At 37.9% G+C, this 283,160-nt stretch overlaps 8 protein-coding genes and 9 long non-coding RNA genes across 19 annotated transcripts; 7 read left to right on the top strand and 10 right to left on the bottom strand.

Annotated features, from left to right (window-relative positions):
* Window positions 1–356: 356 nt before the first annotated feature.
* LOC113505592 lies at window positions 357–2,612 on the top strand. The gene is made up of 3 exons (XR_003401635.1): window positions 357–1,934; window positions 2,083–2,166; window positions 2,293–2,612. It is a non-coding gene; the product is annotated as an uncharacterized LOC113505592 (long non-coding RNA).
* A 1,743-nt stretch (window positions 2,613–4,355) lies between these two features.
* On the top strand, window positions 4,356–5,600 carry LOC113505594. The gene is made up of 3 exons (XR_003401637.1): window positions 4,356–4,637; window positions 4,856–4,951; window positions 5,114–5,600. It is a non-coding gene; the product is annotated as an uncharacterized LOC113505594 (long non-coding RNA).
* A 7,443-nt stretch (window positions 5,601–13,043) lies between these two features.
* On the top strand, window positions 13,044–14,364 carry LOC113505667. Its single transcript, XR_003401651.1, has 3 exons — window positions 13,044–13,203; window positions 13,415–13,509; window positions 13,778–14,364. It is a non-coding gene; the product is annotated as an uncharacterized LOC113505667 (long non-coding RNA).
* Window positions 14,365–16,021: 1,657 nt separating this feature from the next.
* LOC113505588 lies at window positions 16,022–17,139 on the bottom strand. Its single transcript, XR_003401634.1, has 3 exons — window positions 17,026–17,139; window positions 16,658–16,745; window positions 16,022–16,494 (listed from the first exon to the last, which is right to left on the bottom strand). It is a non-coding gene; the product is annotated as an uncharacterized LOC113505588 (long non-coding RNA).
* Window positions 17,140–21,026: 3,887 nt separating this feature from the next.
* Window positions 21,027–23,183, bottom strand: LOC113505684. The gene is made up of 3 exons (XR_003401654.1): window positions 22,696–23,183; window positions 22,105–22,199; window positions 21,027–21,681 (listed from the first exon to the last, which is right to left on the bottom strand). It is a non-coding gene; the product is annotated as an uncharacterized LOC113505684 (long non-coding RNA).
* A 6,574-nt stretch (window positions 23,184–29,757) lies between these two features.
* LOC113505639 lies at window positions 29,758–30,833 on the bottom strand. Its single transcript, XR_003401643.1, has 2 exons — window positions 30,204–30,833; window positions 29,758–30,077 (listed from the first exon to the last, which is right to left on the bottom strand). It is a non-coding gene; the product is annotated as an uncharacterized LOC113505639 (long non-coding RNA).
* Window positions 30,834–37,956: 7,123 nt separating this feature from the next.
* LOC113505658 lies at window positions 37,957–38,805 on the bottom strand. The gene is made up of 3 exons (XR_003401646.1): window positions 38,688–38,805; window positions 38,433–38,522; window positions 37,957–38,130 (listed from the first exon to the last, which is right to left on the bottom strand). It is a non-coding gene; the product is annotated as an uncharacterized LOC113505658 (long non-coding RNA).
* A 6,087-nt stretch (window positions 38,806–44,892) lies between these two features.
* Window positions 44,893–46,254, bottom strand: LOC113505660. Its single transcript, XR_003401647.1, has 3 exons — window positions 46,171–46,254; window positions 45,793–45,869; window positions 44,893–45,656 (listed from the first exon to the last, which is right to left on the bottom strand). It is a non-coding gene; the product is annotated as an uncharacterized LOC113505660 (long non-coding RNA).
* An 11,058-nt stretch (window positions 46,255–57,312) lies between these two features.
* Window positions 57,313–100,909, bottom strand: LOC113505650 (putative U5 small nuclear ribonucleoprotein 200 kDa helicase). The gene is made up of 42 exons (XM_026888452.1): window positions 100,716–100,909; window positions 100,336–100,499; window positions 99,114–99,312; window positions 98,600–98,711; window positions 98,160–98,287; window positions 97,535–97,648; window positions 96,479–96,728; window positions 96,009–96,139; window positions 94,929–95,115; window positions 94,445–94,578; window positions 93,165–93,362; window positions 92,436–92,580; window positions 91,745–91,881; window positions 91,463–91,569; window positions 90,715–90,832; window positions 89,461–89,558; window positions 88,579–88,741; window positions 87,875–88,052; window positions 86,558–86,719; window positions 85,844–85,979; window positions 84,061–84,292; window positions 83,136–83,313; window positions 82,397–82,503; window positions 81,297–81,521; window positions 80,360–80,541; window positions 79,400–79,580; window positions 78,374–78,583; window positions 77,041–77,141; window positions 76,288–76,418; window positions 75,631–75,770; window positions 74,920–75,156; window positions 73,680–73,861; window positions 73,198–73,369; window positions 66,201–66,361; window positions 65,550–65,701; window positions 64,344–64,476; window positions 63,004–63,148; window positions 61,963–62,139; window positions 60,777–60,911; window positions 59,669–59,776; window positions 58,570–58,662; window positions 57,313–57,789 (listed from the first exon to the last, which is right to left on the bottom strand). Exons 1-42 carry the CDS (start codon window positions 100,758–100,760, stop codon window positions 57,643–57,645), a joined length of 6,435 nt encoding a protein of 2,144 aa, XP_026744253.1. The 5' UTR covers window positions 100,761–100,909; the 3' UTR covers window positions 57,313–57,642.
* A 4,746-nt stretch (window positions 100,910–105,655) lies between these two features.
* Window positions 105,656–120,171, top strand: LOC113505720. Its single transcript, XM_026888530.1, has 5 exons — window positions 105,656–108,772; window positions 117,209–117,333; window positions 118,047–118,191; window positions 118,983–119,081; window positions 119,541–120,171. Exons 1-5 carry the CDS (start codon window positions 106,139–106,141, stop codon window positions 119,667–119,669), a joined length of 3,132 nt encoding a protein of 1,043 aa, XP_026744331.1. The 5' UTR covers window positions 105,656–106,138; the 3' UTR covers window positions 119,670–120,171.
* Window positions 120,172–120,913: 742 nt separating this feature from the next.
* Window positions 120,914–123,379, top strand: LOC113505649. Its single transcript, XR_003401645.1, has 3 exons — window positions 120,914–121,071; window positions 121,575–121,652; window positions 122,308–123,379. It is a non-coding gene; the product is annotated as an uncharacterized LOC113505649 (long non-coding RNA).
* Window positions 123,380–126,019: 2,640 nt separating this feature from the next.
* LOC113505591 (serine protease snake-like) lies at window positions 126,020–132,907 on the bottom strand. The gene is made up of 9 exons (XM_026888379.1): window positions 132,808–132,907; window positions 132,393–132,460; window positions 131,897–131,958; window positions 130,698–130,855; window positions 129,945–130,054; window positions 129,347–129,499; window positions 128,188–128,314; window positions 127,388–127,519; window positions 126,020–126,354 (listed from the first exon to the last, which is right to left on the bottom strand). Exons 1-9 carry the CDS (start codon window positions 132,865–132,867, stop codon window positions 126,181–126,183), a joined length of 1,044 nt encoding a protein of 347 aa, XP_026744180.1. The 5' UTR covers window positions 132,868–132,907; the 3' UTR covers window positions 126,020–126,180.
* Window positions 132,908–140,560: 7,653 nt separating this feature from the next.
* On the bottom strand, window positions 140,561–179,785 carry LOC113505435 (metal transporter CNNM4-like). Its single transcript, XM_026888106.1, has 15 exons — window positions 179,258–179,785; window positions 168,156–168,683; window positions 167,613–167,715; window positions 163,924–164,496; window positions 163,391–163,507; window positions 160,523–160,694; window positions 155,381–155,572; window positions 154,394–154,540; window positions 153,433–153,573; window positions 152,702–152,841; window positions 152,104–152,230; window positions 147,209–147,338; window positions 145,796–145,892; window positions 141,892–141,954; window positions 140,561–141,160 (listed from the first exon to the last, which is right to left on the bottom strand). The coding sequence occupies exons 1-15, from the start codon at window positions 179,686–179,688 to the stop codon at window positions 141,032–141,034; spliced, it is 3,090 nt and encodes a 1,029-aa protein (XP_026743907.1). The 5' UTR covers window positions 179,689–179,785; the 3' UTR covers window positions 140,561–141,031.
* A 485-nt stretch (window positions 179,786–180,270) lies between these two features.
* Window positions 180,271–198,938, top strand: LOC113505436 (dipeptidyl peptidase 9). 2 transcript variants are annotated; one of them, XM_026888108.1, is made up of 19 exons: window positions 180,271–180,813; window positions 182,984–183,185; window positions 184,214–184,395; window positions 185,174–185,271; window positions 185,826–185,928; window positions 186,628–186,746; window positions 186,957–187,083; window positions 187,969–188,110; window positions 189,084–189,273; window positions 189,494–189,603; window positions 190,935–191,087; window positions 191,691–191,814; window positions 192,134–192,226; window positions 192,697–192,869; window positions 195,403–195,546; window positions 195,855–195,933; window positions 196,836–197,028; window positions 197,960–198,071; window positions 198,521–198,938. In XM_026888108.1, exons 1-19 carry the CDS (start codon window positions 180,527–180,529, stop codon window positions 198,611–198,613), a joined length of 2,724 nt encoding a protein of 907 aa, XP_026743909.1. In that variant the 5' UTR covers window positions 180,271–180,526; the 3' UTR covers window positions 198,614–198,938. The 2 variants fall into 2 exon arrangements, with proteins under 2 accessions (XP_026743909.1, XP_026743908.1); XM_026888107.1 differs by having other exon boundaries at window positions 180,272–180,813; window positions 186,954–187,083.
* A 9,912-nt stretch (window positions 198,939–208,850) lies between these two features.
* LOC113505603 (phenoloxidase-activating factor 2-like) lies at window positions 208,851–229,325 on the top strand. Its single transcript, XM_026888388.1, has 9 exons — window positions 208,851–209,388; window positions 215,082–215,220; window positions 224,195–224,346; window positions 224,907–225,069; window positions 225,368–225,498; window positions 226,059–226,168; window positions 227,144–227,305; window positions 227,902–228,065; window positions 228,749–229,325. Exons 2-9 carry the CDS (start codon window positions 215,086–215,088, stop codon window positions 228,944–228,946), a joined length of 1,215 nt encoding a protein of 404 aa, XP_026744189.1. The 5' UTR covers window positions 208,851–209,388; window positions 215,082–215,085; the 3' UTR covers window positions 228,947–229,325.
* Window positions 229,326–231,818: 2,493 nt separating this feature from the next.
* Window positions 231,819–235,909, bottom strand: LOC113505635. The gene is made up of 5 exons (XM_026888439.1): window positions 235,773–235,909; window positions 235,251–235,314; window positions 233,665–233,784; window positions 232,546–232,655; window positions 231,819–231,992 (listed from the first exon to the last, which is right to left on the bottom strand). The coding sequence occupies exons 1-5, from the start codon at window positions 235,845–235,847 to the stop codon at window positions 231,873–231,875; spliced, it is 489 nt and encodes a 162-aa protein (XP_026744240.1). The 5' UTR covers window positions 235,848–235,909; the 3' UTR covers window positions 231,819–231,872.
* Window positions 235,910–244,357: 8,448 nt separating this feature from the next.
* Window positions 244,358–272,923, bottom strand: LOC113505616 (Kv channel-interacting protein 1). Of its 2 annotated transcripts, none has more exons than XM_026888407.1 (6): window positions 272,152–272,923; window positions 258,054–258,123; window positions 256,360–256,424; window positions 245,638–245,847; window positions 244,890–245,056; window positions 244,358–244,547 (listed from the first exon to the last, which is right to left on the bottom strand). In XM_026888407.1, the coding sequence occupies exons 1-5, from the start codon at window positions 272,305–272,307 to the stop codon at window positions 244,928–244,930; spliced, it is 630 nt and encodes a 209-aa protein (XP_026744208.1). In that variant the 5' UTR covers window positions 272,308–272,923; the 3' UTR covers window positions 244,358–244,547; window positions 244,890–244,927. The 2 variants fall into 2 exon arrangements, with proteins under 2 accessions (XP_026744208.1, XP_026744207.1); XM_026888406.1 differs by having other exon boundaries at window positions 256,360–256,430; window positions 272,152–272,920.
* Window positions 272,924–283,160: the final 10,237 nt, after the last annotated feature.

Genomic DNA, 283,160 nt, shown 5'->3' with positions numbered 1-283,160 from the left:
AGTAGACCTATCAGAGATTCTTAACATAGTATACCAAGCAACAAAATGCTTCTAAAATTGTTGATATATAAGATAAGGTGTAAAATCAGCATGTCACTAATGAACCTAAATAATAATAAATGCGGACAACATCACATATATTGTTCTGAACCCAAAGTAAGTTGCTAAAGCACTTGTGTTATGGAATTCAGATACAACGAAGGTACCACAAACACCCGGACCCGAGACAATGTAGAAATGTGAATTTTTACATTGACCCGACCGGGGATCGAACCCGGGACCTCAGAGCTAGCGACACCTTGAAACCGGTGCGTACGCCACTCGACCACGGAGGTCGTCAAAACACTACTTAAAAGTTAAAGTATCTATACAATTATTTTATTAAAGCATGAATTAGCTGAGCTCTTAAAACTGCCCAAAAATAAAAACCAAGCTCTTAAAATTCGAGTATTTTTATGAAATGTATTGCAGTTGATTTTGCCCAGACTGTACTTGGCGAGGTAGTCTTCATTTATTTTTTATAAAAAAGACATCAAAGGGTTTTAAAGTCGATACTGATTTGATTGCTAACAGAATGTTTTAAAACAATAGTAAGGTTAACTGAAATCACTACTCTAAATTCAAGTTCCTAAGGTCTGAAATCGAATAACGATTGTAGACAAAGGAAAATGCACCCCCCTCCCCATAGGCAATAGAATGTTCTAGAAAGATTTTTGTCCGCCCAATTTTCAGCTTTAAATCAAGTGGCATATGGTCTAGAATTCTATGAAGTTAATTCAACAGGGGCTTAATAGGGAGATACTAATTTACCTCATCCCTTGGACGAGACAGTTCGTCCTTCAATTTGAGTGCACATTATTCTAGGAGGAATTAATTTCAGAGAATTTTCTACCTTAAATTCAGTTATACAAGGTTTAAAGTTTAGTAACATTATCGGAAGAGGGATAATTCAGCCCTCATCCCACAGAACGCCAGTAATTGCCTGAAAACAAATGATATACGGAATTTTCTCCTTTATATCAAGTTCCATAATGTCTAAAATTCTGTGAATTTGCTCAAATAGGGGATAAACAGGGAGTCAAACTCATCCCCTAGAAACGTGGTAGGCTAACCCACCGATGGCGAATGGAATGTTCTAGAAAGAATTTGTAACAATGAATTTTCAGCCTTAAAGCCATTTGAATAAGGTTTAGTATTCTTTGAGGAAATTAAAATAGGGGACACAGGGTGATACCGTAATTCCTCATCCCATGGTCCAAATGGGGTTTCCTTCGCTTTGTGAGTCTATAGTCTCCCATCCCACTGCAATAGGTAGGCAATCGAATAGAATGTTCTAGAAATAATTTTTGTCATTCAATTTTCTGTTTTAAATGTATCAGCATTGTGTCTAGATTTCTTTGAGGTAGTTTGAAAAGGTAAAATATATGGAGATACCTTAATACCTCATCCCGTGGTCCATGTGGGTGTATGCTCAACCTACCGGATGTAGGAGGCAAATCGAATAGAATATTCTAGAAAGATTTTTGTTCATAGAAATTTCTGCTTTAAATGCAGGCGTTCAAGGTTTAATATTGAGTAATTTTGTGTAAAGTAGGATAAAAACCCCCTTGGAAGACAGACCTGCGCATTAAGCGTCGAATGTTCTAGAAGGTATTTTGTTCATAGAATTTTCTGCTTTAAATCTAGTTGTTTAAGGTCTAAATTTCTATGTAATAATCACTATATCCCCCTATTAGTAAACAGGTTATTGTGGTCCCTCATCCCGCTGGTGTAGTGTCATGCGCGTCGCCCGAATCATGTTCTAGCGTCGAGTCGCGGCTCTGGTCCAGTGCGCCGCCCGCCGTCTGCCGCGCATGACGGACTGCTGCTCACAGCCGCCGCCGGCCCCGAGGGCTCTGCAGCCCTACTGGACCGCAGACCACAGTCTCGTAAAGGTTGGTGCTTTATTAAATTGGACTTTCAAACTAATCTTGCCATAGAATCAGTTGAATTTAGACACAAATTTGTTTAACTTTTCCTCCCCTTGAATGATACAAGTGTATAATATTATGTTTTCATTACAATGGTTTCATTTTGTTTCAGCTTCCACCTATACGAGCGCCGTCGGCAGAGTGCTGCGGGAGCGCCAGGCTCTGCAGCGCATTGCAGCGAGCGTCCGCGTTGACGGTATGTTTATCTGCTGAATTTTCCATCCCTAAGCAATGTGTCTTAATATAAAATACTTTTTGGTTCTCCTTTATTATTATTTCGTCAGATTAACAAGATGTTATTGAAATGTTTCCTCGTTTCCAGATGCCTGAGAGGGGCCGCGCCGCCCGGCACATGCTCCTCACGTCCTCGTGTGTTGTCTAAGCTGATGGCGGCCTGGAGGGTCACCCCCGCGAGGTGACTGGGGCAGGCGCGAGTCCAATGGAGGGGGTCACGGGGACAAGGGCTTTTGAAGTCTGGGGCCCGTCGTTACAGTTCATGTTCCTTTGATCTTCTCCCAAAGTGTCATCTTGGGTCCGTGCCTGACCTCTTAGGTTAAGATGTAATAGGTTAAGAAATAAAAGAATCACAGAGTAGAGATAACATTTCACGTCTGAAAATTATACGATTATGGTACATATAAATTGTTGTTTTATTCCAACATTCCCTGATACCCTGGTATCAGATGTGAGATAACACATCACACTGATTGCGAAATATCTTCAGACTTATTCTTGTTATATAACGAAAAATCTGAGGAGTTGTCAAAACAGGGGAGTTAGATATTTATAAGTAAGTATATAATCTGTCTTAATGGAAGTAAGTATTTAATTGAAGTTTCAAAATCTCTTGCTAACAAGAATTACAAACTATTCACCGAAAACTGGATTAAATCAAAATTGATAAAAGAACTTAATATGAACTTTCACAATTGGGTATTCATAATAAACTTGAGCTAAAACTATATCAGTTCTCTTTCCCCTTTAAGATGGTAAATAAATCAATAGCGAAAGTCCACATAAGTTAAAAATGTCCATTGAGATTTCTGCCTTTGTATTTATTAAAATAGCTCTAGTTGTGGGGTGACGTGGGTATACAAAGACGTATCTGAGCGAATATCAAATTAAATACGCACTCTAGGCAACGATTTAGATAAGATACACCTTTCTTGTTACAAAAAGATAGAAATGTAAAAGAAGTATTATAAATAAAATCATTCTAAAAAATGGATTCCTGCACAAGGAATTAAATTCTTGACCAGCGAGAGTTTCACAAACATTCAATTCACATGCTCTAAGCATGCTATGTGTGGGGGATTTATAATATACTAGCTGACCCAGCAAACGTTGTTTTGCCGATTTTTTTTTTTTGGTTGTATGTATTTTTAAATGCCACATTATAAAAAAATAAAAACAAAACATTTCGTCCAAAAAATTATATTTCTTTTTTAGTGTGAGCATTTCTCAACACTTAGAGGTATGAAAAATAGATGTTGTTCTATTCTCAGACCTACCTAACATGTATACAAAATTTCATAAAAGTCGGTCGAACCGTTTCGGAGGAGTACGGTAACTAACATCGCGACACGGGAATTTTATATATTAGAAGATTAAATTGTTGTAGTTTTCCAATACAGTACGCCCATTCCAATCCTCTTTAAACATATATTCAAGTTTACTAATTATTTTCAGTTGACATTATAAAATTTAATTTATCATTATACATCCCCTCACTGTCAATTCTCATTTTTATCACGTAGAAAAATGAGAATTGTATCTGTTTGCAGATCACTAGAATCGTCTGAAAGTAAACAGTACCGCAAAAAGCAATTAATTAATCTCGCTGTAGCATACTCTACAGGGTGGGGAAGGGAGTACGATGCACCCTCTTACACATGGAACATAAAGAAATAGGTAGAAGTGCCTCCAGACTGCTGTAGTACCGAGACGTAATGTTTACACGTAAATGTTGATCGTCATCTCGCAATTGTGCCACGCGTGTGTAACTCCAGCACCCGTTCCCTCTCCATGCTCTTATGTTGCATGTTCTTTAATATAATATACATATATATTGTATACCTCATATTAAGCGATCGATAGCCCCCCCTGTAAACACAGAATGTTCTGGAACATTTCAATGTACGTGATTTACAGTCTTAACGTTACGAGAATAAGGTTGAAAATCCAGGAACGTTTTGTAACGTCAGGACAATGCACTCCTCATTCCAGAGTCTGTGACCTGCGCATTGCGAGTAGAATGTTCTAGAAAGATTCTGAACATGGAATTTTCAGTTTTAAGTGTAGTTGTGTAAGGTTTAAATTACTATGAGTATTTTATGGTGAAAAAAGGGGGATGATGCAGTCCCTCATCCCACTGGACATGGTATAGAATGTTCTAGAAAGAATTTTCATCACAGAACTTTCTGCCTTAAATGCATTTGTTGAAGGTTTAAAGTTCTTTATCATCAGGTAAGGGATATTGCATCCCCTCACCCCGCTGGTGTAGTGTCATGCGCGGCGCCCGAAGCTAGTTCTAGTGTCGAGTCGCGGCTCTGGTCCAGTGCGCCGCCCGCCGTCTGCCGCGCATGACGGACTGCTGCTCACAGCCGCCGCCGGCCCCGAGGGCTCTGCAGCCCTACTGGACCGCATCCCCTTGGGTTCAAATCTCAGGTCAGTGCTCATCATTCATTCGTCACTTGCTACAGTATTTCATAAAACATTAAACACCGTTCAAGGCGATTGGATGCCAAAATATCGATGGTGAAAATGGGCGTGGTTCTAAGTCAAAATCTTTTAGGGGAGTTAGATATTATTGGGGTTAGATCGACCCCTTTGTAAGGGTGCATATGAGCTTTCAAGTTATTTATCTATTTGTTTCTATTTCGCAGACCTTTGGCGTCCGAGTGACGTCACATGCCCGCTGTCTCCGAGCGCTGCAGCCTGTCAGGGCTGTGGCGCCGGCCGTCCTAACATCTGTGACGGAGGTGAGAGGCATCTGTTTTTACTCACATTCAAGAGATTGTATTTGTTTGAAGTAAATGATACAATAAGAGGACTTTATCAAGACGTGATCTGACATTGTCTACGAATTCCAGTCAGTATTTTCAACATCTTCACTTCACTCGTGCCTGTTCTCTTGCCCTCAGATTCCCGGACGAGACCCACCTCCTCGTCACCGATGGCGGCTGACGCAGCAGTCAGTTCCAGCTGACCATCCAAGCTGACCTCCTTAAGAGTGGATGTCAATGTACAGCCGACTCCCGAGTGTGTCGGTTTGACGATGACATCCAGTTTTACCACGGCAATGAGCTGATGAGGGCAGGCGCGAATCCAACGGAGGGGGTCAGGGGATGAGGACCAATTCTATAACTATTGGTCTGTCCAATCCTTGTCCTTTGACCTCCTCGGTTCAGTTTGGATCCGTGCCTGGTCGATCAGTACTTGTGTCTGTAATAGCATCGTTTTAATGATGTGTTTACAGAGCACCTTGTAAATAGTTAGGTTAATGTTAGGCTAAGTTAGGATAAGAATCTTATGACTAACAAATACACACAGTAACTTAAGTCTAAGCATTATTATATTCAACATTGCGCATCGCAAATGAGTGTAATAATACGTGTAAATAGGAAAACTGTTGTTTTATTTCGAAAACCCGCTCCTGAACACAAGAAACATTTGTCAGATTTGTACAATAAGGCCTTAAATTAATATTACAAATATGTAATCCACATGTTAATGACGAAAAAATAAAAATAAGTAAACGTAAGAGACAAGAATGTTCCCAGAATTCACGCATAGCCTAGTGGCAACGGTCACCACGCCAAACCCACTGAGCGCGACGTGTCGCGGGTTCGATTCTCCGCGTAGTACAAGCAATTTTTGTGATCTATGAAAAAAGAATCTATGAAAAGCACTTATTGGAAAAGAATATCATTCTTACAAGCTTGCATTTTCTATTTATTTTCCATCTATTTTTTTTTATAACATTTTGAGGCCCTCGGATTTTGTCAATTCTCGATGAATGGACAGCCGATTGACAAGCACTAATGTGATGTAAAAACTGCGTTTATTTAAATAAACTGGTCCCAAAACAAAAAAAGACGGAGAAAATTCTTTCCGTTTTTCTAGAGCCTGCAGGTGTCAGATAGACGGTCTAAGAGACGCTTTATTTCAAGTAACACGTCTCCATATATTTTTTAAAGTAAACTAATATTTAAATTAATTTAATTTATAGTAAAAATATTATAGAATTTAACAATTTGTATGTATTGACATGAAATGAAATGAATGCCTATTGATTGTTTTTGTAAAACAATTAATAGATTGAAACAAAAATGTCGCACCTAAAATGTGCGCTCGCCCTTAAACAGCACAGCCGGCAGTGTGCCGAGCCAAGTTCGATGTATGATATGTTTTTATAAATGAAAATACTTTGTCTTTGAAAAATTAATGTTGAAACCATCTCCAAATTGTAAATGTCTAAGGAAAATTGCTCATAGCAAGTACGTTGGTAATTCCAAATGAAATAAGGGTTATTAAATAATTTTTATACATTACTAGCTCTTGCCCGCGGTTTCACCCGCGTAGTACCAGATTTCGCGGTTATTTTACAGTTCCTGTTTTTTTTTTTTGCAGCATTTTTTCCCTATTTTCTCATCGTTTAAACCTTCCCTGGACTACTACGAATATTTCAAGACTTAAATTAGCTAAATCGGTTCAGCCGTTCTCGAGTTTTAGTGAGACTAACGAACAGCAATTCATTTTTATATATAAGAAGAAGAAGAAGAAGAAGAAGATTACTTTCTATGCAAGTAATTTTAGCCCTTTTAAGTACATTATGATATGGTATAAATATGGGTGCAAAACAAAACCAGCTAGCCAAGAAATGCCCGTTGAATCAGGTCATAATACGAATCATAAGAGTATACTTTATGTTAAGTTCATTAATTTCAAAGTGAATTTAAAAACATCCTCTATCCTTGTACCAAACTTGGCTATACTCACTTCCTTCCACAGTCAGGTCAGTGGCTATGCAACAAAATAAATGCATAGGATTAAGTACCTTATATTTACTTCGTTAAGGTCTAAAATCGATTGACTGGTCAGGAATAAACGTTCGCTAGTGCACTCCTCACCCCAACGTGTACATCGACCTGATTTTTTAATAGAATGTTCTAGAAGGATTTTCGTACATTGAATTTTCTGCTTTAAAACTATTTTCATAAGCTCTATTTTTCAATGATGACGTTTTATATGGTGAAATCTGTGGTCTCTCATCCCACTAGACTCAACCCTCTCATCTCAAAGTATTACACCTGCCCATTTCATACAGAATGTTCCAGAGTCTAGACCGAATTTATACAAATAAATAGGTACTTTAACTGAAGCGTTTAAGGTTCAAAATTCTCTGGCAAATTAAAAGGTGAATGACCAACACGGCGTATCGATTTTCTAGTACTTGCAATACCCACCCTCGGTCTGTCTGTCTGTATTTATTGCTATATCGGGAAAATACGTTATCCCAGAATGGTTAGATAGTTTTCGCCTTAGAATAGGAAACTTCAAATGTATGTGAATGACATTCCTCTTCGACAAGTGACGTGACTTTGACTTGTCAGTTCAATACATTTGAGTGATTCGTCAGCGTTAGCGTAGAAAAATGTATTAGAAGTTTTTTTTTGCTTATTAAGTGATCACCTATTTCTATGACTGTACTTAGTAATGTTGCTTGAACACAATTTTAGGTTCATAGGTCGATCGCCGCGTATTACAAGCATTTAATTTTCCGTGATCCACGAATGCTGGTCCTGAATCTGGGTGTCTTGCTTGTGACTTGAATGTTTGTGAACACCGCTTGATACAAAGATTACACTAATTACTGCGGGAGACGTTTCTCTATCTATACTAATACTAGCTGTTGCCCGCGACTTCGTCCCCGTGGGTAGAAGATATAAGTTATAATTTATACCTGCCCTGTTTTTTTTTTTACATTTTCCATTGTATCTTCGCTCCTATTAGTCGCAGCGTGATGTTTTATAGCCTAAAGCCTTCCTCGATGAATGGTCTATTCAACACAAAAAGAATTTTTCAATTTGGACCAGTAGTTCCTGAGATAAGCGCGTTCAAACAAACAAACAAAGTCTTCAGCTTTATAGATTAGTATAGATTATAAAGAGGAAATATTTGATTGTTTGACACGAATAGGCTTCGAAACTACTGGCCCGATTTGAAAAATTCTTTCACTGTTGAGAAGCTACATTATCGCCGCTGAACAAAGGCTATAATTTATTTCAAAAATATTAGGGTTCCGTAAGAATATTGCGTTATTGTAGTCCGTGTCATAACTTATATCTTCCAACCACGCGAACGAAGTAGCGGCAAACTGCTAATCTTGAATAAAAACGGAAAAGTATAGCCCTCTGTTTGTCAACTTTTTAGTTTTTCATAATAAGGAAAAACCCCGTCACATTTTTCAATTATCTAACTGGAGGACTTAATACATTTTTTATTTTCATACCCAGTCGTCATCCCTATTAAAAATACTCAATCATTTATTGCGTTCCATAATGTACATCAAGGTCTTAAAATCTAATAATACAGAACCATTATGGACCCTGTCGGGCACAGCAATATCTTAGGAGAGAGGAAGCTGTATGGATCCCTCCATGTTACAAGCTAAACACACACTTATGATTTGTTGTTCATGAAAAACAGTCTGCCAAATTGCGGAATATTCCGTTAGATTACACAATATGTCCGAAACAATATTAAAATCATTCTGAATTTCTTTGTATGGGGACCGAACCTACAACCTCATCCCTACAAACCCCACGAGAACAGTTTGCACCCCTATTGTGTTAAAGGCGGGGCTAGATAATGGAGCGACCGCAGCTATATGTAGAACAGGGATAGCGATAGGAAATGACAGAGATAGAAATAGGAAATGACAAAATGATGGTGACGGCGTGAGGGGGCGTGGTTTAACGTTAAAACGATAATGGTTTTATCTAAGTTTCAAGGGTTTAGAAGACATCTTGGATTTTTTTTGGAGAATTTTATGACGTATGGGTTGGTTTTTTATTTTAAGATGTCGTTTTTCTTTGTAACCGATTATTTTGTCCACATTTTTATACACTCACTGTTCTTGTTTCTTTGTCGTTCCGGTTGGAGTTCAGTAACTCAATTTGAGGCATACAGCTAGCAGGCTTAAATTTTCAGCGAAGTTTCAAACCCGATGATTATGCAATTTAAAACCATAAAAAACAGCTGTTAGTTAGTAAGAGTAGTAAGTCTGTCAATTATCTATAATTAAATTAACAGTGATAGCTAGACAGACGAAATGGGTTACAATATTTACATCGAGGATAGCCGAGTGGTTGAGGTCACCAAGCCAAACCCTCAGCACGCGACGTGACGCGGGCTCGATCCCCGCGTAGGACAAGCTTTTGTGTTAATCACGAATGATTATTCTGAGTCTGGGTGTCATTGTGCATGTGATTTGTGTCGTGAAACCTCTCTCACAAGGATTAAATTCCTTACTGCGGAGTCGTTTAAAAAAAAATGTTTACCGACTTATACGAAACCCCCGAGCCACAACGCCCACTCAAACTTAACAAGCTCTTATCGTAATCTACTCTCACGAATTATTCCACTTTAATTTGACAATTACTTCAGTTTATCTATTAGTATTTTATCAAAGATATCTCTCTTGTACGTGACAAAACGCACTCTTGCGTTAAGGAGATAATAATTTATCCTTTTATACCTAAAATAAAGTCTTCACTTGACTTTAAGACATATCATAATAATATCTGTTCTCAAGTTGTACCTTTCATGATGTTTCAGTTTCAGTGCAGTCATGGTTATAATTCATATTATCTTAGTTTCAGAATAGACGGAGTGGATTATATAGATTGTATTTTTATCAAGATGGCTAGCTGTTGCTAGGTTCAGCCTGAATGTCGCTCATAGTTACGAAAACATCACTCTCATTTAACGTAGTCGGATAAAAGTGACCTTTGTGTTAATTCAAAGTGTGAGCTAGCTCCATACCACATTTCATTCAAATCGGGCTATCCGTTTGGACGTGAAGATGCAACAAACACACACACATACAAAAACATTATTAATTTATTTGTGTGTGGTCTGACAGTCCACAGTGGTACTAAGTGGTATCGTGTTGCCCAGGTAACTGGGTTGAGGAGGTCAGATAGGCAGTCGCTCCTTGTGAAACACTGGTACTTAGCTGAATCCGGTTAGACTGAAATCCGACCTTTTTCCAGTTGGGAAAAGGCTAGGATGACGATGATGATGTATAAATGGATATTGTCGGGAAAAACCTATCGGAACACGTTGCTATACTTTATTCTGAGAATTCAAGACGTAATCCCAGTGTTTAGTTGTTGGAATATTACGCTTTTTTATGATGCTCATTTATTTTCAGACGTCATGAAATCTTATCTTCCAACCGTTTTAATAAGATTTTCATCAGAAAATTAAAGTTGAAAGAAAAAGTAAAAATAATAAATGGCTCCTACCCCGAACGCGTCATAACTTTAAAAAGATTTTCATTAGAAGATAAATAATGCCTCAAACTCTTTGCGAAAAAAATAAACTAAAACGTACGATGCGATCTCGATCAAATGTTTCACGAAGAAACCACGCGCGGTAAAAGTCCTGTAAAATATAGCCAAGAATGGCTCTGTTACTCTTTTATTCTACACTAGCTGTTGCCCGCGACTTCGTCCCCGTGGGTAGAAGATATAAGTTATGATTTATACCCGCCCTGTATTTTCACATTCTCAATTGTATCTTCTCTCCTATTAGTTGCAGCGTAATGGTTTATAGCCCTCCTCGATATGAATGGTCTATTCGACACAAAAAGAATTTTTCAATTTGGACCAGTAGTTCCTGAGATTAGCGCGTACAAAAAAAAAACAAACAAATAAACTCTTCAGCTTTATATATTAGTATAGATAGATTAATTAATTACAAACAAAATGGTAGGTTTTTGTAAAAAAAAAAAGATAATTTAGTAGATAGAGACAGATTTCCAAAAAATATTGCATAAGAACTATGCTTTTTATTTTATCTCCTAAACAAAAAAATGAGGGGATACAGTGAAATAGAATTTCGTGTGACGTCACTTACTAGTACGCTTTTTACTAGCAAGTGATGTCACTAACCTGCATGCTTACTCTTTCATGATGTGATAAAACAAAAAATACTTATTCAATATTTTTGGGAAACCTGCCTGATGGACTACTGAGATATTTTTGTCCAATTATAATTCTCACATTCCACCCTCCAATTTAACATTGAAAGAAACATACATTTATACGATCATATCACAAACATAGTCAAAAGAAATCAATAGAATTCCACTTATACGTCTTAATAATACTTATCTAAATACAGACGAATTTAATAAAAAAAAACATCGTTAATATCATCGCAGACATTCTTTATAATTTCATCAAAACAAGTCGCAAACGTAGAAGTGTAGCCAAGTTCACACACGGTATAAGCTATTATTGTCATGAAAACTCAAAAATCATTCATATTCAAATTCGGTTACTAAGGGCTTGTTTCACCACCGCCACATAAGATCCCGTTAAATTATTTGACAGATTTTTTTATACAACGAATGTCATTTTTTTTTCAATTTATTTGCCAGATAGAGGCTTTGACACAGACTCTTAGTAACACTTATAGAACGTCATCTTAGCAATGAGAAAATCTAAGATAAGACAAATATAATAAATATTTTTTTCAGTCTCCTTATTATTTTTTTGAAGAGGCAAAAATTAAACTATGTAAAGTATTATAGATATTAAATTATATACATACAGGTACAATTGTTATTCGATTCGGCTAGTATATTTCTATATCTCTATATTTCGATATTTTTAAACAGAGACAGGAAACACTAACACAGGCTCAACATTCAGAGGACTTGTTGAGAACTTTAATCGAAAGTGAGATAGGACTATTATAGGTTTAAGCCCAAAGTAGTTACAAAACTATTGGAAATTGTAGAGAAAAAACTAATTTGGGCTATTGGTATGTATTATTACTAGCCCAGAATGTCTCACTAGTGGGCAGAAAACGTCTAATAATAATACATTTAACCAAAACATTGTAACAAATAAGCATTTTACGCAATTAAAAGAAACTCAGGACAATTAATATTTCTTTTACAAAATGGTTTCGAAACGCAAAACTTTTCTTTAGTGAACTTGGCGCAAGAACTGCCGGGGGTGGTGAAAACTGTCAAGTGCGATGAAATACGCCGACGGGTTCAGTACAAGATGAAAATGTTAAAATAAAATTTTAGATTTCCTCAAAAGCCAAATTGAATTCAAAGAAAAATTTTTCTTTATACATTTAAAGAAAACCCGTAAAAATGAGAATTTTACAAGATTTTTTCTGGGCGGTCATAAAATTTAATTCTCCCATGTATATTGCTCTCAACGAGATATATCTTTTTATAGCACCATAGAAAATACATTTTTGAAAGATGTGTCAACGTTTTTCAATTTGTCAAAAGAATAAATGTCAATTTATCTATTAGTATCCGTTAATATTCCAAGAATAATGTTCTAGTATATTTTGCTTCAAAGATTAGATAGACCAAGTACCAAAACAAAGGTTCTTACACATTTCAGTGCTGAACCCTAACTAAAAATAGAGGTTGCATCATATAGCGTCTGGCTCAGACGAATCGATACCTGCGCAAAACAAATAGAATGTTCTAGAACAATCTTTAACATTGAACTTACAGCTTTAATTGTATGGATATAAGGTTTATTATCGCTTGAGGGGTTAACAGGGTGGTGGTTTCATGCACCCCTAGACTGAAAGTTGTAGAAGAATCTCTTTCAAGGGATTTTCAGCTCTAAATATATAGACGTAAGTTGCATTTTTGTATGGTATGGCCCCGGGGTGGTGTTTCCATGCACCCCCTTTTCGGAAAGTTCTAGAACATTACATACCAAGGGATTTTCAGCTTTAATTTAACGGGAATAAGTTGCATTTTCATGTGGGGGATGACAGGGTGGTTTATGCACCCCTTACTGACATGCGCGTTGCATTGAATTGGGTCTAGACAGAAATTTCGCTGGGTTTTGGAATCAGTGCGCCGCCCGCCGTCAACCGAGCAAGACGGCTTGGTACTGTATCCGCTATCCACAGGGCATTGCTGCCCTTGATACCGCAACACTGGGGAATCTTGGAGGTAAGTCTTCATTTATGATCAAGAGTTTATTTTAAAAGTGTTAAAGGGAACTAAGGGAAGAATTATTTGTAAATGAGTGGGATCTAAATTATTTTGACAATACTTCTTTTTAGTTTTAGATTTTTAAGTAATTTCAATAGTCCCGAAGCCAGTGTCAAGAGATTTTGGAGAATATGATTGTATACTTATTTATAATTTTCTATTTTTACAGACTTTTGACGACCGAGAACGTCACACTCCCGCAGTCTCCGGGCGCTGCGGCCTGTCAGGGCTGTGGCGCCGGCCGTCCTAACATCTGTGACGGAGGTGAGAGGCATCTGTTTTTATTTCTTTATAAACTGTCATTAATAGACGTTCTCTGTCAGGGTATCTAATATGGCTGCGATAGTTCCTTGTTATTCGCCATCTTGTAGAATTTCCTGGGGTTGGTTTCTCAAACATTCAAGTCACATGCACAAAGACACCCAGACTCTGGACAAGCATTCATGGATCACAGGAACGCTTGTCTTCGGGATCGAACCGCTCGATCTCTTCTTGATGTTACAGAATGACTTATCTCGATTCTCCCTTTCAGATTCCCAGTGAGCGAGGAGTAGAACCACCTCGCATATGCAGCGGATGCAACACCAGTCTGCCTTATCATGGTCCCAGTTACAACGCGCACTCAACAACACCTCCAGCACCATGGCTTCATGAACACGCTTGCACGTGGACAGGAAGCTATGGAGCCGACCCCCACTGACATTGGGGCATCTGGGCACCATGATGGATGACAACGGAAGAGGCGGGGACCCAAGGCGGGGGGATCTCAGGACCAAGGTTTCCACTCGAAAGAGTTTGGTCCTTTGATCTCCTCCTTTAACCCCTTGGGTCCGCGCCTCAAAAGTGTCTGTGATTGCATTGATGTTGATCTGAAGTCAAGGCAATTGTGGGCTCTATAATGGGCAGGGGAAAGACCCTAAAAAGTCGATCCGTTGTCCAGAACCCACTCGGGACTCGAACCCCTTCGAGTTTGGAGTGGATTCCTCATAATACCATCTTTGGGATATTCTCTCATCGTTGGTATTCAAACTTATTAATTTACGAAAACGTGGTATTGCTGTAAGGATTAGTTTATAAGTAGGTATAAGTAAAAAAAAAAACTAAATATAAGTAAAAAAAATAACCCTTTCGTGTAATTTCGTATCCCTACTTTATAAATATTCCTATGGCCTTTAGCGAATCCTTTAAAAAACCCATTATTATAAACTTTTTGCTGGCTTTGACACAACACTCCTTAAATAATATGTCTTAACTTTCAAAACTACGCAACAGATAATGTTAATATACAGAGTGAACCAAAAGGAAGATATTTATTTCATAACTAGCTGCTGCCCGCGACTTCGTCCGCGTGGTTAGAAGATATAAGTTATGATTTATATCTACCCTGTTTTTCCACATTTTCCATTGTATCTTCGCTCCTATTAGTCGTAGCGGGATGGTTTATAGCCTAAAACTTTCCTCGATGAATGATCTATTGAACACAAAAAGAATTTTTCAATTTGTTTGTTTTCATAGTTTTAATTTAACTAAACGCAACATATTTATTTGGAAGATCATAAAATTATGTCATTTATACAGAGCAACTGTCTATCTGACAACACAAAACATGCTACTGGGTAACACACTATCATCTAGTAAGACTGTATGTCAAAACTACGCTAATTTAGTCCTTGTGTCGCGAGGGGTTTTATAAACATTCAATTCACATGCACAAAGAAACTCAGAGTCAGAATAAGCATAATATATTATGTATGTTGATCACACAAATTCTTTTCCTACGCGGGGATCGAACCCGCGACACGTCACGCTTAGGATCTGGTGTAATGACCACTAGGCTAACCGTGCTGTTAATATCAGCCTACATTACACAACTTTCACACAGCGCCATCTAGTCTCAAACTAAGCAAAGCTTGAATTATGAGTACTAGACGACTGATAAACGTACTTATATATTTCTAAATACACACATAATATAGAAAAATTACACCTAGAAACAAATGATCATGCTCATCACACAAACATTTGTCCTGGGTGGGAATCGAATCCACGACCTCCGGTATAGCAGTCAGGGTCACTAAGCACTAGACCATGAGGCCAGGCCGATATCAATGTCCCACTGCTGGACACTGGCAATAGGATTGATTATTGATCACCACGCTAGCTCACTGCGGGTGATTTCAGATACCAATATTTGTAATCCAGGTTTCTTCACGATGTTTTCCTTCACCGTTTGTCAGTGGCATCATAGAATAAATAAGAGTGTGATTTTAAGTATTTTTTAAAAAAACGCCTCCTAGGTACATTGCTTGCCTTCAGATCGATCCTTTCATTAAACCACATGCAAGGTAAACAACACTCTAATAAGTTATTTATGAGAAAAGTCCTCTAACAATTTTCATCTTGAGATTCGAACCCATGACTTTTTGAAACAGCAATAACGCTTACAACCAATAGACGATCAAGGTCTTAGGTGTCAGGGAATCACGTGATGATTCCTCCCTTCCGCTCAACTCAAAAGTGGGATTATTTGATAACTAGCTGATGCCCGCGTACCCGCCCGCGATAAATTAAAAACGATCCTATGGGAATATGAAATCGGGATAAAACGATTTTACGTATTAATCCCGGTTATAAACCATCTTTGTACCAAGTTTCTTTTAAATCTGTTAAGTGTTTTTTTGCTTGAAAGAGGAACAAACTAATAAAATATCAGTAGGATTGACCCATCCGGAAATAGGTATCAGGGAATGTTTATCAGGGTGTAATAAAACAATCATTTATTCTGACTCCTTTAGAGAGCTACGTTTCAGTTTATTGTTTAAAATTACGATAGGTCACATCATGCCATTATCCAAAGTAAAACTGCGCGTTATTTACTGGTTGCCAAAACCCGTTAATGTCTTCTTTTATTTAATATTAAGATAAATAAAGGTCTGTAAATACGTAAGAACAATTATTACGAACTTACAGACAGACATTCTTGTGGTTCTGGCACGGATCCAATGAGAATCAGGACGGGGGCGAAAGGACCAGAAAACAAAAAGAGGGATGACGATGGTCCTTTGGTCCCCTCCGGTTGGATTCGCGCCAGCCCTGGTTACCTCTTGATTGAGGTAGGGGTACAGAATGTCATGGTTTAGCCGACCCACATGGGTGGCTGCAGTCGTGGTGGGTGACTGCGTCCGGCGATGTGGCGCGCTGTCGCACCAGCCATCAGAGATGGGAGGGTGATGGCGCGCCCGCCAAGACCTGTAGGCAGAAAAAATGTGGGTTAGAATTTCGAAGTACTAATATCATTTATTTTGTTTGGAAATAAATTCTAAAATCTTTACGATCGGGACTCTTTTCAAACTTTTCTGAAGTCGGGATAGGTAGCGGCCATTTTGATTCTAATTAGGGAGGATATACTTACTGAAGTAGTGATGATGTATGTAGGACGAGCTGACAGTGGCCTGAGAGTCGATGACGCTGCTCGTCTAAGCGCCAAGAACACAGGTGATCTGAAATGATAAAAAAAATTGAATAAGAAATTCTGATAAAAACACCCGATGGATATAGAAACTGAAATCCCTAAAGAAAGAGCATAATGCAAAGGAATTAAATTTCAGTAAAATCATTGATCTTGGATCAAATAACTTCCGTGCCTTCAAATTATAAAATCGAATTAACAAAGACTTTAGAACAAGACTGTTAGAGCGATATGGTAGCCACACTCTTTCTCACAAAAAGGGAACTTGGCTAGAAATCACGAAATAATTGAAAGGAGTTTTATAAACTTACCATTGTATTAAGCTAGGCCGGTCCAGTAGGGCTGGACAGCCCGCTGGCCCAGCGGCGGCTTGAACCAGGCACCCGTCATGCGTTGCTGACGGTCGGAGGCACACTGACTAAAGCTTGAAGCTGTAGACTAGAACAAGCCGTAGGCAATGCAGTGGGATGAGGGACTGCAGTATTCCTGATAAAGTGGATTTTAAACCTTATAGTCCTTGGTTTAAGGTAGAAATTGGAACGAGTCGTGTTAAATTTGTTCTAGAACATTCGCTTTACTTGATATCCGGTGGGTTGGGGGTTGCATTGACCCTGAAGGAGGATTTTCAACCTTATTTGTTCTAGCTTAAGGTAGCATTAAATTGAGTCGTGTAATTCGTTCTAGAACATTCGATTCTAGGAGGAAGGGGGGTTTGTAGTGTTTCCGGTTGCAAATGCTGAACGATTTTAAACCTTATGTGTATTGATTTAAGGTGCTAAATTATATTGGGTATGAACTTTCTAGAATATTCTAATAGCAATGCGCAGGTCATTCTCCCAGTGGGATGAGGGCTACCATCATTCCCTTGGTCCTGGTTGCAGTGTTGAAGGATTTTAGACCTTAAACGTATTTAATTTAGAGTAGAAAATAAATGCTGTCGTGACGAATTATTTCTGGAAAATTCTACTAGCAGTGCGCAGGTCATTCTCCCAGTGGGATGAGGCACTGCAGTGCACCTAGTTTCATGCCATAGAAATTCAAACCTTACGCAGTAGAATTTAAGGTAGATTTTCAACTAATTTGAAATGCCTTCCGCATTATTTCATCGATCGGTTTGTATTAGATGTATGCTGGTAGATACATTTGTCAGTTTTGGTGCAATGTTTCGAGACATTTAGACGATGCGATTCTGGCCTACAACTGGATACGATTCGAATACGACTTCTTATTAAAAAATGCTTGGAGCACTCTTCTTGAAAGTCCCGATCGCGATGGGCAAAACGTTTCAAACCAGTTGAAAGTTATTGTTGAACTCAAACAATTGATAAAGTTTTAAGTTAAAATAAAACCGAGTGGTATTTTGACAACGCTAAAACCCCGCGTTGAGATTGCATTTTTGTGACCCACGAATGCTTGTCCTGAGTCTAGGTGTCTTTGTGCATGTGACTTGAATGTTTGTGAACACCCCTTTTTGATTAAATTCCTTGATACGGATCGTTTTTTTTATAATTATGAACAAGAGCCTCGCAAGACAAGCTCACAAACTTATTTTTTAATTTTGATATAGATTTAGTTACTTATTTGAAATCGTAACGTTTAAACGTCTTTTCGCCTCTACGCCTTTGTCCAACATACGTATATGACACATGCTATTCACAGGATACATTATTTCATAATTTAATTTCAAACTGTAGCTTAGTACGTCAGTTTGTAATAAAAGAATATGAAATGACAAAAGAGAATAGAGTAACGTCTTACAAGGCACATTGCAAATAAACCACTCGAGATATTTGCCAATAGCATCCTGTTTCATTTCAGTTTTGTTGAACTTAGCATTATTATACTTAATTAGCTGTTGCCACGTTCGTCCACGTGGTTAGAATTTTCCCCGTTTTTTCTACATTTTCCATTGTATCTTCGCTCTTATTAGTCGCAGCGTGATGATTTATAGCCTAAAACCTTCCTCGATTAATGGTAATTTTTCAAATCGAACCGGTAGTTCCTGAGATTAGTGCGTTCAAACAAACAAACAAACTCTTCAGCTTTATATATAAGTATATATATATAGAAAATATTTTTTTCGTCTCCTACTTATAGTGAAGGGATGTTAAATATGGATGGAGGAATGTTAAACGGAAAGACAGCGTGTTGCTGGTGAGTTTGCTGCGCGGTTTCTTCTTAACACGAAAGCACTTAGGAAGCGGTGAAGGGTGGGCGAAACTGTGTGCTGTCCAATGCCAATGTAATAAGACCTACAAAAGTTCAACTTAAGACCCAAGTGCCTAATTTGAATAAATGGCTTATAATATTGAAATGAAACTACTTTTACGGATTTTTTCGCCGTTTAATTTTAGATTTTAGTTCCCGGTCACGGTTAGTTCATGGTCACGGGCAGACCAAAGGTTTCGAAACGTCGGGAACTAAAATCTAAAATTAAACCGCGAAAAAATCCGTAAAAGTAGTTTCATTTCAATGTCTAACATTCGCGTAAACCTAAGAAACCACTATGGCTTATAATATGTTTATCTTGTAGACTAAAGGCAAACGAGGACAGGTTTAGATACTGCTTGCATAATGTTCTTTGTTCCTCTGTACTTACTAACTTGCTATAATTATTTAATAACGGTATTATGCTCCGGTTGTGTTAAACTAGACGGTCTATCCCGATTCGAAAGTAGAAAATTAGAAGATTAGTAGAAGCAACTTCTTCGGCACGGATAGCCGAGTGGTTTAGGTCGCCACGCAAAACCCACTGTGAGTTTCGTGTCGCGGGATCGATCCCGCATAGAACAACCATTGTGTGATCCACGAATGTTGAATGCTTGTTCTGAGTCTGGGTGTCTTTGTGCACGCGATTTGTGGGTTTGTGAACGCCGCCGCGACACAAGAATAAATTAATTACTGCGGGAGTCGTCTTAAAAGAAAAATAAAAAAATACATACCAAGGTTGAAATAAAAGGCTATCATTGTTTGTATTTATTTATTTTATCCAAACATTTTTTTTTAAACGTTTTCCACTGGTAAGGTATTTATAATTCTCCTGTCGCTACTTGATAGGATTCTTCAAAAGCTTGAGAGATAGAGGTGGATTTCTCATTTCTGATTAATTTAATTGAGAATTATATTGGTATAAAATTTTTATCTTCCATATTGGATTCAATTAATGACGACCTCCGTGGTCGAGTGGCGCACGCACCGGTTTCAAGGCGTCGCTAGCTCTGAGGTCCCGGGTTCGATCCCCGGTCGGGTCAATGTAAAAATTAACATTTCTACATTGTCTCGGGTCTAGGTGTATGTGGTACCTTCGTTGTATCTGAATTCCATAACACAAGTGCTTTAGCAACTTACTTTGGGTTCAGAACAATGTATGTGATGTTGTCCGCATTTATTTATTATTTATTTATTTATACGGTTGTGATATGGTTTAATAAATAACACTCTAGGCCTTCGAAGCACCATTATTTCTTTCTTTGTAACACGGTATCCAAATTAAAACCTGTTCAGCATAGTTTGTATCGTAAACAAAGCAGTAATTTGCTATAAACAATACTTACACACTCCCAATAGATGGCGCTGTTCATAGTCTTAGTTGCGAGTGGTTGTATTGTAATTATCGATAGATGGCGTTTACTGATGTTGAAGAAGTGTATTTTTTTTTAATAATTCAAGTTCTGATTTAAGTACTTTCAGTGACGACCACTACTAGACACCAACTGATTTCTGTTGTCAAATCAGACTTATAAATCTTAGATATAGATATTTTGCTATGCCCTAACCGAGTCCATAATGTACGTCCAACCCTAAATTTAAGATCTTTATGTAAAAACGTTGTGGAAATGCAATAAAGAATATGAATAAGCGTCGCTTGTTACGAATTAGTTTTGACTATTGCATACTTGACAACTGATAAAAAACTTAAATATTAAAAAAAAACATACATACTATACATAAATTACACCCAGACACAAAACAAATGATCGTGCTCATCACACAAACATTTATCTTTGGTGGGAATCGAACCCACAACCTCCGGTATAGCAGTCAGGGTCACTAACCACTAGACCAACAGGCCAGTCATATCCAAAGGCGATGGATAATTTGATTGATAAGTGTGAAGTTGCCATCATCGCTCGATTTTCGCTTAAAATGTAGCCATAGTAAAATTAAATAATTTCGCTTTTGCAATCGCATGGCAAATCGGACTCTTAAATTTTCCTTTGATTAAAACGTACACCGTGCTTAATAGCTGTCAATAAGGCACGGTGGAGTGATGATCTGCGCAAGACGACAGGATAGCGTGGTATTGGGGAGGCCTATGTCCAGTGGACGAATATGGGCATGATGATGATGATGATGAAGATCATCTGCACGTAGATGGGAATGTGAATCAACGTTTTGAGTTTTGATCAAACTATTTAATCATCTTAGCCAATGGATATCAGTTTTTAAGCATCATCATTGGTATTGAATAAAGGTTTAAATAAGGTTCGAAATAAAACACAATATTACCTTAACCTAATTTTTATAATATAATTAAATGTGATTTATCAAAAGTCTGTCATTATACATGTGATAAAATTTTAGAGTTCTGTCTAATAATCTTTTTTGAATCCACTTAAAACTCAAAAAACTTCGAGAATTAAGTGGATTCTGGACATTCGTCCGAAAGGTTTCCGAGTTTCCGACGCGGGCCCAAGGTGTTTAGGAGAAGGTCTAAGGATTAGCTGTCTCTAGACCCCCTCTCCTTGAATCCGCGTCTGCCTTTGTTATCTAACTCCTAAGGACACGCCAGCCGCCATGGTCCCAGACGCCGGGAAGGTGGAAGACGGCTCCATATCTTCGCGTCTCCGGGTCAGGGTACCCGTGAAGATATGGAGCCGGGCGTGTTTTTGACTATTGAGACCATGGTTTGGCAAACTGGTGCTGCAGCCGCAGAGAGGATTCAGGGATCCTCGCTCACTGGGAATCTGAAACGGGATTTATAAGTTAGTTATTTTATAATTCTTCGTATGGAATAAAACGTAGTGTACAGATTTTTAAATGTATCGGATGTGGTTTAATACGCCCTTGAAAAAATCTCAAATGTGACGTGATTTAGTCACAATATTTCCCTTAACCATTTTCAGTCAGTAATTAATACTTTTTAATACGCTAAAAATCAGAAAATAATAATTTCTAACTGGATCCGAATCTACAACCTTTGCCTTAACAGTGCAACAGTCATACCACTAAGCTATTCAATTCTGTAACTGGAAAAATTTCAAAATAATCCTATGCAAATCAACAAGATGGCCGGCACGAAAAGCTATCAACGCCATATTGGCTACAGATTGACAAAGAACGGCCATTGTTGATAATCTGTAAGAGAAATGAAAACAGATGCCTCTCACCTCCGTCACAGATGTTAAGACTTCCGGAGCCGCGGCCATGACAGGCCGCAGCGCCCGGAGACCCGGCAGTGAGGTGACGAATCTTCACTGAGGGTCTGAAAAGATAGGAAAGAGAATATAAGTAAAATAATTGCTTTTCGTTCCTAAGATCTGAATACAGCGTGGCACTAAAATGATGACATCTTTAAAATCTTATTTAATATTTAAAAGTGAAATAAACAGAGCTCTTCCTCTCCCCTAGCATAATGCTGAGCCCTACGGGGTCCATAATTGTTCAAATTACCACATTGAGTATTAGTTATAGACAGCACAGTTGACTAATTAAGTCGTCCCGCGAAACTCACAGCGTGCGGTGTCGTGAGTTCGATTTCCGCGGAGAACAATCATGTATCATGATCCACGAATGCTTCTCCTGAGTCTTGGTGTCTTGAATTTACTTGAATGGTTGAGAAACCCCGACACAAGAATTAAATTAAAAAATTCAAAGTCGTTTTGACAAAAAAAAATACTTTGCACTATACCCCAAAATGACACCCACCAATGACCTTGTATCAAAAAACTTTAAATTCCACTTATATTGAAGAGACTCACCATAAAGAGATACCCAGGTACTGCATTGCAGGACTTCAGTCCTACAGGGCAGGCAGCAGGATGAAGAACCAGTCTGTCTCCGTCGTCCTCGACGGACGGCTGAAGGCGTACTGACTCCAAAAAGCCTTTCGAAAACCAGACTAGAATCAGCTGATTGCAACGCGCATGTCACAACCTAGAGGGTGCATCTACCACCCTGATATCACATCACACGATAACGTATCTTATGGGCATACATTTAAAGTCCTTAATCCAGTGCATTGAGAATGTTCTAGAAGTTTCTGGTCAAAGGGGTGCATGGATTGCCACCCCGACACCACTCCACTCGATAATTAACCTTATTTCAATAGGATTACAGTTGTAAGTCCTTTGGAAGTGATTGTTCTAAAACTTTCAAGCTAGGGGGTGCATGGAGCAGCCACCCTGTGCACTCCTCAGGCAATAATAAACCTTACATCGGTATATATAAAGCTGAAACTTCAATAACAGAGTTTGTTCTAGAACTTTCTATTAGATATGCGTAGGTATTGTTTTGTCTGAGCCAGACGTTATACAGTGCAATCTCTGTCTATAGGTTGTTAGGGTTCAGTACGAAAATTGTATGAGAACCTTTGTTTAAGGGCTTTTAATTCTGGTCACTACATTCATATTAACAGTAATTGGCGACTGTGTAAATCTTAGACATCATTATTAATATACATAAGCATTACCGTACTCAAAGCTGTTAGTAAACCTATATAAAGAAATAAATATTAGTATTCATCTTGTTAAAGTCGAAGAAAATATGTGGAAATCCGATCACCTAATAATTATTCATTTTAAAACTACTTCTAAGGCTTAAGCTTAAAGTCTAGGCAACAGTTTGCAAAATTAGCTATACCATAAACACAATAAAAAACATAGTTTTATTTCCATAATTTAACTAACTAAATACAATTCAAAATGTACTAAAAATAAAATCCAAATCAATTCAAAATTTAATTTTAAAAATATTCGACTAAAAAACACATTAACTTATCAAATTAATTCCAGTGTTAAAACTCTATCATTTTAATTTAACAAGTATAGTGCTAAAAAAATGCTTTCGTTATACGGGACCACTGCAGTGCATAGAACGCGCTTGACAGTTTTACAACCCCTCGGCAAAAGGGATTGAATCTACGTTGCTATAGATACAGATGTATTTTTCAAAATACAGAGAATGTCTGCGAAATATTGTACCGAGGGTTCATCGTATTTGCATTAAGTCTAGACGGCAATCGATTTCGGTTATACAAAGTCTAAATGTATTTGTTTAAAATGTATGCTTTAATTGTAATTATAAAGCTAGAGAGTTTGTTTGTTTGTCCGCGTTGATTTTAGGAACTAGTACGGAATTTAGTTTGGCGTGGTTGAGATCACCACGCGGAAACCACTTAGCGCGACGTCTCGCGGTTTCGATAGCAGCTTAGGACAAGGATTTGTCTGACCCCACGAATGCTTGTCTCGAGTCTGGGTGTCTTCGTGCATGTGAATTGAATGTTTGTAAATATCCCCGCAACACAAGGACTAAATTTGCTAAAATGGGGGTAAAAAATTAATTAATAAAAACCAATTGTAGCATATGGCACAATTCTTGACTGTGACAGGGATGAAGATGTCTATTTTCACGTTTTGTAAATCCCTACTTCCCTACTAATATTATAAATGCGAAAGTAACTCTGTCTGTCTGTCTGTTACGATTTCACGTCTAAACCACTGAATTGATTTTAATGAAATTTGGTACAGAGATAGAGTTGACCTTGAGAAAGAACATAGAATAGTTTTCATCCTGGACTTTTGAAGAGTTCTCTTGGAAACGCGATATAACCGACCTTAACGCGGGCGAAAAGCTAGTAGCATATATTTTTGAATTCGTATTACTCCAAGTTTAGTGTAATGTAGTTTTAAAATGAAATGTAAATATTAGGCGTATTTCTATTTTTTTTTTCAATTCAAAATTACGTAATTAAAAAGAAAAAAAAATCTTTATTTGTTCTTTATATTTTCTTTTCAATACATTTAAATTGTTTTGAAGATTTTAGAATTAGATATCTCCTTTTCTCTTTTCTAACGTCACCTGCTGGCTGTATCAACCCCCTCAAAAGTTATAAATCATGCTTTAACGTTAAACCACGCCCCCTCACGCCGTCACCATCATTTTGTCATTTCCTATTTCTATCTCTGTCATTTCCTATCGCTGTCCCTGTCTTACACATAGCTGCGGACGCTCCATTATCTAGCCCCGCCTTTAACACAATAGGGGTGCATTAATAAGCTTTTTGAGGACACCAGAAACCATATTTTTTTGGAACAACCAACCATCATTAGGTATGCTAGCCTTTTCCCAACTATGTTGTGGTCGGCTTCCAGTCTAACCGGTTTCAGCTAAGTACCAGTGTTTCACAAGGAGCGACTGCCTATCTGACCTCCTCAACCCAGTTACCTTGGCAACACGATACCCCTTAGTAAGACTGGTTGTCGGACTTTCAAGCTTCTGACTGCCTGTAACGACTGCCTGTCTAAGATGTAGGAATAACAGCCGTGAACCACAATTTAACGTGCCTTCCGGAGGACCTCGTTATTACGATACAATAAGGTGTCTTTTTATACAACACAATTAAATAAGTTTTATTCAATGAAGACTTATTCAATGGCATATTTGATTGTTTTACATTGGTTTCTAATCTCGTTTTATTTTAAAACTGAGTTTTTGGACAAAAACTCACCAAGATTATACCTTTTTTGAAGTACCTTAACAAATGGAAGTATATGTCTTCATGAATAAGAAATATATTCAATTTATTAGCAGTTCATCATACAATCAGACACCAGACAGGAAAAATCGATTTACAAGGCGAGGGTCATCCACACTCAAAATTGCCACAGGATTTAAGACTTTAAACACTTTACTTAAAGTACTAAATTAATTTGCATGAATTCAGTCTAGATTCTAGAACATTCTGTATGAAATGCGCAGGTGTGTTGATTTATTGAGAGGGTGCATTGGTACAGTGGGATGAGTGGACCACAGGCACCCCTTATTTGAACTTTATCACCGAATAATAGACCGTAATGTAAATAGATATAAGGATGAAAATTCTGTGTATAAAAATGTAGCTTAAACATTCTCTTTCAAGCGAATTGGGGTGAGGAGTGCATTGACGCAACCCTTTTAAATCTAGTGCATTGAATTTTGAATCTTAGCTGCTAGAATATAAGATTGTAAGTTCTGTGTTCGTTTGTGCATAGCAACTGCACCCCGCTGTAATATATGGAAGGTAGTGTGTTTAGCCAAGTTCGTTATCAACAATATTTAATTGAGATTATACTTTTTATGGATTCATCTCAAAAGTTTCTAAAATTCATTTAGATTTTGTAATTATTTATTAGGGCCTTAGAAAAAACTTTTTGTCATCATATTGCATATAAATAAATATGTAATTACATTGTAAATCCACCTTACGAAAGATATTAGGCTTAATTATATATTATTATAAAACATGCAAGAATATTTTTGGACTTGGCTTGCCACACTGCACACTACAAGTTACTTTCATTTATGATCGGTTCGTATGCAAAAATAGCGAGAAAAAATTATGAGATAGGCAGGTATAATTTGAAATATTCTCAAGCGGGGATCGAACCCGTAACTCATCGGATAGTGGTCAAGAGTGTGGTTACCTATTTATTGAAGCGACTCGTCAACATTAGCCCTCGGAGTAATATAAATGGTCTACAGGATGTCTCCAATAAAACATAGCTAGCTGTAGCCCGCGGGCCTGCCCTCTACTAAATAAAAAAATTCCACAAAAACATAAAATCGGGACATTACCTATCCTATGTGTTAATCCTGGTTATAACTATCTGTGTACAAAGTTTCGTCTAAATCCGTTCATTGGTTTTTGCGTGAAAGGGGACGAAACGATAGTTAGTATGTATTGGACATACAAACTTTCGTGTTTATAATATTATCAGGGTTGGTAGGTTAGATAAAATAAAAGACAAGAATGGGCCTTATATTTAATTTTTATTATCTACTTAATTGTAAACACAGTGAATTTATTTAGGTCGTGTTAATCTAATCCTTAAAACTAGTGTGTATTTGTCAGATGTAAGATCACTTACATACTACTTAGCCTACTTAAAACTATACTAATTACTATATACAGGGTGCTCTGTAAATACATCGTAAATGACGATGTTATTACAGACACGAAAACTGATCGACCAGGCACGGATCCAAACTAAAAGATCAGAGGACTAAAAACCAATTATAGAATTGATCTAAAGTCCTCTGACCCTCCGTTGGATTCGCGCCTGCCCTCATCAGCTCATTGCCGTGGTAAAACTGGATGTCATCGTCAAACCGACACACTCGGGAGTCGGCTGTACATTGACATCCACTCTTAAGGAGGTCAGCTTGGATGGTCAGCTGGAACTGACTGCTGCGTCAGCCGCCATCGGTGACGAGGAGGTGGGTCTCGTCCGGGAATCTGAGGGCAAGAGAACAGGCACGAGTGAAGTGAAGATGTTGAAAATACTGACTGGAATTCGTAGACAATGTCAGATCACGTCTTGATAAAGTCCTCTTATTGTATCATTTACTTCAAACAAATACAATCTTCTGTATGTGAGTAAAAACAGATGCCTCTCACCTCCGTCACAGATGTTAGGACGGCCGGCGCCACAGCCCTGACAGGCTGCAGCGCGCGGAGACAGCGGTGTTATGACGTCACTCGGACGCCAAAGGTCTGCGAAATAGAAACAAATAGATAAATAACTTGAAAGCACATATGCACCCTTCAAAAAGGGGTCGATCTAACCCCAATAATATCTAACTCCCCCAAAAGATTTTGACTTAGAACCACGCCCATTTTCACCATCGATTTTTTGGCATCCAATCAACTTGAACAGTCTTGAATGTATTATGAAATACTGTAGCAAGTGAGGAATGAATGGTGAGCACTGACCTGAGATTTGAACCCAAGGGGATGCGGTCCAGTAGGGCTGCAGAGCCCTCGGGGCCGGCGGCGGCTGTGAGCAGCAGTCCGTCATGCGCGGCAGACGGCGGGCGGCGCACTGGACGAGAGCCGCGACTCGACACTAGAACTAGCTTCGGGCGACGCGCATGACACTACACCAGCGGGATGAGAGACCACAATACCCCCCTGCTTACTAATAGGGGGATATAGTGATAAGTACATAGAAATTTAGACCTTAAACAACAAGAATTAAAGCAGAAAATTCTATGAACAGAAATCTTTCTAGAACATTCTACTCGTAACGCGCAGGTCACAGACTCTTTGGAATGAGGAGCGCATTAAGTCCTGACTTTAAAAACTTTTCCTGGATTTTAAACCTTAACTTCTTAACGATAAGGCCCTAAATTGTATGTACGGAAATGTTCTAGAACATTCTGTGACCTAAACGGGGGAGTTATCGATCGTTTAATACGAGGTATACAATTTATGTAAACACTAAAAAGTACGGAACATAAGAGAATAGAGTTGGAAGTGGTACTGTACATATACGCGCGTGGCACAATTGGGAGGTGATGATCAACTTTGTCTTGTAAGCGGTCGACACCGGTGCTATGGCATTTCCATCTTTTTCATTATGTTCTATGTCTTAGGGGTTGCATTCTACCACCACTTTCCTCCCCCCCTGTGGTGTGTGCCACAGCGAGATTAATATTGTGTTTGTATTTATTTAGTCAATACGTTTCTTTGTTTACACAATATTGGATATTAAAGTTTCGTAGACAGAAACTGTATAAACCCTTTTACTAATGTTCCGTTGTCTGTTCGTCTGTCATCATATTGTATCTCATAAACCGTTATAAATATTTCTAATGCCACTTTAAAATGAAATAATGAAGATATTAACGGAGTTAAAGCAACAATTGCAGCGGTCATAAATTTGAATATGATTTTTTATTGTTTTTCCTTAGCCTAATTTCTGTATTTAATTAGAATAAACAACTAATTACTACATTTAATTAGAGTAACTGACATATTAAATATACCTATACCAGCTGTTGCCTGCGACTTCGTCCACGTGCTTAGAATTTTCCCCGTCTTCACATTTCCCATTGTATCTTCGCTCCTGTTAGTCGCAGCATGATGGTTTATAGCCTAAAAGCTTCCTTGATAAATGGCCTATTCAACACAAAAATAATTTTTCAAATTGAACCAGTCGTTCCTGAGATTAGCGCGTTCAAACAAACTCTTCAGCTTTATAGATTAGTAGATCATCTGTTTTATATAACGACTCTCACGATAATGAATTTAATCATTGTATCGCGGGGCGCTTCACAAACATACAATTCACATGCACAAAGACACACAGACTCAGGACAAGCATTTGTGGACCAGACAAATGCTTGTTTTACACAGGGATCGAACCCGCTACATGTCATGCCTAGTGGTCTCGGCGTGGTGACCTTAATCACTCGGTTATCAGTGCAGTCATTTAATATCTTAAGCTCTCTCATTTTCTCTCATTACCTCAAATTAATAAAAAAATATTAAATTGTGAAATTGTACTTCAGTTAGTCAAACTTAATGAAATTGTATAAGACCAAATGCCAGCTAATAAAAGTTAAATTAAAAGACTGAGGTAACAATGGCAAAGAATTTTGAGTATGGATGGGTTTAGAGTGCCTAATATACTCACTCCCTTGTTTTGAGAACAAGTCTCTACAATTTTTGTAATCAGTGTGATTGTGTTTTAGCTCAAGTTTATTATGAATACCCAATTATAAAGTTCATTTTAAGCTCTTTTATCAATTTTGATTTGGTCCAGTTTTCGGTGAATAGTTTGTAATTCTTGTTAGCAAGAGATTTTGAAACTTCAATTAAATACTTACTTCCATTAAGACAGATTATATACTTACTTATAAATATCTAACTCCCCTGTTTTGACAACTCCTCAGATTTTTCGTTATAACAAGAATAAGTCTGAAGATATTTCGCAATCAGTGTGATGTGTTATCTCACATCTGATACCAGGGTATCAGGGAATGTTGGAATAAAACAACAATTTATATGTACCATAATCGTATAATTTTCAGACGTGAAATGTTATCTCTACTCTGTGATTCTTTTATTTCTTAACCTATTACATCTTAACCTAAGAGGTCAGGCACGGACCCAAGATGACACTTTGGGAGAAGATCAAAGGAACATGAACTGTAACGACGGGCCCCAGGTCTCAAAAGCCCTTGTCCCCGTGACCCCCTCCATTGGACTCGCGCCTGCCCCAGTCACCTCGCGGGGGTGACCCTCCAGGCCGTCATCAGCTTAGCCAACACACGAGGACGTGAGGAGCATGTGCCGGGCGGCGCGGCCCCTCTCAGGCATCTGGAAACGAGGAAACATTTCAATAACATCTTGTTAATCTGACGAAATATTAATAAAGGAGAACCAAAGAGTATTTTATATTAAGACACATTGTTTAGGGATGGAAAATTCAGGAGATATACATACCGTCAACGCGAACGCTCGCTGCAGCGCGCTGCAGAGCCTGGCGCTCCCGCAGCGCTCTGCCGACGGCGCTCGTATAGGTGGAAGCTGAAACAAAAAAATGAAACCATTGTAATGAAAACATAATATTTAAACGAATTTGAGTCTTAATTCAACTGATTCTTCAGATTCTATGGTCAGATTGGTTTGAAAATCTAAATTTATAAAGCACCAACCTTAATGAGAGTGTGGTCTGCGGTCCAGTAGGGCTGCAGAGCCCTCGGGGCCGGCGGCGGCTGTGAGCAGCAGTCCGTCATGCGCGGCAGACGGCGGGCGGCGCACTGGACCAGAGCCGCGACTCGACACTAGAACCAGCTTCGGGCGACGCGCATGACACTACACCAGCGGGGTGAGGGGATGCAATATCCCTTACCTGATGATAAAGAACTTTAAACCTTCAACAAATGCATTTAAGGCAGAAAGTTCTGTGATGAAATTCTTTCTAGAACATTCTATACCATGTCCAGTGGGATGAGGGACTGCATCATCCCCCTTTTTTCACCATAAAATACTCATAGTAATTTAAACCTTACACGACTACACTTAAAACTGAAAATCCCATGTTCAGAATCTTTCTAGAACATTCTACTCGCAACGCGCAGGTCACAGACTCTGGAATGAGGAGTGCATTGTCCTGACGTTACAAACCGTTCCTGGATTTTCAACCTTATTCTTTTATTGCTAAGACAGTTAATCACTTGCATTGAAATGTTCTAGAACATTCTATGAGGTAGAAGGGAGCTATCGATCGCTTAATATGAGGTATACAATATATATATTGTTTTAAAGAACATGCAACATAAGAGCATGGAGAGGGAACGGGCGCTGGAGTTACACACGCGTGGCACAATTGCGAGATGACGATCATCATTTTCGTGTAAACACTACGTCTTGGTGCTACAGCAGTCTGCAGGAACTTCTACCTATTTCTTTATGTTCCATGTGTAAGAGGGTGCATCATACTCCCTTCCCCACCCTGTAGAATATGCTACAGCGAGATTAATTAATTGCTTTTTGCGATACTGTTTACTTTCAGACGATTCTAGTTATGCACAAAAAGGTTCAATTTTCAGTTTTTACGTGACATAAGGATGTATAATGACAAATTTGTATTTGGGAAATGAGTCACTTAATTTTTTAACCCCTTCCTAAATAATAGTTTTAAAGGGTAAATATTCCGAAAACATGATTGTAATATAATATAATATGTCCTGGGACAACTCACACACGGTTATCTGATCCCAAGCTAAGCAGAGCTTGTGTTATGGTAACCAGACAACTGATAAACTTACTTATATATTTCTAAATACATACTTATTATAGATAAATTACACTCAGACACAGAACAAATGATCGTGCTCATCACACAAACATTTGTTCTGGGTGGGAAGCGAACCCACGACCTCCGGTATAGCAGTCAGGGTCACTCACCACTAGAAAAAACAGGCCAGTCGATTGTAGTAATGCTGTAATTGTATTGAAAAATTACTACTATGTACTTTTAAAAATAATTTTATTTCAATACTTGTTCTGTCTGACTGCATGGATAACTGGAACTCTCTATAATTAAGCCTTCTAGGCGTGATGAACCGGGATTCCCATGTATTTTCTTTTAATTTTTGCGTACAACATCACATACATTGTTCTGAACCTAAAGTAAGTTGCTAAAGCACTTGTGTTATGGAATTCAGATACAACGAAGTTACCACAAACACCCAGATCAGAGACAATGTAGAAATGTGAATTTTTACATTGTCCCAACCGGGGATCGGACCCGGGACCTCAGAGCTAGCGACACCTTGAAACCGGTGCGTACGTCACTCGACTTCGGAGGTCGTCAAAATGTAGAACAATCATTAATAGCGTGATCCAAGAAAGCTTTGAGTCTTCGAGTATGTTCAAGTATCTTCGAGTCTATCATCATCATCGGCCTAGCCTTTTCCCAACTATGTTGTGGTCGGCTACCAGTCCAACCGGTTTCAGCTAAGTACCAGTGTTTTACAAGGAGCGACTGCCTATCTGACCTCCTCAACCCAGTTACCTGGGCAACACGATACTCCTTGGTTAGACTGGCTGTCAGACTTTTTACAAGCTTTGACTAAGTGACGTGAATATATGTGACAACACGCAATACAAGGATTTAATTCCTTAGTGCTAAGTTTTTAAAAATATGTTTTTTTTTATTTGTATAATACTTGTTCTTGAGTACATGTTAACATTAAAAACATCTACATTCCCCTATTTTAACTTCCTCACCGAGTTCTAAACCTTGCGCAGTTGGATTTAAGGTCGAAATTTCATTGACATAAAAATATTTCTATTACATTTCATGTGTATAGCGCAGTTCTGTCTACCTGGGGGATGAAGGTTGCATTATCTCTCACCTGATAACATTACTGTACTTTAAACCTTATGCAGCTAGATTTACAGTAGAAAATTCTGTGTAGGAAATTCTTTCTAGAACATTCTGCACCCTGAGGGTGGGTGGGATGGACTGCGTCATTCAGGGTATGAGGAAGAATCCTATCATAGGATCCCTCCATCTAAAAGTATTCACAGAGTTCTAGACCTTGTGTGACTAGATTTAAAGCTGAAAATTAAACCGTCTTCCTGCAGGTGACAGGTGGGTGGGGTGGACTGCGTCATTTAGAGGAAGTGGAACCACAGCATCCCTCTATTTAAAAGTCTTCACAGAATTCTAGACCTTTTGTGACTAGATTTAAAGCAGAAAATTATTTCTAGAACATTTTGCAAGTAATGCGTGGGTCTGCGTTCCTGGGGGGTGAAGGTTGCATTGCCCCTGTTTTTAAACTATTACGGTACTTTAGACCTTGTACAATTAGATTTAAAGCAGAAAATTCAGTGTTGTGAAATTCTTTCTAGAACATTCTGCTCCCTATGGGTGGGTGGGATGGACTGCCCCATTTAGAGGATGAGGACCTGTAGTATCCTCTATTTAAAGTATTCACGGGGTTCTACACCTTGTGTAGTTAGACTTAAAGTGTAAAATTCTGTGCAGGATATTCGTTTCTGAACTTTCGATGCTTAATGCGCAGGTCTGTCTCCCTACAGGTGAAGGTTGCATTGCCCCTGTTTTGAACATATTACGGAACTTTAAGTCTTACAAAGCTAGGTTTAAAGTAGAAAATTCAGTGGTGTCAAATTGTTTCTAGAATATTCTGCACCCTGAGGGTGGGAGGGATGGACTGCGTCATCCAGGGTATGAGGAAGAATCCTATCGTAGTATCCCCCTATTTAAAAGTCTTCACAGAATTCTAGCTTTGTGACTAGATTTAAAGCTGAAAATTAATTCTTGAACATTTTGCAAGCAATGCGCGGTTCTGCGATCCTGGGGGTGAAGGTTGCATTGTCCCTGATTAAATAATATTACGGCACTTTAGACCTTGTACAAGTAGATTTAAAGCAGAAAATGTATTGGTGTAAAATTCTTTTTAGAACTTTCTACCCCCTTTGGGTGGGATGGCCTGCATCATCGAGGAGATGAGGAACCGCAGCATCCCCCCTCTTTAAACGTCTGCACAGAGTTCTAAGCCTTGTGCTATTAGACTTAAAGTGTATAAATATATCTGTGCAAGATATTCCATTTAAAACTTTCGACGCTTAATGCGCAGGTCTGTCTTAATGCGGGTGAAGGTTGCATTGTCCCTGATTAAATAATATCACGGAACTTTAGCCCTTGCATGGCTAGGTAAAGGGTAGAAAATTCTGTGTAGCTAAAGGTCTTCACACACAGCAGCTATAATGTATATTAATGTACATTACATCCCGGGATGTATATCTTTAAATTATCTTAATGTATCACACACACAACAGGTAATATAATGTATCTTTCCCTTCATTTCATTGGCATACGTCCCGATTGACACACTCTCCAATAAGAGAGATATATGGAAATGTATTAAGATGTATCGAAATATAAATGTATATTTTTGTATCGCTCTGTACTTTAAGATTTGAAGATGTAAAAATATACAATATAGCTATCGTGTGTGGTCTCCTTGCGATTTCTATGGAAAGATGTAATGAGATGTCATCTTTACAGCTGCTGTGTGTGAAGCGCTTAAATGTACACCCTATGCATGGGTGGGATGGAACCTCATTTAGAGGATGAGGAACCATAGTTTCCCCCTATTTAAAATATTCATAGGGTTCTATACCTTGTGCTATTAGATTTAAAGTGTAAAATTCTGTGCAGAATATTCCATTCCAAACTTTCGACGCTTAATGCGCAGGTCTGTCTCCCTACAGGTGAAGGTTGCATTGCCCCTATTTTGATCATATTACGGAATTTTAAGTCTTACACGGCTAGGTTTAAGGCGGAAAATTCTGTGTTGTGAAATTCTTTCTAGAACTTTCTACCCCCTTCGGGTGTGACTGGCTCCGTCCAGGGGATGAGGAACCGCGGTTTCCCCCTATACAATTGTGTTTATAGAGTTCTAAACCTTGCACAGTTAGATTTAAGGTCGAAAATTCGGTGTCGTAAAATTCTTTATATAAATTTCATGCGTTTTGCGCAGCTCTTTCTGCCGGGAGGATGAAGGTTGCATTATCTCTCACCTGATAACATTACTGTACTTTAAACCTTATGCAGTTAGGTTTACAGTTGACAATTCTGTGTAGCTAATTCTTTCTAGAACATTCTGCACCCTGAGGGTGGGTGGGATGGACTGCGTCATCCAGGGTATGAGGAAGAATCCTATCACAATATCCCCGTATATAAAAGTCTTCACAGAGTTCTAGACCTTATGTGACTAGATTTAAAGCAGAAATTATTTCTAGAACATTTTGCAAGCAATGCGCCAGTCTGCGTTCCTGGGGGTGAAGGTTGCATTGCCCCTGTTTTTACAATATTACGGGACTAATAGCCTTGCACAGCTAGGTTTAAGGCAGAAAATTCAGTGGTGGGAAATTCTTTCTAGAATATACTGCACCCTAAGGGTGGGTGGGATGGACTGCCTCATTTAGAGGAACCACAGTTTCTCCCTATTTAATTGTTTTTAGAGAGTTCTAAACCTTGCAAAGTTAGGTTTAAAGTCGAAAATTCAGTAAACGTAAAATCATTTCTATAACATTTCATGCGTTTTGCGCAGCTCTTTCTGTCGCGAGGATGAAGCTTCTACTATTTCTCACCTGATAACGTTACTGTAATTTGAACCTTATGCAGCTAGATTTACAGGAGGTCAGATAGGTAGTCGCTCCTTGTAAAACACAGGTACTCAGCTGAAACCGGTTGGACTGGTAGCCGACCCCAACATAGTTGGGAAAAGGCTAGGCCGATGATGATGCAGCTAGATTTACAGTAGAAAATCCTGTGTAGGAAATTCTTTCTAGAACATTCTAACCCCTACGGGTGGGCGGTGCCGCCTCATACCTCATCTAGAGGAAGAGAAATCACAGTATCCCGCTATTTAAAAGTTTTCACACAGTTATAAACCTTGTGCAGTTAGATTTAAAGCAGAGAATTCAGTGACGTTAATTCTTTCTAGAACATTCCATCTTCCTGAAGGTTGAGGGGAGCAGTGTCCTTGGACCAAAATCGCCATTGAATTCCAGACCATATTCCCTTCACATTACAGCTTACTTTACCGTGAACCGGATTATTGTTTTTGGACATTCTGTTAGCAACACACAAGGCAATATCGATTTTGATACCTATTAGTGTTCTCGGTACATATTTAATTAAAATATGGAGTAACACGCCAAGTTCATGATAACCAACGGGGTATTTTTTGATGGGTGCTGCTTATAGTGACTAATCGTATTGCTGAACTTGGTCTATAGTTTGCTAAGCTCTTTATAATAGTCATGACCTACCATTCTTAAAGACTGTCTTACTTTGCAGCGTTTCCTTGATAATAATTTTGATATGCTTAGTTTAAAAAGACTGCTATGCCGGGGAGTTTTTTGCGCAGTTTCTTCTAAACAGCCAGAATCCTTAGGAAGCGGTGAAGGGTTGGCAATACGGGGTGCTGTCTATATATTCCTTGACCCTCAAATAAAATTCTGTGTTGTGAAATTCTTTCTAGAACTTTCTACCCCCTTCGGGTGTGACTGGCTCCGTCCAGGGGATGAGGAACCGCGGTTTCCCCCTATACAATTGTTTTATAGAGTTCTAAATCTTGCACAGTTAGATTTAAGGTCGAAAATTCGGTGTCGTAAAATTCTTTGTATTAATTTCATGCGTTTTGCGCAGCTCTTTTTGCCGGGAGGTTGAAGGTTGCATTATCTCTCACCTGATAACATCACTGTACTTTAAACCTTATGCAGCTAGATTTACAGTTGACAATTCTGTGCAGCTATATCTTTCTAGAATAAGGGCGTAAGGGCCACTTTGTCGAATTAATGGTTTTCTTTTCGATTTTAAACCTCTACTTTAAAGTATTTGGACGTTGCATAACATTTTATCCATTTAACTATATCATCTCAATTCTATGCCCTAAAGAAAATTATTCAAATTTAAAGAAAATTTGTTAGGTTAAGATCGACAAATACGTCAAAGAGTGAACTACAGAAATTTCAATAAATCCATGACATGAATGAACGTGTATGGATTTGTATGCACGAGGTGCAGGTTCGATTCCAACGGATGCAAAGTGATGTGATTTTTTCAAAGTCATATGTACTTCCTTCATTATTCTAAGACACACACTCCCTATACGAGAAGACTCCTGAGCTCAATGTGTCCCACACATGATGAAGACTGGTATTTTTATATTATATTCAAATACGGACCATTTCGAAAAAGAATACAATTAAACATACATACAACATAGAGCATGTGCTTTCACCGAGATTTTGAACTTGGCTTGAAACACTGCCGTGCACCCAACTGCTCGCTTTAGCCCTCCTTGCAATACTTAACCATATCCGTATACTAGCTGCTGCCCACGGCTCCACCTGCTACAAATTAAAAATGTTCCCCGGGAGCATAACGTCATCCTATCCGTTTATCCAGGTTATAAACTATCTGTGTACCAAAATTGTCCATATTTGCCTTTGTGGAAACAACACGTTTAAAATATTAGTAGGATTATATAAATTCTTGTCTGGATCAGATTTTTTCGGGTAAGGCAGGGAATCGGTAGAGTGATGATCTGCGCAAGACGGCAGGAGCTGGATGCGAGCAGCCGGAGATAGATCTCGATCACGTGCGACTGGGGAGGCCTATGTCCAGTGGATGAATATGGGCTGATGTCGATGATGATAATGAGGCAGGGAATCCTCATGGACACCCACCTCCTCAGGGGAGGTAGTGGGTGTTACTCCCACATTTAGCCTTCAAATTCGTTCGCTAGGAGATCCTTTGAAGTTTATCCATGGCCTATTCCATGGTTCAAGTTAAAACTTTCAAAATGATCATCGAAATTGAAACCTTGATCTTAAGGAAGTTCAATTTAACCTCTAAACACATAATTTTTCAGTTATAGACGAGACAAGGGTTGAAATAAAACAACAAATTTTGCTACAATAATTGTCATTCCTACGGAAGAAATGGCAATTATTGTAATTGTAAAATCGACTAGCTTTTTATGAATCTTAAACCAATAAATGCCTTATTATAGAAGAAGACTTATCACACTATTTTTTTTTCTTATGAATCTATTCTGCTACCTTATATTTCTATTCGTATAAAAGTACAAAAATTTCTCTGACTACATCATATTTGTCATTCAAATATTCATGTCGTCAGAGATTGGTCGGTCCAGGGGCGGCTCCAAGTGAAAGGACAAAAATCCTTGTGTTCGGGTCCGCCCCTGTCCCGGGCTCCGCTCTACACCGCTTCCAGCCTCATCCGCGCCAACAGCTTGACCGGGAGCTGCGCGCTCCACATGAGAGCGCGCGAGCCTGACGCCTGCTGTTCTCGTGACGTCTGTAACAATGGAAACACATTCATAAGTGATGCGAGAGCTGAGCAAACATGTCAAGTGTTTAGCCATAAAAGTATTTGTAATGTTTTGCATTTAAGTTCAATGGGAACAATGAAAAAATTTCAACCGCTGACAGGACTAGACGAATTGGGAAAATCTCAACGCGTTTAAGACTACAGGTCGCAACAGCTGAGGATAATTAAGTCGCGTTTGCAAAATATTTCCATCTTAAAAGAACAAAAGAAAAACACTTAATCTGTGATATATTAAATATGATTACACTGAGTTATAATTGTGGACGTACCTTGTTGAGTACCGCGGTCACCTGCTGCAGCGCGCTGCAGAGCCTGGCGCTCCCGCAGCGCTCTGCGGACGGCGCTCGTATAGGTGGAAGCTGAAACAAAATTAAACCATTATAATGCAAACATAATATTATACACTTGTATCATTAAAAGAAGGAGACTATTACATAATTAATATCGACCGTAATTGGGGGCACACACGAAACTACATTTCAAAATTCGTTAAATTTCTCTCACTTAAAAACTGTTAAACGTACCATCCGGTAGTACGCCATGATGGACTCCAGGGCTGAGAACAGGGCTCAGATTACTTGAAGACCAGCGAGGACGTGATACACGGACGACGGTATGAGGAGCACTGGATGCAGGATCCGAAGTCCCGGTTATATCTACCGATGGAGGCAAATGCCAGAGGTCAGGGGGTGCAACTACATCCTACCCCCTACCCCAAACAGTCACAGAACTCCAAACCTTAACGTACTAGATATAAAGTCAAAAATCCTTTACAGAAAAATGTTCTAGAACATTCTACGTGAAATGTGGAGGTCAGGGTGTCCGTGGGATGAGGTGTGCATCGGCCTTCTCTTAAAATTCGCAGCGTATTTGAAACTTTATGCTCTTCAATTTAAGGTAGGAAATTGGTCGTATCAGTTTATTTATGCCAGTAAGTCAATGTCGAGATGTATATTACGTAAGGGATGTATTATTTTTATTTGAGGGGGTGCAATACCCCATCCCAGATTGCAGCTGCAATGGGATTGCCACCTTATATTCATCGGAAAAGAGTTCATTTTAGTTCCTATTTGATTCGTTCCGGGAGAAACTGTTTTACCCTGACATTATAATGATATATATACGTATATATTTCACGTGGGTGTAGGGAGAGGAATATTGAATTCCTGTTACCGTGAAACTGAATTTTCCATTGCCTCTTAATTAAAACATTGAACAATTTGTCTAAAGCTACCATATTTTTGTTTACGGCCTCTTTTAGCTGCGTTTTTTTGGATTTCCGTGCTCAAAACTAGAATTTAGCCATATTTTCGTCTTATCATTTGTTTGTCCTTCTTTCTATTAATTTTTTTTTCTGCTACAAGAAATAAGTACTTAATATAAGATCGTGGTTAAGCTACAGTTGCAACGGTCAAAAATATGTGGATCATCATCATGATCTCAGCTTATCGCCGTCCACTGCTGAAGGCCTCCCTCAAAGAGCGCCAACCATCCCGGTTCAGACGGTCGATGGAGCAGACACGTGTTGGAGTGGAGACCACGTTTAGGCAAACGTAGTGTAGGACGCCCTGCGGCACGATGGACCGATGATTTGAAGAAGGTGGCTGATATAAGGCGGAGATAGGTGACAAATAAATTTGAGGTCATCAAAGAGCTTTTTTTTTCTTTAGCATATTTACGCGGAACCCTTATTTTCACGTGTTTGATTCCTACTGGACTGCTTATTACACTAGACAGGTTTTTAGGGAACTTTTCAAGACTTGTCAAGATAAGTATAGATAAATAGATAAAGCATTTATTCAGTACATACAATAACAAACACAAAGAAATTGACAAATAAAAAATAAGTGGGTACACAATACAAATTGCCGCAACATTATTAAAAAAAAGGGTTTTATAAAATTACATATTAGATGGTAGTACGGTAGAAGGAACACAAAGAAAAGGAGAAAAAAAAATAGGGCGCGGTTCAGTGTGTCTTAAGTTTGCACCGAATGGGAGTCCAGCTCAGCATGTGTCAGGTAGAACACCTGACGCTGGTATTCTGCTGGATCCCTGCAATGACGTACGGACGACACGAACATAAAACAAATGAGTTCTAACTAGATAGAGTTTTGTTAATATTATGGCTACTGTCGTTTTGTTGGCATGTTGTTTGATTATCCAAGGTATATGGCCACCTTTCAGTTCCAGCATCAGATCGACTGCACGGATCGGCCAAGTGGTTGTCGGAGCATCGAGCAAGACGTGTCGCGAGTTTGATCCCCGCGTAGATCAAAAATTTGTGTGATCCACGAATGCTTGTCCTGAGTCAAGGTGTTTGAGACTTGAATGTTGTAAAATCCCCTGGATAAAACACAAAACGTATTTAAAGAAAAAAGGATCGGCCCCAACCTATTATCCTACTATCTAATATACACCGTGATTTTTTAGTCGTCTTACAAAAGCAGCCCATTTCATGTATCCAATGACTAGAACACGTTCATGATAAAAAAATAGGTATTTATGAGATTTGAATAAATTTAAAATGCAATTTTTATTCAACATTATGATGCAATTCGTAGTTTTAGAAACACAGCTCTGTTGCGAGCGCGGTCCGAGCCTTGTAACAATGGTGAGGGGCGCGGGCGGCGGCGTTTTTATCATTTTAAAGAGTATGTTTCAGATTTCTCTTGTTTCATTTTTCTTCGTACTTATTATCTTAGTTGATGATAAAAAAATTATAATCGCGCCTAGGGGTATTTAACATCGGATACATGGATTGGGCTGCTTTTGTAAGACGACAATTTTTTATAATGTGGCATTAACAAATACATACAACTAGAAATAATTTATTAGGGAAAAAAAACAACGTTTGCTGGGTCAGCTAGTAACATTATAAACGCGAAAGGTTTTATATATTAATGTCAGTTCCCCTTTCACGCAAAAACCTCTAATCGGATTTAGATTCGCACTTGGGTTACGGGAGCGAGGAGATATGGTATTATCACACAATACACATTTTCGACAGGCCGGATACCGAAGGTCGTGGGTTCGAGTCCCACCCAGGACAAATGTTTGTGTGATGAGCACGATCATTTGTTTTGTGTTTGGATGTAATTTTATCTATAATTTGTATGTATTTACAAATATATATAAGTATGTTTGAGTGCAGTCTTCAGTTTCTTACGGTTCTCTAGAACTCGTAATACAAACTCTGGTTAGTTTGAAACTAGATGGCGTTGTGTGAACGTTGGGCAAGTTCTAGTTAAAATTATATAAACTCTAGCCATTGCTCGCGGCTTCACCCGAACGGATGTCAATTATACCTGCTAAAATATTTCTTTTTACAATCTTTTGTTTATTTATTTATTTATCATGGAAGACTTATAGCTAAAATAAACATAATAAGACCAGTTTGTGAGACTGACAGCCAATTAAAAGTCTTCACTTCTAAAGAACAGATTGATAAAGTGTGTGCGAACAACACAATACAATACAGCCACCAAGAAGAAACAGGATAAGAAAAAAGTTTAACTGAATAAACTGAGTTATTCACTGAATGTCTTAACGAACTTACTTTAATAGTAGCTTATCTTAAGTCGAGGTGTCTCCTATTTCTATACGATTTAATTAAATCCATATAAATTTAATTGGGGGAGGGGGTGAGGCACTCGGATTACTGTTTGTTACACAATTATTTTGTTTGTGTATGTAAAACTCAAAAATATTGCAAGTACAACTATGTATTATAATTTATGCGACTACAACTCATTATCTAACTTAAGTTATAAAAGGTTCTGGCCTACATAAAAGATACATTGATTAGAGCAATGGTTGAAAGTCACGTCAATGTTTCTTTTTGTTAATCACACGCCTCCCGCTCTGGGGATGTTATTATCATGGTGTCTGATGTGGTGGTGGCATGGTGTGTGTTTCTCAAACATTCAAGTCACACGCACAAAGACACTCAGGACTCAGGACAAGCATTTGTGGATCGAAAAAGCGCTTGTCCTACGCGGGGATCGAACCCGCGACGCGTTACGCTCTGTTGGTTTGGCATAATGACCTCAGCCACTCGGCAGGCAGTCGGACCTGACAATTCAAAGTCATGTCATCTCAAAGCTTTTAAAAGACTTTTGTTCATTTTAGTATGCAGGTTCTTGAGTTTTTTTTTTTTGATAATTAAAACGAACATAAATTTTCTTATTATTTAATATTTACATTTTTTTTTTCAATTCTTAGTCTAATCTTAAAAAAGATCTCGCATTTACTTAGGGAGAAAACATTTACGATAATTGCTCAACTATCTTGGTTGAAAAATTCCCGCGAAGCTCCATGGGGATGAGGACCTGAATCTATTGTATTGGCTAGACGCTTAACCTGTCTGACAGATGCCGCGTTTGAGACCGCCACAACAAAAACCAGGGCCTCAGCCTCCCACAGAGCGAGTATCACGTGACTATCTCGGGATCCGACCGAAACCAAGTGGGGATATCAAAAGAGACCACCAGAAGTGGTCCCTTCTGATACATGGTTTCGTCCTGAACCGGGGTTAGTCACGAAAATACCATAGGTTTCCAAATCCGTGTAATTTTGCTACCAGATCAGACTGGACTGGTAGTCTTTAGTTCCAAGTCCGGGGTTGTGTGGGGAGTTGATCAGATGTTGGCAAGGTGTTGGTAGCTCTCGGCCCCGATGTTGGGGCCGGCGCGCGCTGGACTGCCCGCAGGTGACGGCTGGGAGCACTCAACAGCGGCGACGTGATGTCTGATCTCCTCCAATACTTAGGCATTTGATCTTCGTGCGTCATCGCTCGCATTGAGACCACTCTCACAGACTACTTATCGCTGGGATAAGTTAGTCTGTGAGAGCTTCGGGCGTCGGCGTTAGGTGTGGCTGCTGGTGGTAAGTGAAGGGCCAAGGGGGGAAGCAGGCGCCTGCCAGTACCTGAAAAAAATATAAATTTCTATTAGTAAAAGAGTTATAAAATGCCTACAATCTTTATGAGGATTTATCGTAAAAAATCCAGTTAACTTTTGTAGAAAAAACCAAAAATTGGTTTAAAACACTCTATTGAAGGATCAAAACACAAGAAAGAAGGACAATATAAATTTTATCTAGTGGGAATCGAACCCACCAACGAAATCGTCCAATCGCGCCACTAAAACTCACTTCTGAACTATCTAAGAAAAAATCATAAATGAAAACCGTAAAAATCTTTCTGTGTCCGCATCGAAACGGCGTGATCACAAATTCAAATAATAAACAGACACAGCCTAGTTTTTTTGACAATCACATCTACTTCACTTTTTTTTTCTCATAATTAACAAAAAAACACTGAATCACGACTATTTGCTTTTGAAATGCAAATTAATTTGAATGAAAACCCCTACAGTATCAGGATACTATCACTAACCTCAGTGGATTCCGGTAGGACTGCGCTGCCGAGACAAGCAGACACGCGTCACGCTCGCGCGGCGGCGGGTGACGCACTGCCGAGCCTCGAATTTGGTCCAGAACAGTTGAGATGGGGTGCAAAGCGTCCCTGTATCACAAAAACTGGATTCCAAACCTTAAGGACTACAATTTACAGTTTATATTGCTTTGGAATGGCACCTGCAGCGTCCAGCTCACCATCGATCCGTCACCGACGTATATATTGCAAAGTTGTGTTTTTGGGGGTGCATTTCCCATCCCCTTGGTTAATAACCTTCATTGAATTCTGGTCTTTATTCTCTTTGCACTAAATGTTAAAGTTCTATGTACTTGTACGTTTAATTTTTGTTATTTGTCGGCCCCGGTAGCAGACATTACCTTATATGGTAGTGAGCGCGTCCCGGCGGCGGTGACTATGTTTACTATAGCTATGCGTGGGGATGAAATGTTTTCTTTGTTATGATAGCAATGATTTTATTTTGGATAATTTGGTTTTTTATATGGACTTCAGTAAGGTCTGTCTAATAATTATTCATACTTCCTAATGTTCCTGTATTGTAGCTTGACCTAATACTTTCCATGTCGTACATTATTTTTAAGCGAATCCCATCCTGTGTTAATTAATCCTTGTTCTACGGAGGATTTCACAAACATTCAAATCATGTTCAAAGACACACAGACTCAGGACAAGCATTCGTGGATCACACAAAGACTTGTCGTACGCGGGGATCGAACCCGCAACAATTCGGGCAGAGAAGGTTTTGCGTCAAGACATATTATACCGTTCGGTTATTTGTGCTATTAAACAACTTCTTATTTCGTCTCAAATTTGATCCTAGTTTGTTGATACAAACGGAGCACATACTAACTTATATCGTTTTGTTTATACGCAAACATACGTTACCTATTTTCTGAATTCTGAAGTCGTCACCGCATTCTGCATGACGCAAATAAATATGAATTTATTTTTGAGGAAAATTGGTATCTTCTTTGGCAACCTATGAGAGGGATAACAGAAAAGCTTGGCATTGCATCGTAGATCATTATCTCAGAATAAAATTAGCTATCACGAAATTTTAGAACTCCTTACTCAATGTATAAAATCGAAAACCTATTACTGAGAATCCGCTGACAAATTTGCTCAAATTATCCCACCAACAAAGTCTTTCTACGCATTTGTACGGACCCGCATTCACGAGAACGATTCACTCTTAAATTGTTGTAAATTACTTACCACAATGTTACTGAGGACATAGTCCAGACTAGAGGGGCAATGATTTGAAAGCTGTCAAAAAATAATATATGACTGTCGGGCCCAAGGTATTACTTCTGACAAGACATGTTAACTTAATGCCGCATTTAAGTACGCTCAGCAAACGCATAGCAAAATATCGCCATAAGCTGTCAAGCTGTCTTTATCATTGACAAGAGGAAAGTAGAGACAGAAAGACATAACTAAACGTCACTCAGCTAAGTGCAGTTCTCGCACAGATCTGTGAACCACATGACGTAGGGATAGAGGGTCGGGGAGGTCGTGAATAAAACTCATTTGTGCGTGTTTTGTTGGTATAATTAGTTTTTTTTAATTTTAGGGATTGAAGTCTTAGAAACTAAGAGGAATAGGAGCAACGTGTGAGGCCACGTCGCTGCTACCCCCGAGGCCCTGTGGCCTTGGCCTGCTGGCCCAGGCCACAGGGCAGCTATCCTAGGCTTAAAAGCAGAATAAAAATTGCTCACATACTTGGTGTCTATTTAAACTCTATAAGAATTACTCGCTAGCTTAACCCTATCTTACATGTTGTCAGTCAGGCGCGCATCCGTCTCCAGGAGGAGGTCGAGAGCAGAACACATAGAGTGAGACTCCATGGGGTCTGTCCCCGCCCCCCCCCTCCGGGATCCGCGCCTGCCCGAGCTACCTAATCACAGAGCACGAGGTCTCCGTCATCTCTCACGCACTACTGGCGCGCATCAGATGAGGCGAGTAGTGAGTGACAGTCTAGTGTTGAGTGCGCTGCTGCTGCTGCTGGGAGTGCAGGTCCGGGGGGGGGGGGTGAGGTGGAACCCATCCCCGAGATCTGGAAGTAGAAGGAACCTTTGTTACCAAGAGTTACAGGCACATAATGGTGTTGCTCAGGCCACAAACATTTGTCTTGAGTAGGATTCAAACCCACCACCCACATCTCTCCTGTACCCTGTACTGTCACCACTTACGTTATGACTCTGCCGCGAGACTCGCTGCTGCGTCAGCTGCCTTCAGAGCAAGGTGATGCTGCTCCTACACCAGATACCTGCGGAGGAAGAGAGGAGATATATTAAAGAAGATACGCAATTATAACACCTAAGTATTATAGCTAAATATTGTTTTGTATTCGATATCCGTCGGCACTTCGGCAGCCATATTGGATTGGTAAACGAATAGTTTTGTAGACCCAAATAAATAAAGAAAGAATTTCAAAATGGATGACTACTTTTCAAATAGATAACACAAAGACAATAAGAGGCACTCAAAAACACTAGTCAATTAAATAAATATCTGAGTTTATTATTTACACACAACGTGAACTGTGAGTGAGTATTGAGAACACTTACCTCTGACGAGGTCCGGGCGGCGGCGCTCAGCAGTGCGTCATGCGCGGCGGACGGCGGGCGGCACACTGACTCCAGCTGCGCGTCTAGACCAGAACAAGACGCGGGGGCGCGGGAGGCGAGACTAGCCCCTGAGGCAGCAAAACGTATTTATTTAGACCGTATGTTGACAGGATTAAGGCTGCAATTTATTGTTCTAGAATGTACCATCTACCAACCGCGGCTCACCCCCCTATTATATCCCATCATTTGACTCAATTTTAGACCCTATTCACCTAGAAATAAAGCACAATATTAAATGCTGAACAATTTCTAGAATGTTCTACGCGGGGGAGCTAGCTTTCTCCCTGGATTACACTAAAGTGATACGCAACTTTAGACCTAATTTATGAAGAACGAAAGCTCGAAATTGAGTACTAACAGATTTGTTCTAGCTAACTTTTTATCTACCATACAGCTCACACAGGGTGCTAGCCTACCCCCTGACATTTCAAAACATGTCATAAAACTTTAGACCTTATTTCTTCACGAATAAAGCTGTAAATTAAATAAACTGATTTGTTCTAGAATGTTCGGTCGACACCGGGGTGTTTGCCTACCCCCTTGTTAACTTAGGTGTTGAACAACTATAGACCTTATTGATGTAGAATTAAAGCAACAAATTAAATACTAATTTGTTTTGGAAAGTTCAATCTACCCCCCACAGCTCTCACAAGTGTGCTAGCCTACCCCTCGATACATCTCAACATGTTAAGCAATTTTAGACCTTATGGGAGTTGATTTAAAACTGTAAATTGAACAGTTATTGATTTGTTCTAGAACATTCCATCCAGCTAGGTGGGTTATTATCGATCTGTCTAGATGAAATATATGATGCTGGTTATGATTTTATCTCAACAAATACTGTACATTGAAAATGGGGCCAAGTTCGGGTGTGGAAAATTGAGTTTTATTTTTGAAGAGTTTTATTATCAAATAGTGTGTGTAGTTTGACGACCTCCGTGGTCGAGTAGCGTACGCACCGTTTTCAAGGTGGTCGCTAGCTCTGAGGTCCCGGGTTCGATCCCCGGTCTGGTCAATGCAAAAATTCTCATTTCTACATTGTCTCGGGTCTGGGTGTTTGTGGTACCTTCGTTGTATCTCAATTCCATAACACAAGTGCTTTAGCAACTTACTTTGGGTTCAGAACAATGTATGTGATGTTGTCCGCATTTCTTTGTTATTTATGAATGAAAATTGAGATGTTACACTGTATTTTTTTAATCACAATAGCAATAGCGCAGGTGCAATAATACCTGCAATAGTAGTGATTGCGTTATCTAGCGTTTGATTCCTTCCTTCCATTCCTTGCGGTTCTATTTATGGATTTTTATGTATTATGTGCAGGTTCGATCCCAACGCAGCAGAGTTCTTTCGTTCGTTTACCATTTTTCAAAAAGTTTTTATTTATCCACTAGCTGACCCGGCAAACGTTGTTTTGCCTAATAAATTATTTCTAGTATGTATATTTTAATGCACATTATAAAAAAATAAAAACAAAAAATTTCGTCCACAATTTTTTTTTGTGTGAGTGACCCTAAACACTTATCGGTATGAAAAATAGATGTTGTTCTATTCTCAGACCTACCCAACATATATACAAAATTTCATAAAAATCGGTTGAGCCGTTTCGGAGGAGTACGGTAACTAACATCGTGACACGGGAATTTTATATATTAGAAGAAGATAAACCAATTAAAAGAGACCTTTGCCTATAAAGTAGACTTAAAAGCCGTATAATTATTTCAAATCTATTTGTTTAACTACATATACCATAAATTAAACTTTAATATGTCCGAACTTGGCTATACAAACTGCCGTGCATCCAAACTTCCGATAGGGGTGGGTAACGCCAAGCATCCCTCACCCTTTGACAAACGACGGGCGTAAAGCTGGCGGGGTAGTGCGGAGGAGTCATGACGCAGGTAAAACGGGGTGGGAGGCGAGCAATACACAGCAAGTATAGAGTAATCTCTTTATCTCCAATAGGGGTGACCCTCATACTCTGCCGGCAAGCGGGCGAAGGGGTCATGAAGGGTGGGAAATTGAGAGCACACAGCGCTCGGTTTTCAATCGATCGATCGTCGGCAGGTGCGATGCAAACCCGGTTATAATGTGGCAATGCTCGCTCGTAACATTTTACATTTGATTTACATTTAATGAAATTTATGAGCTAATAGGCGTTGAAAAAACCTTTTTTTTTGTCTAAAACGATTTCGACAATATTTATCTTGGAGGTAGCTTTATTATTCCTTTTTATTTGGAGAGGTTTAAAATGTTTATTTCAAAATAATAAGTGTATTTTTTCTTTCTTTATATTTGTATGCTGTAATGGCTAAACATGACTGTTACTTTTTTCTTTTTAACTCCCTGCATGCACACTATGCATGTATACTCATGTTTTACAAATAAAAATATCTTTTATCTTTTTTGGTTTCTTTTTAAGTATTTATTTATTTTCACCTGTCCAGTTGTCAGTCTGTAATCAGATCTTGTTAGTTGAAGATCCAATTCAAAGTTTCCGATTGAGCTGAAATTTGCAGTTTGTTGCGCCGTTTCTTATCTCGCAGCAAAAGCTCTTTAAGAAGCGGTGAAGGGTAGGCGAAACTGGGTGCTGTCCAATGTAATTTGATCTACAAAAACTGCTACTTAGTAGCCTAATTTGAATAAATGTTTTTTTTATTTGAATTGAACTATGTAACCAAGGCTTGTTATGACTGTCCTTTTCTAATTCCATACAAAAGATAGAGATGGCAATAGTTCAAAATGATTTTAACTTGTATTGCAGAGTTATGGTCGTGTTGCCAACAGGAAGAGAGATAAAAGTTAATGGATATACGTGGGTGTACCCCATGTAATCTTGTCGCTGCAATTTGAACCTTAACTTTTCGAGCTTAAGGCTGTAAATCCTATTTCACAGATTTACTTATGACGTTTCATTTATTTAGCACACGTCACTGAACTAATTTATAGGGCAGTGGGTTTTCTTCGGGAAAATGTTGCCTCATAGAAATTTGAACTTTATGCACTTTTATTTAAGGTTGGGATTTAATTTATTGTCCAACAGGGAACTAGGGAAACAGTTCGTTTAAATTTTCACCGAAAGAGCAGCGGGTGGTAGCATCTTTATATTACAAATGATTTTGAACCTTATCTATGTGTGCTTTAAGTTTATAGTTATTTGAAGACAGAAGGCTGCTGCGCGTCGCTATTGTTCCTACGGGGATTGTCGCTCAGAGAGTGGTGTTATTAACAGCTTCAGTATTGGCGCCCACCGTGGTACTCGCAAGCGTGGTGATCAATGCTCGTTCTCTGTATGAAAGGCCTTCAGAGGTTCAGTTACAGGCTGGTGGTATTTATAGCTTGACTAATGGCGCCTACCTAAGGACTTAATAGTATAGTGCTGTGTTTCAGTTGCGAGTTGGTTGTACCAACTGGGTAAACCGCTTGGGTAATGGCGCCCACCGTGGGACTCAAAAGTGTGGTGATCAATGCTTGTTCTCTGTATATTTGGCTTGCAATGGGACAGTTATAGGAGTTGAAGGTAGTTCAAATAAAACAACATTTACAGACATTTAATTTAACTAGATTAATATAGACATCAAGATTATTTTTATTCAATATTTTAAAAAGTACAGCAATATCATTAAAATCGTTTTGAGAAGAATATTTCTAATACACATTCAGAAGTTCATAATTAAATTACCTTATAACCTAAATAAACTATTGAATATTTACGTATACTGCGAAATGTGGGAGCAAGATAGCGCGATGGATAGCATCTTGCTTCCACAAATGCCACAAATCAAATTTTATTAAATAATAATGCTGCTGACAATTCTAAACTTATTTTTATATTTATTACATTAACATTACGAAATAGTTTTAGGAAGGAAAAGAAAATAAACACAAACAATAATAGTAGCGTCTGAAAACAATATCTTTGTTACACTCTGTCCGTTTTAAGAAGACCCGTTTGACAGGTCCAGAAATTGACCAAGTGGACAAGTCCTTGCTTATTCGTTTTCTTGTAAAATACGGTTATAGGTGTTAAGTTTGTATTTCGCTTCGAATTTTACTTTAAATCGAATCTGCAGGGAGTTGTTCGACACTTCACGGGAAATCAAACGATCTGTCAAAAAGTCTCTCTTAAAACGGACATAGTGTAAGTTCATGTTAGAAATAGATAAAAAAAGGAGGTAGGTAGTTGAGGTATAATATTAAATTAATACTTTGAAAGTTTTGGAGAGTCCCTTTAGTAATAATTGGGATCGAGTTTACTCGAAGAACGAGGTAACGCGGGGAAGTCTGATTTTAATTTCTTCATATCTTCAGTTGGTTGACAGCTGATAGATCTTTATTTTCAATTGTTCTTCCTTTCGTCTTCTTAACGTTCTTTTTCATATTCTCGCAGCGTCCTTTCATCGTTCTTTTCATTACTATGAGTTTTCAAAGCTGGTTTGCCATTCTTCTAGAAGATGTACTTCACATAGCTGTGTTTCATTCTCTCCCCTGTTATTCTTGCTTTAAGAGATGGTGGTAGGTGGTAATTTTAAAGTGAGATAGCACGATTTTGGAAGCAGGATAGTGGTCTTACATCTCTCGTCCACACCTCCAAAGATCTTGTTGAAATCGCCAAGAAGTCTACCACTAAGTAGGAAGATTCAGTAGCGGTAGTAAAATACGGCGATAGAGGATTCCTGCTTTAAAAACTCATAGTACTTTAAGCTTTCATGTTCACATCTTAAGGTTGATAGTTCTGTGCCCTGGGGCTCTGGCTGGTCTGAGTCCAGGAACAGGTCCAGACCCCGGACACGTCGGACGCCATCGTCGAGGACTTCAGTGGGGGCTGAATCTGGAAAGATGGAGATTAAACTTAGAATTTTGGGATAAGAAGTATGTTTTTTGGATTGTAGTCACATTTTTACAGTATATGTTTTATTACACTTATGCTGTAAATGCGAAAGTATGTGAGTGTGTTAATGTATGGCGCCCAAAAGAAATGATCGATTTTTATGAAATTTGGTTCAGTTGATACCTTAAATCAATACATATATTACTTTTATCCGAGTATTTTAATTAAGGATAATGACTACCAGCTACCTGCTGCTATCACCAACATATAAGCAGGCAAACTCCTGAGCAACAGCTAGTTGAAATATATACGAAAATTAAGTTTAATTTTAATAAGTTAAGTTAGATCGACCTTTGTCATTAAGCAATATATGTCTATGTATGTCAAATTCGTTTATGCATAACATATGTGTATGTCATTTAAAATTATGTCTTATTTTCTACTAGCTGTTGCCCGCGGTTTCACCCGCGTAGTACCAGATTTTGTGGGTATTTTACAGTTCTTGTTTTTTTTTTTTGCAGCAATTTTTCCCTATTTTGTCACCGTTTAAACCTTCCCGGGACTACTAATAATATTTCAAGACTTAAATTAGCTAAATCGTTTCAGCCGTTCTCGACTTTTAGTGAGACTAACGAACAGCAATTCATTTTTATATAAAATAAGAAGATTAACGTTTAATTGACATTCAACCAATTAAGTTTTCCTCGAATATAAAATATTTAAGAAACAAAATATAAGTTCCTACGATAAGTGTGTTCCATGAAAGACAGTAAAAACAGAACCCTATTACCGAGGCTTTGACATCTGTCCACATCATTTGACATCTGTCTGCCGTGACAAAAGCTGTAATCTCATTATAATACCTTAGAGAATTAACACTTTTACTGATTTTATATGTACTGCTGTTTGTATGTTGCTGCTATAAAAAAATAACTTCCACCCTTTTGGGTGCAAAACTATGAATAATATACTCATACGTTTACATCGTCATCCTAGCCGGTTCCCAACTATGTTGGGGTCGGCTTCCAGTCTAACCGGTTACAGCTAAGTACCAGTGTTTTACAAGGAGCGACTGCCTATCTGACCTCCTCAACCCAGTTACGTGTTATATTTACATAACAAATGTAATTAAACATCCCTATGGTTTAATAACACTTAAATCAGGGTTGTCCCTTTTCTAAAGGATTTAATATGTAACTTGGGTAACACAATGTCATGACATTTGGAATGATTCCAAGTTCAACAGGTTGCGTGTGATACACGAATGGCCGAGTGGTTCAAGTCACCACGCCAAACCCACAGCGTGCGACGGTCGCTGGTTTCATGACTGCTTGTCCTGAGTCTGGGTGTCTTTGTGCATGTGACTTGAGTGTTTGTGAAAACACCCCGCAACACAATAATTAAATTCCTTAATGCGGGAGTCTATCTGGAGATTTTAAGATGTGTGTATATAAGGTGTCAGATATCTCTGTAAAACGTTTTGTCGGAACTAATTCTTTTCTTTTAGCCTATAGAGATAATTACACACGCAATCAATCGCATTCGCTTTATATTAGTGTGATTTTAAAGATTAATTAAGCAGAGCGGTCAATTGCATAAAAATGAGCGTTTCAAACAATCGCGGATCGTACAGTCAATACACCTTATTTTAAATTTAGCCCCACGTTGGGCGCCATATGGGAGAATGTTCTAAATAATGTATGGTGTTTAAAAATCTCTTTCTTCCAGCTGTTAACAACCAATATGCTGGGTATAAGAGATTATCACCTCCCCATCTAAGGAGTCTTAAAAAATCCTTTGAAAAAAGAAGTTGATTTCACAAACATTCAAGTCATGTGCACAATGACAACCATTTTTATAAGTCCCTATTTGAACGTTATTGACGCAAGCAAAAATATTCTATTTTAAAATAACCTACTGATCTTGGAGTCAGCATGATATGATACCATATGTCACAGCATATCGCCAATGCTAACCTAAACTAGATATATCATGACAAAAGGTCCACCTACGAAAAAATTGGGTCTTCCTACACCAAATTGTCTACGAATGGTTTAGTCAACCGTATTTATCGGGATAGGCCGACTAGTAAAGCTAAATAACCATTATGGCTTTAAGGTTTATTTACAAATAAATAAATTGGTTTTTCGGACAAATAACTATATTATTTAAAATACACAAGGTTTTTAAATACTTAAATATATATGTATATACTTAAAAACCAAAACCCTTTTCTTTGTACTGATTTTAAATGTAATAAAAACTGGTCAAGTCGGGATCACATTCCTAACACTTAGGATTTGATAAAAATAAGCACAAGAAAAAAACATCCATTAAATTAATAACTTAATCAACCGCTAATTAACCTCCATTTTCATTTTAATTATTTGTTGTGGCATCGGCAAAATAAATACTTCATTTATAAAAAAAATCTATCTAGCTATTACGATTTCTCAAATACGGGATGGTGATAGATTGACGGAAAGACAAAAAGACAGCAGTGATAAGTTTCCGATTTAACCCTTTCTCAAAAGCACACAACACTCTTTTCAAATACTGCTTTAAAAAATATAATAAACTTCAAATGAACTCACTTTGGCAGCTGCAAGCACTCACTAGTTTTCCAATTGGGCTGTTTCACCCAAAATGAAAATTTAAAATATTTCAACTAATCGGTCACTCTCTTTGGACGACGGTCGACGGACTGAATGCAATATTCCCGCCCATATGCAACGCGCAGGTCCCGAACGATCAATATTTGATATACGATGCAATTCTATTAAAGTATACGCTGTTTAAATATAAACTTTATTTTGAAGGGTGAAAGTTTAAATTTGATATTCAAGATGCGGGGTACTTAGTGTTAAAATTGTATTTGGATGTGGGAGATATTTGTTGTGATTTTCAATTCATTGCGTATTTGTGTACTTCAGTTATCAAAAGTGATGTAATAGCAGGCAATGGACTCGCAACTCTTATTGAATTGATGGGGTGTGTTGATATTATCCCACGTTTTTATACACTCACTTTTCTTGTTTGTTTGTCGTTCCGGTTGGATTTTCGCAACTCAATTTTGAGGCACTTCCCGTTAAGCTAGCAGGCTGAAATTTTCAGAGTAGCTTCAAACCCGATGACAATGTGATTTACAACGATAAAAACAGTTGGACCGATTTTGATATAATTTGAATGTAGTGACCTTTTTTAAAGTCTAGACTCTTTTAGACCCTTTTTAGATTTTTTATATATAGGTACGTTATTCATGTATTAAGTCCTTTGCTGAAAAAAGGCATTGATATGACTTGGATTTGTCTTTCATACTTATATTATACTAGCAATTGCCCGCGACTTCGTCCGCGTGGTTAGAAGATATAAGTTATGATACCTTGGGTTACAATATCGCACTTTTCTTACGGAACCCTAATGTTTTTGAAATAAATTATATCCTATGTTCAGCGGAATTGTTAAATTGTTAATCTTTCCTCTTTATAATATTATTAGTATTAGTATAGAAAGGCAAAAATTTGTGTGTTTTGTGAGTGTCTATGTTTGATATCTCTTCCCGATAAAAGACTGGACGGATTTCAATGAAATTTGTTATGGATATATGTAGCTAACACACTTATCTTTAACAGTCATTACGGGTAGTCAGATGCTAGAAAGTCTGACAACCAATCTAATTAAGGGGTATCGTGTTGCCCAGGTAATTGGGTTGAGGAGGTCAGATAGGCAGTCGCTCCTTGTAAAACGCTGGTACTTAGCTGCATCCGGTTAGAGTGGAAGCCGACCCCAACATAGTTGGGAAAAGGGACAAAGACTTCATTCCGAATCTAAGATCACTCTCTTTTATCAACTCTCGAGTCAACAAGACATCGTAACTGTCCTGTCTTCAAGTAATTCAGCCTATACAAGTACACTGCTAAAGTTCGTGGTGCGCGTCCCTATTTGCTACCTGCACCTCGTCTTGGACGATAACTTTTGGCCGCAAGGACTGTCAAAGATGTAGGAATAACAGCCGGGACTAACAATTTAACGTGCCTTCCGAAACACGGAAGAACTCGTCATGACAAAGATGGTAACCCATCTACGGACCAACTTCGCTTTACCTGTGCTCGATTCACTTATGAATAAATACTGTATTATTTGTATGTGTATGTTAGTCTGTAAGGTATATATCTATTGCCTGAAAATAAAATAAAAATTGAATATAGGCCTTCCCCAAATTGCACCACAACTCCCGGTCCCCAGCCTTCCGCATCGAGTGTGAGCTACCTTTTTAGGTCATCTGTCTATCAGTCAGGGAGGAGCATCCTACACTGCGTTTACCTTCAGGGTTCCACTCAAGGACTCATCTGCTCCAACGACCATAGTCTGCACGGATAGCCAAGTGGTTGAGGTCACCACGCCACACCCACATTGCGCGTCGTGTCGCGGGTCTGATCCCCGCGTAGGACAAACATTTGTGTGATCTACGAATGCTTGTTCTGAGTCTGGGTGTCTTTGTGCATGTGATTAGTATATTTGTGAAACTTCCCCAACACAAGGATGAAATTTCTTACTGCGGGAGTCGTTTTTAAAAAATCCATCGGTTCGACTAATATGAAACTTTGTTGCTCAGCGAGCTATGGAGCGAGATATGCTCGAAATTTCTTTGAAGGGTAAAGTTCAGAAATGATATTGCCTTGGATTGGAGAATAACTGAAGTGATAGACAGAGCTTCTAGAGTTAGCAAGCTGAAATGGTAGTGGGCTGGTCATGTCAGTCGTGTTTTCTGGTTGTAAAGTGAAATGAAATGAAATGAAATCGTTTATTCTGCAAATAGGATATTTTATCACTTCTACATGTCTTTTTTGAGAACTCTGGAGCCGACATTTGCTATCTGACTACCCTGAGAAGAAATGTCGTAACAAACTGAGGGGTCGCAGTCGCTTTTAAAGTCCAGACAATTTTAAAATGCGAATAGTGTATAAACTCAGTACTAAACTAAGTGCAGTGATCAGTCCATAATGAGCTGAAAGATTACTTAATAATTAACCCCCAATGAAACATTATTGTATAACTAGCCGTTGCACACGGGCCTGCCCGCTTCAAAATGAAAATGATTTCACTATCCTATGTGTTATTCCTGTCTTAAAATATGTGTACCAAGTTTCGTCTAAATCGGTTTAGTAAACAGATCTCCAAGAAATCTCGGAATGACAGAAATTTGAAACATGGGAATCGTAAATAGTAAGGATTTCATATCTAGGAGAAAAGTGGATGAAGCAACAAGCAATTCCAGAAGGAGCAATGATGGGCATGTGTATCAGGCTAACTTATTGCCTACGTATATCAGAATTATCAGAAAATTACATATTAAAACAGTTGCTGGAATTTAGACCTGCAACTATGTGCATAATAATTCAATCTTTGAAACCCTAGTTCACATAAATACTTAGACCTTTGTTTAGTCCTAGGTACCGCATTAGGTTCAGTAACCTGTAATGGTAGATTAGTGTGATAATTAAATAAATAGTTTATATCCCGATTTTATGTTCCATGGGATCATTTTCGATTTCTAGCAGGCGGACCCGCGGGCAAGCTAATTAAGAAATAAACCACAAACTCGCAATCAAATTATTTTATTCATCTTAAACATAAAAACTAATCCTAATACGACTGCAGTCAACACATTTGGTGACAATCAATAAATCCACGCAATATAGAACTTTAATATCAATGCAATAGTGTCATTGTTGTTTAAACAAAACATTGGCCTAATAAACAACATTTTTCGAGCGATTAACTGCGCTGTAACTTTGATATCATAATAGGGATGATGACAATTTTTGTTTGCAGTGTCCGTCTTGTAATTTTTTGTATAATAATGGATACGTATTTTTTAATTTGTCCCGCAAACATAAATTCACCAAATTACAGTGAATGAAACTTACGCGTTACGTCACGATTGAGTATAAATTTTACTCTATCGTTACGTCACAAGCCCCGTCTCCTAAACTTTAAAGCAGTTAATCTTTATCAATTCAAGTTTTTCTGAAAAAGGAAAAAATACGTGTCTCATACTTTTCAATTATCTAACTGAGGGACTAATGAGATTTTTTCTTTTTATACCCAGTTATCATCCCTATTCTAAAAACAGTTCAGCTGCTTTCAATAGTTACACTAGGCAAATTAAATGATACAACGGTTTACTCACGCGTATTTATCGGGATTGTCCGACTATCTTAGCGCCTCGTCAGCTCATGATTAAGGACTCCGGTTGGGTCCGAAACTAGTCGGGCGATCGTGATAAATACGCGTGAGTAAACCGTTGTATCATTTAATTACAAATCGTCCTCATTAAAGTTACATGCGTAATAAGGTATTTGACTAAACAATCTAATTTATCCGTCAGACAGATTTCTAAATAATGTTGGATACATATTCTTTCTTTTATCTAGAAAGAAAATACATTTATTCACGCCGATATGACACATGAATAACACAAAATTAGAGTATTTATCAAACACCCTATTACTTTGATAGTGGTAACAATGACTGCAGTGGTAACAGTGACCGCAGTGGTCCCGCTGTCTGCAGTGGTCCTACTCCGAGTCGCTGGAGTCGGAGGCAGCCTCTGCGACCTCCGCGGTGAACTTGTACTCCTGGTCGGCGCCCAGGTACGCGTCCGACATGAAGTACAGCGTGTACGTGTGCCGGCCAGAACTGCCGCAAACAAAGTCTAAGCGGACCTGGGAGAGAGAGAGAGAGATATGTTAATAACACATATTATTATTGAGAAAAAAAGGAAATTCATCATAATCTTCACATTCAATAGTCATTTAATATGAAGCTTAAGATGAATTTTCTTAAAAAAAAGTGTTTATCGCACTAAGGTATTTATTTGAACCTTGTGCAGCAGGGAGTTTCACAAATATTCAAATCATATTTACAATACACATAGACTCGACACAAGCCTTTGTGGATAACACAAAATACTTGCTCTGCATCCACTAAACGTATAAATATTCAGAAATTAAAAATAATATTCATTGTCAAATGTGTAATTTCGTAATAAAAACAAGTAAAGCCTAATAAAAAGCCCAAATAAAAATACAAAAACGAATTTCAATTATAATGTTTTCAAGAGTTACCTGGTGCTTTTTAAAAATTAAACTTCAGAATAAACATTAATTTTTGACTGGACCCGAGATTCGAACCCAAAACCACAGACTGTAATCACGCCTGCCACCATTAGGACAGTCATCAGCAGAGTAGAGTTAGTTGAACAAGATAAAATAATTATAATAAAAAAAACCTTCGTTAATACAAACTTTCTCCCACAGCAACTTTTAAACGTCAAATATTTCTAAAACACTCGCATACAAACACCTTTAATACAAATCAAACTAAATTGAAATCGACCGATCTGTTCGAGAGCTATGACTCCACAGATAGACAGACCTTCCAAACATATAACACCCCTCTTTTTGCGCCGTTGTTTAAAACTGTAATTATGTATGTATCCTTACCTTAGCACTGCGAGCTAGAGAGACTCTCTTGATGGATAGCAGGGTGTTGCTCTTAGGGTCACCTATCACCACCCACCAGCCCTCTTCGCGTTTCTGTAATATAAAATATAGTGTTAAAATTATACAGTATTAATAATAAAACTCGAGGAGAGAGGAGGCAAAGGACCTCGGCTAAGCTATAACTGCACAAGTTGATCGATCACAGATTAAGCTATAGTCCGGTTTTTAATTCGAGGCAGTAAAATGACAATTGCAACTGTCATTTATACAAAAAAGGGTGACCCGCTACAATAGTGATGTTTGGAAATCTTACTACGACGATGACATTTAGTCATGCTTTATTTTATTATGTATCAAGAATTTACTATTTCTATTAATTGAGCTTTTATAATTGTAAGTTGATATTAAATTTGTTTTTCATCCAACCACTGCATAATGTCAGAATTCATGCAGTTTGGAGTTGGATGCGCTCGACTTTTCTTGCATGGTAAGGTGCTTCATCTTATACCAGCACCGCAGTTGGCTTTAATTTAATAAATTTAAATTGATTATTTTTTTTACATTTAAAAACAGTCACCGTGCATGTCTTTTGATTAATTGTCGTAAACAATAAAATATTTTTTTATACAGAGCTAATTTGATATCTGAATAAAAAAATGTAAGCTCGACTAACTTTTGATTGTAATAAGTCGATTCTAACACATCACTATTTATTTGGAATTAAAAACCTGCCACACTGGAAATGTCATTTTACTGCCTCGAATTAAAAATCGGACTATAGGCCTGACGCGGTCGGCCCGTAAATGGGAGACCATCTTTGTCATAACGAGTTCCTCCGTGTTTCGGAAGGCGCGTTAAATTGTGGGTCGCGGCTGTTATTCATACATCTTTGACAGTCGTTTTCAGGTAGTCAGAAGCTTGAAAGTCTGACAACCAGTCTAACTAAGGGGTATCGTGTTGCCCAGGTAACTGGGTTGAGGAGGTCAGATAGGCAGTCGCTCCTTGTAAAACACTGGTACTTAGCTGAATCCGGTTAGATTGGAAGCCGACCTCAACATTGTTGGGAAAATGGTATGATATTGTTAATATAGTTAGTTACCTGTGGGAAGAAGGGCGCGATGACGGGTCCAACGATATCGTCCTCTCTTTCTAGTGAGACTTCTACCACGATCGGTTTGCCGGCGCGAAGGTGACGCTCGTTCAACACCTATGTAGATTTAAAACAGAGGAATAATGAAAATTTAAAAAAAAGATACTTATCAGCATTGTGATCATCGACTGAAATGAAATGAAATCATTCATTCTGTAAGTAGGATATATCATCACTTTTACAAGTCTTTTTTGAGAACGCTGGAGTCGACATTTCCTATCTGAATACCCTGAGAAGAAACGTCGAAACAAACTCAGGGGTCACAGTCTCCTTTGAAGTCCAGACAATTTAAATGCATAAACCAGTGCACGGTATTTCTTTGGACTGGCCATTTGAGGATAGTACCAGACCGATCTGAGCTAGGGGATAAAAAAGAAACTCACTCAAATCGCCAGTCAGAGAAACTACAAATAAAATAAAATATACCTGCATAAATAAAACTCGTTTTGTAAAAAACAATATTTTCCGACGCCATTTCCTGACAACCTTCACCAGCTGTCATTTTATTTTTGACATTTAGTTGCGGGGAGGAGTGGTTAAAGATGTTCATACCCATATTCATGTCTAGGGACTATAATGTTATTTAAATTTTTACATCTGCGAAATAAGCGGTAGTTGGACTTAATGTCTTTTACCATTTGATCAATGCTGGTATTCTGAATAAAAGTAATCTTCTATACTAATATATAAAGCTGAAGAGTTTGTTTGTTTGAACGCGCTAATCTCAGGAACTACTGGTCCAAATTGAAAAATTCTTTTTGTGTTGAATAGAACATTCATCGAGGAAGGCTTTAGGCTATAAATCATTACGCTGCGACTAATAGGAGCGAAGATACAATGGAAAATGTGAAAAAGACAGGGCAGGTATAAATCATAAATTATATTTTTACATTCTACCCACGGGGACGAAGTCGCGGGCAACAGCTAGTTTAAAATATAAAAATGACAAAAAATGGACTTAGCTTTCAGCTTTCACCTACAGATATGGAAATGCACAAAAAGTAAGGCGGTTCGTAGTTCGCCGGGTCGGCTAGTAAAGCTAATAACAGCGACTGACCTCGTAGGTGAGCTCGACGTTGGGGTAGCGGTTGCAGAAGCGCGCCACGTCCGCCATCTCGTGCGGCGCCAGCTGCAGCAGCTTGCCGCGCGCCGAGTCCTCCAGCTCCATCACGTCGAACACCGTCTCCACGCCCTGCACGTAACCATACAATAGGGATGGTGACAATTTTTTATTGCAGTGTCCGTCTTGTAGTTTTTTGTATAATATTGGATACGTATTTTTATAATTTGTCCCGCAAACATAAATTGACCAAGTTACAGTGAATGAAACTTACGCGTGACGTGACGATTGAGTATAAATTTTACTCTATCGTTACGTCACAAGCCCCCTCTCCTAAACTTTAAAGCAGTTAATCTTTGTCAATTCAAGTTTTTCTGAAAAAGGAAAAAATACGTGTCTCATACTTTTCAATTATCTAACTGAGGGACTAATGAGATTTTTTCTTTTTATACCCAGTCATCATCCCTATTATAATCTTAATATATATAAATCTCGTGTCACAATGTTTGTCCTCAACGGACTCCTAAACCACTTAACCGATTATAATAAAATTCGCACACCATGTGCAGTTCGATCCAACTTGAGAGATAGGATAGTTTAAATCTCAAGTTATAGACGCAATTTCTTCTAACCACGCGGACGAAGTCGCGGGCAACAGCTAGTTTATATATATTTTCGACTTTTACGACCACCTATGAAAGTGTGTTTTTTAAAACGATGAAAGGTGGGCGATAGGGGGAGCCGTCTGTGTAACTTTCATATTCTATAAGTGATATTTTGTAGCCCATTATGAACAATTGACATTCATTTCAGTGCAACTTTGTAGCCTATTTTGAATACATAGATTTTGATTTTGATTAATTTATTTTATAAATCTGTACCTCAGAGGCATACCACAGTATGTGACATTAAAGGTAAACAATCGTATCATCATTTGAGATCCTATACCCGTTACAAGTGCTTGGATTTAATGTCGAATACAACTGAATATGTCTTGTTCTAGATGTCATGGGACTTGATGTCGTATACCAGTGTATAGAACTGGTTCTTGCGAGTGTAATTTGCAAAACACATACATTTTATAAAGAAAATGGCGTTACTATTTTTTACCTCTGAGGTACAGAAATTAACTACTACGTATATAGCAGTCTATATGCCATCGTTAGTATAAACCAGGACTGACCTTCTCGCTACAGCGCTGCACCAGGTCCGCGGTGAAGTGCGGCAGCTGCTTGAGGTAGGAGTCCTTGGCCCACATGGCCTGCGTGACCATCTGCGCCAGCTCCATGGCGGCCACGGCCGGGGACAGCCAGCCGCTGCTCGACACCACGTCCACGCACGCCTGGATCAGGCGGATGGCCTGACGGGGGAATACAAAATTACTTAAATTGTGTGCAAGGATGACAACGAGACCACTGATAATATAAATGCGACAGTAACTCTGTCTGTTACGCTTTCACGTCTAAATCACTGAACTGATTTCAATGAAAAGGTGCTATTTAGCAGTTTTATTGATTGATTTTGTATAGAAAAGCTACCTTGGTGAGGACTGTGGCGGTGTCGGCCTGCAGTTGGGCGGCCACTTACCTTGGTGAGGACTGTGGCGGTGTCGGCCTGCAGTTGGGCGGCCCCTTACCTTGGTGAGGACTGTGGCGGTGTCGGCCTGCAGTTGGGCGGCCCCTTACCTTGGTGAGGACTGTGGCGGTGTCGGCCTGCAGTTGGGCGGCCCCTTACCTTGGTGAGGACTGTGGCGGTGTCGGCCTGCAGTTGGGCGGCCCCTTACCTTGGTGAGGACTGTGGCGGTGTCGGCCTGCAGTTGGGCGGCCACTTACCTTGGTGAGGACTGTGGCGGTGTCGGCCTGCAGTTGGGCGGCCCCTTACCTTGGTGAGGACTGTGGCGGTGTCGGCCTGCAGTTGGGCGGCCCCTTACCTTGGTGAGGACTGTGGCGGTGTCGGCCTGCAGTTGGGCGGCCCCTTACCTTGGTGAGGACTGTGGCGGTGTCGGCCTGCAGTTGGGCGGCCCCTTACCTTGGTGAGGACTGTGGCGGTGTCGGCCTGCAGTTGGGCGGCCACTTACCTTGGTGAGGACTGTGGCGGTGTCGGCCTGCAGTTGGGCGGCCCCTTACCTTGGTGAGGACTGTGGCGGTGTCGGCCTGCAGTTGGGCGGCCCCTTACCTTGGTGAGGACTGTGGCGGTGTCGGCCTGCAGTTGGGCGGCCCCTTACCTTGGTGAGGACTGTGGCGGTGTCGGCCTGCAGTTCCGCGGGCAGCTGCATGCGGGACAGATGCGCCTGCAGCAGGACGTGCGCCTTCACGTGCGGGTCGTTGTACTTCAGCGCGCCCGCCGCCGCCGCCGGCTTGTGCGGGACTCTGCCAGGCGGGAATGTGTCACGATATATAGTGAAGCTTAATTATTGTCGTTAATGCTGAAGGAGTATATTTTGATGTTTTATGACTCCCGTAGTAAGGAATGTAATCTTTGTATAGCTTCGGGTTTCACAAACATTCAAGTCATATGCACAAAGACACATAGACTCAGGACAGTATTTGTGTAATCTACGAATGATCACACAAATACTTGTCCTACGCGGGGCTCGAACCCCGAGACGATGCGCACAGTCGATTTAGCGTGATTATTCTTACAGTACAGGCTGAAATTTTGAGGGTAGCTTCAAACCCGATGACAATGCAATTTACAACGATAAAGAAGCCTTAACCGATTTTGATAAAATTTTAATGAGGTGACATTTAAAAACGTGGGTATTCTTGTTTAATCTATTAATTATTTTATTGTTCCCTAAAATCTGTATGGCAAGACAACGTTTGCTGGAATATTTACATACAAATTTCAGTACTTGAAACTTTTAGGCCGTGGGGGCCGAGTGCCAAAACGCTTTTTAAAGACCTAGCAAAGCGTCTCGTTGACACTTCTCGTGACCCAAAGGCTGGCTTTTACCTCGCTCAGAGGATTAGCATTGCCATTCAACGTGGCAATGCTGCCAGCCTTATGGGCACACTCCCAGCCGGCAGCGATGCCGATGAATTTTTTTATGCATTGATATAATTATTGTTTATGTTTATTTTTTTTGTATACACGGTGATTTTTTAGTCGTCTTACAAAAGTAGCCCAGTTCATGTATCCGACGTAAAATACCCCTAGGCGCTATTATTATTTTTATCAATAACTAAGATAATAAGTACGAAGAAAAATTAAACAAGAGAAAACTGTAATATACTCTTAAAAATGATAACAACTCACCATTGTTACAAGGCTCGGACCGCGCTCACAACAGAACTGTGTTTCTAAAAAACTACGAATTGCATCATAATATTGAATAAAAATTGCATTTTAAATTTATTCAAATCTCATAAATACCTATTTTTTTTATCATGAATGTGTTCTAGTCATTGGATAGATGAACTGGGCTGCTTTTGTAAGACGAATAAAAAATCACGGTGTATAGCAAATGATTGTACTGTAAATATTAAACTCTGTAAAATTGTAAATAGACGTTTGTATAATAAAAAAAACTTCAATAAAAAGTATGAAGACAAATATACATACTTGGCGGCTAAAGCCTTGATGATGTTCTCCTCCCGATGTCGGATGCTGAGCTCGGAGTACTCCGCGGCTGACGATATGATCTCCAGCAGGCCGCGGATCTTGGTCTTGTTGGTCAGGGAGAGACTGAATAACTCTGTCAAAGGTATTGAGAATGGTTAACTTTAAACGTATAGTGAAGTGAAAAGTGGATGAAGCAACAAGCAATTCCAGGAGGAGCAGTGATGGGCACGTGTATCAGGCTAACTTATTGCCTATGCATATCAGAATTATCAGAAAATTACATATTAAAACAGTTGCTGGAATTTAGACCTGCAAGTATGTGCATAATAATTCAATCTTTGAAACCCTAGTTCACATAAATACTTAGACCTTTGTTTAGTCCTAGCTACCGCATTAGGTTAAGTAACGTGTAATGGTAGATTAGTGTGATAATTAAATAAATATACCAAGTTGAAGATATTGTTATGTTTCATTTAATACAATGGTCAAAAGATTTTCCAATAGATGACGGAAAAAACCTTTATCTTGCAAAGTGTGATAAGACCAGAAAAAAAAATCCTCATCGAAAGTAGCACTTACATAAAAATATGGCGACATAAATTATCCTAGAATTTGCTTGTTTTTTCTCACGTAACTTAATATAACTTATGTAGTAATAAAAAAATGGTTGCCTGTAAAGTCGGTTTTACGGGCGAAGATTTTACGTGACAACGTCTTTTCCTCGGTAGAATATTTATTGATATGAATATAATTAAATTGCACAACAGGAACAAGGAATTGAATGAAAATAAGAATTGCACAAATTTTAACTATAGAAATATATTTTGTTTACTAAAACATTGTACATGTAGGCGCCGATTCAATGCGCCTAATTCTCTAGTGCTGCGCGCGCGAGACCGATCATAGTTGAGTGGGAGAGAGACGCAAGGCATTCGGCGGGCCTCTCTCTCGTTCGGTGACTCATCGTAACGTTACCGGCCTTACACTTTTTCATGAGTGACTCCCAGCCGCAACCTAATTTAAGACGTTGTCACGTCAAATATTAGCAATAACTACGTAATATCCCCAAATTATTAATGACTAAAAAATCACTAAAACCAAACCTTACTCACCTATAGTAATAATACCCATGTAACAATCACACCCACATTGAAATCTCTAAATCCTTAATGACTAAACATGACTAAACATGTCTAAACGACTCACCTATAGTGGTATAGTTGATATAGTAATAAGACGCGATCATCCCGAGGTTGAGGGGCTGTACATCCATATCGTCCTCGATGGCTATACACTTGGACTGCTCCAGGTCTGTGAGGGTCGTCTCGACGAGTTCCGACAGGTGGTCTGATAGATGTCTGTGGATGGAAGGTGTGTTAGCGGCAATCTATACTAATATATAAAGCTGAAGAGTTTGTTTGTTTGAACGCGCTAATCTCAGGAACTACTGGTTCAAATTAAATTTTGTGTGGATCATTGATCGAGGAAGGTTTTAGGCTATATATCATCACGCTGCGACTAATAGGAGCGAAGATACAATGGAAAATGTGGAAAAAAAAACAGAGCAGATATAAATCATAAATTATATCCTCTAACCACGCAGACGAAGTCGGGGGCAACAGCTAATAGAATTGATAGATTAAAAAATCTAAATACCCACGTTTTTAAAGTCATATTTTATCAAGTTTTGACAGTTTGTATTGGTAATTGCATTGTCATTGGGTTTGAAGCTACCCTGAAAATTTCAGCCTGCTAGCTTATCGGGAAGTGCCTCAAAATTGAGTTGCAAAATTCCAACCGGAACGACAAACAAACAAGAAAATGAGTGTGGGAATTATGAAATGAACCACAAAGTACCTGTGTGTAACACCCTGTAGATTATAATAATTGGGGTTCTGCGTGAGCCTCCTGTATAGGAACGTCCACGTCAGGTAGTCAACGGCGTCCTGTTTGTTCTCTATGGTCTTCGTGACGATCTCCGCGTTCATGTGGTCGTGTAGCCTATGGTCTAGGTGGCTCTGGAATAAAGAAAAATCTTATTGAAAAAAATTCTATTTGAAAAGTGAACTGTCTAATAATAATGACGCTTTTTAACTAATTACGTGGTGATTTTACGGTTTTCTTCGTGAGAAACTTCGAACTTCTTTTAAAAACTATGATATATGATATTAAAATATTTCAAAAGTTTGTCAGGGAGGTAGGTAGAGTAGTTTATATTAGAAATTAATTACACCGTTTACCGTAACCGTTTTCTTTTACCCAGTTTACACCTTCCCCGGACTGCTACGAATATTTTAAGACTGAAATAAGCCAAATCGGTTCAGCCGTTCTCGAGTTTTAGGGAGACTAATGAACAGCGATTCATTTTTAATTAATATGAAGAATAATAATGAAATGTTTGGTTGTGCCAGGGAAGCGCGGAGTTTACAACTAGAGAGTAAAACTATTTTTTTTTAAATAAACTATTTCTCCTTTAATACCTATTCCACAACGCCATCTAGTCTCAAACTAAGCAGAGCTTGTATTACGAGTACTAGACAACTGATAAACATACTTATACAGGGTGTAAGGAACACCGTACCACCAAAGTCGCATAATGACTTTAAAATAACGTGTTAATTAATAATAAAGAAGTCGCTACCGTCGGAGATTAATATTTATAGATTTAGTCATTTTTGAGCAAGCAATGAATTGGTTACCGCGCGATCCTTACGCTCAGCGTACGTACTTACACGAACTGTAATGTGGTAGGAGGGCGACACTCGGCGACACGATCGAAACATTCGAAACGCGCGCGCATTTTATAAAAATGGGTCAGTGGGTCATCTTAGGGGCGGGTTGTGATGTAACGAAAAACAATCACAAAAAAATACCAATCAATTTACACTATTCTGACTTCAATCTGTGTCTTGTGTATTATTAAATCAAACCTACTCTTACCTTAATCTCGCTCACTTCTAACCAGATAAGGTTCGAAAATTTCGAAATGTCCGCCATCTACGTGCACACAAATTTTGGCGCGGCGAAAAATCTGCTGCTGAACCCGGGGCAAAAAGTACCGCGTCCAGTAAATGTTCATCGCGAGACTTGCATTGCCACGTGCTTCGCCATAACACATTAGCATGTTGCCATTCTCCCGGGCGGTAAAATAACCTATCGAGCTACTAGGATCGTAATTTAAATAATACACACACAACACACGCACTTATATCACTTAACACAATAAAATTGTCTGCCTACACGATAATTAGTCCGCGAATTACCCGATTGCACATGCACATTCGATTAGCGTAAGGAACAAACCATAGATAATACATATAATACTGGTATAGATGAGACACTGACAGATCAGTTCTTTTTTTCACTACTTGCCCTGTAAACTAGATGGCGCTAGCGTCTGTGAAGCGATCTATAGCTATATGTATGTATGCACTCATCTACATAATACCTATAGGTTGCTATAGGTAGTTACGCATAGTACAGCATTTTTGCCGTGTATAAAATGTACTAAAGAGAAAAAAGAATACAACAAAAATATAAAGATTTTTCTTTATTTATAAATACGGATAATTTATACAATTTATTAATTAACGTCTACAACGTATTGAAATTAAACCACTTTTACTTTGACACATTTTTACTATTATAATTTACTAAGTAATATGATTTTCTGTAGAAAAATTATTCTCTAATAAAATCGTAATATGGTTTAATTTCATTGGCTAACATTCATAATACACTTATGGTATATTACAATCACCAATTAATTCACATTAATAGAAACCATTTTTAAATTATTAAGGGTATAATTGAGAACCTTCTATTTTATTTATCGATGTAAATAAAGTAGATGGTTCGAAATGGCCACCCATCAAAAATCACATGATTTAAATTTTAAATCAATCAAATCATTTAATTAACAATAAGGTTTTAAATATCATTCACATTATTTCCTTTTTTTATGAATTTTATAGAAATTGTATGCTTGTAATTTAAGTATCGTTATTATCAAAATCAGCAATTTTTCCTGTTAAAATTCTATTTACACCCGTACACCAACTATTTACAATTAAGTTGATGAACAAATTAATTATATAATTAGTTAAAATCAATTTATGTTCATCGCATTGAATAATTGAAAAATCACATCTGCAATTTATAAAAAACACAATTATTATTTTTTTAAGTTTATTATTTCGGGCGATCAAGTCTCAATCATAAAATATATTTCATTAAGTAATTTAATAAATGAATCACATGTGATTTTTTTGTATAATCAATCATGTAATTAAATGCATTAGGATCAATTTCTTGTTGAAGTAAATCAACAATACAATTACAATTTTTAAATATATTAGATTTAGTTTTTTTATTATATATCCAGGGTACATATTTCTTCGCTTCCGAATGCAAAATCAAATTACTAAAAATAATTTGACTCATTGTTGAAATTAAGGAATCAACTGCAAAATCAGAATCTAAATCATCAGATTTTATAAATCATCATATTTAACTGTTTGAGACCCATCTTGACTTCTTACAATTTTTTCAAATTCTATTGATTTAAAAACAGGTTTAATTTCTGCCCAGAATGGGAAATGTGGTGATTTGTTTTTAAGACATCCCTTGAGTATTTTTGCTGTATCACGGTGTGAGTGGCCATTAAATGAATCAAATAATTTATCAAAAATCAGCAATAAATCTACAGTTTCTTCACACTCAGCTAGTAATATGTTGCATTCTGAAACAAAAAAATATATATATACATCATTAATGTTTGTGGTTATTTATGTTCCTATGCAAAATATATATATAATCAATTTCAAAATATATATATGTATTTACAAGAAAAAGTATATATGTATGATTTATATGGATAAAAAATACTTATAATCAAAACATTTAACTGATTTTCATTATGAGTTGCAACATACCTTCTACAAATGTTTGCTCCATGTCCTTTTCCTTATCCTCCAACATTGAAACTGAAGCGACTGGTTCAACTGATACTTCTGCAACTGCAGATGAGCTGGTGGTATTTAGAAAGTAGCAATAATCTTGTTAGAAAAGACTTAGCACATACTTTAAAACCTATTAATATAATTGTGCAATTCTACAAAAGACTACTTAGAAGTATTTTAACATAATTATAACATTTCACAACTATCAAACAATGTTGTCTCGTCCCAAGCTAAGCAGAACTTGTGTTATGGATACTAGACAGCTGATAAACATACTTTCTAAATATAGAAATAATTTACACCCAGACACAGAACAAAATGATGATGACACAAATATTTCTCCTGATTGGGAATCAAACCAAAAACCTCTGGCATAGCACTAAAAAACACTAGCCACTAGACCAACAGGACAGTTAATGCACTTCATTTGCGATGATTAGGTGACCGAAAATAAAATTGAAACAGCACTTGTTGGTCTGTGGTTCATCTTAGGGGCAGATTTCACAGTTATTTCATACATTTAATAGACATCTGCCAAAATGTTAATTGCATATTTGTTTACATGTAAATTGGATGTTATAATATGCAAATATATTTATTTACCTGATGGGATAAGGCTGGTGTAAAAGGTTGGCACTGCATTTCTCGTTAATACCGTTCCTTTACCTATGTAGTATTTCTCAAAATGTTTATAGTCTTATTTGGTTGTAGATGTATGTATCTCCATTCATTATAATATCATCGTCTAAAACTTGTTTCCAGATCTCAAACCTTTCTTTATAACAGTCTGGCTTAGGAAAATGATGTAATGTACCTGAAATTAGAAAGAATGAGTTAATTGCAGGTTGTGAAATTTATGTTTTAAAAATATAGTGATATATAATAGTACAAACTTCGATCGGATCGTTCCTACAATAAGATCACTTATTCTATCATCAATAATCATCTTACCTCCTTCTTCACATCCAAAATAGCAATGAGTGCGAGAGTATTTCGGTAATCTCGCCATCGTAATCCGTAAAAAACGCAGCCAAATTTTTAAATCAAGTAATGTAAACACACGTCGTAGTCCATTAAACGATGCCAGGGTCAAGAGAAATAAATATATTCGTCGGTATCCGTTCACGAGAAGCCAAGTAAATACGTAGGAAGCAGTTTCGAGGTCCAGAAAACACGCGATGGTCAATAAGAGGCAAATAAGTCGAAAATAAAACTTGGTAAACTCACGGCACAAGAAACGAACGTTGATTGAAAAGTTTTCAAAACATATCAGTGCTGTCATGTCATTAGCAAAATAAAAATTGCGTATAAGATTAATTGAAGACCGAAAAGGCGATTCAGTTTTTTTTTAATTTTTTTTAGTTTACTTTTTATTAAATAATATTTATTAAATTATTAAAAGAATAACATTTTGAAGAAAGCAGTTACTGTAGCGGCATCTAGTAATATTTAAGGGAATATTATGCCTTAGTTGACTTGCCCTGTGGCATAGATGGCACGACTTTCCATACATTTTGTTTTCTTGTCCTCAAAGTACTGTACTGTCACCCCCATGGAACAAACTGAGTAAAAATAGGTACTATTTTGAAAAAAGCCGAACTTTCGGTTTTACCTTTGAGTAGTGTTGGACCTAGGTACCTATGATTCTTTATCGATAAATTACATGAGGTCGAAGTGAATATCGTAAAATTATTCTTGACAATAAAGTACTTAACTTAAACCTTTAAAATTGATTAATCACAAAATGTACTTTTGTGTAAGAGCATAATTGTTTTATGTGACTGGAATAATTATTCAGCAGTTCGTAGGAAAAAAAATGATAAAAATTTTTAGGCAGGAATTTCATTAGTAGATGATGGATATTAGTAACAAAACAGAGTTTAATTTTAGAAAAAATAAATTATTGTTTATAACAACATGTCTTAGAACTACAGAATTCTAAACAATAACAAACTGTTAATAATAAAAGGTTTTAATAAATTTCGTAGTACGATAAGTTGATAAACGCTGAGAAGGTGATTTTCTATTTTATAACATGGAACCCGTGTAACAAAAATCGATGTTCTATTTTATCCAGTGTCACAGGTACGTCACTCGCCGATACCGCTGTAGGTGTCGACGACGCGCTGGCGGTGTCGACAAAGGCGGCTAGCGGTGCCTACAAAGCGCGCGGCTTTTTTTAAAGGAATAGTAGGCAGGATTACGAATAATGCGTGCGAGTGCGCGCGCAATAGTTGCGCTATCTCTTACGCTTGTCGCTCATGAGTATTGGTTCGGTTTTGACGTCACTTTCGGTTAGATTTGCAAGAGAGCGATGACCGACGAGTACCTTTACGAATCAGCTGATCGGGAGCAGTTTTTAGTGTTTCATTTACATTGCCTTTTTTTGTGAAAACGGCTTAATAATGATTTTGTTTATGAAAATATTATTGAAATACGTAGGAAAAATGATTTTATGACACATAAAATTAAAAAAACGCGAAAAAAAACTGCAATTTTCATGAAAAGACCGATGAAAAATTCCAACGCAGTGGGGTCTGGAATCATGTCTAGAACTCAGGTCCCACGGAAAAGTCACGGTGTTCCTTACACCCTGTATATTTCTAAATACATACATAAGTAAATCACACACAGAACAAATAAAATAAATGCGGACAACATCACATACATTGTTCTGAACTCAAAGTAAGTTGCTAAAGCACTTGTGTTATGGAATTCAGATACAACGAAGGTACCACAAACACCCAGACCCGAGACAATGTAGAAATGTGAATTTTTACATTGACCCGACCGGGGATCGAACCCGGGACCTCAGAGCTAGCGACACCTTGAAACCGGTGCGTACGCCACTCGACCACGGAGGTCGTCAAATGATCGTGCACATCGCACAAAAAATTGTCCCGGGTGGGAATCGAATCCACGACCTCCGGCATATAAGTCAGGGCCACTAACCACTAGACCAACAGGCCAGTCGAAATATGTTTATCAGTTGTCTAGTTTGAGACCCGGTGGCGTGGTGTACAACTTGTGTATTTGTATATACACGGTGATTTTTAGTCGTCTTACAAAAGCAGCCCAGTTCATGTATCCGACATAAAATACCCCTAGGCGCGATTATTATTTTTTTATCATCAACTAAGATAAATAAAATAAATAAATAAATAAATGCGGACAACATCACATACATTGTTCTGAACCCAAAGTAAGTTGCTAAAGCACTTGTGTTATGGAATTCAGATACAACGAAGGTACCACAAACACCCAGACCCGAGACGATGTAGAAATGTGAATTTTTACATTGACCCGACCGGGGATCGAACCCGGGACCTCAGAGTTAGCGACACCTTGAAACTGGTGCGTACGCCACTCGACCAGGGAGTACGAAGAAAAATGAGGCATGAGAAATCTGAAAAATCCTGTTAAAAATGATAAAAACGCCGCCGCCCGCGCCCCTCACCATTGTTACAAGGCTCGGACCGCGCTCGCAACAGAGCTGTGTTTCTACAACACTACGAATTGCATCATAATATTGAATAAAAATTTCATTTTAAATATATTCAAATGTCATAAATACCTATTTTTTTTTATCATGAACGTGTTCTAATCTTTGAAAAGTAGAGTGGTTTCTGATGTGATTTATTATTGCAATTGTTGTTCATTTTATTTTTATTTATTTTAATATTTCAATGCCTATCAAGTAATAGTGTCTATTTACTAATTTTCGTATGCTAATTATGGCAGAATATCTAGAAACTGTGCGACCCTGTATATCTGTACCCATATTTCACGAAATAAAGATTTAAATTTGAAATTTGAATAGTCATTGGATACATGAACTGGGCTGCTTTTGTAAGACGACTAAAAAATCCAGGGTGTATATCATGTATCCTCACCTCCAACGGCAGACAGTCATTCAGGAGCTTCGTGAAGAAGGTCTTGTGATGAGCGACACACATGAGTACCGCGACGGCGTGTTCGTCCTGCAGCGGGCGACACGCGCGGCCCACCATCTGCAGGACCGTCGTTATGGGGTACTGCTCGTACGCGTGCAGCTTGCCGTTGTAGCTGGGGGAGAGGACGATATGGGGTCATTGGGGGTTAAGAATGTCGAAAATCATGAATGTAAAGTCGAAAATTTAAAATCCGTTGTCGGAAATCAATAATCTAGATTCAAACATTAAAATCTGGGAGAAGAGAGAATCGAAGTTATATGGGGTAATTGAGGAAGAATAATATATCGAAATATAAAAAGGAAAATTTAAAATCCACGGTCATAGTTTATTCGAATAAAAATGTCGTGAACCCCTGAAAGTTTGTTGACATTGTTTATCTCGTCTGTTTGTCCTTACTATTATATATATACAAGTATCCTTACGTGTGCGTATCGGCGATGATGACGGTGTGTACGTGCGCGGCGAAGGCCCAGGCCAGCTCGGCGGCCACCACGCACAGCTGCACGGCCCCGGACTCCAGCAGCTGCTGCACCAGGCGCCGGTCGCCCGGCTCCACACCCTCGTGCAGGTAGGCCACGCCCGCTGATAGGGTCTCTTTTAGCATCTGTCGGGGTATGACGACAGATAGAGAGATATGTAAAAAGACACGTTGCGTCAACCACAAAAACTTGGGATGAGTATTTTTATAATAACTATCGTGAGACTGATTCATTATTAAGCGCCTGTTTCACAATCACTGATTAGAAGCTATCTCGCAAATAAAATGGAAAACCTGACATTCTTTGTATGAAAAAATCTGTCAAGTAATTTATCGAGAACTTATGGCGATGGTCAAACAGGCTCTAAATGATGAAACGGTTTACTCGCGCGTATTTATCGGGATCGCCCGACTAGGACCCAACCGGAGTCCTTAATCATGAGCTGACACAGCGGGCGAGCGAGTCGAAAAACTAGTCGCGCACTCCCAATAAATACGCGTGAGTAAACCGTAACATATTTACAATGGGCAATGAATGACTGGAAATTGACACTACGAATTATTGTAATTTTCCAAACAATTTATTTGAATTTAGCATGGTGTGAAACACTCACGGTCAATACCATTCATTTCCAATTATTATGTTTGCAAAATGATTTCCTGAATTGCCATTCATTCATCGGCCATTGTAGACATCAGAATCAGGGCACAGATGTTTAAAAACTTTTTTGTCTACCAGCCACTTTAAGATAATTAGGCATCATTATAACTTCGAATAAATAATAAATTATTGGAAGGTAGTTATTTTAACTATGTTTCTTTTTACTGCTCGTGAATCCTTCATTACAAGGGGACGTCATCGTTCAGTTTGGGAAAGAATCAATTAAACATTTCCAGTTGCATTTTAGGATTCCGTAACCGAAGCTCTAAACGACACAATATTACTAAGATTCAATCACACGTCTATCTGTGACCAGGCTGTTTTTTAACTTTGATAACTAAACAGTTGTTTTTTTGCGTTCGGTCATAAATTTGATGAACGATATTTTTTAAAGTTACCTTTCTTGAATTTTCAAATTTATATTTAGTGCTCTCCCATTAAAAGAACAGCATATCAGGCGCACAAATATAGATCCGAAATGGAAATCGAACCCACACCCTACAAATCTACCGATCAAACTCACCTTATCATGAACCCTCTTCAAGAACGGCTGCAGCATATCGGGCCTGGCCTTCAGGAACCTGGTGGGGCTGGCGTGGGCGGCGGCCAGGGCCAGCAGGTCGGCGGCCAGGAGCCTGGCGTGACGGCGAGACGGGACGAACACGGCCACGGGCTGGCTGCCCGCGTGACGGATCACCGCGTTGTAGATCGGCTTCGTCATGGCCGCGAGGCGGGACGCCGCGTGCGATATGTTGAAACCCTGGGGCAAGAGAGAAAATATAAAAAAATTACAGAGGGAGTTGAGTTTTTCTTGCTTCTTGATGGAGATGAGAACATTATAAAACAAATAAGGGTGAAAAATTTGAAGCGTAGATCGTCAAGTAATAGAGAATAGGGGACAGGACATGGAATAAGGTTGGGGATTGTGAGGAACATGGGGCAATGACAAGTAATCATAGTGCGAAATGCGGGGAAAATAGGGAGAAATCGTCGGGAACATGGGGGAAATGGCAAAGAATAGCGCTGAACACGGGGGAATCGGTAAGGTATCTTGGGACACGGTAACGACCAGGAATTAATATCCCTTAGTTCCGCTTGTGCATCTCGCTTCCGCCAGCGGGAGCGGGGGTAGAGGGGGAGAGGGGAGAGAGGGGAGGGGAGAGAGGGGAGTGGGGAGAGGGGGAGAGGGAGGGAGGGGAGAGAGGGAGGAGAGGGAGGCAGCTACGCGACTCACCTGGATGTGCAGCTGCAGTGGCTGCGGGCGCACGCTGGGGTGGAAGTTGAAGGAGCAGTTGGCGCTGCAGCCGAGCCACTGCGACACGTCGCGAGCGTCTGCCAGCGGGAGGGAGAGGGCCACGATACGGATCTGACGACCTGGAGGAAGGGAGAGAGAGAAAAAGGAGAATTATAACAACTAGAAGAAATCGCATTTCGTTGGTCGGGAACAGAATCAAAATTAAAAAGTCATCAGGCTAGGAAATAAACAGCACTTTTTGAATGTCAAATTACTTTGGACAGCACCCAGTTTCGCCCACAATACGCCGGTTCCTAAGTACTTTCACTGCGATAGAAGAAACGGCGCAACACTCTCAAGAGCAATTTTTTGTATAAATATACATATTTGACAGTCGTTACAGGTACTTAGAAGCTTGAAAGTTCTGACAACCAGTCTGACCAAGGAGTATCGTGTCGCCCAGGTAACTGGGTTGAGGAGGTCAGATAGGCAGTCGCTCCTTGTGAAACACTGGAACTTAACTGAATCCGGTTAGACTGGAAGCCGTCCCCAACATAGTTGGGAAAAGGCTAGGATATTTTAATCTTAACTATTTACAATATACTCATATTTTCAAAATAAAATTTCTTTGATTCCACCATTTTACTTCTTACTCACCGATCTGTGAGGATATATACCGCATCCTGGAGCAGACCACCTCCAGAACTGGTCCTTCTTCTCCTCCCAGGAGTTGGAGAGCGTCCACTATGAAGAGGGAGACACTCTGGACGCTCTTACGGACTTTCCATCTAGAAATAAAGAAATAGTGAGAGTTAAGGAGAATTGATACGATGAAGGGATTGACAGATATCGGTCGTATTTTTTATTCCTCCTGAGATCTTAAATTCAAAATGATTTTATTTGACATACAATTTTTTCAGGTGTCATTTTTACGGGAAAATCGACAAGACACAAAATCGGTTTACGATCTAAGCTACGTAAATATACACAGACTGACACAAAGACATGTCCACAGGGCAGTCCAACTTATAACACCCCGATAAGAAGACTTCATAATTTTGAAATAGCTGAACTCATTTTGTCAGAACATGTCGAAGGACCGGATACTCGTCGGTCATCGCTCTCTCGCAAATCTAACCGGAAGTGACGTCTAAATGTTCAATTCATCATTCAATCATGAGCTGAAGCAGAGGCGGGGTCGCGAGCAAGCCGCATGAATAAACCGATTCATCAAAAGACCAATGAAAAATTCCAACGCAGGGGTGTCTGGAATCATGTCCAGAACCCCTGTAAAGTCCATAAGAGACTATTCTTAAATCGCCAGATAACTTTTATCCGACGACTATGTTTGACGTTTTGACAGCTTTTAAATAGAAAAATAATTTCAATAATATTTAGTTTTTGACCAACCTTCTCGACAGTATATCCCATTTGTCAGCTGTCGTGATGATGATCTGCCCCTTGTTGAGCAGCTTGTGGTCTGTGGCCGTCTCGCCGGTCAACTGGACCACCTGTGGGTACAAGACGGCTATGATTTAGATAACACTATAGTATAGTTAAAATCTCGCTGCAGACTCGGTTATATCACTCGTGTGTTTCTCTCTCTTTCCCACTCACGGGCCTTATGGATAGGCCGCGCCCACCCGTAGTCCTGTGAATTACTGCAGACGATGAGTGATATCGATAATTTTATATATTTTTAAATGGGTGATAGACATAAAAACACATTCATTTTTTACGCAAATGAGTTGCAGATTCAAAATCAAAATCAACATCAAAAAGTTTTTATTTCAAATAGGCCGTATCTCAGGCACTTTTAAAACGTTACATTACTGACTCTAGTTGCACGGTACCAAAGTGTCATTCTTATGGAGAAGAACCGGCTAGAAACTCCATTTTAAAGTAACTAAACAGATTAATTTAAATTCAAAAAAAATGTTGACGTAGATAAAAAAAAACGACAATGACATGCATATTGAGAGGGTTGTGATTTAGTTATTTACTAGCTGTTGCCCGCGACTCCGGCCGAGTAGACTTCAGTTTACAGGGGGCGCGGTTGTCGTGTTCGTGGGGATGCTGGCATTAAATATAGCCTCGACACAGCCCTCCTTAAAATCAAAATACCCAAAACCCTCTTCGCTCATATTTCATTGTCTAAATCTTAAAACGGCAAAAGCCAATTGAGGCGTCACTTAGCCGCTAGACGTAGGAATAGTCTGTTCCTTCCATTGTAAACTTATCGGCTAAAAACATCTATGATTAGTACCCCAACAAACATCAAAACATAAGGGCCTGCATACATAACATAACATATTAACCATCGTCTTACAAATTGAACCTTACAGAACATTTTGCCCATTATTGGGCGAAAAGTGGGCAAACTCTAAAAACCGCTGTCCGTCAATTTGAACCTTACAAAACATTTTTCCCACAGTTGGGCAAAAAAGTGGGCAAACTTCAAAACCACCTCCGCCGTTACTTTCCCACTGCAGGGCAAAGGCCTCCCTTAGATTCTTCCACTCTGTCCGGTCTATTGCTTTTGCCATCCACTGTTTGTGGTACGCATCCAGTTCGTCGCGCCATCTCATTCGAGGCCGTCCTCGTCGCCGTTTCATGTTTGATGGAACCCAGAGAGTACAGACGTTGGCTCAGGAGGTACGTACAAATTGCACCTCACAAAACATTTTGCCCACAATTGGGCAAAAAGTTGGGCAAAAAGTGGGCAAACTCCAAAACCACCTACCTTCAGATTGAACCTGGTCCCGAACTTGTGGTAGCAGTCGGCGAACACGATGTCCGCGAGCGCGTCCTTGGGCAGCAGGTAGACGGCGCGCCCGGAGGGGTTCGTGGAGAGCATCCTCAGCAGCGCCAGCTCCGCTATCACCGACTTGCCGGAGCCCGAGGGCGCGCCCACGAACACGTTGTCGTCGGAGTTGTACACGGCGTTGAACACCTAGGCAGAGAAGGAAGAGTCACTTTCGTTGAGCAGATTCATCTATACTCTATAGTTCTATACTAATAATATACACCGTGATTTTTTAGTCGTCTTACAAAAGCAGCCCAGTTCATGTATCCAATGACTAGAACACGTTCATGATAAAAAAAATGGTATTTATGAGATTTGAATAATTTTCAAATGCAATTTTTATTCAATATTATGATGCAATTCGTAGTTTTTTAGAAACACAGCTCTGTTGCGAGCGCGGTCCGAGCCTTGTAACAATGGTGAGGGGCGCGGGCGGCGGCGTTTTTATCATTTTTAAGAGTATATTTCAGATTTCTCTTGTTTCATTTTTCTTCGTACTTATTATCTTAGTCGATGATAAAAAAAAAATAATCGCGCCTAAGGGTATTTTACGTCGGATACAAGAACTGGGCTCCTTTTGTAAGACGACTAAAAAATTACCGTGTATAAAGCTGAAGAGTTTGTTTGTTTGTACGCGCTAATCTCAGGAACGACTGGTTCAAATTGAAAAAATATTTTTGCACGCGACTTCATCCGCGTGGTTAGAAGATATAAATTATGTTTATATCTGCCCTGTTTTTTCCACATTTTCCATTGTATCTTCGCTCCTATTAGTCGCAGCGTGATGGTATATAGCCTAAAACCTTCCTCGATGAATGATCTATTGAACACAAAAATAATTTTTCAATTTGAACCAGTAGTTTTTCGGATTAGCGCGTTCAAACAAACAAACAAACAAACTCTTCAGCTTTATATATTAGTATAGGTTTTTTGACAGCCCTTAACATAATACCAACAACATACCTGAGTCTGTACAGGATTGAACTGCGGGAAGGTCTCGTTATATAGCTCTTCGTATTTAGGGTTCCGCAGGGCGGATATAGGCAGGGGCTGCAGGTCCAACAGTTCCGTAGGCGGGAGGTTCTTCTCGGGGAGTATGAGGTGACGGAAGGAAACCGGCAGCTGGGTCTCTGCTGCTATCCATCTGTGGGGCGGTTTGAATATATAATTATATATTATAGGTGATATAATTATATAGTTAGGCCAACGAGACGAGAAAAAAATGTAAACAAACTTTCAGGGACTCATGACATTTTTATTTGAATAAACTATTATAAAGTTCGAATTTTGACAAAAATGAAGGAATGAACTTGTTCACAACATGGCGGACCAAATGTTGACCACTGTCGTACTGACTGCTTTCTTGTACCATGAAACACATAACGACAACTGTCATCGACCAACTGACGCCATAACTGCGTGTACGAGTGATAAGGACAGGGATAATAATCCCTCGCTATCGCAATGTAACTCAGTAACGGTCCGCTTTTTATCTCGTTGGCCATAGTATAGATGAGGATGAGGGAGTAGTAAAAATAATAGATTTAAAAAATCTAAATACCAACGATTTTGAATGGCACTCCATAGCTAGCTAGTTCCAGCTAGCTTATCTTAAAGGTTTTTAATTTTCCCACGTTTTTATACACTCACTTTCTTGTTTGTTTGTCGTTCCGGTTGGATTTTTGCAACTCAATTTTGAGGCGCTTCCCGATAAGCTAGCAGGCTGAAATTTTCAGGATAGCTTCTAACCCGATGACAATGTAATTTACTACTACAAAAACGGCTAGACTGTCTTTGATAAAATTTGAATGGAGTGAAATTTAAAAACGTGGTTATCGTGAGCGGTCCTGTGTTACCTTTATTAGCGACCTAAATAAATACCAGCGATCTGTCTGTCTGTCTGTCTATCCACCATCCACTCACCTATCAGACACGACCCTGAGGAAGTACTGCGGCGGCAGCGGCTCGAACACAGGCACGAACAGCTTCACGTGGTGCTCGTCCTTGCAGTACTTCTCCTTGAGGAGGAAGTACTCGTGGTGGAGGACCACCTCCGAGTCCACATCCTCGACCAGGATCCAGAAGGCTTCCGATTGCCCGTGGATCTGTGGAGGTCAATGGAGATATAGAAAAAGAAACTCCACGATGAATTATTTCGTTCTAAGGTTGAATACTCAAAGGCTCATAATTGATCCCTGTCACTTAAGCTCTGCTGTCCGTCTGTTTGTCTGTTCGTCTTACAACAAGACATTGTCATGAACCGTGATACCTAGATATAAAAAACATAAGTTAATATCTATATATTTTACCATCAAATTTATTTATCACCCAATAAAGTTGTTAATCTTTAGCATAGTAGTACGGAACCCTCTATGTCACGAATCCGTCTAGCAATAGCAAAATAATAATAGCCTTGTTTTTCTTTTCTTTCTTTTGTCCAAAAAGACTAACTTTAGTTATCACATTTATCAAATCTAGCTCACTGTATCCCACAGCTGAGCAAAGGCCCAAGTCCTTCCACGACTCCCTGGTTAGGACCTCATATACCCAGCTCATTTATCATAAATCGGTTATCATAAAAACCTTTTTTTAGACATCTATTTTTTTTTTCTGTTTAAAAAACGACTCCCGCACTAAGGGATTTAATCCATGTGTTGCGGGGGGTTTCACAAACAAACAAGTCACATGCACAAAGACACCCAAACTAAGGACCAGCATTCGTGGGGTCACAAAAATGCTTGTCCTACGCGGAGATCGAACCCGCGACACGTCGCGCACAGTGGGTTTGGCGTGATGACCTCAACCACTCGGCTATCCGTGCAGTCAAATCTTCCTTTGACCCTACAGGCCCTGAACCCACCTTCTCATCCCAGTGGAAGTCGGGCGTGATGGTCAGCTCGACCCGGAGCGTGGACCTGGTGATCGGCTGGATGTGCGTCGCCAGCTCGAGCTTGGGGAACTGGTGCACGTACTTGTGTATCATCTTGCCCAGTTTCGGGGCCCGGACCAGCTCGCCAATCTCGTTCGGGCCCAGTTCGTACAGCTTCTCCCAGGGGAAGTTCTTCTTTTCGAGTTTCTTTATAACCTGTTGGGAAATAAAAGTTTTTAGATTGGTCTATTTATTCTTAAAGACAAATTATTTTAAACACGTGAGGGCGAAAAGTAACATAGCAAAAATTAATTAAAAAATAATAACATGTCTTAGTCCAATGATTTAGCTACGTACCACTAAGTTTCATTAAAATTGATCTGATCATTTCAACGTGAAAATCTATCGTAAATATGAATGAGAATAAATCTCAACAGCGAAACTCTTTCGCACGAAAACGGCCTCTGTTAGGCAAAAACATAAATAAATTGAAGCAGGGAAGAGAATCCCGAGACCCACGAATTAACGTGTCTTCCGAAACACTGATGTCTATGGTCACCCGTCTACGGATCGACCTTGTCAAGCGTAACTTAACCTCTGACCTAACCTTGTATAATTTAACTATAAATAAATAAATTATTTTTCTTTATTATCTTACTTTTTTATTCAAATAATTATTTGTTTGTGTTAGAAACAAACTGGCGTCTCTTGAGTGTTTACCCGCAATTGGCATATATATTAAAACTAGCTGACCCAGCAAACGTTGTTTTGCCGATTTTTTTTTTCTAGTTGTATGTATTTTTAATGCAACATTATAAAAAAAAAAAAACAAACAATTTGGTCCAAAAAATAAAATATTTTTTTTAGTGTGAGCAACCCTTAACACTTAGGGGTATGAAAAATAGATGTAGTTCTATTCTCAGACCTACCCAATATGTAAACAAAATTTCATAAAAATCGCTCCAACCGTTTCGGAGGAGTACGGTAACCAACATCGTGACACGGGAATTTTATATATTAGAAGATAGAAGAAGAAGAAGATATTACCTAAGAATGTGTGTATGTGCTGTGCCTAAATAGTTAACACTCACCTCCTCCGGCATCTTCCTGAACTGTCGGAGCGGAGACATCGACTGCCACATCCTGCGGTCAACCATCTTGCACAGAGCCAGAGTTTTGTCCACCAGTTGGGCCCAGCCTGTGGACAAAAAATATATTTAAGTCATCATCGGCCTAGGCTTTTCTCAACTATGTTGGGGTCGGTTTCCAGTCTAACCGGATCCAGCTAAGTACCAGTGTTTTACAAGGAGCGACTGCCTATCTGACCTCCTCAACCCAGTTACCTGGGCAACACGATACCCCTTAGTTAGATTAGTTGTCAGACTTTCTATCTTCTGACTACCTGTACCGACTGTCAATACATATTTCAGTGTGCGCCTTTAATACGTACACTACTATCTGTGTCTGTTTGTCTGTATCTTTGCCTATCTCTCTGTCTTGTTTGTGTTTATCAGTCTGTCTTTGTCTGTTTCCCTCTATCTTTGTCTGTGTCTGTGTCTGCCTGTCAGTCTGTATCTCCATTTCTGTGTCTGCCTTTCCGTGTCTGTCTGTCTGTGTCTGTCTGTGTCTGTCTGTCTGTGTCGCCCTTTCTGTGTCTGTCTGTCTGTATCTCTCTGTCTGTATCTCTCTGTCTGTATCTCCCTTTCTGTTTCTATCTGTCTGAATCCGGCCAGTGTATCTATGTGTATTCTTATGTATCTATCTCTATTTCAATGTCACCTTATCTCTGTCTCTCTCACTCTTATTGCCTCTCAATGTCCCTCCACTCACCTCGATGCAGCACGATCTCGTAGATGGCCCGCAGCAGCCTGCAGGCGGACTGCGTCACGTACACCATGTCCGCCATGAGCGCGAAGCCCTCCAGCTTCAGCTGCGATATGTACGCCTGCAGGAGGACGTTGATCTTCGCCGAGGGTTCTTCTATGCTCTCCTTTATGGGGATCGGTACCTGGGATGGACGGAGGTGGTTAGTTAAACATTTGACTAGTTTTTATTATGGTATTAGTCATCGCGAATACTTGACGAAGATGTTGAAAAGAGAGAATTACGGTTTTGCGACTTATCCGGTTATTCTTAAGTTGGCGAAGTCATCTAGGATTAGGAGCAAGATGCTACGCTCCGACGATCACCCTTCTAAGATCTAATCTGGGTCAAGATCTACATTACGTACCATGGTCACCCATCCATTGGCAAGCCTCTTGTCCTAACTTACCCTCTACATTAACACAGCTCCAGCTTTTCCTAGCGGTCAGCCATGGGTTTGAACTGTTATGAGCACGCATCCAAAACCTATCCTCAACAAGTGCTGCTAAACCTAGTGATCACCTACCCAAAACCTAAAATCGGCTAGGGTTGCTTAACCTAGTGGTCACCCATTCAAAATCTGATCTCGACCAGTGCTGCTTAACTTGGAGGTCACCATCCAAAACCTAACCTCGGCTAGTGTTGTTTAACCTAGTGGTCACCCATCCCAAACCTGACCTCTACAAGTGCTGCTTAACCTAGCGGACACCCATCCAAAACCTAACCTCGACAAGTGTTGCTGAACCTAGTGGTCACACTGGTCACCCATCCAGAACCTAACCTCGACAAGTGACGCTTAACCTTGTGGGCACCCATCCAAAACCTGACCTCGACGAGTGCCGCTGAACCTAGTGGTCACCCATCTAATGCCACGCCTCGCCCACTGACTCACCCTCTCCATCAGCTTGCACAGCTCCAGCTTCTCCTCCTCGCGCACGGCCACGTGTTTGAACTCGCCGCTGAGCGAGAACACCCGGAACAGCTCGATCTCGCCGAGGGTCGGCTTCAGCAGCTGGTTGTAGCACTGCATCGTCTCGTACGTGCAGTAGAAGTGGGAGGCGATGCGACCCACCTCGGTCGGTTGGAAGTGGCCCGATTTGCGTTCGTATCGTATCAGGCCCGCCCTGTTAACGAATTGCATTAATTCATTTTCTGATAGTAACTGTCGTGAGAATGATTCATTATTAAATGATGTAACGGTTTACTCACGCGTATTTATGTATTATCCCGCCGCGTCTGCTCATGATTAAGGACTCCGGTTGGGTCCGAAACTAGTCGGGCTACCCCGATAAATACGCGTGAGTAAACCGTTACATCATTTAATAATAATTCATTTTCACTCTTAAAATAATATATCAGACAGTAGACCGATTAATTAATGAGATATTGATTAAATTTGTCACTTTCCCTATTCTCCTTATCATTTTGCCAACACAATATGATTGGAAATTTTATTTATTTATTTATTTAATTATCACACTAATCTACCATTACAGGTTACTTAACCTAATGCGGTAGCTAGGACTAAACAAAGGTCTAAGTATTTATGTACCTACATGTATATTAAATTCATAGTATTGACCGTGAATGTGCCGCGTCGGGCGAAATTTCAAATTAAAGTGTTGGAAATTTGCTTAGGAGATTACGAATAGTGTCATTTTAATCCTATTTCCATTCATTCATCGGCCATTGTAATTAGCGGAATTGGGGTCCTGTCCTGTCTGATAGGCAGCTAGCGAATATAAGATATTGTTTGTCGATGTACTCTTAAACGACTTTCTCTAGTTTGTGACGTGACTCAATGAAGAATGACGTTCAGATTATTAGTGTTTAGAATTTTAATGTTTTAAAAGTTTTTCAAATCAAATCAAAAGTCATTTATTCAAATTAGGCTACTAAGTAGCACTTTTTGAAGGTCAAATTACATTGGACAGCACCCAGTTTTGCCCACCCGTCACCGCTTCCTAAGTGCTTTTGCTGTGAGAGAAGAAACGGCGCAACAAACTCCCCAGCAGCACGCTGTCATTCCATTTACAATATAATTATTAAAAAATATATCAAAATAAGTGTGTGGTGGTACCTAAGCCACTATGAACTTAAACTGTCAACTACTCGGCCAAGGTCAGCAGACCGACCAGCCACCGCCACAGTAAAAAAAACAATTTTTTCATTCATTATTATTTTTTCATTTTCAAATAAAGTCGGTGATGGGAAAATGGGATATGGAATAACTAAACCTCACTCTTTGCAACTCTGCTAAAGATGATATTATGTTATATCTATACTAATATATAAAGCTGAAGAGTTTGTTTGTTTGTTTGTTTGAACGCGCTAATCTCGGGAACCACTGGTTCGATTTGAAAAATTCTTTTTGTGTTGAATAGACCATTTATCGAGGAAGGCTTTAGGCTATAAACCATCACGCTGCGACTAATAGGAGCGAAGATACAATGGAAAATGTGAAAAAAACAGGGCAGGTATAAATCATAACTAATATCTTCTACCCACGGGGACGAAGTCGCGGGCAACAGCTAGTTTTCAAATAAAGTCGGTGATGGGAAAATGGGATATGGAATTACTAAACCTCACTCTTTGCAACTCTGCTAAAGATGATAGTATGTTATATGGGTTAATAAAAGGGGTATATTATCTTTAACACTATCTTATCAACTCACTTGTCGAGTAGACTGGCAGCTGTGTGCACGAGATCAGCTCTGTGCAGTTCCAGCAGGTTGTCTTCTTGGAACTTCTCCTGTGTGATGCCGTACAAGGCTGGTTGACGCAGCATTCTGATGTACAGGTAGGTGTAGCCTGCGGGTAATGGATTACAACATTGACTGGCCTGTTGATCTAGTGGTTAATGGCACTGACTACTTAACATGTTAATGCTTCCTTGGTCACACTTGTCACTCCATACTAACAGTCCTTATGTAATGTCGATTAAAATATATAATAGAAGGGAGTGTCAGACTTCTACTGACTAAAACCCACCCATGTTCCTTCCTGTGACATTCGCGTACCGGGGCCACGGTAAACCTTTCGGACAATCCCGCTGCCCCGGTAGGTAAACCCTAGTGAGCTCAACAGAACATCATAGGAAATTTTAGAGGTTTCAAATGTATTGACAATTTAGCGAAGGACATCAAAATATTGTTCCACAAAATTTTACATAATAACACAAAAAAAAGTCAAGTTGACTCACAGTAACCATATTTTCAGTAGCAACTTTTTAATAACAACGCTTTTTTCGAAGTTGTTTTTGTCCAACAACTCCTCATCAAATTAAAGAATTTTTAAGTATATAATATTATTAGTATTTAACCCGTGCGAAGCTGGGGCGGGTAACTGGTGTCTACTTAAGTCTACTATAATGTACAGGGTGCACTCACCCAACCAAGTGACAGCATCGCGGACACTCTGAACGGAACCCAGCACGATCTCAGCGTTCAGCATGTCCGGCAGCTTGCTGACCAGCTGCGACTCGATGGGGAGCTGCTGGTTGAGGAGCGACAGGTAGTACTGGAGCTCCGAGTGGTTGGTGATCAGGATACCTGGTGAAGTGGAATTGGCAATGGTAGTTCTTGGAATTTAGGTGGGTGGGTATGTAAGTATACATAGATAGCAAAGGGTATAGATAGAAAGGTATTTGATTCTTGTATCGTGGGGGTTTTACACCCAGACTCAGGACAAGCATTCGTGGATCACACAATTGCTTATCCTACGCAGAGATCGAATCCGCGACACATCGCACTCAGTGGGTCTCGCGTGGTGACCTCAACCACTCCGCTAACCTAAATACGTGAGTTTAATTTACTCTTTCCAACTTAAATACCCATATGTTGGATGTCTGTGTATGTGACTTGAATGTTTGTGAAACCCTCCGCGATACAAGCATTAAGTTCCTCACTGCGGGAGTCGCCTTTGATAGCATTGGGAATTAAGATGGGTGCATAAATAGAATACGTGTCTTCGTATCCTTGTTCATTCTTTGGAACGAGTATTTATTTAACGACTCACGCGTGAGGAATTGGTCCTTGTACCGCGGAGGGTTTCACAAACATTCAGGTCACACGCACAAAGTCACTCAGACTCAAGGCAAGCACTCAGATTTAAAACAAATTCACAGCCGAGTGACACGCCAAACCCATAGCGATGTGTCCCGTTTTCAATCCTCGCATAGAATAAGTTTGTGTGATCCACGAATGCTTGTCCAGAGTCTGGGTGTCTATGTGCATGTGACTTGAATGTTTGTGAAACCCGTGACACAAGAATTATAGTGCGTCTTTTAGAGACTCATCATCGGCCTAGCCTATTCCAACTATTTTGGGGGTCGGCTACCAGTGTAACCGGTTTCAGCTAAGTACCAGTGTTTTACAAGGAGCGATTGCCTATCTGACCTCCTCAACCCAGTTACCTGGGCAACACGACACCCTTTGGTTAGACTGGTTGTCAGAATTTTCAAGGCTGACTACCTGTAACGACTGTCAAAGATGTAGGAACAACAGCCGGGACCCACAATTTAACGTGCCTTCCGAAACACGGATGAACATTAAACAAAGATGGTCACCCATCTACGGACCAACCGCGTCAAGCATAGCTTAACCTGTGTTCGTTTCACTTATGCGGTTATAGCTTAGCCACGAGCTCCTGTCTTTTAGAGACTCAATGGTCAGAGAAGTTCTTAGTCAATCCGGCCAGCCGCTTACCCTCTCCCTTGGTGTCGTACTGCGGCCGCCCAGCCCGGCCCAGCATCTGCAGTACGTCGAGGGCGCCCAGCTCGCTCCAGCGTCCCTTCTCCGGGGAGTACACCTGCGTGCCCTTCACTATGACCGTGTGGGCGGGCAGGTTCACTCCCCACGCCAGGGTCGCCGTCGACACTAGCACCTGGGTGGAGGAAGTAAGACCGTCATTAGGATACTTGTGTATTGAAAAAGAGTAGGAGTGGAAGGAGAAATGGGGATTTATATATTTAAGTATTTATAGAATAGTACATATAAGTTAAAGGAAAACATTCTAATAGTATTTTATATTAACTTTTGTTAGGATGATTAATTATTAAATGATGCAACAGTTTACTATCTGAACTGCGAGACTAGTTTCGGACTTAACCGGAGTCCAGTTAAGGTATGGACGGTACTTTAAAGTTTAAAGTATTTATACATCATTGCCTTGTATGTATGTCGGTTATAGCTGCAAAAGAATTATCCACGATAAAAGTGGATATAAGTGGTGTCGGCTAAGTAGGTACATATCAAATTCCGTGGAATTCGAAATCAGCGTGAACATGTGACAATCTCACGCACACACACACACACAAATATACACACACTTACTTTGACACATTTATAAAATACGAGTCCCGTCGTTAAACACAAATGCCTGGGCATAGACAAACAATATTTCAGTCTACCTGTATATGTCTATCAGCGAACAGGTCCTCGACGAGAGTCCTGTCGACCCTGCTCATGCCGGCGTGGTGGATCGCGAACCCGTACGGCAGCAGCTCGCGGAGTTCCGGGTTCTTGACCTGTTCGGCCTCCGTGCGTAGTACCTCCATACTGGCTGAACCTTCCCTGGTGGGATAAGAAATTATTTTAATATGAACTATCGTGAGACTGATTCATTATTAAACGATGCAACGGTTTACTCACACGTTTTTACCGGGAATGTCCTCTCCCGCTCGTCCACCACCGCGTCAGCTCATGATTAAGGACTCCGGTTGGGTCCGAAACTAGTCGGACTACCTCGATAAATACGCGTGAGTAAACCGTTACATCATTTAACAAGAAATTATTAAAAATAGGTAGTCAGGAATAGAAAAGTATGGAATTATCAAGCGAATTATTCAAGGTTATTGGGAATTTGATGATGAAATAAGTTATGACTTTAGTATAACATAATATTATATTAATATTCCACAGATTTCACACAGCGCTGTCTAGTCTCAAACTAAGCAGAGCTTGTGTTATGAGTACTAGACAACTGATAAACATACTTATATATTTCTAAATACACACATAATATAGATAAATTACACCCAGACTCAGAACAAATGATCTCGCTAATCACACAAACATTTGTCCTGAGTGGGAATCGAACCCACGACCTCCGGTATAGCAGTCAAGGTCACCACTATACAAATGAACTTAACTCAAGAACTGTCCTAGGGTACCCTCCCCAGACACAATAAATAATCTTGCTCATCACACAAACATTGGTCCTGAGTAGACATGGAACCCACGACCACCGGTATAGCGGTCAAGGTCACTAACCACTGCACAAATGAACTTACCTCAAGAACTGTCCGAGGGTATCCTTTTCCAGACACATATCTCTGATCGCTCGCGCTGTTTTGCCGGTCTCCTTCCGGGAGTGTACGAATACCAGGATCTAGGGCAATTGAACATATTTTACGTGATAGTTATAGTATGTATTTTTTTAATGCCACATTATAAAAAAATAACAAAAAAAAAATTGTGTGATCAACCCTTATCACTTAGGGGTATGAAAAATACATGTTAGCCGATTCAGAGCTACTGAATACGCATTTAAAACTTGCTAAAAATCTGTAAAGTCGTTTCGGAGGAGTACGGTAAGTAACATCGTGACACGGGAATTTTATATATTAGAAGATATAACAAAAAAATAATGTTGTAAGTAGGTTAGGTAGGTTTTCTTGAAACATTAATACACAGTTTTTATTTTATTGCTTCAAGTAGCTTTTGCCAGCCAGTATGATCTTACGGGAAAATTTAAACAGGATAAAATTATCATGTGTGTTTATCTTGGTTATAAACTTTCTGTGTACCAAGTTTCGTCTAGGTGTCTTTGTGCATGTGACTTGAATGTTTGTGAAACCCCACGCGACACAAGGATTACCTACGGGAGTTGTTTTTTTATTATCTTTGAGAGTAGCAAACATCCACACACACAAACTTTCGAATTTATAATATTTGTGGGATAGTGAGGCCCAGAATAGAGAATCGTGGAAGGATTTGGGGGAGGCCTTTGCCCACCAGTGGGACACAGTGGGCTAGATAAAAAAAAAGTAGGATATTAGGATTTTTGAGGCAGACCCTACCAACATAAGCACAGTTTATAACCAGTATTAACACAAAGGACAGCCTCTATCCCGATTTTATGATCCTATGGGATAATTTTTGTCTAGTAGCTGGCGGGCCCGCGGGCAACACCTAGTATTCTTAAAATAAAGATTAACACATAGGATAGTTTCTCCCACGTTTTTATACACTCACTTTCCTTGTTTGTCGTTCCGGTTGGATTTTTGCAACTCAATTTTGAGGCACTTCCCGATAAGCTAGCAGGCTGAAATTCTCAGGGTAACTTCAAACCCGATGACAATGCAGATAACAACTATAAAAACGGCTGGACCGATTTTAATAACATTTGAATGGAGTGACATTTAAAAACTTGGGCTTTTAGATATTATAAATCTATTTCATCCCTATTTTAATTAATCCCATGGGATCACTTTAGCGGGCGAGCCCGGGGACAACAGCTAGTATTATTACTATAACTATCTGACCTGGTTCCTGCCGGCGTGTTCCATCGTCTTCTCGTAGACGATGTCGTTCATGACCTGGAAACGCTTCAGAGCCTTCTTCTCCGTCACACCGATGTACTGCTGTTCCAGGGCTACGGGCCTGGAGAAGAATGATTCATGAGCATCATTGCAACAGCAAGAAGTAAGCGTTAAAATCTTTCGTGGACGATTTTAAGAGTTGTTCTTAATAATAACACGGGCCCAAATTCTGCTATTTAATAAAATAAATAAATGCGGACAACATGACATACATTGTTCTGAACCCAAAGTAAGTTGCTAAAGCACTTGTGTTATGGAATTCAGATACAACGAAGGTACCACAAACACCCAGACCCGAGACAATGTAGAAATGTGAATTTTTACAGTGGCCCGACCGGGGATCGAACCCCGGACCTCAGAGATAGCGACACCTTGAAACCGGTGCGTACGCCACTCGACCACGGAAGTCGCCACGGCGGTCGGCTATTTATAATGGCCGACGAATTAATGGCAAAAGGATTAAATTTGAAACTTTTATTATTCTATTAAGAGTTTGTCAACACAATAATTGGAAATCCATTGTATTGACCGTGAGTGTTCCGCCCCTTATTGAATATCCAATTATTGTGGAAAAAAACAGGGAAAATTATCTCGTCTTCGAGGGCTCCCGTTCAAAAATTCCTAACTTATATCTTCTAACCACGCGGACGAAGTCGTGGGCAACAGCTAGTTTTTAAATATATGAACTGACCTGAATGAGTTATCGAAGTAGAACAGGCCGTGTTCGGGGCGGACTCGGAGGAAGGCGGCCACGTCCGTGTAGTTGGGTAGTGTGGCCGACAGACCGACAAGACGAACCTGTTGAACATAGATACATACATATCGTCAATATATATATATATATGTGTATATATATATATATATATATATATATAAACAACATACGTCGGACCACTAGGCTATAACTCCAAATGTCATAAATAAATTTCATTTGTCTTAATAGTAATACATATTCTCGTCTCCATATCCTCACCTCTTCCTGCGTCTGCTCGACTGTCCTCAGCGTCCTGGCGACCAGAGCCTCAAGAACTGGCCCTCGCTCGTCGTGGAGAAGGTGGACCTCGTCGATGATGATCAGACGGACCAGGTTCGTGAAGGATCTCTCGCCACCTGCAGGTGAATAGTAAGGTGATGACTTTGTATATTTAGTGGGTAACCTTGTAAAAAATTGAGAGATCTGGAAGAAAAACTGGGAGAGGTCTTTGCCTTGCAGTGGAATCTGAGAGAACTCTCAGATTTTGATAGAAAAAAACATATTAAGTTATACAGACAGGGTTTTTATTTAAGTAAAATAACACCCGAAATAAGGAATTTAATCATTGTGTCGCGGTAGCTTTCACATACATTCAAGTCACATGCACATTCGTGGATCACACAAATCTTTGTCCTGCGCGGCGATCGAACTCACGACACGTCGCGCGCATTTAGTTTCGCGTGGTGACCTTAACCACTGGCCTATGTGAATAGGCTATGTTGTCACATACATGTTTGTTTCGCGTGAATTTTAATATAAAATTTATGTAAGTTTTAGTATAAAATTATGTCTAAACAGACATTTCTCGAGCACGGATTCAATCCACAAAACTCGTCCAGTGTAAATCAGACTAGCAACGAGGGTTCCGTACAAGAATTTAAAAAAATTAATCGTATGAGAAACAACTCACCCTTCCTAGTAATGATATCCCATTTCTCCGGTGTACAGACAATGAGTTGTGTCGCCTCTATCTGCTCTCTGGTGAGCTGGTGGTCACCCGTCAGTTCGGATACCTTCATGTTGTACGCAGCTAGGCGCTTGCTGAAGTTGCCCACCTGTGGGCAAACGGTGATTGGGGTTAATGTTGATGTAGGTGTAGTTTTATTTGCGTTTAGGGTTGTTCGGAGGTGGTGGGATGGTTATTGAAGTTGCCCAGTTGTGGGAAACTGTGTTAAGGATAGCTCATACAATGGTGGAACGTATGCCTAAAAATAAAATCAGAAAAAGTGTTACCCGAACTAGCAAGAGCTAGCAGGGGTAACTTTGCATCATTCTTAAAAATAAATTTTAGCAAAGACAAAATGACTCTTAATTAGTTCAAATTCTATACCCAAAACTCTCTTACAAGTCACCTACTATCTAACGCAAATCCATCCTCAAAATCACACACCCCCTTAACCACATAAACCACCGCGTCACTACCCCCACATACAAGAAATTTCCTCCCCCCCTCAAACACGACCCCCCTCCCCCCGATCACTCCACCTCCTCAAGAATATACACCCCCCCGTAAATACTCTACAAACGTATATAGTATTTCACCATCTCCCTTTAAAACGATAACTGCCCCCCCCCCCAAATCACCCCACCTACTCAAGAAGTTACTCCCCCCCCCAACCATATCTCCATCACCACTCACCATCTCCTGCACGAGCGACCTCATGGGCGCCACGTATATGATCTTGAAGTCGTGCGCGTTGACGGTCCCGTCGTCGTTGACGTGCTTCCCGACCTCGCGCAGCACGCACAGCAGCGCCACGTTGGTCTTGCCGGCGCCGGTGGGGGCGCACACCAGGAGGTTCTCGTCGGATTCTAAGGCCGCCTTGGATATACGACTCTGTTGGACAGGTTGTACGAGTTAATATCTTCTATACTAATATATAAAGCTGAAGAGTTTGTTTGTTTTTTTGAACGCGCTAATCTCAGGAACTACTGGTCTTTAGGCTTTAGGCTATAAACCACCACGCTGCGACTAATAGGAGCGAAGATACAATGGAAAACACAGGGCAGGTATAAATCATAACTTATATCTTTTACCCACGGGCAACAGCTAGTATATATATAAACTAGCTGCTAAGGCAAACGTTGTTTTGCCTAATAAATTATTTCTAGATGTATGTATTTTTCAATGCCACATTATAAAATATAAAAACCAAAAAAAAATCGTCCATAAAATAAATAAAAAAAATTTGGTGTGAGCGACCCTTATCACTTAGGGGTATGAAAAATAGATGTTAGTCGATTATCAGACCTACTGAATATGCATATAAAATTTGGTAATAATCGGTAAAGCCGTTTCGGAGGAATACGGTAACTAACATCGTAACACGAGAACTTTATATATTAGAAGAAGATAGGGTTATTTTTCATCGACTAGAAATTGTTTTTGTTTTTTCAGTTAATTCTGATTCGATTGTAATATCGACCTACGCGAAAAAACTAAGACATTCTTTAACAATGATTTATTTAAATGATGTAACGGTTTATTCAAGAGTATTTATCTTGATCGCTCGACTAGTTTCGGACGCAACCGGAGTTCTTAATCATGAGCTGACGCGGTCGCGAGCGAGTCGATCTCGATAAATAAGCGTGATTAAACCATTGCACCATTTAATAATGAATAGTCCTCAAGATAGTTACTACAGAAATTATCAAGTTTATCCAGAGTTCAAAAATACTGGACGCATGGGTAGCCAACAGTACATTGAGTGCGAGTGGTTGAGGTCACAACGCCAAACCCACTGTGCGCAACGTATCACCCGTTCGATCCCGGTGTAGGACAAGCATTAGTGTGATCCACGAATGCTTGACCTGAGTCTGGGTGTCTTTGTGCATGTGACTTGAATGTTTGTGAAACACCCGCGACACAAGGATTAAATTCCTTATTGCAGGAGTATTCCTTAATGAGTTATATCATACCTGTATCCTATTCAAAGTCTTGAATCCTTCGAAGGCAGGCTGGACGTACTTCGGGAGTTTCTCGACGGGCATCAGAGTCTCGCCCTCATCGAAGGGCTTCGGTTTCAAAGCCGGCACGTGGACCTCCTCGTAGCCTGGTGGTGGAGAGAATATATAGGTGAAATAATGTATAATATCTTCATTATGCAACATAAACTAGGCGTTCGATTTTCTCCGTGTTTCGGAAGGCACGTTAAATTGTGGGTCCCGGCTGTTATTCATTCAACTTTGACAGTCGTTACAGGTAGTCAGAAGCTTGAAAGTCTGACAACCGTGTGTAAGGTATCGTGTTGCCCAGGTAAGTGGGTTGAGGAGGTCAGATAGGCAGTCGCTCCTTGTAAAAAACTGGTACTTAGCTGAATCCGGTTAGACTGGAAGCCGACCCCAACATAGTTGGGGCGCCCCCCAACTATGTTGGGGTCGAGCTAGGATGATGATGACCTACCTTTCCTCTGCTTCCTGAACGATCCTGGCGGCAGCTGGCACCTCTTGTTGGCCATGAAGTGAGCTCCTGCTGCGAACATCAGGTCCTCGAGTTGGAGGACCTTCCTGCTGCCAGCCAGCTGTCCCCCGCCCGCCGGTTCCGCTTCTGTCTTGTGCCGTTTGCGGGGAGCTTCTGATTGTTGAGAGGTCTACGGAAAGAAGAGAGAAGAAGATATGTAAGTAGGGTATTATGATGATGATAACCAACTTGAGTGGGTTAAGTACGCACTTTTAAGGCACATTACCGTGGTGACTCTAGGTTCATACAAATATGCTTTGTATATGTATCAACAGTGTAAACCTCAGCAAACCTTACTTCATTGTAACGTTATTATTATTATTTTTTTCTTCTCTGGAGGTCAGTTTTTATAGAAAATCATTAACATTTTGCTATTTGATACTTGTTTTGCTAATTTACGCTGTTTTTGCAGACATTCATTTTAATGTAAAATGCAACTGTAAAATTTTATTTTCAAAAGAGTAACTTATGGAGTTTCTTGCCGGTTCTTCTCCATAAGTATGACACTTTGGAACCGTGCAACTAGAGTCAGTAATGTAACGTTTTAAAAGTGCCTGAGAAACGGCCTATTTGAAATAAAAACTTTTTGATTTTGATTTTGATAGATGAAAAATGACACCCTATGGAAAATCTATATTAATATATAAAGCTGAAGAGTTTGTTTGAATCTCAGGAACTACTGGTTCAAATTGAAAAATTCTTATTGTGTTGAATAGACCATTCATCGAGGAAGGTTTTAGGCTATATAACATCACGCTGCGACTAATAGGAGCGAAGATACAATGGAAAATGTGGAAAAAACAGGGCAGGTATAAATCATAACTTATATTTTCTAACCACGCGGACGAAGTCGCGGGCAACAGCTAGTTTTCTATGTTGGCGTCTCCTCCATCCTCCGTCTTGCATCCGCCGCTAAGGGCGGACGGAGGGATTCCGGAGGGAGTCGCAAAGCCTTAGTGCGGGAGTCATTTTTAAAAAAGAGGAATATTGTGGAGTGTGATAGCATCTTAATCTCGATCTTACCTCATCATCTCCCTTCCCCGTCTCGAGCTGAGCGAGGATCTTCTGCAAGTGCGGCTGTTTGGACATCTCGTCTCGGATGCTGGCTCTCTCGCTCTCTGACTGAGATGAGGCTAGCTTCGTGCAGTATAGCACTGTGGAGAGAGGGAGATATTAGATTAGTGAACACTAAAAATATTCTTTAGTCGTTGAATAAAGGATGGTGGCTTCAAAATTGAATCATATTTCAGAACCTGCCAAAAGTAACATAATTTCATAAATCGATGTGGCAAAACTCGAGTTGCTTTGATCTCTTCAGCAGCAAAACATTACTTTTACGTTTTGATTATCCATCGCTTTCGGGTCGTCATCGACAGTTGCTTAAAGCATCCTTATGCATTTACAGGCGGTTCTCGAGGTCGCGGTCGTCGGCGGCCACCCATCCAGTTCGCGACCTCGCCGACACTCGCTCGCCCTGTCACCCACCCACCCACCTGTGTAGCGGTACTTGTTGAGCAGCTTGACGAACTCGAAGCAGTCGTATCCGAGCAGCAGCACGAGCCTGTTCTCGAGGTCGCGGTCGTCGGCGGCGTCGGCCAGCGCCAGCAGCACCTCGCTGGACTTGGCCTGCGACACCATGGCGTCGGGGAAGTGCCGCGACAGGCGCCGCTGCAGCCAGTACGCGTCGATGTCCATCGGGTGCAGGGTCGCGTCGCGGCGCTTCTGCGATTGCTCCTCGGTCAGCTGTCGGAAATGAATATAATGTAACATTCCACAACTTTCACACAACGCCATCTATTCTAAATCTTAGCAAAGTTCGTATTAATAAATCACTAATAGACACAATCACATACTTTTCTAGACACAGAACAAATGATGCACTCATTATACAAACAACTGTGGTGGAAAGGTACCCACAACCTCCGCTATAGCAGTGAGGGCCACTACCACTTGACCAACAGGCCAGTCTAATTGAACTCTCATAATTTTGGCCCTGTCATCTTTTTTATTTTTCACGTACGTGTATCAGGATAGCACAGCATGAATAGTCCTACTAATAATATAATCGCGAAAGTTTGTATGCATGGAAGTATGGATGTGTATTCCTCTTTACAGCATTGTTTTTTTATAAATTTGGACAATATCACATACATTGTTCTGAACCCAAAGTAAGTTGCTGAAGCACTTGTGTTATGGAATTCAGGTACAACGAAGGTACCACAAACACCCAGACCCGAGACAATGCAGAAAATGTGAATTTTTACATTGACCCGACCGGGGATCGAACCCAGGACCTCAGAGCTAGCGACACCTTGAACACACACTCGACCACGGAGGTCGTCACGCAAAAACCACTGAACTGCTTTAGACGAAACTTGGTACACAGATAGTTTATAACCTGGATTAACACGTAGAATACTTTTTATCCCGATTTTATGTTCTCGAAAGCTCATTTTCGATTTGTAACGCAACAGGGCCCTATGGCAATAGCTAGGATAATATAATACGATGAAATTGCGGCAACAGCTACTAGTTTAATACAAACTCACATTAGCATGTATAGCATTCCTCTTGCCCTCGGTATCGCTGTCCTCTTCTGCACTACTATCCTTCTCTTTCTCATTGTCTGAACCTTCTCCATCTTCTTTGTCTTCTTCACGAACCTGTTGGAGGAGAGTATTCGTTAATATTGTATGGATGAGGTAGATTTAGAAACAATACCTTTGTATATTAACATCATCCTAGCCTTTTCCCAACTATGTTGGGGTCGGCTTCCAGTCTAACCGGATGCAGTTGGCTGCAAGATCCAACAGACAAACTATGTCAATAGTTTTGTAGGATATAAAAATAAATAAAAACGTTATCTATCTATACTTCTATACTTCTATACTAATATATAAAGCTGAAGAGTTTGTTTGTTTGATTGTTTGTTTGTTTGAACGCGCTAATCTCAGGAACTACTGGTCTAAATTGAAAAATTCTTTTTGTGTTGAATAGACCATTCATCGAGGAAGGCTTTAGGCTATGAACCATCACGCTGCGACTAATAGGAGCTAAGATATAATGGAAAATGTAAAAAAAATCCGGGCAGGTATACCTAAATCATAACTTATATCTTCTACCCACGGGGACGAAGTCGCGGGCAACAGCTAGTAAAAATAATAAAACCCTCACCTCTCCATAAGCATCCTCATCATCTTCCTCCGACGACTCCTCAAACTGGACGTTAATACCGTATGTCTCGTCAATCTCGGTGTTGCCCTCAGCCGAAGAGCTTATGTTGAAGTCTGTGATTTTCTTGCCTGGATAAACAATGTATTTGGTTCAAAATCAAAATCAAAATCAAAATGAAACGACTTTTACGGATTTTATCGCGGTTTAATTTTTGGTTTTAGTTCCCGACGTTTCGACACCTTTGCAGGTATCATGGTCACGGGCAGTCTGCCCGCTGGCAATGAAATATATATATATTACAAAAACATAGACAACTTATGTACGCTCACAAAGTATTATTGTGACTCAAACAATCCCGTCATAAATCTTCATAACCACGCGGACGAAATCGCACGCAACAGCTATCCAGTATGATTCTATTATGTATATTATTTTCTTACCTAAATTAACGAGCAAAGCAAATCTCTCGTCTGCCACTGGTCCCAGCAGCATCTCAATCTCTTTCTTCTTCTCTGGATCCTTCAATTTGTCATTTTTTAGAACTACTAAGACCTGTAATAAAAGAATAACATTTGAGGTTCCTAATTGATTAAAAACGGGTTAATATAGAGTTTTTAATAAGACTGGTTATCAGACTTTCAGTTAACAGGTTACCGGTAATATCTGAGACCCACAATTTAAGATCCCTTCCGAAATACGGAGGCACATGTTACATGACTAATAGCCCCATCCGCAAACCGACCGTATCAAGCGTAGATTAACCTACTAGCCAAGAGCCCTCCTACAGCGTTAAATTCGAGAGAGTAAAACTATTTTAAATCACTAAATAAGCTAAAGCAATTGAACTGCAATCGGACTGCACATTTGTGTCAACTGTACTTGAAATTCACTTAGATTTCAATTAAAATGCGGTCCATGCGGACCAAAGTTAAAAAAGGACCATTTAAGCCTCACCTCATCGCAAGCACCACACAAGATATCCCTGGGCTGATCTCCGAGAGCGCTTTGCATGAACGTGAGAAGCATCTCGTAAGCGTGGCGTGTGTGTTGCGCCCGAGGACGGTACAACACTCCTGGTGTGTCGTCTGCCCATGCGACCCTCGCTGTTTTAGATTTGGACAGCTCGTACGATGCTTCGTCGCGTTTCTGTCGCCTGCAAATTGAATTCATAGATTAAAAAATCGAAATACCCACGTTTTTAAATGTCACTCCATTCAAATTTTACAAAAATCGGTCTAGCCGTTTTTATAGTTTTGAACTGCATTGTCATCGGGTTCGAAGCAACCCTGAAAATTTTAGTCTGCTAGCTTATCAGGAAGTGCCTCAAAATTTAGTTGCAAAAATCCAACCGGTATGACAAACAAACATACAAGAAAGTGTGGGAAAATTTGTTTAAAGGTAGTTGTATTTTGGTATCTAAGAAGCAACATGATGGACTGATGACCTATAGAAGGTGGCTGGCTTAGACTGGATGCGACGGGCGAAGGACCGGGTATTGTGACCCAACTTGAGGGAGGCTTATGTCCAGCTATGAACCTTGATAGTTAATTGATTGACCTAAGAGTCTGAGGACAGAAAAGTCCTCGAATGTCTACGGCATACCGAGAGACGCACCTTAGGCAGGCCTCCCAACAAGGTGGAGTGAGGATTTGTGAGTTAACTATCACATGACAGGAGGCCTGTTGGTTAAATGGCAGGAGAGTATAAGTTTGGTTGCCATGGAGGTTTTTCAAGGAGACATTAGCTTAACAGCAGACTTTTCTAGGTGATAATGAATCATCATTATCACCTAGAATTGCAAAATCAAAAGCTACCATTTGTAACAGCTGTTAAATCATTAACAGCTGTTACAAATGGGAGCCTTTAATTTTCATGGAAGGATTTAGTAGTTCTTAACAAGCTAACATTCCATAATAACTCTGATAATAACAACAGGGTGTTTAATTAACACATTTTGTTTAACAGACACTTGCTTATAAAATGAATAGTTATCTAGGTGAAACACTTATGTTTGTGTATGTTTGAACAAGACAACCAGACTCAGAACAAGCATTCAAGGATTGCACAATTGCCTGTCCTACGCGAGGATCGAACCCAGGCCACGTTGCCCCGTGCCCATTGCCCACAGTGGTGTTAGCGTGGTGACCCACGCCACTCGTCTATAAGTCCAACTTACTTGACTTTTCTCTCCTCTGTTTTTTCCGGTTTAGTACGCTGTGCTCGGTCACCCATTCGGGTTCCGCCAAGCTTCCCGGACAGGGAGAGGACCTCGCCCGTCGCTTCATCACGACCACGACGCTCAATAAGCCTTACATCAGCTTGTAACACCAAGTTTGAATTCTAGAAATATATGACGCACATAAGTTTATCAACATAACAATTTGCTGTTTTGTCGAGTTGAATTTCCACTATAAAAAGCTGAAAGTGTGCTTAAAAGATATTTAGGAAGATATAGGGTTAAATTAGTAATAATAAAAAATAAGTTTTCGTCAAGAAAATGTGATAAAATTACACAATAACAAGCAATAACTTGACCAAAATATTTGAGATACTTACAGCTTTGTACTCATATTGCAACTGCCTGGCAGCCGCGTCAGCCATGTTAAATTATTTAAAATAAACACTAAAAACTAACATAAAATCACTGTTTATTGTTCTTTTAAACACAAAATACTTGTAGATATCACGCCAAAACAAAAATTGCTAGGTTATACCGCCGTAGCCATTTTCGTTACAACAGATAAAAAATGAATATCTGACGTTTCCGAAAAAAAAAACAATAGTGTGAGTATGCGGCCTTTAGCAAATCTCACAGCAATGAAAAGTATGAAAACTTAACTTATCCAATCCATATAAAACAGGTGAGTATTCATAGTAATTCTTTAAATGATCATCTTAATGTTGGTAGCCTTTTTTAACATAATATGACGTGAGCAGTACACAGCCGACGAGATTGTAAGCTACTGTAGATGAGCTGAGACGAACAGCTGACTTAAAAACAAAATAAAATTATAATAATAATTCAAAATAATGCAAACACGCCTGAATTAGAAATTAAAATTTGTACTATGACAATCTGTTCTATAGAATACAACCTACGCAGTCACTTCAAATTTATCAAATGGTAAATTGTAGCCAAGCGTAAAACAGACAGTGTCAATGGCCTCAGCCATTGATAGTCTGGGCCATACTTGTTTAACATTGAGATAGAGATTAATTCACAGAATCATGTTGAAGTTGTTTTTGCATAGTATATCTAAGTCGTGACGCAATGATGAATCATAATACAGTGTGCCGACGTTACCTGTCCCGATAATTACACATTTCTAAATACGTAAATACTTAGCCTCAATTAACCTTATGTTTATAAAAACAGCTTGGAGATAATGTAACAAAGATATAAAGTAAGAATTTAATACACATAAATAACGTGACAAAAAAATGTCAAATTAACATACTTGCTTACTAGGTCATTTATTAATTACATGAAAGTAGTATTATTTTACCTTCGTTCTAAAGGTCGTTTTGTTTTTAAAGAACGTAGTTTTTAAAACGGAATAGTTTCTTAGCTCGAGGCAGGCCGAGTTAAAGCTATTTTTTTTTTCTGAAAAAATAAACGATCAAAATTTAAAAATGTAAGGAGGCAATAGGGGGAATAAATATGTGTAGATATATAAAAATTTTAGCAACAAAAAACGGTTTAAAGGGGTCAGGAAGGTAGTTCTGAGGATTCGTCACCAACCGCGTAGCAACCAGCGCATCAAGAATAATCATTTACAAAGTCAATTTATTATACTACTAGCTGTTGCCCGCGACTTCGTCCCCGTGGCTAGAAGATATAAGTTATGTTTTATACCTGCCCTGTTTTTTTTCACATTTTCCATTGTATCTTCGCTCCTATTAGTCGCAGCGTGATGTTATATAGCCTATAGCCTTCCTCGATAAATGGTCTATTCAACACAAAAAGAATTTTTCAAATCGAACCAGTGGTTCCCGAGATTAGCGCGTTCAAACAAACAAACAAACAAACTCTTCAGCTTTATATATTAGTAAGTATAGATTAGTATAGATGTTCATATCACAAGGTCACGTCCGCGACTTATACACTATAGCAAACATATACAACTGTGCGCAAATAATAAATGCATGATTAAAATTAGGATAGAATTAGGATTAAAATTAAAACTAGGACAAAAATGTAACACATTGAAAGTTGAAGCCATTTGACGTAATACGGTCACGACCCATAGATTTAGAATTACATAGATGTGACACTCATCTTACCATAGACATAACGAACGAGACAAATAATCCAAGATTCTGCTAAGTGCAAAAGAGACGCATATATTATTTTTTGTCCCTTTCACCGTCCCTGCTTTTTTTTGTTTGACTTGATTAAGATGAGTTAAACATTGTGTGACGTCATAGCGCTGTGCTGCTGAGAATTCTTGAGTTTTCAATTGAAATTAGTTCGTTAATCTTATATAAAACACAAGTTTTTAATCTAGGAATATTCCATCACTAGTATTATCATGGTGCAGTGTTATGTTTTAGGCTGTAAAAGCCGCACTGAAAGAAAAATTGAAAACATAACCTTTCATATGTAAGTTAAAAATTAAACCTTTATACTGCAGTAATTAAGTGTCAAATAGTAAATATGGTTAGTTATAATCACTAGTGTTCTCAATTGCATGGGAAATACGTTCCATCATTACAAAATCGAATCAACAAATTCGTGTTTATCTTTGTATTAACCGACTATTACAGAATGTCATCAGAGTCCACGTCAGTGATGATTTTATGCGACATTTTAATTTAGCCGGGTTTCAACCATTTTAGGGATACCACTTAAATTTCAAATAAATTACCCACTTTCGTGGGAAAATTATTGTTTTCAAATCATCAAATCGGCTTAGCCTTTTGTTTTGAAGTCAACAAAATATATAGCTTATTGGGTTCTGTTATTTAAATAATTAAATGTAAGGTAATAATTTGTTTCTAATAAAATGTGACTTTAGATGATGCTTTATTTCACAATTTAGCATAATTTTTCACTTGTATCCAAATCTTGCCTTTCTCAGGTTTCCTAAAGATGAGATTGTTCGAGCCATGCCATCATACTCTCGCGTTTGTTCGAACCATTTTGAGACTAATTTATTTCGCAAAACTGCACATAGAGTTTATTTAGATAAGTTTGCAGTTCCAAAGTTGTTTATACATGTAAGCTTGATATATTCAAAACTTCTTTTTGTACCTACTTTGGTTTTGTAAATCAAGTTAATTATAATGTATCTTTCTTACAGAATGAAGCTGAAGTTGATAAATTTCAACACGGCACAATGTTAATGGTAAATCTTTTTAAAGCAAAAACTTCTGTAATAAGTTATTTTTTGGTTGATCAGGCTAATAAATACCACCCACAAGAAAAAAATGTGTGGAATGTAGGATTCAATACCGAACAGTCACATAGTATACAGTAATGTGTACTGGGTGAAACTTATTATCTTTATTTGTAATTTATGTCAAGAAAGGGGTTTTTTGGGGTGCCAGGCAGAAAACCTCCTCGCGTGCCTGGTGGCTGCTGGTTCCTTACGGATACGTCCGGGGGGAAGAGCAGTCACTGTGCCGGTGCACCCTGGGCACGCATAATAATTGTCTGGCGACTTGGCGGCGATTGTTGTGCGTGGCGAATTTCTGCCGCGGAATCTGTTAGGGACTTATATTTATCGCGCTATTTTGTTTTTTATTTTTATTTCAGGATCAGCAACAGAGTGTTATTCCCAATAGTTCCCAACATAATAATGAAATTGCCAATCCTGTAATTGCCATTAATTGTACGACCGACCGTAACAAATGAATTGACGATGAGAAAGTTCTCCAGGAGATGTCCCCTTTGGAGACGAACATTATTCCAGAAGATCATGATTATATTGCCCACAATTTTAACGGAATTTTCAAAATCAATAATCGTGTACATAGCCGGTTTTGTTGTAAAATCATTAAAAACACAACTAACCTGTGTCCTTTTTAATATCTGATAATAAAGAGAAAACCACTCTTCAGTACAAAAAAGACAAGGTTGGTCTACATTACCCATCAATATCAGTAGTAAAGCTTTGTGAAATATCAGAACAAATTTTTAAGAAATTTAATATGTTAAAAAATAAGGATACGCTTAATTTTCTTCTGCAGCAGTGCTTAAAAAAATGTGTGGGACATAATTTTTTTAATGATCACCTAAATAATAATGAGCATTTTAGAACCAACCATCATTACGTATTATTAATTAAAGCAATATGTAAAAAGTATTTGAAAGTAAGACTATATTATTTTACTAAAAATATACCAAAAAAAGAAAAAATATCCGAAATCTCTATACCAAACTTGTATTATCTAAGGACAATAAAAAATTAAAACTATTCTTGTTTTTTACTGCTACCTACGTCTTTCCCCGTGTGTCAATTTTCGTTGGAATTTTATGGTCTCATGCCATGAATTCAAATTTAAAGACGACGATGAATAAAATTATTTTTGGGGGAAAATGTCACGTATCATGGTAACATTGTTTTTGCATGTACTTTTATTGTTGTCCCTTACGGGTGAACGCGCATGTCAAATCTATGTGATTCTTTATCTAAGTCACGACCTATGACGCTATCCAAAAACTACACAAAGAAAAGTAGTTTATGACGTAGTACCTCCTAATGAGTAGTTCTTTCGATCAAAGTCAAAGAAATAAGAAACAGATGCATATTACGTGCAAGTTACATGGCCCCGATCTGAACTATCTGCATCAAGTAAAAAGCCATGCGACAAAGTTTACAAACAAAGTCACGTGACATAAACAAAAGCATGCGCTCGCACAGCGAGCGAGCGAGCGTATTTCTTCTCAAGGTTGTCAGCACTGTTCCGCTTCGCTTTACATATTTTGCAATAAGTTTATCGGCAACATGATGTTATAAGGAGTTCAATGCTCCTAATCGTAGCATTACGTACTTAGAAGGAAAAGGTGTTAGGCTTACTTGTACGTATTAGTATTTTCCTTAGTTAAATAATTAGGTAATTTCAACTTAATGACAATTTTATAAGGATTCAAACTTTCAAATACGATAACTTTAATCAATGCTGTAGTAATCATCAGTTAATGTTGATTCGGTTGTTTGTAAAAAACTTATTTTCCGCAATACACCGGCCCTACTTTATTGATTCATTCATGAAATGTTGAGAGGTTGCAATTGAGTGTAGTAAAGCGTAAGTGAGATAGCAACAAAACTGTGTATGTAGTAGTGATGTGCGTGAATCACGCAGCTGCGTTTGGAAAAAGTTTCACTCGACTGCTGTCATTCTGTCACAGAGGTACATAAACAAATAGCGTCGATTTAGATGTGGCAAGAATGGCGGCACCGTCGAATGGTAGTGGTAATTTAGTGGAAGAGTTTGAAGAATCTTTTCAGGTGAGCTAAGTTCACTTAATTTATTAAATTAGACGTAAAAAAGTCCTTTAAAAATTACATTTCATTCATAACCTCTCTAAATAGGTTTATTCACAAATGTCAAACTGTGTTGTCGCGCTACCAACCTAGCAAATCTAAACTAATCGTGGCCGGTGTTGCTATTTAGTAGAAGCTTCGTATGGAAAATAAAATTGCTCTTCGGGAATACGCGAACAAGTTTGGTGTGTACGTGACCCAATTTTCCTTATGGAGCTTCTAATAACCCACGACTGTCGTGAAGGGATTTTGTTGCAAGCGCATCTCGATCAAGTCGGCCATTTTACTGATAATGTTTTCACATCGTTACGAAAGGTTAATCGCGTGTATTTTAATTAAATTAGCGAACTAAGAACAGTATTATGTTATGAAGTGTCGGGCTGCTTACCAATAATAACGTGGACTATTAATGAACGATGGTGTAATAGTGGATTAAGTGTGATGAAACTTTGTTGATTGATTTTCGTGTTTGTGACCATAAAAAAGACAATGTCGGTAGCCGGGGATGATGTTGGAGTGTCTTCGAGTGGGGTATCGATTCAGGTATTCCGCCCAACATGGGAGGAATTCAAGGATTTCAATAAATACGTGCAGTATATGGAGTCGAAGGGTGCTCACAAGGCAGGGCTTGCCAAAGTGATCCCTCCTCCGGAGTGGGTGCCCCGGAAGTCTGGTTACAACTTGGATGAGCTGAACGTGACGATCCCCTCGCCAATATGCCAGGTAGTGACTGGCAAGCAAGGTTTGTTTCAACAGATAAATATACAAAAGAAGGCTATGACTGTAAAGCAGTTTGCAGTGATGGCCAACTCTGCTAAGTACTGCACTCCTCGTCACTCGGGCTTCGACGACCTAGAGCGGAAATACTGGAAGAATGTCACTTATGTAGCACCGATATACGGAGCTGATGTCAACGGTAGCATAACAGACCCAGATGTTAAGGAATGGAACATCAATAGTTTAGGAACTATCCTAGATTTTGTGAACTCAGACTACGGTATTGAAATTGACGGAGTCAACACCGCTTACCTGTACTTTGGTATGTGGAAGACTACTTTTGCTTGGCATACGGAAGACATGGATTTGTACTCCATAAATTATCTGCACTTCGGTGACCCTAAAACTTGGTACTGCATCCCTCCAGAACATGGAAAACGGTTTGAACGTATTGCATCCGGTTTCTTCCCAACTTCAGCAAAGACTTGCCAGGCATTTTTGAGACACAAAATGACATTAATATCTCCGCAAATCCTAAAACAATACTCGGTACCTGTTAACAAGATAACTCAAGAAGCCGGTGAGATTATGATTACGTTCCCTTATGGATATCACGCTGGATTCAATCACGGATTCAATTGTGCTGAATCCACAAACTTTGCTGCGCCCCGATGGGTTGAATACGGAAAGCGTGCTACTCAATGTACCTGCAGTAATGATATGGTTAAAATTTCAATGGATACGTTTGTTAAACGGTTCCAGCCTGACCGCTATGAACTATGGCTGAAGGGACAGGATATTGGTTGCCATCCAGAACAACCAGAAAAGATGGTTCCAGCTCCTCATCCTTCAGGTCAAGATATATTATGTAATAAGAATAATACGGAACTGCCCGAGTCATTTATAGAAGCGGAAGTTGAAGGTCTTAAGAAGAAGAAACGGCATCCTCTACATCTTAAGAGAGCAATGGCCAGCAAGAGTATATCTGAAGGAGCTATAGCTGTATCCATCCTCGGTCAAGACGTAATGGACGATGATGAAATGACAATGGCAGAAGGTGACTTAGACATGATGACAGCAATGAAGAGACCATCCATGATGCCATTGCAGCCAGATGAGACACAACTTGATGCTCTAGAAGACATCTGGTTGAAAGGAGATGAGATGGATCCATCAGAAGCTCAGCTTCCCGATGTAGGATACATAGACTCCGACAAAGACTCTGATTATGAAGCACCAAAGAATAAAAAGACTTCGAAAATACGGAAAAAACGAAAGGACAGTTTAAAGAAAGAACCTAAAGTCAAAAAGGAGATTAAAGAAGAAGAAACTGCATCCAAAGAAGGAGAACAAGAGAAGGACAAAGCTGAAAAGAAGAAGACGCCGCAGAAGAGAGGTAAAAAGGTCAAAACTAAGAAGTTGTCAGAAGAACAGCTTGAGGATATGGCAGCTCTAGTCTCTAACTGGGAATCACCACCTCATGTTGAGGAGGAGATCCCGATCCTCAAACCAGTACCGCTAACTGACGATCCGTTAAACACAGGACATTCTGAAGCCAAACCTCTACCAATAACACCAATTACAAGTCCACCTGATGCTAAAAAGGAAACCAAGAAAAGAAAATCTAAAACAGACTCAGAGAAGATTGAGAAACCCAAGAAGGAACGACTAAAGAAAGAACCCAAGCCTAAGAATCCTGATGCACCAGTCAAAGAGAAGAAACCCAGAAAACCTAGGACACCTAAAAAGTGTACTTACGAATATAGCTCCCCTGTAGAACCAATCATGGCCAAGCCACCTCAATTGTGCAGGCCCGCGGTTGCCACTATTACTAAACCAGTCAGTACCCATGCATCGCCAGAAGGCCCCAGACCCACATCCTTCTTAGCAAGCACATCATCATTAAAAACAGAACCATCTCCACCGCAGAAACCAGAAAAAACTTACTCGGCAATACTCTTAGATGGCAGTCTAAGAGTCCCTAAAGCAGTACCACCAATTAATAAAAATCCGAGCGCGTTCGAAGATGAATTCCACAAGTTCATGACAAATAAGAAACAGGCTGAGCCAAGTCCTCCACAGCCACAACGTAAACGATCACCAAAAGTAATGAATAATTCTGATAAAGTTATCGTTGAACCGCTCGAACCATTGCCCGTACAAAGAGAAGAATGGCCGATGCCCGTAGGACAGTATAATGACTGCATATTCCTGAACACTCCTCTAGACTATAGAACTTACCAAACGCAAGACCGTATCCAACCATCAATGGATAGAAGTCAATGGAGGCCGGACTATTACCAACCTAATCCCATGCATAATGTTCCACCTCCTATGCATGGTCAAATGAGTAACAATTACTACAGAAGTCCGTACCAGTCACCGTGGCAGTACGGTTATCAGAAATAAGTATTTTTAATTATAGTTATAGGCAATGTCCGTTTCGGTCTCATGTGTGCAATGTTTTGACTTCTAAAATGTGTGATTGGACTGCAAAAATTTTAAGGTTATTGATGTAAAAGATATAGTTATCTCATTTCAAATACTACTTTTGGACAACTTGGACAACCTTTTTTGTGAAAGACTTTCCATTTTTAAAACCAAATTAATTGTCCTTTAAATTGCAAACTTACCACTAGCTAAATGACTATAATTAAAGAGCAAAGAAAACAAAAAATCTTTATAAAAATTGTTGTTGTTTATATGGGCCAAAGTAGTATTTAAAACGACTGCATTTTCATTACACGATATCTCATTTGTCTATGTACTTTAAAAAGTTAAATCTTGGTGTGTCTTTTTACCTAAAACGCCTGATTACAAATAAGACGCGATGACAAACGAAACATTCGGTTATACGTGCATTCAAACTCTGAAAATCAATAATTTGTTGACTTAACGTGTTTCTATAAAAACAACATAAATTGTTTAACTTTCAAGTACCTGAATCAATGGTGTATAAATATACTACAGATTGCCAAGCGTCTGAGAGGAGTAGTTGCAGCTAACTGGCTATATTAGCCATTAGTAACCAACCCACATATTGCATAAAATTCAAAGTTTATAATGTTGCTTAATTAATTGTTATTATATGAACCCCATAGATATTATGTATAATAGAATAAGTTATTTTTGCAATCCAATATCACATTAAAAACCTGTTATAAAACTGACTGCTGAATGCTGATCCTTCTTATTACCTGTTCCCTAAAATATATTGAGATATATTTAACTTGTTACCGACTCAGCAAGACATTAAAATGTATTATATAGATAAAGATATTATATATTAGTGATAAATATAATTATTATATAGTTAGACAGCAATTTTAGACTTCTTAACACTGCATTTTGAGACATCACCCTTTTGTATTGTGAGTTCTGCTTAAATACAAGTTTTGCTTTAAGATTATCTAAAGTTGAAAGAAGTATTTTATAAATATTGTTGACTCAAACTATGAACAAATACGCGTTTGATAAAAGCGCTTGTTACATTCAACACCTCGCGTTTTAGGACTTACTGATTTAGAGTAGGAGGCGATGCCAGTGATTGGGAGATAGGATTTTAAGTTCTTCGAGACTATCGCCAGCCCAAGTCATAAAGATTCAGAATTACGATCTTCGAGTATTGGAGTAATCCTTGCCTCTTTTTCGTGATCAACTTTGATCGCATCTACCTCGCAGTTTCCAGCCAAGTTGAGTAAAAAATTGCATTCGCCCCCTTTACGAATGATCAAGGTTTGTCGCCTACATATGGCGGCACGGAAGTGTTCACAGCCAAGTCTATAAGGGCTTAATTTATTTAAAGCAGAATTCACAATAATACTACACCTTAGAATTATTTATTTATCATTTAAATAAAATTCTGTATAGTAAATATACGCCGTTCTGTAAATTACATTAACTATTTACTATGACTGATTATGACGGTTCATTTTTTAAGATCACATTCGGTTTAAGTTTGTATCATATAATAGGACTTTTTGCTACACACGACATGATTTCTCGTCCAACTTTTGATCAAACGCATAAAACTTTTCGAAGGTACTATTTTGCTCTAATTTGATCACTGCAATGTAGCAATTTGTAGTTACTATAACGAATTGGATTTTGTGTTTAGGGATTTCCCACACTTATTCAGCTCTCTTAAATAATGTAGTTGGTCTCTTGTTTTCATAAATCAGCTTATAGCAAACCTTAAGCAATCAACTGCAGAAATGTGCGTCTAAATTGGCCGTAAGCTATATGCGTCGATCGTTAAATGTTATCTATCGTGTGTAGTTTTTAGATATAATTTCGCGGGTTGTATGTCAAATGTGTAATGTCAGAATTTATTTTTGTAATGATTTCGTGTTTGTTTTTTTGTATGACGGCCCTTGATGTTAATGAAACGGTTTTATTTTGTCACTTTTGTAAAAAAATATAAATTCTTTAATCTTCATCCATTATCGTATCTAAATAAAAGTTTTCTTTTGACGTCATAAGGTTTGAAGGTTTTTTTTTTACCTCTAAAGGAACAGGGGTCTACCATCACCTTTTAAAGTCGGACTGATGTTTTTGTAGAAGGCAGACACAGCTCCTCGCCGCGTAGTTGGCTGTCACACCAGTACTAGCCTTTAAACATTTTAGCCTTTTTTGATTATGTTGGGGTCCGTTTCCAGTCTAACTGGATTCAGCTAAGTACCAGTATTTTACAAGGAGCGACTGCCCATCTGACCTCCCCAACCCAGTTACCTGGGCACCTGGGCAACACGATACTCCTTAGACTTTGTAGCTTCTGAATACTCGTTATGACATAGGTCACCATCTACTGACCGACCGTATAAAATGCTGTAGCTTAACCAGTGCTCGAACCTACACTGACTTTTTAAGGCAGTGGCAGATCCTTAAAGGCCTTAACACCTCTTAAAACTGGATTATTGTAACCGTTATAGAGCAAGATGGCAATCTACACATCTTCGGAATATTTCTTATAAAAAAACCTTTTATCCTAAAACAGTCGGGTGCAAATTGATTACGACTTAAAAAGAAATGTCTAAGTGTTATAAAGTTTATAATATGTTAGAGTGCGCGACTACACTGTTTTGTTAAGTCTAGATGTGTGTGTGTCATTATTACAATGTTACGAGTACTTGTATGTATGTGTGTGTGGTTGTCGAGTGTTTTGATTCGGGATTCACTTGTTTGAACACGTACTTAGAGATACTATTTGCCTCATTTAAATATAGTTTATAACTCGTAGATTGTTAGGTGTGTAATTCATTGTTGGTTAATTTCAGAGACAAAAATAGGGTAGTTGAGGATTGAAAAGAATATAGCTGTACTGATAATTGGGGAGTGTTACACATGGGTATATCAACGATGTATTTTTGTAGGATACCTTCAATAGACATACTGATTTCAAATGTATAATAATTTGAAAAGCAATTATCACATCTCCAACGTTAACTTAATCAGAATTTGAAAACTATGTAAGTAAATTTCAAACATCATTTTACACCCGATTGTTATCTTAAATATTGACATACAACCCGCTTATTTCAGCTTTATTTTAGTCGTAATTAATAGTAGGATGTGTTTTTTTACAATTAACAAATTCATAATTGGTTTATTTTGTATCGAGTGCTCTAAAAGTTTTATTTTCCAATTGGGTCCTCGTATAAATGTTTTGTGGTAAACTGAATGGCAGGAATCGGTTAATTTTGATATTCAAATAGCTTATCACATAGATATTGCTTGTATTCAGATTCTATTGTTTCTATTTATCACTTGATAGGCAATTTCTTAGGTTGCGTTTAAATTAAACCTATATTCAGTTGTTTGGGAGCAAGCGTTATTGTATTTCCTATTAATATTCACTTTTTCGTGCACACCTTACCAAAAACCTTACGAAAAACATCGTCTAATATCACGCCCTTTCCAAAGCTCATATTAATCGGCTGACTATAAGATTTGTTTAAACTCAGCCTTAGCTACTATGGCGCTGAGAAGTATCTATAAAATCTGGTCTAACAATATCCACTTTTTATTCTAGACCGTTGTTTGTCCTATATTTTTTAACTTAATGACGTACGATACAAAAGCACTTGGTATTCAACCATGAATGTCTCCGTCTAACAGTTTTATAGTCCACTTAGCGCCTTGAAAATCTGATTGTTGTGAGTAAAGTGTAGTTTAAAACGGGGAACTTACCATGACCTAACCTAAAATAGTTGACAAATCATTGTAATAAAAGAGAGAGATTGTCGTGCCATCTACTTCTAGCTCCCTCGTTAGTTTTAAATGGTACCGGAGTTACAGCACGTCTTCAAAAAACATTATGGCGGTTGTAGACGATATGTCATCGTAAAGCTCCCCAAAAGTTAACTTAATATTTATGCAAAGACATAGAAAGCGAATACACAAACCGAAATGTGAGTTTTGAAATATGATTGGTTGATTTAAATTTCGAATTGTTATAGACACGAATAGCCGTTAATTTTAAATAATTCTTTGTTCTCATGTTCCATTTCGAGATCTTAAGTGTTGGTGATTTTTTATTTAGTTTTAATGTTACTTAATTCTCATTTCTTTCTATTAAAGAGCAACACATTATCAACGAAACAGTTGCTTTGAAACTGGCTTTCAATTGAAATAAAGCTATTTTATAGGTGACATCGTTGGTCATCCAAACTTCGTAGCAGACACGTTTTACTGCAGGCATAGTCGAGTGGTTGAGGTCAACATGCCAAACTCATTGAGCGCGATGTGGGGGGGTTGCGATCCCCGCGTTGAAAAAGCATTTGTGTGATCCACGAACATGAATTCGAAAACGTTGCGTGCGATAAGATATTTTTTGCAAATGTGGGTACAAAAAGCTTTTGGGGTTTGGACCTGAACTCTTTGCCTCGGCAGTCCATTGTTCATATCACTAGACAATCACTGCTATTGTGGCTTTGAGTATATTATAGTGGCGCCTTATAAAATAGTTTTATTTCAATTTTTATTTAGTATTTTCTTGCCGACAACCAAACCCTTAAGATCCTGAAATTACACAGAGTCCGTTTATGGTGAGATAGTGTAAGATGATAGTCATATAATAAATTATATTCGGTCTCGCAATTATTTGCCATATGCAACAAGCAATATTGGGCTTGACAACAAGTATTCAATGAAAAGTAACTATTTTTATAAAAGATGTGTATATTTTTTTTCTTTATGACGGTCTTAAGTACTTTTTGGTTATCAAGAGAGGTAATAAACATATCTTAATTTAGCGCAAAATTGCCCAATGGTTACTGTGAACTTGAGGAGCTCGTGGCTAAGCTATAACCGCAGAAGTGAAACGATCAAAGGTTAAGCTATGCTTGACGCGGTTGATCCGTAGATGGGTGACCATCTTTGTCATAAGGAGTTCCTCCGTGTTTCGGAAGGCACGTTAAATTGTGGGTCGCGGCTGTTATTCATACATCTTTGACAGTCGTTACAGGTAGTCAGAAGCTTGAAAAGTCTGATAACCAGTCTAACCAAGGGGTATCGTGTCGCCCAGGTAACTGGGTTGAGGAGGTCAGATAGGCAGTCGCTCCTTGTAAAACACTGGTACTTAGCTGAAACCGTTAGACTGGTAGCCGACCCCAACATAGTTGGGAAAAGGCTAGGCCAATGATGGTTACTGTGAACTTTTTAGAAGATTTTTTCAGCAGTCATTACACAATTTTTGCGCTTAATCGCTGTTTGATCGATAGTACCTATTTCTCGATTACCTGAAAAGTATTTAAGCTGAGATTTCAACCTCGACGCAATTAATAAGCAATATTTATTAAATATGTTACACTTGTTATAAAGTTTATTGTAATTTGGTCACACTATGAACTCTTAAGCAAGATGCAGATCCAGTTGTTTAAGCGAAATGCATCTACATTTTGTCTTGCTTTCACAACGACATCTGTCTAAGTGGGAGATTATCCCCACCTCATAAAGGAATATTTTGGCAGTTTAGGGAGCCCGATAGAGGACTACAGAGCGTGCATTTCTGTCACTCTTTTACAATAGGTATGATGATTGGGTATAAAAAGAAAAAAAAACGAATTAGTCCCTCAGTTAGGCGATTAAAAAAGTATAAGACAAGACAGAAACTAAAATTGACGAAGATTAACTGCTTTGAAGTTTAGGAGAGGGGGCTTGAACGATATTCTAAAACTTATAATCTCGTGACATAACGCGTAAGTTTCATTCACTGTAATTTGGTCGATTTGTGGCAATACACTACAAGAAGGATACTAAAAATATCATTATCCCTATTGCAATAATATTACTTTGTGCTGAGGTATTATCTTCTCTGCTTCAAGAGCTTATGGTACTGTCAAATTGAGATTAATAAAATACTTGTTGCCTCGTCTAGCTTTTGTTTATTCCCTAATTTTGATGTTTCTCTCCCACTTTTGTCTACCATTATCACTTAATTTTATAGCGTTATAGAACTAGTAGAATTGTGATGTGTCATGTTATAGGGATGTTCGAAAATATCCGAAAGTCTTAACTAGTTTATAAGGTGCAGCTCTAGTATCCGATACCCGACGGCTTGAATATCCGCTGCGTCGGATACAAATGTCGATGAGAGATGCGTATTGGAGATTAAAACCTAACCTCATTTATTTTTTGTGGGAGAAACACCAGAAAGTATGGAATTTTAATAATTGTTTATACTGACGGTATATTTGTAAATTGCCGGGGAATCCCCCGTCCTTGATAAGTTGCGGGACGTTGTTTAATGTAGATTTATTTAATAGCCTATAATTTTAAATGCTGTTTTAAAAATGAAGTTCTTTCAATTAAAATAATGATGAGTATTTTTGGGGTTTTATTCCTATTTATCTTCCTTTATGCTGCTGAAGTAATTAATACTAGGCGATTCTAAGATTATCTGTTGAACGTCAAATCTAGCGTCTATTTTAAAAGCTCATATTACATATAAAATAGGGTCAAACTAGTAAGAAGTTTGCCTAACATGTATTTTTAGAAGAATGTTTCTATTACTAGAAATTTTAATTAAAGAAAGTCAACCCTCTATGTTACCTCTCTATCGGTCTTTACAGACCATAGAACTGCTTTAGTTTTAAAAGATTTCTGGATAAAATAAATAAGGTGATCTTATTTTGGTGATTCCTTGCGGTCTTATTTAGCCTGCAGTATTTGTCCGTTCGATTAGTGTCTGATGGAAAAAATTATCAATTCTATACAACAAAATTCATTTTAGAAAAAGGTTAACAAAATTGGAGTAAAATACGCAACAAACCCCACAGCTCAGCTCGCTACCTTTTATTTCACAAAACAAATATATTAGACTAGCTGTTGTTCGTCCGCGTGGTTAGAAGATATAAGTTATAATTTATACCTGCCTTCTATCTATCTTGTAGGATTCAGTCAGCATTTGCAATGTAAGCGCAAAAAATGTGTTTTTTTACGACCTCACATTAGAAACCTCAAAAATTGTAGCCTATGTGTTATTCTGATGTATAAGCTATATTGTGGTAAAGTTTCATTCAAATCCATTCAGTAGTTTTTACGTGAAAGAGAAACAAACATCCATACATCCATACTTACAAACTTTCGCCTTTATAATAGTAGGTAGGATTGTTAAGGCCCTTGACACCGGGGGTAACAAACACGTGTTAGCTACGATGCGGTCAATAATCAGTTGATGCAGAATAAAATGGAATTATTACTGGAGGGGTAAATAAAGACAGTTTTTGCAAAGGCATTTACTAGCTTCGGTATAAAAACAGCTATCTTAAAAGTTATTAGATGACTCGGCAATCCTTGATTTGCCTCATAAATTATTTCTAGGGTATTTCTGGTGCAGAAAAATCACTACATACAAGTGAAAAACAAAAGTTAGTTCTCATAGGGGAACAATAGTTGTCCGATTCTCAGACCTATCCTACCTACCGATTCGCAGTAATACTACTAACACCGCGACATGAGAATTTATTTGACACTAGTTGTTGCTCGCGTTGAACGCGTTGAACTTCAGTTTACAGCGTTCGGTGGTCCCCGTTTCCATGGAAATATGTCCCCTTATTGATCTTATAGCTTTTACACACCTTTTCAATTTTCCCTCGGGAATTCTTTAAAAAATTGGGATAAAATGTAGCCTATGTTCTTTTCCATGTCAATGGCTATATGCATGCCAAATTTCATCCAAATCCGTTCAGCCGTTTTTGCGTGATTGAGTAACAGACATCCAAACATCCACACTTTCACATTAATTTATAATATTAGTTAGGATAAAGAGAATTTAAAACTGAGAGTTGTCTAAATCTTACTTACTCCGTTGGCTCAGCGATCCAAATCTCTCGTCTTGGCCTCTGTTACGAGAGAGCGTCACTTTACCCGATCCTTGGCCACTTCTCACCAATCACCGGCGTGAAGCGCCCGAAGATCCGCCTCAACTGTGCCACTCCAGCGGGTCGGCCAACAGGGCGTCTAGCTGTTGCCCGAGACTTCGTCCGCGTGGTTAGAAGATATAAGTTAGGAATTTTTGAACGAAAGCCCTCGAAGATGAATAATTTTCCCTGTTTTTTTCCACACTTTCCATTGTATCTTCACTCCTATTAGTCGCAACGTGATGGTTTATAACCTAAAACCTACCACGATGAATGGTCTATTGAACACAAAAATATTTTTTGTGTCAATTTGAACTAGTAGTTCCTGAGATTAGCGCGTTCAAACAAATGAACTCTTCAGCTTTATATATTAGTATCTATTGATCTGTAACTATATACCCCGCCAGTCCTTGTTACCCCATTTGGTCAGATTGCCAAACGATCAACTCTATAAGGTAGTCTCATTAGCCAAGTCTTGCAGGCATGTTTGAACGTGCTGACGAAGCAGGAGGCTTCGCCCTGCGTCGAGAAGGAAGAGGTCAAGGTCGAGGTTGAACGGTTCATTGACCTCGCCAGGCAGATGGAGGCGTTCTTCTTGCAGAAGAGGTTTGTATGATGTCAATTCATATACTTTGACTAAGAATAATGTACTTGGATACATCCCCTAACATTTCACGCATTCAATTTATCAGAAACTAGCTGTTGCCCGCGACTTTGTCCCCGTGGGTAGAAGATATAAGTTATGATTTATACCTGGCCTGTTTTTTTTCACATTTTCTATTGTATCTTCGCTCCTATTAGTCGCAGCGTGATAGTTTATAGCCTAAATCCTTCCTCGATGAATGGCCTATTCAGCACAAACATATTTTTTCATTTGGACCAGTAGTTACTGAGATTAGCGCGTTCAAACAAGCAAACAAACTCTTCAGCTTTATATATTAGTATAGATATGTAATGTTTGAGACTGAGTGACGGAAATTGTTTGGTGTAATTATTTTTTCAGTAGTATGACTAAAGAACATAGTTACCGATCTAATGTCTGACCGTATACTCGTTGCTTAGCTTCGATTTTGATTTTTATTATTTGTGATAACAACAAGCGGCAACAGAAATACGTCATCTGTTTAAATTTCATCTGTCCAGCTATCATGGTTTATGAGATGCAATCTGATGACAGACAGACATATAGCAAAGCCATAATATTACTGTTCCGATTTTATCTCTTGAGTACGGAACTTTAAAAATAAATTTAAAAAGAAATTGCACAATTCATCAGACCATGCTCTGTAACATGTAGTATAAATATGTAATTCTTCTAGGTTCCTTCTGTCAGCGATGCGCCCAGAGTTATTAGTAAAAGAAGACAACAATGAACTCAAATGCGAGCTGCAGAGGAAAGAAGAATTATTAAGAAGACACTATGATAAGATTAGCCAGTGGCAGAACCTCTTAGCTGATTTGCAGGTTAGGATTAACTATACTCAAGTTGCCTAGGTAGATAACTAAAATCTAGGTGTGTCTTATTGTCTAGAAACTCAATTAAAAAAAAAAAAACTCGACTAAAAACAGACGTAAAACAACAATAAAGATTACCAAATGAAATGTACCACTGAAATATATCAGTTGTTTATTTATTTAATATGTGTTTGTATACAGGAACACCGAGATTGTTTACCTTTAGTTAACTACCTAAACATGGAGTATAGTTTTAATTTCCAAGTATTGTTTTTCTCCCCTGCCGGGGCACCGGGATTGTACGAATGGGTTCCCGTGACCTCGTACAAGGGTAAAAGAAAAATCATTTCACTCCACAACTTTTTAGTCAGTGACCCTGACTGTTATACTGGTGGTCGTGGGTTCGATTCCCACTCGAATAAATGTTTGATCATCACGATCATTTGTTATGTCTCTAGGTGTAATTTATTTAAAGTATTTTAGTTTAGTTAATTAGTTTGAGACTAGATAGCGTTGTGTGAACATTGTGGAATTTTATTAAAGAAATAGATTATTATGAAATGATGTAACGGTTTACTCATGCGTATTTATCGAGATCGCCGGACTAGTTTCGGACCCAACAGGAGTCCTTAATCATGAGCTGACGCGGCTGGATCGCGAGTCGAACTAGTCGGGCACCCCCGATAAATACGCGTGAGTAAACCGTTTCGTCATTTAATAATGAATCAGTCTCACGATAGTTATTATTAAAGAGATAGAATATTGTTATAACCAACCAACCTTAGCGCGTGTCTTCGCAGGGCCACACCGTGTACAACAAGTGCTCGCAGCAGAGCTCGCAGGCGCCGCCCGTGCAGGCGCCGCCCGCCCAGCAACACGTCGTTCCGCAGAGTGTGCAGGTTGGTACTCACTTACGTATTAATGTTACTTAGGGCCGATTTTTCAATCATCACTTAACTTCTATCTGAAGAATAAATATTGCCGTTTGACATATTTCCTATACAAAAGCTGTCAAAACGTCAAACATATTCTTCAGATAGATCATAACAGTTATCTGGCAATTGAAAAATCGGCCCTTAGGCCTGATTCACACGGGAGCTATTTTAACACGCGTTAAAAAAGCGTTCAAATAGCACAAATGCATTTCTAAGTACTTGTCTTAATTCTTTATCGAACACGCCACACGTCGCGCTCCATTGTCCTAAATCTAATGGTTTAGCCTGGTGACTTGGGCCGGATCTAGGGGCCACGAGGCAACAAAGATTTTACCTACACTCAGCTATTTATGCAGTCCAAACCCCTTTGTAGACGACTTAAATAATATTTTTTTGAACTCCTATAACTTAATATCCCACCAGGCTCAACAGATGGCAGCAGCGGCGGCCGCGCAACAAGCCGCGTTACAACAACAGGCCGCGTTGCAACAACAGCAGGTACCGCGCCCCCCGCACCCGCCCGCGTACCCCGCGAACGTGCAGCGGCGGTAGCTAGGGCCGAAGGAAACTTAGATGAAGCTCAATCCAGACTCAACCCTCTTTGAACGTGACTCAACCCCTCTGTAAACATTCGAATATGACTCAACCCCGTTTTAAACGAGTCGTTAATCTATTCGAAATGGATTCAACCTCTCGGTCACTACTCAACCCCTATCTGAAGAGTCCTAACCCTTTTTGAATTGGTATCAGCCCCTTGGTAAAGGCGTCCTAACCCCATTAGAGCATGTTCTCAACCTTGTTTCTTAAGAACTTGCCATGGTACTATGTCTAAACCCAACCCCTTTTAATCGAAATTGAACAAACTCCATATTAATTTAAACAGCTGATTGGAACACTCCTACAGTCTTCCTCACGATGTTTTCCTTCGCCGTTTTTAGTAAGCGATAATTACTTTGAAATACGCACTTGAATTTCGAAGGAATAGGGATGATGACTGGGTATTAAAAGAAAAAATCTCATTAGTCCCTCAGTTAGATAATTGAAAAGTATGAGACACGTATTTTTTAATTTTTCAGAAAACTAGAATTGACAAAGATTAACTGCTTTAAAGTTTAGGAGAGGGGGCTTGTGACGTAACGATAGAGTAAAATTTATACTCAATCGTGACGTCACGCGTAAGTTTCATTCACTGTAATTTGGTCAATTTTTATTTGCGGGACAAATTAAAATACGTATCCATTATTGTACAAAAAACTACAAGACGGACACTGCAAAAAAAAATTGTCATCATCCCTATTTAGTGCATTGGAATTGAACTTTTGACCTTCGATTTGGCAGTAACGGTCATGCCACTGAACTATTACTCATATTTTGTATCTTAAATATATTTTTGCGGCTAAAGACATCGTTTTCTTAAAGAAATTTGATCATTATCAAAAATATTACGCGTTTTTCCTAAATTGTAAATTTATGATATTTTGGTGAAAACTATCAGTTATAAAATAATTATTAAGTGTATTTGTTAAGTAGATAATAATAATAATTATTATTTTTAAATATAAGTTTGATTTTCTTTATTTTTTTTTGTTTTATTGTTTTTTCCTTTCCTTTTAAGCTTTAGTTTTTTTTTGTGGCAATTAAGGTATGTAGCAATTTTTTTTATATTATTATTTTCAACCGACTTTAAAATGAGGTTTTCATTTCGACTGTATTTTTGTATGTTGCCTTAGAATATCTTACATAATTATGTTGTAATTAAGATATTTTTTGAAATTTTCTGTTAAATATTTATTCATTTCCATATTATATGGTATAGTATAACATATATTTTAATAACTATAGATGCAGAACAGCCTTGCTCAAGGCATGTTCCTGGCAGGGGGGCGCGGGGGCTACGCGGGGCCCCCTCTACAGGGCCCTCTAGCTTACTTGGAGAAGACCGCTACCAATATAGGTGAGGGTTCAACTCATCAAATCAACTACCGCCGTCCTGTTCTTACTCCGTATGTTAGAAAAGGATAGCGATCTTATCTTTAGCCTAGTCTTTTCCCAACTATGTCGTGGTCAGCTTCCAGTCTAATCGGATGCAGCTAAGTGGCAGTGTTTTAACAAGGAGCAAGTGAAAGTGAGGATAGCTTCGCGGTTTCACCCGCGTAGTAGCCGATCCCGTGGTTATTTTTTTTCCGTTTAAACCTCCCCTGGACTACTACGAATATTTCAAGACAACAATAAGGCAAATCGGTTCAGCCGTTCTCGAGTTTTAGCGAGACTAACGAACAGCAATTCATTTTTATATATTAAGATAGGCAAAAATATGTGTCTAATATTTTTTAATTACATATATATCAGACGGATTAAAAAGTTGTATATTTCAAGAAAAAAAGGTTTATTATTATCCATTTTTGTGTTACGGTTCTGTTACAATACCAAATTAAAAAAATTGTAAATGTTTCACAGACATGGTGGGTCTGGGTGATGGGAGGAGGTGACGCGGCCGCGGGAGGGGCAGGGGTAGAGGCCGCGGCAGAGGCCGAGGTGAGTACCTGCCTATTTACTAATCAGTGCGACCTGGTAAGGGAGGTCTGAGGTATTAATAAGGCATTTGTGAGGTACTTTAAACAAAAAAAAGTTGGTGAAGTTTGCAGATAACTAAAACAAGTTAACAAAAGTTTTGTTGTAAAACTATTGTTCAGAAACATTATGCATAACTTCATGAGGTAGTTTTCAGGTTCAGATTATAAAACTGAAAATTTTATTAATAGCCCTCTTCCAAATTCTTATTTTTGTTATGCCCGACAGGGCCCACAATGATCCAAAACTAATGTATCTTGTGTACCTACCACCTAAGTTCACATTGTGGAATGCAATAAACGTATTGAGTATTGACGTATTTTAAATACATAATGATATTCAATAAAGATGTGGTAACTTTAGTTAGACTGGTTGTCAGATTTTCAAGCTTCTGACTACCTGTTACGACTGTTAAAGATGTATGAATAACAGCCGGGGCCCACAATGTAACGTGCCTTCCAAAACACGGAGGAACTCGTTATGACAAAGATGGTCACCCATCTACGGCCCGGCCGTATCAAGTGTAGCTTAAACTGTGATCGATTAACTGCAGTTATAACTTAGTCACGAGCTGAGTGACTTAACCTCGGTCAAATAATAGTAATATTATTATTTTCAGGTCGTGGAGCTTCCCCTGAGTATGGTGGCAGCATGACGCCGCCATAGCGCCCTCCCGCCCGCCCGGGTACACTACCATTACTCACACTACTTGTACACTAACACGCACTACCTCTATTAAAATACCCTGGACAGGCCACTAGTTCCGACGCAATATTATATTCATTTTTACATTAATTTTCGTGAGGATTATTCATACTAAAATGATGCAACGGTTTACTCACGCGTAGTTATCGGGGTAGTCCGACTAGTTTCGGACCCAACCGGACTCCTTAATCGTGAGCTGACGCGGCGGGCGAGCGAGTCATATCATTAATTTTGCGAAGCTAAGCCAAAATGGCTTTTCGATAAATAAAAAATCTCTCTCGATTATTTGTTATATTTTTTTTGTGGTAAACCAAACAACCCAGTTGTCGCCCAGGTAACTGGGTTGAGGAGGTCAGATAGGGAGTCGCTCCTTGTACAACACTGGTATAGTTACCGTCACGGATGTTGAGCGCTCGGCGGAAGAGAGGGGGTAGCTTTGCGCATCGTACACTCATGACAAAATGAGTCGTCTTGAGATGCATGCAACTGCAGCAAAGAACGAATTTCAACGAATCCCTCATGTCGGCTATGACGCGATGCGCTGCGGGACAATCACTGCACTTGAGTCCGCCCCGCGCCTCACTTCATACCGCTAAACGACATAAACAATCACTTCTGCGGAGGTCAAGGTCAGCGCTCAAGATCCGTGCCGGTAACTATACTTAGCTGAATCCGGTTAGACTGGAAGCCGACCCCAACATAGGTCTTGATTCCGTCTGGCACTTGTCCTGTTCTATTTCACTTATAAATACTATCGTTGACAATAATCTTTAATAGGAAACATCGGCCATTTTATAATTAATTACTTCTTTTAACACAGAGGGCGCTTCAAATAGTTACAATGATAGCACACATTAATTTTGTAAGGAATGGCCAACCCAGAGTATTTTAATAGAAAGGAAATATCATTTATTTCAATTATAGATAACCTTTTAATAGAATCAGCATTGAAAATAAATGATGCACATCAAATTTAATAAAATATAAAATTTTTCTATCTGCCCTGGTGGTCTAGTGGTTAGTGACCCTGACTGCTATACCAGAGGTCGTGAGTTCGGTTCCCACTTAGGACAAATGTTTGTGTGATGAGCACTATCATTTGTTCGGTGTCTGGGTGTAATTTGTCGAAAACCAACGAAATGTGTTCCAAATGCGGTATATTGAAATAAAAAACTACTCCCGCATTAAGGAATTTAATCCTTATGTCGCAGGATGTTTCACAAACATTCAAGTCACATGCACAACGACACCCAGACTCAGGACAAGCAATCGTGGATCACACAAATGTCCTACAAGGGGATCGAACCAACACGTCACGCTCAGTGGGTTTGTTGTGAGCTCAACCACTCGGCTATCCGTGTAAAAAAGGTATCTATTAGAAGATTGTCTATGGATTCTATACTTATTTAATTTTCATCGATTTGCCATAATGTTAGTTACCATACTCCTCCGAAACTGCTTGACCGATTTTTATATCTATACTAGCTGACCAAGCACACAATAAGATAAGTAATAAAAATAACAGATTTGTCAGATTTTCAGACCTACCCAAACACTAAATTTCATGAGAAACGGTCGAGCAATTTCGGAGTTATTTAATTACGTACACCGTTACACTATTACACATACCGAAAACTATTATTTTTCATAATTATTATGCTGTGGTAAGTAGTAACAAAATATATATTATTTTGAGTTTTGAAAATGACAAAAAGATATTAGATTTCAGAATTTTGATTGTATGAATAGTTTAGCTTAGTTTTTAAAGTATGTATTAGAATAATTACTAGAGGATGTTGTTAATATTTTAATTATTTAATATACAAGCCGTGCCGCGGTTTCTCCTATGTTTATCTTGAATATCTTGTTTTTTTTTTTAATATATCAATGTGTAAGACCAATTATTTACTTATATTTATAATATTTAAACTTAAAACTTCGTTTCTTCGTCTGATTTGTCAATGTTAGTCATTCAGGGCGTTATACATAAGCATCGAAAAAAAAACGTTCAAATCGGTCCAGCCGTTTTGAAGAATTTTAGTGACATACACACGCATAGTAGAATTTTTTACGTTAATTATTTACGATAGTAATTTGTAAGTAATCTAGGTCTTCAGATTTAATTTATCAATGTTTTGTAAATTGAACCTTATGCTTGAATACATAAAGTCTATTATACATAGGATTACCTGAAGTTATACACCGTGATTTTTTAGTCGTCTTACAAAAGCAGCCCAGTTCACGTATCCAATGACTAGAACACATTCATGATAAAAAAATAGGTATTTATGAGATTTGAAAAAAAAATTGCTACTTTTATTCAATATTATGATGCAATTCGTAGTTTTTTAGAAACAGCTCTGTTGCGAGCGCGGTCCGAGCCTTGTAACAATGGTGAGGGGCGCGGGCGGCGGCGTTTTTATCATTTTTAAGAGTATATTTCGGATTTCTCTTGTTTAATTTTCTTCGTGCTTATTATCTTTGTTGATGATAAAAAAAAAAATCGCGCCTAGGGGTATTTTACGTCGGATACATGAACTGGGCTGCTTTTGTAAGACGACTAAAAAATCACCGTGTATACATAATATAGTAATTAAATATACACGCACATTATTTAATTAATAAACCTCAGACAGGACTCAAAGCTGCGACTCTTTGCTACACGTGACTGTCAACACAATATTTTTTTGGAAATCTGTCTGGCGGACTAAGCAGATTCATATTATTATCATACCCTATTCAATGCATATATTATTGCAATATAGACCCTATGACATTAGATATAATAGCGAGTTTACATATTTATTTTAGTATAAGTAATTTATGCGTTTGGTAGTAATAAGATGTAAATACACTAGTCAAATAAATATTGTGTCAAAGAATTTTGTGTTTTATTTGTATTAGATGAAGAATTAATTCACCTATCTCATCATCATCCTAGCCTTTTCCCAACTATGTTGTGGTCGGCTTCCAGTCTAACCGGATACAGCTAAGTACCAGTGTTTTACACCTTTAACGAATGTTAAAGATGTGTACATAAAAGCCAGGACCCACAATGTAACGTGCCTTCGGAAACCTTTAAAATTTGGAGTAACACCGTGATTTTTTTAGTCGTCTTACAAAAGCAGCCCAGTTCATGTATCCGACGTAAAATACCCCTAGGCGCGATTATTATTTTTTTATCATCAACTAAGACAATAATAACGAAGAAAAATTAAACAAGAGAAATCTGAAAATACTCTTAAAAATGATAAAAACGCCGCCGCCCGCGCCCCTCACCATTGTTACAAGGCTCGGACCGCGCTCGCAACAGAGCTGTATTTCTAAAACTACGAATTGCATGATACTATTGAATAAAAATTGCATTGTAAATTTATACCTATTTTACCTATTTTTTAATCATGAACGTGTTCTAGTCATTGGATACATGAACTGGGCTTTGTAAGACGACTAAAAAATCACGGTGTATAGATGATTCTGCTTTGCAAGAAGAAAAACCGCTTTATAGCGCAGTGGGGTAATAAATAATAATCAGTCAAGTACGAAATACCCTACAAATAAGCTAAAGAAAAACAAATCAGACAAATTGCGAGCGTACCACAACGCTTGGTACCCACACACCTTATAACCAGAATTAACACAGGATAGTTTTTATCCAGATTATATGTTCCTGTGGGATCATTTTTGCCTGCTAGCAACACTAGTGTAATGATTTTCTTTTGATAAGAGGCGCTCCCGCTACGCAACATCCACCCTAAAATAAAACACCACACTAAACAAATCCATTTTATTGATCTGGCCAAACAATAGCCTCTATCCAGGGCAGGTAGTACCGCACTCGTGTGTACATGCCGGCGTCGGCTGTAGTGCCACACGCGCGACCGTATGACGTCACTCCCACGACGGAGTGGAGGCACTTGGAGAGGATTGAGGTTATCTGGAGAGGGCCTCCGCTGTCGCCCTGTTGAGGAAGAAATGGTTTTATGTAAGACAGTTAAAAGTTTGAAATCCGTTGACAATTAGATTTTATATTTATCATAGGTTTTCAGAGGTCGTATGCATGGATTTGTATGCATGAGGTACAGAATCTATCTCAAAGCAGGCAAAGTACAGTATATAATATATATAATAATAATATATTATAATATATCCTGGGACAACTCACACACGGTTATCTGATCTCAAGCTAAGCAGAGCTTGTGTTATGGTAACCAGACAACTGATAAACTTACTTATATATTTCTAAATACATACATATTATAGATAAATTACACCCAGACACCAGAACAAATGATCAGGCTCATCACACAACATTTGTCCTGGGTGGGAACCGAACCCACGACCTCCGGTATAGCAGTCAGGGTCACTAACCACTAGACCAACAGTCTTTTCAAAAGTTATTTCTACATCCTTAATGATTATAAGGCTCTACTGACTAACTGGTAAGGAAAACATGGTTAAGACACTGGATATCATATATTTTAATCTGATTTAGCCCGCAGTAATAATAATAAATAAATAATAAATATGGACAACATCACATACATTGTTCTGAACCCAAAGTAAGTTGCTAAAGCACTTGTGTTATGGAATTCAGATACAACGAAGTTACCACAAACACCCAAACCCGAGACAATGTAGAAATGTGAATTTTTACATTGACCCGACCGGGGATCGAACCCGGGACCTCAGATATAGCGACACCTTGAAACCGGTGCGTACGCCACTCGACCACGGAGGTCGTCGTGCAGTGTTGTATTTCATTTATTTTCTTTTAATATGACTCAAACATTAAAAAATTCAATCCTTGTGTCGCGGAGGTTTCACAACATAAAAGTCATATGCACAAAGACACTCAGATTCACGACAAGCATTCGTGGATCACACAAGTGCTTGTCCTACGCGTGTAGTCGAATCCGCAACACATCGGCCACTGGGTTTCGCGTATTCTACTTGGCTATGTAATAAGTAGTAGTTATAGAGAGACAAGTCACCTCACAAGTGTCCTTAGGCGACTCTGGGTCTCCGTAGCACATTTGCATGTTATGGTCGTAGCCTTGCTTCAGCAGCCGGTGTGGGGGGAAGTAGGTCTTGCAGTCGTGCTCGGAGAACTCTTCAAGACGTACCTGGGTATCAGGGTTAAGGGTTCAGGGATCCAAAAGAGCGGCAAAGAGTTATCCTAATTTAGAGATCGTAGTTAGGTGGGATCCCTAATTGAGCACTGCCCCTTCTGATCGTGGAGCGCAAGGGGTTGAGTGAAACACGGTGTTCGGATACCGGATATATTTCGCGTAAACCCCCAGATAGAACCGTTGACTCGGACCAGTGCGCAGTAACTGTCCGTGCTTCGCATACTTCACGCTCACACAAGTATTTGCTTGCCTTGAACTCTGCCATACATATTTACATGTGTCCCTACACTACTAATATTATAAACGCGAAAGTTTGTATGTATTGATGTTTGTTGCTCTTCCACGCAAAAAACACTGAACGGATTTAGATGAAACTTGCTATTACACAAGTTTTTAAAACCAGGATTGACACATAGGGTAATTTTCATTCGTTTTTACCCCGATGTTTTGTTCCCGTGGATGTGACTTGAATCATATTGAAATAAGCTATAGTGATTTGATTCTAAACTGCAGGAATCGTTTTTTTTTATATTTTTGACTGTCTTTGTTGCGACCAAATTTCTCACCCAACTGATTCGTTTTTTCTTTAGCCTATTCGTAAACGTGCGGGATGAAACTCCTTCGACCCGTTTTTAATATATCAATGCATACAATATTCCTACCTCTTGTAAGTTATCAGCTAGAGGTTGATCCTTGCCCAGCTTCCCCCATCCTGTAGCGATCGCTGAGTAGGTTGAGTCGAGTAAGTAGTTCAGACAGGCGGGAAACACGTCCTTACTGTAGACGATTCTGAAATAAACACAATATGGTTTGAAAATAGTTTGGCGCCCAACGTGGGACTTAGTTATTGCAGTCTGTCCGATTAAGGCCCGATTTTTCAATAGTCAGATAACTTCTATCTGAGGAATAAATATGGGCGTTTGACATATTTTCTATACAAAAGCTGTCAAAACGTAAAACTTATTCGTCAGATAAAAGTTATCTGGCGATTGAAAAATCGGCCCTAAGTAGATATTTAAAAAGTTGAAAAAGTTTTTAAAAATAACACGCAACTAAAAGCTAATGCGTAAAAATTAAAAATATAAAGATTACCGAATTAAATATACACTCAGATACATATATATCAGTCGATTTTTATTATTTAATTATCACACTAATCTACCATTACAGGTTACTTAACCTAATGCGGTAGCTAGGACTAAACAAAGGTCTAGTATTTATGTGAACTAGGGTTAAGTAACATACATATTAAAGTATGTAATTGTATAAAAATAATAATTGTAGATTATTAAATGATGTAACGGTTTACTCACGCGTATTTATCGGGGTAGCCCGACTAGTTTCGGACCCAACCCGCCTCGCGATCCCGCCGCGTCTGCTCATGATTAAGGACTCCGGTTGGGTCCGAAACTAGTCGGGCTACCCCGATAAATACGCGTGAGTAAACCGTTACATCATTTAATAATGAATCAGTCTCACGATAGTTATTATAAAAATAATTGTAGATTGTTGTTGTTTAGATATTAAAAATAGAGGATAGCGTGGAGACCGTGGGTCTTACCAACTAAGTGATCAATATTCTTTCTCTGTAAGAGAGTGGGACAGGCTGATATAAATTCTTTTTCTTTTTATTCTTTCTTAAAAATGACACGTTCTTAATTCTTATAAATAACATGCAGCTTAAAACAACAACACAAAAATACAAATAAAAACCAATTATTACGACGCTCAGTAACAGCTTCTATAATGGCGCCCACCGTGGGACCTGACATGATGATCAATGCTCGGTCTCAGTATGAGGGGTTGTTTATAGATACTCACTTTCTATCAGTCTTAAGTAATGCTATATCGTGGTATTTCGAAGGCGGGCTGTACTCCGGATAGGTGATAGCTTTGATGACTTTGTAGACATGCCAGAGTTCTTGAGGATCTGACCGCTTTAGGATTCCCATGGCCACGTATCTAACTGGTCCCCTGTAGACAGATGAATTGTAATTATAATTCACTAGCTTTTGCCCGCGACTTCGTTCGCGTGGACTTCAGGACACATTAGAAACCTCAAAAGACACCACTGTCTGACTGTCTGTCCGTCTATTTGTCTGTCTGTACGTTCGTTGGTCACAAATTTGCATTAAATGAACCATGATAGCTAGAGAGCAGAAATTTAAATATTTCTGTTGCCGGTACAACAACAAATTCTAAAAAAAATCAAGGGTATGTGACGAATGTTACTGTCATAAAGAGGCTGGCAAATAAATTTAAAGATGGGTACGAAAAAAAATAACGTAAGGTCGTTGGTGGTTGGCTAATACATTTTGAGGTAGATGGGATATTTAGCTCATTTATACGGAACCCCCTGCGAGTTCCATTCCCTTAACTATAAGAAATAAACCCAATGCCAAAAATATTTGATACTTACAAGTCCGGCGCAGACATGCAGTGAGCGGCGGTCAGGATGTAGCGGTCACTGATGAGCGACCCCCCGCAGAGCCACTGGGTGCTAGCCTTCGAGCCGTAGCCGAGTAGAGCCTAGGTAAAACATTACAAATGACCTTGACCTTGACTTAGTAATGTCCTTTTCGGTGGTGACCCCAGCCAAATGCAAGAAAGAGTGACCAATTTCGGCTACCTCAGTTAGAGTCACAAGACACCAGGATCCCAATTCAGCTATTTACAATTAAAAAAATTGGATTGAAATTACACTATTAATATTCTCCTTTCTAAGCATTTTGCTCAGTGAGATGACGACAAATAGAAAGATACATGGAAGAAGAGACAGACATGCACCGAGCCCAGAACTGGGATAAGAGCAGGGGAATGATGATCGTGGAACACACAAACGCATATCCTACGCGGAGTCGAACCTGCGGCATGTCACTTACGGCAGTCGCTTTGTCGTAACGACCTGACTACTCGACTATCCATGCAGTGACAGCACGGATAGCACAGTGGTCGAGGTCACCACGTCAAACTCACAATGCACGACGTGTTCTAGGACAAGCATTTGTGAGATCCACGAAAGCTTTTTCTGAGTCTGGCTTTCTTGTAAATGTGATTTGTATGTTTGTAAAACCCCCCGCGACACAAGGATTGAACACCTTACTGCGGGAGTAGTTAAAAAAGAACTCAAAATGACCCCTGGTAGTTTCCACATATGGCCTGTTCTACTCACCATATGAGGGAACCTGGATGCCTCAGCATCTTCTCCGTTGTATACCACAGCGGTGCTGGTGTGCTCGTACACGTGGCACTGCTTCTGCTCGCTCCAGAACCGCTCCAGGCCTTGCGTCTGGCAGAAGTAGGGGAGGCGGGTCAGGTGTTCGATACATTCTGGAATTATGAGTCATATTGTGAAGATGTGATACAAATATTATGAAGCTGAAGAGTTTGTTCGTTTGAACGCGGTAATCTTAGCATATCCCAGTCATAATCTTTAATGGTTAGATTATCTATACTTCTATACTAATATATAAAGCTGAAGAGTAGGTTTGTTTGATTGTTTGTTTGAACGCGCTAATCTCAGGAACTACTGGTTCAAAATGAAAATTCTTTTTTGAATAGACCATTAATCGAGGGAGGTTTTAGGCTATATACCATCAGGCTGCGACTAATAGGGGCGAAGATGCAATGGAGAATGTGGAAAAAACAGGGTAGATATAAATGATAACTTATATCTTCTAACCACGCGGACGAAGTCGCGGGCAACAGCTAGAAGAATATATATATCAGCACGCTTTAATTATTAGGAGTAGAGGAATAATGGAATATGTTAGGAAAACGGTGAGAAAATGCGTGCAAACGAAAATTCACTCTGAAATTCTTAACTTGTATCTTCATAATCACCGTTCTTTTATCTTTATACGGTGTCGCACACTACAGCTAGTTAAAATATGTTTTAATTGATTTCTAATCAATTACTTTAACTGTACCTACTCTTCAGTTTCAAGGGGTTCCCAACAGTCCGTTCAAAGATAATCTATATATACTAATATATAAAGCTGAAGAGTTTGTTTGTTTGAACGCTGTAATCTCAGGAACTACTGGTCCAAATCGAAAAATTGTTTTTGTGTTGAATAGGTCATGCATCGAGGAAGGCTTTAGGCTATAAACCATCACGCTGCGACTAATAGGAGCTAAGATATAATGGAAAATGTGAAAAAAACCGGGCAGGTACACCTAAATCATAACTTATATCTTCTACCCACGGGGACGAAGTCGCGGGCAACAGCTAGTTATATATAAATCTATCTATGGTATACCATAGGTAGGACATTTCTAGAGTGCCAAAGAAATATGGAAATATTATCCTGGTGTTAAGTTACAACTGAGCGTTTTAAGCTACGCACATTTTTAAGTAGGCATTTTACTCACTATCTCTCGCTTTCTGTCCAGATTTGAAGAATACTCCTCCTTCGTTATCCACCAGCACATTCCTGAAGAAGAAATCATTTATTCATTTATTATACGTTACTTTAAGTAAAAATATCTGATACCTTGAACTAAATATATAAAGCCCCTCTGAACTAAGAACCATACCTTGAACTAAGAGACAGGGTTCAACGTATTAGATTAATTATTTTTGGAAATCTAATAAGATTTTTGAAATGTATTTTATAGTAACCTCGTGAGACTGATTCATTATTAAATGATGCAACGGTTTACTCTCGCGTATTTATCGGGATCGCCCGACTAGTTTCGGACCCAACCGTATCCTTAATTATGAGCTGACGCGGCGGGGTCGCGACAAGAAACTAGTCGGGCCAGTCATTTCGTCCTAGCAGCCAAGTTTGGCTCAATAATTTTAATTTGGAGTCGGTTCTGAACTACGTTTTTGTAGAGGGATATGTTTTAGTTAAATATCGATTACCTGGTGTCATTAACTGCTTCGCAGTCCGTACAGCAAACTATTGGTTCCTTGCTTCTGAAGGAGCATATCTGTGGAATAAAAACCGCGACTATTAAACATTTATATTATCTTTGACAGTCATCAATTTCTATACTTTCCTGTATTTTTTAAAGACATCCAGACTCAGAACAAGCATTCGTAGATTACACAAATGCTTGAGTTTTGCTTGAGCTTCGCGGCACCAATACGTCTCACACTGTGGGCTGGGAGTGGTTATAGCCCTTATCCCACTGGAGTACTGAACTTATGTGTTAATCCCAGTTATAAACTACCTGAGTACCAAATTTCGTCTAAATCCAGTCAGTGGTTTTTGCGTGAGAGAGGAACAAACAAATACAAACTTTCGCGTTTATAATATTAGTAAGATGTCACTTACTCTCGGATGCACCTTCTTCTTTAAATCTAAAACAGTGGAGAGACATTTGTAGACATGCATACAGGTCCCATTGCCGGTGTGCGTGACGCATCTCTGACCTAGAAAACATGAAATATCAAAATCAAAAGAGGGTATTATAATCTGTTAAGTCTGTCAGACAAGAAATATTTAATACGTGTTTTTCATTTTATCGCGTCAAAAAAAAGGAAGATCAAAAGGCACTTTAGATTATGAAAATGTATGATAGTGGGGACTAGTAACGTCACATGCTAGTAAAAACTGTAAGTCATGACTGGTAAGTGACGTCACAAGAGATTTCAAATCAGTATCCTATATTTTTGGAAATCTGACCGTCAAGACCAATCATGTTTTTTGTCAAAATGGTAACTATTAATTTATAAGGGCAAAGAGTACAATCGCAATCTTGTTTTTGAACCGCTGTCTGTAAATCTGTCACGAGGCTGTATATATTGAAATGCATAGCTTGATAATTAAAGTTTTCACAGATCAGATGAGGTATTTCTGTTACCGTTATAACAACAAATACTCAAAGTTAAGGTTTTTAAGATTTTTAAGATTTCTTGGTGACCTGATTTCTTTGCCAAGATTTTCAATTTCGAGTTTCGGGATTTTTTTTTCGTATTGTATATTCGTGTTGAATTGCAAAATGATCTAGACAGACGGTAGCGTGTCGAGCCAAATTCAAATACGAACCATTTAGAACCTCTTTTGACACACATCTAACAGTTATTTATTATTTTAGATTTTTAGACATTATACATTTTTTAAGTAACTATAAATTTGAGTTTAAATATATTCACTTTTCCCATAATGTTATCAATATAGTGTACTGACACGGTTTGTTGGAAGCAAAAATAATATAATAGTTCTATAATAAGATTCTATTGTTACGTTTTATCAAAAATATGTAAAACATGTCATTATAGATTAGCCATAGCTATTTATATGGTTAAATAATTGGAAGGTTGACAAATAAGGTCGTTTAAATAAAACTCGGTTAAGTGCGAGGCAAAAAACAGAGTACGACGGTTCAGTATAAATAGAATGGAGTTTATAAGGAACTAGCTGTTGCCCGCGACGTCGTCCCCGTGGGTAGAAGATATAAGTTATGATTAATACCTGCCCTATTTTTTTCACATTTTCCATTGTATCTTCGCTCCTATTAGTCGCAGCGTGATGGTTTATAGCCTAGCCCGTGGTCTATTCAACACAAAAAGAATTTTTGAATTTGGACCAGTAGTTTGTTTTATTAATATTGTTAAATTTACTCTTTGGACTCATAACCCTAAAAAATATGTATCGTTAAACATCATATTGTATTGCGTATAAAATGAACAAAATCTTTAAGATATACTGATGCTGTCGTGCGAAAAAGACAACGCTATGCGTGTTACTATCTGTCTCACTTTAGCGAGAGTTGCAAATAGCGTATAGCTAATTGTTCAAGCCGGTGTAATGGGCCACATGTTGTTTGTCAAAACCATAGTGGTGCGTGGTGCTGGTAACAATGGTTGTTTGGGGTACGGGTTGTCAGTTTCATGTGTATATAAAGTGATGTGTTTCCATTTTTAAGCATCGCTTTGGTTATTAATTATTGTGTATTTTTTATTGCTTAGTGTAAGTAATAAAAAATACACAATAATTAAAAAATTACGTTTTTATACACTTATTTTTCTTGTTTGTTTGTCGTTACAATTTGATTTTCGCAACTCAATTTTGAAGCACTTCCCGATAAGCTAGCTTTTCCAGGGTAGCTTCAAACCCGGTGACAATGCAATTGACAAATATAAACACGACTGGACTGATTCTGATAAAATTATTAACTTATAATTAGCTGGTGCCCTCGAGCCCGGCACCTACACATCGAAAATGATCCCACGATAACATGAAATCGGGATAAAAACTATCCTATGTGTCAACCTGGTTATAAACCATTCATGTACCAAGTTTTGTCTTAATCCGTTCAGTAGTTATTGCTTGAATGACTAACAAACATCAATACATACAAACTTTCGCGTTTATAATATTAGGAGGACTTTATGCATTTTTATAGTAAAATCTACATACCTTCCAAACGATCGTACGCTGAATAAACAGTCCCAAAGTCGATTATAACATAAAATACGATCAACAATTGCAATAGAAACATTTCTTATAATATTATTTATATTAAAACATGCGAGTTTATCGCTGGACACTATACAACTATTAGTTTTTAATGTTATTTATAAAAACTGGTTTTTGGTTTGACTATTTTCCGCTATGTTGTAAACAGATTTGGATGTTTCGGCGTTTTTCGTAACGTCTAATCATTACTTTAATATCTTATAGGTAAAAGGTTGCGTGTGTGCATTTTTTTTGCCTTTTTCAAACGCCCTTTTCAAACGGCTCAAAAGAAGGAGGCTCTCAATTCATCTATATTATCTATTATGTTTGTTATCTCAGAACTTATGATTGGATGGACTGATTTTGTTGATTCTTTGTTGTTTAACTATTAATAGCTTTCATTTGGTCTAATTAATTAAGTTTGGCTCAGAAGTTGTTTTTTGCGCAATATTGATGTATCTTTTCTTGTCAATCTGTTATAATAAATAAAAAATATTTTTATTTTTATGCCTGGGGAATTCTTCATGGACTTTTACCGCCCTGGGGAAAGCGGATACTGGTCTCTCACCGGGTAAAACCTGCACACATGCACCTATACACCCAGACTCTCAGTGCGTTCGTGGACATAAAAAATGCGGGGATCAAACTTGAGACCTATCGCGTTTTAAAAGCAAATCTGAGGTGAGTTGGTACTTTTAATAAAGTTCTTTAAAAATTAGTCAGTTACAAAAATGTCGTATTTTACAAATTGACTATAGCAAAACATTTAAATCGCTATTTTTGTACGATCGTTGGTCAACGAATTAATATTTTTTTCTTTTTAAAACACTATAGTTATTTTGTATGGTAAACAACCAGATATATTGTTTAGCCAGTATGAGCACGGTACAGAAAAAAGGACTATTTTTTGGCGGGTTTTAAGGATTAATCAATTACCAAATTGCTGTTTGTTATTCGATAATGAACCATCATCATCATCATCATAGCCTTTTCCTATGTTGGGGTCGGCTTCCAGTCTAACCGGATTCAGCTAAGTACCAGTGTTTTACAAGGAGCGACTGCCTATCTGACCTCCTCAACCCAGTTACAGGCAACACGATACCCCTTAGTTAGACTGGCTGTCAGATTTCCTAGCTTCTTACTACCCGTAGCTGTCAAAGATGTATGAATAACAGCCGGGACCCACAATTTAACGTGCAAAGATGGTGACCCATCTACGGACCAACCGCGTCAAGCGTAGCTTAACCTGTGATCGATCCACTTATGCAGTTATAGCTTAGTCATGAGCTCCTCACTTGTGAATAATGAACCATGGACGTTTCCATGGTTCATTATCCTTTTTTGAGTTTTCATAAACATCAATTTACATGTTTAAAACACCCAGACTTCAAAAAAAGCTTTTCTGGAACACACAAATGCTTGTTCTACTCGGGAATCGAACCCACGACCTATTATCTATTGGTAGATTTATCCAAATATGTTTAGTAGTTTAAGAGTTAAGGGGTAATCTAGACAAACTAAAATAAAAACACCAAGTCCACTTATTAAGTACTTTCCTTTATTAAAAATAAAACATTTAACATTAAATAACTATACTAATTGAAAACAACACAAAATAAATAAATGCCTCAATACTAATTGTCGCGACTTTTAATCGCACGACTAATCGTTGCGACTTTTAATCGCGCGACTAAACGCGTCCTCACATCTACTATATTACACACGTATTTACATTTAGACAATAAATTATATTCAAGGAGAGATTTTTTCCACTATTGTCATATTTTTAATATCGCGGCTGTGAAATGAATAAGTTTTCTTTAATCAACAAGTCAAGTGCGAGTCGCTTTTGCGATACCAGGTTCTGTACAAATATGGCTTTAGAAAAACAAATTTTCAAATAAAAAGTTGATCGCTCTAATCGTTGTCTAACCGTCCGTCATCAGACTGAATCTCATGAATGAACCATGATAACTGGAGTGTTAATTGTTTCAGATGGCATATTACTATTGCCGCTATAATAACAAAGCTAAAAAACGGGGTTAAGCAACCATTGGTGCGGTCATCAATTTGATGGGTGATTTTTTCATAAAAAAGGTTAAATTTATTTTGCCTATTGGTACAAACACTCATTGTTACGAGTAAAATTCGCTTCCGCTTTTATTAATAAATAACTATAACACCAAAAATTTGATCATTTCTCACATTCCGAATCGCTTTTTAAATAAGACCAAACTTTAACATAATATTTTTTTCTTCTATAAAAATCTTATCAACAACTATTTAAAAGAAAATATTATTGTCTTAATTTATAAGAAAATAAATTATTAAGTACATTCATGACTTAAATTAAAATTCAATTTAATTCTCATTTATCTTTGACAGTCGTTAAGACATTATAATTATGACGCGCACTCTTACGTGATATCCTGTTATCCAGTGACATGTGTTGTGTTGTCAGATAGACAGACAATCTATAATAAACTGTTGTTTGAAAAAAAAAAAAACTCAATTTTTAAAAAAGATCCCACGTTTTTAAATGTCACTCAAATTCAAATTTTATCAGAAACGGTCCAGCCGATTTTATAATTGTAAATTGCATTGTCATCGAGTTTTAAGGTACCCTGAAAATTTCAGCCTGCTAGCTTATCGGGAAGTGTATCAAAATTGAGTTGCAAAAATCCAACCGGAACGACAAACAAACAAGAAAAGTGAGTGTATAAAAACGTGGGAAATATTGTCACATAGAATATCTACTACATCATAAAAAGAACAGAAATATACCATCACCTTTCAAAAAAACCGACTCGGAAAAGAAATTTAATCCTTGTATCGCGGCGGGTTTCACAAATATTCAAGTCACATGCACAAAGACACCCAGACTCAGGACAAGCATTCGTGGATCACACAAATGCTGCTGCTGAATTTTTATTTCCTTTAGATATATTTCTTTATTTTATCCGTGGTGTCTGAGAATAATTAAGAAAGCATATACATATATATTGACGACCCCCGTGGTCGAGTGGCGTACGCACCGGTTTCAAGGTGTCGCTAGCTCTGAGGTCCCGGGTTCGATCATATCGACAATGTAAAAAAAATCACATTTCGACATTGTCTCGGGTCTGGGTGTGTGTGGTACCTTCGTTGTATCTGAATTCCATAACACAAGTGCTTTAGCAACTTACTCTGGGTTCAGAACAATGTATGTGATGTTGTCCGCATTTATTTATAAATATAACTTTGAAACTGGAAACGCAGACAAAATAACAAATGTGCCTTTCTTAATTATTCTAAGACGCCACTGACAAACGGTGAAGGATAACATCGTGAGGAAACCTGGATTACAAATATTCGTAAATGAAATCTTTATTGATAGCAGACCCAATAGATTAATAACTATATTCTTTATAATATATTTATTTACAATAAATAACTCTATCTATATAATACTGGACTGTGTTCATTCTAAATTTACGTGCATTTTATTACTACTGAAAACATACAAAACAAGTTAAGCAACACTAGCCGAGGTTAGTCTTTGGATGGGTGACCATCCATATTTACTCTATGATGAAAAGGTCCTAGGTCTGAAAACATCCAATACAAGTTAAGCAACACCAGCCGAGGTCAATCTTTGGATGGGTGACCATCACAACAAGTTACATTACTCCTCGCTAACGCTGACGAATCACACAAATGTATTGAACTGACAAGTCAAAGTCACGACACTTGTCGAAGAGGAATGTCATTCCTCTTCGATTGAGTTTTTTTTCATTATCTGAATTAATTATTAAATATTTATTAAGTATATTATAACTGGCACTTGGTTTTAAAATATTTAAATACTTTATTAACAAAAACATTAATCTTTTTCGTCGAAACTTTTGAAATTAAGTGCTTTCTTAGGTTTACGCGAATTTTAGACATTGAAATGAAACTACTTTTACGGATTTTATCGGTATCATGATACCTGCAAAGGTGTCGAAACGTCGGGAACTAAAATCTAAAAATAAACCGCGATAAAATCCTTTAAAGTAGTTTCATTTCAATTCCGAAATTAATTTAGGCAAGATTTTTAACAAGACAAATTAATATAAATCAAAGACAATTTCTTGTTTTTATATAAATATGTATCTTATTTTTTATTATAATACCATCCCATTTAATTTACGAGAGAACCTCATTCTTTTGAAGTCGGTTAAAAGAAGGTTATCAATCTTGGTGTCTTTTAATACAAACACATCTTTACTAATATTATAAAGCTGAAGAGTTTGTTTTAACGCGCTTATCTCAGGAACTATTAATTCGAATTTACAAAAAAAATGTGTTGAATAGACCATTTATCAAGGAAAGGCTATATAACATCACACTGCGACTAACACGAGCGGAGATACAATGGAAAATGTGAAACGGGGAAAAATCATAACTTATATCTTCTAACCACGCGAACGAAGTCACGGGCAACAGCTAGTATTAAATAAATAAACGACTGATATTTTCAGAGGTATATTTGATTTGGTAAACTTTATTGTTCTTTAAGATGAATTTTTAATAGTGTTTATGTTTAATCGACTTCAAAGATGAAGAGGTTCCCAATTCGTCTCTATATTTCTATGTATATTACATCATAACTTCGGACTGGATGAACCGATTTTGTTGATTCTCTTTCAACTTTCAAGTTTTTTCATAAAAATGTATGTTTTGTAGTTAAAATTATATTATTATTAGTAACTTTTAACTCAAAAATACACACCAAGATTATTTACCTCTTTTAAGTACACCTCAGAGGTAAACATTAGTAACGCCATTTTTTTATAAAATGTATGTTTTTTACAAATTACACTCGCAAGAACCAGTTCTATACACTGGTATACGACATCAAGTCACATGACATCTAGAACAAGACATATTCAGTTGTATACGACATTAAGTCCAAGCACTTGTAACGGGTTTAGGATCTCAAATGATGATACGATTGTTTACCTTTAATGTCACATAATGTTGTATGCCTCTGAGGTACCGATATAGCTTTCATCATACAGGGTGCAAGGGACGTCATACCGAACCCGTGGTCCAGGGGTTCTGGACATGATTCCAGACCCCCCTGCGTTGGAATTATTCATTAGTCTTTCGATGAATCGGTTTATTCATGCGGCTTGCTCGCCCACCACTGCTTCAGCTCATGATTGAATGAATTGAACATTTTGACGTCACTTCCGGTTAGATTTGTGAGAGAGCGATGACCGACGAGTACCTTTACGAATCAGGTGATCAGGAGCAGTTTTTAATGAAAATAAATAAATAAATGCGGACAACATCTCATACATTGTTCTGAACCCAAAGTAAGTTGCTAAAGCACTTGTGTTATGGAATTCAGATACAACGAAGGTACCACAAACACCCAGACCCGAGACAATGTAGAAATTTGAATTTTTACATTGACCCGACCGGGGATCGAACCCGGGACCTCAGAGCTAGCGACACCTTGAAACCGGTGCGTACGCCACTCGACCACGGAGCTCGTCAAATTAATTTACACTGGCTTTTTTCTTGTTATGAAAATATTATTGAAATACGTAAGAATAATGATTTTATGACACATAAAATTAAAAAAAAGGCAATTTTCATAAAAAAAAACCCCTGGACCACGGGATCGGTATGACGTCCCTTCCACCCTTTATAATAGATCAACATAATCTCGTTATTGACGTAATATTCTAAGTATCAATTATACAAGTATTATGCCGCAGTTTCTCTTAGTAACATTAAACTTAGCTATACATAACATCGTACTAGGCACGGCGTAATAGGCCTAGTCGGTTTGCCCAACGGTGGGCCAGCTCAACTGCTGGGCAGAGTGAGGTTTGTCATTTTAATTACAGCAGTTTCACCGATAAATAAGTTATCTAGACACATAAATTATCTTTACACTGAAAGAGGCCTTTGCCCAGCAGTGGGAAACAAACACAATATGTAATTACAACAGTTCGTCTCATAAACAAATTACCTAAACTCAAAAATCATCTCTACCCTTGCTGAGGCCTGTGCCCAGCAGTGGGCTAGATCACCTGGTGGGCAAAGCGAGTGTCACCATGTGTTATTTGAGTAGTTTCTCCTGTTCATCGGGCCGGGCGAACACGTCGCCGTTGCGGGCGTCCGGGGAGGCGCGCGCGAACGAGGACCGCGTGTGGGGGGAGGCCGACACCGGCTGCGGGTGGGGGGAGACCTGTGGGGGAGAGGGGAGGGTAGTATAGATATAGTCCAGAAGTACTCTGTGTCTAGACAAAGGCTAAAGTAAGTAAGATTCAGTCAAAACTTAGGGATAGACTTGTAGTAAAACTAGGTCAGAATTAGGCAGACCATAGACTATGTGAGAAGTTTTTATATTTTCTAAATACATATATGCATGAAGTATTAAAATTAAAAATATGACCTAAAGAGAGAGAGCAAAGAAATATGTTTAAAATATGTCTAATTCATATCGAATAATACAAAAATAAATTTAATAATGACACTATTCCATAATATAAAGTTTTAAAAATAAGTAATCAATACAGAATTAAAAAAAATATAACATTACACAAAAATGTTAGTTTCTTGGTCGGGATCGAACCCAAGGGTTAAGCTACGCTTGATACAGTCATTCCGTAGATGGATGACCATCTATATCATAAAGAGTTCTTCTGTGTTTCGGAAGGCACTTTAAATTATCCCGGCTGTTATTCATACATCTTTGACAGTCGTAACGGGTATTCAGAAGCTAGAAATTCTGACAACCAGTCTAACTAAGGGATATCGTGTTGCCCAGATAGGCTTGAGGAGGTCAGATAGGCAGTCGCTCCTTGTGAAACACTGGTACTTAGCTGAATCCGGTTAGACTGGAAGCCGACTCCAACATAGTTGGGAAGAGGCTAGGATGATGATGATGTTATTTACTAGATAGTAAATAGGCTATACCTGTCTCGAAGGTGTCTTGTGTTCACCGCTTATACTGATATCCTCGTCCACCGATTGTAACAACTGGAAAGAAGAAAATTTTAAATAAATTCGTGACTCAAATAAATATTTTTTATGACGGATCCATTTGAAAATCGGATATTTGTCAAAAAACTTATGTTTAAAACATAAATACATACAAACTGTTAATTATATATCACCCTAACTTCTTAAGAATCTCTACTCGTATCCAAGATGGCTGCAGCTCCATGTTCACCCAACTCCTATCAAATCTACCAAGTTGCTAGGTGTTGTCAAAAAAATAAAGATATACACATATTACTGATGATACCAGCTATGTAATATAGTATACGAACACCGATTTACCGAGGAATCTAAATATACCGGGATATCAAAAAAAACTTTACTGAAACTTAATCTATAGTACTTAAATAAATACACTTGAGAAACACAAAAAAAATCTCATTTCGCAATGCTAACACAAAGGAAAATCAACAAGAAGAAAATATAAATCTACTCAAAATTTTACATCGACTTTAAATACCAAAATCATTGGACAAACTAAAAAAATACAAAAACTAGTTTAATTCTACCAAAAAATAAAATTTTCAAACGCAATCTGGTAAAAGAAAATACACAATTACTCCGACAATAATACCTAAATCTACCCTACATCTGAAAATCCCCACAGACCACCTCAGCTCTGGTTCCTCTCCAGCATCTTGATGATCCTGGACAGCTGCAGCAGCATCAGCTTCTCGGTCTCGACGCGCCGCCCCTCCCGCTCATACCTCGCGCCCTCCCTATCGTAATCCAACTCTCTCTCGAAAGCCAAGAACCTCTCGTACCGAGACAAATCCTCTAGCTCTCGATCATTCGATTCGATTTCCTGCTGAATCGATTTGATATCGATATCGATGGCTTTGAATTCTTCCGGGCTTTCCTCAGGGTTGGACCGGTCAGGGTCTTGAGGAGTTGGGGACAGGTTGTGGAAGGTGAGGAGGGACGAGTCCGTGTGAAACGTCGTCTTCTTCTTTTTGTAGTGATCTGATTCTAAAAAAATGTAGTTGCGTAGAAAAATGTAATAAACTAGTAGAATTAAATGAAAAAAGAAATAATTTAACTGTCACAAGCAATTGAAATTAAACATTTTTATTTCTTTTTTTGCTTTGTTTAAAAACTATCTTGAGGAAAAGTGATGCCATATTGCCGTAACTTACTTCCGTTGCATTTTCGTCTATTTACCTCCTATGCACACCTAACGTAGTTTTACTTCAAAAATATGCAGTGATAGAATAGAGGTATGTCAGTTGGACTGGCAAGTTAAAGGATGTAGATTCGAATCCACACAAAAGACGATAGTCTTTTTAAAATAGCGTAACGGTTTAGGAAAAAATCGTGAGGAAACCTGGATTTCTAATATTTGAATCAGAAATCACCCGCAGCGTAGCTAGCTTATTAGTCACTTCGAAGAGGCCTATGCCCAGCATTGGGATAAAATATAGGTGTAACTACTCAGAAATAGTTGGCTGTAAGCTAGAGTGGTGATCACTGATCAATGCTCAAACCTTCCCAATGTGGGAACAGGCCTATGCCCAGTTTTATGATAAAAAATACGGCTAACTACTCAAAAATCACCTGCAGTGGGGTGATCAATACTTAAAACCTCCCCTATACGAGCTGAGGTCTGTGCCCAGGTATGCCCAACATTTATAGGCTAAACTTTGCCCCACAGTGGGACTACAAAAAAATCTAACTACATAAACAAATGTTTAACCAACCATTAGTCTTACTCCCGTCAACGCTCTTATTCAAAACATTCTTATTTATCCAGAAGTTATTTCTTATGCATTCGTCACATTGGTTGGCGTCGACATCGTTGGCCAACTGTCTGGGCCAACTGTCGTGGTTGGTTTTACCGTACATTTCGTAGTTGGCCCAATATTTGGCTGTGTCGCAAGCATTGGCGTAGGATTTTGAAGGGCCAGTTTTAATTATTTCGTTGTAAGATTTCGTGTTAACACCTAACCTGACTTTAGGATGAAGATATTGTTATAAATTGTTTTAAATACAATTTAATATAAATTTAACTATACAGGGGGGAAGGGACGTCATACCGATCCCGTGGTCCAGGGGTTCTGGACATGATCTGGTCTTGTCTTAATGACAAGCATTAAGAAATTCTTTAGAATTATAGTAGAATAGGGATGATGACTGGGTATAAAAAGAAAAAATCTCATTAGTCCCTCAGTTAGATAATTGAAAAGTATGAGACACGTATTTTTTCCTTTTTCAGAAAAACTAGAATTGACAAAGATTAACTGCTCTAAAGTTTAGGACAGGGGGCTTGTGACGTAACGATAGAGTAATATTTATACACAATCGTGACGTCACGCGTAAGTTACATTCACTGTAATTTGGTCAATGTATGTTTGCGGGACAAATTAAAAAATACGTATCCATTATTATACAAAAATCTACAAGACGGACACTGCAAACAAAAATTGTCATCATCCCTATTTCATTAAAAGAAATTTGTACCAAGTGAATCTCTAAAAAACGTTGTAATTACTGCATTTTTAGTTATGAGGTCAGAATACCATACCGCCTTTAGCCGTGTCAGAGTGTGACCTGAACTGGTTCCCTCTGCAGAGATATTTCTCTGACGAAGCGTCCAACTTCTCTGACGAGAGACAGTTGTGCTGGGATATTTGCATCAATTCTATTATATTCACTCTGGGGGGGAACTGGAAATGGGGAAATCTAAGTTAAGGTAATGCTGTCTAGGTTGGGGTAAGGATAGGTGACTATCTACATAAGTCGTGTTTTAATGGTTGTAGAAGTTAAGCTACTAGGTTAGGTCAGGAATCGGTGACTGTCTACAGAAATTAAGGATGGGTGGCTTCTATAAAAGTTAGACTTAATGCTTAAGGTAGTTAAGCTACTGTAATCGAGGTCGATTCAAGGATGGGTGACTGTCTACAAAGGTTAAGGTGGCTTCTATATAAGTTAAGTCTAGTTAAACGGTTGTAGAAGTTAAGCTACTGGGTACTGTTGCCGAAGTTGGGTTAAAGATGGGTGGCCACTCATCCAACATCGATCTTTCCTTTCTGACTATAGCTAATAAATACAAAAGACAAAAGAGCCGCTTTTTCTTCAAGTAATATTTTTTTACTCTATATGCATGAATACAATTAAAATTGAACCTTATTTATAGCGAAAGTAGACCTATTTTTCTCTATCTACATGAATACAATGTAAATTGAACCTTATTGATAGTGGAGGTAGATCCTAAATCGTCTGTATTCCGCGTGGATCCGATGCTCGCGGATTTCGCTGAAGGCTTCTTGGAGGACAGGGACACGGCTATGTTGCCGCTCGACTTGCTAGAGTTGCATAGGTGCTGGAGGAGGAAACGGATTTACGGATGTCGGGGTTACGGATTTTCGAATGAGGGCGTGGAAGGGGCCGGATGTGGAATTTAATTTGAAATAAAAAAAACAGTTACGGATGTGCGGATGTCGGGTTACGGATTTACGGATGTTGGTGGGGAATAGGTCGGATATGGAATTCAATTTGAAAGAGAGGACGGTAACGGATTTGGAAATAAAACGGAAGGATGTTTGTTGAAACGTAACGGATGTGTAGTATTCGCAGTTTAATGACGAGATTTCTTGAATAGGGTTTTTTCGGATACGGATGTTGCAGATCTCTACATTTTCTATTGACCCACGGATATGTATAAGAATTTCAAAACTCTTAAATCCTTTTCTTTCAATCATAAAAAAAACCTTACCATTATTATAACCACAAAATCAACAAAACAACACAACCATCACCTTTGACGGCAAATCTGAAAGTTCATCCCACGCCCAGCGTTGGGCTACATCAACATTATACTGACCTTATCAACTTCCGTGTCAAACTGCTCGTTTGTAGCGCCCTTTGATAACGCTCCCTTCTCCATGAGCGTCGCGCGTTTAGCCGCCAAGTATAGTGATCTGAAATATATAATAATTTATATAAAACTAGCTGTTGCCCGCGACTTCGTCCGCGTGGTTAGAAGATATATGTTAGGAATTTTTGAACGAAAGCCCTCGAAGATTAATATTTTTCCCCGTTTTTGACAAATTTTCCATTGTATCTTCGCTCCTATTAGTTGCAGCGTGATTTTATATAGCCTAAAACCTGCCTCGATCAATTGTCTACTGAACACAAAAAGATTTTTTCAATTTGAACCAGTAGTTCCTGAGATTAGCGCGTGCAAACAAACAAATAAACAAACTCTTCAGCTTTATATATTAGTATATAGAAGTATAGAAGTATATTTATATATTAGTATAGAAGTATAGATACTAAGTGGTTTCTTAGGTTTACGCGAATGTTAGACATTGAAATGAAACTACTTTTACGGATTTTATGAGGAAAGTGTGTATGTTTATAACGTCTTCAAGCTTAAACGACAGGGCCGATTTCGATGAAATTCAATATGGAAGTATCTACATTTGCAGGTATCATGGTATCGAAACGTCGGGAACTAAAATCTAGAATTAAACCGCGATAAAAACCGTTAAAGTAGTTTCATTTCAATAAAATACTAAATTAAAATGTGAAGTTATTAGCTTTTGCACGCGGCTTTGCTCGTCTTAATGAAGGGTATAGCCTTATGACTGGCCTGTTGGTTTAGTGGTTAGTGACCCTGACTGCTATACCGGAGGTCGTGGGTTCGATTCCCACCCAGGACAAATGTTTGTGTGATGAGCACGATCATTTGTTCTGTGTCTGGGTGTAATTTATCTATATTATGTATGTATTTAGAAATATATAAGTATGTTTATCAGTTGTCTAGTACTCATAATACAAGCTCTGCTTGATTTGAGACTAGATGGCGTTGTGTGAAAAAAAAAGCATTTTCCCTCCTTTAGTTTAGTTAAAAAAGATACTTCTTTATTGAATTTCATCAAAATGGGTTCCGCCCTTTAAGTATGAAGACGATACAAACATGGACACATTTTCTTTCATAATTTTAGTGGCCAGTTTGATAAAGTAATAATTTATTGTACAGAATCGATTAGAAGAATCGAGTAACGAGTATAATATCGATAGAAAAACGGATGTGACACACGAAACGGATGTTAGTGCTATATATAAGATCAAGAGTGGTACAGTTATTGATAAGTTTATTTTTTTTTGTAATCAAAATCTATAATATACTGCATCGAACAAGGAAGTGGGCCGTTTTTATCAAATGTGAAAATTTAGTACAATAATGGGCAACTTTGCCCAACAGTGGGCAAACTTGCCCAACACCACTCACCTCTTGACGGTCAAGTAGAAGAGCTCAGTGATGGCCCTGACGGAGTAGTCCGGCACGAAGGTGTGTCGCAACATCGAGTCCATGTTGATGTTCTGCAGGGAGCCCATCGCTGACGGTGTGGGGGACTCCGCTGGGCAAGAGAAGAGAGGAGAAGATATAGAGTCTTCTTGGTACTTCTGAATGCATGTGGGATACAGAAGATACTTTCATAGTACAGAAATTGTGTTGAATTGACTGCACGGATGGCCGAATGACTGATTTTACCACGCTGAATCTATCGGTCCTCAACCCAGTTACCTGGGCAACACGATACCCCTTAGTTAGACTGATTGTCAGACTTTCAAGCTTCTGACTACCTGTAACGACTGTCAAAGATGTAGGAATAACAGCCGGGACCCACAATTTTCTAATGCAAACACGTTTGGTTATTCAGTGCAGACTGACCATAGACAAACTTTTTTATTTTTTTATTTTGATACCATAACCACAATACCCCCACTTATCAAAATAAACTAAACATAAAACACAAAAAAAAAACTCAGTTGCATTACAATTTTAAAATGCCTAATTTTTCCATAAACTTATGATGTTTAACTGTAGATAGCCCTTTAGTCAGCATATCTGCTGGCATTTCATTTGTGGATAAATAATTTACCTCTACTTTTCCACTCTTAATAGTCTCCCTAACAAAATGATATTTAACATCAATATGTTTAGTTCTATTATGACATTGTTGGTTTGTAGCTATCTTTAACGCACTTTGGTTGTCACAATTTAACTCAATTGTCAACAAAGACCCAGTTAATTCATACAATAGTTGTCTTAGATATATCGCCTCCCTGCAAGCTTCAGAGAGCGCAACATATTCAGCCTCTGTGCTGGATAAGGCTGTAACCTTCTGCTTCCTACTTTGCCATGAAACAACTGTCCCTGACATTACAAAACAAAATCCACTGTAAGACTTTCTATCTAGACTGTCACTCGCCCAATCAGCATCAACATAACCATGTAGGCTCTCCCCTTGACTACTAAACTTTAAACAATACATTTTAGTCTTTTTTAAGTACCTGAGAACCCTTTTAGCATAGTTCCAATGTTCAACATTGTAGCTAGTATTAAATTGACTTAGATAACTAACAGAGTATGCAATATCAGGTCTTGTCATGACAGCCAAATACATAAGACAACCCAAAAGTTTTTGATAGCTAATTCCCTCTGTACATTTTTCTGCTTTTGTTATATTTAATTTACTTTCTATAGGTGTATCAGCTGTTTTACAATGACTCATATTAAATTTTCGTAATAATTCTTCTATGTACTGTTGTTGATCTACAGTTATCTCATGGTTATTACAAGTTTTGTGAACACTAATATTCATACCTAGATAGTGCTTAACCTGCCCTAAGTCTTTAATTTCAAATGCTGAATTTAAAATACATTTTAACTTCTCGCTTTCAGACTCACAATTTGAAAAAATCAGGAAATCATCTACATATAATGCTATTATAACTTTTACATCTTTGGACATCTTTGTAAATAAACATGGCTCTTGTTTACAACTCTTAAAATAATTTTTATGTAACACATCTCTAACTCTTTCATACCAAACTAAAGCGGATTGTTTTAATCCATATACTGCCTTTTTCAGTTTGAGGACTTTCCCTGATGTTTCAGACATAAACCCTTCAGGAGCACTCATGTAAATTTCCTCTTTCAAATGACCATTTAAATAAGCAGTTTTAACATCTAACTGAGTAATGTTCAACCCTAGTTTGACACTTAGTGCAAATAATAATCTTAATGTAGAATGTCGCACTACTGGTGAGAATGTTTCATCATAGTCCAAACCAAATTTTTGGGTAAAACCTTTAGCAACTATTCTGGCACGGTATTGCACTTCATTATCACTCTTGACTTTCCTTTTAAAGACCCACCGACTCTTCACTATGGTAACTCCTTTTGGAGCATCAACAAGCTCAAAAACGTCATTTTTCCGAAATGATTCTATCTCCTCATCCATTGCCTTTCTCCATTGCACACCTTCAATACTTCTCAATGCTTCAGAGACTGTCAGCTCAGAATCTGCAGTGGCTAACCAGCTCACTGCGTTATATCTTTCAGGCTTCCGTCTTTCCCTCTTAGGACGGTCCAAGACAGATTCTGGCTCCTCAACTAAACTGCTGCTTGTTGATGGGGATTCAGGAACATAAGTTTCATCCACATCAGCTTCATAGAATGACAGCTGTGATGATTCACTGTTACAGTTTTCTTCAGTATCTGATTCTGATCGTTCTAGACATTCAGATTCCCCCACGGAACGATCATTTACTCCAGGGACAGGCCGTACTTCCTCCACGCACCATATGGTATCATTATTTGTGGATACTCCTTCAGGCTCTGTTGTCTCCATCACTACTACATCTCGGCTTGTAGTAACCTGGTTTTTGACAAGATCATATATTCTGTAGCCCTTTACCTGCTCTGAATAACCAACAAGAATGTGCTGCCGAGCTTTCTTATCCCATTTGGTTCTCCTCTCTTTTGGAACATGCACCATGACTGGACTGCCAAAGAGACGTATATGATTCAGAATGGGTTTCTTTCCATACCACACCTCATATGGAGTTTTGCCATTGAGGCCGGATGCTATAGATCTATTTTTCAAGTACACTGCTGTAGATACTGCTTCTGCCCAAAAACTTTTATCTAGCTTAGCATCGAACAGCAAACATCTTGCTTTCTCAACTATACTTCGATTATTACGCTCGGCCATGCCATTTTGCTCTGGCGTATAAGAATTTGTTTTTTGATGTATAATACCAAATGATTTCAAAAAATCTTCAATTGCCTTAGAACAAAACTCTCCACCATTATCTGTTCGTAAAGTTTTAATATTGACATTTTTCTGATTCTCCACCATGGCTTTGAATTCTCTGAAGTATTTGAATACCTCATTCTTTTCTTTCATGAAGTACACGAATGACATGCGACTATAGTCATCGACAAAAAGAAGAAAGTACCTTGACATTCCAATAGATTTTGTTTCCATAGGCCCACAAACATCGGCATGTATAATTTCCAGTACCGTTGCAGCTCTTGTGCCTGTAGGGAATGGTAAACGGGTTTGCTTGCCTTCACAACAAACCACACAATTAGATTTTGTCACTTCATCAGTATCTGTATAGTTGACACCTTCCACAGCGCCATTCTTCATGATATTCAAGTCTTTAGTGTTTATGTGTCCCAATCTTCTATGCCATAACAAAGCACTATTTCTGACAAGCAAACATCTAGTCACTGGTGTACTCTGTAAATCCAATTTATACACACCGTCAATTAGGTTAGCAACAGCCACCAATTCCTTCTTTGCATTGTATATTATACACTGACTGTCTGAGAAAGAAACACTGTTATTGTTTTTAATCAATTGACTTACTGACAGTAAGTTTGTAGTCAGGCTTGGAACACATAGAACATCTTTGATTGTTATATCATAGCCTTTTTGAGTTGATATTTGAACATTTCCTTTGCACGTAACTTGGAGTTTCGTATGATTTGCTATCATAATCTCGGGGCATGTCTGTGGACTTGAGACTTCTTGCAACCAACTTGAGACTGCTGTCATGTGCACACTGGCTCCGGAATCCACGTACCACTCGTCTTTATTATATTTAGCACTTAAGAAAACAGCACTAAATGCATTTGACGACTTATTTTTATTTGTCTTTTCTAACATAGGGCACTGATTACGATAATGACCCGGGGTTTTACATTTGTAGCAGGTTATATTTTTGTTTCCACTCCCAGCACTTCCACTTGTCATTTTGACATTTGTCGTTGACTTCCCGCCATTTCCGCTCTGATTGGTGTTGCCATGTCGGGGTTTTGGTTTCCCCCATTTCGATGCAAACGCCGCTTCAGTATTCTGCGTTTCTTTTGAAATCGCCCCCATCAATTCTAACGGCTCAGAATCTAACAGCTTTGTTTTGATGACGTCAGCCGTAATTGCGATACCTGAGTGTTCGATGGCCATGATCATCGGTGAAAATCTTTCTGGTAGTCCTGCAAGCATCAGCGACCCAACCCACTGATCGGTTATTTCGAAACCGGTTCCACTTAACCGTTGAGATGTCTCTACGATTTGAGTCACGTAGCTGGTCATATTTTCGCAATTTTCTCGGCGTATTGATATCAAGTGGCGTAATAACGATATCTTCCTCGAAAAACCTGAGTCGTCGAACAGAGATTTAAGCTTATCCCACAACTCTTTCGAAGTCGTTGTCTTCTTGATATGCACATATAAAGCCGGGTCAATAGTCAGGCATAATTTGGCCCGCGCCTTCGCGTCGTCTTCGAGTTTTATGTCTTTTTCAACCACCGGCCGAATACAATGTAACATGCCTTCCAATACGAGCACATTTTCAACTGCAAATGTCCACTCATCGTAATTCTCTCTGCCTTTCAGTTTAGGCACACTGGCTAAGTAGTTTGTTGACATCTTGCACAACACAACCGTGTCCAGAAATATATGATAAAACACTATATTTTCAAAAAACTGTGGAGGCCCATAACCTCTAATGCAAACACGTTTGGTTATTCAGTGCAGACTGACCATAGACAAACTTTTTTATTTTTTTATTTTGATACCATAACCACAATAAATTTAACGTGCCTTCCGAAACACGGAGGAACTCGTTATGACAAAGATGGTCAACCATCCACCGATCGACCGCGTCCAGCGTAGCTTAACCTGGGATTGATTAACATATGCAGTTATAGCTTAGCCACGGGCTCCTCTCTTTGATGCGGGAGCATATTATAATAAAAAAATAATGAAATAGACCCGTTTTACCGACTGCCCGGTCTACTGGTCTACTGGTCTCCAGTGTACTCACCGAGGCCGACGTTCTGCGTGAGGGCCTGGACCCCGAAGTAGGTGAAGGGCCCGGCCTCGAACACGAGGTTCTCGCGGCCCACCGTCACCTCCACGCGGCCCTCCAGGATCAGCACGAAGTAGTCCACCTGGGAACAACACGGAAACATACAGATACGATAAAGTTGCTAGAAATTTAATGTTAGGTAAAGAAAAATGAATTCGTATAAAAAAAAATTGGTCACCCATCATATTCTTGTTTGTAACAATCGCTGCATAACCACTACATTAGAATTCCTTAACCCATTTATTTCAGTTGTATGTTAGATTTTGTAATCTTTCTTATTTTTGGTTTTCAGTCGCGGTTTCAAGATAAGAAAACACACCACAATTCATCATCATCATCATCATCATCATCCTTCCCTACTATGTATGTTGGGGTCGGCTTCCAGTCTAACAGGATTCAGCTAAGTACCAGTGTTTTACAAGGAGCGACTGCCTATCTGACCTCCTCAACCCAGTTACCTGGGCAACACGATACCTCTTAATTAGACTGGTTGGACACACCAAAATTATTTACCTTAGAAAATGGAGTATAATAACTAAAATTCTAGACTCACCGGCTTCCCTTGCTGAAAGACATAAGTGCTGGGGTCCTTCTTGGTCTTGCCCTTCAACTTGATGTGGTGAATGACGTCCTGCTTGAGAAGACGACGCAGGACAGTCTCCGACACCGTGTCCGGGCGGAAAGCGTCCACGCCTGGACAAGAGTAATTTAATTGTATTTACATTAATTAAAAACACGAAATCCGCAGTCAAGAATTTAATCCTTGTGTCGCGGGGGGTTTCACAAACATTCAAGTCACATGCACAAAGACACCCAGACTCAGGACAAGCATTCGTGGATCACACAAATGCTTGTCCTTCGCAGTTTGGCGTGGGGACCTTTAACCACTCGGCTATCCGTGCATTCTTTGTTTTTTATTAAATTTTCACACTTTCACACAGCGCCATCTAGTCTCAAACTAAGTAAAACATATATTATGTGTACTAGACAAACATATTTAAATGGTTCTAAATACATACATAATATAGATAAATTACACCCAGACACAGAACAAATGATCATGCTCATCACACAAACATTTGACCTGTGTGGGAATCGAACCCACAACCTCTGGTATAGCAGTCAGGGCCATTAACCACTAGACCAACAGGCCAGTCAATTGTGCATGTGACTTGAATGTTTGTGAAACCTTCCGCGACACATGGATTAAAGTCCTTCACACGGGAGTCATATTTTTTTAAAGGACATCTAAGCCAACAATCGAGGCACTATTTTGGTACTCACTGGTACTAAGAAACTGGAATGTAGCGAGAGTGAGTTGCGGCGATATATGTATGCGTTGGTTCTCGTGACGCTCGGCGAAGGCGGCGAAGTCTTGCAGCTTGTTCGCCGGACGGTTCCGCCTGCGTTTCGAGCGGTTGTCCACTGTTGGGAAAAGGTTTAAGTTTTATAAAATTAGATTTAAAGAATTAAATTGATGAGTGTTTGAAGGTATTTTATTTATTTATCAAATAACATACACAACATAACAGTTTACACCAAATCGTTGGGCAGTCAGATAATACAATTAATTACAATAGAATCTTAAACACTAAAAAAGGGGACAAAAGTCTACAAATTATAAAATTTACACATAAACAAGAATTAAACAACAATACACAAACACATAAGAAACAATAAACAATCATATTTCGTTCCTCAACTCACAGAATTTCAAACACATATAACAAAAATCCACCCATTTCGTCGCAAACCTGTCTGAGGACAGACATGGCTCAGGATGCCGATTGTGGGATAAAATATTTTCAAGAAAATGGAACGCAGCGGATGAAATAGGGGGAAGCATGTGTGCGAGGGAGGGAGAAACAAAAATATACAGCACTTTATATCTTACATAGAAAACCTCTCGTGTCACATTTTCGTTTTACGATACTCCTTCAAAAAGGCTTGGCGGGTTTTTAGGTCTTAAGTAATTTTAAGTCGGTCTACTCACAAAAGAAGTGGATTTACTCACAAAAGGCGTCAATTTACCCAGAGAAACTATCGGTCTACTCAAAGAAAATGTCGGTCTACTCACAAAACACGTCGGTCTACTCACTGTACACGTCGTTCTGCTCACAAAAGACGTCGGTCTACTCACATAGCACGTTGTTCTACTCACAGAATATTTCGGTCTACTCAAACAACACGTCGACCTACTCACAAATGACGTCAGTCTACTCATAGAAGCTATCGGTCTACTTACAGAACACGTCGGTCTCATCCACGATCTCGGCCTGTATCATCTCCTCGATGACATCCTCCAGGGTCACCAGACCGATGGTCTCGTAGAAGGGGTCGCCCTCGCCTTCGTTGTTTATGCGGTGGACAAACGCCATGTGCCCTTTGTGACCTAAAAGAGAGAATAAAGTTAATATTACTAATATGGTAAATGAGAAATGATGTGTGTGTTTGTTTGTTAAATCATGATTAAGGACTCCGATTGGGTCCGAAACTAGTCGGGCGATATCCATGAATACGCGAGCAGCAAAACCATCATCGGCCTAGTCTTTTCGCAACTATGTTGGGGTCGACTTCCAGTCTAACCAGATTCAGCTGAGTACTAGTGTTTTACAAGGAGCGACTGCCTATCTGACCTCCTCAAACCAGTTACCTGGGCAACACGATACATCTTAGTTAGACTGGTTGTCAGACTTACTAGCTTCTGACTATCCGCACGTCTGTCAAAGATGTAGGAATAATAGCCGGGACCCACAATTTAACGTGCCTTCCGGAACACGGAGGAACTCATTTATGAAAAAGATGGTCACCCATCTACGGACCAACCGCGTCAAGCCTAGCTTAACCTGTAATCGATTCACTTATGCAGTTGTGGCTTAGTCACGAACTTCTCACAAAAGAGCAAAACCGTTGCATTATTCAATAACTAGATGGCGTTGTGTGATTCTTTTCATAGCATTTGACGAGACTGTTGGTCTAGTGGTTAGTGACCCTGGCTGCTATACCGGAGCTGGTGGGTTCGATTCCCGCCCAGGACAAATGTAGTGTGATGAGCATGATCATTTGTTGTGGTGTCTGGGTATAATTTTTCTATAATATGTATGTATTTAGAAATATATAAGTAAGTTTATCAGTTGTGTGGTTACCATAACACAAGCTCTGCTTAGCTTGGGCTCAGATAACCGTGTGTGAGTTGTGCCAGGATATATAGGATATAAGATCTAAAACCCACCTTCTTTAAACTGCTTAAACATGACATCCAGGGTGACATCTTCGAAGACGAAGTTGCAGGGGTTCTGGTAGTACTGGCAGAGAGTGCGCAGCGGCGTGTTGTCGTCAGGGTCCACGAAGGCGAGGTCCTTGATGAACAGCACCGTGACTATGTTGCCGCGGCTGCCCTCGTAGACTGGGATACGAGAGTAGCCTGGAATAGAAGGTTTTTTGGATTATTTGTTAATTACAGCTCATTGAAAACTAATGAGTGGGTCTGAGGATCAGATAAGATCTATTTTTAACCGACTTCAAAAAAAGGAGGAGGTTCTCAATTCGACTGTATTTTTTTTTTTTTTTATGTTTGTTACCTCGTAACTTGCAATTGGGTGAACCGATTTTCATGATTCTTTTTTTATTTGAAAGCTTGTGCTTCCCGTGTGGTCCCATTATCACCATTTCAATATCTGATGATGGGATCTTGTAGAAATCGGGGGAACTCTTCAATAAATAACAGCAGATTAACCGCAATGGTTGCTATAGCATATCTAAGCATTGTTTACGCCATCACACAACATATTATCACGCCTGTACTCACTACAAAGGTTATAAAAACTATTTCGAAAAAAAATAATGTTCAAGGGCACTTAAAAAGTTTTACAAAAAACGCAATACTGAAACTAATTTGAAGTCGGTTTTTTTTGTGAAAATTTTGATTATTCATATGTCTATTTCATATATATTTTTAATATGTCTGTTTATTTTGTCTAATTTATAAAATTCTAGTGTCACTGGGTACGTAAATTAACTGATTCGAAATGCTTCGACCGCTTTTGCATGATTCACAAATGCTTGTTCTGAGTCTAGGTGTCTTTGTGCATGTGACTTGAATGTTTGTGAAACCCCCCGCGACACAAGGATTGAATTCGTCAGTGCGGGGTACTTAAAAATATGCGAAAACTACGGCAGTAACACATTACATTTAAATGAAATAATATTCTTTGATTCTGTAAGTAGGATATACCATATCACCGCTTATAAATATTGACTCTTTTTGAAAATGCTGATGTCGACTTTTCCTATCCGACTGCCCTGAGAAGAAATGTAACGAAACAAAGGTCGCCCTTTCAAAACCTAGAATATTTTTTAGATTCAAAGAAGTATTGCTCAAAAGAGGTTTGTGTAAACAGACTTTTGTTTCAGCCTTCAGGAAATAGAGCTATTATCATAAATATTAAAAATTAAGCTGTGTAACAATTGTCGTATGTCAAATTAAAGCGTGAATGCAATCTCAAAATAATGGGTATAAGGGTATGGTCTTATTGACAGCGAGTTATAGTAATCTATGAAGACATATTTATTTATTTACGTTAAAATATGTTTCCGAATTTTGAACGAAGTTTCAGGAGTACAGAACACCTGGAACTTGAAAAATTTGATGGCGAGACGCGCTCTTTTCAACCGAGTTTAGAAGAAGAGAGAAGAGAAGAAGAAGTAGGTTGACAATGCGACAGTACTTTTATTTTGTTTCAACAATTGTTACTCAGAATTCCAAACTGGACGAACCGATTTTCTTATTTATTTTTCATTAAACATTTTGTCCCATAAAAAAGTTCCGCGTTAAGTCACTAGTCTATGGGAGCCAGCGGATGGACGGCGTCGCCGTGGACGACCTGGGAAGCGGGGGCGAGACGATCTTAACGCTTATCGCCGGGCTGGCATCATGCAGCCCAGAATAGAGAATCGTGGAAAGATTTGGGGCAGGCCTTTGCCCAGCAGTGAGATACAGTGGGCTAGAGAGAAAAAAGACAAATCGCTCCGTTCCCCGCTCGAAATAAGACCTCACCCCGCACAGGCACTTAACACGGCAGGTGATAATTGATGACAACACACATTATCAATAATTACCAATTCGAAACGGTCGTTATGCTGTGTTTACAAGGAGATTTCAGTTTTAATATGGAGTTAAATCAAGGTATTTACAGTAAGCTGAAACTATATAAAATTGAGTCATCTGCATGTACATATATAATACCAAGTACTAAGAAATAAATGATATCTAATATATAAAATTCCCGTGTCATGATGTTAGTTACCGTACTCCTCCGAAACGGCTTAACCGATTTTTACCAAATATGCGTATTCAGTAGGTCTGAGAATCGACTAACATCTATTTTTCATACCCTAAGCGATAAGGGTTGCTCACACTAAACAAAAATTTTATTTTTTAGACGAAATTGTTTGTTTTTATTTGTTTTATAATGTGGCATTAAAAATACACACAACTAGAAAAAAAATATTCGGCGAAACAACTTTTGCTGGGTCAGCTAGTAACTATTACATTATTAAGTTTTGAAAAAAAAAATGAATTGGTAAATAATAAACATTATAAAACGAAGTCATTCGCACTGTCTTAAATCGTCAAAACTACACAACAGATTCTGATGCATTTTTTATAGTTTAAGTTAAAGGTAAGTTAAGTTAAAGTTTTCAAAGTATAATTAATGCTTAATTTAGTCGATCAAATCGTCAATAGAGGTTTATTAAGTATTGATTATTATTTTACTTATCCTTCATTGCAAACACAGACCTAAACCTTCGAGATAGATAAAAATAGTGTTCTACAATATTGTAAGCCATAAAAACGTCGACAAGAATGTTTGTGTGATGAGCACGATCATCTGTTCTGTATCTGGATGTAACTTATCTATAACATGTATGTATTTAGAATTATTTAAAGTATGTTTATCAGTTGTCTTGTACTCATAATACAAGCTTCGCTTAGTTTGAGACTAGATGTCGTTGTGTGAAAGTTGTTTAATAATATTATCATCATTGGCCTAGCCTTTTTCCCAACTATGTTAGGATCGGCTACAAGTCCAACCGGTTTCAGCTAAGTACCAGTGTTTTACAAGGAGCGTCTGCCTATCTGACCTCCTCAACCCAGTTACCTGGGCAACACGATACCACTTGGTTAGGCTGGTTGTCAGACTTTTCAAGCTTCTGACTACCTTTAACGACTGTCAAAGATGTAGGAATAACAGCCGGGACCCACAATTTCACGTGCCTTCCGAAACACGGAGGAACTCGTTATGACAAAGATGGTCACCCATCTAGGAACCAACCGCGTCAAGCATAGTTTAATAATATATCATATACAAAAGTGCCAACATAACGACTATACGCTAAAGTTTCCAGACAGCATTCTAGTGAGACTCGTAAACTATATTTACATCGTCAGTCTGGCCGGCTTCCAATACAACGGTACTTATAGTACCACAACGTACCAATACTCGCCATATGTAGAATTCGGCTGGAATATTTCAAGGCTATGTGATGTAATTTTGGGTTATTTTCTGGAGTTTGAACTATATTCTGTGTTAAAGAAAATAATGTTATTCCCTTATTTTTTATCATGAACGTGTTCTAGTCATTTGATACATGAACTGGGCTGCTTTTGTAAGACGACTAAAAAATCACGGTGTATACACGATTCTAAATGTTAGTTATATGTATTACTGTATCTTAATTAATTATACTATTTCTCATTTAGTAGTCAGATATTCATAAACGTGTAAGTTTATAAAAAATATATATAAACTAGCTGTTGCCCGCGACTTCGTCCCCGTGGGTGGAAGATATAAGTTATGATTTAGGTATACCTGCCCGGTTTTTTTCACATTTTCCATTGTATCTTAGCTCCTATTAGTCGCAGCGTGATGGTTTATAGCCTAAAGCTTTCCTCGATTAATGGTCTATTCAACACAAAAAGAATTTTTCAATTTGGACCAGTAGTTCCTGAGATTAGCGCGTTCAAACAAACAAACAAACAAACTCTTCAGCTTTATATATTAGTATATTAGTATAAGTATAGAGTATATATAACAACATACCCATCCAAAAAAAATACCTTACAAACTCAGAAAAAACTTTTTTATAAATTAGCTGACCCAGAAAACGTGATTTTGCCATAAAAATGAGTTCTACAAAATAAAAAAAATAGGGGTATGAAAAATAGATATTGTCCGATTCACAAACCTACTGAATATGTAGACAAAATTTCATGAGAATCGTTCAAGCCGTTTCGGAGGACTTCAATTACCTACGTACACCGTGACAAGAGATTTTTTTACTTTAGATTTTCAAAGTCTAAATATTTCCTACACTTGTTACTTAGTGTAAATTGACAAGGCCAATTTTGATTCTGACGCTAAACGCTGAGAAACGTTGCAAACTTATTACAAAGTAGTCAGTAATGATTTATGACGTCACCGTCAGTGAGAATTTAACTTGAAATATTATTGAAGTAGATATCTGTATAAAAAACCGGCACCGTCTAAGGAAGGTCACGACCACAAACATTACAATTATACTAATATTATAAACCCGAAAGTTTGTATGTATGGATGTAAGGATATTCGTTACTCTTTCACGCAAAAACAACTACACGAATTTAGACGAAATTTGACACACAGATAGTTAACACACAAGATCTTCAATTTGTAACTAGTAGGCCCGCGGACTACACCTAGTTAAACAATACATCGTAAGGATGGTTTTCATTCCCAATTTTATTTCCTAATGGGATCATTTTCCTGGCGGGCAAGAACACAGTCAACAGCTAGTTAAAAATGAGTCTTAAAGATGGCTTTTATACCCAATCACATGTCATATTCCCGCAGAATCATCTTCAATTCGTAACGGGCAAGCCCGCAGGCAGCAACTAGTTAAAAATACATCTTAAGGATAACTCTCATCCCGATTTCTTCTTTCCGTGGGGATAGTTTTAATTTCAAAACCGGCCCGCATACTACAGCTAGTTAAAAAATACAACTAAATGACGGTTTTTATCCCGATTTCATGTCCCCGTGGGACAGTGGGACCCCGTGGGACCCTCGTAGCAGGCAGGAACGAAGACAATAGCTAGTTAAAATTTCCGTGGGATCATCTTCCTGGCAGGCAGCAACGCAGGCAACAGCTAGCTAGTTAAAAATCTTAAGGATGCTTTTCATCCCAATTCAATTTCCCGTCGGTTCGTCTTCCCAGCAGGCAGGCCCGTGAGCAACACCTACTTCCAAAATACATCTAGGACCATTTCCTATTCCTAGCGAGCAAGTCAGCGGGCGACAGCTACCTACAAAAAATACATCTAAAAAGAACTCACCAGACTTCACAATCTCCGACATGGTCTCGAAGTCCAGCACCGAGCTGATGGGCAGCATGAATACATCTTCCAATTTCGTCATAACATCGGACACAGTCTTCTTGCGTAGTTCTAATGCACCGGATATTATGTTAACCTCATCTTTGTCCAGGTCGTTAACATCCGTCGTTACCTGATGGCAGACTTGTTAATTGATAAACCGAGTAAAATTAAGCGTAGGTCACCGGTGACCGACGAAAATCGAGTCGGTCACTCGTGACCTACGTGGTGTAAGCCGGTTAAGGGACTACACTTATCTCGCTCAATTCAGCTTTTGTCCATAAGAAACAGCAATTTTGTGTGGGGACGTTGATTCAGCTTTTCGCGTGTATTTTGCCGATAGAAGCAGAGCTGTATAAATGTGACCAAATCGTTCAGAGAAACGCGAATGGAGCTGAATAAGTCTGCGTAGCCCCTAAAGATGAATCGATTCGCATCGGACACCGGTGACCGAAATGGCTTTTGTCGGTCACTCGTAACCTAAGCGTTACAAGTATGCAACACGTTAGTAAATATTTATTTTTATTTATAAACATGGTCGCAAGAAAGTGTATTTTGATGAAAAAGTCTGGCACAGATTTTATTTATTTTTACACTTGGTTATGTCATTTACAAGATTATGTATGATTGTGTAACTACTTATTTATGAAGTATTATATTATCTGCGTTTTTTGAGTGAATTAGACTCGATTGGAAAGTACTCTGAATGGGGGTTAAATTTATGGGTTAAATGTGGTGTTAAAACATATACTTCACGATGCATTGTTTTCCAAAACATTTCATAATAAATTCGCAGCATGCATTCTCAGATTTATACAATAGTTATGCTTTTACTCTATTATATATTCATATCTTAAACGAAACTCAATTTTAAATAGGTTTTTTTAAATGTTTGTTAAATTTAACGGCGGTAAGGCTGGGTCCAGCCTTCCAGAAACTGGATTTAACGGTTCCTTAAATTTGAGTTGCATTTAAGTATTAGTTTATGATAGCTTAAATTATTTGAAAACGGTTTACTTATACCTACGTATTTATCGGGATGACAATAACCACGCCATTAATCGCTACACGCAGGTTTGAATCGATCACAAATATATATATAATACAAATAAATATATCTTTATCTTTATCACCTAGCCTTTTCCCTTAATGTTGGGGTCGGCTTCCAGTCTGACCGGATTCAGCTAAGTACCAGTGTTTTACAAGGAGCGACTGCCTATCTGACCTCCTCAACCCAGTTACCTGGGCAACACGATACCCCTTAGACTTAGACTGGTTGTCAGACTTTCAAGCTTCTGATTACCTGTAACGACTGTCGAAAATGTAGGAATAACAGCCGGGACCCACAATTTAACGTGCCTTCTGAAACGCGGAGGAACTCGTTATTACAAAGATGGTCACCCATCTTCGGACCAACCGCGTCAAGCGTAGCTTAACCTGTGATCAATTCACTTATGAGGTTATAGCTAAGTCACGAGCTCCTCTCCGGACAAGAATTATCACTGTCGATAAATAAGGACTCCGGTTGGGTCCGAAACTAGTCGGGCGATCCCGATAAATACGGGTTCGTAAACCGTCCGTTATCGAACAATTACAAAGTCATCTTACGAAAATGGTTATTATGACAGTTATTAACTAAAATCTACCACCTGACAATATATGGCCAATCCAAGTTCTGTTGTTTTTATTAAATTTAGAATATTGACAGGTTATAATCTCAGAGCAGATACAAAAACACAATAAACAATATAATTTATAATAATAATATAAAGTGTAACTGGAGATGGTAGCCATGTTTTAAAATTGTAGCTTCTGTGCCCGAAAATGAACAAGTTTCTTGAAGAAAACAAATAATTATTCTCAAAAAGCATATTTTTCTTTTTATATTGATATAGCTTTCAAAATGTAAATATTAGTTTAGTTTAGTTCCTAGATACTCCTAATTTTAGATGATGAAGATTAACTTTATTTTAAATTAATATAAGACATTTTGATTAATTACTTGTGTAAGACGATGTGACTGATAACCTGAATTGTTTTTCAAATAAATTCTCAAAAAGAGCATTTTCGAAATGCTGCTTATGCTCTGAGAAACGAGAAACATACCGGTTAAATGTGAGTCGGCCTCGCAACCCTTATTGTTCGGAGTCATCTTTGCTTAACCTCGACTTCTATTGATCTTTACAGCGACAAAAGTAAATTTTAACTGTCTAGCTATCACAGACGGACGAACAGACATCGGTGTCTTTGTAATAAGATTCAGTTTTAACCTTTGGATATAGCAACCTAAAAACTTAGTCCAAAAAGCAAAGATCCATCCAAAGAAAATAACATTTCTGTACGATAAAGCAAACATTTGAAATTAACTTCCCTCAAATATTCAAAATCAATGAAAACGTTTTGACTTTCCTTGACTGCACGGAGAGCCGAGTGGTTGAGGTCACCAAACCCACTGTGCGTGTCGTGTCGCTAGTTCGGTCTCCGCGTAGGACAAACATTTGTGTGATCCATGCTTGCTCTGAGTCCGGGTGTCTTTGTGATTTGTATGCTTGTGACACCCCCGCGACACAACGCCAAAAATTCCTTACTACGGGAGTCGTTTAAAAAAGTAAAGTTTTAACGAAACTGTTCACCACCAGGCACTCGACCACCATTTAAAAAACAGGGCCGTACTCCAATCGTAAAAATACTGCACATATATAAAATCGACCATCTAAAATCGTTCTACCAGTCTATTTTACCGTTCAAATATACGACGTTAACAGAACCAGGACGTACCTTCCTTACATTTTTTGTACGAAATGCAAATAGGGACAGAGTTTCCCTCACCTTGACGAGTTCCTTCAGCCGTTCGCGATTGTAAACGCTGCCGATCTCCTCGCCTAGGAAGTAGTCCAAGAGTTTGCTGACTGGGAACGCTAGAGGCGCTGTTAGGGCCATTACTGCCTGTTGGATGAAAAAATATTTAAAACATTTTCAAAAAAAAAGAAGGCTGTCAAAAGTGCGGCAGATGAGGTTTTTGACCGTTATTTTAAAAAAGTCAAAGGGTTTATTTGAAATTGAATATAGTTAGATAAAAGGTGTTACAAAAAAGTCAATTGGTTCAGTATTCAGTCATAATTCCATACCACACTACAAAATATTATTTCAAAATCAAATGTATCTTTCTGTCATTAAAAGTTAAAAGTATGATGCTTGTCGAAGCAAACGGCAGTATACAAAGCCTAGAGTATCATATCACTAGCCACAAACAAATTCGTAATAGTATTAATAATATTACGTTAAGATGTGTCAACATTGAGCAACAATTTAGAAAAAAAAATAACAAAACACCTAAAAAATGTACAAAAATATGTATTTACCTTAGTAATCATAATACTCTTGGCGCCAACCATGAGCCCATGCCTCGAACAAATAGCTTGAGGCGTGATCTCACCCAGCAAAACAATTGCCAGCGTGGAAAATATAACAGCAAACAACCCCGAAGTCAATTCATCGAGTAAAATCGTAAAAGTCGAGTTCACAGCGACATTCCCGAGCAAAATACTGCACAGGAGATAGTTCCCATGATCCCGTACCGGCATAATTGCCCTGGCGTATTTCCTCTCCTGCTCAGTACCAGTATTTGAAATGATCTTCAATTCAGTTCGATCTAGGGACATTAGGCCGAGATTCAGCCCGGAGAATAGGGCAGAGAAGGTTAGGCAGGTCAGAATGAGGGTTAAAGACACCCAGAGGGGTAATAAAGAGGTGTGAGAGGACAGCATCTTGTAGCTTTCGGTCCCTTGGTGAAGGTATTTCTCCTCGTCGTTGAAGGGATCGTCGACGCCTATTTTGAGGTTTTTCGCGCATATGTAGAGTTTTGAGTCGGTGATTGGTGCTGGGGCTACGACGTCGAATAGGGCGGTTCTTGCTTTTAGGGAGCCTTCTTTTACCTGTGGACAAGAGGATTAAGAATTTTCAAGGTATTTTCAAATTTAAGGATCAAGTGGATGAGTAGATGACCCTGACCTTGATAGTAATTACTAATTATAATTATTACTAACCAACAATAATTAAACTTATTATCCCAAAAATACTAACAAGCTGTCCCAGCAATGTTTTGCGATAGATGTCCGATTCTCAGACCTTCCCAGTTTGCACACAAAATTTCAAAATTTCATGACAATCGGTCGAGCCGTTTCCGAGAAGGTCACTTACGTACACCGTGACACGAGAATTTTGTATAGTAAATCAGAGCTTGAGTATTGTCATCACTTGGATATTGGTCAAATTAGGTATACAACAAAAATGGATCAAGTTTTGCTATCACACAGCTTTCGCTAAACACATTATTTCGCTATACCTATTGGGTGTGCCTAAGTGTGTGTTCAGGGACTTAATAATAAAATGGATGTGTAGGTGGCCCTTACTAATAGAATACGATTATCTACAAATTGTCACATGTCACGCGAACAATCCCTAGAGAGGTTGATTATTAGTGGAAAATAAAATAGGTTAAAAAAACTAAAAACCTTCTATATGTCACTCCATTCAAATTTTATCAAAATCGGTCCAGCTATTTTAAGAGTTGTAAATTGCATTGTCATCGGGTTTGCTAGCTTATCGGGAAAGCTAGATTTTGCTGTGCCCGACAGGGTCCATAATGGTTCTGTATTATTAGATTTTAAGAACTTAATGTACATTATGGAGCGCAATAAATAATTGAGTATTGAGTATTGAAGTGCCTAAAATTGAGTTACAAACTTCCAACCGGAACGACACACAAACAAGAAAGTGACAGTATAAAAACGTGGGAAAAATAATGATTTTTAAGTGCTAAGTACATCCCTACTAATAAATATAAATGCGATAGTAACTCTGTCTGTTATGCTTTCACGTCTAAACCACTGAACTGATTTTAATGAAATACGGTACAGAGATAGAGTTGACCTTGAGAAAGATCATAGAATAGTTTTTTTCCCGGACTTTTGAAGAGTTCTCTTGGAAACGCGATATAACCGACATCGGCGAGGGCGAAGCCGCGGGCGAAAAGCTAGTATTCAATAAAAGAGAAAAAATAACGATAAATACAACATTTCCTGAATTCTATTTTAATATATAAACATACATATAGCATCTTCAGTTCAGTTGTCTATTAGTAAAAGTATGGTTAATATCGTCTACCTTTGTAGAGTTTAACACGTTTGAAGATAAAAATAAAGACAGGTCAAGGGCTAGACGATTATGGAAAACAGAGAATAGGGATGATGACTGGGTATAAAAAGAAAAAATCTCATTACTCAATCAGTTAGATAATTGAAAAGTATGAGACACGTATTTTTTCCTTTTTCAGATAAACTAGAATTGACAAAGATTAACTGCTTTAAAGTTTAGGAGAGGGGGCTTGTGACGTAACGATAGAGTAAATTTATACTCAATCGTGACGTCACGCGTAAGTTTCATTCACTGTAATTTGGTCAATTTATGTTTGCGAGACAAATTAAAAAATACGTGTCCATTATTATACAAAAAACTAAAAGACGGACACGGCAAAAAATAATTGTCATCTCTATTTTATACACGCATAGAGAAAACAAAAGTGTGACTAATCAAATTGATGACAGTATCCATCACTACTATTTGCTAAATTCCTCTTTTGATTGATTCTACATAAATAATTGTAGTTGACGCACTTTATGATGATATGCGTGACAGTTCTTACATTCGTTGTTACGCAAATTTCTTTCAAGTAATCAACAATCTATTAATCCAATTTCATTTCCTTTATAAACTAATACGATATTTTTAAGCAATCGAAAACTTTCGTTTGGCAAGTTCACTACGGTTGTCAATTATTGCCTGAATATCATCACACGGCACATACAAACAAGCGCAAACAGACGTAAACATGTGAAACTTGAAACAGCCCTAACTATAAGGGCTCATGAGATACAGCCTGGTGACAGATAGCAGATCCTTATTAATAGGGTTTCTTTTTTAACCCCTTAAAATTTCTTAGAATTTCTCTATATCCTGAAATATCTAAAAATCTCTTGACCTATATTTAATTAGTAATAGTTTCAACTAAAAAATCTGACACGTATTTTGATATCACCATTATTTTTTGCATACATTTTTGACTGCACTGTATCAGTAGCTGTTTTTGATAGCCAAAATGTCAATGTGACATTAAACCTAATGTCAAATGTTAGTAGGGTCAACACAAATGTTGACATTCTGTAACTTATTTCCGACTATTTTCGACATTTACACCTTGCATACAACTACGAAACAACGAAATCTAATAAAATACTCGTTCAAATAAATGCCTATAATAATACTAATTAATATTGTATGGTGCGAGAGAAAAAGTAATAATTTAACAGCTTTATTTATACTAATATATAAATCTAAAGAGTTTGTTCGTTTGAATGTGCTAAACTCAGGAAATACTGGTTCAAATTGAAAAATTCTTTCTGTGTTGTATAGACCATTTATCGAGGAAGGTTTTAAGCTATATACCACCATGCTGCGACTAATAGGAGCGAAGATACAATGGAAAATGGAAAAAAAAAACAGGGAAGACTTATTCATCTTCGAGGCCTTCCATTCAAAAATTCCTAACCACGCGGACGAAGTCGCGGGCAACAACTAGTTTTAAATATATTGACTGTATAAATTGTAATAAATTGACTGGCCTGTTGGTCTAGTGGTTAGTGACCCTGACTGCTATACCGGAGGTCGTGGGTTCGATTCCCACCCAGGACAAATGAATGTGTGATGAGCACGATCATTTGTTCTGTGTCTGGGTGTAATTTATCTATATTATGTATGTATTTAGAAATATATAAGTATGTTTATCAGTTGTCTAGTACTCATAATACAAGCTCTGCTTAGTTTGAGACTAGACGGCGTTGTGTGAAAGTTGTATAAAAAAAAAAAAAAATATAAGAACAAATACTTTGTAAGATTCCACCCGAACAAACATACATTGTAAGTTGAATGAGAGCTCGTAAAAACAGAGGAATATGAATCTTTCTTTTGAATGAAGTTAGTTGAAAAGACTTACCATATATTCCCCTTTCAGTAGAAACTTGCACGGCTGTCCGTACTGCTGAATCTCGTGGGTGAATGCGATCACCGTCCGAGATGTCAGACCATCGCCGAATAATCTAGAAAATAATTTGATTAGTTTTTAGAAGGAATCAATTTAGGGCTCATGATTAAACATGTTTGATCCAAATAGAATGGTTTTAAGGGAAAAATCTCTGAAATGAGTGCATAATGTCACTAAATTCCTAGACGGCTGGAAAGCTTTCAATGATGTTTTTGCAATTCATTCAATTTTGTCTTTCATTTCACGAATCAACGATTTCGTCGCATGGTTTTCAAAAACATTTAAGTCACATGCACAAATACGCCCAGACTCAGGACAAGCATTCATTGATCACATAAACATCTTAGGCAGCGATTGAACCTGCATAGGCACCAGTGCAGTCAAACTGAGTCTCATCTGTTACTTGATAATCTTAAAAGACAGTTCCAGCAAAAATTATCTCTGATAAAGTGAGTAAAATATGACGGAAAACGGCAAACAGTACAGACAACTCACCTCAAAGTGACAGCCGAATCAGCAAGCACACTAGGCACGCCATCTTCAATGCGAGGCTCCTTATTCGATTCCTCAACCCTCAATCCTTCAATATTCACCGAAAACGGATAAGACCTGACACTGCTGAAATCCGCTTCCGGAACAGTCACATCCCGTGGCATCCGTACGACTCCAGATGAAAAACCCTCGGAAACGACGTCCAGATTTTCCGTTACCGCCTTTTGGACAGTCAAGGGAGCTTTTGATGCATTTTGGGCATCTCTTTTCAGGCGTTGTAACGAGTTTTCTTCGGAATCATTATTCTGTTCTTTTTTCGTTTCATTTTTGCTTTGGTGTTGTATTTCAGTTAAAGGCACATAGTTATCGTTTATTAATACTTCTATATCTTCTTTTTCTTCTCTTGTTAGTCTTGGGGGAGGTTTTCGATTGATGTCGATATCGTGTGTGAGATCTGACCATTTTGTGTTCAGTCGTTGGATTTCATCGATTTGATCGTTTAGGGTCAAATCTGGTTTGATGGTTTCTTGTCTGCGGACAAAAAAATAATAAATTAAATTTATATACTAATATTAAAACACATACGTAAGCAAGCGTGGTGATCAGTATTCAAACCTTTTTCTTAAGGAACCGACGCCCTGATTCTCAGGCGGTAGGCATTTTTGTAGACGGTGCAATATGCACAGAAAATATCATGAGAATCGGTCGAGCCGTTTCGGAGTTCAAGCCGATTCGGAGTATTTCAATTGCGTACACCGTGACACAAGAATCTTATACATATATATAAGATATACAAGTACTGAAATAGGTCGATCCATAGCTATTATATTTCCTATCCTGACCCAGACATGCTATAATAATGACGACTGCCAAATCGTCTCTCTCCAGAAGGATTACTCCAAGTAAAATCCTTATTCATTTAACGATCGTAGCCTAGATTTCCGGTCATAAAATAGTGATATAACCTACAAGGAGTCTGCCCACTACACCGTACCATACCATGACCGTGCTATGAACGTGTCCGGCAAAAAAATATTCTCTATATTAAAAAGGCGACGATGCTGGTCGGTAACGGCACGGGCTAGTGGGCATGGTCGCATACTTTTTAATACAGAGAATATTTCTTTGCCGGACTCGTTCATAGCACGGTCATGGTATGGTACGGTGTAGTGGGCAGTCGCCTTTATGGTCTATTTTATGGAGTTTTCTATGGGGAAGCTGCGTTACGTGATAAAAGTTGATTGATGTACTTACAGTATTAATAAATTGTATTTTTAGTAGTAAGTAGCTGTAATCGCGATTTCATTTTGATTGCACGGATAGCCGAGTGGTTGAGGTCACCAAACCTACTGTGCGCCTCGTGTCGCGGGTTCGATCCCCGTGTAGGACTAGAATTTGTGTGATCCACGAATGCTTGTTCTTTGTCTGGGTGTCTTTGTGCATGTGAGTTGTATGTTTATAAACCGCTCGCGACACAAGGATTGAATTCAAATTAAAAAAATAAATAAAAAAAAACTTTATTTCTTTTTAATAAATATACTTACGGAACAAACAGACAAGACAGACAAACAAAAATTGTAAAAACCTGTTATCTTCTTTGCAATCGGTTGGAAATAGTTCCCTTTGATGTTTTCTACATCAGTAACCAAACAAAACGTAATGCGTCAACAGAGTAATTAATTAGCTAAAAATCTTAAAATAGACGAACACTTTAATGAATTACAAACGCTGAATTTCATCGCGTGATGTGTGTATGTTGTGTTTCATCTATTTTTAGATATGTGAACAAAAATAGTAAAACTATTGTAGAGACGTTATTGCAAATAAGTATGTTTACGAAGTCCAACGAGGTTCGATATAGTTATCTATACTAATATATACAGCTGAAGAGTTTGTTTGTTTGTTTGTTTGAACGCGCTAATCTCAGGAATAGCTGGCTCAATTTGAAAAAATCTTTTTGTGTTCAATAGACCCTTCATCGAGGCAGGTTTTAGGCTATATAACATCACGCTGCAACTAATAGGATCGAAGATACAACGGAAAATGTGGCAAAAGCATGGCAAAATATTCATCTTCAAGGCTACATTTTGTCCCGGCGTTTCCACGGACATGGGAACCACCGCGCACGGTAAACTGAAGTCCACGCGGACGGAGTTGCGGGCAGCAGCTAGTTAAGAATATTTTTTGTGCGTCTTAAGTTTGATTTTTTGTTTAGCAATAAATGCAGTTGCAGGTGACACGCATTCCTTAAATTCTTCATGTAAAAATAAAATATTTGGCTGCCAAATTCACATACATTTGGGAAGATTTTTTTTGTTTTCCCGACGAAACACTGATGACTTTAAACTACGCCAAGGGCAAAGCGTAGGTTAAACCTAGCTGATGAATGCAAACACGTGATTACTGAAGCTTGTTGCGCTTGACAGTTAAATTTTGTCTTAAACTATCGATTTGAGTAAGTCTTTGACTATACAGTCATAAAAATAGTAATAATTGCAATTGAATACAAATATTATCCGATTCGCATCGCATTACAAATAATTAAGATAATATTATCTACCTATAAAACGAACTATTAACTAATACACTAATTACAGAACAATAATATCATTTCATTTCAACGTTTCATGAGACCAGACACAATAATTCAGTAATCCTACTACTATTATAAAGGCGAAAGTTTGTAAGTATGGATGTATGGATGTTTGTTACTCTTTCACGTAAAAACTACTGAATGGATTTGAATGAAACTTTACCACATTATACCTTATACATCAGAATAACACATAGGCTACAATTTTTGAGGTTCCTAATTTGAGGTCGTAAAAAAACACATTTTTTGCGCTTACATTGCAAACGCTGACTGAATCCTACAAGATAGATAGAAGGCAGGTATAAATTATAACTTATATCTTCTAACCACGCGGACGAAGTCGCGGGCAACAGCTAGTGCTACATAATGGATGCGTTTATACAACTTTCCCTGAATACCTGAACATAGTTGATTGCAGTTTTAACGGCGAGTGAATAAAAACGAAAGCAGTTAGTATTTTAATGTTTTCGTTACCATTTTTATGACGTAACTATATTTTTAACTAGCTGTTGCCCGCGACTTCGTCCCCGTGGGTGGAAGATATAAGTTATGATTTATACCTGCCCTGTTTTTTTTACATTTTCCATTGTATCTTCGCTCCTATTAGTCGCAGCGTGATGGTTTATAGCCTAAAGCCTTCCTCGATGAATGGTCTATTAACACAAAAAGAATTTTTCAATTTGGACCAGTAGTTCCCGAGATTAGCGCGTTCAAACAAACAAACTCTTCAGTTTTATATATTAGTATAGAAGTATAGATATAGATTGGTTCTGCTAATGACTGATGCAAAGTTTTTCGTACGTGAAATGCAAGGTAAATTGTAACTTAAGCAGTGGATCTAATTAAGCTTACAAATTTTCAACTAGTGATGCCTAATTGTTTTCATCGATGAGTCAATTTATTTTTATTTTATTTCGTTTAGGACCTCCAACAATAATAAATAACAGCCCGAATCATAATTTAAGGTCCCTCCTAAAGCAGGGAGGAACTCGATACGACAGCTCACAGCTGATCACCCATCCACATACCGACCATATCAAGCGTAGCTTAACCTGTGATCAATCAATTTGTGCAGTTGTAACTTAGCCACGAGCTTTTCTATGCATAAATATTGTATAATATGTTATTTAAAACTAATACCTCGCTTATAATTTCTCCTTTTAATTTTTTATATTTAAAAACCGGGTTAAAATTATTTACAGAAACGTCAGCTCTAACACGCTACATCAATCAAGCGTGTACGAGGTCTAATTAATATTAGCTATTAATAAAAACATGTTTGAAATATTGTAAATTTTCTTTGAAAATAATATACACGATTCATTTGAAAGTAAAGTTTGCGGGCTTGGGACTTCTAGACTTTCATTTGATATCCCACTTGAATCATCGGCCTAGCCTTTTCCCAACTATGTTGGGGTCGGCTACCAGTCAAACCGGTTTCAGCTAAGTACCAGTGTTTTACAAGGAGCGACTGCCTATCTGACCTCCTCAACCCAGTTACCTGGGCAACACGATACCCCTTGGTTAGACTGGCCGTCAGACTTTTCAAGCTTCTGACTATCTGTAACGACTGTCAAAGATGTAGGAATAACAGCCGGGACCCACAATTTAACGTGCCTTCCGAAACACGGAGGAACTCGTTATGACAAAGATGGTCACCGATCTACGGACAAACCGCGTCAAGCATAGCTTAACCTGTGATCGAATCACTTATGCGGTTATAGCCACGAGCTCCTCGATATTCCACTTGAATAAAAATAATTTTATATTCAATGTTGTGGTGTCTAGGGACATTCAATTATGAAAGACTCCCGATAAATTTGTCGAAACGTCTTCCACTTTAAGTTTTTTTTTCCATGTGTATTACAAATCTTCAAGTCACATGCACAAAAACACCCAGACTCAGGACAAGCATTCGTAGATCACACAAACGGTTCTCCTACCCCGGGATCAAAGCGGCCACATGTCGCGCCCAGTGGGTTTTGCGTGGTGACCTCAACCACTCGGCAATTTGTGCAGTCTTGGGATATAGACCTATCAACGACTTCCGAAAAATTTGTCTAAACGACTCCCACTTTAAGGAGTTCAATTATTGTGTTGCGGGTTCCACAAACATTCAAGTCACATGCACAAAGACACCCAGACTCAGGACGAACATTCGTGGATCACACAAACGCTGGAAGGATCGCCTTGACACGTCGCGTATCGTAATCGTGTCCTATACAATTCGACTATCTTTTGCAGTTATAGACTCAACTCCAGTGTAGGCAAATCATCATCATCCACAGCCTTTGTCCTATCACAGCTGGGCATAGGCCTCCCCTTTTTCGTGCAGGCAAATACTAAGGAGTATTTCTTAATTATCAGGGTCTTTTGACAAGTCTTAACTAATAAAATTCTTCGTTCTTAAGTCATCAACAATGTTCAAGCCATTATCTACCATTCAACTATAGGGTAATGCGGATATAACGTGAAGTAGGTGCATAAATATAAAGAGAGGAACTATCTCAAGCATTTACTATCGAAAGCAGACTTGAAAAGAACGGTTACACTAACACCTCTATTTTAGATCAGGGTTAAAATATAGAAATCAATCAGCATCGATAATACAACTATATCGTAACAGTTTCAGAAACCCGCTAAGTGGGATTCGGACTGAGTCTGAGGGTTCCGCAGAAATGGACGAAAGAAAAAAAGATTGTAGAATTATCAAATGTATGTCCGTACAGAGCGTTGCTTAACTTTGATTTATATTTTTTGTCGTTCTACCGGTAACAGATACGTCGTCTGTGAAAATTTCAATTAACTATTCATCGCGGTTTCTGAGGTAAAGCCTGATGATGACGGAGGGACAGATAGCCGAGATCTTAATAACCGGGTTCTATTGTTACCCTTCAGCCGCGGAACCCTAAAAATCAATCGACAGTGATAATAAAAATATATATAATAATACCCAAGACGATACCAATGGAAATATTTAGAGTGGAGATTTATCTACGTATTTAATAGTTTTTTTTTTATGTATTTGCACATATGCTATCTCAGTAACACTAGGATGGACGTCAGAAAAATATTTTGACGACTATGAATTTATTTATTGGATGACCTTGTAACGTATTCAGTCATGATTTATTGACGAAAAAAAAACAGTGTTATATTTGAGTGTTGTCTGTTTGTCTGTAGTAGTGTTGAGCTTAAACAGATGGAACGATTTTAATGCGGTATTTTTAGGTTTCCGTACCAGAAGGGTAAAAACGGAACCCTATTATTGAGGCTACGCTATATATCCGTTTGTCATCAGGCTGTAACTCATGAGCCGTGACAGTAAGAACAAACGCTCCTCGCGCAGATCCAACCAGCGAAACGACGCGCTATGCTTTGGCGTGATGACCTCAACGACTCGTCTATCCGTGCACTCAGGTCATATGACTCGTGACTTAGAAGTCCAATGCTCTTCATAGCACTCTGTGCACCTTTCCAAAATGCGAGACCGTCGTTAATTATCACCGTACATAATTGAATGTTGAACAACAGCAGGTGACGTGGCAAACATCCAAAATTCTGTTTGTAAACTAACACTATTTTGAGTGCAGCACGTGTATTGCACGTGCCACGATCGTGTTAATGACATGATGTATATGGTGCATGTGTTTGCAATATTAGATCATCCTAATACTATTATAAAGGCGAAAGTTTGTAAGTATGGATGTATGGATGTTTGTTACTCTTTCACGTAAAAACTACTGAATGGATTTGAATGAAACTTTACCACAATATAGCTTATACATCAGAATAACACATAGGCTCCCTTTTATCCCGATTTTTGGAATAGTTCCCGAGGGAAAATTTAAAAGGTGTGTAAAAGCTATAAGATCACTAAGGGGATTGTTTCCATGGAAACGGGGACCACCGAACGCTGTAAACTGAAGTCCACGCAGACGGAGTCGCCGGCAACAGCTAGTTGTATCATAATAACGAGAAAGTTTGTATGATGCATGATTTGTTGTAGTTTTGAATACGATTACGTACAAGTATCTGAGGTTGTCTGGAAGATATCGCTTTTAGCGATAAGACCGCCATTATATACCTTCCTCTCTCCTACCATAATGCTGTGCCCTACGGGGTGCATAATTGGTCATTGTACCTAAAATTACCACCTGTAACTACATCATGGAAGCAATAAAGTATTGAGTATTGTACCCTAACATTGTATGTATTAAGAATCACTGCTGTAATTCCATGGTGTACAATAAAGAATATTCTAATCTAACCTAATATATAAAATTGTCTGCTTGTGAAATTGAAATAGCCGTTTTGACTACATGCATATGAACATAAGTATGTATCTGGTGCATACTGAAAAATATATTTTTTTTCAAATGCATTATTCAGCTAATCTCTTAAGCAGTTTAACGAGATGGTCATCTATCTACGCCCGACCGCATCAAGTGCAGCTTAAACTGTGCACGATCAAGTTGTGCAGTTGTAGTTAAACCTCGAGCGCCTCGAATATTACTGTGAATAAAAATTTAATTTTCATGATTGCCTAAAACCGTTTTAGCACCCTCACGCCATCGACCGCCTCTCACCCTTCCCGATACACCTGACCTTAACCCGCGTCGAGTTATTCGCCAGTGTTTTGCCAAGGCCTATGAATGTTAATGGCCGGCCAGTGTATAGGAAAACTGGGCTAAGTTTGGAAGGTTTAGTATTTGAGGTTACCGGAGTAAGAAATAACTAAGGGATATCGTGTTGCCCAGGTCACTGGGTTGAGGAGGTCAGATAAAACACTGGTACTTAGCTGAATTCGGATGGACTGGAAGCCGACCCCAACATAGTTGGCAAAAAGGCTAAGACGATGATGGAGTAAGAAATGTTATATTTAGCATGGAGCTGGATGCGAGCAGCCGAAGATAGAACTTGATGGTGTGCAATTGGGGACGAATATGGGCTGATGATAATGATGAGTATGTAAAATGAAGTTTGAAAGTGGCACTGGTTATATGGAAATAACGTGGCAACCGTCTGTCATGGTATCGGCATGTTATACGGAGAAACGAGAATCATGTGGTGGGGAAGGCGTTGAGTATGGATGTGGATTGATATAGGGGAAGAGGACGACCAAAAAACGATGGATGGATTGTGTAAAAGACGATTTTTAATGTCAAAATTGAGTTTTACGTCTCTATAGATTGGCGATTAAAGATCCTTTAGATTACAATAATTAACATTGCTATATAATAAGCCAGCGTTAACATAACCGGAATGAACAGGAAAATATACGGCAATTTGTAGGTGATTACGCAAGTACGATACTAATTGTAATGAGATTAATTGAAGGGCTCTATACGTACGTAATAATAAGTATAGATAAGTTTTTGTTGTGACTAGTCTTTTCACAATTTATGTTAGAATCTGCTTACCGTCTTGATTTATCTGAATACTAATCTATAGTAATAAGTATCTTATATTATAATGGCTGCCTGTATACGTCCCACTGCTGGGCACAGGCCTCTTGCCGTGTAGGGAAGGTTTGAGCATTGATCACCACGCTATCTCACTGACGCGCCAGATTCCCTACGATGTTTACTTTGACCGCTTATGCTTTCTTAATTAATCTAAGATACCACGTCTTCGAATAATTAAAAAGGTACGTTTGAAAATGTCACACTGGTAATTTGACTGCGTTGGGATCGATCTTTAATCTCGTAAATAGAAATTCGTTCATAGAACCACAAGAACACTAATCTAATGTTGTTTAAAGCTAAAGCATGGAGTCATTGCCATACACCGACACAAAAACGCGGATGACGTAGCACGGCGGTTCAGGTTTAGTCAATAAGAGTCTGACACTACCCATTTCCTCCCCCGAGGGAATGGGTGTCCATAAGGATTCTCTCACCTCAACAAAAAGAGGGTGTTACAAGGCACTCAAAATCTCAGTCCTAATGAATGTTTTTACAATAGAAAGCCGAATTAATTATACAAAAACCCTTGCTTTTCAGATATTATTGACCCGTAGCAATTATTTATGTTCAAAATATACTAAAGGTCAAAGTTCAATAGTTCATAGAGAAACATGGCGTAAGCATAGTCAAGGTAACACGACGCCAGCTTTTAGCGAAATGAATAAACAACATTTAGGTCACGAGACATAGGTATTGTGTTAAAGTTCACGGGTCTAGGGTGGGGGTACACGGGTTCGCTTCTTGGGCGTTGGTTTAGGTTAGGTTTTAGATAAGTAGAAGGTCTACCACCAGTAGTATAAAGGTTTCCGTGGTGTTGGAATATCGAGATAGCACTCTATTTCGTGGTGCGGTATTTCGCTTCTTCGTTCACTATAGTTTTACCTCAAGAGAATAAAAAAGAAGAAAAACGAGATACCTCCAGGGATTTATTTATTATTAATACGGAAAAACCATTTATAAAGTAAAACGAAATATTACAAAACATATAAGATCACCTACCATTCATCAGCAAACATGAAAATTTCGACAAACGCTTTTTCTAACATACACAGCGCCTATTGGCATGCAGGCTGACCTAGTCATAATTCTGTGCTAATGATAGTTTTCTCGTCCTTGGATTTCCTTAGAATCTAGGCGGAAAGGGGGGGGGGTGGGGTGAGAGGAAACGCGCTATCACATTGGCGCCGTCTCATATTTCCATGCTAACTAAATATATTGATTATTGTAACGTTTTCTCCCGGCATGAGGCGGCCCTGATTTCGGCTCTGGGTATTAGCATGGTATGCTAATAATTATGTATGGATTTGTATCACAAGGTACAAGTTCGACCCCAAAGCAGGCAAGCAGCTATGTGACTGTCAAAGTTACATATCTGTTCATTCTTAAATCTAAGACAGCTCTGTCAAACGGTGGAGGACTTATTACTGCACAGGTGACAGTGTGGTTCTGTCACGCCAAAACCAAAGTGCGCGACGTATCGTGAGTTCGATCCTCGTGTCTGACAAACCTGCACCTACTTCGTGTCTCAGTGCACGTGGCTCGGAAGTATGCGAAACCCCCCGCGACACTTAAAAATATTGCAAATCGTCCAACAAAAGCTCTTAGTGCATCAGCAGAGGGACTCATATTTATTATTTCATGTCTGGTTCAAGGAATAGGATATCAGGATTCGTGCATGCGGTTAAGTGAGTGTAATACTGGTTGGTAAACCTTTTTCTTAATAAGGCTTGTTGACCTTTGACCTTGACCTTATAAACTTCGACCTCTATTATAGATAGAATTTGCACTATGATGAGTGGAAGATGGATACTTATGAAATATATCAAGGGTGTAATGATAAGAACATCTGACATTAAATAATATAATGTCAGTGGAATTATTATTATCATTTTAATAACTCCTTCTATCTTGTGAGTTCCTTAATAAATATACATATTCAAACACAAGGAAGATATTGCCCAGCACTGGTTCATTTGCAGTAATATCATCATAAGCTCATACTTTCATATAGACAGTATTTGCAACATAACTCAGCGTCAACGATGATAACGAATGAGATGGCAAGATAAATTGCTTGGTAACTACATTAACTGGACAGAAAAATCCATAGATTATACAGAGTGGCAGAATGGTAGCGTTACAGTAAGGACAACAAAAAAAAAACCACATTATTTGTGATTGTGTCTCCTCACTCTCTTAGACCTATTACCACCAAGTTAACCATTTCCCTGTCCCGTGAGTCATATGTGAAGATTTCTATTAACTATTGTGTCTATAGGACAGATATCAGTTAAGGCTAGACCCCTTAACTGCTAGCTGTCCTATCAATAGACACCCTTGGCTTGATGATGTTTCTATTCTTCTGGCAGATCTAAAGCAAGCTGTAACACTTGATCCTCAAATCTTCTTTGGACATTCAATATTTGATATGCTTCTTCATATATATGTCTTTATTTATTCAACTATGAAAGAGTTTAGGTATATCTTAGGGGAAGTGACATAATGTGGGTGAAGCCACAGGGCAAAGTATGTGTTAATAAATGTATACAATGTGAGACTTGATGACTCAGTGTGTCTTGCTAATCTGATTATGAAACTGTTACATTAACTAATGTGATGATAATTTAATGCTATGGTATTATAAATTAATCTTATTCTATAATTTTATGTTTGAATCCATGCTTTCAGTATTTCCAATAAATTAATCTGATTGTAAACAGTTTTTTTCCCTTATATTTAATTTAATTTTATAGAGTAGAGTAGTATTTGATGTGCACTGGGAGAGTTTAGGTTTAAAATAATATTAATATTACTGCAATTATTATGTTTATCCTATATTAATTCAAATTTCAATTTGAAACAAGGCAAATTATATTTACCACGCCAAATAAATTATTTATAGCGATAAATACGCAACAGCATTTTAAAGTGCGTAAATAAATATATTTTTTTTATCTAGCCTATTGTGTCCCACTGCTTGTCATCGGCCTCCCCCAAATCCTTCCACGAAAAATAAATATCGAAAAATTAGAACAAGCCCTTACAATTTCTCGTTATTTACATCCAAGTAATGTTCAGGACCCTGATGCACCCATTTTCCACCAAACGGATTGTTCTTCAAACGATTTTTATACACACAAAAATAAACTCTCGAATTTGATACCGGGAATGTTACTTCGAGCCTTGTCGTCCACTGCGTCGTTAAAACCTCTTTTATTTCGTAATTAGGGAAAATGACGTCACATTCACCGTCCCCTGAACGCTCCACAGGGGTTAATCTCCATGAGTAATGCCCTAGAAATTCACCACCTTTAACACTTAGTAAATATTTACAATTTAATCTATCACAATTTTTTTCGTCAACTTTCAACGATATTATCCGTGGCTCCGATGTGATATTAACATTTGCGTGCACGTAAAAAAATAAATAAGTTAATAAACCACAAGTCCGCACCAAATTTAACACTTGTGCCATTTTCGCTGCGTGCGAAATTGTAAAGAAAACGAGTCCGCGTCGTTGACTACCCCGACATGTTTTCGTTTGACAGTTAGGCGGGCAATTGTTGCCGGAACTGCAGTAGTTTGAAAAAAGTGTTGTCACATCCTGTTTAACAACAGGGATGAATCAAATCAAGATTTAAGTGGCGGTTCGCAAAAAAATACCTTTAATTATTTAATATTTATTTCAGTAAACAAATATTTAATTGTTTATAGAATAAGAAAATCAATACCCTCGTAAAAGTACTTAAGACAGATCGTGTTTCTATACGAAAATTTCAATGTCATTGCTGTCTTCGTGACTGCAAAAATGTTGAATCTTTGCTGTGGAACGGGCCAAAAGACTTGGTTCTCAGATTTCGATCGATTTGTAAGTTCGATTTTCATTATTTTTCATAAATATTGTGCTAATTCTGATAAATAATTATATTAAAACTCAAAAAGTTACTAGTTAAATTCAGCGTATTTTTATTGATTTCTGAAACACTTCAAATCAATAAAATGCATTTGAGAAGAAATAAAAAAATAGAAACGAGTAAAAAATGAGTTTGACATGACACCCGTGGTAGGTCCGTCATCGGTCAGCGACCATTTGGCAAGACAACTAAAAGTCAAAAAACGAGTGTGTTGGCCCTATTTTTAGTGAAACAAAAATTAAATCAACTTAATTTCAATATTATAATGAGATCTCTATTTAAACATTAATTAAACTAGTCCAATTAGGTGTGACTTAGCATTCGACTATTGTTCTTTGTTACATCATGAATATAAATTTATCGAGGAAAAAGAATTGATTTTCGGTAGAGTAGAAATTAATGGAAATTGATATTATGGAGGTGAGAGGAGCTGGGGATGGGGCGGCATCCGGTGAATATGTCCGTCCACTAACGAAGCGATACTCCTGGGCCGAGGTTCGGCAGGCTGTACACGACTTACGAAAAGAATTATCATGCCTGTCAACTATGGTACCAATAGCAATAAGTTTTCGGAAACTAGGAAATGGAAAAACAAGGATATATTTTCTAAGGAACCCTCAAAATGGATGGGAAATAACATTGCTATATACTGATGTTACACCATCACAACAAACTAACAACTCAAGGTATGTATCAACATTAAAAAAAAAACTTTTTTGACAAGGCTGTATAAGGTCATTCCTTAGGCCTCTGTTGTACTGTTTAAAAGAAATATCATACTTTCAGTTTTAGGTAGCCATATTTGTGTTGTATAAATAGTTTTGTTGATGCTTTATTATCTTTTGACCAATACAAATAAATCACTTACTTATGTACTCACAATCTAAACTTTGTTTTCATTTCATTGTACTGTTTTCGATGTTATATTTCATTTTTCTTTTACATAAACTCATTATGAACAGAGATAAATTTAAACTTTTATTTGAGTATGTTAATGCTTGATAGTTTTTCAAATCAAAATCAAAATCAAAATCAAAAAGTTTTTATTTCAAATAGGCCGTATCTCAGGCACTTTTAAAACGTTATATTACTGACATTTTGCAAACCAGTGTTACTAAGGGATACTTTCATCTACCCAGTAAACTGGAATCAGTAGATTGATAAGGGCAGTTAGGCAATGCATTTTATAATATTTGATTGCATAAAAAAAGATTAGAATTTAAAGATTAGTCAAAGATGCATATCAGTTTAAGATAAGCTTGCCAAGTTGCCAAAGGACATAATGATACTGAACTGCCAATTGGACACAAATTCTTATAGTATCTAGCCAAAACTATTTTGAAAAGACTACTGCTTTGAAAAATGAGAACTTTTAATGCAAATAAATATAATCTGGAATGTTTTTTTCTAACCTGGTCTCAATACATGAGCACATACACTTTGCAAATATCAAAAAAATAATGTCAGTACAAATGTATGTATTGATGTTAGGTGTAGTTACAATAAGTACTTTCCTTTATACAGGGTGTCCTAAAACTCAACGATAATCATAAAACTTGTCGCATTTTTAAGTCCTGTGATCACCAATGTAACAATTTCGACGATGATATTAATCGCAACTATAAATTAATGCAATGAAAAAAAAAGTTTCTTATCGCTGGACTGAGTGATATGGATTTTTTTCCCTGATCTGTTATCACTTGAATATCTTTGAGTTTTGGGACACCCTGTATATGGATTCTAGTATAATAATGGACTGACTTAATAACATTGAGCTACTTTTAAAACAGAACTGCATGGATAGATTAGGCAGTATAAGTAACCATACCAAATTCACTGTGTGCATGATGCTACCGAGTTTCCTGTGTGGGACAAGCATTTGTTTGATCCACTAAAACTTGTAGATGTCTTTGCATGTAACCTAAATCTAAAATACAAAACTAAATTCCTAAGTGCGTGAAACTTTTTTTAAAATTTTCTGTTACTAAAAATACTGTTCTAAAAACAAATTGTCTGCATTGACGTTATTATAGTGACACAATTTTATCTAAATTCTTTCTTGGAGTTTAAAAAATTTCATCTGAATTTGTTGCACAGTTAAGACATAAATCTAAGTTATTTTCAGACCAGATAATATTTAATTTTATTAGGCTGAGTAAACATGAATATGTAATTGACAGGTTTACTTTTTAATTTATAATACACAGATTGTATTTGAACTTTTTGCTGTCATTTCACCATTTAATATCCCCCATTGGAATGTAAACTTTATGCTAACTTGATAAGATATATTTTACTTTGACATTCAAAGGTTAACTTGTAAATATTTTTGTATGATAATTAAAATTTGTATATAAACACTTTGATTACAAATAATGAGACAGTCTTTTGTTTTGTTTGAAATATGATTAAATCTGTATTCAAGTTTTGTTTGGTTATTAATATATGTAGTGATATAAATTAGATAGGTATTGGATTTTCAATCTTAAGTTCTGTGCATAAGATTCACATTCTAGATATTTCAGTATAGGAACTCCTAGACAAGTTTCAATTAATAAAAATATCATTTCTATACATTTAAATGATTTGTATTTGAAACACCACTCGACACAAGTATAGATCCTTCAATGTGATAACCGTTTATTATTAACCAAAAATACAACCGGTTTTTTTTAATATTATGTCTATTTTCTGAGTATTTTCATTCATTTTATCATGATTTTATTTAAGATACTCAATTTGACCTATATGTTTTTTTTATGTTTGCCCGCGCCTAACCTGTAATTTATGAACCGATTTTGATAATAGCTTCGTCTGAAAGTTATGTAATATTCCATAATATTATTTACATTACAGATTAGACTGGAAACCCCTTATAGAATCGAACGTAGCCCTCGGAGTGACGTCAGGCAAGTGGTCTCGTGAGGAACAGTTGCTATGGGAACGGCAGCGCGTAGCTGCGTGGGGTATAGCCTCGTACGAGCTCCACCAGAGCTCCGGGCGTATCATGTTCCCCTGTGCATCGTCGCTGTTTGTAGCTGATGAGGGTATCAGCCAGGTCAGACATCTTTGTTCTTGTTTTTTAATAAATAGCTATTGCACTATGGAGTTTAATTCTTGTGTAGCGGGATGTTTTTTGTGTTGCTTCAATCAATCGATTTCTATCAACGAAAAGTAAAAACATAAAATATATATATGCTCCCCAAACCGGGTCTTTAATGAAATGATGCTACGGTTTACTCACGCGTATTTATCGGGATAGTCCGAGAAACTGGAGTCTTTGATCATGATTTGACGATTTGGCGGGCGAGGAGTGGAACTAGCCCTTTTCCTAGTCATATCTGCCCAGAAAATATTTTAGCATTTTCTGTTCCACTGCAGGGTAAAAACGCTGTAATAGGGATGATGACTGGGTATAAAAAGAAACACTCTAATTAGTCCCTCAGTTAGATAGTTGAAAAGTATGAGACACGTATTTTTTCCTTTTTCAGAAAAACTAGAATTGACAAAGATTAACTGCTTTGAAGTTTAGGAGAGGGTGCTTGACGTAACGATATGGTAAAATTTATACTCAATCGTGACGTCACGCGTAGGTTCATTCACTGTAATTTGGTCAATTTATGTTTGCGGGACAAATTAAAAAATACGTATCCATTATTATTCAGAAAACTACAAGATGGACACTGCAACAAAAAATTTGTCATCATCCCTATTATATTTTTCGTATCTATCTATGTTTCCATATGAACCCTATCTTATATTCAGAAATGCATATGAAATGGAAAAATGTCAAACTTCTGGCAAGTGGTCCAAAGAGGAGCAATTCATATGGAAGTGGCAGGAAGTGGCTAATTTTGTGTTTCTCAGCATTCCAGACATGACTGATTGTATCTGCATAACCTCCTTTTACTCAACTAAGTAACTATCTTTTATTGGTGTGATCCACGAATGCTTGTTCTGAGTCTGGGTTTCTTTGTGCATGTGAATTGTATGTTTGTAAAACCCCCGCGACACAAGGATTAAATTCCTTGCTGCCAGAGTCGTTTTTTAAGAAAAAATAATCAAGTTTACCATGTCCGCTTCCAGTCGCCCCCTCTAGTCCCTCGCTCGCTGAACACGGGCGGGGGCGCCCCCCTGACCCCGGCGATGTGCCCCCGCGCCCCCGAGCTGGTGGCTCACGCGGCCCGCGGCGACATCTGGCTGGCCGGGGGGCAGCTGCGGCGACCCACACGACTTACATACGCCTGTAGGGGGCATGAGCCGGACAGGTGAGTGTTTGAATCTCTCTTTTTTTCGTTAGTCTGGGGAATCTTCATTGGCACTCAACTCCTTGAGGGATTAAGTGTGTCGGAGTCATCATCATCATCCTAGCCTTTTCCCAACTATGTTATGTTGGCTAGACTGGTTGTCCGACTTTAAAAAAAAATATCTGGGAGGTACGATAGTAGCTCCATCCCACTAATATTATAAATGTAAAAGTGGATGTTTGTTACTCAATCACGCAAAACGGCTGAACGGATTTGGACAACGCTTGATACACAGATAGTTTATAACCTGGATGAACACATAGTTTTTATCTCGATTTTATGTTCCCGTGGGATCATTTGTGTAACATGCTAGTATAATATACCTAGCTGTTGCCCGCGACTCCGTCCCCGTGGGTAGAAGATATAAGTTATGATTTATACCTGCCCTGTTTTTTTTTCACATTCTTCGCTTCTATTAGTCGCAGTATGATGGTTTATAGCCTAAAACCTTCCTCGATTAATGGTCTATTCAACACAAAAATATTTTTTCAATTTGAGCCAGTAGTTCCTGAGATTAGCCCGTTCAAACAAACAAACTCTTCAGCTCTATATATTAGTATATAGATTGTTATATCCCTTTTCTTTCTTTCCTGTCACGGGATATCTTCATTAGAAGAGACCCGGACCTTTTTGAGAACTTTAATCTAAAATGTGACGAAGCATCTACTAGGGGCCATCCACCCTATGAAACAAAACTATTTTAGTTTGTGCTGCTATATTATTATTATTATGATTACAGACTAGCAGACGATCCGCGCCAGGCTGGTGTGCCCTGCTACGTGACCCAGGAAGAGTTCTCCAGGTACACCGGCTTCTGGTGGCAGCCAAAAGCAGATGGTATGTTTCGTGGTATATTTATAAAAATACTAGCTGAAACAGTAACATTTTCCCACGTTATTATACACTCACTTTCTTGTTTGTTTGTTTGTCGTCCCGGTTGAAATTTGTAGCTCAATTTTGAGGCATTTCCCGATAAGCTAGCAGGCTGAAATTTTCAGGGTAGCTTCAAACCCGATGACAATCCATTTTAAAACTATTAAAACGGCCATACCCCATCGTCACGATATTACGCGTGAACGGCTGAACCGATTTCGCTAATTCTTTTTTTGTTGTATTTTTATTGTCAAGAGCAGCATGAAAGAAGAAAATGAAATGCTGGACGGAATATTAGAACATTTAAGAATACTTAACCACCATATTAAGTAACCCTAACTTTTGTTACGATAGTGATTTGTTGATTCCACCTCCGCCCCCAATAATATAAAGGTACCGGGAACGGGACCTGCGTATTAATTATATTAGTTTTTATGTACATGAAAAACGGTCAAGCATTTCCCAAGATGCTTTCAGAATTTTCATTTTGTGGTATCATATGTTACAAATGTTTCCAGACGATGTCTTCAGGATAGTCTATGAGGAGGTGGACGAGAGCGAGGTGAAGATATTCAGCTTCCCCTCCTCGCAGAGCAGCAGCGGAGACGTTGAGGAGTTCAGGTTAGTTAACTTGTTACTGATAGTATACCAGCTTAACCTATGTAGAAATATGGTGGCTAACCCTTGCAGGCTTTATTCGCCAGTGTTCTTGGGGGTTCCTTTCAGGAAGAGCGAAAGAAGTCTTACTGCTATTAGGCTTTGCTGAGCGTCCATCCATCTGTGACATTCGATTCGCCGTTGAACGGTTCACTGACAGAACGATTCACTTTTTAGATAGACCGATAGAACGTTTCAAGAATAGAGAAAAATAGAAGTATAATAACCTAACCTAACCTAACTGTTCATAGGTCAAAGTTAATCGACCAGTTTCAGTTTAATGTTTCAAAAACACACACAAAATATAATAAATAAAACAATAATAATACATGAGAAGATGTATGGAATAATAACTTGGTACACATATAGTAATATATCTATATCTATACTAATATATAAAGCTGAAGAGTTTGTTTGTTTGAACGCGCTAATCTCAGGAACTACTGGTCCAAATTGAAAAATTCTTTTCTGTTGAATCGAGGAAGGCTTTAGGCTATAAACCATCACGCTGCGACCAATAGGAGCGAAGATACAATGGAAAATGTGAAAAAATACCGGGCAGGTATACCTAAATCATAACTTATATCTTCTACCCACGGGGACGAAGTCGCGGGCAACAGCTAGTTAATGATATAATACAAAAATTAACTATGATTTGTTCAGGTTCCCCCGCGCCGGCACTCCCAACGCCAAGTCCTCGCTGAAGATGGTGACGTTTCGTCTGCAGAAGACAGCTCCGACCACTGTCCTGGACTACTACCAGGAGGGCGCTGCGGAACACTGTAAGTTTACGTACTTTATCTATTAGGGTTCCGTAAGTAAAAGGCAAAACCCGGAACTGTTGTTGCCGTTGTATTTCCTACGCGGGGATTAAACCCGCGACACGTCGTGATGAGTGAGCCCACTCAGGTGACAGCCATCCGTGCTTTCAGTCTGTGTGTAACGGTCAGGAGCTTTTGAAATGTTTAATTTCTTTTGTCTTTCTTCAGCAGGTGAGGTGACGAACGGCTGTATGGAGGTCACGGATATCCGGTGGTACGAGCTCCGACATCCGCTGAAGGACAGCTTCCCCTGGTTTGAATACCTCGCCAGGGTCGGCTGGACCCCTGATGGGAACTAGTGAGTACTACTCCAAGTCCTAAATCATCGGCTTAGGCACTTCCCAACTATGTTGGGGTCGGCTTCCAGTCTAACCGGATTCAGCTAGGTACCAGTGTTTTACAAGGAGCGACTGACTATCTGACCTCCTCAACCCAGTTACCTGGGCGACACGATACCCCTTAGTTAGATTGTTTAGCTGAATCAAAAATAATTTATCTAAAAAAAATGTTCCGCAACTTTCAAACAACGCCATCTCTCAAACTAAGCAAAGCTTGTATTATGCGTAATAGACAACTGATAAACATACTTATACATCTCTAAATACATAATATAGATAAATTACACTCAATGACAAACATTTGTCCTGGGTGGGAATCAAACCCACGACATCCGGTATAGAAGTCAGGGCCACTTACCACTAGACCAAAAGGCCATTTTATACTATAATAAGGCCAACGAGGCGAGATAAAAGTTTCGTGGTACAAGAAAGCAGTCAGTACGGCAGTTGTCAATATTTGGTCCGCCATGTTGTGAACAAGTTCATTCCTTCATTTTTGTCGAAATTCGAACTTTATAATAGTTTATTTAAATAAAAATAGTTGTTTCCAAGTACTTGTTCATAGGTCCGTGCTTTTAAAACGCGACGCTTTTTTATCGAGTAGTGTTGCATTTTGAGCGCTGGGCGTTGGGCGTTAAAGGGAATAGTCGAATGAACATGTACTTGGTAATGCATTTGTTTTATTTGAACGCTTTTTTAACGCGCGTTAAAAAAGCTCCCGTGCGAATCAGGCCTTATCTCGTCTCGTTGGCCTTACTATGTGTCACTAAAGGGGGACTGTAACGCTCCTTGCTGCTCCCAAACCGCGTGACCTCTTAGTGAGTGTGTCTGTCCGTGTCCCGCAGCGTGTGGGCGCAGCTGCTGGACCGGCGCCAGCAGCGGCTGGAGCTGGTGCTGCTGCCGCTGGCGCAGTTCAGCGCCGCCGCCGCCTACCCGCACGCGCCGCGCTGTCTGCAGGCCGCGCCCGCTGACCCGCAGCTGCAGCAGGTATGTACTGGGACCAGGGTCTGCTTAAGTGGTCGATAATACCTTGCGGCAAAGTCCGTCTTGTAGACCACAATTGTACATGAAAGTTTAAATAAATAAATGAATCTTTTGTTTTGGATATACAAAGTAAAATAATTGCGAATCTCAAGGTTCGGTTGTAAGAAAATAAATTTCTTGTAAAATAGTTTTGATCACCCATCAAATTCGCCACCGAGCCAACTGTTCATAAGCCTAATTGTTTTTTTTTTATTATTATTATTTTATAGCAGCAACACAAATACATGTCTACCCAAATTTCATGAGATCATTTCTCTGGTGATTGACAGACATTCCAATATTAGGAATCTAGATTTCCTCACAATATTTCCCTTAACCAAATGGTCAAGGATATCTTAAAATAATTTATGATATTATTTGCATCCCTTAAAATCCAACCTGCACTTCACCATTTAAATTCATACACAGAAACGCAAGACCAAATTTTAACAGTGATCATCATTCCCCTGCCTTTATCCTAATTATTATTCGTGGTCGACGCAACATGTCTTCTTCCATACCTTTCTATCTGACGTCATCTCACAAAAAACACTCTTTGCAGCCATATCGTCTTTCACACAATCCATCCATCGTTTTTTTGTTCGTCCTCTGTTCAATTTTAACAGTATTTATCAATCACTAGCTGTTGCCCGCGACTTCGTCCACGTTTTTAGAAGATCTTGAACCGTTTTCGCAGCGCACGCAACGGTAGCATTTTTCCCCGTTTTTTTTTTCACATTTTCCATTGTATCTCCGCTCCTATTAGTCGCAGCGTGATGTTATATAGCCTAAAACCTTCCTTGATAAATAGTCTATTTAACAATATTTTTTCAAATCGAACCATTAGTTTCTGAGATTAGCGCGTTCAAACAAACAAACAAACTCTTCAGTTTATAATATTAGTATAGATTTCTACATATTTCTTTTTCTGTTCTAGCCTATCCAAGACATTCAAGTCTTGATCTCGGAAACAGCTCCCGACGCCTGGATCAACGTTCACGACATCCTATACTTCCTGCCCTCATCAGCTTACGAGCTCAACTTAATCTGGGCGAGCGAGGAAAGTGGTCATCTTCATCTCTATCTGGTGACCTGCGCGTTGACGCACAAGAATTGTGGGAATCGATGTGAGTTACTACAGAACTTAGGTTATTTTGCTCTTAAAATTGACGGCCCTGCGATACTGTAGGTCGTGGGTTCGATTACCACCCAGGATAAATGTTTGTGTGATGAGTACGATAATTTTTTCTGTGTCTGGGTGTAATTTTTATTTATTTATCTATATTATGTACACGCCCCTAAGCGCTAGATCAACAGGCCAATCAATACATGTTTTATGTTTCGCAGCTGTGATAGATATGATCACCGATGATGAAAGCGTCGCGGTAGGACCGAACATCATCAGCAAGGAGCCCATCACCGCTGGGGAGTGGGAGGTGATGGCCAGGAAGATATGGGTGAGTGATCATCATGACTCGATCAAAAAGATCCCTAAAGCTTTACTTGTGAAATTTGTGTACTCACAATCAGATTTTACCAAAACAATTTAAAATAAATGTTATCTTGCATAGGATGTATCTTGTAGTTTAGTCGTATAGTTTGTGTCCAAACATTTGCATGTCTCAAAGTTACAAAATGTTTATGGCACTAATTTATACCGACCGACTCTATGTGCCTACATTTTACGCAAATAAAGAATTACTATTTCCTTTATTAAAATATTTAATGTATATAAAAGCAAATTAATATCTCTTTTCATTCACGAGTTTTAACTTCATGACAAGAGACCAGGTTCTTTTTAAAGGCGTACACAGGGACACAGGTCCAACGCCAGAGGCCTTTTTGAGAACTTTAATCTACAAAGTGATGGTTCATCTTCTAGGGTTCAGTCACCTAAATTATTATTTTTATAAAGCCAATGAATGGATATCGCTCGAGGAGAGTTGAGAAGGGTAAACTTGTTGTGCCAAAGATTAATTAATTACTATGGTAAACAGACAAGGCAATACATGACTCCAACAATATTTTACCAATTATACACCGTGATTTTTTATTCGTCTTACAAAAGCAGCCCAGTTCAAGTATCCAATGACTAGAACACGTTCATGTTAAAAAAATAGGTATTTATGAGAATTGAATAATTTTAAAATGCAATTTTTATTAAATATTATGATGCAATTCGTAGTTTTTTAGAAACACAGCTCTGTTGCGAGCGCGGTCCGAGCCTTGTAACAATGGTGAGGGGCGCGGGCGGCGGCGATTTTATCATTTTTAAGAGTATATTTCAGATTTCTCTTGTTTAATTTTCTTCGTACTTATTATCTTAGTTGATGATAAAAAAATAATAATCGCGCCTAGGGGTATTTTACGTCGGATACATGAACTGGGCTGGTTTTGTAAGACGACTAAAAAATCACCGTGTATTTAACATGTAAAACTCTCAAAGAGCAGAATAGCAGCTACAAAGAAAAAACTCAAAGATATTTCATTAGTTGATTAAATTAACAGGATTCATTAGGTTTTAAATTTGATAAAAATTATTTACTTATAAGACCGCTAATTTCACCCACAAACCGTTTTACAGTATGACGATCTTTTGTAAAATTTGTGTTTTTGAGTAAATAAATAAATACACATAATACATAGTAGTTACTTAAAGTTTAAGTAAAATTGCTACTTATAAATGCTACAATGCACATGCAATGGGCGGTCTTACCTCTAAAAGCGATCTTTTACAGACTCTTTTTGCATGGACTTTTGAAGTAGTAAGATTTGTCTGACCCCCCAGGTGGACGTCCCCCGGGGGCTGGTGTACTTCGTGGGCCTGCGCGAGTCCCCGCTGGAGCGGCACCTGTACGCGGGCGCGCTGCGGCCGCCGCGGCCTCACGCGCTGCAGCTGCTCACGCCCGTCGGACACTCCTGCGCCGTCGATATCGACGAGGTGACACACACGCCTAGTCTGATAGATTGTTATACGTACAATATAACATAATTTAAAAACAAAACTAACTTTTGCCCGCGACTTTGTCCGCGTGGAATAGTGAATTCCGACAGAAAGATAGCTGTGTCTGCGACTCTAATCGCATCATTCTCTCTGGAGAGCTTTCATTGGCTCGAGAAGTTGAGGGACTAACTCTCATAGACAATGCTGTTTTTCAAGCACTTTTAATACAGGTACAGTATTGGCTCTAGGTGCACAGTATCAAAATGTAATTCCTATGGAGAAGAACCGGCAAGAAATTCCATAAGTAAATCTAGGAGGTTCCTAATTCGTCTGTATTTTTTTCCTATGTTTGTTTAACTCACAACTTCGGTCTTGATAAACCGATATTGCTGATTGTTGAAATTTCATCAAGCTTGGCTCAGCAGTTCTTTATCTGAAGTCAGTTGTATGTTTTAGTTATTAAAAAGATATCATTTCAAAATCGTCCACATTTTCACCTTGTGTAGGTGATTATTTATTTTGCCTCCCAAAAAAGACCGCACAGCCTTTCTCAAAATAATTAATTATCATTTTAATTGTTGTCTGTTTATCTATTCCCAGGATTGCACGATGGCTGTGATCACATCGTCCAACATCAGCAGTGTCCCGGTCACCCGCGTGTATCGCATCGCCTCCCCGCCACGACTGGTTGTCCAGGGGACCATCACGGACAGACCGCCCTCCGGTAAATATATCATCTTAGCTTAATATGTATATATAAATTACGTGTCACGTTGTTTATCCACGATGACCTCCGTTGTATCATTTTTTTATCGCTGATGAATATTTTTCCCCGTTTTTTCACATTTTCAATTTTATCTTAGCTCCTATTAGTCGCAGCGTGATGGTATATAGCCTAAAACCTTCCTCGACGAATGGTCTATTCAACACAGATAAAAAAAAATTCAATTAGAACCAGTAGTTTCTGAGATTAGCGCGTTCAAACAAACAAACTCTTCAGCTTTATATATTAGTAGTTATAGATATCATAATTATTTGTCCAGAATCGCTTGAAACTCGCAGCTTTAACGGCTCGTGGGACAGCCGTTCAGGAGATGGAGACGATACAGACAGCGAGACAGGCATCCTAGTCAGAGGTACATACATAGTACTAGATTTTTCAAATGCTTTTCATCATCATCCTAGCCTTTTCTCAGCTATGTTGGGGTCGGCTACCAGTCTGATCGGTTTCAGCTAAGTAACAGTGTTTTACAAGGAGCGACTGCTTATCTGACCTCCTCAACCCAGTTACCTGGGCAACACGATACCCCTTGGTTAGACTGGTTGACAGAATGTCTAGCTTCTTGCTACTGTAAGGACTTAAAGATGTAAGAATAACAGCCGGGTCTCACAATTTACCGTGGCTTCCGAAACACGGATGAACTCGTTATGACAAAGACAAAAATCTCGAAAAATATCACATTGTTACTTTGCCTGCGTTAGTATCGAACCCACACCTCGTGCATACCTAAAACCGCAAAACCACCACAACCAAACTTAAATATAAATATCTTCTCACCTCAACCGACAGCCTAAAAAGAGAGTAATGCGTTTCTCGTTTTTCCAGAACGTTCTCTCAGTATATCAGAGATCCCGCCGCCTCAGATCTTCGAGACGCGCCTCTCTTGTGGCCTCACAGCCTACTGCACGTTATGGCGCTGCGCCCGCTCGGGGCGAAGCCCTACCGTGCTACACGTGTATGGAGGCCCAGAAGTGCAGACTGTCACTAACAGTTATAAGGTAAGAGCTGATGAAGATATGAAAAGAGAAAATTCTGGTGAATATCACCACGCTAAATCCACTGTGCGCGATGTGTTGTTTTCTGTGGTTCGAGCCCGCGTAGGATAACCTGTATGATCCAAGAATGGCGACCTCCGTGGTCGAGTGGCGTACATACCGGTTTCAAGGTGTCGCTAGCTCTGAAGTCCCAGGTTCGATCCCCGGTCGGGTCAATGTAAATATTCAAATTTCTACATTGTCTCGGGTCTGGGTGTTTGTGGTACCTTCGTTTTATCTGAATTCCATAACACAAGTGCTTTAGCAACTTACTTTGGGTTCAGGACAATGTATGTGATGTTGTCCGCATTTATTTATTATTATTGAAAAAGTGCTTTTTCTGTTTACTTGAATGTTTGTGAAACTTCTCAAAAGTATGAAATTCCTTGCTTAGTAATCATGAATCCTTCAGCTCATGATTAAGGACTCCGGTTGGGTCTAAAACTAGTCAGGCGATTTAAGTACATATGAATAATCCTTTCGAATGCAACTATAAGAAATAAATTCCTTAATCTGGAAGTTTTTGGTCTTATGGTTGACTGCTATACCGCAAGTCGTGGGTTTGATTCCCACCCAGGACAAATTTTTATGTGATGAGCACGATCATTTGTTCTGTGTCGGGGTGTAATTTATCTATATTATGTATGTATTTAGCAGGGACCGGCCGGATACTCATTGAAAGGGTTTTTGAAGGGGTTTTTTTAAGCGCTTCAAGAAAAAACCCTATGGCATATGTTACACCTTCGAACGGATTACTGTAACCCTGTTCCGAACAGGTTACCCTTTACTACCCTGTAACACTGTAACAGGGTAACCCACTCCAACCTAAGACAATGCAATATGCACTCTTTATCATAGACATTAGTTTGAAAATAGTATAACCACGAGCGCACGTGACATCTTACCGCCCAGCGGCGCCATTGTTGCATTTACTGAGCGACTTGTAAACATGGAATAAAAATCATTGTGGATATGATCTTACAGTTTAATTTTGCTTGTCGCACTTTTCAAACGTTGTGATATATATTTTTCGTGTCTATACTTGTAGACCAGGGTCGATAATTTTTAAAACCAAAAAAAAAATAGTAGGATGAAACCCATTAGAAAAGGAGGGGAATATTATAAAAATGAAAGGAAAAATAATTTACGGGTGATCTGAGGTCGGGAAGGGGGTGGGAGTGACGTTTGAAGAGTAAAAAACGGTTTTTATCGATTTCCGGCAAAACTAAAATTCGTATCGAAAAAAGTCAAATGGCAAAGTTCTAAAAGAAAAAGATCTAAAACTTTTGTGTTTACATTTTTTTCACATAACCTCAAAATTTATGTGAAAAATCTAAAAAACCAAGATTGTGGTTTTTTATTTTTATCTTTTACAAAAATTTATTTTTGTAACGAAATTTGGTGAAAACTTACTTTTTTGTGTCCCAAATACGCTGTAATTTATTTGATTAAAAATATTTATTTTTTCACCTTATTTTGAATTAATATAAAAACACTCTAATTTTCAATCGAAAATTCACCCGTCAAATCTTCTCAGAAAATGCAAAAAATGAAAAAAAACTTGTATTCGATTTTTTTTTAAATTATTATAAATAATTTCATATAAAAAATTTGATCTCATTTTGTGTTCAATAGACCAATAATCGAGGAAGGTTTTAGGCTAGGTATATAAAATTACGCTGCAACTAATAGGAGCGAAGATTTAATGGAAAATGTGGCAAATACGGGGAAAAATATTAATCTTCGAGGGCTTTCGTTCAAAAATTCCTAACTTATATCTTCTAACCACGCGGACGAAGTCGCGGGCAACAGCTAGTGACATATATGACGTTTCGCGCGTAGGTGGTTTGTCCGAGAGGCGCGAGTCGCGGCGCGACGCGTCGGCGATAGAAGAAAATCAGCTGTAGTCTTAGTAAAGCAATGAGGGGCCGCTAGGGTGCAAGTATGCAGCTCAAGTTTAGTGGGTAATTCAGGGTAACACGAATAAAAGCCTTTCCTGAAGGTAACCACTTCAAAGGGTTAAGTTATTGAAGGGGTTAACCCCTTCACGTGGTTACCATAATGAAGGTGTTAACCATTTCGCTGGGTTTCGAGGATGTAACTCGAACAAAAGGTAACACTGCGATATGAGTTACCCCGTGTACGGGTTACCCTGTCAAACGGCTTAACTCTTAAGTGGGGTTGTCCGGTCCCTGGTATTTAGAAATATATAAGTATGTTTATCAGTTGTCTAGTACTCATAATACAAGCTTTGCTTAGTTTGAGACTAGACTTAGGCCCGATTTTTCAATCGTCAGATAACTTTTATTCGACGAATATGTTTGACGTTTTGACAGTTTTTGTATGGAAAATATGTCAAACGGCCATATTTATTCCGTAGATAAAAGTTATCTGACGATTGAAAAATCGGGCCTTAGTGTATTAGTTGTGGAATATTACTCAAAAAAATATATTCTTCTTTATAATATCATACATATATTACATATGCATTCCTCAGGGTATCCGTCAACTCCGCATGCATATGCTGGCGGCGCGAGGGTTCAACGTGGTGGCTGTGGACTCCAGGGGGTCGAAACACCGCGGCCGGGCCTGGGAGGCCGCTATCAAGGGCAAGTTGGGGCAGATCGAGCTGGATGACCAGGTAAGGAACAGGGCCCCAAGTCTGCTAATCACAATGGCCGATCCCTTAAATACAGGGTGGAAGGGACGTCTTCTCTTGAAATTTGCTTTTTTTTTTTCGCGTTTTTTTTTAATTTTATGTGTCTTTAGAAAACGGCCTATTTGAAATAAAAACTTTGTATATTTATGGGTCGAGTCTGGATGAGGCTAGCACAGGACCGTAGAAATTGGCACGAGAAAGGGGAGGCCTATGCCCAGCAGTGGGAGGATAAAGGCTGTGGATGATGATGATTATGATATTTCTGTAATAGAATTAATTTGTTTTTCCAGGTTGAAGTATTACAATGGCTGGCGAAAGAGACTGGCTGTATAGATATGGAGCGAGTGGCCATACATGGATGGAGCTATGGTGAGTTGATATAATAATATTATATAATAAAAACTATAGGTATACATAAAGGTATAATAACACCAGTCTTTATAGCATATAATATATACGTCCCACTGATGGCCACAGGCCTCTTTTCCTTCAGGCGTTGTTAGAAGAAAGAAATTATAATATTCTTTAACAACAGAAGTAGCATTATTTGTAGTAAAGTAGTGGTTTTTATTTGAATTTGGTGGTACCGACTGGGCTGGGCCAAAATTAATTATTTTGTCATAATTTGAAAGCTGTTGTACGTTAAATAAAATATGCTTAATCAAAAAATATCGATTGAATGTTATTTGTTTTATTTATTGAAATATAATAATAATAAACATTTATTGAGGGGGTTGCCTCGCCCTTCCCTTACTTTCTAAAATTACAATGTTATAAACAAGCAATTAAACTTTGGTAAAGTAAAATTAAAATGATTACAATTTAGAAATAGAGAAAAAATTAGGAACAAATTGGAAATGTATTAATAACGTCCTTTTTTTCGAATAAGGAACCACAGTGGGTTTACTGCGATTGGTGTTGAATCACATTCATTTCTTCTCTGTCTCCAGTCAGCAAGCACGCCGAACCAGGCTTCATCATAAAATTTGCGACCCTCTGCGATATACAGACTTAACGACTTTATTCTACCTAATTATATTAACAAACGAAACACACACATATAACTTACAAACGTTCGATCCCCGGTCGGGTCAATGTAAAAAAATCACATTTCTACATTGTCTCGTATCTGGGTGTATGTGGTACCTTCGTTGTATCTGAATTCCATAACACAAGTGCTTTAGCAACTTACTTTGGGTTCAGAACAATGTATGTGATGTTGTCCGCATTTTTTTATTTATTATTTATAATAATTTTTTGTTCCCCCATAGGGGGCTACCTGTCCCTGCTGGGGCTGGCCACGCGGCCCAACGTGTTCCGCGTGTGCGTGGCGGGGGCCCCGGTGACGTGCTGGCGCCTGTACGACACGGCCTACACGGAGCGCTACATGGGGGCCCCGGCGCGGGCCCCGCACGCCTACACCCGCGCCAGTGTGCTCGCACACGCGCCCTTCTTCCCAGATCAGTGAGTGTTTAATAACATATTTCAGTCTAAAATTCCTATACTCAATTTGTTTTAGTAGTTGAATAAAGGTAAACAGTCTTGGTGTGTCTTATTGTCTAGTAACTCAGTTTGAAAATATAATTCGTCTAAAAACAACACTGAAATGTACCAATGAAATATATCAGATGTTTATTTATTTAATATTAGCTTTTCGCAAGCGGCTTCACCCGCGTTGATATTGGTTATATCGCGTTTCCAAGAGAACTCTTCAAAATTCCGGGATAAAAACTATCCTATGTTCTTTCTCAAGGTCAACTCTATCTCTGTACCAAATTTCATTAAAATCAGTTCAGTGGTTTAGACGTGAAAGCGTAACAGACAGACAGACACACAGACAGAGTTACTTTCGCATTTATAATATAAGTATTGATGTGTTTGTATAAAAAGTCACACCAAGATTTTTTACCCTTAGTTAAATACCAAAACTTATGAAGTATAATATTTATCATGTTTATTATTTACCTCGTGAGGAGCTCGTGACTAAGCCATAACTGCATAGATAACTGAGTCGATCACAGATTAAGCTACGCTTGACGCGGTTAGTCCGTAGATGGATGACCGTCATTATCATAACGAGTTCCTCCGTGTTTCAGAAGGCACGTTAAATTGTTGATCCCGGCTGTTATTCCTACATCTTTGACAGTCGTTACAGGTAGTCTAAAGCTTGGAAAATCTGGCAACCAGTCTAACTACGATGTATCGTGTTGCCCAGGTAACTGGTTTGAGGAGGTCAGATAGGCAGTCGCTCCTTGTAAAACACTGGTACCTAGCTGAATCCGGTTAGACTGGAAGCCGACCCCAACATAGTTGGGAACAGGCTAGGATGTTGATAATGAAGTATGAATGAGGATCTCCTCATCGTTCCACTAATCTCTTTATCCTAACTCCTCAGGGAAGGTCGCCTTCTCATCATACACGGCTTGGCTGACGAGAACGTGCACTTCTGTCACACGGCCGCCCTCACAGCCGAGCTTGTCAGACTGGGGAAGCCGCATCGAGTACAGGTCAGCAGTTTTGTAGATGATGATACAAAGTATTTTAAGTTTAATCAAAAGTTGTTTTTAAATAGCAGACATTTAAAATTGGTGTATAGATAGAAGGTTTTCTATACAGGGTGTCCCAAAACTCAACGATAATCTGAGACCGGATGAAAAACCAGAGAAAAAAAAATCCATATCACTCAGTTCAGCGATAAGAGACATTTAAAAAGTTGAAATTCGACATCCCTCGTCGCATTTTTAAGTTTTGTGATCTGCTGCTGTGATTTTTTTTAATTTCGGGGTAATCATTAACGATGCTATTAATCGCAACTACAAATTAATGCAATGAAAAAAAAAATGGAAATGGATAATTGCCTAGGAACCCGCAACGAAATTAATCAGAAATAGTAGAAAGGAGAAATAAGACATCTGTGAGTTTGGATGATGATGTATAAATATTATTTTGTTTCCAGGTGTATCCAGGCGAAAGGCACTCGCTACGCGCAATGCACGCGGCTAAACACTACGAAGCGACACTTCTACACTTTCTACACGAGAACTTGTAAAATACATACCGAAAGTATACATAAACTATGTATATACCTTATTCAGATAACTACCCAATGCAAGGACAACGCATAGCTGACTCATAGCAATGTATGCAGTACAGAAAATCTGACAGCTGTATCGAATACTACGCATAGTGAAGTGTCGTTCTTAGCCCTTGTGTTGTCTTTATCACTGTGAAATTGAATAAGATGATTATAGTCTGTCCGTTATAGGAGTAACCATTTGATAGGTTATAAAATTGACCAAGAGTCACGAGAAATGAATTGTAAAGGGTCTACCATTAGGTCTTGAAGTAATGTTATAATGATTGTGTGAGCGTTACAGCTTCTCTAAACCAGCACTAATGAAGAATAAATGATCGCGCTCATCACACAAAAGTTTGTCCTGGATGGGAATCGAACTCACGACCTATGGTATAGCAGTCTGGGTCACTTACCAATAGACTTACAGTCAAGCTTGATAAATACGCGTGAATAAACTATTATCAAATCGTTTTAGCAAAGGATGGAAATATACAATGTTTAACTTAAATAGGTGTTCATGTTATAACGTTTTTGTGCTTATAATACCAGCCTATATACGTCCCACTGCTGGGCAAAGACCTCTTCCCGTATAGGGAAGGTTTGAGCATTGATCACCACGCTAGCTCACTGCGGGCGATTTCAGGTTACAATATTTGTAATCCAGGTTTCCTCACGATGTTTTCCTTCACCGTTTGTCAGTGGCGTCTTAGAATAATTAATAATGTTTACAACTTTGGAAACATATTACTACTTGCCTGCGTTGGGATCGAACCTGCACCTAGTGTTTACAATTCCGTATATGGAATTGCACAGGAACGCTATTAATAATGTGACCACTTAATTAAGTTGTATAATAATATTTCTATCTTTGAAGATATGACTTGAAAATCAATAAAAATGATTTAAAATACTATTTTGTGTCTAAACAATTTTTGATGCAATCGCCCCATAATATAAACTGCCATTTCAATGCAATCATAACAATGCAAGCTCTTTGTAATATAGGGTTTTTGACTAAAGAAAATTAAATAGACCGGAAGGTGGATTTTCAAAAAAATATTGGCTAAGTATTTTTTATTAAGTCGAAAAAAATCAAACATAATCTTATTTTTGCTTAAAAAACTTCCTCAGGAATTCAATCCTCATGTCACGGGAGTTTCACAAACATTCAAGTCACATGCACAAAGACACCCAGACTCAGGACAAGCATTCGTGGATCACACAAACACTTATCCTACACGGGGATCGAATCCACGACACGTCGCGCATAGTGTTTCTGGCGTGGTGACCTCAACCACTCGGCTATTCGTGCAGTCAAAAATTAAAGATGAAACATACAATTAGGGGCTAGTGACGTCACTTGTCGGTGAAGTGTACAGATAATTGACGTCATATGAGATTTCAACTTTATGTGTCGTCTTAATTTTTTGTTTACGCGATAAAAGAAAAAATACCTATCCAATATTCTTTGGTAATCTATCCGACGGATTAACTAGATTTTTTTAGTTAAATACCTACCCAATTTCGATTGTAAATCTACCCATCATTTTACAGACCGCGGCAGAAGTTGCTTAACCTAATGACAACAGAAACTGTATATTTGCTTGTGTAAATATTAAAGCAAGATGTTTTTTTTTTACTAGGACAAGGAATTGTATGGAAAAGATAAGGTTGTTTAAGTAAACAGATTTTGAATAGTTAAAAATGTTTTTGTCATTGTAAAATCGCTGTTTTAAACAATTCTCTCGATATTTTGATGGTAACTGTCGTGAGAATGATTCATTATTAAATGACGTAACGGTTTACTCACGCGTATTTATCGGGGTAGCCCGAAGCAGTTGAAATCGCGATCCCGCCGCGTCTGCTCATGATTAAGGACTCCGGTTGGGTCCGAAACTAGTCGGGCGATCCCGATAAATACGCATGAGTAAACCGTTGTATCATTTAATAATTCTCTATATATAAAACAATAGTCTATATCTCAATGAAACCGGTTAAGTGAGTTGGCGTCGTTATATTAAGGATTCCGTTCAAAAAAAACTAAAGAAAAATTGATTATATTATCCTACTAATATTATAAACGCGAAAATTTGTATGTATGGATGTTTGTCCCTCTTTCACGCAAAAACTACTGAACTGATTTAGACGAAACTTGGTACACTGATAGTTTATAACCAAAATTAAAACATAGGATAGTTTTTATCTGTATTTTATGTTCCTGTGGGATCATTTTCGATGTATAGCAGACGGACCCGCGGGCCAAAGGTAGTTAGCAATAAAAATATCACTCAAAGAGGATTTTTTTATCCTTACAAACTTTGATTAGGTGATGTCAATTTTTTTTTAGTAGTAATTCTATTTGTTATTTTTTAGCATCGTTTAGTTCCCTTGTACGATTAATATATATTAAAAAAGTCGAAGTCAGCAATAGTTAGCCATGTTTGCTACGGTCATAAATTTTGATTTTCTTTGTCGTTTTTTGTACGGAACCGTTTGTTTCACGTCCCGCTCATACTTAACCGGCTATATCATGAAAGAAAGTTGTGTATTCAAATGCACGGAAACAATGATAATTAAGGGCTCCCGCACACGGACCACCGGCCACAACCACAAAACGCCGCTACTGGCATATTTCCTGTACTTTTACGCAGTTTATATTGAAGAGCGAGCAGTGTCTTGTAGTGTGTGGTGTAAACTACAGTTAATATGCCTGTAGCGACGTTTTGTAGTTGTGGCCGGTGGTCCGTGTGCGATGACCCTTAGAAAATACCATTTAACACGATTTGTATTGTAAAACAAAAGATTCTGTCTTTTCTCTCTGATTGTCAACAAATTAAGTTGTTATATTATTATGATATATAGTATCAGAAAGGGATAGAACTATCAGCTATTCTCCGTTTCTTTTGGTACTTAAAAAAGGTAAACAATCTAGGTGTGTCTTTAGTCTAAAAACTCAGTTTAAAAATAAAACGCGACTACAACAATAAAGATTACCAAATGAAATGTACCACTGAAATATATCATTCGTTTATTTATTTAATATGTGTTTGTATAAAGAGACACAACAAGATTATCTTTTTCCCGCGTTTTTATACACTCACTTTTCTTGTTTGTTTGTCGTTCCGGTTGGATTTTTGCAACTCAATTTTGAGGCACTTCCCGATAAGCTAGCAGGCTGAAATTTTCACTGTAGCTTCAAAACCGATGACAATAAAATTAAAAAAATCTAAATACCCACGTTTTTAAATGTCACTCCATGAAAATTTTATCAAAATCGGTCCAACGGTTTTTATAGTTGTAAATTGCATTGTCATCGGGTTTGAAGCTACCCTGAAAATTTCAGCCTGCTAGCTTATCGGGAAGTGCCTCAAAATTGAGTTGCAAAAATCCAACCGGAACGACAAACAAGGAAAGTGAGTGTATAAAAACGTGGGATATTTTCATTTGGTTAGGTTTTGGGCCTATTTACTGTTTTCAAACGACTGCGTCGTTAGAAGTGTGTAATGTTTTTTAACTGTGCTTGATAAACATTTAATTTGTCAAACCAAGTATGTTAATAAACCAGCAATCGCTAGTTATAATTTTATTAGATTATAATTGTATTAGCGAATGTATTGCAAGTGTAAATATTTTTTAAAATGTAATAAAAATATATGTTTTTAAAAATATTCTGGTTTTTGTTTGAATATTATGTCCTATCTCTGTCATAGTCTTTGCAATAGGGATGATGACTGGGTATAAAAGAAAAAATCTCATTAGTCCCTCAGTTAGATAATTGAAAAGTATGAGACACGTATTTTTTCCTTTTTCAGAAAAACTAGAATTGACAAAGATTAACTGCTTTAAAGTTTAGGAATAGAGTAAAATTTATACTCAATCGTGACGTCACGCGTATGTTTCATTCACTGTAATTTGGTCAATATAGTTTGCGGGACAAACTAAAAAATACGTATCCATTATTATACAAAAAACTACACTGCAAATAAAAATTATCGTCATCCCTATTCTGATAAAGATGATTTGTCATGTGGGTGACTGTCGGGGTTTTTTTATTTTAATTTTATCTTGTTTTACTTTTTATATTATTAACAATTAATTCAAGTGATAGGTAACGAGGACATAAAAAATATGATAAAAAAGTATTCATTAGCTGTATATGACATTATTTTAATTACTGGTTTATCCCGAACAATTTTGAATTAAGCAAGGAACCGATAAACTTGAGAAAAATAAAAATTCCCAAATACCTATACATTTCTGGCGATTGTGCTATTTACAATTTGTGAAATTATTCATATTCTCTTAAGCATTATGTCAACACAATAATTGAAAAATCATTGTATTGACCTTGAGTGTACCGTGCGATACTGAATTTCCAATTATTGTGTAGGAAAAATGCTAAAGAGAATTGAAAATGCTATAGGGCGGGGGGAGGGGGGGGGGGCGTGATGGGGCGATGGCCCAGGGCGACAAATTCTGGGGGGCGCCAAGGTCTGAAGTTGGAGTCTCTTGCCTCTCCTGTTGCAAACCCTCAGAACTGTGCTCTACGCTAGAGGTGGAACACTTCCACCGCCAAACGTAACGCTAAAGGAAAGATGAAATTCTTAATATAATTTTACTTGGGATCAGCAAAAAACTAACACTTGATATTGCTTCCCTCAAGTGAGCGCCACAATATTTTCGCCCGAGGTGTCAGTGGCCCTTACGCCGGCACTGGAAAAGTGACGTTTTCAGGCAATTTTCATTTGATCGAATTTACCCTGAGCATTGATCAGCACGCTAGGTCAATGATTAAAATGACACGATTAATATTCTCCTAAGCATTCTGCTAACAAAACAAATTGGAATTTCAGTTTGGGGTGGGACACTCACTGTCGATACAATGAATAGGGATGATGTCATTTTTTTTGCAGTGTCCGTCGTGTAGTTTTTTGTATAATAATGGATACGTATTTTTTAATTTGTCCCGAAAACATAAATTGACCAAATTACAGTGAATGAAACTTACGCGTGTCGTCACGATTGAGTATAAATTTTACTCTATTGTTACGTCACAAGCCCCCACTCCTAAACTTAAAAGCAGTTAATCTTTGTCAATTCTAGTTTTTCTCAAAAAGGAAAAAATACGTGTCTCATACTTTTCAATTATCTAACTGAGGGACTAATGAGATTTTTTCTTTTTATACCCAGTCATCATCCCTATTCCCTACGGGGATAGCCGAGTGGTTGAGGTCACCACGCCAAGCCCAATGAGCGCGACGTGTCGTCATCTGAGTAATCTACGAATGCTTGTCCCGAGTCTGGGTCAGTGCCGGCGTAAGGGCCACTGACACCCCGGGCGAAAATATTGTGGCGCCCACTTGAGGGAAGCAATATCAAGTGTTAGTTTTTTGCTGATCCCAAGTAAAATTATATTAAGAATTTCATCTTTCTTTTAGCGTTACGTTTGGCGGTGAAAGTAATCCACCTCTAGCGTAGAGCACAGTTCTGAGGGTTTGCGCCAGGAGAGGCAAGAGGCTTCAACTTCAGATCTTGGCGCACCCCAGAATTTGTCGCCCTGGGCCATCGCCCCATCACGCCCCCCCCCCTATCGCCGGCACTGGTCTGGGTGTCTTTGTGCATGTGAATGTTTGTAAAACCCCCGCGACATAAAGATTAAATTCCTTATTGCGTGAGTCGATTTTTATAAAAAAGAAAAATTGTGTTTCCAGAATGCTTAGGAGAATACGAAGAGTGTCATTCTAATCCAATTTCCATTCATTCATCGGCTATTGTAAATTTTTCGTTTTTGTCCTTTTCTTTGTAATTGGGGCCCCTCATGTTGGGCTATAATAGCTGATCCAGTTTTATTAAACCCCGATGGAAAAAGAAGAATGCTATTTTGATGTGGATTGAGCGATTTCAATTTATTTTGTTTTGTATTAAAGATGAATTATGTGCCCAGAAGATGATGGCATGATAAACTCCGAGTCTTTAGCACGAAACTGGCTTTTTTTTTTATATGGACAACTCACACACGTTTATCTGATCCCAAGCTAAGCAGAGCTTGTGTTATGGTAACCAGACAACTGATAAATTTACTTATACATTTCTAAATACATACATATTATAGATAAATTACACCCAGACACCAGAACAAATGATCATGCTCACACAAAATTTGTCTTGGGCGGGAATCGAACCCACGACCTGCGGTATAGCAGTCAGGGTCACTAACCACTAGACCAACAGGCCCGTCAACTATTAGTAAAAGAAATTTCAAAATCGGTTTATTACATCCCGAGATTTCAACGTCACAAACTAATAAACTTTACCTCATAATATTACAATAGATTTACGCCTCTTATCATTTAACTAGTATATCTTAGTTTAATAAACCTCATTATAGATTTACTTAATGAGTAATTTTAAACACTAATTATTCAAGGATTTAGCACAAAATTCTTTGGTACTATCAAGTTATTTAGTTTGATACCATTTTATATGCTGTACTAGCTGTTGCCCGCGACTTTGTCCGCGTGGTTAGAAGATATAGGTTATAATTTATATCTGCCTTCTATCTATCTTGTAGGATTCGGTCAGCGTTTGCAATGTAAGCGCAAAAAATGTGTTTTTTACGACCTCACATTAGAAACCTCAAAAATTGTAGCCTATGTGTTATTCTGATGTATAAGCTATATTGTGGTAAAGTTTCATTCAAATCCATTCAGTAGTTTTTACGTGAAGGAGTAACAAACATCCATACATCCATACTTACAAACTTTCGCCTTTATAATAGTAGTAGGATAGATATAGATTACGAAAGCTTTAATTAGTGTGACAGTGACACACAAATGAAAGCTGTGTTAGTGCACGTCACTGTAGTTACAAGGGCTACCCATAGATGGCGCTGTACGCTAAGATGAGTTCATTTGGTTATTACGTTTTTTTATCAAAGGCATAGTGCTTGGGGTCATTACGTACATGAGGTCATCACTGGGAAGTTTGCATATAATTATAAACATTATAGAATGCAGAAAACTAAGAATTTATTCAAGGTTTTGTTATCAAACAAAGAGAATTAAATTATGACAATGTATAGTAAACACAATTTTTTATGTTGGTTCAGAGGTTAATATATACGGTCATGTGCGATTCAGTTTGTGATACTAAAGATTCCGTACAAATGTGATGAATAAATTTGGCTCGCTGCTAAGCTATAACTATTAAAATTGATCGATCGCAGGTTAAGCTATGCTTGATACGGTCGGTTCAATGATGGGTGTCCATCTATGTAATAACGAGCTCCTCCGTGTTTCAAAAGGCACGTTAAAATTATGGGTTATTAGTTATTAACACGTCCTTAACATTCGTTACAGGTAGTCAGAAGCTTGAAAGTCTGACAGCCAGTCTAACTAAGGGGTATCGTGTTGCCCAGGTAACTGGGTTGAGGAGGTCAGATAGACAGTCGCTCCTTGTAAAACACTGGTAGTCAGCTGCATCCGGTTAGACTGGAAGCCGACCCCAACATAGTTGATTAATACATTTGGGATCTACAACTTAATTTGTCACCTATCAAATTTATGACCGTCACAACGTTTCTTAAATCTCATTTCTTTTTACGGTGACGGTAATACGTCATCAGATATGTAATAATTTCAACAGTCAAGCTGTCATGATTCATAAGGGACAGCCAGACGGCTAGACGAAAAGACGGCAGGGAACCAAAGCCGAGGCCCAGTAATAGGGTTTCGCTTTTCTAATTTGCATGCGGCACCCCAAAAAAGATTTTTTTGTTTGTTTGTCCTTTTTGGGGACATAAACCGTTAAAAAAAACATGCAATCAAGAAACCTCACGGTTAAAGATATTTTTAATTTCACTTTTTTTTATTTTACCGTTTAATTGACTTTTCACAATTAAAATCGAAACTAATTAATCATTATCGTAATCGATTTTAACCAGTTAAATATTTTAACCAATTTAAACATCCATAAGTAACTAAATTAGATTTCATGGATAAGTAACAGGGCGATTGGTCACAAGTTAAGCAACGCTCGGCACGGTTGGTCCGAGGACGGGTGACCGCCTATGTTGTATTGAGTATATCTGGGCCCCGATTCTGCCGTTTGACAATGGCCGATGAATGAATGTCATTTGGAATAAATTTGAAATTATTCCTATTCTCTTAAGCATTTTGAAAATACAATAATTGGAAGTTAATTGTATTGACCTTGAGTATACCGTCCCATGCTAAGTTTTTAATTTTAGTGCTGGGAAAAATGCGAAGTGTCGTTTGGAGCCCATTTTAATTCATTTGTCGGCCATTGTAAATAGCAGAATTGGGGCTCTGTGTTTTAGAACTTTAAATGTGATGATAGCCTAATACCAAGAATAAAAATAATATTCCACAATTTTCACATAACGCCATCTAGTCTCAATAATAGACAAAACTTGTATTATGATTTATTGATAAACATATTAAACATACAGACAGAACAAATGATAGTGCTGATCACAGAAACATTTAACTGGGATGGGAATCGAACTCACGACCTCTGCTAAAGAAGTCAGGGCCACTAACCATTACCAGCAGTTTAGATTTGTTTTCCTTATAACTACTCCCACACTATTGAATTTAATCTTTATGCCGCAGGATGTTTCACAAACATTCAAGTCACATGCACAAAGACACCCAGACTCAGGACAAGCATTCGTGGATCACGTCACGTTTGGCGTGGTGACCTCAACCACTCGGCTATCCGAGCAGTCAAAAACCTATCCTATCCAAAATAATAAAAGCTGAAACAAATATTTGAAAAATAAGTGAAGTTATTTAGTGATTATCTATACTTATCTATACTAATACTAGCTGACCCAGCAAATGTTGTTTTGCCTACTAAATTATTTCTAGTTGCATTTATTTTTAATGCCACATTATAAAAAATAAAAATTTTAGTGTAAGCAACCCTTATCACTTAGGGGTATGAAAAATAGATTTTGTTCTATTCTCAGACCTACCCAATATGTATACAAAATTTCATAAAAATCGGTCGAACCGTTTCGGAGGAGTACGGTAACTAACATCGTGACACGGGAATTTTATATATTAGATATAAAGCTGAAGAGTTTGTTTGTTTGAACTCAGGAATTACTGGTTCAAATTGAAAAATTCTTTCTATGTTGAATAGACCATTCATCGAGGAAGGTTATATATAATGGCTATATACCATCACGCTGCGACTAATAGGAGCGAAGATACAATGGAAAATATCGAAATAACAGGAAAAATCATTCATCTTCGAGGGATTCCATTCAAAAATTCCTAACTTATATCTTCTAACCACACGGACGAAGTCGCGGGCAACACCTAGTGTCTAATATACCTAAATTTTCAGTATTAAAGTTATTTACTAAGTCCGAAACGAATGCCAGATAGCAATAACGTTATTAGCTCGTATAAGGAAAATCACTACCAGTTTGTATTTATTTAGACGCGCGAGTTAATTACGACATACATATCTTTCGTTACGCCATCTGCGTAACCTTGTTCGCATATAACTTTTGTTTTGATAGGACAAATTCATCCTCTGTAGCTAAAGATTTCAATTCTCTAGCTATCGTAGTTGCATAATTATAGTTTGGTGATAGACTGACAGCCGGTTTATAAATAAATAATAAATAAATGCGGACAACATCACATACATTGTTCTGAACCCAAAGTAAGTTGCTAAAGCACTTGTGTTATGGAATTCAGATACAACGAAGGTACCACAAACACCCAGACCCGAGACGATGTAGAAATGTGATTTTTTACATTGACCTGATCGGGGATCGAAACCGGGACCTCAGAGCTAGCGACACTTGGAAACCGGTACGTTCGCCACTCGACCACGGCGGTCGTCGAAAGTCAGTATAAATAGTGTAATTTAACATATTTTGTATACGGTACAATAAAAAAATATTTTGTTATTTTCCGAGGTAGTTGTGTTTTTATTTTCTTTATCTCGACTACCCCACAAAAAATATATAGATATATTAAGAGTTAATTTGCTTAAGGAAACTAGAAACTTTTTATGACATACTAACCAATGCTTGATTGCAGCGGTTTTTTATGGTTTTCTAATAAAAAAAACTTAGTCAATATAAGGTATAAGTAATTCATAACCTTACAAGTTTAGATTCCTAAACCAGGTTGTATAGATCTAAAGTTACTTCATTTATAGCCAATCTATGCTTAATATTATAAATCTGAATAGTTTATTTCTTTGGACGCGGTTAACGATACGAACGGATGAACTGACACGATTTGAAAAATAATTGGTGAGAGTGACATTTTATTTCCATTTCTGATAACCCATTTATTGAGAAAGGCTGTAGGATCTATACTAATACCCTATTCTTAATAAGACACAAAAACTTAGAGAAGTTACGACCACTCCAAAATCTCTAATTATCAATCCCATTTTCAAAATTCCTTACACCTTCATAATCATGCGAACGAGTCGCGGTCAACAGCTAGTCATTTATATAATTATTGACAACAAAGAAAAGATGTCTCGACAACCTTGTTCGCAACCAGTTTTTGACATGACGTAACATAAGTGTGTCCCCAGTACTTACTTGATCGGCCAGCCGTGTGATAGCAGTCGCAACAAAGATGTCTGACTAAACAGACATGTTTTTATAATTATCTTTAAATAAAAACAAATAAAATTTGAAGTTTGAAAAGACAAGTGCTAAAGTATTTTTTCGTGCTGTGATTTTTAAGGTACGTCACTATGTCCTTAATTTGAATTGTACATAGACACTGGTTTTTTTTGTGAATGTTTTTTTTTATCTATGCGCTGAGGTCAAAGTTTGCGACTTAAGACAAGTGATTTTGTATGTTAGGGGGTAATCTCATTTTTAAATCGATTTTGGAAATTCTTTTACTTATAGAAAGTCATGTTATTTGTGAATATCATATATTTTGATATTAACCTTCAAAATACCGCTTAACTAATTTAAAATATTTAATTAATTTTTTTATTAATTTTTTTTTCAATGTTTTAAATTGTTCTCGTGCTTAGCTGTTTGTGAATTTGATTGTTGTTTTAAAAACACGTTTTGTTGCTCAAAATTGATCGTTAAAGTTGTTTTCATGACAGAAAGGTTATATTTATAACTAGCTATTGCCCGTGGCTTTGCTGGTGCATTATTATTATTTCGAGTAGCTTATATTAACGCTTAGATAGAAAAGAACTCATGCTATGACATAGCAGTGATAACAGAAGCAATGAATGTTTTTTTCTTCAAGGAATCAATGTATAATTAAATGTGCTTTTGAAATAAACTATTCAGTTTAAATTTGTTATTATTCACTATTCAGGCAAAGATATAGATACATGCTGAGGTTTTATGTTGGTTTATTAAAGACTAGTTGTTGCCCGCGGGCTCCCCCATTTCAAATCAAAACTGATCCCACGGGAAAATAGAGTCGGTTGAAAAACTATCGTATATATTTATCCAGGTTATATACTACCTGTGCACCAGGTTTCGTCTAAATTCGTTCAGTAGTTTTTACGTGCAAGAGCAACAAACATACATACTTACAAACTTTTTAAAATATAATCAGTGCCGGCGTTAGGGGGGGGGGGGAGCGTGATGGGGCGATGGCCCAGGGCGACAAATTCTGGGGGCGCCAAGGTCTGAAGTTGGAGTCTCTTGCCTCTCCTGGCGCAAACCCTCAAAACGTAATGCTAAAGGAAAGATGAAATTCTTAATATAATTTTACTTGGGATCAGCAAAAAACTAACACTTGATATTGCTTCCCTCAAGTGGGCGCCACAATATTTTCGCCCGGGGTGTCAGTGGCCCTTACGCCGGCACTGAATATAAGTAATCATAGAGTAAGAGCCCGTGGACTCCAGACCTACGTTATTTTATAAAAGCTCAAAGTTTGACAGCGGATGGTCTCAACATTGATAAGATTGATAACAATGCAAATGGTCTATTATGGAGTCTGGGGTCCACGGGCTCTTAGACCATTAGATACTAACCATGCCAGCGACTTCGTTCGCGTTGAAAAGTGACATTAGCAGTGTTTTTTTTATTATCTCTTATAAACTTGTCAAACGTGATTTTCTAAATAACCATAAACCTTTTTATTTATGAACGGATTCACATAAAAACAGCCACTAAATGTTATTTGAATCTTACATACAATACATTATAGAAAACCGCAATTGGATAATACGTGATGAGTTCATGAATAAATCGTCGTCGCGCTGAAAGGCACAGACAATAAATCAAAATACAAAAATAATATTTTATGTACCTATTAAAAAAGACAATGTACCTACACCGTACACATCTAACTTTTCTACAATTTTATTAGTTACTAGCTGTTGCCCGCGACTTCGTCCACGTGGTTAGAAGATATAAGTTATGATTTATATCTACCCTGTTTTTTCCACATTTTCCATTGTATCTTCGCTTCTATTAGTCGCAGCGTGATGATTTATAGCCTAAAGCCTTCTTCGATAAATGGTCTATTCAAGACAAAAAGATTTTTTCAATTTGGACCAGTAGTTCATGAGATAAGCGCGTTCAAACAAACAAACTCTTCAGCTTTATATATTAGTATAGAGTGTAGATTAAAATAGACAATGTACCTACATATTATGTGACTTTCAACGATTTTATTATTGAAATATATTTTTTACTGTTTCATTATTAATACCGTAATTTTAGGTTTATTGCAACTAATAAAGATAAAAATATGTTTTGGAATTAATTTAGGAGGATAAATTGGCAAAATTTATAAACACTGGTATTATAAAAACATGAACTCTTATAATTGGATCTACATTATTAAATGATATAACGGTTTACTCACGCGTATTTATCGGGATAGCCCGACTAGTTTCGGACCCAACCGGAGTCCTTAATCATGAGCTGACGCGGCGGGGTCGTAAGAAATACGCCTGATTAATAGTAATAGTAATCATATTTAATAATGAACTTTTTCACGATGGTTACTATAAAAATATTGGATTTACATATTTATTTTTAAAACAATTTATTATTAGAAAAATGATGACCAAAACAAAAATGTTGTCATGCTAGTCTTCAGCCGATTTCGGAAAGAGATTATCACGATGTATTCCTTCACCATTTGTCAGTGGTGCCTTAAAATATTTAAGAAAGCACATAATATATCATCATCCGCCTAGCCTTTTCCCAACTATGTTGAGGTCGGCTTTCAGTCTAACAGGATTCAGCTAAGTACCACTGTTTTACAAGGAGCGACTGCCTATCTGACCTCCTCAACCCAGTTACCTGGGCAACACGTTACTTCTTGGTTAGACTGGTTGTCAGACTTTTTCAAGCTTCTTACTACCTGTAACGACTATCAAAGATGTAGGAATAACAACCGGGACCCACAATTTAACGTGCCTTCCGAAACACGGAGGAACTCTATACTAGCGTAGCTTAACCTGTGATAGTGTGCTTAGCTTAGCCACGAGCGAATGAAACAGTCGCGCTGAAGAACGAATGGAGAGGCCTATGTCCAGCAGTGGACAGCTATAGGCTGAGATGAAGATGATGTTGATGATGATGAAATTAGTTACCTACTCTGAAATCGTTAAGGAAATTCCATAACTGCTATAAAATAAACGAAGAAAAAATAAAAATATAAAATACTAGCTGTTGCCCGCGACTTCGTCCCCGTGGGTAGAAGATATAAGTTATGATTTATACCTGCCCTGTTTTTTTTCACATTTTCCATTGTATCTTAGCTCCTATTAGTCGCAGCGTGATGGTTTATAGCCTAAAGCCTTCCTCGATGAGTAGTCTATTCAACACAAAAATAATTTTTCAATTTGGACCAGTAGTTCTTGAGATTAGCGCGTTCAAACAAACAAACTCTTAAGCTTTGTATATTAGCATATATTGACATCAGCTGATAAAAATTTAACGTCTTCTCGTAAAATCGTTGACATATAAAACATATTTAAAAAGAATTGAAAATCATTCAGGCGTTTGTCGGACATTCTAATACAATCGTTTAGGCGTGGAGAGGTGACAAACATACACACACATACTCATCGCGAGTAAGATACACGCGTAGGACAAGCATTTGTGTGATCCACGAATGCTTGTCCTGAGTCTGGGACCCGATTCTGCTATTTACAATGGCCGACGAATGAATGGCATTTGAATTTAATTTGACATTATTCCTATTCTCTTAAGCATTTTACCAACACAAAAATTGGAACATAATTGTATTGACCTTGAGTTAAGCGTCCCACACTGAATTTCCGATTATCGTGTAGAAAAATGCTTGGAAAATTGTCATTTTAAGCCAAATTCCATTCATTCATCGGCCATTTTTAATAGCAGAATTGGGGATTGGATGTCTAGCTGTCAGTGTCTAGGTGACTTCAATGTTTGTGAAAAACTCCGCGACACAAGGATTAAAACCCTGAATACGGGAGTCGTTTTAATATGAAACAAAAAATGAAAAACTGCGCGAAAATTTAAGAATACTTAACCACCATATTAAGTACCTAATCCTGACTGTTGCTACTCGACGACAATCATTTGTTGGATCCGTCTCCGATCCCAATTATATACACCGTGATTTTTTTGTCGTCTTACAAAAGCAGCCCAGTTCATGTATCCAATGACTAGAACACGTTCATGATAAAAAAATAGGTATTTATGAGATTTGAATAAACTTAAAATGCAATTTTTATTCAATATTATGATGCAATTTGTAGTTTTTTAGAAACAAATCACTGTTGCGAGCGCGGTCCGAGCCTTGTAACAATGGTGAGGGGCGCGGGCGGCGGCGTTTTTATTATTTTTAAGAGTATATTTCAGATTTCTCTTGTTTAATTTTTCTTCGTATTGATTATTTTAGTTGATGATAAAAAAAAAATCGCGCCTATGGGTATTTTACGTTGGATACATGAACTGGGCTGCTTTTGTAAGACGACTAAAAAATCACGGTGTATAGGCACCGGGAACGGTACCTACGTATTCACGGTTGTGAAACCGCAGGGCACAGCTGCTTTGTTATAAATTCGATTAGCCATACAAAATGAGTTTAAGGTGGATATAATTAAGGTCTCGATAGGTAAAATTCAAATGACATTGAAATCCAAAACCTGATTTTTAATAATAACATATAACCTTGAGATGGTTAATTTTAGCACAGATGAAAAAGGTACGGTCATTGATAAAGTATAAAAAAAATGAGATGAAATTTACGCAGAGGTGTTGTGGCCATAAATTTGTTGGTGGGTAACAGGGGTGACAAATAAATTTGTGTTTTTTTTTACAGATTTTTTTTTTGCTTTTTTTATGATTCCCCTTGCCTCTGTATCGAAAGTCCGGCTTGCACTTGACCGGTTTTTTATACTGTATTTTTTTTCTATTAAACTGCATTTTTTTGCAATATTTTAACAAATGTTTTTAACTAATAGATAAATGCCTTTAGCAATAAAAAGGTCACTACACTAGACAATATCAAAAATAGTGTACCTTGTATTTGAATTGATACACAAATCTGTCGGCTAATTGATTTTTTATTATCATACTAATTAATTCAACAATTAAATTCGTAACCGACTTTATATTTATAATTTGGTATTCCCCTTAAAATTGATACTGATTTTGTAATCATATTTGAATTTAATGATAAGGTTTTCCTTATCATCATCATCCTAGTCTTTTCCCAACTATGTTGAGGTCGGCTTCCAGTCCAACCGGTTTCAGCTAAGTACCAGTGTTTTACAAGGAGCGACTGCCTATCTGACCTCCTCAACCCAGTTATCTGGGCAACACGATACCCCTTGGTTAGACTGACTGTCAGACTTTTTCAAGCTTCTGACTACCTGCAACAACCCTCAAAGATGTCTCCAGCCGGGACCAACAATTTAACGTGCCTTCCGAAACACGGAAAAACCTGTTATTGAGGAAAAATACGTACCCAATGTTTTTTTAATCTGTCTGACGGACTAAAAATATTACATATTTATCATTTTTTAGGGCCCTGGTAACAGACAGACAACCTTAGAATAGGGATGATGACTGGGTATAAAAAAGAAAAAATCTAATCAGTCCCTCAGTTAGATAATTGAAAAGAATTAGAAACGTATTTTTTCCTTTTTCAGAAAAACAGAATTGACAAAGATTCTGCTTTAAAGTTAAGGAGAGGGGGCTTGTGACGTAACGATATGGTAAAATTTATACTCAATCGTGACGTCACGCGTAAGTTTCATTCACTGTAATTTGGTCAATTTATGTAAGCGGAACAAATTAAAAAATACGTATCCATTATTATACAAAAAACTACAAGACGGACACTGCAAAAAAAATTGTCATCATCCCTATTAGAGTTCCACTTAAACCATCCACAAAAATAACCTCAAAAACAGCTCTAAAATTAAAATACAACATTTTATTCTACAGAACCATGCGTCTTCTTGTCATCAGTGCTGTGCTGGCGCTGAGCGCGGCCCAAACTACTATAGACCCCTCAATTTTGATCAACATCTTCGGAACCCCGCCAACAACTCAAACTACAGCAACGCACAAGAAACTCGAAGATGTAAGTACATAACTGACATTAATATTAAACAAAATAAGCCATCAAATCCCTACTTCCCTACTAATATTATAAATGCGAATGTAACTCTGTCTGTTTGTCTATCTGCCAGTCTGTCTGTTACGCTTTCACGTCTAAACCACTGAACAGATTTTTATGAAATTTGGTACAGAGATAGAATTGACCTTGAGAAAGAACATAGGATAGTTTTTATATCGGACTTTTGAAGAGTTCTCTTGGAATCTCAATATAACCGACCTCGACGCGGGCGTAGCCGCGGGCAAAGCTAGTATAATAATAATTCTTTTTATAATTGACAACTTTTGCACAACGCCATCTATGATCAGATCAAGTGATGTTTCAAGCCCCCCACAACACACTTTATTGCTTGATAATTATGCTTTTTTCTTTGCTTTTTAATGATGTGATAAAATGAAAAATACGCACTCAATATTTTTTTGAAATCTGTCTGACGGACCAAACAGACTTCTATTATTAAAATTCCCTATTGTAAATAGCGAAATTATGGCTTAGACGATTTGTATGTCTATGAAACAAAATGAAGTTTTGAAACACTTTTTTTATACTTAACTTTATGTGAATCTTATAAATTTAAGTACTCGTTGTCCCAGCAAACGTTGATTTGCCATACGAATGAGTTGTCCTTTTCCATAAACTACCCAATAAGCACACAAAATTTCGTGAAAATCAGTCGAGCCATGTTGTAAGAGTCCAAAACTAGGAACACCGTGACACGATCTTGTTTTTATTTATTAATAAAATGACTCCTGCATTAAAGACTTTAATCCTAGGCGAGTTTTGACGTACATTCAAGTCACATGCACAAAGACACCCAGACTCAGGACAAGCATTCGTGGATCACACAAACGCTTGTCCTACGCGGAGATTGGCGTGGTCACCTCAACCACTCGGCTATCCGTGCAGTCGGTTTTATATTAGAAGATCTTACCGGCCGTTAGTAGTTGTATAAATAACTACTAGATATGTATAGTTAACAAGCAAATGAATTGAAATATGTATATCTATCTATACTTCTATATACTAATATATAAAGCTGAAGAGTTTGTTTGTTTGTTTGAACGCGATAATCTTAGGAAATACTGGTTCGAATTGAAAGATTCTTTTTGTGTTGAATAGACCATTTATCAAGGAAGGCTATAGGCTTTATAACATCATGCTGCGACTAATAGGAGCGAAGATACAATGGAAAATGTGGAAAAAACGGGGAAAATTCTAACCACGTGGACGAAGTCGCGGGCAACAGCTAGTGTGGTTATGTTTTCAAATGCATCGGAATGATTAATGTTTGGCCAACCGTCAGTCACTCCAAACCGGTTGTGTCTTCACAAGGCTAGACACATTTTCCTCTTTGATTTAGCAGAAATATGTTACTTAAACATACCTATATGTAAAACTAGCTGCAGCCCGCGTGCTCACTCGCAAAAAATCAAAAATGATCCCATGGGAACACAAAATCGGGATAAAAACTAGCCAATGTGTAAATCCTGGTTATAAACTATCTGTGTATCAAGTTTCGTCTAAATCCGTTCAGTGGTTTTGCGTGAAAGGGGAACAAGGTGGTCGAGTGGCGTTCGCACCGGTTTCAAGGTGTCGCTAGCTCTGAGGTCCCGGGTTCGATCCCCGGTCGGGTCAATGTAAAAATTCACATTTCTACATCGTCTAAGGTCTGGGTGTTTGTGGTACCTTCGTTGTATCTGAATTCCATAACACAAGTGCTTTAGCAACTTACTTTGGGTTCAGAACGATGTATGTGATGTTGTCGGCATATTAAAAAAAAATACATACAACCTCTCGCGTTTATAATATTAGTAGGATTTCATGATCGCTTATGAAATTTATGATTGTTTGTCGTTTTTTATAACCTACCAACTGTTAAAATGGACATTATAGAAACAATAAATATTCACTCAATAGTGGAGAGATAGGTAGATTGCATATTTTTTTATTTTTCTACATAAACATACGTAATAACATTGGAGTTTCTATATGTATTTGAACCGTTTTTTACTATACGCAAATACACCAAAATAACATTATTTTAAATAGTGGTTTCTTAGGTTTACGCGAATGTTAGACATTGAAATGAAACTACTTTTACGGATTTTATCGCGGTTTAATTTTAGATTTTAGTTCCCGACGTTTCGACACCTTTGCAGGTATCATGGTCACAGGCAGACTGTCTTTCTGTTTGTTCCGGCTAATCTCTGAAGTGACTTCATCTTTACTTTACAGATTGCCGATGTGATAAGGATTATATCAGAAATAATTAAAAATGACATTAGTTTAATTCTACTGATAGAGCGGTGTACCTAATAGGGTATTTGTCAAAATTGTTTAGCCCATATTTTGAGGAGCTCGTGACTAAGCTATAACCGCATAAGTGATACGATCACAGGTTAAGCTATGCTTGACGCGGTTGGTCTGTAGATGGGTGACCATCTTTGTCATAACGAGTTCCTCCGTGTTTCGGAAGGCACGTTAAATTGTGGGTCCCGGCTGTTATTCCTACATCTTTGACAGTCGTTACAGGTAGTCAGAAGCTTGAAAAAGTCTGACAGCCAGTCTAACCAAGGGGTATCGTGTTGCCCAGGTAACTAGGTTGAGGAGGTCAGATAGGCAGTCGCTCCTTGTAAAACACTGGTACTTAGCTGAATCCGGTTGGACTGATAGCCGACCACAACATAGTTGGGAAAAGGCTAGGCCAATGATGTTTAGTCCATATTTTCAAGCAAGCAGAGCAAAAACTGAAATGACGTCATTAGCCAGTACGCTTTTTACTAGTAAGTGATGTTTTTCAATACATAACTTAAGTGCTTTTTATCTTTTTTACCTTTTAATGATGTGAATAATACCTAGCTATTCATTTTTTTTTTTTGACATCTGTCTGTCGGTCTATACATTTATATTAGGTAAGAACAAGTTTCACCACCGCCACATAAGTTCCCGTTAAATTACTCGTCTGAATTTTTGTATAAATAATGTATTTTTTTTTTAATTCATCTGCTAGATGGCGGCTAATCAGTGAAGCGCTTAGTCAAATACCCTATTTCTTCAATGGACCTTCAAAAGGGGTGCTTTAAATTCGCTACAAGCAATAGATGTCAACTTGTGAACCCATCCATTCCAACTTTCTACCATATTGCAGTTGTAATAAAGACTCTTGTTCGACAAATCGCTTGACTAGTCCCCCAATTCGTCGTCGCGTCAGTTGCCCGACTTCTGTCAATAGATGGCGCTGTACATGCCCTTCTGAATCGCGCTATGGTTGTGTTACACGGACTTACCTACACGGCGCGCTGGGTCCCTGTACATTATGATCATAGATTTGTCGTATAGTGCAATAGAAATTTTTGAAAGAATCTCGTTGTCGAGATTTTGAGAAACTTGTAAAACATTGTAGGGTTAGGTAGGGCCTATGATACATTGCTGGTGATCATATGTCACTTTAGATACCTGGGCCCAAATTCTGCAATAAACGACCGATGAATGAATGAAATTTGACTTAAAATTACAATATTCGTGTTATCTTAAACATTTTTCTACACAGTAATTGGAAATTCAGTGCGGGACGGTATACTCAAGGTCAATACAATTAAGTTCCAATTAGGGTATTGGCAAAATGTTTAAGAAAATAAGAATAATTTCAAATTTAATCCAATTGCCATTCATTCATCGGCCATTGTAATATAGCAGAATCGGGGCCCTGAGCTGTACGGCTAAACAATGTATTGCACCTTGCACGATTCTTGTCCCATCGTCTAAATGGGCCTTAATACATGATGCAATTCTGATTGTGACTCATCTTAATAATAAATAAATACAAAATTTAATTCCATTTTTATGTGTTGAAAGGCAGGTGCTTTAGTTTTCCATAGCTTTAAAGGAAACCATCCCATTTAACATTATTAATACCAATAGCCCTTATTATTTATTCACATTACAATTTGCAATAGTTTTGTAGTTACCTTGGGTCATCCATGTTTGTTCTTTAATAGAGCAGGGGTGGATGGCCCCTGGTAGATACCCCATCATATTTTAGATTAAAGTTCTCAACAAGGCCTCTACATGTTGGACCTATGTAACCGTGCAAGCCTTTAAAAAGGACCGGGTCTCTTCCCATGAAGTGATCCCGTGACCGAAAAGAGATACAAATAAATACAAATACAAAATTCTTTATTGTGGTACATAGGTAAGCAAATAGTTGTTACATGTTTTCAAGATAGTACACGGCTACGACCCGCCATAATGGCATACAATAATTTTAAGTACAATAATATGTGGTATTTTATAACATTACCAGCATAACCAAGTAGAATATTAAAATAATAACAATTCAGAATGCAGCACTTAGAATTAATGGACATTTTTGACATGTCAAAGCAACAATTAAAATAATTAATATGACAAATTGTAAAGACACAAATTATAAAAGACTAGAAAGAGATACCTTTAGTTTGTAGTTAGCCCAGATGAACCTACCGAGTCGGTAGGTTCGATTTAATTAACCCATGTATGGGTCGGTAGTACCGACCAATACATGGGTTCATTAAAATTAAGACATCTAGTCCCATTCTTTGATTTATTTCAACCAAGTTAAAGCCGACCAACCCATATATGGGATGTAATTTTTCAGCTTTTCCGAGGGAAACTTTACTTTTTTATTTGTTTTCCTGAAATTCTGGAGCCATAACTAAGAATATAAAAAAAAAATGCAGCCGTCCAAGACAAAAATAGTTTCAGGCTTATCTGGGTTAAGTGACATTAAAGAGATATATAAATTCGTATAACCAACCAGCTGTTGCCCGCAACTTCGTCCACGTGGTTAGAAGATCTTGAACCGTTTTCGCAGCGCACGCGACGGAAGCCCTCAAAGATAAATAATTTTCCCCGCTTTTCCACATTTTCCATTGTATCTTCGCTCCTATTAGTCGCAGCGTTATGTTATATAGCCTATAGCCTTCCTTGATAAATGGTCTATTCAACACATAATATTTTTCCTATCCGAACCAGTAGTTCCTGAGATTAGAGCGTGCAAACAAACAAACCCTTCAGCCAACTTATATCTTCTAACCACGCGGACGAAGTCGCGGGCAACAGCTAGTAATAATATATAACTTATGTTACAACAATCGTTATTTAGATCTAGTTTAGAATAATAGGGTATGTCTTACGCTTATATTTGGACATAAGCTGTCAGTCTGTTGAGTCCAACTGTCATCCTTAATTAGCTGGTAATAAGGACTAATACATCGTTGGACTATTCCGAAAATTAGACGTCATATCAGTCGCCTTTCTCCCGTCAACAGATGGCGCTGTATATGTTTGTCTGAATCGCGCTATGGTTGTGTTACGAGCACTCACCTACACAACGCGCTGTATATGAGAGACTAATATGGACCTACTGAGACATTAGTCGATTTTTTGAAAGAATCTCGCTTTCGAGATTTTGTTATACTTTTATAACGTGTAGGTCTGGGCTAAGGGCAAGTTAGGGCAAGGCTATGACACCCAGTAAATTAAGCAAATACAGTAAATATTTGTCAAACTCTTTATGACTAATTCTGAACGGCCGTGCTACATCATTCACGTTTTTGTGTCGGTGTATGGCAATGCGTTGCGATCCTTGATACAAATTGAAAATGAACCATCATCATCATTCTAGCTTTTTCCAACTATTTTGGTGTCGCCTTCCTGTCTAACCGGATTTAGCTAAGTACTAGAGTTTTACAAGGAGCGACTGCCTATCTGACCTCCTCAACCCCGTTACCCGACCAAGACTATACCCCTTAGTTAGACTGGTTGTCAGACTTTCTAGCTTCTATTTTTTTTTTTTGACATCTGTCTGTCGCACTATACATTTATATTATGATAGTAAGAGCAAGTTACACCACCGCCACATAAGTTCCCGTTTAATTACTCGTCGGAATTTTCATAATAAGAATGTAATTTTTTTTTAATTCATCTGCCAGATGGCGGCTAATCTGTGAAGCGCTTAGTCAAATACCCTATTTCTTCAATGGACCTTTAAAAGGGGCTCTTTAAATGTCAACTTGTAAACCTATCCATTCCAACTTTAGCCCTGATTGCAGTCGTAATAAAGACCCTTGCTCGACAAATCGCTTGACTAGCCCCCAAATTCGTCGTTGCGCCAGTTGCCCGACTTCCGTCAATAGATGGCGCTGTACATGCCCTTCTGAATCGCGCTATGGTTGTGTTACACGGACTTACCTACACGGCGCGCTGGATCCCTGTACATTATGATCATAGATTTGTTATATAGTACAATAGAAATTTTTGAAAGAATCTCGTTGTCGAGATTTTGAGAAACTTGTAAAACATTGTAGGGTTATGTAGGGCCATCAATGGCACGTGATACATTGCTGGTTATCATATGTCACTTTAGATACCTGGGCCCAAATTCTGCAATAAACAACGACCGATGAATGAATGAAATTTGACTTAAAATTACAATATTCGTGTTATCCTAAACATTTTTCTACACAGTAATTTGAAATTCAGTGCGGGACGGTATACTCAAGGTCAATACAATTAAGTTCCAATTAGGGTATTGGCAAAATGTTTAAGAAAATAAGAATAATTTCAAATTTAATCCAATTGCCATTCATTCATCGGCCATTGTATTATAGCAGAATCGGGACCCTGAGCTGTACGGCTAAACAATGTATTGCACCTTGCACGATTCTTGTCCCATCGTCTAAATGGGCCTTAATACATGAGGCAATTCTGATTGTGACTCATCTTAATAATAAATAAATACAAAATTTAATTCCATTTTTATGTGTTAAAAGGCAGGTGCTTTAGTTTTCCATAGCTTTAAAGGAAACCATCCCATTTAACATTATTAATACCAATAGCCCTTATTATTTATTCACATTACAATTTGCAATAGTTTTGTAGTTACCTTGGGTCGTCCATGTTTGTTCTTTAATAGAGCAGGGGTGGATGGCCCCTGGTAGATACCCCATCATATTTTAGATTAAAGTTCTCAACAAGGCCTCTGCATGTTGGACCTGTGTCCCCGTGCAAGCCTTTAAAAAGGACCGGGTCTCTTCACATGAAGTGATCCCGTGACCGAAAAGAGATACAAATAAATACAAATACAAAATTCTTTATTGTGGTACATAGGTAAGCAAATAGTTGTTACATGTTTTCAAGATAGTACACGGCTACGACCCGCCATAATGGCATACAATAATTTTAAGTACAATAATATGTGGTATTTTATAACATTACCAGCATAACCAAGTAGAATATTAAAATAATAACGATTCAGAATGCAGCACTTACAATTAATGGACATTTTTACATGTCAAAGCAACAATTAAAATAATTAATATGACAAATTGTAAAGACTCGAATTATAAAAGACTAGAAAGAGATACCTTTAGTTTGTAGTTAAGTGATATTAAAGAGGTAACACAAAGATCTACTAACCGACCGATCTATAAATTCGTATAACCAACCAGCTGTTGCCCGCGACTTCGTCCGCGTGGTTAGAAGATCTTGAACCGTTTTCGCAGCGCACGCGACGGAAGCACTCAAAGATATATAATTTTCCCCGCTTTTCCACATTTTCCATTGTATCGTCGCTCCTATTAGTCGCAGCGTAATGTTATATAGCTTATAGCCTTCTTTGATAATGGTCTATTCAACACATAATATTTTTCCTATCCGAACCAGTAGTTCCTGAGATTAGAGCGTGCAAACAAATAAACTCTTCAGCCAACTTATGTATATCTTCTAACCACGCGGACGAAGTCGCGGGCAACAGCTAGTAATAATATATAACTTATGTTACTAAAATCGTTATTTAGATCTAGTTTAGAATAATAGGGTATGTCTTACGCTTATATTTGGATTACGGTTAGATTTGTCTTAATAGCCCGAGTGTTCTTAGGTAGGTGAAATATAAAAAAAAAACAATATAGCAGCTGTTTGAAGCCATAATGCGAGGAAATAAAAATAAATCTACCAGGCATATTAAGTGGGGTATCAAAATGAAGGACTTTAAACCCTGATTCTAAGTATGTACATAACTTGCATTTTTAATATTAAATGGAACGATAAATAAATAATAATAAAAAATTGCTAAATCAACCACATGACATAAACTCATTTGAGGAATTAATCCGGTTAAGTAATCTTTCTTAACTAAAAATACATAAATAAAATAATAATTTAAAAAACAAAAATCCCGCCTGCATGGATAACTACAATTAAAAATCAACGGAAAAGACTGAAACAAGATAAAATTCAAAACAGAATTGCAGTCGGAGGCATGAAATTAAGTGCTTCTTATATGATAAATTATTATCTCTTTGCGCATGCCTCCGACTGCAATTCTGTTTTGAATTTTATCTTGTTTCAGTCTTTTCCGTTGATTTTTAATTGTAGTTATCCATGCAGGCGGGTTTTTTGTTTTTTAAATTATTGACTAATTCTGAACCGCCGTGATACGTCATTCACGTTTTTGTGTCGGTGTATGGCAACGCGTTGCGATCCTTGATACAAATTGAAAATGAACCATCATCATCATTCTAGCTTTTTCCAACTATTTTGGTGTCGCCTTCCTGTCTAACCGGATTTAGCTAAGTACTGGAGTTTTACAAGGAGCGACTGCCTATCTGACCTCCTCAACCCCGTTACCCGACCAAGACTATACCCCTTAGTTAGACTGGTTATCAGACTTTCTAGCTTCTGACTACCTGTAACGACTGCCAAAGACATATGAATAGCAGCCGGGACCCACAATTTAACGTGCCTTCCGAAACACGGGGGAACTCGTTATGACAAAGATGGTCACCCATCTACGGACCAACCGCGTCAAGAGCAGCTTAAGCTACTCCTGACACGGTTGGTTTACCTGTGATCGATCTATTTATGCAGTATAGATATATCAAGTCCTTGTTCACAGATTACAGTGAAACCAACGGACGCGACGACTACCTTTCACGACAAGGATGGTCAGAGCTGTCAGTGTGTGCCATACTACTTGTGTGACTCGAACAACGTAGGTGTGGACGTCAATAATGCCTCGGTCACCGGCTGGGGCGAACTTGACATCAGGTAAGATCCGAAAATAAGGTTTTATTTACCTGCTTCCATTTCTTCCAATCTTATCTGGAGTGAACTGTATCATGGAAAGAGGACCTCAATTCTGCTATTTACAATGGCCGATGAATGAATGCTATTCGTATTATTGTAAGGTTTTTTCTGCATAATTATTGGAAAATCAGTACATTACGGAACAATGCATGGTCAATAGAATGAATTTACAATACGTTGGCAAAATGCGTAAGAGAATAGTTTTTATTTAGTATGAAATTTAATCCAACAGCCATTCATTCATCGGCCATTGTAAATAGCAGAATCGGGGCCCTAGCTCATGTTACATTTCACTCCAGAGCAGATTGGAAGAAGTGACAAATGGTAGTTCAATGGGTGACCGACCTTTCGCAAGTAATTTGTGCGGAATCCTCAGAGCAGCGAATCAGACTCAGTCTGGACCGTTGCTTTCACAATCATTCAAGTCACATGCACAAAGACACCCAGACTCAGGACAAGTCTTTGTGGATCACATCAATGCTTGTAGACAACACACACTCAATTCTCTTTTCTCTTTTCAGGTTTGGTGAAGAGAACCCTCGTGAATGTCAAGAGAGCGTGGAGGTCTGCTGTACAGTGCCCAAAGACCCACAGTTTGTGTCCAAACCCACGCCTGACCCCACGAAAATCAGGGGCTGTGGGTACCGCAACCCTGAGGGCCTGAGTGTCAGGGTTACTGGAGATGTAAATATATATTATCTTTAATATCATCAGCCTATATCTGTCCCACAAGTATATACGGCGAACGAAAATTGATCACCACAATTGCGAGTCCCACGTTGGGCGCCATTACTGAAGCTGTAATTTATGTCAGCTTTCCTCTGCCCGACTGCATGCCTCTTATCCCAAAAACTAACCAAAACTCAACACATATGTGGTGGAAGTCATAACCATACCTATTGGACTACAACACTACGCTTCAAGGCCCCACAGTGGGCGCCAATACCATTTTTTATTTATTTTTCTCCTGTTCTTCTTTTAGGGTAACGAAGCTCAGTTCGGTGAGTTCCCCTGGGTGGTGGCTTTGCTGGACGCCTGGAACTCGTCGTACGCTGGTGTCGGGGTCCTTATCAATCCTGAGGTAGTGATGACGGGAGCTCATATCGCTTCCAAGTAAGTTGACCGAGTTTTTTAGAATTCCCGCTTTAAGTAATTTAATCCTTCTGTCGCGGAGTTCTACAAACATTTAAGTCACATGTGAAAAGACACCTAGACTCAGGAAAAGCTGAAATAAATGTATTAAATGATGAATGTTGACGACTCGTTCGACTCGCGACCCTTCCGCGTATAATTTGTTATATTTGTACGCCTTCATGGCAAAACATAGCGCTCCTTATGTATCTTTAACACCAGCATTAAATGTACCTATGTTTAACAAATAAATATTCTTGATTCTTGATTCTTGATTCTCATATAAGACTCCGGTTGGGTCCGAAACTAGTCGGCCAATCCCCATAAATACAAGTGAGTAAACCGTTGCAACATTTAATAATGAATCATTCTCACTATAGTTACTATCAAAATGATTAGTATGCATTCAGGCATCACACAAACGCTGGCACTACGCGGGGATTGGGCTCGCGACACGTAGCGCATAGTGGGTTTCGGGTGGTGATCTCAACTACTCGACTATCCATGCAGTCATTACAAACCTTCTACCTTTAATTTTTCAGATTTATTGGTGGTAATCTGAAGATCAGAGCTGGTGAGTGGGACACACAAACAGACAAGGAGATCTACCCGTTCCAGGCGAGAGACGTCAAAGATATTGTTATACATGAATGTGAGTATACAGTATGGATAAAATAACCTGTGCGATAAAAAACAAAATCTCATAATACCGATAACCCGTCAGATAGGTTTCCAAAAAATATTGTGAGGCGTTTTTCATGTTATTACGATATTAAAAAGGAAGGAAGCTAAAAAGCACGTAATTATGGTAGTGGATACTAAAACATCACTTGCTAGTAAAATGCCTACTGGCTAGTGACGTCACACGAGATTTGAAATCATTGTATCCCTTATTCTTTTTTGTTTACGTAATAAAACAAACTACCACGTATCCAATATTTTTTGGAAATCTTTTTGACAAACTAAAAAGACAATGGCAATCCCGATAAAAACACTTAAATAAACCATTTTTTTTAACGGCTCCTGCACCAAGGTATTTAATCCTTGTGTCGCGGAGGGTTTCACAAACATACAAGTCACATGCACAAAGACACCCAGACTCAGAACAAGCATTTGTGGATCACACAAATACTTGTTTCAAGCGGGGATCGAAACCGCGACATGATGCTCACAATGGTTTTGGCGTGGTGACCACAGCCACTCGGCTATTCGTCCATTTGTTGTGTCTGGGTGTAATTTATCTATATTATGTGTGTATTTAGAACTATATAAGTATGTTTATCAGTTGTCTAGTACTCATAACACAAGCTCTGCTTAATTTGAGACTAGATAGCGTTGTGTGAATGTTGTACAATATTATATTATACTAGCTATTGCCCGCGACTTCGTCCCCGTGGATAGAAGATATAAATTATGCTTTATACCTGCCCTGTTTTTTTCACATTTTCCATTGTATTTTCGCTCCTATTAGTCGCAGCGTGATGGTTTATAGCCTAAAGCCTTTTTCAATTTGGACCAGTAGTTTCCGAGATTAGCGCGTTCAAACAAACAAACAAACTCTTCAGCTTTATATATCAGTATAGATTATATATTATTATTATATTAAAAATTGCTTTCTGATTTTCAGCATTCATGCCTAAAAGCCTCAAAAACAATATAGCACTGCTACGTCTTGCCTCGCCAGTTGATATTACGGAACATATAAACGTCATCTGCATGCCAGAACAAGATGAAGTATTTGACAGTCACAAGAACTGCGTCGCCAACGGCTGGGGAAAGAACGTCTTCGGTGAGTGCGATAAGAATATGGTTTAAGGGGAAGAGGGATAGAGAGAAAGGATTTGAATGGATCGGTTTGGTTAATAGATACATTTTAATGTTTTAATTATTAACGTAAAAAGACGGGAGTTGTAAGTTCGAAGGGTTTTCTGTAGCAAATTAGGTTCTCAAAAGATTGAGCGATTTCAATTATGTGTCCATTCCCTAGGCATATCAAAAACAAAAGAGACACGAGAGATCTAGCGTTGAAAAGCAGGCGATGCGTATTTTAACATACAAAAAAAAAATGATATTTATTTTCAACCCTTTTGAAAAAGAATGTTTCTATTTTCTATGTTACCTCGGAACATTGGACTAGATAAACCGATTTGTTTTGTTCTTCTTTCATTTAACGTGAAATAGCTGTCTTTTAGTCCGATAAAACTTTGGCTGAGTAATTTTTATTTGAACGCGGTCATTTCCTTGTGAAAAAATATTGTTGTACAATGTAAGTGGGATAAGGGCAGGAATGATGATGATAAATATTTTCTTTATTGAATCCAGGATTTATATGGCGTGCAATAAAGAATATTCCAAAGAATACTAACAATGTATTTGCTTCCACAGGCTTAAAAGGACGATATGCTGTGATTCTGAAGAAGGTGGAACAAGACATGGTGCCGCACACGCGCTGCAACAACTTGCTGAAGAGAACCCGCCTCGGAACCAACTTCAAGCTTCATAATAGCTTCGTCTGCGCCGGCGGAGAAGAGGGAAAAGATACATGCCAGGTATGACAAGCTTCTGTGGAAATAACGGCTGAGGCTTGCCGGGGCAAGGATTGTCTAAAAGGGTTACCGTGGCCCCGGTAGGGGACGGGGGGGGCGGTCCGTCCCGGGCGCCACAATCAGGTTTTTCAGAAAAGGCGGCACAAAAATCTTTCGATGTTCCGCGCGTGAACGAAACATTATACAGACAGGTGTAACTTTACTTCGTGACAAAATAGACGAACTTTTTTTTATATGCCTTCTTTGGGCGCAAGGTGTGAATCCCGCCCCGGGCGACGGTGACCCCAGCTACGCCACTGGGTAAAAGAAGGAACATGGGTGGGTTTAGTCAGTAGAAGTCTGACACTCTCTTCCGCTCAACCCAAAGCGGGAGGAGTTATTTGATGATTTCTCATGCGGCAACAAAAATGTATGTTATGTAAAAATGTCAAATGAATAAAAAAGCTTCACTTCAGCCTGTTGCTCTACTGGTTAGTGACTGCTACATCGGAGGCCGTGAGTTCGATATCGACCCGGGATAAATGCTTGTGTAATGAGCACTATCATTCATACTGTGACTGGGTGCCATTTATCTAAAATATATAAGTAAGTCTATTAGTCGTCTAGTACTCATAATACAAGCCTTCCTTAGTTTAAGACTTAATAGCATTGTGTGAAAGTTGTACATATCATTATTATTCTTCCAGGGCGACGGTGGCGCCCCTCTGGCGTGCCCCACTGGCGGCAACAGATACAAGCTGACCGGACTCGTCTCGTGGGGCATCGGCTGCGGGCAGAAGGACGTGCCGGCTGTCTACACCAACGTACCCAAGTTCCGTTACTGGGTGGACGATAAAATGGCCGAATGGGGTTTAGAAGCGACATCCTATAGGATCTCCAAGTAAAATAGGAACTTACAGCCCTCATTTTAAAGGTTATATTACAACCAGCGCTTGCTAGTAACAAAAATGAAAGCAGAAGTCTTTGATTCAAATAAAATTAGGCTGTTAAGTAGCAGTTTTCTAAATGTCAAATTACATTGGACAGCACCCAGTTTCGCCCTTCACCGCTTCCTAAGTGGGTTTGCTGTGAGAGAAGAAACGAAAAAAAGCATCGTTTAAGTTGAAAGACAGTTGCAAGACAGTGTTGCTAGTTTTGTTGCCAGCTAGCGCTGGTTTTTTAAGAGTAACTGCATAATTATGAGTTTATCTTAATACCTTTTTATACCTCCACAAAACATTTAAAAAACTAAGTTTTTGACTATTAAACTAAAGGTTTTTTATATGACTAAGTTTTATTACCAAACTGTAGGTATCTTATAACCCGTGATAGCTAGACAGTTCAATTTCTGTGCCTAATATGACAACAAATAAAAATCAAAGTTAAGCAACGCTGGTAAGGTTATTTTTTTGTAGGCGACCTTTTTTTAGAAATTTATTTTTTTAGCCTATTTAAGTATACGGGACCCGCAGTATCGCTTCTCCGAATCTCACTTGACAGTTTGAGTGAAAATAAATGTGAAAAATAAAACAATTATTTATTGTGCCAACACCCACAGAACATTGTATTTTTTATATTATTAATGTAAGGCGATATGTTTGTTAAATACTTTAAAAAATGCTCAAATATAATTAAAGTACTCTATAATTATTACATGTATAAAAAGTCAACAAAGTTTTGTAATTGATACGAATTAAATAAGATTTTTATAAACATTCGTTTGAGTTTCTAAATCCTTAAATAGGAATTTAATAAGAGTTTTTTTCTGTTATTTCTTACAAAATGACATGTTGTCATTATTGTAAATGACAAATTGGCTATCAATTTTTTACCCTCCATATAAGCTCCATATACATTATACTTACTATTCTGTCTTTTACGCGTCGTAGTTAAAGATAAGTTTTTAAAACAACAACATCTGTTTAGGTACTAAAAAAAAATATAGAATAAAAATCCCACCTTTTTAAATGTCACTCCATTCAAGTTACTCCGTTCCAGCCGTTTTTATAGTTGTAATATGCATTGTTATCGGGTTTCAAGCTACCCTGAAAATTTCAGCCTGCTAGCTTATTGGGAAGTGCCTCAAAATTGATTTGCAATAATCCAACCGGGACGACAAACAAGAAAAGTGAGTGTACTATAAATATAAATACCTGGCAAAAGGGAAAAAATCGTGGTTTACCTTTTTTCTAAACACGAATCCAATTTAGCCATTTTTATCGAGACGAATTATATTATAAAAAACAACATTTTAAATATATTGTTAGTGAATAGGAACGCAACCAGAATATATTTTTTTTCTTTTTTTTGTCTATGGTCTGAACGTTGTTGTTGTCTCTGCTTTTGTTAACTTCTTGTTGCCGCGCTTTCTAACAGTGTAATAAAACTTCCATTAATAGTTTAAATACGTTTTAATTATTTACCACAACTACGATTAATATTCCTTCATATATTAATCTTTTAATATTCAACAAAATAACATTTAATAACATATATATAATATAACCTGTATGTTTTTCTGTTTGCATTACAAAGGAGTCTTAATTGTTAATTGATTAAAATGTCCGGGAATATTTCGCCTTAAAGCATCATTCAATTAATTCAGCCTACCACGGCCCACTGTTGGACATCCTACTACTATTATAAAGGCGAAAGTTTGTAAGTATGGATGTATGGATGTTTGTTACTCTTTCACGTAAAAACTACTGAATGGATTTGAATGAAACTTTACCACAATATAGCTTATACATCAGAATAACACATAGGCTACAATTTTTGAGGTTTCTAATGTGAGGTCGTAAAAAAACACATTTTTTGCGCTTACATTGCAAACGCTGACTGAATCCTACAAGATAGATAGAAGGCAGGTATAAATTATAACTTATATCTTCTAATCACGCGGACGAAGTCGCGGGCAACAGCTAGTTATGCATAAAAATATTTTGACTGCACGGATAGCTCAGAGGTTGAGGTCGCCAAGACAAACCCATTAAGCGCGACGTGTCGCGGGTTCGATCCCCGCGTAGGATAAGCATTTGCGTGATCCACGAATGCTTGTCCTGAGTCTGGGTGTCTTTGTGCATGTGACTTGAATGTTTGTGACGCCCCCCGCGATACAAGGATTAAAATTCCTTAGTGCGGGAGTCGTTTAAAAATCTTTAAGACGCGGTATGCTGAAGTAGTGTATACAAGATGTCCCAAAACTCAACGATAATCTGAGACCGGATGAAAGGCCAAGTGGTAACAGATCAGGGAAAAATATAAAAAACATCATAACCTTCAGTTCAGCGATAAGAGACATTTAAAAAGTTGAAATCCGACATCCCTCGTCGCATTTTTAAGTCCTGTCATCACCAATGTAACAATTTCGCTGTGTTTTTTTTAATTTCGGGATCTTCATTAACAATGCTATTAATCGCAACTATAAACTAATGCAATTAAAAAAAATGTCTCTTATCGCTGAACCGAGTGACATGGATTTTTTTTCCCGTATCTGTTATCACTTGACCTTTCATCCGGTCTCAGATTATCGTTGAGTTTTGGGACACCCTGTATAATACACCCGGACACTTTCTTTACATTTTATATATATATTTATTTACTGACGACCTCCGTGGTCGAGTGGTGTGCGCACCGGTTTCAAGGTGTCGCTAGCTCTGAGGTCCCGGGTTCGATCCCCGGTCGGGTCAATGTAAAAATTCTTATTTCTACATTGTCTCGGGTCTGGGTGTTTGTGGTACCTTCGTTGTATCTGAATTCCATAAAACAAGTGCTTTAGCAACTTACTTTGGGTTCAGAACAACGTATGTGATGTTGTCCGCATTTATTTATTTATTTAATTTTAATAGTAGGTAAGGCCGCACTACAGTTCGATTTCTCCAATTCCGCTTGTAATTGCTTCAGGCGAGCTCTCGCTAACGTAAGATTGGCATTTGTCGCGCGCATGCTTTCCTGAAACATTAAAATATATTTTAAATGAAAGGGAATATACCATAATATAATGTTAATATTATACCTTTTAAGTTAAGTTAATAAACGATATTTTTATGTCTAATTTAATAAATAATAATAATAAATGCGGACAACATCACATACATTGTTCTGAACCCAAAGTAAGTTGCTAAAGCACTTGTGTTATGGAATTCAGAACATTTTATGTAAGCTAAGTACCCTATTGCATGCCTATATAGGTAAATTGTGCAGAGCTGTGAACTTATATTAAGACCTCATAATATAACCACAATTAGTGCAATAAAGATTTATTATTATTATTATTAAAAAAAGAACTGTATCAAGGACTTAGAGTCTTTCTGCAAAAATTCTATCATAATCGGTCCAGCCGTTTTTATAATTGTAAATTGAATTATCATCGGGTTTGAAGCTACCCTGAAAATTTCAGACTACTAGCTTATCGGGAAGTGCCTCAAAATTGAGTTACAAAACTCCAACCGGAATGACAAACAAACAAGAAAAGTGAGTGTATAAAAACGTGGGAAAAACTTACCTGTACATTTAATAGCGTTTTATCGGCTCTCGTTAGCTTTTCCACAGATATTTCAGTAGTATGCTTAATCAGACCCTCAAGAGTCGCGCGAAATGATACATTGCACTCCCCTGGAAACAAAACATCAAAATCTATATTTATACTAGCTGACCCAGCAAACGCCGTTTTGCCTGATAAATTATATCTAGTTGGATGTATTTTTTAATGCTACATTATAAAAAAATAAAAACAAAAAATTTCGTTCAAAAAATAAAAAAATAAATTTTAGTGTGGGCAACGCTTGTCACTCAGGGGTATGAAAAATAGATGTTGTTCCATTCTCAGTCCTACCCCATATGTATACAAAATTTCATAAGAATCGGTCGAACCGTTTCGGAGGAGTACGGTAACTAACATCGTGACACGGGAATTTTATATATTAGAAGATATATTATAAGGAAGTTCAGTTTGTGAGTTTGTAACGTGGTAGGGGGTAATCTCATGTCCTACTGAATGGGTTTTGAAAAGCCTCACCCTCCGAAATTAAGGAACTTGCTCATGGTGTCGGGTTTCAGTGTTTCACAAAAATTCTAGTAACATGCACGAAGACACCCAGACTCAGGACAAGCATTCGTGGGTCACACAAAATGCTTGTATTACGCGGGGATCGGACCCGCGATACGTCGGACTTAGTGGTAGCTTATAACCTGGATAGTATCCCGATTTTAAGTTCCTGTGGAATCATTTTCCATTTATAGTGCGCAGAGATATTGGCAATGGCTAGTAAGTTACAAGTAAGAGGTCAACTTATATTTTTTTTTAAATATCATATTCCACATCTTTCACACTACGCCATCTAGTCTAAGCTTATTAAATGATGTAATGGTTTACTCACGCGTATTTACCTAATCGGAGTCCTTAATCATGAGAGAGCGCAGCGAGATGCGTGGCCGCTGACGTCAGTTCGCGTCTGCTCATGATTAAGGACTCCGGTTAGGTCCGAAACTAGTCGGGATACCCCGATAAATACGCGTGAGTAAACCGTTACATCATTTAATAATGAATCAGTCTCACGATAGTTATTACAAAAATAAGCAAAGCTTGTATTATGAGTATTAGACAACCGATGAAATAACTTACATAGTTTTTGATGCAGCAAAGAGTTGTATATGTTGGACTGTGTGGGGGTCTGCTGCCTTTGTACAACGCTGTGGAGAGGCAGGTCTGGCTCCGTTAGTGTTGGGATTTCCAATTTACCCTCTGTAATGAAAATCAATAGTTAATTTAAAACTTACTTAGACCTGAATATTTTAAAAGTAACTTCAATAAGGAGGATGTTTTGTTTTATTGTTCATCTATACTAATATATAAAGCTGGAGAGTTTGTTTGTTTGTTTGAACGCGCTAATCTCAGGAACTACTGGTCCAAATTGAAAAATTCTTTTTTTGTTGTATAGATCATTAATTGAGGAAGGCTATAGGCTTTAGGCTATAAACCATTACGCTGCGACTAATAGGAGCGAAGATACAAGGGAAAATGTGAAAAAAAACAGGACGGGTATGAATCATAACTTATATATTCTACCCATGGGGACGAAGTCGCGGGCAACAACTAGTAATTCATATATTGTTTGTTACTCCAGACTCTGGACTGGATGAACCAATTTTGTTGTTCTCTCTTTATTCAATGTAAACTTTCACCAAAAAAAACTGGCTGGTTATTTAGCTGTCTATTTTTGTAGAAACCGAATAATCAAAAAAAGAAATTTGTCTTATGTCACAAAATAAGCATTAAATCAAAAATTTTATCGAAGGAAAAAAAAATATTATGAAATTGCATTCTTCTTTCATCTTATATCGTGTATTTCTTCATTCTAAGTCATTTATCACTCTTAGTTGTACATTTTCTGTACAAGAGCAGTGTCAAAGCATAAAAAACTTATAGTTTTCACTGCTTACAAAAGCTGTTGGTAGTGTTGGTATATATTAAAGGTATATATTAAATAGGGATGATGACTGGGTATAAAAAGAAAAAATCTCATTACTCCCTCAGTTAGATAATTGAAAAGTATGAGAGACATTTTTTCCTTTTTCAGAAAAACTAGAATTGACAAAAAATAACTGCTTTAAAGTTTAGGAGAGGGGGCTTGTGACGTAACGATAGAGTAAAATTTATACTCAATTGTGACGTCACGCGTAAGTTTCATTCACTGTAATTAGGTCAATTAATGTTTACGGGACAAATTAAAAAATACGTATCCGTTATTATACAAAAAACTACAAGACGGACACTGCAAAAAAAATTTGTCATCATCCCTATTACCTAGTACCTATATTATTTGATAATTAATAATGTACCTAGTACAATAGATTATCTGAATACTTTTATTTTTCTTTGAGCCCATACAATGGTTTAATATTTAATTACAATGGAGTTTTTATCTATACTAATATATAAAGCTGAAGAGTTTGTTTGTTTGAACGCGCTAATCTCAGGAACTGCTGGTCCAAATTGAAAACTTCTTTTTGTGTTGAATAGACCATTCATCAAGGAAGGCTTAGGCTATGAACCATCACGCTGCGACTAATAGGAGCTAAGGTATAATGGAAAATGTGAAAAAAAACCGGGCAGGTATACCTAAATCATAACTTATATCTTCTACCCACGGGGACGAAGTCGCGGGCAACAGCTAGTTTGTTATATAATAAGTTATTTATGCTACTTACCATCATCAGATTCAGGTGCCTCTCCAGGTATCACAAATGATTTAGAATTAGACGTTTCTAGATCCTGAAAGTATACAAAACATTTTGGAAGTATACCGTTTAGACCCGTAGCCTGATGGACAGATGACCTACAAAGGTTGTTGGCTAGGATTTGACGCGGATGGCGGAGGAAGGGAAGCTGTGGCTCACCTTGGGAAAGGCCTATGAATGGGCATTGATCACTACACTCAATTACTCTGGGTGATTGATTACAGGTTCCTTAATTAGAATTTAGATTGCCTGACATTATATTGCAAATTTAAACCATTATTCTAATGTTAACCCTCTTACATTTTTTGGAATATATACCATTTCAAGGTAAAATCAAGTTTTGGTGAATTCCAATTAAGAATGTTATCGTATACTATAAGGTCTGGAAGTTCTTCAAAAAGGATATATGCAATTGGGGAACCAAAACAAGCTAGGAAATTACACGTAACTTCATGTTTTCTTTTAAAACATTAAAATTCTTTGAATAAATACCGGTGATCTGCCGATTTCTATTTCGGAATCGGATTCTGAAGCTTCTCCGTCAACAACATGAACGTTTGTAGACATTTTCAAGTAATTAAAACAAAATTTTTAACAAAAATATGCACTTGTTTACATATTTTCTTCAAGATACGTCAAAAAACCAATTGAAGCTGTCATTTTCAATGTATTTGCATATATTAAGCCTTAATGTTAGAAAGAGACCAGTAGGTACATTCCAGTACATTCATTTCGCTATGGTTGCAAACAGACTACTTTTAACGCTTAAGAATGTAGTTGAGAAAACGAAACGCGGCGTAGAAGATGACAGTCAGTTTCCGTTTTATTTTTGCAAACACTTTTTACTTGCCGATTAATTATAAATATTTATTATATATTGTCGCTTACATATTTGTTTTAAATGAATAGTCCTGAATCTCTTGATATTTGTTACCTTGAGCCGAACCTAATATTGTTTTATTCTTGTAGAATGAACATCCGGACTCAGAACAAGCAATCGTTGAGCGCTAAAATGTTGGTCTTACGCGGTGATTGAACCAGCTCATTGTGGGTTTGGCGATGTGACCTAAACCACTCACATCATTTTATTCGATAAGCAGTTACCTACAGTGCCTTTCTCAGACAAACTATAACAAATCTTTTGGTACCTTATTTACGTGGTTAAAAAGTTCATAGTCATCTAAAGATTATCGCAGGGCGAGGCAGCACAAGTCTTCTAGAGGTTAGTCGAAAGATGTGCTGCACAGTTAGGAGATCCACTGCGGCGCAAGCATTAGACCTTCTCTACTCCTGAAGAAGATCACACTCTAGTTGTCAAAGCTACGATGCGAAGGCCCGCGGTAGGGCCTTAGCGTCCAGAGAGGCTTCGATAAGTTTGATACCTTTCGTAGAACTAAACCAATTTTGCCGCGTCTCGTCGCTGTCAGTCACTTATTCTTATGGCCACTGCTCTTGTAGTGGGGATTGACCCTTAGGCCAGAATAGTTGGAATTAGGGTAAAAATAAAACTCAGAATAAACATGAAGAACGTTTTTACTATCAGATATAACGTGGACGTATTGACACAGCGACAAAATATTATTATTTACAATAATTTATTACACTCCCCCTAAACAGCCTTATGGCTAAAACTGACTTAAAAATACATCATAGTCGTACATTAGCATAACAAAACTTATGTAATTTGAAGATATCATTAATCATTCATTTCATTCGTACATTTAGCCATTTTTACCGCCAAAATGCAGACGTAAGTCACTGTCAAAGTTTGACTTTTATTTTTTTAACAGAGCCAATCTGGCAATGGTACTAACCAAACGGCCTGTATTCAAACTTTTCACAGATATTTTAGGCTATAAATTGATGTTGTATCTTCAATTACACATTTAAAACATTGGATACACGCGACTAAAATTAGATTTAGGATAAAGCATGGGTCTAAAATAATTAAACTTGATTAATGTAGTTTTTCACCCCAGTCAATATTTATGCGGAAATATCCTCATATGTGACAATTATTTTTAGACCCATGCTTAGTGATAACCAGCAATAACAGGGAAATTAAAATATATACAATAGTGTGAACGTTTCAGTCGATTTAACAAATTTTAATTTAATATTTATTTAGTAGCATAGATGTGGACAGATGGCAGGTTTGAATTTCTTTAGAAACTTGTCACATAATTTTTTATAGAAATAAAATGCTCTGACACGAGATGTTATTCAATCCATCGTTATTGTTTGCTGAATTTTTGGGTAGGTATCAACAATTCTATAAATATTTGAAGGGAATAAATTAACAATAATAGAAAACAGTAACGATTTAACAATAGAATAGATAGTATAAACATTAAGGCAGTATAAGGTATAGGCTGTGCCTAAAACGAAAAATAAACTACTTGTTCCTAAGTTATCTATTTCTAAATAGCAATAAACTAAATGACTCAAATTAATTTTATTATTTATTAAATTGTTGACTATAAATGCATACATACATAGACATAAAAATAAACAATTTACGAAATTGTAACCGCCATCTTGAAATGTCAAAAGAAGCGGGAAAGTTTGAAAGGAAAACACGCGTCAATTTTAACTATTTAGCAGAACAACTTGGTAAGTTACAAATTATAGCGCCCTCAAATGAAATTGCTAATGCGCTTAGTCGCCATTTTTGTCACTTCAATCGATAATATATTTCTATTGCAAGTATTTTTAAGCAAAACTTCTTTAACGTCGTTTGAAAAAAAATACCGTCACGCGTCACATTTTTATGACATTTTCGTATATGGAGGGGCTCTTAGATAAATAGACGCATTAGCAATTTGCGAAGATTATATTAAAGGCAAACTTGCATTGAAAATACAGTTTAAAAATCAATTCCAGTGACGTCTACTAGACAAGTCAAGCAAGCAAAGGATTTCTCTAACAATATTTCGAATTAATTCCAGTTTTTTTACGAAGCTAGTTAAACTAATATTGAAGTAATTTGATCAATAATTTATTTAGAATTTTTGTGTAAGAGCAGACATTTTTTGATACTGCCTAATAAGAATCTATTTTTTTTTGTAATTCAGTTTCAAATCTAGTGTTCCGATAGTCTTTTAAAAACATTTTTAATTATGCTTGATTTCATCTTTTTCAATATTTGCAGTACCTATTTTATAAACAAATTATTGATCAAATCCCTAATTGTAATACACATAATTTTAAGACGTCGTTAAGTCTACTGTGTTACTTTTGCCAAATACTGAAAAATTTCTTTTTTTTTTTTATTTAAGCTGATTTATAAGGCAAGAAAGTTTACGTGTTTGTTACTTCTTTACTCTCAAATGGCTGGACTACTTTTGATGAAATTTGTTTAAGGGATAGTTGACGCAGCGGTCGCAATTTTAGTTTCGTAATTTCTCTCATTGCTGCTCTGTTACTATTCATAGCTTAATTGTAACCTATCTAAAGGTGAAGGTCAGCAATAGTGAAATATTTATATGAGATTTTCAATATCGGTTCAGTGGTTTTGGAGAATATTCCATACATACAAAAACCAAACTTTCCTCATTCCAAAATAGTACAGAAAAGTAATAGACAGAGACAAAAGCGTCTAGTTTCGTATTATAAGAGACAAATCGACTCAAAAACGTCTTAAAATAAATTTTCAATAACTTATTGATTAAAGGACAAATAACCGACCTAGCACTCCCCACACTGATAGTATTTTTAATAAAATTGTTTATTCTATAAACTAGATAAGTACTATTATGTAAGTACGCTAAATTTTTTTATTATTTTTTTTCTCGAAGTTTTGCGATTTCTTTGACGTTTATCAGTTTTAAAAATTTCAAAGATGGACATTTTAGGCGCGTATGCTTTATTTTTGACAGCTGTCAAATTATTTTTTTCCCTAAATTTATTTTACAGGTTAGATTCGGATTTTATTACACTTTGCTAAATCAGGGCCCAAGGGTAATGTAAAATTGGACTGCATTAGAAAAAAAACTTATTTTAAAGTCCATAAATTTCGAGTGCAGGTGGTCGAAACTTTCATTAGTAAATTACGTTTTAATGATATTACATCTTAATAATATCTTCGCTGACCCTTATTAGGCGCACTATTCCTATTTCCTTTGTTGAAATAACGTAATAGAGATGTCTTTTTGTCTGATAACTATCTGGATTTTCGTCAAAAAAGTCACAAAACTGGATAAATTCTACGAAAAAAAATTACAACTAGACAGAATTTCCACATCAGAACAAATCAGTCAAAATCCAACATTTTTAGTACATTATTTATGTACTAGGATTCATAAGACGTTTTACCTAAAATGTAATACTACGATATAATAGCAAATATCGATTTTTAGTCGATTGTTCAATAACACTCGATTAAATAATCCATTTAATTTTAGTAACACGCAGATTTTTATTCGATATTTCGATTCAATCGACTAAATATAGATATTTGCTTTACACTAATAATTAAAATCAACTTAAGCATAAAACTGAGCGACTTAAAAATAAAAAAACAAATTTATAACCTTAAAATTTGCTATTCATCATGTTTTATTCTATTTTACCTTTTGGCGCCAAAGTCATGTGTAGATGTCAAAGCAAGTGTCAAAATTACAATTGATGAACGCTTATTTGGACATGAAGGCTTAAAGGAGGAAACCTTGGATTGTTTCCGTGAAATACATATAGGTATCAGACCGTATCGATAAGATGATTCATTTCACTTGTCTTCAAATATTTTTGTAAAAGTCGTTGACTGAATGATCGCTTGCCTCAGCTGTGAGATGGCACCTTGCTTCGTCATTTATACATGTCGCGTCTTTAGTAATGTCTGATTAGTCGAATAATCTTTTTCTAAGATAGTTTATTAGTCTTTTTACTAAACTTTACAGTTTAGACTAAGTTCTTATGCGAAGCTGAAACGATTTTCTGACCATTTTAGTAAGTGTAAATTGAATTATAAATCCATTTTCTTTCGTATCTTCATCTATTTGAATTTTAGTACACACTATTTAAAACACAACAACTGCTATATTTATAGGATAACTTTCGTGTGGTAGACGCAAATTTATTTATCAATACGAAAAACAAACTAGTTTCAAAATCGCACGACTTGTTTCAGTCAGCGCATGCAATCCGTGTCATGAAATTTAGTCGAGCGATCTCGAGAAATTTTCGTTTAGATAAATAATTATGCTATTAAAATCATAAAATTAACGAAAATTACAACGAATTGTTTCATTACTACGATGTTATTTTTATGTGTAAATTTTCTATTTGGTTAAATGCTAAATTCAGTGCATTAACTTGAAGCTTCGCAGGTATTTTTATTGATGTATGAAGGATTGCAACGCATTGCCATACACCGACACAAAATCGCGGATGACGTAGCACGGCGGTTCAGGTTTAGTCAGTAAGAGTCTGACACTACCCATTTTCTTCCCCGAGGGAGTGGGTGTCCATGAGGATACCCACGCCTTACCAAAAAAATAGGTATTTTTATTGAAGCAAAACTTTTCAAGGTAAATCTGTGTTTTATATATTATGCGAAGACTTTGAGTTAGTGCACTGAAAATAACTGTAAAATTCTTTCTACAATAACTTCTAAAACATGTTAACATTATGGTTTTGTCTATTCTTAATGAAATTTCTTTAACTACTAGCTAGTGATGGGACAATGACTAATCGACTACTCGGTAACTTACTAAACACAATCAGATATTAAAATTAGTAACTTTGGTGATAACTGGTTGGTAGGCAAATCTTGTATTTTATGAACAAATTCGTTTTATATCTTAGTTTATAAATATGCTAATTAAATAAATAACGCTAAATTTTAAATAAATGCAAGCTTATTAACTAATTTTATACTTAAAAACGTATAGAATGTACAGACTTAGTTGATTTTAGGGCAAAAGTGGACCTATCTCGATCTTCAAAGTGAGGGGACCTGGATTCCAAATATTGGAATCTGAAATCGCCAACCCGCAGTGAGCTAGCGTGGTGATGAATGCTCAAACCTTCCCTATACGGGAAGAGGCCTGTGCCCAGCAGTGGGACGTATATAGGCTGGTATTATTACATCATTGTATAATTATACAATTATAATGTATTAAATAAAATAAATAGTTTTAAAAAATCGAAATACCCCCCTTTTTTAAATGTCTCTCGATTCATATTTTATCAAAATCGGTCCAGCTTTTTTTGTTTTTAAAGTTGTAAATTGCATTGTCATCGGGTTTGAAGCTGCCCTGAAAATTTCAGCCTGCTAGCTTCAGGCAGTGCCTCAAAATTGAGGTGCGAAAATCCAACCGGAACGACAAACAAACAAGAAAACAAGTTAAAAAAACGTGGGAAAAGGGCTAAGTGTGTACATCCTATACTAAGTTATTAATTAAAAATAAATGAAACATGTGATATGATTCATAATTGCTTGTTGTTAAAGTGTTTATTTGTCTGTGTCGCAAAACGCTTAATAATAGACTACCTAAGTCTTGGACTATGGACTAGAACTCCTGATCTGGTTAAATCTAGAATATTTTTGACGTATTTTCTTCATAAGGAAAATATGGCCGCTGACGTCTGTTCGACGCCGTTTCCCGCCGCGTCAGCTCATGATTAAGGACTCCGGTTGGGCCCGAAACTAGTCGGGCTGCCCCGATAGATACGCGAGAGTAAACCGTTGCATTATTTATAAAGATATATAAGTCCATGTTAATTTATTGAAAAGTTAAGCAATAACTTGTTTTTCTTTCGTTGAATACTGCATGTTTTCATACTCTATTCAAAACATACGTTTTATATAGAAAGTCACGTTATTTTTGAGTGTCATATTATAATCTTTTAAAGTCATGTCATCAGAAAAGAGGCTGCCAATAAAGTGGGCTAGCACCTTGCTAGCACATTTAGTAATACGTCAAAAATATTCAAGATTCGATTAGAAGGTACTTGTAACATTTGTGGGTATTGATTTTAAAAACCTTTTTGTCAAATTATTGGTAAAATTTTCTGGTTTCCTATTTTAGTTCATGGTAAAGAAAATTGGGTTTTGATATAGTTTGGGGCAATCAAAATTATAATTAACATAATTGCCCAGTATTGGGACAGTGGGCTTTGTTTTGTAAGCTGTTTTAAATAAAGTTTATTTCAATTCCTTTGACTATTGTTTTATGTTTATTTATTGCGTAAGTTAAAAAAAAACAGTGCAACTTTGCAAAAAGGATAAAAAATGCGATGTTACAAAATAGTTTAAAATGGATGAAATTAAAAATAGTGTAAAAGTGATCGCTTAAAAGGATGAAAAAGCTCGTCAAAGATTATTATAAAAATCGATAAAATTGGACCAAAAAGCCAAAAAGAAAATCTTAGAAATAAATAAGATTTATTTTCGAAAAATATTCTTATCGTGGTAAGCGCATCCAAAATTTTATTTCTTTTCTTGTATATCAAACGTCAAAATTATTTCCAGATGTCATAATCATTGGGAGCGGCATAATACCCTGTTGCTTTGTCTTAAAAAAAAAGAAAACGGTACACAACCATAGACAATGTTTTCTTAAAAAAAAAAACAAATAACAAAATTGGAGAAATAAAAATAAACAGCAAAAAGTATTTAAATGGCTATGTTTCTATTTTTTAGCTATTTTTTTTAACGTTTATCTAATTATCAATGGTTTAAAGATGCTACGTAACGCTTAGCAATACAATGTTATTTTGGTTAATTATAAATTAAAGGAGATTCTATTTGGTCTCGACTTTTGGTAACGGAATGGCAAGGGAATAGACAAATAGTGTAGGGTAGACGTTTTTGTGAAATTGTATCGATATTTTAACTATCGTACTATCGATAATAATCGTATCCCTTTCTATACTCTATTTTTTAACTATGTTTTTTTTTGTTATAATTGAATAATAGTCTGAAAAAGACTTAAAAAAAGAAAAAAAAACAATTTATTTCGTTAAAAACCGCAATTACTTATAACACAATAATTTTAATTTGCCTTTTTTCTATAAAATGCCTTACTGACAAAAATATCGTATTTAAAAAAACCAATGGTGACCAAAGTCTTGTTTTAAGGCCTCCAAAGATGACCAACTTATTGCGTGTGGAAGAGGGACGCGACTACATCTCGTGTATAGCTCTGTCACTTTTCCACAACAGCAAAAATATAACTTGAAGATAAAGTGTTTGACTTTTAAGACTGCACCATCTTATGGCGAATTACGATCACAGCATCAGCTTAGTGACATTTTTACAATCAATATTATTGAAAAAGGTGTATGTAGATGACATTTCAATGTCAATAAAAGAGACTGCGACCCCTGAGTTTGTTTTGACATTTCTTCTCAGGGTTGTCGGATAGGAAATCTCGACTCCAGCGTTCTTAAAGACATGTAAAAGTGATGTTATTATCCTTACATTAACTATCGTGAGACTGATTCATTATTAAATGATGCAACGGTTTATTCATGCGTATTTATCGCGCATAGTTTTCGACGTCGAGTCGACTCTCTCGCCTGCCGCGCCAGCTCATGATTAAAAACTCCGGTTGGGTCCGAAACTAGTCGGGCGATCCCGATAAATAAGCGTGAGTAAACCGTTGTATCATTTAATGATGATATATCCTCTTTGCAGAATAAATGATGTCATTTCATGTCAATGGGGTATCTCGGAGATCTTGGTAACGATTCAGCTATTCTACAATAGCCAATGAATGAATGACTATTGGATTAAATTTGAAATTATTCCTCTTCTCTTAAGCATTTTGCCAATACTATAATTGGAAGTTAGTTGTATTGAAATTAAGTGTACATACCGTCCCTTACTGAATTTACAATTGTTGTGTAGAAAAATGCTTAAGAGAATAAGAAAATTTTAATTTTAAGCCAAATTTCTTTCATTCATCGGCTGTAAATAGCAGAATTGGGACCCTGGGCTAGATTGGTTGAGTGTCATATTGACGTTAACGATTGTGAACATGTCACTTGGCTAGAGAGGCTGGATCGTTATCAGACCTCATTTTTTAATTTAAATAATAGTTGACAAAAAATTATGAATAAAAGATATAATAAATCAGAAGCCTCGCCTAGAAGTGCAGAAGCAAAACGCTCCGCACTCGCGGGCGCACGACTTGCCCGTAGAAGTGGTCGAGCGCGGCGACGTAGTGCGCGAGGCGGCGCGCGCGCAGCCACGCGGCCGCCGCGCCCAGCACGCCGCGCGGGCACGCGCAGCGGACTGGCACCAGGCGCTTCGCTACCGTCCTGGGGGATAGACCAACATATTTGAACGACAAAGAGTATAATATTTCCTTTGATAAAAGGAAAGATATAACCCATTTTTGCCCTACCAACTAGCGATGTTACCTTCTATGAAGCTAGTATTTTATAATTTCTAAATTATTACTAGCTGTGCCCCACGTTTTCATCTGTGAATACGTAGGTCCCGTTCCAAAAGTCAGGATTATTTAATATGGTAGTTAAGTTTTCTAATTTTCCGCGCAGTTTTTCAATTTTTGTCTTTCATCAAAACCTTCTCTTGACAAAAATATACCGTGTTTTGTTTAATATTGCCTTTAATCGTCGAGTCTGGCATCTGACACGTACCTGGCGGGTGTGCGCGCATGCTCTGCATCAGTCTGCCGTCATAGCCCGGTGTCAAACATCTGAAGCGAGCGAGTTATAACGTCATCCTTGAGGCACGACTCGAGAAACTCCTCAATTGTTATCACACCGTCCTGGTTCAAGTCCAGCTTCCTGAAGACGCGATCCACCTGGAAGAAGGAAATTAGGAAGGTTATCCCGGATTCTGTTGGGGAATCTTTTAATTCCGTTGATCTTAAGTCCCAATTTTACTAATCGTGATGGATAAATGGGCAGCCTGTGACAAAACAACAGTCCAGGATAGAAAATTGTTTATTAAAGATCGCATTATCTAATTTTAAGGCTTCAGCAATTTCCATTCAATTACATTTTGCGCAGTGATTTGAACATATCAGCTAAACTTGAAAGATGAACTAAAAAGTCCGGTGGTGATGGTTTTGGTGGCGAAATCCTCAAGGGGGTGTACACGAGTATTTCCCTCGGGGGAGGGAACGGGTAGTGTCAGACTCATACTGACTAAACTACTAACAGCTGGGTGACGTCAGCCGCGTTTTGGAAACGCATAGCATTGTATCATGTGCATAAATAAATTCAAACTAGAGAGAGGACCTCCTTAAATCTGAAATCGACACAAGGATTAAATTCCTTAGTGTTCTACACTGCGTCAGTCTCTTTTTTTTTAATAAACGCAAATCCCCACCAAACCACTGCCTGGTACTACCCCATCCATCACCAATTCAACTCATCCTACCTGCTCATTAGCCTTAGCATCGTCCAGCCTGGCAGCCGGCGAGCCCGGAGGCGCCCTCCTGCCGAGGAGCTCGTGCACGGCCACCACCACCTCCGCCAGCTCCTGCCTGGTGATAGCACCATCACCGTCCACGTCATACAACCGGAACGCCCAGCGGAGACGCTCGTAGACTGACCCGCGGAGAAGCGTAGAGAGGGTTACTAGGAGCTCCTGAAAATATCGCAGAAGAAAAGTTAACCTACATTGATAAATCCTGGCGGGGCAGTGGGGTTTTCCGAAAGTGTTACCGTGGCCCCGGTACAGGAAGAGCAAAGGAAGGAACATGGGTGAGTTTTAGTCAGTAGAAGTCTGACACTCCCTTCTGCTCAACCCAAAGCGTAAGGAGTCACTTAATGATTTCCGATTCGGAATAAAGGGATTCGTAATTAATGTGCTTTTTTACCTAAGCGGAAACATATCACTTAAGTATCACTTCCAGAATCTTATGATTCGTGAATCGTAATAGCTATATAACATCAAATGAAAATGGGGGTAAGCAATTGTAGGTACAGTCATAAATTGACTCCACGCATAGCTGAGTGGTTGAGGTCACCATGCCAAACCCACCAAAAATCTTCAAGTTTGGTTCAGTAATTTTTACTATAAGTATGTTTTTGTTGTTAATAGTAGTCAATCTATACTAATATATAAAGCTGAAGAGTTTGTTTGTTTGTTTGAACGCGCTAATCTCAGGAACTACTGGTTCAAATTGAAAAATTCTCTTTGTATTGAATAGACCATTCATCGAGGAAGGTTTTAGGCTATATACCATCACGCTGCGACTAATAGGAGCGAGGATACAATGGAAAATGAGGAAAAAATAGGGCAGGTATAAATCATAAGTTATATCTTCTAACCTACCTTATATTAGCATAAAAGCGTTAAGTCACATAACTTATTAACAATCCGCAAATAAACATAAATTTCAAAAACGTGTCCCTAGCCAACTAATTCTCAATTAAAAAGGTCGATAGCTAAATAATTAACTGATAAATTCGACAGTCGATTTATATCGGCGCATCACTATTAATATATTTCTTGTCTATGCATGCTAGAGACCATTTCTATAACCTAATGTTGTTTACTCCAAGAAACGCTAATAAAATTAACTTTAGGGTTGTCAAAAATGATTAGATAGAAATAAAATATTTTTTTTTCATTACTTATATTTATACGGTTCTGGACAAAGTAAGACAATTTAACCCAAAAAATGGGTCACCCAGAAAATTCTTGCACGTAACAACTATCGCTTAACTTCAAGCTTTATTTTAAGTTTTGATTTAAAAGTGGCAACAGAGATATATCATCAGTGATTTCAACTGTTTAGCTATCGCCGTTCAAGAGATTTTTCCTGGTAACAAATAGACTGACAGACAAGGGTTCCGTTTTTTTAAAACTTATACTTATCCGTGCCAACCCTAACCAGAGAGAAACCGTACCTTCCACAAGGTGGCACTTGCTTGGCAGTCTGCCAGTCTATGGCCAAACTGGCAACTGGCAATTATTGCCAGAGCCTTTACGTCCCGATCTCTGGCTTACAACTGTCAGATTTAGAGGTGTACTGCCAAACGGGTCATTATTTATGAGAAGCTTAGCGGGTTTGATTCCCGTTACGTATAAATGTAGGTGATGTTATTTTAGACATGTTTATTCGTGTTGATGTAAAATGATGTTTTGAATTATTTCAGATTTTCGGGTAGTTTTGAAAAACTAGTGCGATTAACGATGAGAGGGTGTAGAAAAAGAAAATTAGAATCTTAAGCTTCGTTGTGTCATTTTATAGTTTACCAAAAAATATTGGATAAGCATTTTTATTTTATCTCGTAAACAAAAATTAAAGTGGATACAGTGAAATAATGCAAAGTGTAAAATGCTTTCAATCTTCCTTAATGACGTGATAAAATGAGATATACGAATTCAAAATTTTTTGAAAATCTGTCTGACGGACTTAACAGATTTATATTATTAGATACAGTCAAATACCCAATTTATAAACAGTTGACTAAACTATACTGATTACCCAAACACTACAATATTTTTACAATTTCATTTTTTTTTTATTTAACATCTGTCAGCCGCTGATCGAACACACAAGTGTAAATAGGATATATCATCACTTTTACATGTTTAAATAAATAAATAACTAAAATAAATGCGGACAACATCACACACATTGTTCTGAACCCAAAGTAAGTTGCTGAAGCACTTGTGTTATGGAATTCAGATACAACGTAGGTACCACAAACACCCAGACCTGAGACAATGTAGAAAATGTGGATTTTTACATTGACCCGACCGTGGATCGAACCCGGGACCTCAGAGTAAGCGACACCTTGAAACCGGTGCGTACGCCACTCGACCACGGAGGTCGTCAAACATGTCTTTTTTGAGAACGCTGGAGTCGACATTTCCTATCTGACTACCCTGTGAAGAAATGTCGAAACAAACTCAGGGGTCGGCTATCTGTGCAGTAACAGTGACCAAAAGACTTCACAAGAATCAATGACTATTTGTACCAGTGTTGCCAGATTTTTTCTTTAACAAGTCGGGACTTTGGTACTTTTTGAGTGAAAATAGCGGGATTCTTCCGTCAGAAGCGGGACATAGTAAAGTTGATGTTCGATGTTCCGCGCGCGAACAACATAAGCAATCAAGGATAACTTAACTCCGCGAAGAATTTATCGTCTTTTTTTTTTAGATTCGTAATTGGAGTGAATCCGTCCCGGGCGACGGTGAACCACACTACGCCACTGGTTTCGAACAATAGTCTGTGTGAATCCTACGAAAGGCGCACGGTCAAGTTCTCTCCGAAAAGCGGGAACGAGTCTGTCCCGCGCGGGACATTAAATTTTGATTTAAAAATCGGGACGTCCCGCCAAAATCGGGACGTCTGGCAACGCTGATTTGTACCTTCTCCATATGAAATCGACACAGCATGGCAACCCATTTTGTCAATATCCGGGCCTACATAGGCGGATAGTACTTCAATCACTCGATTTCCGAATCATTCACATTCAATCACGATCAATCATTCTGTTATTTACTTATCTCTTTGCTGGTAAAGTTTGTTGACAAATAAATAACTATGAGACATTTTTTCAATCGCCAGAAAAATTTTATTCGACGAATATGTTTGACGTTTTGACAGCTTTTGTAAAATCAAATAATTTTAAAATCGGCCCAAAGATTAGGGATATTAGATATAGATTATTATAGATAACTTAAAAACCCACTTTTTTAAATGTTACCAAAATTGAAGCTACCCTGAAAATTTCAGCCTGCTAGCTTATCGGGAAGTGCATCAAAATTGAGTTACAAAACTCCAACCGGAACGACAAACAAACAAGAAGTGAGTGTATAACAACGTGGTAAAATATATATTTGAAAACTGATGTAGGTTTTCAACCATTTTTTTATCCCTAACGTAAAAAAATAAGTTATGGGTAGAATCTAGTTTACTGGCCTGTTGGTCTAGTGGTTAGTGGCCCTGACTGCTATACCGAACGTTGTGGGTTCGATTTCCACCCAGGACAAATATTTGTGTGATGAGCACGATCAATTGTTCTGTGTCTGGGTGTAATTTATCTATATTATGTATGTATTCTGAAATATATAAGTATGTTAATCAGTCGTCTACTTATAATTCAAGCTTTGCTTAGTTTGAGACTAGATGGCGTTGTTTGAAAGTTGTGGAATATTTAATTAAAATTTAATATTCGGACAAAATGGCGCCGAATTTTAAGATTTGGCTTAAATACAGGTATAAATAAAATAAAACACAAGTTTGAATTAAGAACCGCAGCCATTAAGCGAAGAGCCAAGACAATACGATCAAACTTCGATAGCAATTTAAAAGTTGTTACAAGTTGACCACAGACTTATGAACAGATAGATAGGACATATTTAGCTGTGCGTAGTAGTAGTCAAAACGTGTTCAGGCTTAATACCTAAGCGAGCGAGTCTAGAAGAAGAGAAAAAAAGTCGTGTTGTCTTTTCACTGGCAAATGAGGTTATGGGCGTAATCTATACTAATATCATAAAGCTGAAGAGTTTGTTTGTTTGAACGGGCTAATCTCAGGAACTACAAATTCGAATTGAAAAAAATAATTGTGTTGAATAGAGCATTTATCAAGGAAGGCTATAGGCTATATAACATCACGCTGCGACTAATAGGAGCGAAGATACAATGGAAAATGTGGAAAAGGGGGGAAAAATATTCATCTTTGAGGGCTTTCGTTGCGTGCGCTGCGAAAACTGTTCAAGATCTTCTAACCACGCGGACGAAGTCGCGGGCAACAGCTAGTTTATCTATATTATGTATATAATACAAGGTATACTTTGCTCAAGACTATAATAGCAAGGTGGCGAGTCGAACTGGACTCGCCACCCCGTCGCGTCAGCTCATGATTAAGGACTCCGGTTGGGTCTGAAACTAGTCGGGCGATCCCGATAAATACGCGTGAGTAAACCGTTACATCATTTAATAATGAATCATTGAAATGAAATGAAATGAAATCATTTATTCTGTAAGTAGGATATATCATCACTTTAACATGTCTTCTTTTTTTTGAGAACGCTGGAGTCGACATTTCCTATCTGACTACCCTGAGAAGAAATGTCGAAACAAACTCAGGGGTCGCAGTCTCTTTTGAAGTCCTCCATTATAAGTATATAGAGTTGTGTGAAAATTGTACACTATTTAATTTATGCACCTTCTTTATGAAATCCTTATTCAATTTTCGTGCGCTTAGTCATTTCTATACCGTTGTACGCTCTAAAAATTCCTTAGTCTATGGCCAACCATTAATTTAAGTCGGACTGCAACGGCGCAGTTGGCGCAAATTCAGCTGAATAACTTCGAATATCACTTCAGGAACTCATTTATAAAGTTTTAATAGTCTTAATAGGGACTGGTGTAAGCAGAAATATCGATAGAGCGAATCTGAAGCGGCAAGTCGGACGTAGGAAGAATTGGCTATTGAAATAAGCAGAGAATTCAAAATAAGAGAAGAAAATGCCCTTTGGAAAATATAGAAAGGGTTTTTTTTTGGAAAAATAACAGATTGAAAATAGAGTTGTTTTTGAAAAGCTGATCGTACTGAAATGTGTAAATAAAAGTGGTTAAGTGTAAATTATAATAATATAATATATCCTGGGACAACTCACACACGGTTATCTGATCCCAAGCTAAGCAGAGCTTGTGTTATGGTAACCAGACAACTGATAAACTTACTTATATATTTCTAAATACATACCTACATATTATAGATAAATTACACCCAGACACCAGAAAAAATGATCATGCTCATCACACAACATTTGTCCTGGACGGGAATCGAACCCACGACCACTAGACCAAAAAATGGGTTAGAAGAAAATGTGTTTGCTAAATAAGGTAAGTAAAGGTAAAATTCGTTTATTCAGTCAGAAGTATTTTCATTTTGTTTAAAACTAGGTGTTGCTCGCGACTTCGTCCGCGTCGTTAGAAAATATAAGTTAGGAATTTTTGAACGGAAGCCCTCGAAGATGAATATTTTTCCTTCGCTCCTATTAGTTGCAGCGTAATGTTATATAGCCTAAAACCTTCCTCGATGAATGGTCTATTCAACGCAAAAAGAATTTTTCAATTTGGACCAGTAGTTCTTGAGATTAGCGCGTTCAAACAAATTCTTCAGCTTTATATATTAGTATAGATATAAACACCAAAATCTTTCAGACTTTTATTAGTACGGATCCCTCAGTATACAAAACTGACTCGCACTTATTTAACATAGCTTATATGTGCCATTTTATGGCACTATCCATCACGGCCGAGCATTAAGACCGGAAGTACCTACTCGGTTGCAATCGCCAAATTGAATGACTTGGCTTTGGAGATTCAATTGTTATTTTTATTTAGGTAAGCTTAACGTATGGCGCACTTAATATATAGGGTACAAGCATTTTGACCGCAGCTTCGCCCGCGTCGAGGTCGGTTATATCGCGTTTCCAACAGAACTCTTCAAAAGTCCGGGATAAAAACTATCCTATGTTCTTTCTCAAGATCAACTCTATCTCTGTACCAAATTTCATTAAAATCAGTTCAGTGGTTTAGACGTGAAAACGTAACAGGCAGACAGACAGAGTTACTTTCACATTTATAATATTAGTGAGGATTTGAGTAAAAAAATCTTAGTAGTCCGTCAGACAGGTCTTTCAAGATTTTTTTTATGTTGCCTGTTTTATATCCCACTGCTGGGCAGAGGCGTCCCCCTTTCTCTTTCAAACCTCTCTATCCTTTGTTATTTCCGGCTACGGTGCTATGTGTAGGTGTAATGAATAGTAATGTGTAATTGATAAAAATATTTAATTACTGGGATGGGCCGAAATTCGTTTTACATTCGGTTTAACCGAACTTCGGCAGCTTGAACCGAACTTCGACATTCGGCCGAATTTCGGTTAAAATTCCGAATATTCTGCACTAAATATACTTGCACTATAATAATAGAAATTAATGAAAAAACGTATGTGTAACAGTGAAATAAAATAAGCCTAATATACTCATAGTCATTTATTTGAATAAGAAAAAGGAATCATACGTGATAAAAAAAAACTTCAATTAATTTTTTAATTACCTTTCTCAAAAATATTTGGTTACTTAATCAAACAAAACACAAAATTAAACCGATCTTCTTACTAATCAAACCAGCCTTAGAAATCTTTATTTCTTAATATAAAACAAAATTTTAATCAACAAAGTTTAGTCAATCAACTACCAACAAAAATCACGTAAAACAATTAATTTAATTTGCGAAATGTAAATAATAGCACGAGACAAGATGGTGACGTCTTTACAAATGACTAGCTTGCTAACGGCCCCGCGGGGAAGTGCGGAGTACGGGCGAAGTACATCTAGCAATATTTGCAGCAAGCGCAAACAAGACACAACACGAAAAAGCTCGGCGAAATTGAACCGAAGTTCGGCCGAAGTTCGGCCGAATTTTTCATTTTTACCGAATGTTCGGCCGAAGTTCGTATTCGGTTTAAACCACATTCGGCCCATCCCTAATTAGTAATAATGTGCAGTTCATAATTCATAATGTGTGATTAATAATAACATGTAATTTTAAGTTGAACATTTGCACACCATTGCAATGGTCAAATACAGTGTTTCACAATTATTATTTTTTTATCATCTGTGTATTTGCATATGTAGGTGAATTTAGCAAATAAATGAATTTGATTTGATTCGTTTTCCCCACTTATTTGACTAGATCATCACACCACCTTCGTTGTTGACGACCTCCTCGAAGAATACTGTATGTTAAATATGCATGTAGACGACTTTGGAAATAAATGAAAAGACACTACTATTAACAAAAAAGAAAATGACTTCTGTATTAAGGACTTTTGTCTTTGCATCTCGGGGGGGTTTCACAAACATTCAAGTCACATGCACAAAGACACACAGACTCAGAACAAGCATTCGTGGATCACACAAACGCTTGTCCTGCAGGAGATTGGACCTGTGACACGTCGCATGGCGTGGTGGCTTCAACCACTTGGCGACTTGTATATTTATTTTGGAAAGAGCAACTTATGGAGTTTCTTGCCGATTCTTCTTCAAAGAATGTCACTTTAGAACCGTGCAACTAGAGTCATTACTGTAACGTTTTAAATCTGCCTGGAAAACGGCCTATTTGAAAAAAAAACTTTTGATTTTGATCAAACTGACTGCATGGATAGCCGAGTGGTCGAGGTCATCACGTCAAACCCACTGTTCGCAACGTGTTGCGGGTTTGATCCTCGCGTGGGAGAAGCGTTTGTGTGATCCACCAATGCTTGTTCTGAGTCTGGGTGTCCTTGTGCATGTGATTTGTATGTTTGTGAAACCCCCGCGACACAAGGATTAAATTCCTTAGTGCGGGAATCGTTTAAAAAAAATCTCGTAAAATTTGACTCAAACACGTTTGATCGCGTCGAGAGCACTATAAGGCAGTAATTTAGGACAATCACGATGTACGCTTGTTTATTACGGTCCCTTGGACCCTTTTATACATGGTTATATTCCAAATGAGAGTTTAATTAAAAATACCGGGGTTTTAATTATAAGAGGCAGTAATTATAACATGTAATGTTGGAATTGTTATGTCTTTCAGGGGTTTGTACCAAAAGAGTAAAAACGGAATAATATTACTGAGGCCGGAGGTTTTTGTCTGTCCGTCTTTCAACAGGCTATATTCCATGAACTGTTGTAGGTAGACAGTTGTAATTTTTAAAGATTAAATTCCGTAGTGTAGAAGGTCTAGTGGTTAGTAGCCGTGACTGTGTGACCGTGGGTTCGATTCCCACCCAGTACAAATGTTTGAGTGATGAGCATGATCATTTGTTCTATGTCTGTTTTAAGAAATAAATAAATATGTTTATCAGTTGTCTAGTACTCATAATACAAGCTCTGCTTAGTTTGAGACTAGATGGCGTTGTGTGAAAGCTGTGATATATTATACCAACGAATTCTCGCTAAAAATCTTCTGCTGTTTTGTATCCGAAAGCTAGGTAATATTCAAGAAAAACCTGTTCTTTTAAATTAGCTAGCATCGTGGTATCTTTATGAAACATAGCTGTTATATAAATTCACATAAGTGGAACATCCTTTATAAAAGGACGGAGAGAACACGCTGTATCTATGATCAAAACAAGTCCATTAAACGTATATTGCATTGGAGGTATGATCGCGAAAGCTTTGGTCTTGGGAACATAATATAATATGTAAGGGAATCGACTGCACGGATAGCCGAGTGGTTGAGGTCACCATGCCAAACCCACTGTGTGCGACGTTTTGATCTACGCGTAGGACTGAGTATAATATATACCCCCGCGACACAAGAATTAAATACCTTATTGTTGGAGTCGTTTTTTTTAAATGATCTTAAAAATATAGTAAGTATAAATTTAGCAATAGACTAAGGTCTCCTGAAAATTCATCATTTTCGTCTACCAACAAAAAAAAATATCAACTAAACCCAATTTATAAAAAAAACTGTGGCCTGCTACAAAATAAAAAATGATCCCGCGAGGACATAAAATCGAGAGAAAACTATCCCATGCGTTAATCCTGGTTTTAAACTATCTGTTTACCAAGTTTCGTCTAAATCCGTTCACTGGTTTCTGCGCGAAAGAGGAACAAACTTTTGCGTGCTCAAAGTTTCCTTCTCATCGCGTTCATACTCAAAAATGTTAATAAAATACATCTAAAAGTGATGTTATATTCTACTCGCCCAATAAATTCTTTCATTTCATTTCTACATTTTCAAATAGGAACAAACAAACCTCACCACTCACCAAACCTCAATTGGGATGATGACAATTTTTTTTGCGGTGGCCGTCTTGTAGTTTTTTGTATAATAATGGATACGTATTTTTTAATTTGTCCCGCAAACATAAATTGACTAAATTACAGTGAATGAAACTTACGCGTGACGTCACGATTGAGTATAAATTTTACTCTATCGTTACGTCACAAGCCCCCTCTCCTAAACTTTAAAGCAGTTAATCTTTGTCAATTCTAGTTTTTCTGAAAAAGGAAAAAATACGTGTCTCAAACTTTTCAATTATCTAACTGAGGGACTAATGAGATTTTTTCTTTTAATACTCAGTCATCATCCCTATTCTTGATTTTCTTTTAAAAATGAAGCAACTTGAAAACGAAAAATTGGCCAGTATACTAGTTTTCGTGGTCCTGCAATGTATAATACATTTACGGGCAAAGTTCTCTAGCGGCGAGCGTTTTGTTGTCGCTCGCTCGTACCTAATACTAATAATATATGTTATATATATGTGTAATATAGTACAAGCTATTCCAGGATATTGGTTAGGTTATATAATGTATTGCATATATAATGTTACTAGCTTTTCGCCCGCGGCTTCGCCCGCGTCGAGGCCGGTTATATCGCGTTTCCAAGAGAACTGTTTAAAAGTCCGGGATAAAAACTATCCTATGTTCTTTCTCAAGGTCAACTCTATCTCTGTAACAAATTTCATTGAAATCGGTTCTGTGGTTTAGACGTGAAAGCGCAACAGACAGACAGACAGAGTTACTTTCGCATTTATAATATTAGTAGAGGTAATAAAGAAAAGAGGCAAAAAGACCGTTTAAGTGAGAGTAAGACTCGTGGACGTGAAAATTCCGCACAAAAAGGCTAAAAAAACGAAGCGGTTGATTGACAAATAAAATTTTCGGGATGCTTGGGCCATCCATGTCTGTTCTTTTATAAATCAGGGGTGGATGGCCCCTGGTAGATACCCCATCACATTTTAGATTGAAGTTCTCAACAAGGCCGTTGCATGTTGGACCTTTGTCCCTGTGCACGCTTTTAAAACGGACCGGGTCTCTTCCCATTAAGCTATCTCGTGAATTCAAAGGGATACAAAAAGTAATCATATTTCCCAACTTTTACACAACGCCATCTAGTCTCAAACTAAGCAAAGCTTGTATAATGAGTACTAGATAATTGATAAACATAATTGTATATCTAATATTTCTAAATACTTACATAATATAGACAGTTAATAACACCCAAACACAGAACAAAAAATCATGCTCATGACACAAACATTTATCCTGGGTGGGGATCGAACCCACGACCTCCGGGACAGCAGTCAGATCTACTTACCGCTAAACCAACAGAAATGAACGATACTCACTCTGAAACTGATTGCGCCACTGCAGTTAACGTCGAAGGCTTTGAAAACGTAGTGTGCGTAGAGAGCTGAATCTGGAACAAAGTCTAGAATTACCACGAGAAATATATGTTTAAAGAAAAATATTAAACAAATTAAAGAAATCTAAAAACCCACGTTGCTAAATGGAACTGCATTAAAATTTTATCAGAATCGATCCAGCCGTTTTTTTAGTTGTAAATTGCATTGACATCGGGTTTGAAGCTAACCTGAAAATTTCAGCATGCTAGCTTATTGGGAAGTGCCTCAAAATTGAGTTGCAAAAATCCAACCGGAACGACAAACAAACAAGAAAGTGAGTGTATAAGTCTAACTATTCCCTTGGGGAATCCTCTTACAATATATTCGTCGTAATCTTACTGACTAAACCTGATCGTGATACGTCATCTGCGTTTTGGTGTCGGTGGATGGCAAAGTGAGGCCAGTCTTCATAAACAGACCAGGGGTTCGAACTCGCGATACGTCGTCGCTTGAAATTGTAGTTCCACCGTGTTGCTGGCACTACCAGTTGTTATGTGCAATCAATAAAGTAATTTCAATTCCTCTTGTCTCGGCTATGGAAAGTTTAACTTTTTTTTTAATGCGGGCTACATCACATACATCGTTCTGAACCCAAAGTAAGTTGCTAAAGCACTTGTGCTATGGAATTCAGATACAACGAAGGTACCACAAACACCCAGACCCGAGACAATGTAGAAATGTGAATTTTTACATTGGCCCCACCGGGGATCGAACCCGGGACCTCAGAGATAGCGACACCTTGAAATCGGTGCGTACGCCACTCAACCACGGAGGTCGTCAACTTGTTTTATTGAACCAAGATTTTTCAGCTTTTGAAAATTTCAGACGATTAAAAAACGTGACGTTTAAGTCAAATTGTTTCATTTTCTCTGAACTTATAACACCCCGCTTGTCAGGGGCTAAAAACAATTTTCTAAAAAGGTTAGGCAAAAAGGTAGGAACTGGCTAGACATAGCATAATAAGGAGAATATAGGCCATCGTCTGGTCAGACTATTCGGGGCCTAACTAATGACTATGTTATTCAGGCTATAACTTTAGCCTGAGTTAGACAGTCTAGATTTTGATCTATGTTGGATTTAGGTTACGGTTATTTTTAGAAATATACATTTATATAGTCCGTAGATGGGTCTTTGTCATAACGAATTCCTCCGTGTTTCGGAAGACAATTTAATTTTGTGTCCCGGCTGTTATTCATACATCTTTGATTGTCGTTACAGGTAGTCAGAAGCTAGAAAGTCTGACAACCAGTCTAACTAAGGGTTATCGTGTTACCTAGGTAACTGGGTTGAGGAGGTCAGATAGGCAGTCGCTCCTTGTAAAACACTGGTACTTAGCTGAAACCGGTTAGACTGGAAGCCGACCCCAACATAGTTGGGGAAAGGTTAGGATGAGGAGGATATGTTTATATGTTGCTTTTCCTGTAGATATTGTAAATTCAAGTATTTTGTTACCTCAGAACTTCGGACTGGATAAACCGATTCTGTTAATTCTTGTTTAATTTAACGTGTAATAGCTGTCATTTGGTTCCATAAAATGTCATCGAGTTTGGCTTAGCAGTTTTTTATTTGAAGTGGGCTTTTTGTTTGATGTTATAACAATATTTTAAATTAAAAATAATTGAATATAGTTTGCTTACTGCCATGGGGAAAGAACTTCGCGTAGATGTCTTTGAAAGATTCCTCTTGAACGACGCCTTCCGGGCATTCCTGTAACAAATGAAAATAATAGTCAATAAAAATCAATTAATAGAAAAAAATCTACATACCAACGTTATTAAATGTCCATTAAAATTTTATCAAAATCGGTCCAACTGTTTTTATAGGTGTAAATTGCATTATCATTGGGTTTGAAGCTAAGAAAATTTTTACCTGCTAGCTTATCGGGAAGTGCCTCAAAATTGAGTTGCAAAAATTCAATCGGCACGTCAAACAAGCAAACAAGGAAGTGAGTTTATAAAAACGTGGGGAAAAATATTAGTTATACTATAGAATAGAATAGATTTATTTATTTGCTTAGAATGCAGGTAATACATTGAGGTGTTACAAATGATAAGAAGCCTTATACATTCTGCCTGACGGCATGAAAAATTTCATTTTCTTATAAACTAGTGTTGCTATTAATTTCATAAGTTACAATTATATAATCCTAATTATAGGATAGCAAAAGATACATATACACATTACATTATTTTAACTCATCGTCCAGAAAATCCGAAATTGAGTAGTAACATTTTTGGATCAGTATAACTCGCGACTTCACCTAGATGTCAGTTATAGCGGCAAAAATGACTCTACTTTAACAAAGTTGGATAAAAGTAGCCTATGTGTTAATCCAAGGTGTCAACTACCTCCATACCAAATCTTATCGAAATCGGTTCAGTGGTTTGGGCGTGAAGAGGTAACAAATACACACAAAGACATGTTGACGTCCTTTCTCATTTAATTAGTAGTTACGCAGTATCGAAGGATAATCGTTAAATCTATAACTAATTAAAAATTATCAATACTACAATTTTGCTTTCAAAAATGATATTGTCAAAAATCATTTTTCATTTTTCACAGCGGGATTGCTCTCACGTTTTGCGACTTACACTATATTCCTATTTATCACATTAATAGGCAAACTGCTAGGTACGTATGTGTGTGTGAGACAGCTTATTGTAACATAGTATTCACACTCGGGTTTGTTTGCCTTACATTAACAAAGGCGAGTCTATTCATAAAGCCCTTATGTTTTGGTCTAAGTTATAAGCTCTTTAGAGTTTTGCCCACAAAATGTTAAAACAGTCATCTATTCCTGAGGTACCGCTGTACCACCTGCTGCTTCATCAAAAAATACTAAAAATGAAAATCTATACTAATATATAAAGCTGAAGAGTTTGTCTGTTTGTTTGTTTGAACGCGCTAATCTCAGGAACTACTGGTCCAAATTGAAAAATTATTTTTGTGTTGAATAGACCATTCATCGAGGAAGGCCTTTTGGTATAAACCATCACGCTGCGACTCATAGGAGCGAAGATACAACGGAAAATGAGAAAAAAGCAAGGCAGGTATAAATCATAACTTATATCTTCTACCCACGGGGACGAAGTCGCGGGCATCAGCTAGTCATCAATAAATCAACATTATTTTGACAAAATTCACTAACTGTGCACGACGTGTCGCTGCTTCGATCCCCGTAGATACATGCATTTAATGCGACCCAAGAAAGCTGGTCCTGAGTCTGGCTGTCTTGTGCATGTGACTTGAATTGTAGCTATCATAAGAATGATTCACTAATAATTGATGCAACGGTTTACTCACGCGTAGTTATCGGGATTGCTCGACTAGTTTCGGACCCAACCGGAGTCCATAATCATGAGCGGACGCGGCGCACGAGCGAGTTGCATACCGACGGTTGGGTACGATATTAGTCGGGCAATCCGTTGTATCATTTGGTGATGCGACTTGAATGTTAGTAAAACCCCCGCGACACAAGAATAAAATAGTTTGGGAGAATACAAAACATCTTCTAGATTTGACTTCTTATTTTTCAATATTAAATCCATAATAACTATATTTCCAAAGGCTTTTGTTGTATAAAACCGCTACCGCTTATGGCATAGGCCACAGGCCATATGCTAACTAGCACGTCATAACATAGTCATCAAGAATGGCTATAACTATGTCTAGATCTTTTGACTAATGATGTTAACTGTGGTATTCTTTTATTACGCTTTTTAAACAGAGTGGGTAATATATCGCTTATTTTTAAAACCTCATAAATGATTATAACTAGAAGTTGCCAGCGGCTCCGTCAGCTACTAATTTTGAAGGAAAAATCAAGGTTTAAAACTATCCTATGTGTTAATCCAGGGTATAAACTATCTGTATAACAAATTTCGTCTAAATCCGTTTAGCGGTTTTTGCTTGAAGAGCAACAATATCCACATCCACACTGCATATATATAATCGAATATTAGTAGGATGTAGGATTAATGACTGCGCGTATAGCCGAGTGGTTGCGGTCACCACGTCAAACTCACTACGCGCGATTTGTCGCGGGTTCGATCAACGCGTAGGATAAGCGCTTGTGTGATCCACGAATGCTTGTCCTGAGTCTGGGTGTCTTTGTGCATGTGACTTGAATCTTTGTGAAACTCCCTGCGACACAGGATTCAATTCTAAAGAGCGAGAGATGTTTTTTTTTAAGTTAAATCAGCCTTTTTGCATAGATCGGTAGATAGCATTGCGATTATATCTAATTCCGAATTGCAAAAGACTTTATTAAGGATTGTTTGAAAACAAAATAGTCAAATTACCTACACTTTGTGAGACCAAGAGCTTCGTTCAAATAAGACATTATCTGTGACAATTTAAATTACCTAACACTCACGATTCTTTAGTAACGTTTGTCGTCGGATGAACGGACAGACGCATAGACGGACGCTAAGACAGACAGACAGCGGAGCTTTAGTAACAATTTTTTATTTTTTACCACCTTTTGAACTGAAAAATAAACCTAAACACAATCTAGGAAATCCACATTTCTTATCTTAAAAGAAAAATCTTTCTCTCAACTCGCAAAAACTACTAACACAATGTTGACCGGCTTTTACTGGCAACACTGACAAGAGATCTATTTCTGGCGCGAACATGAACGCGCGCTGTCACAATAGTCCGGAAGAGGCGCACTGTGTGTCTGTCTGTCAGGTGTCACGCGTTGAGGCGTGGTCCCAGTGTGAGCGGGGAATAAGCGAAACGGAGCGGGCGGAATGAATTTTGAATCCATTATGTAACTTCATACAAATATGAAGTTTATTTATTCTGCCTGCTTTTCAACCGAATTTGAAAGGCAGAGTTTCTCAATACGTCTGTATTTTTTAAATTTTTTACCTCAGAACTTCGAGCTGGAGAAACCGATTTTGTTTTTTTCATTCTTCTTAGCTTGGCACCGACTTGAAACAGTTCTTTGCTTTGTTTAGAGACGTCTTTAGTACTAGCATATTTAACTTAACACGACTTCTGACCTAAGAAAGTAAACGTCACAAACATTTAACGTCACATGCACAAAGACACATAGACTCAGGACAAGCATTCGTGGATCACACAAACGCTTGTCCTGCGCGGGAATCGAGCACGCGACACGTTGCGCACACTGGGTTTGGGGTGGTAACCTCCACCACTCGACTATCCGTGCTTATTGGAACTTTTCTTAACAAGTTCTTGTGAGTTAAACGCTGCTCGCTGACAGTCGTACCCTACCTTTATCTAGTCGAAATGTAGGTGAAACGGGAGAGTACCTTGTTATTTTTTAGTGGTCTCAAACATGGAGGTTGGAGTTGGCATGTTTCATCTTCTCTTAAAAGTTTGAATGTGTATGACTATTTGTCTGTTCAAGTGACGCTAAATTATAATAACGGGAAAATTAATTTACTGGGGTCTATAAAGTTAAGAAGTGGGCACAATTTTGGGCCAACAAAAACAGCAGTGCTCTTAAAAAGAAAATATGTGTCCCACATTAGGGATTTTTATCCTTGTATTGCGGAGGTTTCACAAATATTTAGAAAGTCACATGCACAAAGACACCCAGACTCAGGACAAGCATTCGTGGATCACATAAATGCTTGTCCTTTACGTCCTAAATCTCCTTCTACGACTTATAATAGTTTTTAGTCTAACTCATTATCATCTACTAGAACCTCCTATGATAAATGGATTCTCCAAAATATATACAACCCATTTTTATGCGCGTCAAAACATTGTGAGAACGTCAACGGAAGTGGCTTTTAACGTCACTTATCTATACTAATATATAAAGCTGAAGAGTTTGTTTGTTTGTTTGAACGCGCTAATCTCAGGAACTACTGGTCCAAATTTAAAAATTCTTTATGTGTTTAATAGACCATTCATCGAGGAAGGCTTTAGGCTATAAACCATCACGCTGCGACTAATAGGAGCGAAGATACAATGGAAAATATGAAAAAAAAAACAGGCAGGTATGAATCATAACTTATATCTTCTACCCACGGGGACGAAGTCGCGGGGAACAGCTAGTGTCACATAAAGGATTACTTGTAGAGGAGAAAGGATGATCAGACATGTTTGATCCAAACTCGTTATTTTTGGTTTGATGAAAGCATTTAAATAATAAAAATAAAAGTACAAAATGCATCTAATTCAATGGACTTAAAGTTATGGAATCTTCTATAACTTTAAGTCCATTGAATTGATGGTACAAATCAATCAAAGATTTTGAAAGTCTTGGAAACCAATTTATTCAGAGAACTCCAAGAAATCGCGGAATGACAGAAATTTGAAACATGGGAATCGTAAATAGTAAGGATTTCATATCTAGGAGAAAAGTGGATGAAGCGACAAGCAATTCCAGGAGGAGCAATGATGGGCATGTGTATCAGGCTAACTTATTGCCTATGCATATCAGAATTATGAGAAAATTACATATTAAAACAGTTGCTGGACAGTCACATAAATACTTAGACCTTTGTTTAGTCCTAGCTACCGCATTAAGTTAAGTAACCTGTAATGGTAGTGTGCGATAATTAAATAAATAAATAAATTTATCTTTTTAACAATTGAAAGTGCCTTTTGAAACACAGAGGAACTCTTTATGACGTAGATGGTCATCCACCGATGGACCAACCGTATCAAACATAGCTTAACCTGTGATCGGTACACTTGTGCAGTTGTTATTTAACCACACAATTTAGTACTAGTAATATTATCATTGGCCTAGCCTTTTCCCAACTATGTTGGGGTCGGCTTCCAGTCTAACCGGATTCAGCTAAGTACTATTAATATATGAATTAAAAAATCATTAATACGGATTCGAACCTCCGATCTTTGCATTGGCAATTCATCATTCATACCACTGGGCTACTACTGCTTCTACTTACATAATAATCTCTGTAACTACTGTCAAATGATGTCATAGACACAGTAATCTCATTTGATTTGCTAAGGTTTCTTCATCCAATCAGCCTTAATTAACATTTGTCTAGGCTCATGCTAATCCGATTTCGAATAATGAAGCTGATACCATCTCTTCTAATCTGTCCCTTTAAAAGAAATGATATAGTTTTTATTTGTATGTAGACAAACACCGAACTTAAATAAATGCGGACAACATCACATACATTGTTCTGAACCCAAAGCAAGTTGCTAAAGCACTTGTGTTATGGAATTCAGATACAACGAAGGTACCACAAGCACCCAGACCCGAGACAATGTAGAAATGTGAATTTTTACATTGACCCGACCGGGGATCGAACCCGGGACCTCACAGCTAGCGACACCTTGAAACCGGTGCGTACGCCACTCGACCACGGAGGTCGTCATAAACTTAAAACTATAATTTAAAAAAATCCTAAAAAATTAAAGAAATAAAGTATTTATACTACATATTTAACACGTCACGCATAAGTGGGTTTGGCGTGGTGACCTATAAAACTCGGCAATCCTGTTTTTCCATTAACTTAAAAAAGCAATTTTGTTTCAAAAGCGCATTTCCAATTTCACAAAAACTTTCCTTCTATTAAAATTCGCAAATATCACAACTTATTAAATCACATCTTTCTGATTTAAAATTAATCAATGTTTATTTAGCGATCTAACTAATGAAATCTTACATAACCTAACTATTTTTACAAAATAGCGAGCTGTCATTACACAATCTATTTTTGGCGGGAACGGTCGTCGACATCACCCACTGACCTTTTCGTTAAAGCGGACACAATGGATCTGTACCTATCTCGCTCGCTCTTGTTCAGAATGTATCGCTTTATCTCTTTCTAATTCATTAGCATGCTTTTGTAAGACGTGTCGTTTTGAGTTTCTGTCTCTAGTAATAATAATGATTGTTTGTTTTTTTGTAAAGAAAATTTTCAAATGGCGGCTTTGTATTTTTGTTCTGGTATGTGACTTTAATGTGTTTTTGCTTGTTTTAATAGATGTTTGCCCGCATTTTTATTTGTATTTTCCTGCTAAGCGTACAAAATGAGATTTAATGGAATTTTATTTTACAGGAATGGAAAGATGGTGGTTGAAACGCGGGTCACGAAAAAATTTAATGAATGTTAAGCAGCTTTTTTTTCTTTCTTTGTTTTTCATATGTTTATTAATTATTATTACCATTTAAATAAACTTTCCGGTATTAAAATAAGAATATACCAGAAAACAATGTCTTAATTGATTTGGATTCTTAAGTAAAAAAACATACAATATTTAGACTGGTATCAACATAATTACATAGGCCTACAGAACTTATAAATTATGTTTCTTCCTCATATATATTTGGCAAACAAACACACAGACCAAACCAATACTCCACTAATTCTGGCCTGTTGGTCTAGTGGTGAGTGACCCTGACTGCTATACCGGAGGTCGTGGGTTCGATTCCCACCCAGAACAAATGTTTGTGTGATGAGCACGATCATTTGTTCTGTGTCTGGGTGTAATTTATCTATATTATGTATGTATTTAGAAATATATAAGTAAGTTTATCAGTTGTCTGGTTACCATAACACAAGCTCTGCTTAGCTTGGGATCAGATAACCGTGTGTGAGTTGTCCCAGGATATATTATATTATATTATTATATTATACAGGGTGTAAGGAACACCGTGACTTTTCCGTGGGACCTGAGTTCTAGACATGATTCCAGACCCCACTGCGTTGGAATTTTTCATCGGTCTTTTCATGAAAATTGCAGTTTTTTTTCGCGTTTTTTTAATTTTATGTGTCATAAAATCATTTTTCCTACGTATTTCAATAATATTTTCATAAACAAAATCATTATTAAGCCGTTTTCACAAAAAAAGGCAATGTAAATGAAACACTAAAAACTGCTCCCGATCAGCTGATTCGTAAAGGTACTCGTCGGTCATCGCTCTCTTGCAAATCTAACCGAAAGTGACGTCAAAACCGAACCAATACTCATGAGCGACAAGCGTAAGAGATAGCGCAACTATTGCGCGCGCACTCGCACGCATTATTCGTAATCCTGCCTACTATTCCTTTAAAAAAAGCCGCGCGCTTTGTAGGCACCGCTAGCCGCCTTTGTCGACACCGCCAGCGCGTCGCCGACACCTACAGCGGTATCGGCGAGTGACGTACCTGTGACACTGGATAAAATAGTACATCGATTTTTGTTACACGGGTTCCATGTTATAAAATAGAAAATCACCTTCTCAGCGTTTATCAACTTATCGTACTACGAAATTTATTAAAACCTTTTATTATTAACAGTTTGTTATTGTTTAGAATTCTGTAGTTCTAAAACATGTTGTTATAAACAATAATTTATTTTTTCTAAAATTAAACTCTGTTTTGTTACTAATATCCATCATCTACTAATGAAATTCTTGCCTAAAAATTTTCATCATTTTTTTTCCTACGAACTGCTGAATAATTATTCCAGTCACATAAAACAATTATGTTCTTACACAAAAGTACATTTTGTGATTAATCAATTTTAAAGGTTTAAGTTAAGTACTTTATTGTCAAGAATAATTTTACGATATTCACTTCGACCTCATGTAATTTATCGATAAAGAATCATAGGTACCTAGGTCCAACACTACTCAAAGGTAAAACCGAAAGTTCGGCTTTTTTCAAAATAGTACCTATTTTTACTCAGTTTGTTCCTTACGCTAATCGAACGTGCATGTGCAATCGGGTAATTCGCGGACTAATTATCGTGTAGGCAGACAATTTTATTGTGTTAAGTGATATAAGTGCGTGTGTTGTGTGTGTATTATTTAAATTACGATCCTAGTAGCTCGATAGGTTATTTTACCGCCCGGGAGAATGGCAACATGCTAATGTGTTATGGCGAAGCACGTGGCAATGCAAGTCTCGCGATGAACATTTACTGGACGCGGTACTTTTTGCCCCGGGTTCAGCAGCAGATTTTTCGCCGCGCCAAAATTTGTGTGCACGTAGATGGCGGACATTTCGAAATTTTCGAACCTTATCTGGTTAGAAGTGAGCGAGATTAAGGTAAGAGTAGGTTTGATTTAATAATACACAAGACACAGATTGAAGTCAGAATAGTGTAAATTGATTGGTATTTTTTTGTGATTGTTTTTCGTTACATCACAACATTTTTATAAAATGCGCGCGCGTTTCGAATGTTTCGATCGTGTCGCCGAGTGTCGCCCTCCTACCACATTACAGTTCGTGTAAGTACGTACGCTGAGCGTAAGGATCGCGCGGTAACCAATTCATTGCGTGCTCAAAAATGACTAAATCTATAAATATTAATCTCCGACGGTAGCGACTTCTTTAATATTAATTAACACGTTATTTTAAAGTCATTATGCGACTTTGGTGGTACGGTGTTCCTTACACCCTGTATTAATACTTACATCGTTTTAAAAACACATTCCTTTCACACTAAAAATAAATATTCAGCGAAGCAAACCCACGCGAATAGCTAGTATCACAATAATAATAGAGGAACAGCGAAAGGTCTCTTCCTACATATAGTATGACGGAAACCTCGTACCAAGCTTTTGTTGTCGAGTCGACGAAGACGGGAAAGTCGGGGAAATCGGCGCTTGCATAATCCAAGTCAAGTTTGTGACTTTAACAATTTGATTCTGGACTGGGATGTGCACTCATTTGACGTTAACCTATACTAATATATAAAGCTGAAGAGTTTGTTTGTTTGTTTGAACGCGCTAATCTCAGGAACTACTGGTCCAAATTGAAAAACTCTTTTTGTGTTGAATAGACCATTCATCGAGTAAGGCTTTAGGCTATAAATCATCACGCTGCGACTAATAGGAGCGAAGATACAATGGAAAATATGAAAAAAACAGGGCAGGTATAATTCATAACTTATATCTTCTACCCACGGGGACGAAGTCGCGGGCAACAGCTATTTTGTTATTTGTCTCAAGTGGGTGTGTTATGTAAGTGTCAATTTTCAAAAATGTTTGTATAAATCATCAGGGTGACATTTTTTATACAGAAAAACCCGGTTACTTAAAAAGATAAAAAAAATCATCGTCCTAGCCATTCTTAACTATATTGGGGCCGGCTTCTAGTCTATCCGGATTCAGCTAAGTACCAGTGTTTTACAAGGAGCGACTGCGTATCTGACCTCCTCAACCCAGTTACCTTTTTAACACAATATGCCTTAGTTAGACAGATTGTCAGACTTTCGAGCTGCTAACAACCCGTAACGACTGTTAAAGATGTATGAATAACAGCCGGGACCCACAATATAACGGGCCTTGCAAAACACGGAGGAACTCCTTATGATAAAGATGGTCACCCGTATGTTGGTGGCCAAAACGGCTGAACCGATTTTGATGAACATTTCGAAACGTGAGTTTTTAGATGTTTTAAATCTTTTTTGTTTATTGTAACGTTATTTATGGCCAGTCTAAGTATACCAGGCGATAACAGGCGTGGTATTATTTATGTTCGTTTGATTGGCTTCAAATCGGTCGCGTGTTAGTCGAAGGTGACCCGAACTTAGTCACTAAAAGTACCATTATGGTGCCACTGTATTTCCAGCGAAGCTATTAATGTAGTTTATAGTATGGTTGAGAAATTGGTATTTGTTTTTAGCGCTTTGCTAAGAATTCATTCGTCTGACTCCAAACTGAATCTTATGAACCGCTATAGGTAAACAGTTGTAATTTTCACACATAGTTGTGTGTTGTTAGCGCTATAATAATATCAAAGTTGTGAATACCTATAAAACAAAGTTGAGGTTAAGCAGTGTACAGTTGCAGGCTAGTGTTATTATTAATAGCTTTGCTAATGGCGCCCATCGTGGGACTGGCATTTGTGGCATTCATCACCAACGCGTGGTGATCAATGCTCATTCTCTATATGAGGAGCTTACAATATCACAGTTACAAGTTGGTATTATAACAGAGCTTACAATATCACAGTAAAAAGCTGGTATTATAATAACCTCGGTAATAGCACTCACCGTGGGACTCACAAACGCGATAATCACCATGCTTGCGAGTCCCACGGTGGGCGCCAATACACAAACTTGTTAACAAGGTAGTTACAGCTTTTTACTCTGAAACTTATTTGAAAGTTAGTATAACTGGACTGGTTAGTGGTAAAAGCTTAGAGCAACTAGGTCACAGTGTGTTCATTGTGACAAAGTTTAAGTCCGATCGGTTAGGAGTTACTTCTAACTAACAATGTCGGGTTAAGCTAGAATCTTGTGTAGTGTGGGAGTTTACATTTCTATTTACTACTAGTTTTCAATTATATTGAGATTTAGTTCTGATATCAAAAGATAAAATTCAAAATTTTAAAGACTACCGACCCCAAACTAATTTTAAAACTAGCTTTCAACCCCCCACAACTTTTAAACGACTCCACCGATGTTTATCAATCATGTCTTAAAAACACATAATTCACCTTTAACACAAAGCAAACTGAATAGAAATCGCTTTATCAGTTTGAAAGCCAGAGAGACAGAAACTCAAACATACAGACATGTCAAACGTAAAACACCCCTCTTTACGCCTAAGTTTTAAAATAACCGCAATTATATCCACTATTCGACATATTATAGCATAGCTTTCGATACAGCAACGATTATTTACGTGTTTTCACACTGTATTTGGATTCGGGCACGCAAAATGCCGTGACAATACAATGTATACTGTGTTATATTGTAATTTGAACTAGATTCGGCCCTGGCTGCGTTCGGGTGTCGCTTACCCTAATCGGATGTTTTGAAAAATCTTGGACGGTCATTATGAATTTGTAATTTTACTTGAAAATTAAACAGGGATTTTAGGGTATTGAAAAGAAAAAACTGGTAATTCAGTTAGATAATTAGGAATTATTGGACTAGTATTTTGCCTTTTTCTAAACAACGAAAATTGACGAAAATATTTACATAAAGTTTACAAAAACTTAAATATTAGTAATGTATTTCAAAAGATTTCTTAAAAGATAAACACAATCGAGACTGAAAGTAAAAGTTCCAGTCGCTGTTATTAGAACAATTCATGTTTCATCATCATCATCATTCCCCTGCCCTTATCTAAATTATTTTATTTGTGGTCGGCGCAACATGTCTTCTTCTTCCATAACTTTCTATTTGAAGTCATCTCAAAAACACATACAATTCATCTGTGCAGGAAAAAAATAAGTAATTGTATCCGGCATTAAACTACAAGACAGACAATGAAAAAAAATCATTAGCCCTATTGCGAATCAGCCTCGTAAAAATTAGGGTTCAGTAACCTAAAGAAAAAACAAATTTGAAAAAATAAATGGTCACTCATTACATTTATGAACTTAGCAGTTTAATCCCTTAAATATTAGCTTTTTATTACTCTTTCCTGTTATAAGGGCAACAGAAATACATCATGTGTCAAAGATCAACTGTCTGTCTATAACGGTTCATGAGATACAGCCTGGTGACAGACGGTGAGACAGCGCTGCTTCAGCAATAGGGTTCCGTTTCAACTCTTTGTGAACGACACTCTATAACGTCATCCCTATTTTTGAATCTAACTTTGTTTGTAGACTGTACCGAGGATAGTTTTAAAAAATAAAAATTGTTCGCTTTGTTCCAACTCCCTTTGTAGTTTTAACAGCTTAATCGCCACCATTTTGTATTTTAATCCTACTAATATTATGAACGATAAAGTTTGTATGTATGGATGTTTGTTCCTCTTATACGCCAATACCACTGAACGGATTTAGACGCAACTTGGTACACAGATAGTTTGTAACCAGGATTAACACATAGGATAGTTTTTATCCCAATTTTATGTTCCCGTGGTATCATTTTTGATTTGTTAAACGGGCGGGCTCACAGGCAACAGTTAGTCGGACAATAAAAGTTTTTACGACGCATAGATTATAAACAAATGGATTTTGTAAGACCTTTGTTCTTTTATCCGACTTTGCAATAGAGATTTTATGCTGGACTATATTTATGAAACTTGTGGAAAAATTTTCGTGTGTAAATTGAGTGATCTACAAATTACACAAACACACTTGTCTAAGTAATCTTTTTGCAATGATTAATACCAATATTATTATAAAATTTATGGTCATCATCATCCAAGCCTTTTCCCAACTATGCTGGTTGGCTTCCAGTCTAACAGGATGCAGCTAAGTACCAGTGTTTTACAAGGAGCGACTGCCTATCCGACCCTCACCCAGTCTGACTGGTTGTCAGACTTTCTAGCTTCTGACTAACAGTAACGACTGCCAAAGATGTGTAAATAACAGCCTGGATCCACAAATTAACGGTTCTTCCGAAACACGGAAGAACTCGTTATAACATAGATAGATGATCACCTATAACCCAGACCAAAAGTATGAAGTATATCTTATCCCGTGATCGATCAACTAATGCAGTTCTAGTTTATCATTAATCATTCTTCTATTTCCTGTAAACATAATAAATGGTCTAAAATGTAATTTAACGGAACAAACATTAAATTGCAACCGCTATGTCGCATGTCGTGTCTAACTACAGTTTATTATCTCCAAACTACTGCATTGTTATAACCTCAAAATTCATGGCAATAGTTAAATTATATTCACTGCATAATGGTGCAAAAATTATGCAGTTATTCTGTGGTTGGTAGCCTTGGTTTGTTTTTGAAGACGACTCCCGTACTAAGGAATTTAATTCTTGTATGCGGGCTGCCCAGGACCGGGATGGTTGGCGCTCTTTGGGAGAGGCCTACGTTCAGCAGTGGACGGCAATAGGCTAAGATAATGATGATGATGATCGCGGGGGATTCACAAACATTCTAGTCACATGCACAAAGACACTCAGACTCTGGATAAGCAGTCGTGGATCACAACAAGGCTTATCCTACACTGGGATCGAAACTGCGACACGTCACCCACGTTATTATTGTTATGCGTACATATTCAAAAACATTTATCTGCGCATTTGGACTTACGAGGCCTTAATTGACAGTGGTGGTCATAATCGCAATATTATATTCCTGCAAATTATTTATCTGTTCCTAACATGCGGATGAGGTCGCGAGCAACAGCTAGTTTTTATTTTTAAAATATTCCGAGACTATTATTTCATTATACACGGTGATTTTTTAGTCGTCTTACAAAAGGAGCCCAGTCCATGTATCCGACGTAAAATACCCCTAGGCGCGATTATTATTTTTTATCGTCAACTAAGACAATAGGCACGAAGAAAAATTAAACAAGAAAAATCTGAAAATACTCTTAAAAATGATAAAAACGCCGCCGCCCGCGCCCCTCACCATTGTTACAAGGCTCGGACCGCGCTCGCAACAGAGCTGTGTTTCTAAAAAACTACGAATTGCATCATAATATTGAATAAAAATGCATTTTAAATTTATTCAAATTTCATAAATACCTATTTTTTTATCATGAACGTGTTCTAGTCATTGGATACATGAACTGGGCTGCTTTTGTAAGACGACTAAAAAATTACGGTGTATATATATTTCAGGCACGTTAAATTGTGAGTCCTGGGCGTTTTTTGGACATCCGTGACAGTCGTCAAGGGTAGTCAGAAGCTTGCAATGATAATTATTTTTAAATGTAACGTGAATAGCTGTCATTTTGTCCCTTATTTATCAAGTTTGGCTCAGTCAGTAGATTTAATTGGGAGTCGGTTGTATGTTCTTGCTTTTAAGGAATATAGCGGATATGATTACTGAGAGAAATGGCATAAAAAAAACTATGTTTTAATAACGATATAAAAAATACTAAAAAATAAACAAAAACTCACCGTTTTAAACCCCCTGTACATTACTCGAATCTCTTGTTTCGAAAATTTCGTCTGCCGACATAATTCTTCTAAAGCAACAGGAATAGGCTTCGGCGTCCGACTTGGCTCCAACTCATAGGCATGCTCTTCCACCGGAGACTCGGGAGGGGTCGCCATTTTGAAAACTTATTTTCCAAACCGACTAACTTCTAAAACTCATATTGTATTTTTGGCTGCGAAATTAACGTGAAACGGAACGTCCTTATTTACGTCAGTTCTATTTTTTATCTGTGGAACAATTGACAGATCATTTTGGCGGGAATGTTGACAGGTTGGAGATTAGTTTGAAATGGATGGTGAAGGCAGGAATCTGTAACAAAAAGATGAGATTTTATTAATGTGTTGTTGTGTGTAAAAAGCATTTTTGCGAAGACCATTTATTATAGGCTCAAATGAGAGTACATTATGGACATACTAGATATACGGATATAATAAAGATTGATTATTCTTAGATAACTAAAAATATTGAATAATTATTTTTCTTTTGATTATTGTATCAATAAAACATAACGCAGATAAAAAGTACCAAAGTTGCTGAAACATAAGGGAGTGAAACTTACGCTAATAACGTCACTTATTGGTAAAGAGTGTACAAATAAGTGACGTCACACGGCATTAATATTATTTTGTTTACTCGATCTAATTATTTAACCTATCTGACAGACAAATTTACAACGAACCTACGACTTTCCACTTAACAGTCCAGAGATCAGGCAACTTCGCTCACTTATATCATTTTTATCTGTTATACACGGTGATTTTTAGTCGTCTTACAAAAGTAGCCCAGTTCATGTATCCGACGTAAAATACCCCCAGGCGCGATTTTTTTTTATCGTCAACTAAGATAATAAATACGAAGAAAAATTAAACAAGAGAAATCTGAAATATACTCTTAAAAATGATAAAAACGCCGCCGCCCGCGCCCCTCACCATTGTTACAGGGCTCGGACCGCGCTCGCTGTTTCTAAAAAGCTACGAATTGCATCATAATATTGAATAAAAATTGTATTTTTAATTTTTTCAAATCTCATAAATACCTATTTCCTTATCATGAACGTGTTCTAGTCATTGGATACATGAACTGGTCTGCTTTTGTAAGACGAATAAAAAATTACGCTTTTAATTTAATTAAGGAGAGTTCGTAGCTGAGCTATAACCGTATAAGTGTATTGATCACAGGCTAAGCTACGCTTGACGCGGCCAGTCTGTAGATGGGTGACCATCTTTGTCATAACGAGTTCCTCCGTATTTCGGAAAGCATGATAAATTGTGGGTCCCGGCTGTCATTCATACATCTATGACAGTCGTTACAGGTAGTCAGAAGCTTGAAAGTCTGACAACAAGTCTAACTAAGGGGTATCGTGTTACCCAGGTAACTGGGTTGAGGAGGTCAGTCATAGGCAGTCGCTCCTTGTAAAACACTGGTACTTAGCTGAATCCGGTTAGACTGGAAGCCGACCACAACATAGTTGGGAAAAAGCTAGACCGATGATGAACTGCTAGTTTAATTTAAGATCTCAAATCGAAACTCTCCGACTGCCACTAAAATGTCACGTTCGCCATATAATTATACATTTGGCAAGCTCACGGTGCAGGTGCAGAATTTGAACGTAACATTAATTAGGTTTCAACTCACAAAATGTTCTAAGAATATTTCTGTTTCTAATTTATAAGCCGTCGAAAGAGTTTCTATGTGTGTTATGGGCATAATAAACATTGGAGTATTTACATTGAAATGTTGTGTGGAAACAAAATATGTCTCAATTCAATCAAAAGTTAGACTGCACAGATAGCCGCGTTGTTGAGGTCACCACGTTGGTTCGGGAGCTATGATGTGATAGACTACAGACACATCAAACTTATAACCACCCTCTTTTTGTGTCGGGGGTTAATAAGGCAGGCTTTGAAACTACATTTTACTATTTACATTGGTTGTCTCGTCACGAAATACGTGTAGAAAACAAAATACGATTGCTGCGAGAACGAACAGCTGTGCGTTTAGCCTCGAGCTAATGTCATTAATTATTTATAACGCAAAACGGATAGCCAATTAACCTTTTTAGGAATCCGTAATGTAAGGATAAAAACGGTACTCTGTTACTGAGGCATTGTCTCTCCTGTCAATAGAATGTATCTTAAGAACTGTGCTAGCTAGACAGATGATGTTTTTCTGTGGCTGCTAATAACCAATTCTGAAAATAACGATCGAGATTATCGACAAATGTTGTTTGTGTATTTGTTTTCATTCGTACGGAACTCTAAGTAGCGAGTCTGACTTACACTTAGCGGGTTTTTAAATAGTAGTAGGTGATGACAATATAATTAACCATACGTCATGTTGCCGTACACGCATAAAAATAAAAAACTTTTAAATCAGTCTAGCCGTTTAAGAGATCAGTAGCATATACGCACGTAAACACAAAACATAAAAATAAACGCTTAGCAAAAAATACTATTAAGCAAATTAAACACAAATTGACAACTACCCACAAAAAGACTCCCTGCGGCAAATATCGATAAAACAACAATCATTTTCTAATCGCATAACTGACGTATACAATTTAAATAACCGTCAGACATGACAAAGATTAAACTTAATAACTAAAACGAAGCTTTATTTATTAAAGCTGGCAACCCGCCAGGCTAAACTGTGGGGTAGTTATGAAAGTGCATTGTAAATTTCATCGTGGCTTAACTTGACTTAGGGTCAATACCCATTGGATTTGTATCTCATGAGGCATTATAGATACACAGTTATTTTTAACGGAAATAAGTACATGATTTCCGTTGCGAGCAGAACGAAAAAAATATGAAAGAAGTGAAATAAATATTAAAACTAATACGGCCCATACAGATCCCTGACTAATATTTTTGGCCTAATTTGTTTTCTTTGACAATATCTGCGGAACCCTCAGCTTCTTAATTCAGTCTCACACTTAACCAGTTTCTTAAGAACTTATAAAAAGAATACAATATACACCAGTTAACATTTACGGAATTTGTTAATTGGCGCCCAACGTGGGGCGAATGTAACCTTGAAATTTCTGAAGGCCAAACACTTTCTTCCACGGAAACATAAAATTCGTCGCATAATTAACTTCAAAATTATGACTCATACGCCAAAACAAGCGGAAAGATAGCTTTATGAAACGTTACATTCAATTCATACAATCACGTGAAGATTAATGAGTCATTAACAAAAAAAAACCGGTCAAGTTTGAGTTGAATTCGTGAAGCCAATGGTTCCGTACAAATAAATTAAAAATATGGTAAAGAAAACCTCTGTTATAAATAACATCCAATTTGTCTATACGAATAGTTGTTTAACCCCAATTTTGAAATTTCAACTTTTTAGCTTTTAAAGTTCATGAGAATCACTAGTGATAGATGAACGGACCGACGAACAGAACGAGTCATTAATACGCAACGTACTTAATCTAAGATGTTCAACATTACTCTTGGCGAATTTGAGTCTTATTGTATTAGTATTATTTGTAGACCTGCAACTATGTGCATAATAATTCAATCTTGGAAACCCTAGTTCACAGAAATACTTAGACCTTTGTTTAGTCCTAGCTACCGCATTAGGTTAAGTAACCTGTAATGGTAGATTAGTGTGGTAATTGAATAAATAAATAAATTGCTATACTTCTCCTAAACTTCATTAAGTTTCTTACATCAACACAAAATTATAAAGTATTCTGAAAAAAAAAACGCAACAGATTTATCTGTTTAACTACAGAACCCGAAAACAATTTCAGCCACCAAAACTCCTTTTCAACCAATAAAAAACATTCATGATAATTTTAAAACGCATACACGTCGCTTACCCAGTGAATGGGACAAAAAGTGGTGATTGATTACTGGCGCCCAACGTGGGGCTTACGTAAACCATGGCTACGCCGACATAATTCGTGTCATATAATTTATTATGCTTTTTACAGTAGATATTGACGCGGGTAATAGGAAGGGGTATTTGTATTAGGTAGTCTTTGAGGACTTTTTTTAAGAATTTTCTTGAGTATTTTCGAAAATAGTCGTTTTAATGAGGAATTTGGTGGGAAAAATAGAATTGAGGTCAAAACATCGGTCAAGTATTCGTTAGACTCTTAAGACTGAGAGTTTTATACAAATTGACCAGAGGAAAACATATTTGCTAACACAATTGACACCCGTCGAATGTACGACCTGTAACAACTGTTGCTTAACACCTGATATTTCTTTATATTATAAAGATACGTACAAATGCATTTATTCTGAAATAAGTATGATTATCAATTGTCCAGTATCCATAATACAAGCTTTGCCTAGTTCGAGACTAGATGGCGTTGTGCACAAAGCAATTCTTAAGAAGCCCAGCAAATTTCTTCTACTACTCTACTTTAAAATAAAAATCACTTGGCAGCCGATCGAAGAGTAGTAGCCCTTTATTCGAGAGCCCTTACATAATGTGCAGGATTGCAGGTCTTGAGAGGCCAACTTGACCCTAAAGCCGGCCTCTGAATGCCTCTCAAAGACTGCTTAAGACGCTAACGGATGTAAAAGAGGCCATAATGAGATACTAGGTTTCCTCTTGGTTTGTATGACGAAAAAGAGGCTTTTTCGATATATAAGACCTATTCATTGTGGGCCTATTCATAGATGGCATTAAAACTCTTTGTTTTGAGACACATCATCTGTGAAAATATCCAACAGCCTAGTTATCAGAGTTCATGAGGTAAATCCTGGTGTCAGACGAGTAACAGACAGCAGAGCCTCAGTAATAGGGTTCCGGTTTTAACCTTTCGGTACGGATCTCTAAAAAGGAACAGTGTTTCCAAAATTACTTGGCTCTAAAATGTTTCAGAATCATATAAAGTTAAGTGCAAGGCCAAAGGGCAGATAAGCAATAACCACAAAACTTGTGTTAGGACGTAAAAAAATACTCCGAACAAATCGCTTTCAACATTGTCGTAAAAAAACTAATAACAAAATGGCGGCAAGCGGGAGATGAGATGTGGGATCGGGTTCTGTATAAACTTGGGAAAAAGTTTTCAACTGAAAGACTTGTGGCTCTTGGTCTATATTATAGAAAGGAAATAAATCTTTGGTGATTTTTTAAACTTATTTATTTGTCTGCGATTCTTGGTCTATAAATGGTAATTTACGAGTCTAAGGTTTTGGTACAAGTATGCCAATGTTAAACATCATTTAGGCGAAAATAAATTAAAAAACCAAGATTTTTTTAAGTAGTTAAAATCAATCATTTAATTTTAGTATTTGTTTGTTATAGCGACAACAACTAGCCGTCTAATTATCACGGATCAGTATATATAGGCTGATCTCAGACGGACAGACAGCCTTGCCACGGTACCTTTAAAAGTGTAATAAATGATTGTTCGCTGTATTTAGGCCTGCAGTGGCACAGTTACAGGCTGTTATTTTTAACGGCTTCGCTAATGGCGCACAACGTGGGACCTGACATTGTGATCAATGCTCGTTCTCTGTATAAGAGGCCTGCAGTGTGACAGTTACAGGCTGGTGTTATAAACAGCTTCGATAATGGCGCACACCGTGGGACTCCCATGCTTACTATTTTTTTTTCCTATATGGTTGCTTCCACGGTATGATATTTTTATTTCGGCACGGAATCCTAAAATGCTAATATCAAAAGATGGCAACACCGAGCGTTACGTTACGTAAACCAATAGCAGCCGATCGCTACAAGATCATAAATGGTAACCCCTTTTTTTATTAAAAACCAAACACGGTTAAGAGGGGTACTATGATATTTATTTACGACTAGCTGAAAATGATCCCACGGGAACATTAAATGGGGATAAAAAGTATCCTCGTCATAAACTATCTGTGTACCAAGTTTCGTCTAAATCCGTTCAGTGGTTTTTGCGTGAAAGAGGAAAAAACATCCATACATACTTTCACGTTTGTAATATTATTAGTATATTTACAAAATGGTTGCTGTAAGGTCAAAATAATATGTTTATTTTGTTGGGTTTATGACTATATTTTGCCTTTAGTTTATTGGGTCGGGGTGTAATATCTGTAAATGGTGGCATGGATGGGAAAATGACGGTTATGGTGATTTGAAAAACAAATGGAGGTCTCGTGGTCCGATGATTGGTTTTTTGGGTGGGTGGTTCAAAATACTGGCAGTATTTTTTTCTACTCTTTTCTAAAATGGGTTTTCTCATAATATTGAGGTGGGAAGGATGAGAACCATTGCATTGTGATGTAGATAAGTTTCCGTACCTCAAGGGTGAACTAGAAATGTACTTCTGAGGTACTGTTTGTTGGTCTATCTTTCACCGGGCTATATCTCATGAACCATAATAATTATAGATACATATCTTCGCGATTCGGAAGATGTATTCTTGCTGCCGCAAAAAAACTAAGTTAAATTTTTTTGGGAGGAAACTCTCAAATATATTTGTCATCCGAACAATTTATCTTATCTTATCCCATATATACGGAATTCTTAATTTATCGAAAGGGAAACTGTTTTTTCTCGTAAAAAAAATAACATTTTTGGCGTTCAAGTCAAGGTCATGTCACTTGTCGAAAAAGAATAAACACTTTTAAATTAAAGAATTACAAGTTTTAATTCTTATTCAAAAGCATTGTAAATTCGATAACGTTCTTGGAATTCTGCAGCTAACTGCTCCTGCCTCACTAGACGCCAAGGAATTTGCGGTTACCAAAGCAAGGAACGTAATTATGTATATGCATCCGACCACAAAACGCGAGCTGGCCACGACGTCCGGTGCACACCGCATTCAGAATTACAGTGATTTACATTTTGGGGAAAATGTTTTACATTTCTTTCAATAAGGCTGTATAATTCTGGGTCATTTTTGTAAAATTCTGTAAAATTGTCGCATAAGTTATAAGCGGTTGGTGTAAGATGAAATTATGAATTGGATTTCACAGATAGCCGAGTGGTTGAGGTCACCAAGGCACCCACAGAGCGTGACGTCGTGCAGGATTCATACCCGTATAGGACAAACATTTGTGTGATCCACGAATGCTTGTCCTGAGTCTGGGTGTCTTTGTGCATGTGACTTGAATGTTGTGAAACCCCTCGCGACAAAGGTCGTCTAACTTAATGCGGTAATAGTTTTTCAAAAAAAAAATCTTGAGACAACATTATCGGTATTAAACCTTTTCTAAAATTCTACAGCAGAATCTTTTACGCTTTGGAAAGTCTATTAATTCGAAACTTGCTCTTAAAACAACCGAAATTTGATAGATGCACTTTTGCATGTATGATACCGTTCATTTTGAAAAGACCTAATGGGAATAATTTTTTATCCTACGAACACAGCCGTGGGCAATAGCTACTCAAAAATTAACCAATCAATATTTCTATATATAAATAACCAAGTATACATCACAAATAACCAACAAGGTAGTTGTTACACCATTTTATTGCCACTGGGTAACGAACCCCACTAAAAACGTGCTATAAAAATATCAAGCTGTTTTATGACCTCTAGAAATTCATATTAATCTTGTAAAGTGATAAAAGTCCGGCCGTATTTAAGTTAATATATTTGTGTTTATGTCCAAAATGTTGACAGGTAAATGAAGATTATTTGAACATCGGGAAGAGATCCCGTAAAAGATCCAGATAAAAATACCATTTAAAAATGAATCATATTGCATTGGAACTGAACCTATACTTACCTCGTGCAAATAGATCAATCACCCAGCAACCATAATCTTAATGAAATCTTGGTAAATGCTAAATCGAATCAGAGCAATTATCATTAAAATGACATTACATTCACATTACTTGCATTCTACAAAGAGGGTAGGCAGAAAATTATTGTCGCAAATGTGTGCATTTGATGGATGAGGTCACCACGCCTAAACTCAGTGTGCGCAACGTGTCACGGTTTCGTCCCCGCGTAGGACAAGTGTTGTGTGATCCACGAATGCTTGTCCCGAGTCTGGGTGTCTTTGCGCATATGAACTTGAATGTTTGCTACAATATTTTCCCCTCTTTGCAGGACACAAGTAATTAATAAATAAAATAACTTATCGGTTTAGCAAATCAGGAGTTAGCCATATTATAACAAAAATTTTATGTCTCTGTAATTTTATTTGTATACTTTTCTAAATAAGGATTCGTTTCTTCTTATACGTGGGATATGAATTAAAAATTAGTAACATAGAACAAGTCCATTAATGTCCCACTGCTGGGCAAAGCCTATTCCCCATAAAGATAAGGTTCAAGCATTGATCACCACGCTAACTGCAGGCAATTCCAAATCTTAATATTTGGAATCCAGGTTTCCTCACGATGTTTTCCTTCGCCGTTCGTCTATAAATACACGTGTTTATTTTTAAGTTTTTAGCTTATATAAATACTTGCCTTCTCTTCCGTATAATACAGACAGACAAAAAGATATAAAAATAAAGATAGGATTGCTAACGGTTACGAATAAAAACGTGTTTATATAATGTTGATAGGGTTGCCACGCTTACAGATAATTTTGGGCAAAACGTAGACCAACACTATTTTACACTAATATGAAAAATACTTGTGTCTTAACTCAGTGCATCTATAAATACCGGTCTAGTGTGAGTTGATTCTTGGGGTCCTATACAGATAAGCTAAAGATTTATTTTTTAAGAGACAAATATTTATCAATCTTGTTACCGTAACAACCTTTGTTTAACCTCAATTTAGATTTTACTAAATGCGTCTAGAAAAAAGAAATCTGTGAAAATTTCAACGGTGTGGCATTGTTTATGAGATACAAACTGGTGACAAACGTACGGACAGACAGTGTGACCCTGTTACTAATAATAGGGTTCTATTTTTAACCTTTGGATACAGAGACAAAAACTAAAGATGGAAGTTAAGCAACGTTGTTAAGGTCATATATTTGTTGAGTGAATCAAATTAAACTCTCAAATTCCCTTGTCACCAAACTGATTCGTCTTCCTATAGCTTTTTTGTACGGAACCTTCATGTCGCTACTATCTCTCACACGTGACCGGCTATTGATTTAATTTCTGAATGGCGCCCAACTTGGGACCATTGACAAGTGTGATGCTTTTCTGTAAGACAGGCCTGCAGTGTATTATACAGATGTTTTCAGCTCTCGCCAACCCTATTTTTCAACATACATTTGTATCGGACACCGCAATAAATTAGTCAGACCGCACTTGAAACGTTTATTTTTGTGTATTACAATTCTTATGCCCGCAGCTTCAAGGTCACGAGGCCGTCGTAAATACGCATTTCTACACTCGGATATTTGAATATAAAGTAGGAAATCTTTATCGAGATATAAAGGAGTTTTGCGTTGGAACAGGTAAGCAGATGAAAAAAAGGTTTGCTGCACTTATTTACGTGAGTAGGAAGATATACGTCTTTAGCATCATTTAAAAGTAGTTTTATATTGACGACCTCCGTGGTCGAGTGGCGTACGCACCGGTTTCAAGGTATCGCTAGCTCTGAGGTCCCGGGCTCGATCTCCGGTCGAGTCAATGTAAAAAATCACATTTGTACATTGTCTCGGGTCTGGGTGTTTGTGGTACCTTCGTTGTATCTGAATTCCATAACACAAGTGCTTTAGCAACTTACTTTGGGTTCAGAACAATGTATGTGATGTTGTCCGCATTTATTTAAGTAAGTGTAACGTATCAATATTGCATGCAAAGAATAATTACAATAAAATACTAAAATAACTGGAAAAGGATAGTCAACACAGTCAATAAAGTTAAAATTAAAAAAAATACTAAATGAGTGGTTAAAGAGAGCAACTTCTCTCTGTGAGAATTTTGTGTGGCACTCGTAAAATTTCACTCTCATCATTATTATATAACTAGCTGTTGCCCGCGACTTCATCCCCGTGGGTAGAAGATATATCAAAGGTGTGATTTTGTACCTGCCTTGTTTTTTTCACATTTTCCATTGTATCTTCGCTGCCTTCCTCGATGAATGGTCTATTCAACACAAAAAGAATTTTTCTATTTGGACCAGTAGTTCCTGTTCCGTATCCGCGTTCAAACAAACAAACAAACAAACTCTTCAGCTTTATATATTAGTATTAGTAGTAAAAATTCGCCTAGAGTATAACTTCAATGAAAGTGCTTTTATAACTCCTCATAAAAAGAAAATTAAAATTTCTAAATATCTTCTTACATTTTCAAATGTCACTCCATCGGTCGAACCGTTTTTGGGGTTGTAAATTGTATTGTCATCAAAAGCTACCCTACAAATTTCAGCCAGCTAGCTTATCGGGAAGTGCCTCAAAATTGAGTTGCAAAAATCCTACCGGAACGACAAATAAACAAGAATGCCTATTTTCCCACGTTTTTAAACACTCACTGTGTTTAAAAACGTGGGAAAATAGGCATTCAATATTTTTGGAAATTTCTCTGACGGTCAAAACAGATTCATGTTATTATATTTAGTCAAATACCTTATTAAATCACCTGAGCGGGAATGCCACAGCTTTCTTTGCAACTGATCAAAATAAAAATATATTTTGGCATCGATTAGTTAGTTCTGGTTACCGTCTTACATTTTAAAGACACTTGAAGGTGTCAGGAGTCGGATAACTGACACTTGAGTGGGATAAAAATTAAATAATTAATTAATAGTTTAGATTTGAGTTAAAAATGGTATTGGTTAGTCAAGATTCTTTTGAGGACCGTACCTAAAGGGTAAATACGGAAACCTGCAACTATGGATGTCTGTCTATCTGTTTGTCCGTCTGTCACTAAGCTATAGCTTTAGGAACCGTGATAGTAAGGCTGTTAAAATGATCACAGATGATAGTGGCTTTGACAAAAAACGAAGTTAGGCAACGGTTTGTACTTACGATCATTGTTTTGATGGGTGATCATTTTATTTTGCAAAAATTACTACTTATTTTGTTTCGACATTTCTTCTTAGGGTAGTCAGATAGGAAATGTCGGCTCCATCGTTCTCAAAAAAGACATGTAAAAGTGAA

The sequence above is a fragment of the Trichoplusia ni genome, chromosome 26 (genome assembly GCF_003590095.1).
Source record: "Trichoplusia ni isolate ovarian cell line Hi5 chromosome 26, tn1, whole genome shotgun sequence".
Classification (NCBI taxonomy): domain Eukaryota; kingdom Metazoa; phylum Arthropoda; class Insecta; order Lepidoptera; family Noctuidae; genus Trichoplusia; species Trichoplusia ni.
This window is presented reverse-complemented; position numbering and strand designations above follow the sequence as displayed.

What these genes read in the sequence shown, in the direction of transcription:
- LOC113505650 (XM_026888452.1), bottom strand. Translation starts at nt 100,760, where the DNA reads ATGGCTGACGCGGCTGCCAGGCAGTTGCAATATGAGTACAAAGCT. An exon ending in AACACGCCGGCAGGAACCAG is followed by an intron (nt 89,559 to 90,714) that starts GTCAGATAGTTA and finishes CAATTGCCCTAG; the next exon opens with ATCCTGGTATTCGTACACTC. An exon ending in TATCAACTATACCACTATAG is followed by an intron (nt 64,477 to 65,549) that starts GTGAGTCGTTTA and finishes TACCTTTGACAG; the next exon opens with AGTTATTCAGTCTCTCCCTG.
- LOC113505720 (XM_026888530.1), top strand. Translation starts at nt 106,139, where the DNA reads ATGTCGGTAGCCGGGGATGATGTTGGAGTGTCTTCGAGTGGGGTATCG. An exon ending in GCGTTCTTCTTGCAGAAGAG is followed by an intron (nt 117,334 to 118,046) that starts GTTTGTATGATG and finishes TAATTCTTCTAG; the next exon opens with GTTCCTTCTGTCAGCGATGC. An exon ending in TCGTTCCGCAGAGTGTGCAG is followed by an intron (nt 119,082 to 119,540) that starts GTTGGTACTCAC and finishes ATATCCCACCAG; the next exon opens with GCTCAACAGATGGCAGCAGC.
- LOC113505591 (XM_026888379.1), bottom strand. Translation starts at nt 132,867, where the DNA reads ATGCATGTCTACAAATGTCTCTCCACTGTTTTAGATTTAAAGAAGAAG. An exon ending in AGAAGAAGGTGCATCCGAGA is followed by an intron (nt 132,461 to 132,807) that starts GTAAGTGACATC and finishes TTTATTCCACAG; the next exon opens with ATATGCTCCTTCAGAAGCAA. An exon ending in TGCATGTCTGCGCCGGACTT is followed by an intron (nt 129,500 to 129,944) that starts GTAAGTATCAAA and finishes ATCTGTCTACAG; the next exon opens with GGGACCAGTTAGATACGTGG.
- LOC113505435 (XM_026888106.1), bottom strand. Translation starts at nt 179,688, where the DNA reads ATGGCACAAGTGTTAAATTTGGTGCGGACTTGTGGTTTATTAACTTAT. An exon ending in GTTTAAGCAGTTTAAAGAAG is followed by an intron (nt 154,541 to 155,380) that starts GTGGGTTTTAGA and finishes TCTCTCTTTTAG; the next exon opens with GTCACAAAGGGCACATGGCG. An exon ending in TCTTTCAGCAAGGGAAGCCG is followed by an intron (nt 152,231 to 152,701) that starts GTGAGTCTAGAA and finishes TGTTGTTCCCAG; the next exon opens with GTGGACTACTTCGTGCTGAT.
- LOC113505436 (XM_026888107.1), top strand. Translation starts at nt 180,527, where the DNA reads ATGGAAATTGATATTATGGAGGTGAGAGGAGCTGGGGATGGGGCGGCA. An exon ending in GGAGACGTTGAGGAGTTCAG is followed by an intron (nt 185,929 to 186,627) that starts GTTAGTTAACTT and finishes TGATTTGTTCAG; the next exon opens with GTTCCCCCGCGCCGGCACTC. An exon ending in AGATCGAGCTGGATGACCAG is followed by an intron (nt 195,547 to 195,854) that starts GTAAGGAACAGG and finishes TTGTTTTTCCAG; the next exon opens with GTTGAAGTATTACAATGGCT.
- LOC113505603 (XM_026888388.1), top strand. Translation starts at nt 215,086, where the DNA reads ATGCGTCTTCTTGTCATCAGTGCTGTGCTGGCGCTGAGCGCGGCCCAA. An exon ending in GGAGCTCATATCGCTTCCAA is followed by an intron (nt 225,499 to 226,058) that starts GTAAGTTGACCG and finishes TTAATTTTTCAG; the next exon opens with ATTTATTGGTGGTAATCTGA. An exon ending in CTGGGGAAAGAACGTCTTCG is followed by an intron (nt 227,306 to 227,901) that starts GTGAGTGCGATA and finishes TTGCTTCCACAG; the next exon opens with GCTTAAAAGGACGATATGCT.
- LOC113505635 (XM_026888439.1), bottom strand. Translation starts at nt 235,847, where the DNA reads ATGTCTACAAACGTTCATGTTGTTGACGGAGAAGCTTCAGAATCCGAT. An exon ending in TAGAAATCGGCAGATCACCG is followed by an intron (nt 235,315 to 235,772) that starts GTATTTATTCAA and finishes GTATACTTTCAG; the next exon opens with GATCTAGAAACGTCTAATTC. An exon ending in AAACGCTATTAAATGTACAG is followed by an intron (nt 231,993 to 232,545) that starts GTAAGTTTTTCC and finishes TTAATGTTTCAG; the next exon opens with GAAAGCATGCGCGCGACAAA.
- LOC113505616 (XM_026888406.1), bottom strand. Translation starts at nt 272,307, where the DNA reads ATGGCGACCCCTCCCGAGTCTCCGGTGGAAGAGCATGCCTATGAGTTG. An exon ending in GAAGTTCTTTCCCCATGGCA is followed by an intron (nt 256,431 to 258,053) that starts GTAAGCAAACTA and finishes ACTTTGTTCCAG; the next exon opens with ATTCAGCTCTCTACGCACAC. An exon ending in GTGGCGCAATCAGTTTCAGA is followed by an intron (nt 245,848 to 256,359) that starts GTGAGTATCGTT and finishes CGATATTTTCAG; the next exon opens with GAGCTCCTAGTAACCCTCTC.